General features: G+C 48.1%; 1 protein-coding gene across 9 annotated transcripts; it reads right to left on the bottom strand.

The window, feature by feature from the left end:
• Positions 1 to 39,611: 39,611 nt before the first annotated feature.
• FRMD4B (FERM domain containing 4B) lies at positions 39,612 to 252,035 on the bottom strand. Of its 9 annotated transcripts, none has more exons than XM_059663000.1 (23): positions 251,886 to 252,035; positions 156,590 to 156,655; positions 154,287 to 154,381; positions 146,701 to 146,793; positions 136,368 to 136,452; positions 105,032 to 105,088; positions 104,010 to 104,032; positions 81,898 to 81,981; positions 80,342 to 80,407; positions 77,023 to 77,080; positions 75,589 to 75,675; positions 62,254 to 62,330; positions 60,794 to 60,932; positions 59,716 to 59,857; positions 58,832 to 58,965; positions 58,626 to 58,745; positions 57,326 to 57,554; positions 53,317 to 53,373; positions 52,032 to 52,179; positions 50,182 to 50,301; positions 48,606 to 49,405; positions 44,894 to 45,026; positions 39,612 to 41,125 (listed from the first exon to the last, which is right to left on the bottom strand). In XM_059663000.1, exons 2-23 carry the CDS (start codon positions 156,653 to 156,655, stop codon positions 41,005 to 41,007), a joined length of 2,934 nt encoding a protein of 977 aa, XP_059518983.1. In that variant the 5' UTR covers positions 251,886 to 252,035; the 3' UTR covers positions 39,612 to 41,004. The 9 variants fall into 9 exon arrangements, with proteins under 9 accessions (XP_059518983.1, XP_059518976.1, XP_059518982.1 ...); XM_059662993.1 differs by lacking the exon at positions 251,886 to 252,035 and adding an exon at positions 212,920 to 213,275; XM_059662999.1 differs by lacking the exon at positions 251,886 to 252,035 and adding an exon at positions 212,990 to 213,007.
• Between the last annotated feature and the right edge of the window lie 3,878 nt (positions 252,036 to 255,913).

The raw sequence follows: 255,913 nt of genomic DNA, 5'->3' as shown, positions 1-255,913 counted from the left end.
GTGAGGCAGTGGGTTGTCTGGGAAAAGACTTTGTTACTGAATGCCCTTTTATAATTGCCAAAACTGGAATTCTGAATGTAATACTTATTAGAAATATACATCTATTGTACCAAAATGAGGACAACACAAGGAAGCACAAATGGAAATTTCCCCCTTTCCCACTACTAAAGGCCATCACTAATAACATTTTTGTTTATCATTGTAGTCCTTTCTGCTAGGCATAAAAATTCAACATCTTTTGTACTTTTTTATTTTTTATTTATTTTTTACTTACAGGGCTTTTCTCTAGGCCAGTGGTCGGCAAACTCATTAGTCAACAGAGCCAAATATCAGCAGTACGATTGAAATTTCTTTTGAGAGCCAAATTTTTTAAACTTAAACTATATAGGTAGGTACATTGTTATTAACTTAATTAGGGTACTCATATGGCTTAGGAAGAGCCACACTCAAGGGGCCAAAGAGCCGCATGTGGCTTGCGAGCCACAGTTTGCCAACCACAGCTCTAGGCTATTGTATATTTTGCTATTACAATATTGTTGCAACCCATCATATATAAATGTATATGTATACAAAATTATTTGCAAAGTATATAAATTTTACTATTCTAATATCAAAATCTATAAATATTTATAGTATATAATACATATTTAATATAATACATAATCAAATCATATATATTTTTAAAAATATGTTTTTTTATTGATTTTTTAGAGAGAGGAAGGGAGAGAGAGAAACATCAGTGAGAGAGATATGTTGATTGTCCGCTTCCTTCCTGCCCCCTACTGGGGATAGAGCCTGTAACCTGGGCTTGTACCCCGACCAGGAATAGAATCTGTGACCTCTTGGTACATGGGATGATGCTCAGCCAACTGAACCAGACTGGCCAGGGCTCAAACAATATATTCTTAAATATTATAGTTATAGTAGTAATAAACAATTATAAATAAAATTTATAATTTTGACATGTTTTATACACACACATATCTAGCAAAACATATTTTAAAAAATTCAAAAGTGAGTTTTAAATTGGTGTTTTAATATTTTCTTCCTAGCCCAGTGGCTGACCTTGGACTTCCCAAGGTTGAGAGGCTTTGCATTTATACAGGTAAAAGATTCCCCAGGAAAGCATTACCAATTTACCTGCATAATCATTCTTAAAGTAAAGAGCACAGGTACCTAGTGGCAACTTGCCGTTGCACACCAGGCGGGCCTTCCTATGCCCCTGTGAAAGGGGAGTGAAGGCGTGGCCTGGGCAGGGAGATTTGTAAACCGCTTTGCTGATCACTGATTTGCAGGTGATTATTTCATAGACTCAGTTTGCAGGCCGGTGGTCTGAAAAGACTCGACCAAGAAGAGTTGTGTTCAAGGAGGACCGGGGAATGTTACATTCTGCATTTGACTTTTAGACTCTAAAATTTAGAGATTTGTAAAGTTTATGACCTTCTAGGTCAGGGGTCCTCAAACTACGGCCCACGGGCCACATGCAAATACAAATATTGTATTTGTTCCCGTTTTGTTTTTTTACTTCAAAATAAGATATGTGCAGTGTGCATAGGAATTTGTTCATAGTTTTTTTTTAAAATATAGTCCGGCCCTCCAATGGTCTGAGGGACAGTGAACTGGCCCCCTGTTTAAAAAGTTTGAGGACCCCTGGTTTAGATACTCTTGTTACAGAAGACCAGAGAAAAAACAAGCAACGCTCAAAGAAATGGAGCTACACTTTATTCTTATTACGTGCAGGCCCAGAGAAAAATGTCTTTCACATTTCTGGGCAAAAACATGGAGGAAGATTTCCCTATTTATACTTTTTCCAGTTCTTTGTCTCCCAAACAAGGGTTTTTCCGGTCCCCTTTGCAAGTTCTTAAAGACCCCCATGTGCTGTGGCCTTGAGACCACAACTAAAGGCCTGGCCTGGCGCCAGCACTGATAGCTCCGCCTGGGGACAGTTTATGGCCTCTGTAAAATGGCAGTAAACAGGTCTTGCAGGGCCAGACAATTAAAGGGGCAGAGACCAGACTATAGGCTAATGAGAATGTGTATTAGGTTAAGGACACAGGTTCAGATTGCTAGACCCCAAAAATGGCTCCATCACTCTGAAAAATCATACAAGAAAGGAACTCATTTTTTAGCCCAAATTCCCAAACCTTATTTAGTTAATCCACACTTTTTTTCTTCCAAAAATCCCTTAATAATATCTTGTGCAATTCACTTGCCAAAATTCATACTTTGGAAAATACTGACCTAAATATGAGAGAGGAAGCTCTGGTATCAGTCTGAGGGATTCAAGCCCCAGCTCCACCCGAGTGACCTTGGGCGACCTATCCCAGTTTTCTCCTCATATAAAAGGGGAGGAGAATAAAACTTAATATAAGCAGCTATTGGGAGAACTAAGTGAGGTTATAGAGAGATATATATGTAAATTAAGTAGGATGGTGCATAACAGAGTAAACCCTCAATAAATGTTAAGTATTACTATTCTCGTATTTCATGGATAACCACAGAAACATCTAAAGAAAAACAAAGTCAATTGTAAAATGTAATACATTTTATAAACCATTTCCACAATTGAAACCCTTATATTAATGACAATAAACAAAAGAACTTAAAAAAAAATCTTGCTTTTACAGAAAGTAACTCTGAGACTTCTAGATGAAATTGTTTATAAAGAAAATAGAAAAATAACTTATGTATAAATATGAAGCTCTCCCCAGAAAATGATCTGAACTGTTGCTAGTGAGCTTTCAGATTCAAATTCTATTCCGATGAATTCCCCTTGATTTGATGCGACCAAATGTTTTGGATGATCAAGCAGATTTTGGAATATCTGTAAGAGACGCGCCTTCAGTGAATGCCCGCCCACCTTCTGACTGCGTTTGTGGAGAGGGCGCATTCTCCTAGCTGCTCGCACGGTGCATCCGCCCGCGTGCTGACAGGGAGGGTTTCATGGTGTAATTAGCCTCACTTGGCTCACAGATGATCTAGCTGCGCTTTCTCTTAATGAGTGTCTGCGGCTGCCACCTCAGCAGCTTCTCTCATCAGAAGGCTGCTCTGCTAACTGCGGGGTAATTGACTACGTTTAGGGCCTGATGGGCATCACAGGTCAGAGTCCCCAGCGGAGGTTATGAAGTACACAGACACCCTGGGCCCCACCAGAGGCCCCTGAGTCAGAATCCTCAGGTTTGGGTCCAGGAATCTGTAGTTTTTGAAAGCGCTTCAGGTGGGTCTGAGGTGTAAATGGGTGTGAAAGTCACTTATTTTACAGTCCAGCTTAGAGAGCTTAAGAGACTCTGCCCCCAGCATGGCACCTGGCAACTGAATATTCCAGGCTGAAGGCATCTGAGAAACAGCAGGTGCAGGAAGGACTCTCTGACCTCTCCTGTCTCACACCCTCTGTCCTGTCACATTTCCCATAACTTGCTCTTCGCGTGACCCAGTATAAAAACACTGTTTAACCTTCCTGGGCGTCTCGGGTCCCCCACGAAGGTTCCGTGTGTGAGAAAGTTACATGAAGTGAATGTGCACGCTTTCTGCTCACCGATCTGTCCTCAGTGAGTCCACTCTATGGGCCAGCTGGACAAGGGGGGAGAGTAGTAAGAACAAGAACAGGCACTTTTCCTTCTCCACATTGAGCATGCCAGCCTCTAGCTGCATTACTTCATATGTAAAGATGGGATAGTAAACGGACTTACTTCATAGGACTTTTGAAAAAATCCAAATGGCATCATCCATGGTAAACTCTTAGTTATTATTATAACAGCACACATAATTTGTGTGACTCTTCTGCCTGGAAAGTGTCTGCTACCTAACAAATATTGTTCAAGACTGAAAAAATAAATGGCTTTTCGTTCTTTCCAAAGGAGCACGTAGAATCCATGTGAAAGAAGCGTGTGCACCTCGGATGCATGTATGAGAAGTCCTGCTGGTGAGAGGAGTGCTGCCTCCATGGTCCGCGGATCCTCCCCCAGTCACGGGGGGGGGGGGGGGGGGGCAAGCCCGGCGCTGCCATCTTTCTCCCGCCCGCGCCCAGGCTGGCCCTGGGCTGCGTTTCTACGAATGCTTCCCAAATGTTCCCAAAGAAATCAGTTCTGCGTCCTATTCGCTTAGCCATTCCATTTGGGTCACCAAGACTCTGCTCACTGGCTCCAAGTTTCCAGATGATTTTGTGAGTTTGAAACAAATGCCTGGCGCTCTCCCCCAACCCCCTGGCCCATGGAGGCGTGGCCTCCGGATTTATGAGGCAAGCGCTCCCCTGGAGCCCGATAGGATATATCAATTTCTTCACACAGCCATCTTGCAATGCTTCATCACCTTTATTGACCTCCTTTTGCAGATATTAAAGCTGAGATAGGCCTTTGAGCTCAAGGCTGGTGGCCTGAGTGTCGGGCTCTCCCTTGGTGTCCCAGCCCCACGCGCCAAGCCCCAGAGAGCAGCTCCCAGGCCTGCTTGCTGGTGCGAGTGAAACACGGTGAAAAAACTAGCAGGTTGCAAAGGCTGGAATCAGCAACAGCAGTACGATCATCTTCAAACACTTATTGAGAACAGTAAGATGTTGAGAGAAAGATTCCAGGATCAAAATTTGTCTGGAGAATGCTAGGTTAAAGAAAGTTAGAGATAGCTCTTAACCCAAGAGCTGTGAACATGCCAATGAGAATTGTGAATGTCTAAATTGAGAAAATATTTTTTCTGAACTGGTGAGCACAGAAAACTTTTTACATTAGTACATACTATAAGATTGATATTCCTCTGAACACATTTTGTGAAATGTTGAGCTAAGCAAGTCAAATAAAATAAAGAAAACAAACTATATATTATATGTTAACATAGAAAAAAAGAATGGAAGAAAACACTCTAAAATGGTACAACTCCAAGTGGAGGGATTACCAATGATTTTTATTTTGTTTCATGATCCAGGGGTTTTTTTTTTGGTTCCAGAAAAACAAGTAAGTGCTGCTTTCTTTTTAAAACAGAAACAATAACTCCGGATGATTTGTAAGTCAGTTTTAGAATAGCTGCTTTAATCTCCTCACGAGCATGGGCTCTGATCCCCTAAAACAGGTGAAAAGTAAATGCAGGCCTGGTCAGCTTTCAGGACAAGACACGTTACCCTTCAATGTCCAGCATCAACAACAACCCATTTATCATTTTCCATGACATTTGTAAATGTAACAGGCAAATGCCAAGTCTTTCTTTTTGGACTCCTCACAGCGAGGACATTTCCCAGCTACTTTGACAAAAGCCCACGTTCGCAAAGGCAGAGATATGAAAATGCTTAAAAACTAACATCAAGCCTCAGGTTTCTTGAGAGTTGTCAGCGGTGCATTTTGTCACAGAGATTCCTTTAATCAACCTGTGAATTCACAATTAAAAGCAAGGGTGAGTGCACAACTGTGTGAATGTACTTAATGCCACCGAGCTGCACATTTAAAATGGTTAATCTGGTAAATTTTATGTTATGTATATTTTACTACATAACAAAAAGCAAGGATAATGAAATAGATTTAGGGGTATATTTTATTTTGAAATTTCCTCACAACTTTAGATATTTAAAAGTGTGTTTATAGCATTGTTTATTACAGAGACCTGGAAACAACCCAAATGTTCAACAATGGAGGATTAATGAAATAAACTATATTCTATTCCTACTATCTAATACCACAAAACTGCTTATTATTAAATAGCACATTTTGTTAAAAATTTTTAAAACATGTGTTTCCTTTGTATAAAAGTCTAATAACATCTATATCAACATGAAACAGATCCTCTCTTCTTTAAGTATTCCCAAGTTATTTGAATATTTCACTAGTATATATAATTTTATAAGCAGAAGAGCCTGAATCCATATTCTTTTAAAAATATATTTTTATCAGTTTCAGAGAGAGGCAGAGAGAGAAACATCACTGAAGAGAAAATTGATTGACTGCCTCCTACTGCCCCTTACTGGGGGTCGAGCCCACAATCTGGGCATGTGCCCTGACCAAGAATTGAACCGTGACCTCCTGGTTCATGGGTCAATGCTCAACCACTGAGCAACACTGGCTGGGCTGAAACCATATTCTAAGTGTGTGTTAATATATAGGGAATATCCTTGTGTGTACTACTTATACAGCATTATCAGGGAGGCTAGCATCTCCCTCTGTTTTACTATTATTAAATAAAAGTGTAAGAATTAAGACAATATATTTTTTAAAGGAGAAGACAATAAGTAAATAAGTCAGGGAGACAAATGATGTGGGAAAATAATAACCAGCAGAATCAGTATTTTGAATATTTGCTCATCATAGAATAAATTAGCTTATAGATTTTGATAGACTTTAACATAATAATATTTAAAGGTGTTCAGAGAAATTAAAAATAACTTCCCTTTAAGAAGTAATAATATGCTATACACCTGAAACTAATATCGTATCAACGGTAATAAAATTTTTAAAAAGAAATAATTCTAAATCATTAAACAGGAAAATGTAAATTAAAAATGTTGAAAGAAATAATGTAGTTATGGAAATAGTGACGCGCAAGTGGGATGAAGTCTAGCTGCATGCAGAGAGCATTTGCTCTGGACTCGCACTGAGGCGACCGGCAGGTGGAGGGAGCCAAAGGCTGAGAAAGCCATGGAGGGCGAAGAGCCATTCCAAGGCCCCCAGCTTTGCTGGATAGAAATTCCAGAATAAGGGAGTGGAGAGGATGGTGAAGAAGCAATACTTGAGGAGAAATTATTGCTAATTTTCCAGAACTGAAGAAAGACCCAGGTCCTCAGAACGGAAGTGTTTTCTGACGCTGAGCAACGGAAGCTTAATGAATTTAAACCATTCGGAATACCTGGCACACTTAGAGGACTTGCAGTAACAGGACGTCAAGCAACTACCAGAGCGAGGACAGGCATTCGCGAGAGAATGACCGAGGTCAGAGCGGTAGGCGTCTGTCTCCTCTGTAGCAGCAGATGCAATCAGTCAGTAGCAGAACATAAAAGCACGACGGAGAAGCAGAGACCATACGCAGGACAGGCTCTCTGGGCAGAGAAAGAGGAGGGAAAGGAGAAGGTGGCCCAGGGCCTGGCTCCTTCAGAAAACACGTGAAGCACCGTCGGTGGGAACGTAAAATGGCACCAGCGGCTGTGTGCAAAGGCTGCCGGTGTCTCCCGACATGAAAAGTGTAACTGCGTCTGATGCAGCGATCCCACTGCTGGGCTTACATCCGAAATAATTAAAAGTAGGGTCCCAAAGACATATTTGTACATCCGTGTTCATGGCAGCATTATTCACAGTAGCCAAGAGGTGAAAGCAGCACAAATATCCGTCTTCAAACAAATAGATCAGCACAACATGGTGTACACACCCAGTGGAATCTTACTCAACCTTAAAATAGAAGGCAGTTCTGTCACGCGCACAACAGGAATGAAACTGGAGGACGTTCTGTGAAGTAAAGTAAGCCAGTCGCAAAAAGACAAACACTGCGATCCCACTTGTGTGAGGCACCTGCCGTGGTCAGATTCGGCGTCAGGATGCGGAATGGTGGCTGCCAGGGGCGAGGGGCGGGCGGAATGTGGTGTTGTTTGGGGGTGCAGCCTTCCAGCTTTGCAAAGTGAGAAAGTCCTGGAGACCCATTGCACAGCAATGTGAATATATTCAACTTTACTGAATTGTACACTTTAAAATGGTCAACATGATGAATTTTATGTTACATGCTTTTGACCACAATTTAAAAATACTCAAAAAATGTTGAGTAAAAGATATCAGCAGCAAATAATTAGATGATAAAGTTGTTCCCGCTAGTATTTACTATATGAGATTCTACTAATTTCTCTGAATTATCTCACAAAATAAAAAGCCGCTTTTAAAAGAAGTGGATGGTTAAGTCCCTCAGCAGAAGGCTGGGCAAAAGAACTGTGGGAGCGGCACGGAGGGGAGCCTGCTCAGCAGTAGCACTGAACCACCGGGAGGCACAGCAGCTGGGCTGAATTTCAAGGACGTTAGGTTGAATGAAGGAACCCAGACACATAAGAATACACGAAGCAAGATTCTGTTTAAAGAGGATCGGGAACAGGCACAGAAAACCCCGCAGATAGAAATCAAAGAGCACTTGCTTCTCGGGGTGGGGATTGACTGGAAAGTTGGCGCTGGCAGGCTTCTGGGGTGACAGCGGTATCTTGATTGGAGTGTGGGTTACATGGGTGAGTGCCTGTGCACAAGTCATCTGTTGGTTGCCTCAGATGCCGGCCTTTCCCTCAGTGCACGTTTCGCCTCAATGTATGGACGGATTGAAAACAAAAGGGAAAGCGAGGAAGGAATGCGGGGCTTTCCCCGAGCGGCAAAAACAGGGCCGCGCTGGTGGCACCGCTGCCTGGGATGCGAGGCAGAGGGCACTTCAGCTGACTGAAACGCAAGGAGAAATTTAGATATCACATTCTGTTACTCAAGAAGCATCAGGACATCAGAGACAAGGCCAGGGCTTCAAGAAACGTTAGGAGCAGAACCCGAAACCATGTCTGGTGTCTCAAGAATTTTATCAAATCTCACTAAGGTACGAGCAAGCCTTAGAAAGGGCTGGAAACTATGGCCATTGGAGATGAGGTGATTCTTTTTTCTCTCTTTAAAATGACTTGATTTTAATTTATATAAATCATAAATATTTATTATAGAAAAAATAGAAACTATAGCTAAGCAGAAAGAACAAATTGAAATCAGTTAAACTATAACCACTCTTAACATGAGGTGTTTGTTTAAGGCTGTAACTTTTTCTTTTAAGGCTGTTTCTGTCTTTTCTATTATGTAAGTGCGATTCTGCAAATCTCCCTTTGCAGAAACCCTGGCTGTCTTTGCTGGGGAGGCTTCCACAGTTAGGTCATGTCATTAATCATATTTGACCCAGACTCATGGGGTGATCTTCAAATGTTTTCCCCAGTTTCTCTTCTTCTAAAGATGAGAGAAATTAAATTTCTCTTTTTTCTTTTTGTGGTGAAGATGAGACCTTTAATACACTCTCAAGAGCCGCGTCTGTCCCATTGTACAGGCACCTAAATTTGTCTTTTTGAAAAACATGCTTTTATTGATTTTAGAGAGAGGAAGGAGAGATATAGAGAGATAGAAACATCAATGGGAGAAACACCGATCAGCTTCCTCCAGCACACCCTCTCCTGGGGATCCTGGCTGCAACCCGGGCATGTGCCCTGACGGGGAATTGGACCATGACCTCTTGGTTCAGGGATTGATGCTCAACCACTGAGCCACAGAGGCCAGACTTAAATATGTTGTTGTTTTTTTAAATCTTCCCCTGAGGATATTTTTCCATTGATTTTTAGAGAGAGTGGAAGAGAGAGGGAAAGACAGAGAGAAATATCGATGTGAGAGAAACACATCAACTGGTTGCCTCCTGCAGGTGCCCTGACCAGGGCCCAGGCTGGGGAGGAGCCTGCAATCGAGGTACGTGCCTTTGTCCGGAACCGAACCTGAGACCCTTCGGTCTGCAGGTGGACACTCTATCCACTGAGCTACATTTGTCTCTTGAATGTTAGCATTTATGGAATTTGTTCTGTAACTTCAAGGTAGTAATATTTCTCCATGAATGATCTCTTCCTACTAATATAGCAACACTATTACCTAAACCTGTGTAGGAAACATGGCTGCGAATGGCTGTAAACATGACTTTTATAAATGAATACACCAGAGTTTACAAATCCAGTGAGACTGTTCCCCTCTGTGGTGTCTGGTTCTGCCATTCACGGAAGCATCTCAGTGAGGCCGCTGAGCGGGTTCTGTAGATGCTCTCAGTTGCACTATTCTCCTTTGGGACACGAGCAAAGCAAGCCAGAGCCTGTGTGGGTCTGTGTGCTCTGTTATCCCCAGCGCCCAGAGGAGATGAAGCAGGGCTGGGGCTGATGTGTGGAATGAACGATAACACATTTTCACGTATTGAGGGTCAGTTGATTGCTGAAATACTTACAGTTTCCCAGGATGACTATCTCCTGGCGCTCCCTCCCTCCTCCCCTCTCTTTCCAGCGTGGTTGGGGGTTAATGAGTGAGGCTGAGAGTGACAGGAAGTTAGGTCTGAGAGGTAGGCACGGGTCAGATAATGTACAGACGGTAAGGGGCCCATATCTTATTCTAAATTTAAAGGCAATTGGGAGCCACTGCAGAAGAATTGCAAGGGACTAAGATGATTTGTGGCTTTGAAAGATCCCTCTGACTGCATGAGGAGAGCGGATTTGGGGGGGGTGGGGACGACAGCGGTGGAAGCGGGGGGGGGGGGGGGGGGGGGGGACTCAGGAAGCTGCTGCAAGAAGCGTGGAGGGAGGATGGCAGCACGAGTGATCAAACGGCAATGGTGACAAGTGGCTGCTTTCTTTTTTCTTGTGTTAAACGCCATTTTTCAATTAGAGTGAAAGTGATTGTTTCCCAATGGATTTGGGTGGTGGAACAGCAGGAGCTAAGGGAGGCGTCCTGTGAGGCCTCAGAGCCAGACACACACCCACCATTTCAGTCTCCACGTTGCGGTTAAGATTCAAACTCGGGAGAACAGCTGGTCCTCAGCGTGGGTGGCCTGGGCAGGGCGGCACCAGAACCGGCCGCCCCACAAACGCTCCTGCGGCGGGAAGAATTGTTGGGCTGCTGCTCTCAGGAAAAGAAGAAATGGTTGCTGGGTTAGTAAAGATACAATACATATCCCTACCTACATGCCAAGTTTATAATCACATCATTGATTTTTGTAGGAAAAAAAATCATAGCGTGTCATTTTATTGAACATGTTAATACTAGTTAATAAAGATTAAATTTACACATAAGTAAAATAGCAGCATAAAAATTTAAGATATTTATCCCTGATATTTTTCTCCTTACCTAAGCTGCCTCAAAATCAGGTTCAACCTGGCAAAACTTTGCTATATTAATTTATAAAATTTAAGCCCCTTCCATTGCATTTTTTTCCCCATTGCGCTTAAAAAATATTTTTATTGATTTCTGAGAGGAAGGGAGAAGGAGAGAGAGATTGAAACAGACAATAGGGTGGTGAAGGTCAGGGGTGGGGGCGGTGGGCTGGAGGGGAGTCAATGAGGGAAAAGGGGGACAAATGTAATACTTTCAACCATAAAGATTGAAAAAAAAAGAAAAAGCTGAGAGAGAATCATTGATCAGCTGCCTCCTGCACACCCCCTACTGGTGATCAAGCCCGCAACCCAGGCATGTGCCCTTGACAGAAATCAAACCCTATTGCACTTCTGATTCTAATACGCTTTCCAGAACCCAGGTGAACACTCCAGGATCAGCACATCCTCCCCTTTGCGTAGAGCGTCCCAGGAGTCGTGTCCCAGCTCGCTCTCTGCTTGCTGCTCAGCTGTGAGGCAGTGCAGGGCTGAGGCAGGCAGTGCAGGGCTGAGGCAGGCAGTGCAGGGCACTGTAGTTCCCCCTGACTCGGAGCCCAGGCAGCTGGCAGGAAGGAGAAAACCAGAGCTGGAGTCAGAAGCTGCGGCGGGTCTCATCAGCTCTTTCCTGCGGGCGAATCACTCACCCCTTCTAGTGAGGTTTACAGCCTATGAAACGTTACAAAACATGCACTGGACAGGCTGCTGGGACGGCCTGAGGATGCCTGTGAAGGTGCGTAGACAGCCGTGAGGAGCGGTACAAACGCATCTGTGATGATCAACGCAGGCCGTGTCCGCCTGGGAATCCTGAGCTTGTATTTCCTACCAAGTTCTCTGTCTTGGCCTCCCTTGTTTATACATTTGACTTGGAATATCACCTGTGCCCTATTTTCCTAGCTGACCTCACCCTAAATTTCCAAAACAGCTTAAATATCACCTCTTCCAACAGCCCTCATCCATTCCGCCCCTGGCCGTGGAGGAGGCTTCCTCTTGGAAAAACACCACCCCCCATCTCCAGTCACACGGTCATTCTGTGGATGTGAGGTGCCCTCTTACTACCTCTGCCTCCTGGTGCATTGCTCCTCCATGACACAGCCTGGTTGTCTTCCGCTGGTGGTAGATTTTTCATCTGCTTGATGATGATGATGATGATGATGATGATGATGATGATGTGTGTGTGTGTGTGCGTGTGTGTAGACGTGCGCGCGCGCACACACACACACACGCACACACACACACGTGCAGGCACTCACCTTGAATTTGAGATGAATCGTTAGCCTGTCCTGAATGCTAATATCTGCTCCCTGCAGCCAGACTACAGCGATTACGGATAAGGGTGGGGCCTGCTGCTGAACAGGATGTGCCAGTAGCTACTTCTTCAAATGGAAGTGTTGTCAATTAACATATTTTCCCCTTTCTTCACTGTATAAAAGGGAGGAGACATTCTAACATATAAAAGATAACTCTTACCTAAATGATCTCAAGGTTACTTGGCTATTCCTTGCATTCTTTACAGCAAAGATTTGCCAATGTCTCAGACATCAGAAAGCTTAACTAGTGTAAGGACAGGGAGTACATCTGTTTCTATGTCTTCATGTGGTTCAGTGCATGAAGTTATCTGGTATTTCGGTTGAATGAATGAATGGTTGGGGAGAAAAGTATCAAAAATACTTGTCAAAAATAATGTGATGAATTTATGAAGTCAATAGGAACACAGAGGAAGCCATAACTCATGTGTGGCCTCCTCTGCCCTGATGTTTAGAACCTGGTCTTCCCATCAGGGTTCCTACTATGCGAGAGAGCGCCCCTGGCACCTGACCTCCTCCATCAGAGCACAGGCAGCGCCACCTTGCAATTGTATGCAGCCTGGAGAGCAACCAGAGTGTTGGCCCACTTAGTGAGGTGTTGGAGGTTGTGTGACAACTTTTACAGCAACGTGAACCAAAAATAACCAAGAATAGTTCAAAATAGCCAACCATACTGTAGCTGGTCTTCAACTTGCAGTTGGAAGTCACAATCTATTCACCGGGTGAGCTCTTGTTGTTTTAGATAGAAACGTGGTATTAGAGGCGAGAAAGTGCCGCAGACAACCAGAGGTGAGACCGAGTCATTGTCTAAGTGTGTACCCCTTAGTTCATATATTTGAGAGAGAAAGAGGGAGGGAGGGAGAGGTGAGAGAAAGAGAGATTTGTTGTTCCACTTATTGATGCATTCATTGGTTGATTATTACATGTGCCCTGATAGGGGATCAAATCTGCAACCTTGGCGTATCAGGATGACCTCCTAACCAACTGAGCTACCTGGCCAGGACACCACCATTTTTTTAGTCACAGCGAGGTTGTCTCCCTAATCCTGTGACCACCGTCGTTCTTTACCTATTGCACATGCCTCATGCGTTCTGTTGTAAAATTAATGGACGTATCATGTGCTAAACGCTTCAGAACAGACTGCACTGTGGGCTCCAAGCTTTCACCCTGGTAACTCCCACCGGGTGCTAGACACGCCCTGACTTTGCTCAGCAAATATTTGCATGTAACACAAACTAACATCACTTTTAAAAATACCTGTAGGTATGATGGAGGCTTCTAAAGTTGAAAAAAATATTTATCTGCCTCTGTCCAACTGAAATCCACTGAAATGCAATCTGGGGATTAGAGAGGGTCAGATGGCGCCTTTAAAATAACAACCGCCCGTAACTGAGGAATGAGTGCAGGGCTCTGAGGAAGAGGCAAGGCCGTGGAGATGTGAGATTGGCATGTCTAACAGTTAGTGTAGGCACTAATTTTGGGGAAGAAATGATCCTGTTTTTACTAAAATAATTATGAGGCTTTTTATATGTCATGGCATGTATAATTCCTATTAACACATCTTCTCCTTTCTTAAATGAAGAGAAATAACATTCCAAAGTTTCATGAAGAAATAAAAATAAGGTGACCACTAGCATATTTTGATTTAAAGCCAATTAATTTTTGCATTCATCCTAATAGATTTTCCATCTTTTTGAGCATTTTGAAAGCTTAACACCTCTTGAGAGTGTAAATATGTGTGTATAATATGTTCGTTAATCAGCCATTTAAATGAAAACACAGTTTTAATCAGTGCAAAATTGGTTCTTGTACATTAGGCAAGATAAGTAAACAGCAAAACGACCCAATTGCTACCAAGGCACCTGACCAGCTTGTATGCAGCCTGGAGAGCAACCAGAGTGTCAGCTCAGGGCATGACCCAGCAGAGAATTACGACTATTCCCACGGGCTCAGGCTTATGTTACAGGCCAGGGATGGCCGGTTCATGGTCCTTGTAGTGCCGTTCCCCTGTGTCATGTCCATGGCAGACATTGCTAATTGATCATGGCATTCTCTCTTGTGGGGAAGCACGGGACTTGGTTGGAGTGTCTGTAAGGGAGGATTCTCCGAAAGGTCCGGGGCCTCTGGGGGGGACCTTGCCGAAGGCGGCAGCCCCTGCTCTGACTTTTCTAAACAAGTCCGATCCCCCGGGGTGTTTTGCTAGAATCTCAATGTTTAGTCTTTAAAGACCCGACTTGTAGAAGCACATACTTGCTCAAGGATGCTTACCTTGCTGATTGTATCTAGAGGTTAATTTTAGTTCAAGCTGTTATGACAATAAAAGCCAAAGGAGGCAGGCGAACAGGTAGTGCCTTAGCCTCTCTTTCACAGAGAAGAGTGTTAGAGTCATCACTCATCCGTCGCTCAGGGGCTGCTGGTCAGCCCCCCGGCACTCTCTAAGCCCAGGAAGCCTCAGATGTCCCTCACTGGTATCCCCCTCAACAACAATAATTTGGCATCCATCCATGGACACAAGTCCTGTGGTTGGAGCTTTGGGATTGAGGTCGGAGATTGTGAAGCCCGCAGTTTGAGACTGAGGAGAGCTAGTGGAAAGGCAAGCTCACCCTGAGGTGGCCAACCATGGTCTCAGCTGCAGACCCAGAAATTGCTCAATATCCCTGAGAACTTAGCTACAACCCCAGTTGGCTTTTGTTCTGTTACCGGCACCATATGCTAAGGGACCCATATGTCAGGTGATAGTCATACAGACTCTGATCCCAGCTGTGGACCTTGAAGTAGACCATTAACTGGCTCCATCCTTTCGTGGCTGCAGTCTTTGAGCTTCTGGAAGTGACCCTGACAAACTCTGTGAGACTTCGGGGGTATAGAGAACATTTCATCTCACAGTGCCAGAATACACATGGTTCTCGAGCACACAGGGAGCACTCCTCGGGGCAGAACATATGTGAAGCTGCAAAGCAAATCTTAACACATTTAAGAATACTGAAATCACATCAAAGACCTTTTCTAGCCAGAATGGCATGAAATTAGAAATCAATAACAAAGAGAAAACTGAAAAAAATCACAAATACATGTAAATTAAACAACACACACCTCACCAACAGATGGGTCAAAGAATAAATCAAAAAGGAAATCAGAAAGTATCTTGAGGCAAATGAAAATGAAAATGCAGCATATCAAAACTTATGGGGGGCAGTAAAAACAGTTTAAAGAGGGACGTTGCTAGTGAAAAAAGCCTACATTAAGAAAAAAGGAAGATCTCAAGTAAACATTCTAACTTTATACCTCAAGGAGCTAGAAAAATAAGAACAAACAAAGCCCAGAGTAAACAAAATTGTACATGAGGACTCAAACAAATAACATGATAAATGAAAGAGGACGGATACATTATGTGATACCACAGAAATACAAAGCAGTGTATGAGACTACTATAAATAATTATTCACCAACAAATTGGGTAACTTAAGAGAAATGGAGGCATACAACCTGCTAAGACAGAATCATAAAGAAATAAAAATCCTGAACAAATTAACAACTAGCAAGGAGACTGAATAAGTAATCAAAAGCCTCCTAACAAAGAAAGGCCTGGTGAATTCCACTAAACTTTTTTTTTTTAAATTTTATTTTTTTAATTAAATCTTTATTGTTCAGATTATTACATTTGTTCCTCTTTTTCCCCCCCCATAACTCCCCTCCTCCCAGTTCCCGCCCCACCCTCCGCCCTCACTCCCCACCCACTGTCCTCATCCATAGGTGCACGATTTTTGTCCAGTCTCTTCCCCAATCTCCCACACCCCTTTTCCCCCCAAGAATAGTCAGTCCATTCCCTTTCTATGTCCCTGATTCTATTATAATCACCAGTTCATTCTGTTCATCAGATTATTTATTCACTTGATTCTTAGATTCACTTGTTGATAGATGCATATTTGTTGTTCATAATTTGTATCTTTACCTTTTTCTTCCTCTTCCTCTTCTTAAAGGATACTTTTCAGCATTTCATATAATCCTGGTTTGGTGGTGATGAACTCCTTTAGCTTTTCCTTATCCGTGAAGCTCTTTATCTGACCTTCAACTCTGAATGATAGCTTTGCTGGATAAAGTAATCTTGGTTGTAGGTTCTTGGTATTCATCACTTTGAATATTTCTTGCCACTCCCTTCTGGCCTGCAAAGTTTCTGTTGAGAAATCAGCTGACAGTCGTATGGGTATTCCCTTGTAGGTAACTGAGTTTCTTTCTCTTGCTGTTTTTAAGATTCTCTCTTTATCTTTTGCTCTTGGCATTTTAATTATGATGTGTCTTGGTGTGGTCCTCTTTGGATTCCTTTTGTTTGGGGTTCTCCACGCTTCTTGGACCTGTAAGTCCATTTCTTTCACCAGGTGGGGGAAGTTTTCTGTCATTATTTCTTCAAATAGGTTTTCAATATCTTGCTCTCTCTCATCTTCTGGCACCCCTATAATTCTGATGTTGGTACGCTTGAAGCTGTCCCAGAGGCTCCTTACACTATCCTCGCATTTTTGGATTCTTTTTTCATTTTGCTTTTCCGGTTGGGTGTTTTTTGCTTCCTCGCATTTCAAATCATTGACTTGATTCTTGCGCTCCTCTGGTCTGCTGTCGGGAGTCTGTATAATATTTGTTATTTCAGTCCATGTATGCTTAATTTCTAGTTGGTTCCCCAATATAACATCGAGGGTCTCATTAGTTTTCTTGTAGATCTCATTAAGTTTATCGGCGGCTTCTAAACAGTTCTTGAGAGACCTTAAAAGTGTGGTTCTGAACTCTATATCTTCCATTGACAATTTTGTCCTGTTTCTTTGTCTCCGCATTTTGTTATGCTTCCTTGGTGCACCCCCTAGTGGTCTTTGTTCGCAGTCTTATAGTTAAACTTTGATTGTTGTAGCTAATTCCAGGGAGGGTTTGACCTCCAGGCCAAGTGGCTATGAGAATCAGCTGTGTCAGCAGTGAGAGAACTTCTGTCCTCTAGGGAGGTGCTAATCTAGCCTTTGCCTGAGGCTATCCGGCAAATGCCTCTGTGCAGGGCTTGGGCGGGGCGGGTCGCACAGGATCAACAGGGTGGGCCGGAGAGAGCAGTTATGGCGGCTCTCAGTCCTGTCCCCAGGGGCTCTGCCTCTCTGAGTCCCAGCACCCGCTGCAAAGCTGGGAGAGAAAGCTGCACTCGCTCTGACCGAAGCCAGACAGTCCCGCTTCTCCCGTTTGAGTCTGGGTCCCTAAAGACTCGCCCGCATCTGGAGCTCAGAGTCTGCGACTCCCTCCCGATTGAAAACGCCAACCGAGCCCTCCGCCGCCAGCCCGCTCCGCACACTCCGCACCTCAGAATTTGACCTCAGCACTGCGCCTCCTATGAGTGTCCGTATGCGTTTCTCCTTCCTCCTAGCTGTAGGACTTCCACTCAGCCAGCGTTCCTGTGGTTCTGGGTGATGTCCGTTCCGTCTTTTAGTTTCACTTTTGAAGTAGTTGTTCAAAGCAGCAAACTCCGGCGTTAACCTATGCCGCCATCTTGGTTCTCCCTTCCACTAAACTTTTAAAGAGGAATTAATACCAATCCTTCTTAAACTCTTCCATATAACTGGAGAAAGAGCCGCTCTCAAATCCATTTCACAAGGCCTGTATTACCCTGATACCCTAGCCAGGCTAGGACACTACAGGAAAAGAAAACTATAGATGATCAGCCCTGAAGAATAAAAACGTAAAACTCCTCAACAAAATGTTAGAAAACCCAACAAGAGCACATTAAAAGGGTCGTATACTATGATCAAATGGGATTTATCCCTGGGATCCCAGGATGGTTCAACATATACAAATCAATAAGTGTGATATACCACATAGGATAATGGATAAAAGTTTTATGATCCTCTCAATAGATACGGAAACAGCACCTGACAAAATTCAACACCCTTTTATGATAAAAGCTCTAAACAAATGGGGTACATACCTCAACATAATAAAGTCCATATATGACAAAACCACTTCTAACATCATACTCAGTGGTAAAAAGCTGAAAGTTTTTCCTCCCAAATTAGGAACAACACAAGGATGCCCACTCTCACCACTCCTATTCAACATGGAACTGGAAGTTTTAACCAGAGCAATTAGATAAGAAAAAGAAATAAAAGGTATTCAAATTGGGAAGTAAGAAATAAAGTTGTCTCTGTTTGCAGATGATATATACTTATACATAGAAAATCATAAAAATTCCACAAAAAAACTTGCAGAATACAAAATCAACATACAGAAATCAGTTGTGTCGCTATACACTTAAAAAAAAATCTTTAAAAAAAATCCCATAAAAACAATAAATTTTTTTTTTTTCTTTTTTTTTTTTTAGTTTGCTAAAAGGTGATACATTTTTATTTTTTTTAATATATTTTTATTGAATTCAGTGAAGAAGGAAGAGGGAGAGAAAGATAGAAACATCAATGATGAGAGAGAATCATTGATCAGCTGCCTCCTGGATGCCCCACGTTGGGGATTGAGCCCACAATCCAGGCATGTGCCCTGACTGGCAATCGAACTGTGACCTCCTGGTTCATAGGTTGACGCTCAACCACTGAACCACACTGGCTGGGCAAAGGTGATGCATTTTATTTTTTTATTTATTTTTTTAAATATATTTTATTGATTTTTTACAGAGAGGAAAGGAGAGAGATAGAGAGTTAGAAACATCGATGAGAGAGAAACATCGACCAGCTGCCTCCTGCACATCTCCTACTGGGGATGTGCCCGCAACCCAGGTACATGCCCTTGACCGGAATCGAACCTGGGACCCTTCAGTCCGCAAGCCGACGCTCTATCCACCGAGCCAAACCGGTTTCGGCGATGATGCATTTTATTTATTTATTTTTTAAATATATTTTATTGATTTTTTTTTTTTATTGCTTAAAGTATTACAAAGGGTATTACATATGTATCCATTTTATCCCCCCGCCCTAGACAGTCCCCTAGCCTCCCCTATCACCCAGTGTCTTATGTCCATTGGTTATGCTTATATGCATGCATACAAGTCCTTTAGTTGATCTCTTACCCCACTACCTCCTGCCCCCCAACCCTCCCCGGCCTTCCCGCTGCAGTTTGACAATCTGTTTGAGGCAGCTCTGCCTCTGTATCTATTATTGTTCAAAAGTTTATAATGGTCTCTATTGTCCATGAATGAGTGAGATCATGTGGTATTTTTCCTTTATTGACTGGCTTATTTCACTTAGCATAATGCTCTCCAGTTCCATCCATGACGTTGCAAATGGTAAGAGTTCCTTCCTTTTTACAGCAGCATAGCATTCCATCATGTAGATGTACCACAGTTTTCTAATCCATTCATCTACTGATGGGCACTTAGGCTGTTTCCAGATCTTAGCTATGGTGAATTGTGCTGCTATGAACATAGGGGTGCATATATCCTTTCTGATTGGTGTTTCTGGTTTCTTGGGATATATTCCTAGAAGTGGGATCACAGGGTCAAATGGGAGTTCCATTTTCAGTTTTTTAAGGAAACTCCATACTGTCTTCCATAGTGGCTGCACCAGTCTGCATTCCCACCAGCAGTGCACAAGTGTTCCTTTTTCTCCACAACCTCTCCAGCACTTGTCGTTTGTTGATTTGTTGATGATAGCCAGTCTGACAGGTGTGAGATGGTACCTCATTGCTGTTTTGATTTGCATCTCTCGGATGATTAGTGACTTTGAGCATGTTTTCATATGTCTCTTGGCTTTCTGAATGTCCTCTTTTGAAAGGTGTCTATTTAGGTCCTTTGCCCATTTTTTGATTGGATTGTTTATCTTCCTTTTGTTAAGTTGTATGAGTTCCCTATAAATTTTGGAGATTAGGCCCTTATCAGATATGTCATTGGCAAATATGTTTTCCCACACAGTGGGTTTTCTCGTTGTTTTGTTGATGGTTTCTTTTGCTGTGCAGAAGCTTTTTATTTTGATGTAGTCCCATTTGTTCATTTTTTCTTCAGTTTCAAGTGCCCTAGGAGCTGTATCAGTGAAGAAATTGCTTCGGCATATGTCTGAAATTTTCTTGCCTTTGGATTCTTCTAGAATTTTTATGGTATCCTGTCGTACATTTAAGTCCTTTATCCATTTTGAGTTTATTTTTGTATATGGTGTAAGTTGGTGGTCTAGTTTCATTTTCTTGCATATATCTGTCCAATTTTCCCAACACCATTTATTGAAGAGACTACTATCTTGGCTCCATTGTATGTTCTTGCCTCCTTTGTCAAATATTAATTGAGCATATTGGTTCGGGCCGATTTCTGGGCTCTCTATTCTATTCCATTGATCTATATGCCTATTCTTGTGCCAGTACCAGGCAGTTTTGAGAACAGTGGCTTTGTAATACAACTTGATATCTGGTATTGAGATCCCACCTACTTTGTTCTTTTTCAGGATTGCTGCAGCTATTCGGGGTCTTCTTTTATTCCAGATGAATTTTTGGAAAGTTCGTTCTAGATCTCTGAAGTATGCTGTTGGTATTTTAATGGGAAGTGCGTTGAATTTATAGATTGCTTTGGGTAGTATGGACATTTTAATGATGTTGATTCTACCAATCCATGAACACGGTATGTTCTTCCATCTGTTTATGTCTTCCTCTATGTCTTTTTTCAACGTCCTGTAGTTTTCTGAGTAGAGGTCTTTTACCTCTTTAGTTAAGTTTATTCCTAGGTAGCTTAATTTTTTTGGTGCAATGGTAAACGGGATTGTTTTTATAATCTCTCTTTCTGAAAGTTCACTATTGGTGTATAGAAATGCCTCAGATTTCTTGGGGTTAATTTTGTATCCTGCTACATTGCCAAATTCATGTATTAAGTCTAGTAGCTTTTTGATGGAATCTCTAGGGTTTTGTATGTATAATATCATGTCGTCTGCAAATAAGGACAGTTTTACTTCCTCTTTTCCAATTTGGATGCCTTTTATTTCTTCTTCTTGCCGAATTGCAATGGCTAACACTTCCAGTACTATGTTGAACAGGAGTGGTGAGAGGGGGCATCCCTGTCTTGTTCCTGTTCTTAGGGGAAATGGTGTTAGTTTTTGTCCGTTGAGTATGATGTTGGCTGTGGGCCTGTCATATATGGCTTTTATTATGTTGAGGTATGATCCTTCTACTCCCACCTTGCTGAGAGTTTTTATCAAAAATGGGTGTTGAATTTTGTCAAATGCTTTTTCTGCATCAATTGATATGACCATGTGGTTTTTTTCTTTCAATTTGTTTATGTGATGTATCACGTTTATTGATTTGCGGATATTGTACCATCCTTGCATCCCTGGGATAAATCCTACTTGGTCATGGTGTATGATCTTTCTGATGTACTGCTGGATCCGATTTGCTAAGATTTTGTTGAGGATTTTGGCATCTATGTTCATGAGGGATATTGGCCTGTAATTCTCTTTCATTGTGTTGTCTTTACCTGGTTTTGGTATTAGGGTGATGCTGGCTTCATAGAATGAGTTTGGAAGTGTTCCTTCCTCTTGAATTTTTTGTAGTAGTCTGAGGAGGATAGGTTTTAGTTCTTCCTTGAATGTTTGGTAAAACTCCCCTGTGAAGCCATCTGGTCCTGGGCTTTTGTTTGATGGAAGCTTTTTGATGACTGCTTCAATTTCTTCCATAGTTATTGGCCTGTTGAGATTTTTAGATTCTTCCTGATTGAGTTTTGGAATGTTGTATTTTTCTAGGAATTTGTCCATTTCCTCCAGGTTGTCTAGTTTGTTGGAGTAAAGCTGTCCATAGTATTTTTTAACAATCATTTGTATTTCTGTGGGGTCTGTTGTTATTTCGCCTCTATCGTTTCTGATTTTATTTATTTGGGTCCTCTCTCTCTGCTTCTTGGTGAGTCTGGCTAGAGGTTTATCAATCTTGTTTATCCTTTCAAAGAACCAGCTCTTGGTTTCATTGATTTTCTGTATTGTTTTTTTGGTCTCTATGTCATTTATTTCTGCTCTAATCTTTATTATCTCCTTCCTTCTGCTCACTCTGGGGTTTTCTTGTTGCTCTCTTTCTAATTCTTTGAGTTGTAGAGTTAGATGATTTACTACCATTTTTTCTTGTTTTTTGAGATAGGCCTGTAGAGCTATAAACTTCCCTCTCAGGACTGCTTTCAATGTGTCCCATAGGTTTTGGATTGTTGTGTTTTCATTGTCATTAGTTTCCAGGATGTTTTTAATTTCTTCTTTGATCTCACTGGTAACCCAATCAATATTTAATAGCATGCTATTCAGCTTCCAGGTGTTTGAGTATTTTGGGTTGTTTTTATTGTAGTTTATTTCTAATATTATGCCATCGTGGTCTGCGAAGACGCTTTTTATGATTTCAATCTTCTTGAATTTGGGGATACTTTGCTTGTGACCCAGTATGTGGTCTATTTTTGAATATGTCCCATGAGCACCTGAGAAGAACGTATATTCTCTGGCTTTGGGGTGAAGTGTTCTGAAGATGTCTATTAAGTCCATCTGATCTAGTGAATCATTTAGGATTGCTATATCTTTGCTGGTTGTTTGTCTATAGGACTTATCCAGTGCTGTCAATGGTGTATTAAAGTCCCCTACTATGATTGTATTGTTGTCGATCTCTCCTTTGATATTTTCCAGGAGTTTTTTTATGAATTTGGGTGCTCCTACATTGGGTGCATATATGTTTACCAGGGTTATATCTTCTTGTTGTATTGATCCCTTTAGTATTATGAAGTGGCCTTCCTTATCTCTTGTTAAGGCCTTCACTTTGAGGTCTATTTTGTCCGATATAAGTATTGCTACCCCAGCTTTCTTTTCCTTTCCATTTGCCTGAAAGATATTTTTCCATCCTTTCACTTTCAGTCTGTGTGAGTCCCTTCTAATGAGGTGGGTTTCTTGTAGACAGCAGATGTATGGGTCATGTTTTTTTATCCATTCAGCCACTCGATGTCTTTTGGTTGGAGCATTTAGTCCGTTTACGTTTAAAGTTATTATTGAAAGGTACTTGTTTGTAGCCATTTTCCTTTTTTTGTGTGGCTGTTTTCTTTCTGAGCTTTTTATTTCTTATTTTTATATCAGTCCCTTTAGCATTCCTTGCAATGCTGGCTTGGTGGTGACAAACTCCCTTAGCCTTTTTTTGTCTGTGAAGCTTCTTATTTCCCCTTCAAGTTTGAATGATAGCCTTGCTGGATAGAGTATTCTTGGATTCAGTCCTTTGCTTTGCATCACTTTGTAAATTTCAGTCCATTCTTTTCTTGCCTGATGTGTTTCTGTTGAGAAGTCATTTGACAATCTAATGGGAGATCCCTTGTATGTAACTTTCCGTCTCTCTCTTGCAGCCTGTAAGATTCTCTCTTTGTCCTGAACATTTGCCATGGTGATTATGATGTGTCTTGGTGTGGGTCTTTTCGGGTTCACCTTGTTTGGGACTCTCTGGGCTTGTGTGACTTTTTTCTTCCCCACCTCAGGAAAGTTTTCTGATATTATTTCTTCGAGTAGGTTTTCTAATCCTTGTTCATCCTTCTGTTGTTCTGGTACTCCTATTATTCGTATGTTGTTTCGTTTCATGTTGTCCCAAAGCTCCCTTAGGCTCTCCTCCTGTCTTTTAATTTTTTTCTCCAATTGCAGTACATTTTGGGTGTGTTTTGCTTCCTTGTCTTCTAATTCACTAATTCGGTCCTCCGCTTCTCCTAGTCTACTGTTGATACTTTCAATGGAGTTTTTCATTGCAGCTATATCACTCTTCATTTCCTCTTGGGTCTTACTTAGGTTGTTGATTTTTTCATCTGTTTCTTCTAGCTTCTTCCATATGTTATCGATTTTTTCATCTGTTTCTTCTAGCTTCTTCCATATGTTATCGATTTTTTCATCTGTTTCTTCTTGCTTCTTGAAGAGGTTGTCGATTTTTTCCTCCATCCGGTTTATGCACTCTAGGATTCTTATTCTGAATTCTTTATCTGTCATGTTGCATGCCTCTGTATTACTTAGCTGCTTTTCTGGAGAGTCCTCCTTCTCTTTCCTTTGGGGGTTTCTTTGTCTACCCATGTTTGATCTCAATGACATATCTAGACGTTGAGTTGTTCAGTGGTTGCTCCCTTGGTGGCAGTGACTCCTTGGTCTGTGGTTGCTCTTCGGGCGGTTGCGGTAGCAGCTGCTCTTCAGTTGTCAGCAGCTCCTCTGGTGGGTGCTGTTCACAGCTGTGGTGGCTCTTCTGGCTGGTGGGGCGAGGTTTCACGTACAGCTGCTGTTCCTCAGCAGAGGATGTGGTGCTCAGGAGGTTGCTGTTGCTTGGATCTGCTGCGTTGATTTAAAGGCACAAAATACAACACAACAAGGCACCACGTACCAGGCACTATACACAAATATATTTACGATATTAATAACCCCAAGTAAAGGTGACCACCTGAATTAAGAGAATTAGGGGATAAGGAAGAAGGAAGAGAAAAAGATAAAAGAGAGAAAGGAAAAGAAAAGTAGGGACCAAAAAAAGGGAGTGCAAAAATGAAATTGGGAAAAAGGAAGGGGGAAAATAAAAGCGAGAAAAGAAAAAAAAAAAAAGAGCGAAAAGAGAGAATGAAGTGGAAGAGGGGAAGAGACTTTTTATATGAGGAGAATACTCCTATAGAACAGCCATTAATCCCAACAAATTCCAGCAACAGCTCCCTGGATATGAATGCAAACTAGAAACAACCAATAATATAACGATGAAAATAGAATGGTGAACACTAATCCCAAAATAAAATAAAGAAAAAATAAAATGGCACTTTAAAAAATGGTAAAATGGTAGCAGTAATAATACTGGTTAAAAATAAGAAGGTAGTAATTAAAAGGGTAAAATCAGGTGATGGAAAAAGAAGAAAAAAATAAAAAAAAGAACAGAAAAAAAAAAGAATGAAAAAAAAATTGGTTTCTTAGTTAAAAAGTGAAAAAAGAAAAAAAAATTGCAGTAGTGAATGTCCTTCGTTTCTTCTATTCTTCAGTGTGGCTCGCCTTAGACCTTCCAGGTATTCAGGAGAGTGTTGAGATTCCCTGCGATATACTGTTCCTCTGTGTTGTAAACCACAGTCCTTATTTTAAAGCATGCCGCATTTATTTCCCAGACTGCCTTATTTTGTGTTTAGCAAAGAGTCAGTTTGTGGGTCAGCCTCTGGGTGGCAGTGTTCTGGGGTTGGCCTCTGAGGCTATAGGGCCTCTCTGTCCAGTGGAAGTTCACTGCCCAGAGCTGACTGCGTAGTAGTTAGTTACCGGCGCTATGTTGTTGCTGGGATTGAAAATCCCCCTATAGGCCAGACCCTGTTAACTCCCAGGGACTGATCAGGTTATCTTAATCCTTGATCTCGTTCAGGGTGGAATCTGGGTGTGGCTGTGCTCCTTGCCTGGGGGCTGGGGGGAGGAGACTCACTCTCAGGAGCCGGTGGCTGCCCCAGTCCTGGCCTCAGGGGTGTCTCAGCACTCAATTCACTACCACCTCTCCCGGCTCCCCCTCTTTCCCCAGTCTCTCCCCAGATTCCACTCCTCAGCACACTCTCCCTCTCTTCAGCACAGGTGAGTGTCTGTATCCGAAATGTCCCATGAACAGGATTCAGTGTAAACAAACAAACAAACAAATGCCGGCCGCGGAAACGGGGAAGGCTTGGTTTCTGTAAGCTTCTTCTCTTACCGGGACTGCATGGTCAGGTCAGCTCTTCAGGCTGCCCCCTTTAGGCTCAGTCCTCCGTGATCACAGAACCCAGCTCTCAATTTCCCTGGCGGCGCCAGGAATCCCGCAGTTCTCCTTTCCCCCGTCAGGGGCTGTGCCTGTCCCAAAGGACGCGGCTGTCTGCCACGCGGTCTCCCTCCGACTCTCTGGGCTCAGAGGTCAGGCAAACTTTCCTGCCCAAATCCCTGTTTTTTTTTTTTACCTTTCCAGGGGAGTTCTGCTCTTCCCGGCTGCAAACCCTCTCACCAGCTGAGCAATTTCGCCAATTCGGTGTGAGTGTTACTAGCTTCAGCTTCCATTTGCTCCGGGACACGACCTGGGACACGTCTGCCTATATCGCCGCCATCTTGGTTCTCTCAACAATAAAATTTTTAAGAATGAATCTAACCAAGGTAATAAAAGGTCTATACACTGAAAACTATAAGATACTGACAAAATAAATTTAAGACAGAAATAAATGGAAAGATATCTTATGTTTGTAGATCAGAAGAATAAATGTTGTTAAAATGTTTGTATTATCCAAAGCCTTCTATAGACTCAATGCAATCCCTACTAAAATTCCAATGGCACTTCTTACACAAATTGAAAAAACAATCCCAAAAATCTGTATAGAACTACAAAAGACCTTGATTAGAAATAGCCATCTTGAGAAAGAAGAACAAAGCTCAAGGTATCATACTTTCTGATTTCAAACTATATGATAAATCTATAGTAATCAAAACAGCATGGAACCTATAGTAATCAAAACAATATGGTACTGGCATAAAAATAGACACACAGACCCATGAACAGAATTGAGAGCTCAGAAAAGAACCTATATATATATAAGGTTAACTAATATTTGGCAGGGGGTTCAATAATACGCAATGGGGAACAGATAGCCTCTTCAATACATGGTTCTGGCAAAACTGAATATTCACATACAAAAGAATGAAATTGGAGCCCTATCTGACACCACTCACAAAAAGTCACTCGAAATGTATTAAAGACTTAGTGTATGACCCAAAACTGTAAAACTCCAGGAAGAAAACATAGGGAAGAGCTCCTTGACTTTGGCCTTGGCAACAATGTTTGGGATATGACACCAAAATCACAAGTAACAAACATTAAAAAATAAATAAGTGGAACTACATCAAACTAAACATGTCATGCACAGGAAAAGAAACAAGCAACAAATAAAGAGGCAACCTATGAAATGGGAAAAGATATTTTCCAAATCTTATATCATAGAAGAAATTAATATTAGACTTCCAGACACGATGGCAGAGTAGGTGAGCGCTGTGTTTGCCTCCGCTCATGATAGGATCAAAGTTACAACTAAACTATAGAACAGCCATCATGGAGAGCCACCTGAGGTCTAGCTGAACAGAATCCTACCACTAAGGGTACAAAGAAGAAGCATATCCTTGAGACTGGTAGGAGGGGCAGAGACACGGAATGGGCTGGTCCCACACTCACGAGTGTTGGATAGAAATTGGGAGGGATACCCTGGCTGTGGATGTCCCCGGCCCCACACCAGGCCCCAGCCCAGCGTTCTTTTCCCACGCTGGGAAAAGAAGTCCTCATAACTTCTGACTGTGAAAATCAGCTGGGATTGTGGCTGAGGGAGATGGAGCTGCTGGGGTCCAGGTCTTCCTGTTGAAGGGCCCGCGCATGGATTTACTCACTGACAGACCCAGCGGCTCTGAGCTCCAGTGCTGGGGCGTTGGTCCACTTGTTAAAAATACCTGTTGATCGGAATCTAGGGGCCCTGAGTTTGGAACTATTTTCTTTCCCCTCCAGGGTTTATCTGATTACCTCGCTAGCCTCATGGCATAGTAACTCTTGATACTGCCCCAACACAGACACTGTGCTCAAGATGTCTGCATCCCTTGAGATTCTTGGTAGATCTCCAGCTCCAACCTTGCTTTGTTGAGACTGTGCCTGGTCTACAGTATATGTCAAGCCAACAGCTTTTGAAGGATAGATTGGACCATCGTTGCTAGTCTACCATTATTTATGCATCAAACGTGTACCTCACCACTTGATTATTGAGAGGCTTGTGTTAGCTGAAACCAGAATTTTAAACGTATTAAGACATGAATTCCATGAGGCTTTTCCAAAAGGGCCTGCAGCCAAAAGGTATTGGTTACTTGAATAAGCAAAGGGGATCTTTACAGAGAGAGAGCTCAAATATCTAAAGTGGTCAAACCGCAGGGAGAGGCACTGTTAGGTGCTGTACATGTGTGTTTCCTATCCACATCTCAACAACGAATCAAAGTCCTCATTCCCTTTTGAGGGATGAGGAAAAGGACCTTGGGCATATAACCTAATAAAGCATCAACTTGTTTAACTATAAAATGGGAGTGATGATCCTACCTACTTCATGCGCATGTTGTGAGGGTTCAATTGGATAACATGTGGAACCCAACTACATGACAAGAGCTTAACTCCTGTGAGGTCTTATTGTAATTATTTCTACTAATATGACCACAGTGTACGAAAGTGGCCCTGAAGTCTGTTCCTTCCACATGACCTCCAAATCACAGGAGCCACAATTTTTTCAGTTGTTTACATGTAATCTTAGAGATGGCTCAAAGGGACCTTTTTCTGTCTCAGAACCCCCCCTCCCACCATAACCTCCCCCAAAGAAGGAAAAAAAACCATAGACCAAGCAACTTGTGAGTGCTTTCCCCTCGTCTTAAGGTAGCCTTTCCTTCCATTTGGAGAAAACCATGATTACGTTAGCCTGGTGTGCGTGGATTACAGGAAGATAATGCATCCATTACAGTCAGGATGGTTCTTAGCTACGGTTCCTGGACAGAAACCCATTAGTGGGCTGGTTAATACCACAAATTGCTCCCTGCTGACTCTGCTCTTGGACAGCGACTTCTCAGTATCTTCTGATCCTTGATGGCTACAAAACTAATACATCTCTTCCTCCCTGCCCCCTCTTCTTCGTTTAGTTTCATAAGATAATAGCAATCTTGAACACACACACACACACACACACACACACACACACACGAGTCAGAGGTCACGTCCTTAATTCCATCCTGCTCCCAGCTAGATTGCCTGCCCTCACCTAGTTCCGTTGGGTCCCTGATCACACCCCTTTGCACTATATTACAATTATCTATGAATTTGACTGACTTCGTAATTAGCAAACTTCTAAGGGATGGAGCCCCTGTCTGAGACGATGGTATTCCCATTGCCTAGCATATTATCTATAATAATAAAAGCATAATTTGCAAATCAACCGAACGGTCGAACAGCAGAACAACCATCTGGATGAAGCCGGGGCTGCGATGACCTACTCTTGCATGAATTTCATGCATTGGGCCTCTAGTAGGTAATAATTTATAAACAAGTTATTTAATAATAAATGAAGAGCATGTCGAAAACAAGGAACTAGGAATGAATACATATGTGTTTTCACATGCTTGCATGGTGGCATTGGAGAGAATGAGGAAAGAATGGGGAGAGCTTTGAATAGAGTGGACAATGGTCCTTGGAGATGAATTATACAGTGAGGTGAGCTACAATATGGTAGATCTTAAGTGTTCAGACCTGGCTGGTCACCGGAACAGTAGAGAACCATTTCCCCCCACGTTTTTTATTGTGGCAAAAGATGTATTACATACAATTTGCCATAAGGCATTCGTCGAGGTAATTTCCTAAGAATCTGCATTTGTATCTGCAGATATGAAGACGGTTAGGGTGCCTTCTAAGAAGACAGCAGCGTTTTCTCTAATGTGTCTCAAGCAGTAACGTGCGCCTTGTAAAAAACACATCCTTATTCAGTAGGTGTGGGATGAAGCCTAAGATTGTCTCGTGTAACAAGCTCCCAGGTCACGCTGATGCTGCTGGTCCCCTGACAGCTACGCTGCTACGTGGGCACTGGGAGTCTCTGAAGCGCTCCCTTCCCAATTCCAGAGTCTTCAGAGCCAACGCGATTGCCCTCGCTTGGATCAGACGCACACTCCTGGGTTAAGCTATACCTAACGGGTCAGGTCATGAAAGTGCAAAGCCACCACTGGCGTTTAGCAAATGTTTTCTCTGAACCTGTCACTGTGCTATGCATTTTAGACACATATGGCCTCTAACCTGCAAGCCAACCCTTTGAAGTGAGAGGAGAAAAGGCAGGCTTGGAGGCACGCAGTGACCTTCCCCAGGTCGCACGGCTCGCAGGTGTCCGAGCCCGGATGTGAGCCCACACGGACGGACGCCAGAGCTTCTGTGCTTCATCAGCTTTGAGATTTGACCATGGAGACTGGGGCCCTTGTCACTGTGAGGGAGAAGTTTCTAGAAGAGTCGCTGTCACCTTGGCGGCCGTGCCCTGGAAGATTTACTATGCGGCGCTGCATTAGTATTTGTGTGTCAGCATAGAGGTGGTGACCAGTTTGTGTGCTGGAATTTTATCGTTTCTCCAATAAATAATATGCCTCTTTTCACAAGTTCAGAAAAGGACACAGATGTCGTATGAAGACCAAGCGCATAGCATGTATAGTGAAAGTGCTGGGTCGGAGGGATGGTTTAGATGCCAGCTCCTTGCTGCTTAAAGTGGGAGCCACCGGCAAGATCATAGGCAGGCCCTGGGATCTGTTCCACAGGCAGCCCCCTCCTGAATCAGAGCCCCATGTCATCGAGGGCGAAGGTGACGCACAGGCTCGGGTGGGCCCGCACTGCGGGGACTCCTCAGGCAGCTCTGCAGGGGCGCAGGGCTCTCTGCATTTTGCTCATAGAAACGACTGGGCTGCTTACCCCAGGCTGGGAGCTGAACTCCCCCCTCCTGCCCCCCACAGGCTGGTCTCCTGCAAAAGGAGGGGAGGCTCCCTGATGAGGGAGGGGAGAGCGGGAAGAGGCCTGGCTGGTTCAGCGGTTCCCACTCCCCGTGCTGAGGACTGAAAACAATCAGTGGGTTTAGCCGTGATATCCGGCTCTAGTTGGTCCATGAGGCCTGAGGCGTCAGTGTGTCTTAAAACTCCCGGGGTGGACACGGCGGACTTGGGGCTAGCTCAGCTCTCTCTGGGAACATCGGGCGTGGGAATGAGGTGCCTTCTTCACAAGTACTGTCTGTTTCGGGTGAAACAAGGTGTAACAGCAGAGCAGGGCTCCCCCCACTCCTAGGTGCCTAGCACCAGCTGAGGCTCCGGCCGACCGGACTCCGCACATTTGGGCTGATCAGTAATCTGTTCTCTGCATCCTGTTCTGGTTGATGTGTTTTTGCCAAGTAGAGATTTTTGAGTCTGTTAGTCCATAATTTAATTTTATTTGAACCTCAAAAACACATGCTTTGGATTTGGGTATTTTTCTTCTTCATTTGGTATGTGTTATGGGTTGAACTGTGCCTCCCAAAAAAGACATGTTGTAATCCTAACCCGAGTAGCTGGGAGTGGAACCTTGCTTGGAAGTCGGGTCTTTACAGATGTAGTCAAGTGTAGGCGGGCTAAGTCAACATGCCCGCCTCCCGAGAAAGAAGGGGTGTGGACACGGCACCGTGCACCCAGTGGGCTGCCATTGGAGAGGCTGCCCTTGGAGAGGCTGCCCTTGGAGAGGCTGCCCTTGGAGAGGCAGGGAGCTGCCGATGGAGAGGCGGCAGAGGGCAGGCGATGCTCTACAAGCCCAGGGAGCCAGGGCCGGCCAGGGCCGGCCAGGGCCACAGGGAAGCCAGGCGGTGGCGGGAACAGACTCCTTCAGCCTCAGAGGCGTCACCCTGTCTCACTCGGACTCCGAACTGAGACATGCATTCCTGTAGTTTAAGTCGCATAGTGTGTGTTTTCTTTCCTTACAGCTGCCCGAGAGAACCATGCACTGTGTATGTGCTATGCAATTCCACAAGCACTTGCTGGACAAGAAACTGGTTTTAGATTGGAAATGGAACACATATTGAAATAAACATGTTGCCTGATTTCTAAGAGCTCAAGGCAGAGTCAACACACACACACACACACACACACACACACACACACACACACCAGCAATCCAGAAACTGGGGATTGTGGGAAGTATTAGGTAGTACTCTGAGAAAGAGCCATTCGCCTCAGAGGGATCTAGGGAAATTTCCCTGGGTAGGTAGGGCATGAATTAGAAATTGAAATGGTTGTTCAAATCATGCCATTTCCTAAAAACCCATTGACATGCTTTAGTGATTCACTCATACATTAAAAGCCAAATTCCTCACATAGGACTTGAAGCCGGGTGAGCCTCGCAATACTTTCCCTTCTCATCTGCAGGCAGCAGCGTTATTAGGAGAAATAATTGCTGACAATATGTTTAATTTCCCTAGCTCCAAGGAGCTCAAACTCGCTAAAGTTTCAATTCTAGGTGGGCAGCATGATGCCAGTAATTTTAAAGGATGAATTTTATATACTTTTAATCATTTTCATTGCACCGTGAATTAAAGCAACTCTGTGAGGTTCAGAATGTTGTTCTGCCGAGGAAACAGTTTATGTTGCCCAGAGCTGGCGATCTCCGAGGAGCAGCTGCGAGACATGCAGCACAGAACACTTACAGCATTTTCTTCATCTTGTCCCAATGCGGGCTTGTAATTTCTCATCCCAAAGCATCTCAGGTGAAGCTCACACTGTCCTTTTGCCTTTAAGCCTAAGAGCGAAGCCAGTTTTCTGTATGGTTTTGGCCCTTGGTACTCTACTGAAGCCATTTACTGCTCCTGGTCTGTGCTCAGGCCAGAAACAGCAGGCTCAGTCCAGCAGGTCTGTTTCATTCTGAAGTTGTGAGCTCTCTTTATTACAGTGTCTGGTTGCCTTGGTGATGGGTCGGGCAGGGGGATGGTCCGATAAGATGAAGAATATGCATGAGACATGCACATGTTAAACATTATTTCTTGTTTTCTCAACTTCAAATTTAATTGAGTATTCTTTGCTTATTTGGTAAATCTGACAACTGTAAACACAGCACAAGTGTTTAAATTACACCCTGAGGCAGGACAGTGGCTTATGCACTTTGTGAATGTGAAGTATGAGCGGAGAGAAAGTCCAGACATAAGTGTTAGAATGGTTTGCACGTGCGGAAGAGCTCGGCCCTGTACAGATGGCCCAGGCAGTGCTGCTGAGCAGTTCCCCTCAGCGCCCTTTCTCGCGTCTGTGAAATGGGTGTGTGCGATGCTTGCCCTCTGCCTGCTGGGATTCAGTGTCAGCACAGAGCGTGCCAAGACACACTGCAGGCCGAGGCAAAAGGAAGTATCAGTGATAGCAATGCAGTCTTGATTTACATTTTTGATGTTTTGTTCATCATAGACTTTTTCGGCGTAAGGTTTAAGTTTTTAGAAGACTGCACTAAAATATTACTCGTCAACTGGGTTTCCTGGTGCCCCCTTACATTTTGTACCTGAATAAATAACTCACTCATTTCACCCCTCTTCCAGCCCTGGCACTCAGTGAGTGTTAAATATTATTATTATTATTACTATTTTACTGTTATCAATATTGAGTAATGATGTTAAGTACTATTCATAAAAACTCTCTTGTATCCCACATTTTCACAGTGTCCCATTAGAAACAATAATGACAACAAACATTTAAAGGGCTTACTGTGTCCCAGGCATTGTACTAGCTCCTTAAGTGTGTAGTTGAACTTTATGATTCTGTGAGATCGTTATAATTAATATTTCTATTTTATAGAAAAGTGATATTTTAAAAAAATTTAAACAACTTCCCCAAGAAGACACAGGTCATCAATCAAGATATCCGGCATTCAAAATTAATTTTTTTTCTCGCGGGTTCGTGAAACTGTACACCAAGCGTGTGAAGCTCACAGCCCGCGGGCTGCATGTGGCTCACAACAAATATTTTTGCAGTCCAGCCAATATAATGGTATGTAAGAAACGTTTCAATAAAAATTTCATAACTTAATTTTTAAAATATCCTGTTATACATATTTATTAATAATGAACTACAACGTTCACTAATGACTGAGTACTATAATCGTGTTGCGTTCATTTCCCTACGTGCCTTGCGAGCAGGCCCACCATTTCTCTCCACTAATACCAGCTGCGAATATTTTAACAGCCGATTGCGCGTCATTAGTCTGGGACTGACTTGTTTGGTGCACGCAACAGGAAATATTTTGCTTTCGGAGAACAAGAAAAATAGGTTTATTTGTGTTACACTTATTAATTTGTGCAGTTATTCAATGTCTGGTAAGTTAATGTTCAAGAAAAAATATTAATTTTTAATAAAGTGTTCTGTTATTTTATGTGAACGATGACTCATTTTTTTCAGCTCTTTGTATTCAGCATGTCTCTATCGAAATAAACCTACGTTTCTATGAAAATTGGAGCTTTTGTTTTTTTGCAGCCCACAGAAACCTTTGAGTTTGACATGCTTTTGAGTTGTTAGCCTTTGAGTTTGACATGCTTGCTGTACACAGTGTTTGAACTCAGTATCAGAAACCTCCCTCCTGCAATAACCCAACTAGGCCTCTAGGTGACCTCGTTGACCAATTTCGTAAAGACCGGATTCCAGGCCAGAGAAAACCACGTTTTAGGAAAGAAAGCTTTGGCAGGCACGCTCTTCCAGCTCTCCTGCACGTCTGCGCGTGCTTACAGCCCAAACCGGCCCGACCTACAGGCTCCTGGTCTGAAGGCTCTGGATTGAGCAGGGCCAGCCTCTCCTTGGACGCAGAGGGGTGACCCCGCCCTCCCTAATGCCGTGACTAGACTTGCTCAGGCATCTATATTGTCCCACGCGGCCCTGGACAGAGGTCTAGCAAATAGGGTTGCCAGGTGCCCTGAGTCTATAGGACAGGTCTTGAATTCATGGATTGTGTTTGGTGTTCTTCTGATTTTTTTTTCAGGGTGCCCTAAGTGTTCTGTATTCAGCTTTAAAGAAATTACAAAAATTTAACATTTCAGCTATTTTACAAATGTAATTGGACATCCTGAATTTTAATTTGCTAAATCTGGCCACCTACTGGCTGGCTGGCTTGCATTTTTAGGCACACAAGGCAGATACCAGTCTTTGGGCCATCATCAGGGCCAAGTTCCGGGTGGAGCAAGTGGGGTGCTCACTCTCAGGCTCTGGGGGTGCACCTCGCCCTCAGTTGCAGGAGAGCTCAGGAACACACCTCGCTGGCTTGACTCCTCGGGTTGAACCTCGGTGCAACGGACCCCAGAGTGGCCAAATTCATACTCTATGGAGCTTCTGCTTCATGCATTTGTGAATCGCCAGACCCGGGTCCCTTCCAGATATGTAACTTGGGCAAACTGCTGCCCCTCCCTGACCTCTCCTCTGGGAATGACTGCCAAGTTGCTGTAAGGATTAAATAAAAACAAATTCCAAGTGCCCACAACAGGGCCGGAGACATAATCAGCCCTTGACAATGACGAGCTGTTTCAATAGTGTTGCCATTTCAGTGGCTAAACTAAGGCAGTGCAGATCGCAGAACCCCAGCTTTCTAGGTCTCCATCACTTTTCAACGTCCCTTACCAGCTTTCTTTCCAGGAAATGGAAAGAAACGCTGAAGTACGAGCTGGACACCAGATGCTGAGCTGAGCTGTGTGTGTGCACTGTCTTGTTTAGTTGGGTGATGCGCACTGGAGAGGACACTGAGGCCCGGGAGGTGAGAACGTGGACCCGAGTCTATACCACCAGCCACAGGGCGGCGGCTGGGAGGGATCCCAGCCTGGCAGCCTGTCTCCAGGTGGACCTGACTTCAAAGCCCACACACTAACCACTGCGTTATGAGGCCCTGGTGTCCGCCCAGACACCACATCAGCCCCACAAAGGCTCCTTCCCGGTAATTGAAGGGCGGGAATGCCCTTCCCAGGCCTGGCCTGTCCCTATCCTTAATGAGATCTTTCTCACTCTGGCTTCCCATTCTTTGATCTCCTTTCCTATGGAGCCGTTTTCTTCTGAACATGAAGAGGGGACACCGTAAAGAAGGGTTTTCTGGGAAAGCGATGTGTTAGTGGGGGAGGGAGAGGTGGGGAGCTGCCCTGCCCTCTGGGCCTCAGCAGCAGCCTTGGAGAGCACGTTCCTCAGATACCTTTGCTCTTCCTCCGCCCTCTGTGCGGAGGTCTCGCCAGCCTGGCCGGCTGCTAACTGGCCCTCCATTAGATGTACCTTCAGGCCACGCCCGGGTCAGAAGAGGCTGAAGTGCTCAGCCTGGAACCTCGCCTTTCCCTGGTTGTTTTCGCCAGGCCAGTCTGGTTTCCCACCCGCCTCGCCCTCCCTCTTCCTTCCTCCCCAGGCCAACCCCTTTGTGTGCTTCTTCCCTTTTCATTTTCCCTGGTTTCCAAGAGGTGCTTGGTGAGCAATTGCTTTTTATAATGTCACGGTTAATAAGAAGCCTGAGATTTGGAGTCAGGCGGACATAGGCGTGAGTATTCGCTTTACACCTTACTGCAAGGCCATGTAACTGAGGTCAGGGAGCCTTTGATCCTCTCTCCCTAGATTCTTTTCTGGGACAAGGGCCACCTCTGGCACACAGCTGTGGGGAGGATGAAATGAAGTGATGGGGGACAGCACGTACTCCCATTGTTGGGATACAGTGAGAGCTCACAGATGACGCCCACCCTTCTTTCTTTTAAAAAAAAAAATATATTTTATTGATTTTTTTTACAGAGAGGAAGGGAGAGGGATAGAGAGCTAGAAACATCGATGAGAGAGAAACATCAACCAGCTGCCTCCTGCACACCCCCCACTGGGGATGTGCCCGCAACTAAGGTACATGCCCTTGACCGGAATCGAACCCAGGATCCTTCAGTCAGCAGGCCGACGCTCTATCCACTGAGCCAAACCAGTCAGAACCCACCCTTTTTTCTTATTCCCTGTATTTCTTCACTCCTGGCATCATCAATCCCTTTTTTTTTTTTTTTTTTTTTTTTTTTTTAGTTTCTAAAACTGGCTAAGTGTCTTCTAGCTTAGGGCACGGGGAAGAGCCCATGGACTTCCTGTTGCCACACCACCCTGAGCAATCAGAAACGGGGCTGCACCACAGCCAGTGTCAGTGCTGCTGACCAATCTTCAGTTCCCTCTGGCTGTCTGCGCTCGTGGCAAGTATGGTCATTGGTGTGAGACATTTTATTGACGAGAAAATAGTTAAGAAATGGTCTTGGTCCACTGATGAGCTCCCATAGCAATAAATAATGTGGCCTCATGGGCAGCCACCCAAGACTCGGTAGTGTCCTAAATAAGGGTTATTGACCTGTGTTTGGACCGAGGCCTTTCTGCCTCTGGTAATGGGAGCAAATAAGTCCATTATCTTTAAAGTAATGAGCAAGGAAAGCTGAACTTGGCATGTATTCGCTCAAATTTTCATTAATATCTTTTAAAAGTACGCTTACTGCAGAAAAATTGTTACGGAGCAGGGTAGTTTAGAATTTGGAGTTAGGACCTATTTCCTGCTTTTCTCCTAATAGCCCTATGACGTTTGGCTAATTACTTGACCTGCCTAATTCTCAGATTCTTTATCTGTAAAATGGAGATAATCCTATATAATAAAAGCTAATATACAAATCAACTGAATGGTGGAATGACCGGTTGCTAAGACAGGCAATGACCACCAGGGGGCAGACGCTCAATGCAGGAGCTGCCCCCTGGTGGTCAGTGCGCTCCCATAGGGGGAGCGGCGCTCAGCCAGAAGCCAGGCTCACGGCTGCTAAGGTGCTAAGGACCCCTCATGGGAAGTCCCCTGGGGAACAGGCCTAAGCTGGCAGGTGGACATCTCCCAAGGGGTCCCAGACTGTGAGAGGGTGCAGGCCGGGCTGAGGGACCCCCCCACCAGTGCACGAATGTTGTGCACTGGGCCTCTAGTAGCACTATATTCCTCATGGTGCTGTTGCGGGGATTAAATGAACATAACGTGTGCATTCCTTCAGCGGTGGCCTGGCCCACACCGGACATAATGCAACAAGTGCTGGCTCACTTCCACAGGGCATGCTCTTCTCTTCTCCTCCGGGTGGCCCCGGGTGGGGTGGGGAGAAGGCAGAGTCCCCAGAAAGGCCACGGGACTCAGGGGCAGGGACGGAGTAACACGCATGAGATAGGGACTCACAAACTTGGAGTTGGAAGATGGCAGTTTTGCATTGTCTTCTAAGAGTTTTCTCTTTGGAAATGACTAGCTCCATGCCCTGTGAGATCACAGGGATGACGAGGGACTTGCCTGGTCCCCAACATGGGTAACAGCACCTCCTCTGTTCTAACTCGGGCCAGGGCTGCTCAACTGGCATCGAGCAAGTTCCTTACGGACATGGGACAAGGTAGGCATAGACACTGCGAGTACTGAAACCTGACCGAGCACTTTTATGTAAAATAACAATAAGCAGCGATGCATATTTTTGTATGTTTGTTATTTCCCCTATTTAGCAATGCATTTTTAAAAAAATTAACCTTTGACCTTAGTGACTCACTTGTATTTTGCTTTAAAAAACTATGTACCACATGGTTGAAAATTAAAACAGTGGTCATTCACCTCTGAGCTGAGAACAGCACCACCTAGAAAGAACCAGACTTTTCTCCCGGCAAAGCCATTGTGCTAAGTCTCACAGTCCTTCAAGACAGACATTTGAGGAAAGACTTTAGTTTGAGTCTAAACTACTCATTTGAAAAAATTCTGGAATTATTATTGTGCACAGTATTAAGCTTTTATAAATATAAGGAAGAATTTTGAAGAATTTTCTCACATATAGCGAAAAATTAAACATCAAGAACAGTAAGTTAATTTTTAAATCCACCTTGTGAAACATGGCACAAACCTTTATGAGGAAGATGGATATATATTGACACAGAGTGAGGCCCATGATGTGTGAGGTGAAAAAGCAGTTGTAAAACTGTACTCGGAAAATGATGCTGTATTTTAAACAAAAAAGCTATGTGCATGAAAAAAATCTGAATTAAAATACAATAAGTAATTGTTATATCTGGTAATGTTTGGCTTATAGGGCACGATTGTTTTTATGTTACATATCTGCTTTGTGTGTGCACTTAACATTTTTGCCATGAGTACATTTTGTAGTAGAAAAGGAAGTTTCATGTCGAAAAACTTACCTGCCACTTTTTCACTTTTTGGTCACTAATAAACCTAACAATGAAGTGATTTAGACATGCTTTTCAAAAAAGATGGGGGCAGAGGGAGTCATCAGATAGCGGACCCACTCTGCTTCCATTTCCGCACCATCTTTTTCCATCTGGGAGCCAAGTTCTACTTGTGCTTGCAAGGTACGCTGGCAATTCTGAGCATCCCATGTCTTGAACAGGAAAAGGTCATTTTCATGAAAGGTACTTGCTTGGAAATATGAAGATATCCCTGTATTTCATTTCCCACTCCCTCTTCCCATTGTGCAGGATAAAAAAGGTCAGGTGAAATGTTTTCTTGAGTTTAAAAGACCTGTTTGCTAGTCAGCAAGACTAGGATGAATTACATGTTAGAAGAAAACGTCCTCAAGATTAGAAAACCCTAAAGACTCCTTTAGTCTGGCATAGTGGCCTTCCCACACTTTTGGTATTAAAATGTGCTGTGACCACACACAAAAAAAGATTAGAAAATCTAAGCATTCACATCAGTGAGGCAGTACACCACTGCATTTCACCAATTCTAAAACTAGTTCTTGTAAGACACAGCGTTATTTTATGCATCACTGAGAAAGAAGACTATCAATTCAGCTAGAACATGCCATCAATCAAGACGGACCTCGCTTTCAGGGATGTGAACATAAAAAACTTGCATCTTGAAATCAATAAAATACGGCAACACTTATGTAACTGAGAATCTGCAATCCTGTCCAAGATGATTACTGGAAGGAGAACCCCTTAAACTGCTGCGTGTGACATGAACTTAAATGGAAGAACACGGAAACATTTTCAGTAGCACACTTCAGTTTATTGACCTATGTAAAAATAATAGGTCTTAAAAGGTCAGAACAGTAAAAGAATATGCAAAAGGTATTTCTGTTTCTAGAAGGCTATACAAGTATGCAAAAGGAATGTTATTTTTTGCATGTCTTTTTTTGTTCCAATTCCCCTCCTCCCCAAACTTCATTTTTAATGATACAAATGACTAAGGACCAGTTTAACAAACCCACTTTATGTAAATACTACATGCTTTGGAATACAGATAGAAAATGTTCCAAAAAGTTGTTCAGAAACTGCTCTAGTCACAATATGAACAAGAAACCTGTAGAAAAGGGGGAAGGAGCACCTGTTATGGAATTCTGAAGCAGAGTAAAGAAGATCTGGAATATGGAAATATTTGTTTAAAAAAACTCAACCATACCCACAGCTAATTAGTTCTTCCACGGAAAGTATGAGGTAGTTTTAGCCTCATAATTAAATCTACCGCAGCTTGGAGTTTTTGTACTTTTAATGACTAGTCTGGTTTGTGTCACTTGGTGACTTAGCACTACCTGTGGAATTCAGACAATAGCTTACTTTTCTAACAAGTCACCATTTTAAGGCACACAATTCATCTAAAATGATGTGCTTTTTTTCTTTATTTTGTTCTGGGCTCTTTCCGTATCACCTCAAAATACATTTTCAAAATCTTGATTATAAACTTTCCATATCAAGTCTGCCATTTCAAATGACAGCCACTGGAGCAGGAAGGAGGAGCACGGGGACGGGGCCTGGATGACCCCAGCAGGTGGCCAGCTCCAGGGCCGCTGCGGGCGGCCGCCGGGGGTCATCGCAGGGTGCCAGGCGGCAAGTCTGTCTGGAACCCACTTTCTGGTGCTTATGAAACCATCACTCTTTATAAAACCTAAAAACATTTACACTCGTCAGAACTTCATGAAGACCCAGCTTCTCTTCAAGTAATTCTCCAATACTGTCCCATGTTCCTGTCGGGGGGAGCAGCGCCCGCCCCGCAGCTCACCCGCCGCTTCCTGAGGGCGAGCGTGGCCAGCGCTGGCTCCGGGCGCCATTCTGACTTGTGCTCTGACACCCCCGCCCTCGTTGCTCTTGGAGATCCCGGCAGCACTCTGCACAGTTTGGGTTTGCCTTCAACAACTTCACTCCCTGACAAAGTGCTCGCTGTCGAGGAAGGCCGAGCCCTCCCTGGGCCATGGTGGGCCTGGTGGCCCCCGCTGCCGGGAGGCAGGTGTCCGCGGGGCTTGGTGCGGCTGAGGGTGGGGTTCACTTCGGGGCAAGGGGAGTCCTCTTTTCATCCTCTGATGCCAAACAGCCTTCTGGGAAGATGAACACATTTCCAAGGCACACGGTGTGAGAACGCAGGGCAGGGGGAGGCCGGCTCTGCTCAGACTAAGGTCCCGGGCTTGGAGTCTTCATGCCAGAGGAGCCCCTGCTCGGCCGCCTCCAGGCCGCCCGCCAGCCGGCCCCCGTCCGCGCTGTCCAGGGCCCCGGCCTCTGCGTACTGTCTAGGAAGGAAACCAGAACAGTCACTACCTGGGCCATTTTTGTTCCCACAGTACAACCACCACCGCTCAGAGAAGTTAGTAGAAAGCGCTGTTAAGAAAAGTATCCAAAACTTGGAAATAAGGAAGGATGGCTGTCGTCCTGCATTCCATGCTGGAGTGTTAGTTCTCTAGAGGCATGCACGTCTGTCTAACTCACACTTACCACCGACTAAGACCCAGGTTGTTCTAAGTCAGACGGTAGCTTAGAGTTATTTGTGTGGAGGAAAGAGAAGTGACCCCTGTCTAGTAGGAGAGATTATAGTAATGGTCGTACCGCCTGTGGGACGCCCACCGGTCTTGTACCTGGTGATTTCTCTGTGTGTGTGGAATACAGTCTCTGATTTCTCCTGGAACCAGCTTTACCGTTATGTTAGTTCTCTCATAATGAGTTAAATAAGTCTGTGACACATGCCCGTTTTCCATTTATGTGAGAGTCATATTTTAAACTTTTTAAAAGGTATTTTTGACAGCCACATTTGAAGTGCTCTTCCAATTAAGGGACTACCCCAGACGCTTCCCTCCAGGGTAAAGGAATATATTTGAGGGAGGCAGCAGCATCTTGGGACATATTTTAGATCCCTCGGGTTTAGGGGTCAAGTGTAAATGGGAAACATCATCATGTATACAAATTATAGGCATGTTTGGATGGTATATCCCAGTGAGAGCATCCTGTTACACAGACCATTCCAATAAGCAGAACCTCATTCTGTAGTAGGTTAGAAGAGGTTAGGTAGTTAGTAGATTTCCTTTTATCCGAAATCGCAATGCCTTCTAGTAAAGGGAATAAACAGCCTTTGGAGAAAGAGCTTTGGATATAAATACCAAGTGAATCCAGGCATTTAGTGGTTTCATATAATAAAGGAACAGTCGGATTTCCTTAACTCCACACATCAGCCAGAGCAAGCAGGACGCCTGCGATGCGAGAGGCACACGCAGACGAGGGCTGTACTTACAGCTGGCTACCCCTAGCAAGAGAGAATTTACCACTGCTCTCACTTCTGGAGACACAGCTGCTCTCTGGGACAGAAGCCCTTGGTTTTGCCTAGTGATAGGCAGAGTGAGACAGGGAAGAGGAAGGGAATGGAAAACGGGGAGTGAAAGAAAAGTTATTTAAAAACACAATTTGCAGCAGCAGAACCACGCTTTGACTATGCTGTATATCAGGTGTAACAAGAGACTTGAACCTTTCTGACTGTGGAAAGTTTATGCCACTGACAATTCTACCACACCCTGGGGGGAAAGATCATTAAATAACATGCATTTTATTCATATTGATCTAATCACTGATTTATTGCTAAGCATTTCAAGTCTTTAACTGAAGAGAAGATCTAAAGTTTTTCATCTTAACCTTGAAACCCAATTTCTCTTGTTTTAAAAATTATCTTTTCATCAATAATAACATGCAATTTTAGGGCAAAATTTCTAAAGCTTTATGGATGGTTGCTATTATATCCTAGGGAAATAATCTGGAATTTGAACAAATGTTTTGTACAAAGATATCAATAGCAGCATTACTTAAAATAAAAAGAAAATCCAAAACCATTCAAATTCAAAATATGGGTAATTTTTAAATAATGGTCACATAAAATAAAGATTAAAGAGCTTTTAAAAATATGGAAATGTGTTTATGTTATATTAAGTGAATAACTGGAATGTAGAATTTCATATATGACTAAAGATGTAAAACTGTATATATGGTACCATTACAACCATGTTAAAAATGGATACAGAAAAATGGGGGAGATGTGCCAAAATGTTAATAGCTGCTATCTCTAGAGGGTGGAGTTATGGGTAAACTATTTTCTATTTATTTATCTCTTTATTATTTTCTTAATTTTCCACCATGAGTTCACATTAAGTGCATATGCACACACACAATAAGAATCTTTAAATAGTTCTAATTTCCTGCCCATTGTGACCCTTGGACCTCAGACTGCCCTGTCCAGCCACCGAGGCTGGCTGAAGTACATGGCCGACTCGCTAAAAGCAGAGGTTCCCTCAAGACGCAGCACTTCCTGAGTCCAGTGAGAGCTGTGTTAGGGACACTATTACAACTGCTTATACAGTGAGTGTTTTATATCATTTCTAACGGGGTCAACAAAAGGGGGAAGTAGAAGTATATAGCCCTGGCCAAGTGGCTCAGTGGGTTAGAACATCGTCCCAATAAGCCAAGATTGTGGTTTCGATCCCTGGTCAGGGCACATACAAGAATAAACCAATGAATGCACAAAGAAGTAGAACAAATCGATGTTTCTCTCTTTCTTCCTTCCTCTCTCTGTCTAAAAATCAATCAACACAAAAATTTAAGAAGTATATAAACGTGTATTTTACAAGATGATTAGAACTGACTTGAAAAAAATCAACACAAATTCTGGGCCAAAATCATCGTAGTTCTTGCTCCTAACTCATTCCCAAGCATTATTTACAGAAATCTAAGCTATGTCATATCCTCTGGAGTATATTTTCATTAAAATTCTATTTTGAGCACAGCCTTTGTTGAGTTGAGACAATTGGACTAATATTTCAAGCCAAGAAAAACTCCTGCTGAATATGAAGGAGAAAAATAAGGCTTTTGGGGATGAATGTGTCCATTGGCTTGTAACACTAAGAGCTTTAATGAGAAACTATCCTCTGGAAGGCAGGGAAAGGTGGGTGGGAAGAGATCAACCAATGTATATATGCATAACCCTCGGACAGGAACAATGGGGTGTTGAAGGCCTGGGGGGGCGGTGTAGGGGGGGCGGGGAGCGGGCAGAAGAGGTTAATGGGAGAAAAAGGAGTACCTATGTAATACTTTCAACAATAAAAATTAAAAAAAAGAAATTAACCTATCAAATTCACCAGTATAAAGCCCCTTATAAGTATTGCCTGTGTAAATCTCCCATGCCTGAAGCATCTGATTAAAAGAAAGCAAAACTGAATTTTCTAAAAATCCCAGAAAATGTTCTACTTCTGGGCACCGTGGGTGTGAATGATATTCTATCAGAAATTGACAGGGAGAAATGACCTCTGCAACCTTGACTTCTCTGTCACACGAATAATTGAAAAATGTGTCACTCAGAATTTGCAATCATTTTAACAATCACATTTTGACAAACCGTTCTTACATATTTCTTTAAATGTTTATAAAAAATTACTTTTTACAAACAGGACAGCTGGCTGTGTCTGTTGCTTCTTAATAAACATAGGGTCAGACACAGAAAGGCAGCAAGTGTTTGGAATGAAGCCGCCAACTGTTCATGAGGAATCCTGGCATGCACAGATTTTTCTGCAGCGGAGGTACTTCTCCTGCAAGGTTCCAGAAGAGTCTAAATCGATAAACCAATTACACAGTTTCAAGTACTGCAACTAAAATCAAAACCTTCAGACACAGAATTTAATGTACGGAACTCTAAGAAAAGGGTCACATTTGAAGGAGATAGATTAGGGTGTCAACAAACTTTTCCTTAAAGGGCCAGGTATTTTGGGCTTTGTTGGCCATAGGGTCTGTCACAACTACTCAACTCTACCCTCATAGTGCAAAACCAGCCATCCATAATAGGAAACGAATGAGAATGGCTGTTTTCCAATAAAACTTGATTTATAAAAACAGGTGGCAGCTGGTTTTGACCCATAGGCTATCCTTTGCCACCCTGGAGCTAGATATTTCAGCCTTCATAAGGTAAGTCAGGGTCCCTGGGTTCCTTGACCTGGAGCAGCGACTAGAGTGTCTGAGCGTTGCTTCCTCACCTGCCTGGAGAGGGCAAAGGACTGTAGAAGCTGCCGTAGCAGCTGGTGTAGGAAGGATGTGCTGGGGCCTCATACTCAGAAAGCCCTACTGTCATCTGGGTCCTCCAGCTCCCGGAAACGTTTGTAGAAGACACTAGAAATAAAAATGGAAAAATAGACAAAATTACCGGTAATACTTAAAGTGAAAATTGTTTAAGCCATTTACACGTACTTTATCATCAGCTGTGTGCAAAACAGAGCTTAAGAACCAATGTCTGGAAACCACAGAGCTCCTATTCCCGTTTGGTCGCTTACTGGCCGAGTGGCTGTGGGCACAGAGCTTACCCTCCTTAAACTCAGGTTCTTCTGAAAAGTGGGGATAATGACACAGACACATTCTCATACAGGGAGCATCAGGATTAGGTACGGTATGTATGAAAACACTCAGCACTGTTCCTGGCACAGAGGAGGCACTCAATAAATGATAACTGTTAATGTTATCGATGGGGATGAGGTAAATGAAAAGACATTCTATTTTACAAAAATACCAAAGGACGAGCCAGTTCTATTGAGACGCTCCCTGGGCTCTGGTGGCTGGCACGGGGCTTCGTCGGGGTAAGTGGCAGCCGGGTTCCTTTGCCTTTGGAGGAAGCGTTCCCCAGGTGAGCTGGGGCTTGACTGTTCCTCAGCCAAGAGCAGCCAGGTCACTAGGAGGATCCAGGCCTATTTCTTGCCTCTATGAGAAGGTGGACGGGTGGGGAAGGTAACTAGCATAGAAAGGATTTCAGGAAGAATAGGTTTAGTTCTACTGAGGGGCTGGCCTGGAACCAGGCAAGGGCATAACTGGGGAGCCAGCCCAGCGAATGCCTCCCCACTGGGCATTTGCTGTCCTCCCTAAAGCCAGCCCTGCTCCACACCTAGGTGCCCAGGCGACCACAGTGCCAGGCTAGTCACCCAGGACTCAGATAACCAGCACTGCTCAGGGGTGCTTGCAGCTGTCCTCGTTTCCGTTCCTGGCAGCCAACTCCTCCTCCTCTCTCTCACCCACACAGCACTGTGACCCGTGTGAGACCAACATCCCCAAAGCCCGATGCCACAGGTTTTGACCCGAAGATGTCACACTCTTGTCGTGAGCTTCGGGAACGTTTCACCGGTCTCCGTGGTTAGGTCCACGCTGGGATCGAACTCCCACTCACCACTTACTAGCATGGGGCTTGGCAGGGCCATTTGCACTCTTTAAGCCAGATGTGCCTCCGCTGTACAATCAGGATGATAAAAATAAACACGACAACATCCATGAAATGGGATCATGCACATAGAGTGCTGCTGCATGCACAGGGTAAGATGACAATACACGAGGCTGCCCTTACTACTCAGACTGAGTCACCGAGAGCTTTTAGGGGGCTGGAGGGAACTACAAACCCCTGATAAGCTGGCAAAAAATCGGAAACCTATCTGTGCATGAGAGTGATACATGCCTGTTGTAATACATTCCTTTAGCTGTAAAATATAAGCAGGAATGAGGAAAATTCCAAAAGGAGTTCTGGGAGCACTGGTTTCCATCTCTCTCATTGCAGAGAGGCCATCTCTCTCAGTCCTTAGAAAGTGGCGCCTTTGGCCGGTGGGGCCAATCCAGCCGGTGTCAGCAAGGCTCGCACCGGGTTCAAATCAGGATGGGGTAACGCCATCGCCCTGGCCCCCAACTGAGCCAGCTGCTCGGGGTGTTGCCGGTGCTGAGTCCCACCTGCCGCGCCCGGCCTCCCCGTCCAGGGGGCACTGCCCAGCCCTGCGCCCGCAACGCCCACGCCCGCCGTGCTTGTGTTTCCTTGAAGCACTCTGCCCAGGTTTGGTTTCTGAGTTTCTCACGACGCCCTGAACTTTAGGGGAAGAAAGGCGTTTTCTAGATCAGAGCCATAAATAACAAGCAGTTACTCCCGGGGCCTTTTCGTGTGTTAGATGTGGTGGCAGACGGGAGAGCACTAGCGGAAGTCCAAAGTCCTGCGCAAATAAAAGAACTCAAACCTCCATAGCAACGCCTCTTGTCAACAAGCTGAGGAAACCTTTTTTAACCCTCACCCAAGGATATTTTTCCAGTGATTTTTAGGGAGAGTGGAATCGAGAGGGAAAGACAGAGAGAAACACTGAAGTGAGAGAAAACACATTGATTGACTGCCTCCTGCACCAAGGTACCTGCCCTTAATCAGAATCAAACCCAGGACCCTTTGGTCCGCAGGCCGGTGCTCTATCCACTGGGCCAAAGTGGCCAGGGCAACAAGCTGAGGAAACTTTTAAAGGAACAGTCTTCACTGGCTATTACTCCACGGTTGGGATCCGTGTGCACACCTCACTAGTCATGCTTGAAGGAGGGGGCAAGACTCATGCCCTTAGGGGTTCACACTGTTCAAAAATTCATTCATTTCTTTAGAAGCTTTAAAATTACTCAATTTTGCCCTGACCAGTTTGGTTCAGTGGATAGAGCGTCGGCCTGCGGACTAAAGGGTCCCAGGTTCGATTCCGGTCAAGGGCATGTACCTTGGTTGCGGGCACATCCCCAGTAGGAGGTGTGCAGGAAGCAGCTGATCGATGTTTCTCTCTCATCGATGTTTCTAACTCTCTATCCCTCTCCCTTCTTTTCTGTAAAAAATCAATAAAATATATTTTTTAAAAAATTACTCAATTTTCACATATTCCTCTGGCTGCTAACCGAAGTGTGAGCTCACAGAGGCCAGGAGGTACTCTGGCCCGGCTCCCCACCTCCGGGATGTGCCTGCGGGTTTGCTGAAGTTAAACCACACAGACACTCCTCGTATCCACCCATTTCTCTACTTAAAGTGCTTGGCACAGCTGGGGTTGGGCAGTGAGTCCACCACGCATGTCAGCAGTGTTAGGGGCCCAAGTCAATGCATGAAGGGAACTCCGATCAAAACCTATCTTTGGAAATCCCTTAAATCAACCGTGAAGTGGACTATATATGATTATTGAATTGAGTCAAGACATGCGAAGTTCTTCGAACAGTGCCAGGAGCAGGGCTTAGTAAATTCCAGCTTCTATCACCATTACGAGAAGCCGTACACAGGCACCAGAGCAGCCAAACAGACGGATCACACTCCTGGTGGAGGACAGGAAAGGAGGCGTAATTGCTTTCTCACACCTGAAGGTTTTAGCCTGCTCTTTCAACACATCAAACCTCAATGACCCGATCACAGTTAAGAGATGTGACTGTCACTATTAGGCCCAGGAAAGATACAGTATGTGAGGCCCCTAACGGAGGGCGTTCAATCTACAACTTCCTTCAACAGATCCATGCGGACTGTGTTCGTCGCAAGGCTGGAGGGCACTGCTTTTCTGTTGGCCATTCTTGCCCCGGGCCTGCCCAGGCTGCCACCCTCCTGACCTTGGCACTGGTCTCCTGATCCTCGCGGGGTGTGGTTTCGGGTAGGCGGGAACAAGGAACAAGTTAAATCAGCATCAAGTGCCTCCTCTATCCTTTTTTCTTATTTAAAAAATATATTTTTATTGATTTCAGAGAGGAATGGAGAAGGAGAGAGAGATGGAAACATCAATGATGAGAGAGAATCACTGATCAGCTGCCTCCTGCAGATCCCACACTGGGGATCGAGCCCACAACCCGGCATATGCTCTGATCGGGACTCGAACTGTGACCTCCTGGTTCAGAGGTCGACGCTCAACCACTGAGCCCCAGTGACTGGGCACGTGCCTCCTCTGTTCTTACCTGAGGAGTAGGAAGACGCGCGGCTGCCCGGAGAGCAGGGCACCTGCAGCGCCGCCCAGCCCAGGCATCGCTGGGAGCCCCTGTCCGAGTCCACGCTGCTCTGCGGGCTGTGGCCCTGCTCCTTCTGCCCGGAGGCCCGCTGGTACCAGCCGCGCAGGTGCTCCGCCACCAGGGCCTTGTGGATGTGCTTGGTGACGCGCTCCGAGCCCGCGGCCCTCCTGGGCAGCCGGAGGGTGGCGTAGGGGTTATGGGGCACCCGGTCCACCTCGTCCTCATGGAAGGACCTGCCGTAGTCCCGCTGGCGGTCGTATGCATAGTGGGCGGAGGAGCGGTAGGAAGGGTTGACACTGTACTGTCCCTCCGTGTCGTTCTCGTAGACGTAGCCGCCGTAGTAAAGGTCACACTCCGCGAAGGGCGTGCAGCCGATGTAGTAGGAGGAAGGCTGCTCGTGGCCCTGGGCGTGGACGCCGTTCCGCAGGCTGTCCCTCGGCGCCAGGTTGGGCATGCTCCCCGAACTCGACGGGGCGGCGCTCTGCCTCCTGGACCTCCTCCGGCCCCGGGCGCGGGCGTCCAGGGTGTGGGCGCCGTGGCGGGGGCCGGCCGCGGGCGCCACGCAGTAGTACTCGGCGCTGGACTGGCTGGTGCAGGAGGACCCGTCGTCCAGGACTTCGGTGCTGCTGCTCCGCTGGGACTTGCAGAGGGAGAAGAACGGCCGGTCGTGGTCCAGCTCGGACAGCAGGCGCGACTGGGACTCCAGGCTGCCACTCCGCTGGCGGCAGTGCTGAGCGGGGGGTTCGGGCCTGCGAGCGAGAAAGGCAAACTTGTCGGACAGAGAGGAGGGCAGGGACCACACCAAGGAAAAGCCACGGGAAGGATTTCAGAGCTACGACTGCGACAGGACTTCCCCGGTTTCCCAAGCCGACCGTGCCCCAGAACCCAGCGCTCATCTCCATTCACGGCCATGGTCACGGTGAGAAAAGAACCAGGTCCTGTCAATTGTGTCATCCACAGCCTTTCCTGAGAAGCAGGAAGATAAACTGATGACACAAACCTGCATCAAAGCCGAAGCCCCAGTCTCTGACAGGCCGGTCTTCCACAGGACGGAACACAGGCTCCGGGCCTGGCGTCGGGCTCCACCACCCCCCGGCTGGGCAGCACGGCCCGGTAGTCCACCTCTCTGACCCTCACGCCCCCCTCTAAAATGAGGACAGAAGCAGCACCCGGTATCTACAGTCAGGCGTGCTGTGGGGACGAAATAATACGGCGCATATGAAATAGCGCGGCCTTCAGCGAACACTTCAACATGTCGCTACTGTCATGATCTCCATCCTCACCATTGCAGAGCAAATGGTAGTATCTGGTTGGCAAGATTAAGGGGCAAAACATTACAATATTGACTTGGACATGGTACATGTTCTTTGCCGACAAAAGTGAAACTGTGAGTAGAAATGTAGATCCATAAACTAGAGACCTGCTGCCCAAAGTCCCTTAAAATGATTACAAAACACAACAAAGTAAAACAAAACCTGAAGGCAAAGCTTAACAGAGCCCACGAGGCTGAGAGGGCCGCTCTTACTCTAAGTGGCTGCTGCTGTAGGCGTTGCGGGTGAGCACGGGGGTGGTGGGCATGCTCCGCCCTCCGGGGGGCCACCGCTCCGGGGTTTTGTAAGGGCTGCTGTGTGTCGACAGCATTTCTCTGCGATGGAAACAGAATTCAGGAAATGATGAGTCTCCAACGTCTGGCAAACGTGCCATAAGCTGAAGGAAAGGGCGCCTGGACCTTACTGTATACTCTTCTTCAAAACCTACTTAAAAACACTAAATTATATCTAAAGTTCCATGTTGCTTAATATTTGTTTATAATGTTATTTTAATGACTATGTAAACGCCACTGCAAGGATTTACTATAATTCATTTAAACAATACATTTGGGCTGCTTTCAATTGGTCACTAATATAAACAATGCTGCAATGAGCATCCGATATTTAATTAGTTCAACAGGAAAAATCCCAGTCAGTGAAATGACTGGGTCAAAGAGCAAACTCATTTTAAGCTATTGGGGATGTGGACATAATTTTTAAGATAATGACTGTTAGTTATAATTCTTCCTTGTGCTGAAATAGCTTTGTTTCCCGCGATGTGAGAAATGCATATGCCTGTTCAGAGCTCCCGGGACTTTCTTCAGTGAGGGAGATGTGTGTATCTGTGCTGTCCTGGCCTACAACACTAGCCACATGGGGCTGTTGGCACTTGACAGGGCTGGTGTAACCGAGGAACTGAATTTAAAATTTTATTTACTCTAATTATGTTGGCTAGCCGAGCTTTCGGCACTTGGATCTCTACTGTGTAAGTCGGTTTTTAAATGCCAATCCACAAACTGGGACTCATATGTGACAAAGGTTTTCACAGAACTTTGACAATTCAGAAACATAACCTCATATTGGTTTTACTTTCATGAGTGAAAAATTATTTAATCCAAATAATCTCTTTATTTGGAGACTCGTTTCCATCTTCCCTGAGATGAGGTATAGCACACTGATTAAAATCACATCACAGGTTTTAGAGCCAGCTGCCTAGGTTCAAATCCTAATTCTAACACCTACTAGTTGATGAACCCAACAAGTTATTCATGCTTTCTGTCCTCGGTGTACTCATCTTTAAATGGCAATATAGTAGCAATACTGTCAGAATTGTCATGGGGATTAAATTCATTAACATACAGTAAAGCACTTTGAACAGTGTCTGAATAGCATATAGTAAGTCCTCAATAAATGTTAACTTCATCTCATTACTCTTGTGATGATGATGATGGATATATTTTTGATATTTATGTGTTTTTCTTCCCCCATGAAATCATGGTGTTGTCTGTTTGACCATTCTGATTAGGCAAAGCAAACAGCTGGCATCCTATCTTGGGTCCCATTTAAAAAATTAGTATTAACCCATGTAGCCAGATTTTGGGAATCCCTGATCTGTCGTCTTTTAAAAATCTGGTGTTATTACCTGATGATTTTTACCCGAGACACTGGAGAAAAATCTGTATTACCTATTTTATAGATTCTAACGAACTGAAGTCCCGTTTTCATCGGAAAGGTCATGTCGGTCTCACTACTTGGTTGGGTGAAATGATATTTCATGACAGTTTCCTGACAGCATGGCGATAAAACTGGACTTTACCCAAATCCAGATTATAATCAATGTCCTTATAATTAAATGTAAACCTTTAAATACAAGAAGTAGCCAAATGTTTCTTAAAAGCACTCTTCTACTTGTGTCGCCACAAATAACCGGACTAGATTCTATGTTTCGGCCTTACAAAATAGTCCTTCTGAAGGGATGGAGAGGATGAGTCAAAAGTGGGCTGGCCATTTTGGAGAAAAGACCCGAGGCCGCGAGCCTCTGCCCTCCTGCTGGTGTGGCGCTCACCTGGGCTGCCTAGCGTCCACCAGCTGGTCACCGATGGACGACTTTCTGAAGTGGACTCGCTCAATGCCCAGAGACTTGGGGGGAAGAATTCTTGGAGAATGAGGTACTGAACTCGATCGCTGCCCAGCAAGAGTGAAGGTGTCATTAGCTGTAAGAAGTAAATGAATGAATGAATAAGTAGGTAAGTAAATAAGTGAATAAATACTGGGCAAACACCCCAGGAAAGAAATGAGAAGATCTGGTGAGAAGGTGTTCCTCCAATGATGATGATTTCAGAAGCACATGGCTTTCAGGAGATTTATTCTTATATTTCATACACTGCAGAAAAGAAATGACTGAACACTCTGTGGGGCCTGATCCAACGTCGCCAATTCAATAAATGACTTAGGTGGAAGTTGTTTAACTTTCCTTTTGAAGTTCTTAGGCCTCTTTGGCTGCTGAAGGCTCATCCTGTCATGGGAGGTGATGCAACTGATCTAAGCTGAGAAACTGAAGACTGGTCTCCCACTAAGATCTGTATTTTGAAAGAGGAATGGCAAGTCTGACCAAAGCTCAGCTCAAAGGAAGAGTCTGGAATGGTGCCACTTCACACACCATAAACCTGGGGGGAGGTAGAGCAGTGGGGGTCAGGGGATCCCCCAAATTACTTAAATCCCATCAGATAGAGTGCCACTCCTTGGCTGAAGCACAAGGGATTACAAGGAAACATGGTGTCACCTCACATGAAACCCACTCCATCATGAAATGTGTTGAACAAACACAAAATTGTGCTGTGATACAACCCAACACATAGATACAACTTTGTTTCTATGAAACCGACATAGTGACATGTAACCCAATTTCTAAAATGTGTATTTCTTCCTAAGGAAAGTAATAGATTGCCCGTTATCCAGAATACAGTGATAATCGCAGTCTACACTATAATTTCCTGGTTTGATTTTGGACTCCAAATGTATAAAATGTCACCACCGGGAAAATCTGGCTGAAAGTCTCCATATTATTTATGCAGATGTATAGTTACTTCAGGAAGAAGTTAAAAAGTCTACAGAGCCTTACAAATCCTTAGCGAGAGACTCGCTCACTCATGCGATTTGCAGCCCTGTGATGTGATGCCAGCCTGTGTAGGAGGTCATTGTAATCCCCCTCCCAACCTCTCTGCACAAATGCAGGTGAGTTCATTCTACTGCTCTCTAAAGAATAATAAGTAGGCTGCAGTTAACTAAAAAAATTATCTTCTTACTTCAGAATAGCTAATATTTTAAACCACAAAAGGGGAGCTACTTACGATCATCACAGGTGGTAGTGTCGGACAAGGAGCTGCTTTCTGAGGGGATTATGTCTTCTGTGAATAACAATGACTGCCATTAGTATAACTGCACATTTACACACCGACCGTGAGCTTAATAAAGCAACTCCTGGGGAGTGCATCTTAGTTAGATAAGTATAACAGTACGTTAAGAATAATTACTATAAGAACGGACCCATTTACTACGGAAGATGTGAGCATCTCACATGCTGTATACATATGACATTGGACTATTTCTTAGAATGAAACAGACTTCAAGGGAGTTTTGTTTTTCAAATAGTTTCCATCTAGCTTCTACACGGGTGAGAACTTTCCCCTGCACACTGAATGTTTACAGCCCACACACTGGAAAGAAAAATCATGCCGTTCATGTCATAAATGCTAAATGCTATGGAACATACACCTGAACGCTCATTTGAGAACCTGCTGTTAGTGTAACGTATTTCTAGACCCCTCTCCTGAAGAAAGGGGCCTTTTCTTAATTGAGCTGGACTCTTGGTGGTGCATTCGCTTTTCAAGCAGACCAGGGTCTCCCTGAGTGTGGCTCCGCTGACCTGTGGACTGGGGAATTCTTGTTGGGGGAGTTGTCCTTTGCTTCAGGATCTCCAGTCTCCACCCACTGGACATCCACACACCCCACCCTCTGTGTTGACAATAAAAAAATTGCTTTGGACATGGCCAAATGTTCCCTGGGGGCCAACACTGTCCCTGGTTGAGAATTGCTGAATTAGGCAGACCTGCGTTCAAATCTCGGTAATTAATCTCTCTGAGCATCATTTGCCTCAATTTAAAAATGGGATAAGAACAGCGCCTAGTGAACATTAAATGAAGTAATGGATGGAAAGCCTTTAGCCCAGCCCTTGGCACAGGACGAACGCTCACTACCCATTAGCAAACTTACCACTGTTGTTACTTAGAGGCAGGGTCCTGGTGAAAGGACTCTGGTGGTTGGAAACGCCCTAGTGCTCTCAGTGTTAGTGGTGCCCACCAGTGCTAAGAAATGTATGAGCAAAAAGAGGCACCTCCGAGGAGCTGGTCTGCGTTGGCAAACCATTCCCGCTCAGCGTCAGGCACTGGTAAGATTACAGGCAAATGCGACACCTCGGTGTCAGCCCCAAAGCCTTATGTAGTGGGCCTCCCCATCCAATCTCAAATGTTCATCTCTTTCAGAGCCAGACAGACTCTCTCTTAATTGGACACACGGTAGAGCCAGAAGGCAAGGTGCCAGCAGAGTCAGCTGTCAGACACACGTAAAAAAAATCTACCCAGTGTCAGTGCTCAACCACTGGCATCAGCGGCTGCCCAAGTGTCCGTCGCTGTTGAGAACACTTGAACCCTGCACGATCTGGGAGGAACAGTCACAGCAAATGCGATGAGAGTCAAGTGCACTGACCAGCCTTCTCTGTGAGCACGGAACACAGCCCCCACCAGGGCCAGCTGGTGTGCGCACAGCCACCCTCAGTTCTCCAGCTGGAGCTGGCTGACACGTGGTGCTGAAGTCTGTGCCCTCACTTTCCAAAATGACTGGCCCTAAGCCCGAGGACCCTTTCAACCCAGTGACCATATTTTGTCAAATCTAAGCTGTATAATTATTTCATATCCCAGTAAAATAAGAAAAAGTTACTACCGATCATAACTGTAGTACTGTCTAGGATAAGAATTATCCCAATTTCACAGATGTTTAAATGTGAAAAATAATTCTTAGAATCAAAGAAATATAATCAGGTTTCAACCAATGGTCAAGACTAAAAACCAAGCTAATAAACATGTAGGGCTGACTGGAATTGAAATCTACTTACATGAGATTTTTCAATTTACTTTTTTTTCTGAACATGAAAGTTTTAGATACATAATATTGAGAATTTTGAAAGTACAGAAGAGTGCTAAACAGAAAATTAAGTTACTTAAAATTCCACAACTATTATTACTTTAAAATATTTCACAAGTCTTTGTGTGAACATCTATCTACACTAATAAAAGAGAAAAATGGTAATTGGCGTACGACGATACCCTTTTCATTGGCTAATCAGGGCTATATGCAAATTAACTGCCAACTATGATTGGCAATTAACTGCCAACTATGATTGGCAGTTAATTGCCAACTAAGATTGGCAGTTAACTGCCAACTAAGATTGGCAGTTAACTGCCAACAAGATGGCGGTTAATTTGCATACGTAGGCACAATGCAGGGAGGCGAAAGGGAAAGCAGGAAGAAGCCCCCTGCCACTGACAGTGATCGGAAACCCAGGGGGGAGCTAAGAGCTGGGGGGCAGGGCAAAGGCGGCCCTGGGGCCGCCTTTGCCCTGCCCCCCAGCCATGATCGGAGAATCAGGCGCCTTTGCCGCCCTGGCCAGTGATAGCAGGAAGTAGGGGTGGAGCCAGCGATGGGAGCTGGACACGGTCGAAGCTGGCAGTCCCGGGAGCTAGGGGTCCCTTGCCTGGGCCTAAAGTGGAGCCCACGATCGTGGGGCCGCTGCAGCTGCAGGTCCCCGCTGCCCGGGCCAGACGCCTCAGCCAGAGGTGTTAGGCCTGGGCAGGGGTGGAGCCTGCAACCACGGGGAGCTGGGGGTCCCCTGTCCAGGCCTGACACCTCTGCCAGAGGCCTCAGGCCTGGTCAAGGGGCCGATCCGGTGATTGGTGATCGGAGGGTGATGAGGGTTAACTCCTCTGGCCGAGGCATCAGGCCTGGGCAGGGGGCTGAGCCAGGGATTGGGGGGATATGATGGTTCCCTTGCCCAGGCCTGAAGTCTGGGTCAGAGGCGTCAGGCTTGGGTGGGGGGTGGAGCAAGCGATCAGAGGGAGATGGGGGTCCCCTGCCCAGGCATGATTCCTGGGCCAGAGGCCTCAGGCCTGGGCGGGGGCCAGAGCCAGTGATCGGGGGGAGATGGGGGTCCCCTGTCCAAGCCTGTCACCTCTGGCAGAGGCATCAGGCCTGGGCAAGGGGCCGATCCTGCGATTGGAGGGTGATGGGGGTCAACGCCTGAGGGCTCCCAGTATGTGAGAGGGGGCAGGCTGGGCTGAGGGACACTCCCCCCCCCACACACACCCAGTGCACGAATTTCGTGCACCGGGCCCCTAGTATATATATAAAAAGCCAGCGACCGGAACACTGTAACAACCAGAACGACTGGTCGCTATGACACCCACTGTGGCCAGCAAACCTGCCTGATGGGGAGTGGGACTGGCTGGCCAACCTCCCAGGACCCCTTCCCTGGCCGCTGACCCCCAATTGGTCCCCCCACCCCAATCGGGGGCAGGGCCCGCCAGACAATTGCCAGCGGCCCCTCCCCCCAGCCTGCCAGGCCCTAATTGGGCCTCAATTGGGGTGGGCCGGCCAGCCAATCTCCCGCTGTGTCTTCCTCCCGACAGGCCTGGCCCCGATCTACCAATTGGGGCCAGGCCAGCCAGACTCCACCCATGCATGAATTCGTGCACTGGGCCTCTAGTAATTATATAATGTTGGGAGTATGCTGCAGTGACAATTTTGTAGCTTGCCTTTCTGCATTTCCTGTTATAGTATGAACATTTACCCATATCTTTAAGTAGCCTCCATAATGACAGTAATTGTGAGAACTCTTTCCTACCCACATAAGTTGGATAAGCCCTTAAAAAACTGTACAGTCTGCAGCATTAGAACCTTCAGGAAACTACAGCTCTCTTCTCCTCTGATTTGGCAAATGTGTTTCTTGCAATGACATCAGCTCAGTTAAAGGAGAACCTGTCTTACTGCGAACTAATATTGTAGTGAAAGGTCTTTTATCCCGAAAATTAAAGCAATGTAATAATATAGTATTATTACAGCAGTGATAATATCACTGAAAACCAAGTTTACGTACTTGTAAGACTGAAATTCCAAACCATTTTTATCCCAAGAAAGTTACTTTTATTCCTTTTTTTCCTTTTCTCTCACCAAATGAACTGAGTTGGAAATGCTATATACCATCAAGGGTCTTGGTGACGGGACAAAAAAACTTGACTTGTTACTAACCTGGTAAGGGACCTGTCCCTTTCTGGGTCGGCTTCTTCCCACACCGAATTCGGTATTCATTTATTGCATTTTCAATCTCCTGCAGCTTTCTCACTGCATCCGTGAAATCTTGCTTTCGTTTTTTCTTCACGGTTTTACACAGGTCTGGCTCATTGGCAAGTTTCTTTGCAGCTTCCACCAGCTTTTGCTGTATTAGGAAATTGCTCTCCAGCTCTTGCAAAGCAGGGTCCTGCATTTATACAACGATGCTGTTTTAGTTCTGTGGACACTCGCTCACTCTCACACGTACTGGCACTGAGTCAGACTTCTCGTGCATTCTCAAACCAGATGCTCTCTGGGAATAAAATCTGCCGGTTTCACTGCACAGGTAGCCTCAAAACATTCCTCATCTGTTTACATTGACTCCTCACCCTCTTTCCCTTTCAAAGAAGGGAATGGCCTTTCATTTATTTAGTTGGTGGGTAAAGGTCCTATTTTTCAAGAAGGGATTCTTAACCCAAGAGTCAGAGATGCAGAATGTTGTTTTCACAGGCATAGCTTTACAGACGTAAATTTGGGGTTGATTCCTTTCTCTGGGGGTTCCTGATTTTATGACCCCAGGCACACTGCTTAATTTTTTAATGATTCAGTTTCTTTTTATTGTAAAATGAAAGTAACATCTACCTCACACAAGTATATGTGCATTCTTAGTGCAGAGCTGGGTATACAGTGAGCACTCAATAAATAGCAAAGCTCACTCTATTATTGATGGAAACTGCTATCATTTTCTAAAGTCAAGATGGGTAAATTTCTATAAGAAACGAGGAAGGCCACATGAAAACATGCAATGAGGAAGCACATTCTAGTGGGCTAACAAACCTTCGGCCTTTGCTATGCCTGCGTGCCGGACATGTATGACCTCACTGAATGCTCCTCGCCTCCCCTGGTGGGAAAACAATCACTGCACCCCCCTTTTGTAGATGAGAAAACGGAGACCTGAGAATTAAGACTTCAACGAGGGCAAAGTATTTGCCAAAGGCTGCTGCCTAGTTTGAAGCGGAAGAGTCTAAGGCCAGCGTTCTTAACTCTTATGTTTCTCAGTTTATGAACATTTGGGGTTTGATGAGTGCTCTCTGTGTTTGGAAGAGTAATAACAAGTTTAACTGAGCTGTGCAGAAAAGAAGGAATTCAGTTTGGTCTCTATTATCACTTTCAACTGGCGAGATAAAAACGCACCAACTCAAAACCAACGGCCCGAGTGGCCCACGCTCAGCAGACAGCGGCTGTCTCTGTTCACAGAAACGGCGGCTGGTGCTCATACCTCTTCACTGGGGAGCAGGTTGTCATCTAACTTGAATGCGGTGCCCACACGCCTCCTGACCTGCGGAGGCTTCTCACCGATGCCCAGCGGGTACTCCTTTGGCATTTTGCCTGTGAGCTCCTGCGGAACAGAACAGACAGGGCGATGGGCACCGGCCGGAGCTGCCAAGTGCCATTTGAAGAGCCCCCCAAACAGAAGAGACTCACAGCCTCCCGCAAACAGATCTTCTTAAGCTCCTCGACTTTTTTCAGGAGCTTTTCTTGCAACAGCTTCTCCTTCTTCTTGAGTTCCAGGATTTTCTCTCGCTTTTGCTCCTCACTCACTTCCGAGTCTTGAGAACCTGGGGGATTGGAAGTGGGGGCAGGGAAGGTTTACCCACGGGATGTTTCCTTCCTTTCCAAAGGACAAAGGATTTTTAAGCCAAACTTGCTATTACATAGTTTATTTCTTTTCTCCTTGTTCGTGAACATAATAAAAGGAAACGGGAGAACATTTTCTCATGCGCCTGGGCATCCAGCGGAGCCTGGTAATGAAATGTGCCTTCTGCGCGTTGGCTCAGTCATTTTTGGAGCAGTAATAAAATGCTTAATGTCCTAGACACACTCGAGGACGAAATTAACTTTTCTGAGCAGGTGAGATGTTCCTTGAGACAGTTGCTTAGAATGTTCTTTTAGAAAGCAAGCGAGCAAGGCAAAGGAATATTCTGTGCTTCAGATGCACAAGTTGACAGTGGGATTTTAATGGGAAAATGCATTTTAGCGAATATTTAGTGACAAAAGGTTCCAGGACTTCTTGGGAGGAATAAGAAGCTGATGGAATTTATCAGGAGAAAATGTCCTTTTAAGCTGCCCCTAGGCACTCACTGTCTCTGCATCTGGTGTTACTTATGCAACCTGACTATAACTTAACTTTATACTTTTTGAAACCAGTTTAAAATTTTTATTAAAAACTTCTGCATACTGTAATTTGGATATGCTTACTTATTCCCCAAATAATGGGTTAAAAGATGCATTTAAAAGTGGTTTAAACAACAACAATAAAAGTGAAATAAACTAAAGATTGCTGCGCTCTCTCTAACCCCGCCGGTTACCTGAGGAGATCAAGCTGCCATTGCTAGCCATAATGAACTGGCTTTTTGCCTCCAGAGTGACCAGTTTGGAGGTCCTCGGGGTTCCCATCTCCGTCAAATCCATTGCGATGTCGTCTAAACTTCTGGCTGAAGGAATTTTTGCCTAAAAGGTATACAACATTGTGATGGAATTCACTCAATTAAGCCTCTGTCAAATTAATGAGTAACTTACTATAGAATAAAAATGTCAACATGGAGGACAATTTAGAATTTTTATACATATACTAAAATGACACTCTTTAGAAGAGACAAGACTTAGGCTTTGTAGCTAAACGTATTAATAACGCATGATTGTTATGGTATAGTTCAATCATTAACTTTAAAACATTACCAATCTACATATACACACAATTTTTTTTAATCCTCACCCAAAGATATATCTTTATTGATTTTTTTAAAAAATATTTTTATTGATTTCAGAGAGGAAGGAAGAGGGAGAGAGAGATAGAAACATCAATGATGAGAGAGAATCAGTGATTGGCTGCCTCCTGCATGCCCCCCATGGGGATCGAGCCCACAACCCGGGCATGTGCCCTTGACTGGAATTAAACCTGGGACCCTTTAGTCCATAGGCTGACGCTCTATCCACTGAGCCAAACCAGCTAGGGCTATTTTTATTGACTTTTAGGAGGGGAAGGGGGAGAGAGAGAGAGAGAGAGAGAGAGAGAGAGAGAGAGAGAGAGAGAGAAACATTCATCGGTTGCCTCCCATACAAGGCACAACTGGGGATGGAATCTGCAAACTAGGTATGTGCCCTGCCTGAGAATCAAACCCATGACTTTTTGGTGTATGGGACGATGCTCCAACCAACTGAGCCACCCAACCAGGGGAAATCTGACAACTTTTGAATCAGGTTCTAGATTGCTCTTTTTTTAAATATAAGAAAAATTAAAACAGTTGGTAGTAAAGTTAAAAAAAAAAAACCCTAAAAGAACAAAAACCGATGTGCTTTCATCTTTTCTGAGAATGCTTATCTTTTAAACAGAAAGGAAATGAGGGGCAGGAGCTTATTCCTACAGAACCTCGTCCAGTCACTTACTTTGCTTTGCTTCCGGTCCAGGTAAAACTGGTGCTGACTGATGGCCATCACCCAGATGGACTTGATGAGCGAGGAGTGTGCATACCAGGTTTGCACAGAGAGGCCGCTTTGCCCAAAAGTCCTTCTCGATACCGAAATCCTGAAGATGAAGAAAAGCACTCAAATCACTGGCTTCTGGCCCAGCACGGCATGAAAAGTTTCCAGTGAGTAATGTAATAACATCTCCTTCATTGTTTTCCTGCCGCCACCCTCATGCTGACAGAGCTCTGAGCTTCTCCTTTTATGACAAAGCCCATCACCCTAGGTAATAACTCTCTGTAAAACTAGTGTATTAAAAAATGCATGCACACACTCAAAGGCAGATAAGGTTAGTCAAATTAGAAGCTGTTCTAAAAACACGTAGCTAAAACCACCACAAGCAGCCGGGAGTACATGGGATACTATTGTAAAGACAGAGACCTGGGGGTCAGCACCTTCCTCAGGGAAAGAACATCGAGGCTCTAGATCAGTGGTTCTCAACCTGTGGGTCCCGACCCCTCTGGGGGTCGAACGACCCTTTCACAGGGATCACCTAAGACCATCGGAAAACACATATACAATTACATATTGTTTTTGTGATGAATCACAATGCTTTAATTATGTTCAATTTGTAACAATGAAATTGGGGGTCAGCACAACATGAGGAACTGTATTAAAGGGTCGCGGCATTAGGAAGGTTAAGAACCGCTGGTCTAGATGGACTTGTCTGACTCGGGCACCATCAGAGGATAGACATAACGATGTTGCCTGAGAGTACCCAAGTCCAAACCTGGTCCAGAGGGCTGCCTGTGCACAAACCAGGTGAATCGGAGGACAGGGTGGAAGAAGGATGGGGGAGGGGAGGGAGAGAGGGACCAACATTCATTTGTAGGAATTCAGGTCATCGTTTTGTGAAGGGCTGTTTCCCCCATCCCCGTGTCCTCCGAATAGCCATAAATGTATCAGCTTGGAGAAACGACAGTCCTGACTTTCATTAATGGTGATCACTTGGCAGCTGTTTTTTAAAGTGATCAGGAATACTCAATTTCAAAATGAGCAAGGGATCTGAACTGAGATATGCAAATGGCCAATGAGCACATGAAAAGATGCTCAGCCATCATCAGTCATGAGGAAAATGCCGCTTCCCACCACGAGGATGGCTGTTAAAGAACAACTCAACTAAAAATAACAAGTGTTAGGGAGGATGTGGCGAAAATGAGCCCATATGCACTGCCGGTGCGAATGGAAAATGGTGTCGCCGCCTCGGTAAGCCTCCGCGGTTCCTCCAAAGGTTAAAGAGTCAGCCCTCACTCAGCAGCTCCAGCCCCAGGCACAGGCCCAGGAGAAATACACACGCATCCGCGCCAAAGCTGCACGTCAATGTTCGTAGCATCCCTCAGAGAGCCCCCGGGACCAGGCAGAGGGAAAGCTGGGACCCTCACCTCCGTGGGTCGTGAACTTCAACAGCAAATTTTTTCTCACGGAAATATAAGTTCTCCAGCTGTTTCCACTGGAACAGCTAATAAATTAAGAAAACACAAAAACACACATGGCTTTAATTTATGTTAAACTTTACTGCATCTAGCAATCAGCTCAATGAAAAAAATAATCAAGAAGGCACACTGACAGTAAGCACGAACATGTGGTGCGGTCTTTTTACAAACCAACGACAACCTGAAACCATTTTATCCCTCCTTCTGACAGTAATTTCCACCAACTCTTCCTTGAACAATAAAACTATGCACCGTGGGGAACATGCATGCTATTTCCCCTGTGACTCAGCGCGATGATGAGAGTTGGTAAGGAAATCCTCCTAGGTTCCGGTAAGCGCATGCCTCCTGATCAAAGATGCTGATTCACATTTAAATGGAAAGATATTCAAAGGGACTAAAGGATTCAGTAAGACCACAGATTACATTTCAAAGGAAAGCAAAGTGAAAGTAAGCCAGAACCCCAAGCAGGGGCGATTGATTCTCCACCACCAGTTTCCTTGCCCATGAGTGTTCCCCTAAATGGGGCAAAAACCAGGAATTGGAGGCGGGTGGGTGGGGGTGAAGGCGCAGAGCCCTTTGGTGTCTGAGCCGGAGCCTCCGGGGTTTGTAACTTCCACATCCCCACTGCTGACGCTCTAATGCGGCCCCAGAGCGGTTTGCCAGTTGATGGCGAAGAGACCCTCCTAGCAATGTGCTTTTGAAAGCCACACAACTTGTAAAAGGCAGCTCGTCACAGAACTCAGTGCGCCTGCTGCATTTCCCGGCCTGTGACTCACGTCAGACCGTGTGTTAGCCGGAGCCCCGTCTTGTCTCTTGGACTTCATAGAATTCCTCTACTCCGACCCTAGTCTTGATTATTAGGGAAATAATAGCAGTGGTTTCATTCCATTACTAGACTTTGGCTGGGTTTTTAACATATGTTCAAAGAACCTTCATAGAGCATTTTAATGATCCAAATAACTTCTCTGCAACGCACTATCAGTAGAACCATTTCCTGAAGCACAGGAACCCAGGTATTCACAGACATGTCAGCTCATGCGAGAACAGCATGACCTAAGGGTCCTGCCCACCTGCAGCCAAAGTGTTCAAACAGGAGACAGAAGTGTTCCAGCGAGACCCGCCATCCCAGCAGTGAAGCCAGCCAGCCCCTGGGGCACAGCGGCCAGCTCCAGCCCTCGCCCAGGCGGAAGGACTAGTGAAAGCTGAAGCTACGTACCAGTTTCCTAAAATGTCCATGGACGTGAGGCTTTCATTTCTTTTAATCCAGAAGTTCCAAAAATGGGAGAGAAATGTGAGGGAACCCCTCAGGCTCTTTCCATCTCCCTCCCGGACGGCAGCCGGGTGAGTCTGAGCGAGTTTCCTAAGACTTAGGCGTGACTCAGTTTCACACAGTGAGCCTCCCAAGGCCGCCTCGCCGGCAGACAGCAGCCGCTCTCATCTGGGGACACCTCCCCGTCCCCCTCCTTCTTCCCACCGGCCGGTGGGAGAGAGCAAAGTTCTCACCGGCAGGCTTTCCCCGGAGAGAGACTGGGCTTTAAGGGGGTACAGTGTCCGTGCAGACGATCTTCCCGGGGAGTAAGTGGCTCTGGGCGCAGGGAGATTTCAGCCGAGCGGCCCGGGAGCCATTTCTACCTGGTTACTCACCGGGGCACCAACAGGTTCTACAGGAAGAGCCACAGCGCAGCGCACCTGGGTTTCCCTTCGCGTCCATTCCCACACACATGAGAACCAGGCCGGGCTGGAAACCCGATCTGCCAGCACCTCCCCCAGCGCTCACCCGCTGAAATCCTAGCGCCTGGCCTCCACTCAGCCATCCCTGCATCGGGCCAACAGGCCACTTCCCTACCTGAAACCTTAAAGTTTCTGCAAAAAGTGATTTCACGGCTGTGCCTGAGAGCGACTTGGGATGACAAACTCGATTTGTGATAGTGGGTGGCCCTAGGGTGGGGACAGCAGAATGTATAGGGCTAAGTGGTACAGAAAACTACATTACAGTAATATTTCACTTCTTTTATTAATAAAAACAAGATGAAGTGAATATGATAAAATATTAGTAATCGACCATTTAAGTGGTTATGTAGGTGTTGGCATTTTCTTAGCACTGTATTTTTTAAAAAATTAAAAGAAATGAACATTTCTCAAATTAAAGCAATATGCTTACATAAAACGAACATAGGCCAGTCTACTTTATGCAAGAGTGCATGTCCACCTCCTAAGCATTCAGAGGCCTCTATTTTAGACACTATTATCATTATGATTATCAATGATTGGGGTGTGAGGAAAATCCTTCTGGTTGTAGCTGCCCTAGAGCCAGCTGGCAGCTGGAGACAGGCTAGCTGTTCTTTTGAAATTTCTGAAATCATTCTTCCTTGTGCCTTTATATGTCATTTGTGCTCCTGATCTCAGAAAGGCAGATGGAGTGGCAAACGGCAATGGAGCTGAGGCGGATGGTTCATTTACTGGACGGTCGATCACCCAGTCAGCACTCCCCAGGCAGTGCCGGCACACAGCAGGCAGCTAACTCATTTCCATTCCCTTGCTTTCTGCCACTGTTTCCCTTAAAGGATAAATCAGAGCCCCTCCACAGCCCCCGTCAAAATCATAAGGAGATTTCAGACCAATGGAAGGAAAAGGGGAAACTGGACAAAGAAACATCCCCCAGCTGACCTGACGGTGTGGCCGCCCCACTGAGGAACGCTCATGCAGTAGGCAGCACTCTCAATCACCGGGAGTGTGAGGGCCCAAAGAGACCATCCTGCATTCGAGGAAAGAGGCGAGAGCTCGAAGGCGAAGGAACCGACCTTCTATCATGTGTAACAGTTGGTGCCCATATAGGGTAGGACTATTACCAGGCATAATGTCTTAGGGTAGGACAAGATTATTATATATATTATTTATGCACATGTGTGTATATGCACACACATTTGAAATTTTCATATTAAAATTGAACACAATATTTAGTCCAAACCAAAATTACCATTCTCAGAGATCTAAAAGAAAAAAATGAGTTTTGTTTGCCTTGCAACACAAAGGTAAAAGTATGAAACTGGACTGCTTTATAAAGTGATCATTCAACGAGCATAATAACAACCATTTGTTAGTATTTATTATTGTTTCTTTGACACTCTCTAGTAACTATAAGTTAGAAGTTATGCTTTTTTGGGAATCTATGGTGGAAATATTATATGACAGAAATAAAGCTACATGTTAGGTTGTCCAACTTTCTTTCTAGCCTACACCCATCTAGAATGATCCATCGTGCCCTTCAACCTCCAAGGAAGGAAGTAGATGACAACGGAGGAAATAATAGCTGGGATTAGCTTTGAGACTGCAAAATAAATAGACAGGAAAGGCAGGAAAAGGAAAAGAGGAACAATAAGAACAATGACATTAACAAAGAGATCATCAAAAAGCTACAACAGGAAGAGAACACATCCTAAGGTCAGTAAGCATCCTGCCTTACAAAAGAAAGTGACAAAAAATTTAAAAACTGATACAAAACCAAAGCAGAGTCAAACCCTATTTGAGAGCTACATTACCAGTCATATTTTACTTCTTTTGTTAAGTATGCAACATGTAATCACAATAATCCTCAGATGTAAAGGAAGTTGATGGTTCCAGAAAAACTTGCCACCCATTATTACACTTATTTATGAAATGCATGGGTTGGATATTTAAGCCATTTTCTTGAAATCTACCCTCAATTACTGTAAACTTAAAGAACCAGAAGAAATCACCTCTTCCCCATTCCCACCCCACGATCTCAGTGGTTCCCTAAACCTGAAATTACTGTCCAGCTGGAAAGAAAGGCTGCAGGAAAGCACGGGGACTTTCAGGAGCCTCGGTGATGCACGCGATAGTGGCTTGTGGGACCATTTACTCATTCTTCTCGAATCGACCAATGTTTCTGTCTGCCTTCTATGTGAGCGGCTCTGTTCTTGTTGGCAAATCATGGCCAGGTCCCCTCTCTCGTGGGGCTTACCTGAACCAATGGGACCCAGTCAGATTGCCTTGGTTTGCATTCCGGTTCCACCACTTGTGTTTTTTTAAAAAATAAATATATTTTTGTTGATTTCAGAGAGGAAGGGAGAGGGAGAGCGCGATAGAAACATCAATGATGAGAGAACACCATTGACTGGCTGCCTCCTACACGCCCCCACACTGGCGATTGAGCTGCAACCCCTGACGGGGATCGAACTGTGACCTCCTGGTTCATAGGTCAACACTCAACCCCTGAGCCACGCTGGCTGGCCCACCACTTGTATTTTATTTGGCAAGTGCTTAAGTTTCCTGAGTCTCAGTTTCCTTATCTGTAAAGTGGGACCAACAGTGCCTGCCTCAGAGGGTTGTTGGAAGGTCCAGTGAGTTTATGCTTATGAGACACTTAGCCCAGTGCTTGGCTCGGAATAGATGTTTGGTAGGTGACAAAGCTACTTGTGCTGTTCGAAGGCCCTCAGTCCAGTCCCCAGATTTGACCATGCCCTTATGCAGATGGAGCGGCCACTCAGTAGCAGGCATAGAACGAGAAACAGCTCTGGATCCCAACGCTGCCTTTCCGCTGGTGAGCAACAGCCAAGGTATTTGTTGACACACCTGTGTCACTCAGGCTTCCAATTCTGTGAGTTTCTGTAAAAACCGTGGTATTTCTGTTGATTTTATCAGTGGTTTCTGAACACACCCTCTAGGTAGGAAATGTGTTCACTGATCCCGCACCATGGAGGTCACAGAGGAGGGGGGAGTGGTCAAGGCACGCCTCCGCCCCAGGGGGACGCCACCTCCCTCCGGTCTTGGTGCTCAGTGCGGGAACGTGCCCCGGCAGGTGCAGAAATGCTGAAATGCTGAGTGCACCTGCCGCGGGCCACAGGGACCTCCTGGGTTTTGAAAGACTGAGAAAAAGCCTTTGGACAGAACGGATCAGAGTGTCTTTTTGAACCTTGACAAACTGAAAGTAGACACCACCCAAAGGTTTAACACTAGGCAAGGACAGGAGAGATGTCACTGAGGCTTTTACAAAATACATATACAATGGAACCTCATTTCTCAGAGTTAATTCGTTCTAGAAAGCTTTTGCAAAACCAAATTGTTTTTTTCCCATTAGAAATAAAGTAAGTTGAATTAATCCGTTCCAGACCCTCAAAAGATTTAACCTTTCTTATATACTGTACATGTCTAATGTACTGTTTAATCTATAAACACTTTAAATACAAAAAGGACATGGAATGTCAATGAAAATTTAACAAAAAGGAAAGGAAATGTACAGTGAAAAAATGAAAATTTAACAATCATTATAAGCAGCAACAAAAGCAAAAAATACCATGAAAATGTTCACAGCACACTATCCTGAGATTGTAACAGCAGTGAACTGACTGATTCTCGCCTTCTCTCCTTTGTTTGTCACCGAGAGATGCGTCACTGATCGTACAGGGATCAGCATGGAAGGCTTGTCAGGTTGAGAAGCGGATCGTTGGAGATGGGAGACGTTCCGAGAACTGAGGTTCCACTGTAATAGCACTTATAACACAGGTTAATCATTTAACTGCAAATCCACCTAGAAATGACTAAATCTGGGCTGGTCACAGCTGTAGTGTGTGACTGACATCAATGACTCACACAGGGCCACCCTCTGCAGTGACCTGAAGAAAACAAATCATGGTATCATTGATTCTTTTTTCATTAAAAAAAGGTTACATTTGATGAATATGCTGTTCGTGAGCCAGCTAGTGGACCTGGCTTGCCTCCTGAAGTACCACAAAAATAGAATTTTGCCAGATTATAGGCACTGAGAAAACCAAATTGACCTCCCTCTACCCACCCAGCCATCTTTCTGTCCATCCGTGTTTATGTGACTGAGATGGCACCTTCCCAAAGCTGGATGGGGAGGTACTACTTTTAGTTCCATTTTACAAGAGAAAACTGAGGCTCACACAGGCTTCAGCAAACTGGCCAAGTCACATCCCTAAACAGGGGCAGATCCGGGGTTCCCAGCCAGGCAACCAGGCTCCAAACCGCCAGTGCCTCACCACAGCCACCATCCGACCTTTCTCACCGGGAAGAGCGCTCTATGGACATTGTGTCAACAAAAAAAGAAAGAAAAAAGCAGTAACTCCCAGTTCTACCTCACAGGAAGGAAAATGGACTGAGTCCCTCGCATTTCACTTAGACCAGCAGTTCTCCACCAATAATGACTTTGCATCCCTCCACCCCAGGACGTCTGGAGTGGTCTGGGGCATCTTGGTTATGACGCTCGAGGCAGGTGCCATGAGAACCTTGTGGGGACGCTGGGGATGCTGTGGAACATCACCCCGCCTGGGACAGAACCCTGGCCCCACATGTCCCAAGAGCAGAGATGAGAAAGCCGCCGCAGAGGGTAAGTTGGTGATGTGCCTGTGCGCTGGTCAGGGGAGTGTATTGCTGAGGGAGATAAGCTTTTTGCTCTAAAAACAACACCTCCTCAGACCAGAAGAGGCCCTGCTGGAAGTGCCAGGGATGCCAAACTCGAGTTCCCTAAACACCCAAATGGTATACACTCCAGGGGTGAAAAGTACTTCTTCACAGGTGATGTCATTCATTCCTTACACAAAACTTCCCATCTTACATGCAAGGAGTAAAGTTCTGGTAATTTTGAAGATGAAGTTCTGGGTATCAGGAAATGCACCACATTAAACCCTGACTGTCTAGGACAGCCGTGGGCAAACTACGGCCCGCGGGCCAGATCCGGCCCGTTTGAAATGAATAAAACTAAAAAAAAAAAAAAAAGACCGTACCCTTTTATGTAATGATGTTTACTTTGAATTTATATTAGTTCACACAAACACTCCATCCATGCTTTTGTTCTGGCCTCCGGTCCAGTTTAAGAACCCATTGTGGCCCTCGAGTCAGAAAGTTTGCCCACCCCTGGGATAGGAGGATGCTCTCCCGCCCAGATTTCCTGTGGCTGAACCTCTCGCCTGGGGCTGAGGTCAGGGCTTCCTGTGCAGAGGCGCCTTGGAGCGCTCCCCACGGGCGCCTGATGCAGCCGGAGTGGACCGGCTGCTCCGGGCACCAGCATGGCATCCCCTCTCATGGGTTGGTACCTAGTCTGGTTATTATACTTTCAACTATATCCCTAATTTTGAACATAATTCTGTCTTTCCAGATAGACTGTCAGGTCCTTGATGACAGGAACTTGGCTTTTTCCTTAAATAAGATAAAGAATATGAAGTACTAGCTTGGGGCCCTTGCAAACAGAATGGCCCCAATAATTTTTTTTTTTGAAAAAATAAAATTGGTACATTGCACTGTCTTGCTAGAAATTTGTTCCAGGAGGTGGAATGATTTAAAATGAAAGCAATCTTGCCCGGCCGGTGTGGCTCAGTGGTTGGTTGAGCATCGACCTACGGACCAGGAGGTCACGGTTCAATTCCCCATCAGGGCACATGCCCGGGTTGTGGTGCATGCCGATCAATGATTCTCTCTCATCATTGATGTTTCTATCTCTTCATCTCCCTTCCTCTCTGAAATCAATAAAAATATATTTTTAAAAAATGAAACCAATCTTTAGTCATAAGCACACACGGAGAAACCTTACTGTGTGTGCCCCTTCACAGAACAAGTCATCACAATGCCGTGGGCACTGCTCGGTTTCTCTGCCTTTGGACGAGTCAGCCCTATCAAAGAGCTTTCTCTATGTGCCAACAATTCAGCCATTTGGTAAATGCTGGGAACCACAAGGGAAAAGACATAATGAAACCTAATGGCTTTGCCTGTCCAGCAGGCGCTGCTCTTCCTCAAACGCCCTCTCATCTCCATGGGGAACACTTCCCCGCTGAGCTCTGGCTACAGTGGCCTCCCTCCTGCCCCTCCATGCACACTATTCTCTGACGGGGACACACAAACCGCTCCCCACAAGCCCGGCTCCTCACCCTTCAGGTCTCAACTGGAACGTCACCTTTCTCAGAGCGGCCTTCCCCAACACACCCTGTCCTCCACTCATCTCGTTAATTTCCATCAGAAACTACTCAAAATGCATACTTGTCTTTATTTCTTGTTACTTCAAAGGAACCAATACAGTGGGACAAAAACTAGTTATCTCCCTCCGAATCGATTTTTCTGCCTTCCTCTCTAATCCTTACTTGAGAGTCTGTCTTTTTAGTTGATGAGAGAAAGAGAAACTCATTTGCAACCCGAGTATAAATCTGACCAGAAATCAAACCCATGACCTTTCTGTGCGTGGGACACTCTAACCACTGACCCACACCAGCCAGGATGTTCTTCCTTCCTCCTAGTAACAGAACACCTTGAGTCAGGCCTTGCCATGGTCACCTAGAGCCTGCACTCTCCAGCCCCCTTGCAATTCGACTTGGTGACTTTATGAAAAACATGGCTGCTTGCCTTGGATTCTTTCCATTTGCCTGCTGGTTTTGAAATGGAATGGATACTTGCCAATGTCCAACCCATTCTCTGAGAGTTCCTTGTCTTAGAAGAGCTGCTTAAAATCCTACCTGTGATTAACTGCTGCCCAGTAAAGTTTCTATAGAGCATGTGTGAACGGACAATGTCTGCTGAGTGTAGGAATTCACTGGCTCGCTGGGTCCTCAGAATGATCTTTGGGGTACATGCAGTAGACAGAATGATCTGAACTGGACACTTGAGAAAATAAAAGCCCAGGAAGGTTGAGTAACAGCTCCAGGTCAGCCAACCTGTAAGCAGGAGTGCAGGGCTGGCTCGCACTTCAAATCCAAGCTTCAGGATTTGAGTTCTCCACCCACTGAGTCTGCAGAAAGTTGTAACCATCAGATTGATTATTGGTGTGGCTGAAGCTTAATTACACACTTTACAAACAGGATGGACAGGTCTCCCGTTGCCATGTGGTGATTCAGTTTTCCCCTCCACACTGCACTGGATTTTGTGTTGACGCAGAAAGTGAGCCGGACAGCACGCCTCCCCTCCTATGGGGAGCCTCACCTGGCATTTGAGCAGCGTTAGAAGCGGTCTCCTAGCGGAGGCCCTGGTGAGGCGGCAGTTGTAGAAAGTCAAGGGGAGGCTAGAAAGGATCGAGATGGCTCTGCTTAGAAAAACAAGCAAGTCACTCCGAGTTTAAGTGAAACGAACTCTATACTTTTGCGGTAAAGAAACAGAAAGGCATTTGTAACTTAACATAACTGGTCTAGGCATTTGGGAATACCAATAGTTTTTATTTTTATTTTACTTATTTATTTTTTTATATACCAACAGGTTTTTTGTTTTTTTTTATACCAACAGTTTTTTTTAAAAACCAGTTAACTAAAGGCTGAGAACCTTTTCTCCTCACCCTGCGATGCCCGGGGCGACTGTAATACTTTCTCAACCTGACATAATGCAGAAAGATACTAATCTGAAAAAGCATTTTACCCCACCGCGGCATCCACATCTGACGGCGTCACCGGCCTGCCATCTCTACTCCTCATCGCTGACTGGTCCCAGGTGGGACTCCTCGCGGGGGTATAAGGCAGCCAAGGCGTGACTTTGATCAGCCACTGACCCCCGGTCTGCATCTTGTGAAGAACAGACATTTTCCCGAAACCGGTTTGGCTCAGTGGATAGAGCCTCGGCTTGCGGACTGAAGGGTCCCAGGTTCGATTCCGGCCAAGGGCATGTACCTGGGTTGCGAGCACATCCCCAGTGGGAGATGTGCAGGAGGCAGCTGATCGATGTTTCTCTCTCATCGATGTTTCTAACTCTCTGTCTCTCTCCCTTCCTCTCTGTAAAAAATCAATAAAATATATTAAAAAAAACTTCGTCATTTTTAAGTTCAAATGTTCTGCATTTGAAATGCAGTTGAGTTCTGGTGTGCTTTCACATTCCCTAAGAGTTCGCAGTGACACATTTTCTGCCCAAAGGGAGGATTAAAAAGGAAAACTGCTTATGACCTGGATTTTTAATACCCTGAATTTTTGTGGTTTGTAATTTAAAATTTTTAAATTTTCTCTTAATTTGCATCATGCAGTAGGGCATTGTTGCTAATGAACTGGGAGAGGCAGAGTGCTTACCAGCCTCTGAAAACAAAAACTTTGAGGGTGGCCCATTGGTGGAGCTTAAGGGCTGTAGGTCTGTAGCAATGTTGGGTCATCGTCTATCCAAACAGTGATCCAAGAATGTTCCTCCTTCCTTCTCTTGTGTCTCTCTCCCTTGCTAACAACTACTGGTTACTGAGTGATGGCTGTGTAATCTCATCTCATTCTTATAACCACCCTGGGCGTTTGGTGGCATTACCATTGTGCAGATGAGGAAACTGCGTTTAAAGAGAGAGTCAGCAACGTGTCCAAGGTTACCCAGCAAATGGACATCAGAGACAGGCTTTGGGCTGCTCCCCAAACTCTTCCCTTCACCAGTCTACTACAGAACTGAAGGGAGCTTGGCCCATGACTGGCAAAGGCCTGACAGTCAAAATACATGACGGGCACCTGCTGGCGTTCTCGGAGGGAAGACAAACACAGGCCCCCACACTCCGGCTAGAACGGACAGACATTATGTGGAAAGGACACAGGACTCAGCCTGTGGATTTGGACCAACCCTTTTTCAAAACAGCCTTTTGGCATCTCTTGTTATTGGTAAATCTCCCTCCTTCTGGCCTGTTTTCACCCCATCTAATTATGGCAGGCATGTGGTTCAAGAGGCTGAGCATGTCCAAGGCCTCCCATTCCAGCCTTTGTTTCATTCGAGTTGGCCAATTTGACCTTCATTCACGCTGGGCCATTGGTAACTGGCTGCGCACAGGTCCATTCAAACAGCTGGAGCGCGACCTTTTTTTATGAGTCTGCTCTCACACTCTTTAAGGGATGCATTTTTCATCTGTGCCAACTGGGCCAGGACAGGGACTCGTAAAACAGCCTCCCTTCAATAAGCCCTTAAATTGCCGGGCTGTGGAGAAATAAAGATACGAAAGCCAAGCCCATTGTCAGGTTTAACAGGAAGAAAGGAGGCAAACAATGTCACAGAGTGGACACGGCTTAAGTAACCAAGAAGGGGAAGGCAAGACAGTGATGAACACAAGATGGCCCATTTAGGGTTGAGCTACATGGTTTGTCTTGTAAGTGAAACAGGAAAACTCTGCAAACTGAAAAGAGGAAGTGGCTTCTGACCCCCGTCTAGACTCTGGAATGAATAAGCACACCTGATTATGATCAGTGTCACACAGTATTGACCCATTTCTATGAAACTGTGAAAGGCAAGAAAGGCCTGTGGCTCATGAGCAGACCAACTGCACTGTTCACTGTGCACATTCCGGTCCCGTTATTTGGGGCGGGGGGGAAGGGGGGGAGGCTGGCTGTGTTCAGGGGACGCATGTGCAGGCGGCGGGAGGCTCAACTTCATCAGCCACATTAGCTAAGAAATGACTTGTGAGCCAACTGAAGTTATATTTTACATGCAAGTTTTGAAAACCAGCAAGACTCCTGCATGTTATTTCTTTTTCTTTTTTTTTTTTTTGGATATATTTTTATTGATTTCAGAGAGGGAGGGAGAGGGAGAGAGAGGTAGAAACATCAATGATGAGAGAGAATCATTGATCGGCGGCCTCCTGCACGCCCCCTACTGGGGACCGAGCCCACAAACGAGGCATGTGCCCTTAACTGGAATCGAAACTGCGACCCTTCAGTCCGTAGGCTGGTGCTCTATCCACTGAGCCAAGCCAGCTAGGGCTGCATGTTATTTCTTAAAGTAAAATTAAAGGGAGAAATAAGTTAGCAAAAAAATATATTAGCACAACTGAGGCCTACCTTAAGAAGACATGATTGGTCATAATTTGATCTTATAAAATAGATAAACTAGGGGTTGGTTGTTTCCTTGGCTGGGATTCAGCTCCAGCCCACCCTCCCGCAATGGGAACACCATAACAGGCATCGAGAGCGAGTTGGTGAAATACATTATGCTTCCTCATAATGGAACACTTGGTGCGTTACAAAGAGGGAAAAGAGGCCTGAAGAAACAAGACGGAGCATGGTCCGTGCGCAGCCAGCTTTCTTTTCCGCTGCAAAAGCTCAGCACACACACTGAGAAAGTGCACACGAACCATCTACACACGCCTTTGACAGTGGCCAGCCATCACGGGGGTCCCAGGGACCGAGAAGGACTTCCTGCCCTCACTGGCCTGTTTCTGTAGTGTTTGCTTTTTCTGGTTTCTTCTACAATGAATATTTATAACTTTGGGGAAAAATTAAAATATATAAGTGTACATAAAAATGATTTTGAAAAAAGTATATGGCCCCCTCTTTTCTAATTTGGACTTAGAAGCAAACTTTCAAGTAGTCCTTACTTCCCTTGATCTTGGTCACAGGGCTTACAGAGACAACGTTCTGTTTGTATGATCACACACATGCCCTCTTACTGCCCCTCCCTCGGACGGATCTCGGGTGTAAAATAATGCCCTAATACTTGTACTGATACTTTTGGATAAGCCTCAATGCCCAACCAGTCTGATCGGCGAGCTGGCCAGGCATGGGAGGGCTGTGGTGGCCCCGCCCACCCTTTTGTGTTGTCTGCGTCAGTTTCACCACCATGAAATGGGGAGAAAATAAGCTTTACTTATTCTCTCAACTGCAAGGAAGATTGTGAGCAGGGATGGAAGCTGAAAGGACACTTGCATAAAGGCGCGAGTAAGCCTTTGAGTCCTTAGGATACCGACAGGCCGGGCAGCCGACGTTACCCATACGCACTCACCAGCTCTCACCCAGGCAAGCACGAATTGTCTGCTTGTGCTTGGGCCGAGAGAAACAGCTTCATCATCCAATTTCAAACTGAAAATAATGTCACTTATTAGCTCTGAAAAACCCAAACCAGACAGAATGTGGCCCTTTACGAAACAGCGCATAACTTACTTTTCTTTACAAAAAACATACATGGAAAATTGGGAGACAAAGATAAGCAAAAATAGCAAGAGCATTAAAAAGATCACTCATAACCACATTACTTTGAGGTAATGGCACCAGAAATTTTGGCTTAATATGTCTTTACAATTAATCCGTCTGTTTAGCCACCCAATTAAATATTTATCTGTATCTATGTGCATATATAAATTAATAAAAGAAATGGCATCATTCTGTTCATCCTAACTTCAGACAGAAACCTCCTTGCATGCACTTTTGAACTAGGTTGTGATCAGAGTTCACCTCTGTACACACACTTCACGTGTAACCAGAGACTTCCCAGAACCCACCGCTTCACTAACCAATGATTTTGCCCAAGACTGTTCTGTGCCCCTTAAAGCAACGCTCCCAGCCCTAGAACAGCTCAAGGGGCTCGGAGGAGTCTGAAGCAATTCACACTTACTTTCCGAGGTTTCACTTTATCTTGTAAGTCATACTGGCCAATTCCTTTATAGCTGATTCCAAGCCACCAAGGAAGTCCTTGTTTATCCTGGAAGATGGGAAAGCATGAGAACCAAGACCTAATTGTTAAGTCGTCTGGCGGTGGCCTAGCGCTCACCAGGCCCATCCTTTAACAAGTATCCGCAAGTCAAAGTCAAGCTGTCTTGGTAAACAAAACAGTACTTAAGAACCTAGCTTGTTATTAAAATGCCTTCTTAGAGTTTCTTCAAATAAGACCTTTAAGTCAAAACAGACCAATATTATTAATACCATCAAACAGACCGAAGCATTACTGCTTGGATTAAACATTTGGAGAAGAAATGAAATGTAAGTAATTCAACTAAGAATTAATCCAAAGTACAAACCCAGTTATACATTTAAAAAAGAAAGAAAGAAAGCTCTTTGTTCTCTTGATTAGTAACCAGCTACAAAGGTCAGGGAAGTTTCCAAAGATGTAAAAAGTGGTTCTAAGTCCTGATGTTTGTAATACACTTAATAGTGAACATGGGAATACTGAAAAACAGGATGTTTGAATAATGCCTGTGAGGTATACACATGGGGAGGGGAGGAATTTTTTTTTCATAAATTTATCTTTTAGGTCTTGAAAGCATAGGGTGTATTGACATAAGGAAAGAAAACTTAGGCTGGAACATATATCTATATGAAAACAAACCAGGAATCAGGAGAAATTGAAGTTGCATTAGTACACGTATTTAGTACAGGGTGTCCCATTATGCAGGTATTTATTACCCAATTCCCCATCATTTTGAATTGTAAACATTGTTGGAATTTGAAGAGTTACTCAAGATTGATCAATTATAAAATTATTCTGCTTTCATACAACACTCCCTTCTTAACCCACTTTATCTCTTCTCACCTCACCATATCCTTAGTCACTCTCTCCTGCTTATAAACATCTGAAAACACTACAGAAACACAAAGCGTACTGATAGAAAATTGCACTGCAAATCCTACAAAAAATGCGAGGATTTTATGAAGCTACTGAAAAGACATTGATGAGTGCATGGATCTCACATAAAGGCACTATCTAATGAATTTCTGGTAGCATTAGAAAGGTAAACCATTGGAAAAGAGAAAAATTAAGTAGGAATAGCTAACAGAACAGATGTGTCAAGAGAATGATCTGAATATCTTAGGACTAACAGAGGCTTTGGGAAAACATTTGAACATAGCAAGTATTTGGCAAAAATATGATTTATAATTTGCTAAAAATTACAAGATAGCGAGCTTTTTTTCCTTAAGAAAATCAATTTATTCTCAATGCTCAAATTTCTAGATAATTTACATATGATTTATACAATTTTATAAAGCTGGTGTTCACTAACTCACAGAATGACATGGGCATCACGAAAGCCTTGCATGTAGAAACATTTACCTTTACTGCGTAATAATGGACTCCGTAGGTCGGTAGAGCTTCTACTATTTTCATATACCTGTGGAAAATGAATATATTATAACCTCTTATTAAAATAGAGGGCCCTTCTGGGGAAAGTGATTGAAAGAAATACAATTTATATCTACTTTTCCATTATAAATGCCTTTGACAAAAGTAGAAATAAAATAAAGCATTCCAAGGAGTAATATATTTTACTTCATCCAAATATTAGGAGGTTACTAAGAAAACTTCAATTTCAAAAAGTTATAGGAAATGTTATTTTCTGGATATTAAGATTTCTATGGCTTAGAAGCATATTGTACTGTATTATACATTCAAATTGCAAGTATTTCTTACACTAAGCACCTAATAATGCAAAGCAATGAGCGTCAACTTTTGGGTCATTCTCATAAGAAGTAAAAAATAAAGCTATTCCATGTATTATTAATTGTGGTAAACTCTTAGAAATATACACTCAACTCTTAAGTCGAAAATCTCAGAAATATACACTTAAAAAGGACAAAGTTTATTGTATGAAAACCTGAGTTTTAAAAATATGCCCACTCCCCCCACCCCAAGTAAGAATTAGAGCAACAGTGCTACCATTGCTGTTTTTAATTCAACAAGTATTTATTGTGTACCTCGAAGGCTTTATGGAGTGGACTAAGTTGTGTAAGACTGCCTCTCAGCTTACAAAGAATTGAGGTTCCAGTTTGATGGAACTTGTTAATGGCATTTGAAGATTAATTGCTCTGGACTTTGTAACCAATAATTTGGTGATTTAAAAAAATATATATTTTATTGATTTTTTACAGAGAGGAAGGGAGAGAGATAGAGAGTTAGAAACATTGATGAGAGAGAAACATCAATCAGCTGCCTCCTGCACACCCCCCACTGGGGATATGCCTGCAACCAAGGTACATGCCCTCGACCGGAATCGAAACTGGACCGACCCTTCAGTCCGAAGGCCAATGCTCTATCCACTGAGCCAAACTGGTCAGGGCAATTTGCTGATTTTTAAAAGCAAATAGCCGACATGTAAATGAACATAGCGGTTAGGTAAATGTGCCAAGGTCATGCAGCAATTACACTGCACAGCCAGGATTCTAGCAAACCAAGCAGAATTTTATAGTCTAGAGCAGGGGTGGGGAACCTTTTTTCTGCCAAGGGCCACTTGAATATTTATAACATCATTCACCAGCCATACAAAATTATCAACTTAGAAATTCGCCTGCTAGCCCTAGCCAGTTTGGCTCAGTAGATAGAGTGTCAGCCCTGGGACTGAGGGGTCCCGGGTTCAATTATGGTCAAGGGCACATACCTTGGTTGCAGGCTCAATCCCCAGCCCCCAACATGCGGGAGGCAACCAATCAATGTGTCTCTCTCACATTGATGTTTCTCTCTCTGTCTCTCCCTCTCCCTTCCACTCGCTCTAAAAAACCAATGGAATAATATCCTAGGGTGAGGATCAACAACAACAACAACAACAAAAAGAAAATTAGCCTGCTAAATCTGGTCAAACATTTAATTAACTCAGCCCTAAGGCCTTGGTGGGGCCAGATCAAATGATTCTGCGGGCGTCACAGGGCCCACAGGCCGGACGTCCCCCACCTCTGGTCCAGAGCCTTAACTACCAAGTTAGACAGTCTCTTATTTGGAGCCACAATGATAATGACCACGGGAAATGAAATGACTCTGCATTTAAACAAGGAGACTTCATAATATTCTAACCTAAAATCCCTCAGGGACACTTACTCCTGTATTTCTTTCTTTCTTTATTTCATTTCAGAAAATTGGCACAATGACGTAAGATGTCAAGGATTCAACTTCAGAACCACTAACTTCTGATTTTCACCTTGAAGATCGCAGAAAGTGCGTTATGATACAAAGGAGACTAGTATGGCCCTGGCCAGGAAGCTCAGTTGGTTAGTGTTGTCCTGATACACCAAGGTTGCTAGTTTAATACCCAGTCAGGGCACATACAAGAATGAACCAATGAATGCATAAAAACGTGGAACAACAAATTAATGTTTCTCTCTCTCTCAAATCAATTAAAACAAAACAAAACAACAACAGAGATTACTGTAAGATGTAGGGATACAGGGGAAATTTCAGTTCTCACATGCCCTGACCTATATTCAGTAGTGTTTTGTTTTTTAAACTTCTATGGCCATAAAAGTTATTGCAATTACTATACCAAAAATGCAACATTAGTTTTTATAATTATAAATTTAGCTTTTATAATTCTAAAATTTTAATGTAGCTTGTGAACGATTTTTTTTTTGAGAGAGGGAAAAACAATGTTGATTTGTTGTTCCATCTATCTTTACATTCATTGGTTGATTCTTTTTTTTTTTTTTTATTAATCCTCACCTGAGGATATTTTTTCTATTGCCTTTTTTAGAGAAAGTGGAAAGGAAGGAGGGAGGGGAGAGAGAGAGAGAGAGAGAGAGAGAGAGAGAGAGAGAGAGAAAGAAAGAGAAACATCAATGTGAAAGAGATACATCCATTGGTTGCCCCAGCCCTGACTGGGGTGGAACCCACACCCAGGTATGGGGAATCAAACCTGAGAGCCTTTGGTCCACAAGCTCTAATCACTGAGCAGCTGGCCAGGGCCATTGGTTGGTTCTTGTATGTGCCCTGACTGGGGACTGAACCTTGCAACCTTGGCATATCGGGATGACACTCTTACCAACTGAGCTACCCAGCCAGGGCCCCGTGTGAACTATTCTTAATAAATGGATGGTAACTCTAAGAGTGGAAAGTGCAGAAATATATCAACATGGCCTTTCTCAGTAGCATGAAGAAACAGATTATCTAACACCAACGCTGTGTGTTCCACCGGAAGTAGGGTCACAAACCTGGCAACCAAACATGGCCTCCAGACAGGGTTTGTTAGGCTCACGTTGCATTAAAATTTTCTTAAAATTACTTTGCAATGTTTAAAATGGGATTTAAAAACCAGAAGCTCCAGCTTTTCTTGGAAAATATCAGGAGATCTGGTAACACTATGCATGAGTTCTGAGCTGAGTAGCTTTGCCCAGGGCAAAAGCTCCCCGGTTCACACAGTCCCCACCGTTCCTGATCGCCCCACACTTGGCCTATATTCCTCAGCTTTGTTACCTGCCTGATACTGATAGCATCTGAACTGATGACACAAATGTGGAACGAGCCAAGACATTTTATAATTCATGGTAAGATATTTGTAATCAGATGAGGACAATAGACACACAAACTACACAACAGAAATCGTGCCAGAGGCTTCTGTAAACAGAAGACATTCATTGATATCTCAGCCAGAGGAAAGATGGATACTTACTGAACCACAGCTTGACCCCGGGTCAGACCTCTGGTTTTCAAATAATGCTCAATGACCCTGTCCTCACTGCAAAACAAAGAGATGGCGACGTGTGACTATGTGAGACACAGACTCGTTACAAGCCCCCTGGGTGGCTGCTTGAGGAACTCCAGAGGGAAGGCCTTCCCGACTGGCTGGGAGAGAAGCTGGGGGATGTTTCTGCAGACGTAGGTTCCTGGAGGATTCAAACCTCAGGCATTTGACTACCTTGTCATGATTTTTTAAGTTATAGTTTATACAATGTATTCATATAATTTAATAACATTAATATTAATATATAATATATTCATATAATTTATTATGTTTTTAAAACTTAATTTATTAGAAAAAGAAACATAATATCAATTTATCAAATGAAAAAACTAATATCTGTTGTCATACCTGAGTGAAATATAATAAATAAAAAATAGTGTTAGTAAAGAGAGCTCAATGGGTATGAGGTATTCAAGACAGTTTCCTTACATTATTCAGAGAGATTTACAAAGAATTAAAACTGCTTCTGAGTCCGTGTTCAATCTAAAATGCTCTATTGTCACTACTTGGGGACACAGTGTTTGGGGAGAAAATCCTTCATTATTGTCTTGGATGAAACGTTGGCCTAACTGGGGAGAAACAGGCTGTAGCCCAGCAGCCTTGGACATCATTCAGCTGTGGTGTCCTACTTTCAGGCAGGTAGCTTCTCAGCCAGACTTCAAGTGAAAGCGAGGAGAGTACATGTTTTCATCTCTCTACATCTGCTCATCAATAGCCATTGGTCTTTTTTCTTTCTTTCCTAAAAAAACTATTACTTAATGATGATTCGTTTAGAAGGTTCCAGACTGAGGAGGCGACGCAGCCTCAGTACTCACGTTCACTGCTTATTTGGGAACTGTGTTCCAGCTTTCCTACTAACACTATCAGTGTTGAGTATTTATCTTGTAATCAGTTTTTAGTGGAAAAGAAAACCATCTTTAGGATTTGGAGCCTTCAACCAAGAAAAATAAAGTTACAGGTAATGGATGTAAGTAATTCATGGGGGGGGGAGTACTTTTATAGAAGAAATGTTATATGAAAAATGGGTACTATGGATTCATTAAAATACAACCAAATAAAGTAATTCAAAATATACATCGGTTTCTGGCCACAGAGGAAACTATTTCTGGTTATTAAGAAAACCTCTGTCCAGGGCACCCTGCACTTTATAGCGCTTCCCCTGCACCCGGCCAGACGCAGGCCAGGCCGTGTTACCCACCCACCAGCACTGTGCTCACCAACGCTCCCTCACAGGCCCTCCTCACTCAGCAAGATGGCACGCAGCCGGCTGCTCTTGACAAGTGACTCCCATCTTGGTACAAGGATTTCCAGGGACTGTGCGAAGATCCTTTCACTGAAAGGATCACCGTCTACTTACGGTGACTCTGACACATTGATGGGCAATTTGATATTGTCTTCACTTGTATTTCTTTTAATCCCCTGAAAAGCCTGCTGTTCTCGTGGAGCTGTGATAGGCGGCTGCCTGCTGCCTTGCTTGGGCTTACCAGTAAGCAAGGGACGGGTGCTCCTGAAGAGTTCTGGTTGGAAAGGCGGAGAGTGTCCTTAAATCTTTCCTGGCATTTTCATCACTAAAAAGAAGAGTAATACAGTAATGTCAGTCATGGCTCCCGACAATATTATCCAAGCTAGTCACCAGATGAAGCCTGAAAAACAGCTACAGTAAATGTTGTCCACACACACAAGGCGCTGGTCTCTAACCAGAGCTAGCTCTTCACTTGACAACCCCCATCGCATTTGATGTTATAAAGTTTAAAAAGATGAAAAAATGTAAATAATCATATTAAGTTACCTTGACCCCATCTTCCTTATTCTCCCCATAAACTTGTAGCTGTTTTCACTATATATTTCCTGTATGCATCTCTATTATTACATAATTATTATTATTACACTAGAAGCCTGATGCATGAAATTTGTGCAAGGGGCTCGGGCCCTCGCAGCCCTGGCTGCTTCAGCCCTGCCCCGAGGCCCCGCCTCCCGCCCCAAGGCCACGCCCACTGGTCAACTGGAAGGTCATTCTGGAAGGTCGGTCGGCCGTTCGGTCTAATTAGCATATTAGCTCTTTATTATATAGGATTGTGCACATTTCATATTCTATTTTTATACAGCATTTTTCCAATTTTGTTAAATACGTTCTCCACCTTTCTATAGTAGCCTCATAATTATCTTTAGTGGATACATAATATTCACCATGTTGGAATACTGGTTATCATAAAACCATTCACATAGTATCGCTCATTTTTTATGTTACCAGTAGATATTGCAATAAAAAGGTTTATGTAGACTTTACATTAGATACCATTGCAATAAAAAGATTTAGGTAGACCTTCTGTTTTTTTTTACAACTCTAAAATTTACCTTCACACCCGCACCTGCACAACGAGGGTAATAACAGCACGTACTGCATGGGAAGAGCTGTGAGGAGAAATCCCTGGAATAGGTGACTTGAACATGTGTTTCCACGGAAACCCAGGGCATCGCTGACATTGCACCAAGTGAACTGAAAGGCATCCCATGCAAGGTCAGCCGTTATCTAATGATTTAAAATGGCAAAATTCTGCTTATCCAGAGAGAAGGGTGTGGTGTCATGGGATTTCACCGAAGGGAGAGCAGGGAGAGCTGGTTGGGCCTGCACCGTATGAGGGCAAATGCTCTCTCCTGCCCCAGCCACTCAAGGAGGTAGTCTAAGAGGAGCAGGCATGGCTCTCCAGGGCCTGTCAGAGCCCAGGACAAGTCCCTGAGCAGCTACTCAAAGTCCTGAGCAAACTAGTGCTCCCCAGCTGAGGATGAGGAACTCCCTCCTTCCCATCGCATTGTACCTTTGTACTCTGTGCAGAGTTACAGAGCCGGGCACCATGCGATGCATTCGGGGGCGGCGGGGGGCTGGGGGGGGGAGGGGGGCAGGAGAGGACGGGGGGGGGTGCGGGAGGGGACAGGGGGGGCGGGGGGGAGGTTCCTACCTCACATGGGTCTCATCACAGCTCTTCCCAAGCTGTAGGGACTATTGTTACCTCGCTGGACAGGTGCGAGTGTGAGCGTCAGAGAGGTAAGCCCCTTGCTCAGTGTCTCACAGCGGCTACGTGCGTGAAGAGGCCAGGAGGCAAAGCCAGCCTGTTTGGCTCTGAAGGCCAAGACCAGAACCAATCTATTCTAATCCCCGATTCCCTGACAGACCCCAGAGCGGGTCCTAGAGCGCCGGCTGCCATAAACATCCTCCCCTCCTGCAAGGCATAGCACCCTCACTCCTAATTACAAATGAAAATGCAGAACCCATTATCTTTACATTCCATCACTGAAGCATCTACATTAGCTCCCCTGGGGTTTGCCCCAACGTGAATCATGATAGTGAAAGAGATGAACCCCCAACTGGAGGAGCACACACTGAACCCCTCCCCGCCCCAAGCACTCCCTGCCCTGGAAGCACTCATTCAACACTCATACACCCACTGCTACAGGGGACAGGGGACGGAACCAAGCGCGGCCTGCGGACAGGCCTGCCTGGCCCACACTGTGCTGAGCTGAACTAGGAAGTCACATGGTCACTCTCGTCACGTGGTCAGGTTTGGGGTACGTGATTCTCCTTCTCTGTCTACAGAAGCTAGTTTTCTGATTCTGGTTTCCAAGCTTCTTGACCCACGGAGCAAACTGTCCCCAGACTCCCCGTCTTTCAGTGGGAACACAGCCGAGTGTCACCTGGCCGGGAGACACCATGTTCTGCACCTGCCAACATTTCCTTTCAAAACCAGGTTCGTGGCCCTTCCTAGAGGTGAGAGATCCGGCTTCACAAATTGTGCAGGAAATAAAGTCCCTTGGCTCCTGTTTTTACAGAAGATCAATCTCTCCATTCACTGAAATCTGAGCAGTATGGCCGACCCACAATGACAATCTTGGGAAACTGGTTTGGGCTTCCTGAAAACCAAAATATATCACAATCCAATGTATTCATATTAAAGGTCACCTGTCAACTCCCAGTAATGATATTTATTTTTCTCAATCATTTCTTTTATGCTCTGTACTTCAAAGAAGTTGGCTTGTCAGTTTTTTATGGGGGGTAAATCCCTGAATATGTTCTAAAATGGTAGCGGAAGGACAACTCTTTTCTGTTAATCATCACCACAAGTCACATGTGTGTTTTCATCTGGGTCCGCGGGAACTTTATCAGCCCAGCACTCACTCACTCTTTGTATTTAGTTACTTTTGTAGCAATCAAGACCTCACTACAGGAGGAGCTGCTTTTTACCATAAGTTCACTCATTCACTTAGCAAGTATGTAGTAAGTGTATGCACGCCTACCTAGCACGTGGAAGCCAGTGTCATATGAAGTCACCGCTTTCTCTAACCTCACTGGCCAGAAGGACACGGCTATCCCTGATTGCAAGGGACACTGGATATGTAGTCTTTATTTGAGGCACCACAGGGCTAACTGAAAATTCTACTAATATGGGAGAAGGGGATTTTAGATACTGGGGAACAACAACCAGACTCCATAGCTGGCAAGGAGCCACCACTCAGATCCAGGAAATTTCTGCCGTGTGTGAATGTGGATCCACTGCTGATTGCATATTTTTAAAAATAAGGCAAAATCCCAGAGCTTTATGTAAGACTAGAGGCCCGGTGCACAAATTCATGCACAGGTGGGGTCCTTCGGTCTGGCCGGCAATTGGGGCCGATCGGGGTCAGCTGGCCTGGGGGAGGGACAATAGGAGGTTGGCTGGCTGTGGGAGGTTGGCTGTGGGAGTGCACTGACCACCAGGGGGCAACTCCTGTGTTGAGAATCTGACCCCTGGTGGTCAGTGTGCATCATAGCTACCAGCCAGTTGTCCGGTCATCCGGTCGTAACAGTCGCTTAGGCTTTTATATATATAGACTAGAGACCTAGTGCACAAAATTCGTGCATAGGTGCAGTCCTTAGGCCTGGCCAGCGATCAAAGCACAAGAGTCTGGTGTGGAAGGGCAGGCCCCAGCTGACCTCTGGGCCCTGGGCAGCACCTGGGCCTCTGGACTCCCATGTGCCCCCCTCTGCCTAAGTCACGGCGCCTGAGTCCCCACATGGAGAAGCAGTGAGCGCAGTTGGACGCCATGGGCTGGGGCATAGTTTGGGCCTCTGGGACACAAAGTGGCACCCATGGAAGCTGGGTGGGCAGGGCACTCTCTCCTGGCCAGCATCACAGACCGGCTCCTGCGCAAACCCATGGGAGTCTGATCGGCCCCTGTGGTTCCAGCAGCTGCAGCCTGGCTCACCCAGAAGCCCATTGGGGCCGGCAGCACCTCCACTGCGGCCTGCTGCCAGCACCTCATCGCCAACATCCGCCATGTTCCGTGCCACCCCCTGGTGGTCAGCTCATGTCATAGCGAACGGTGAAACTCCCAGTTGAAGGGACAATTTGCGTATTAGGTTTTTATTATATACGCTATCTGAATTATAAAATATTGTCTCAACTAAAAAACAAACCAAACATTCCCCCCCCCCCTCAAAAAAAACCAACAACACACCAAAACCAAAACCAAAACCAAAACCAAAACCAAAACCTAAAACATTGCTCAGGCCATATGAAAAATACCAGCAGACCACCACGAACACTTTGCAATTTCTGACATAAACTCTTAGTAAAGAAGGGATGGAGAGAGGCCTTCTTGGCTTATCTACTTGGTTTCTAGTTTTAGAAAATTTATTAACAGTCTCAAATTGTCAGCAGTACATGAATAAAAGAGACACAAATAATTTTGACAAATGTGAAATCAAGACCATCCCAAATTATTTCATTCTCAGCAAATAACACAACTTTATTTCTTTGTATTAGAAAAAGGTTCCTATTATTCCTCTGAACCTGGCTATTTGTGCTACTACAAGACAGACTTTCCCTATGAATGTAAAACATTACTTTCCTATAAGAACCCATTCAGTAACCCATTTCAAACAAGCCACCACGGATATTGAAGAACTGAGCTGTGGACACAGCTGCACTCCTAAAAGGGAGAGCTCCAACAGGATCCAAAGACGGGTGAAATAAGCAGCCTGCCAGGAAAACCGGTTAGCCCTCCCAACAAGCAGTGTACAGAAGGAAAATCCAAATGGCCGATAGAAGCCAGTCTTCCGCCTCATGAGAACACAGGAAAACGCACACAAACCCTCCGTGGTCACCATTACACACCCGACCATCAAACGTGCAAAGCTCTGCCGATACCTAGTTCACATGAAGACGGGCAAGAGGAACTCGCACCCATTGCTGGTGGGTAGGGCAACGGGTGCGGTCATTGTGGAAACCTGCATTCCCTGGGACCAGGGATTCTTCCCTATGGATAGTCCTCTGAGAAACTTACACAAAAGAGCGAGGTTTATAGCAGCATTGTCCGCCATGAGACAAATCAAAGAAACAACCCAAATATCCCCTAACAGTGGGAATGGTAACAGTGCAGTGTGACCACACCACGGAGGAGCTTCACACAGCAAAGACGCAAGAGCCAAAATACCACAGACACCACAATGCCATGCACACGAAGTTCCAAAACAAGCAGAATGAACCCGCAGAGGAGGCATAGGTGATACACGTAGAAAGCAAAACCAGAAATACGTGCCATAGAGTCAGCACCTCTGGGGGAGCGGGGAGGGGAGGGTGCAGTACGCAATGAAGTGAATGGGGTCTTGGCAACGTGGACAAAAAGGGGCCACGGCTCACTTGACAGGTTTAGGAGAGGCCTGTGTAGTGGCTGCACTGCTGGGGTCCAACCCCAGCAGGTCCAGGGGTCCCCAAAGGTGTGGACGGAGTTGACGAAGAAGGAATGACCCGGAGACAGCGTTCAGTTGATCAGCAGCCTAGCCAGGATCTCTAGCCAAGTTCTGGTCAGGATCTCCAATGAAGTTCTGGTTAGGATCTCCAGCCAGGTTCTGTGTCCATGTTCTCTTGCTAGGTTCTCCAGCCAGGTTCTCCAGGTTCTCCAGCCAGGTTCGGTCACCAGGTTCTAGTCAGGTTCTCTTGCCATGTTCTATCCAGGTTCTGTAGCCAGGTTCTGTCTCTAGGTTCTTCAGCCAGGTTCTCTCGCTAGGTTCTGTCTCTAGGTTCTGTCTCCAGTTTCTGTCCAGGATCTTTTGCCATGTTCTCTCCAGCGAAGTTCTTCTGTCTCTAGGTTCTGTGTCTAGGTTCTGTGTGTAGGTTCTGTGTCTAGGTTCTGTGTCCTGTTGTCTTGTTACATCTGTATTTATACCAGTTGATTCCAATCCTATCAATCTCTATTCCAAAGGTTAGGGCGTTTCTTATCTCCATTCCAGGGAGTAAAGATTATGTAGCTTAAGCATGATTGTTCGTAGTTAAAGTGATTAATTACCACCCTGGCACTTAGTTAAGGGGTTTTATTCCCTCCCTAACTTCAGGGGAAAATCCCTACCTGGGGAAACAACCTTTCTCAGAGAGGTGACCTTGGTTAAAACACATAGTGGCAAGAAGGTGAGCAAACATATTAAGAACAGTATGCCATATATGCCAGGTCCCTTGAAACAGCAAGGATGGGCCGGCTCCCGGCACTGCACAAACCCAGAGACCTAAAGTAACCTCAAAGGATGGTTGGAAATGAAAACTTTTCAACTAAAAGCAGTTTATGGTGGGTAGTCATGTCCTAGGCAGGCATCTTCCCTGACAAAGGCCAATCTTTAGCTTAACTGAGCCTGTCCACTGTCTTTCTGAATCTACGATAACATGTCTGAAATGTCAAAGTAATTTTCCTTTTTTCCCCCCCAACCGTCAAAGCACAGGCACCCTGTGGAGACCACAAATCCTCTCCTTGCTATTGAGTTAATTGTTGACTGTGAACTATCCCGTACCCACCTGTGTAAAAGAAGCATGTGTCTATCATTTTACTTTCTATCCAATTCCCAGAGGTTACCTCACTCTGCTTTCTCCCACCTCACTCATCTATCACCAGTGGATTTCACGTAACCCACTTATGCCTCCTTTTTTTTTTTTTTATCCTCACCCGAGGATATTTTTTCCATAGATTTTCAGAGAGAGTGGAAAGGAGGGGGAGAGACAGAGAGAGAGAAACACCGATGTGAGAGAGACACATCAATTAGTTGCCTCCAGCACGTGCCCTAGACTGGGGCTAGGGACTGAGCCTGCAACTGAGGTATGTGCCCTTGACCAGAATCGAACCTGGGACCCTCAGTTCCATACTAACCACTGAGCTAAACCAGCTAGGGCGATGTCTCCTCTTTTGATTGTAATGTATAAAATAAGGTGCAAAACTGCCATTCTCCAGAGCATTATCTCAATCTGTGGAGATTTTGCTTCCTGGCAACTGTCAACGGTTTGGCTCAAATAAACTCATAAAAATTCTTTATAGGTCTGAACGTTTCTTACGTTGACAGCAACGTTCCTCACTGGGTGTACTTATGTGCCCGTGCATTATCCAAGTTGTCCCTTACACTCTATATACAAGTTTTATGCATTCTTCTGTGTGACATAATTCACACAGAAACCCTGATCGCATCTGGCTGTGGGCGCAGTGAGGTGCTGGAAACACTGCACATTACTCTAAAGTTAATCCCAGCATTTGCACTGTTTAGGATCAAGCAGGATTCCACATTTGAGTGACAGACAGTAGCTGAGTGTTCATTTGTTCGCCCTTGGAAGAACCTGGCTGGGGAATTTGCCTGGAGCCTGAGGCCACGTGGATCCACTGAGCCCCCAGGGGCAGAAAGGGGGCTGGGCTTCCATGACTCAGATCCATCTGGAACCCAGAGGGAGGGCCTGACAGTGGCCGGGAGGTGAGCAGGCCCTGGTGGGGATGTCTCCGCCTTTCCCCAGCAGTAAACGCACTCGCCCTGTCTGAACATTCTTGACTCTAATGGCAGTGGAAGTGCTATTTTAAAGATGCACTTGACCAGAATTGCCAAGAGGGACTGATTGCTCCAGGTCCTCACCAGAGAGAATTAAACACTGGCTCCTGCTCAGTAACCAGACCAGAAACTGCTGTTCATCATTTCAGCAGGAATTCAGCTGTCACACGAAGAATGGGCTTTTATCTGGTTGCATTTTATCTGATTAGGCCCACCCTCTCCTTTAGGTACCCCCGTTCCGGTTCTGACAGCTTTCTGGCAGCAACCGCCCAGGACCCACATTCAGCCGCTGCACCGATGTTTCAGGCCATGATTCCTTTTGGTGTTCTCAAGCCCCCTTGCATGGCCTGCTGTTTTTCTTTACTGACCTCAAAAAGCCCTGGAGGCATGTGCCAACCCCACTCATTTTTGAGAAAGCCACATGGTTGGCAAAGCCGAGGCCACCCCTGTGTGTGCTGGAACCCTTGGAAGGAGACAGCCACTCCCAGCAAATGCCTGCACCTGTTTGTGGCTGTTTGGGAACTGGTTCCCTGTGACGATCAGCCACCTGCCATTCTGAGGCTGGAGAGCAAGGGGCCGGAGGCGAAAGCAAACTGTGGGCGCTAGGCTTCCCGGAGCAAAGGAATCGCCATGTTCCCTGGGGCCCCAGGACGTGGTAGCCGACTCTGCGTGGTGTGGGGCATCCCTAGGCTGTGAAGACGGTTTGAAAAAAGGCCCAAGCCCCCAACTTCCCTTTCCTTGTCCAGCTAAAGCTCTTCCCTACATAAAACCCAGTGCAAAGGTGCCTAAAAAGTACGCATTAAATATAATGACCCAGTGCAAATGCCTGTGGGAACTTGGTGTCTTTCACGGAGAGAAATAAACCGAGACGTTTAAAATGTAACTTGGGACTGCGGTCTTCTTTCATCCACACATACGCATAACTCAAAGTCCGTATTTCATAAAATGCATATGCACACGTAAACACGCTTACTGCCTGTTTGAACACTCGGGATAAAATCTAACCTGCAGCCTAAATATCAGCAGAAATTAAATAAAAGTTTATGAGAAGGGACATCTGAGGACTTGGGCAAGTTGTCACAACTGGAAGCCCTATTTAATGCCGTGTCCCATATAAATGACAGATTTGGGACATTGGGAGTCAGCGATTCGCCAGTCTCGGGTGTGGCCTTGCACAGACCCTGGTGCTAAGCCACGCCTTACCTCTGCTTGCGAGGCACCTGTGCTGCCCGACCAAGTCCTGCCTGATCCCGAAGGCGGGGGACATGGGAGTGATCACAACAGTGAGAGGAGCGTGTCTGCTAAAGCCCCCGAGCTGGGTCCAGAAGGTTCTTGGTTACTGTGTGTGATCACTAATATCCTCAACTAATCTACCAGCATGACCCACAGCTTGGTCATTAGCAGTTCAAGGTATGTTATCAGTTTACTTAGAGGAGTTTTTCACTGGCCAGATCCCCTTCAAATCACCCTTTTTCAATTAAAAAAAAAAAAAATCCCGCCCTGACTGATTTGGCTCAGTGGATAGAGTGTCAGCCTGCGGACTGAAGGGTCCCAGGTTCGATTCCGGTCAAGGGCACATGCGTAGGTTGCAGGCTCGGGGGCGTGCAGGAGGCAGCCGATCAATGATTATCTCTCATCATTGGTGTTTCTCTCTCTCCCTCTCCCTTCCCTCTCTGAAATCAATAAAAATGTATTTTAAAAAACCCCATGTCTCTCAGTTGTCCGGGAATGTGGCCTTTGCTTATTATCTCCTTGACCTAACACCTATGGAGTTCTAACAGTCAATGTCTCTCTACTCATTCCTAGGGGTTCCTGATGCCCAACTTTGTATACTGACAAAAAAATCCACAGTAAGCTCCCAACCGGACCAGTGCCTGTTACAGGGTCCCGGGCCCGGGACGGGGGGTGGGGGGCGCGGAACGAGCTGTCATCCCACTCAGCCCAGCGGGGGCGGAGCGCGGGGGCGCCAATCCACGCCGCGCCGAGAGCCACGACTGACAGTGCCAGCGCCCAGCAGGAACGCCGCCGCCCGGGGCAACCCTCGGCCGCCGATGAGGCGCCTCCTCTTTCCCGCCCTCCACGCAGCCCCGCTGCCCAGCGCGCAGCTCGCAGCCGGGGGAGACCCCGCCGGGGAGGACTTACCCGAGGCCCCGGCAGGAGGGGAGCGCGGGGCTGGTCCTGCGGCCGCCGGTGGGACGCGCGGGGAGCAGGGGTGGAAGGACGCGGTGGAGGGGCCGGAGCCGGTGGGCGGGGCGGAGCCTGGGCGGGGCCATGGTGGGAGGGGCGGGGCCAGGGGCGGGGCCAGAGCGGGCGGGCGGCGGGCAGGCCACGCCCCTCACAGCCCGGAAGGGTCGCGGAGGCGCCTGGGCCAGGTTAGGCTGTGGTCTCTCCCTCTGGGCGCGACAGGGAGTGCTGAGAGGTGACAGAAGCCACGGTCCCGGCCTCTGCTGGCGGCAGGGGCGCCCCACTCCTCCTGGGGAGGGGTCCCCTGGTCTCCACTAGATGCAGCTCCTGCTCGGGTGCAGGTGTGAGCACATTTCCGGGCTGGCCAGGCCACCGCAAAGCTTCCACGGCTTGGAAACAAGCCGGCGGCCGAGCCGGATCAGTCCCACGTCTCCAGGCTCGAGGGAGTTTTGGGGTCTTAGATGCACTGACCTGTGTGAGCCCTGGTTGCCTCGTCATAAAAACAGGGGTAGCGAGCTGTCTTAGGAAGAGGACAGACGGCCAGGAGGCGCCCGCCCTGCTGGAGGGCTGGGGGGCGGGGGGGGGGGGCGCTCCTCCTTCTCTCACCGCACTGACCCCACAGACTCCTCCAGGCCTGGTCGGGGAGGATCATTACCGCTCAGACCAGCTGGGTGATTATCACCACTGAACATTTTAGGATATACTTATGCTAAAAAACTATTTGGTGTACCTGAAAAGCACATTTAAGTGGGCATCCTGTAATTTTATTTGCTAAATCTGGCAACCCTAAGCGTTGGTGATGAACCACAAGGGAAAAGAACTTTGAAGGCCACTGCCAAGTCCCAGGAGTAAGCCGTGTTGGGATCTGCCCGAGAGCTCAGTGTTGGGGGCGGCCAGCCTTGAAGCTGGCTCTCCCCGCTCCAGGACCAGCCGTGGACGCCGCGGACCCTCCTAACCCAGCGCTCTCCCAAAGGTGCAAGACAGCGGTGGTGTCCTGGGAACCACAGCATCTCGCAGCTAGAATTCCTTCGCCATTACATTGTTGCCTGGGGCCTGACGGCTAACAGAGGACACAGTCCTCTGTCCATCAGCGTGCTGGATAGGGATCAGCTGCCAAACTGTATTTTAAGCCTCTAATGATACCTAATGATAATGAAAATGTGATGAGAGATTTTCCTAAGCATCAGCCAGCTCGCTGGGCTCCTGAATGTATCTACTTTGAACTTCCAACTCTTTTAGCAGAAACACAGTTCATAAGAATGACTTATGCTGAGAAGCAGGTTAACATGAAAATCTGTAAATATTTAAAATAGAAATATTTTACAAATTTATGGGGACAGAGAGTAGAATGGTGGATGCCAGGAGCCAAGGGGAAGGGGATGAAGGAGTCGTTTGATGGGCAGAGTTTCAGGTTTTAGGATGAAGAGCTCTGGAGGTTGGTTGCACAATAAGGTGAATATATTTAACACTACTGAACTATACATTCAAAAACGGTTAAGGTGGTAAATTTTATGTTATGTATATTTTACCACAACTAAAAACACCCCTCTCATACTAGAGTTAGAAAGAAGAACACATGGAAGAAAAACCAACAGACAGTGTTTTCCTACAAGAGAATGTAAAGCCAAATAAACCTATTCCTCTCTTGGGAAAGTTCCTACTGGACAAGTGAGAATTCTTTATGGTCACTGACAGCCCCGAAGCTTGATCCCTTCCTCCTGCCTGTGTGACTCAGCGTGTCCTTCCTGAACCCAGGGAACCGGATGGACCGCATCGGCCACTGGAGCACCGACAATGAGGCTGAGTCCGTGGCACGTTCTCACTCAGTGCTTCTTGAACTAGACGAAAGGTACTGAGTGTGTCTCAGTGAGGGGATGTAGAAGTCACCCCCAGATGCCCTCCCTTAGCTCGGGGAGACTCTGGATGGTTTGATGCCTTGCTACCTTCTATTCACACCAAATGCCATACATGCGGATGTCTCAGCCAGCCTCTATCTGAAAAGCCCAACTAGACTGAGTTTCGTTTTGATACCAAACGGCAGTGATGGATGTAATGGCCCAGCTCACTCCTGGGGAGGAAACTGAGAACCCAAATAGGTCCAGAGAGTCACTTCCTGCACAGCACTGACCCTCACTGTGCTGTCAGGAGCGCTTTAAAGATACAGCAGTTTGGAGTACTTACAGCATACGAGGCACTGAACTAAGCATGCGACATGGGTGACTTTAACAATCCTCTTCACAGGTGAAATCACCACCCCCATTTTACAGGTGGAAGAACTGAGACTTAAAGAGGCGATGAGACTTGTGGGAGCCCACACAGCTGCTCAGGGTGGAGTTGGGACTCGAACCCAGCGGGATTCCAGGGTCAGCTGGTGTGGAGGGCATTGCATTACTGCCAGGAACAAGCTGGCAGCAGCGCCCGGCGAGGGCCCAGGGGTCCCCCAGTCCAGCTGCACCTGCATTGTCAGCCCCGCCCAGCAGACACCTATAACATCTTTTGGGTTCACTTGTGAGGAATTATCAAGTGGAAAGGCAGATGGAAATTCAGAGGGGGGCGGAAAGCGAGAGGAGAGAGACACGTCGATTGGCTGCCTTCTGCACGTGCATGCCCCGACTGGGGCCTGGGATGGAACTTGCAACCCAGGTGTGTGCCCAAGACTGGGAATCACGACCATTCTGTATGTGGGCGGTGCTCTAACCTCTGAGCCACAGCAGCTGGGCGGTTTGGGTCGTGTCTGTCAGGCATCTGAGTATTCCACAACTTTTACACTCATTTGAAAGAGGACTCAGTGCAGGAGTAAGTCACTATGCTAAGCTCTTGAGTTTAAAAACACACACGAAATGACAAAACAATTCTGACTAAAGCACTACATTTTCATTGATAAATGAAAACACGTTCACACGCAAAGAAGAAGAAAAGTTGGAGACTTTTCTGTCCCCACCACCGAGGCAGCTCTTCGTTATGACAACAGCAACAACAGCCCCTTTTCCCGCCCCTGCCAGGAGCCAGGTGTGCAAGCGCCGAATGCTGTGCTGCGTGTTGAAAGGTGAGGACAGACCTGGAATGTCCTCATCACGAGAAACAATGCTTAAGTCACCATGTGCGGCGACGGGGCGCCTGAACTTAGCGTGATGATCGTACTGCCATATACACAAATACTGAATCATTGCGCTGCACACCTGGCACTAAATGTTATATGTCTGTCGGACCTCAGTAATAAAAATGCAAAAAGAACTGACACTGTTGATATTTCCAGGAGGAAACAGGCTGAGAGGTGGCAGTGACTAAGTCAGTACAGTGGCCGCGAGGGCAAGCTCAGCATTGCCCCCTCAGAACTCCTACTGATCCTTAGTTTTATCCCTTCGTTGGAACACATTACTTGCATTCATTTTGACGTGTTCCCCTTTTGTGGGTTTGCTTTCAGGGAGAAACCCGCACCCAGTTTTATCCTGGTGATCTGAACTGGACGATGCAAGGGAATGGACCCGGCTGCAGGCAGCAAGGCCGGGCCCCTCGGGCTCCCTGGCCTGGCACAGCCTCTCTAGCCAGGCAGCTTCCTGCAGGAGGGGCGAGAACCTGTACCTGAGCCACAGGCCAACTGGCTGGAGGGGGAGGAAGACTGGACCCTGGGCAGCACTGTGCGAACATCTTCTGTGGACGTTCTTAAAAGTATATGATGTTCGTATAGTTATACATGTGTATAACTGTATAAGGAACTAAATAAAAAGTACACATATATTGAGAATAGATATATGGGACTGTGTGAACAAAAGAATGAGCAACCACAGCAAACCAGCTTTTAGATCTGTATCCTGTGCTTGAACATATTGGTATGCAGGTGTTGTTGTTTCTTTTTTTTCTTTTTTAAAAAATGGATAAAATATATACTTTTGTTTTCTCCACATCCTATATCAGTGGTTCTCAACCTGTGGGTTGTGACCCCTTTGGGGGTCGAACGACCCTTTCACAGGGGTCGCCTAAGACCATCGGAAAACACATATATAATTACATATTGTTTTTGTGATTAATCACTATGCTTTAATTATGTTCAATTTGTAATAATGAAAATACATCGTGCATATCAGATATTTACATTAGGATTCATAACAGTAGCAAAAATACAGTTATGAAGTAGCAACGAAAATAATTTTATGGTTGGGGGTCACCACAACATGAGGAACTGTATTAAAGGGTCGCGGCATTAGGAAGGTTGAGAACCACTGTCCTATATGGTTATAATCTTTCCATGTCAATGGTATTTTTAATGTAAGTACTAAATACCTTAAGTACTAATTTTGTTAGGTAAGATCCAATGTTTTAGAATATCCACCTTACGTTCTTATATCCTTAGCCCACCCCCACCCCAGTGAATGGTGGACTATAATTAATTCATCTGTCTTCCCCCAAAAATTGAATTGGGGTCTCAAAGAGGTACTTGCATAACCTTGTCATACCAGCATTATTCTTAAAGCCAAAAAGTGGAAGTAATAGAAGAATACACCCATGAATGGATGGGTGAATAAACAAAATGTTGTATATAGATACAACAATAATGGAATATTATTCAACTTTAAAATATGGGGAATTCCACCTGGCCAGTGTAGCTCAATGGTTCAATATTGATCTATGAACCAGGAGGTCACGGTTCAATTCCTGGTCAGGACACATTGATCCCCGGTAGGGGTATGCGGGAGGCAGCCAATCAATGATTCTCTTTCATCACTGATGTTTCTATCTCTCTCTCCCTCTCCCTTCCTCTCTGAAATCAATATAAATATATTTAATATCTATATCTACATATATATACATATTATATATATATATATATACATATATATACATATATATATATATATATATATATATATATATATATATATATATATAGAGAGAGAGAGAGAGAGAGAGAGAGAGAGAGAGAGAATTCTGACACAGGCTAAACATGGATTAACCTTGGGGACATTACGCTAAATGAAATAAGCCAAACACAAAAAGATGAGTATGAGGTACTAGAAGGCAAATCCGTCCAGACAGAAAGTGGGATGATGGCGGCCAGAGGCGAGGGAGAATGAGATGTGTTACTGTTTAGTGGGCACAGAGTTTCAGTTTTGCAAGATGAAAAGTTTTGGAGGATGGTAGTGATGGCTGCACAATGATGTGAATGTACTTAATACCACTGACCCGAGCACTTAAAAATGACTATGACGGTAAAAACAAACACCGCATCTCCCCGCGACAGATGGGACTCAGTGGACACGGACGCAAACTCCCAGGTCCCGAGTCTCCGCCTGCAAGGTGCTTCCCCTCGTTCAGTTCTCACAGCAAACCTCCTCAAGGCAAGGGACCTGCGGGCCGACGGCTTGGAACTGGCGCAAGGCCACCCGCAGCAGATGGGAGCTGGTCTCAAACTCCTGGGAATCGAGAGCCGTGCCTTTCCCTGCGGCCCCTCTGAAGGACGAGGCAGGGTTGGGCTCAGCAATAAAGGAAGACCGGACACTCCGCCTGCCCCATCGCAGCCCTTGCTGGGCCAGCACCTCACCCACGGGAGGCATTTAATCTTGGAGAATGAATGGGGCTGAGCAGTGAGAAAAAGGAAGGCATTCCAGGGCACTGCTGAGCGAGAGCTCATGTCCTGCCTTCTCACTCTTAAGCTATCTCCTCCAGTGACTAATATTAGACGTGGGGTCACTCCACTGATAACACCACTTAGCACGGTGGCATCCCCTGCCTGTGGACACTCCCGGGGGCAGCAGGAGCCATTGGGCCTCCCTACAGGTGTAAGTTACAAGTCCTTCTGAGAGACGCCGGGAGACCAGGGGACTTTAGGTCTGGTCTTGTCTCCCTGAACTGTCATGGATATGTCACTCCTTATCATGGACACGTCAGCTGGAAAATGAGGGATCGCATGCATGACTTAGGGCAGCCCTCCCTAACATTCTGCCCTTAGAGCCGATGAAAGAGTGCCCATTGTATGATTCCAAACTTGGGGCTACTCAGAAAAGGCGGTTCAGAACTTGATGGATGTTTCCCGGCCGGAGACTTAAGTTAAATTCAAGGGAGCAGTGCCGCTGCCAGGGAGCCGAGGCACCGGCTGCCCCTGACTGCTTATCCCTAAAGGCATTTCAATACTGAGGTTTCAGCAAACAGCCACACGTGAGGGACGCCCACAGAGCACGTCTGGCAAGACGCCCACACGTCAGGACGACGAGTGCGGGAAACTCGGCTTCTACATCTTCTGGGAGATTCGCAGCCCACAGGAGAGACTGGAGACGTATTGAAAAAACCCAGAACTTTTTAATTTTTAATGAGGTATTCCCCAGACTTATTTGTTAATGGTTTCCTATTTGTTATCTTTTTTTTTTAATATAAAAACTCTTAACATCTGGCCAGGCAATGGGTACATGTTAGACCATAGCACGTTAATGCACGTACATAACCGCCCTGCAATGTGAGGACACCATGACACCAACGTCATAAGGTGAAGATGACAATTCATAGTTAATATGTATGAAACCTATAACACAGCCTAACACCTAGAAGTATTTACAAATCATTAAAAACAAAATGCAAGAAACTGACCTATAGAAGCACTTGTCTGTGTCTCTAAGTCAGTTCTTAGCACAGGATCACTGCACAGGGAGGGAGAAATGCGGCTTCTCAGCAACTTTTTTACAAAAGCCCTGGCCTGAATGCACAGGCGCTCCATCTCTCTGGCTTCTCTCTCCTGCCAGCCGGAGGCAGTGATCGTGGCAACAAGAGCCGGAGGTCTGCAGCCCGAGCGCCCCTCCGGCTGGGAGGCCTGCACCGCAAGCCCTTCCACCACGTGGGCTGGCTGCACGGTTGCACCCCACAGCGCCTGTCGCCATGGTGGCGTGAAGGTTAAACACAGCAATAACAACAACAACAACAACAACAACACATAATATTGATTGAGACAAAACCTGAGCCCCAGAGAGGTTAGCTCCCCCAGTTCTACAGCAAGTGGGGGCCCTGCACGGAACCAGGCGCTTCCACGCCAGAGCGCCCACCCACCTTCACGGCCACCCCCTTCCTCACTGAGGACGGTGAGTGCTCGGCACCTGGGCCCTGGGAGTGCCTCTGACTTAGAAGGCCCAGGAAATGGAATAACATCTTAGAGCTTTATTTTATTTATTTATTTTAAAAATATATTTCTATTGATTTCAGAGAGGAAGGAGGAGGGAGATAGATAGAAACATCAATGAGAAAGAATCATTGATCGGCTGCCTCCTGCACGCCTCCAACTGGGGATGGAGCCTGCAACCTGGGCATGTGCCCTGACCGGGACCGAACCTGGACCCTCAGGCCCTAGACTGACGCTCTACTCACTGAGCGAAATGGGCCAGGGCCATCTTAGAGCTCCAAGGGTCCAGAGGTGCACGGTCTAGGGGAGCAGCTCTTTGACACCCCCCCCCCCCCCCCCCCCCGTTAACTACTCTCAGGGCCACTGGAGAGTTCCTGTCCCACGGGAAACAGCTGCCTTTGGTACAGCTGTATCTTGTGAATTAACCCTCCACTGACCCTGGTGACATATTCTCTCATTCTGCCCCAGCACTGTATTGTAAGCTGTAGTCACTTCCTGTTCTTATGAGTGGAAATGCCCTACCACACGGTTACTTGGTCACATCCACCTTTCAGGATGTTAAAAAAGAAAGAGAGAGGGGAGGGCAGGGCAGGGGAGGGGAGGGAAGAGGAGGGGAGGGGAGGGGAAGGGAGGGGAGGAGAAAGGCAGAGCTTGGCTTTCGCAGGCTCATTTGTGGCTGCTCAGAGATAAAGCGCTCTCCTTGCCGAGTCAGCTTTCAGGAATTCTCGGTTTGTCTGTGTTGTGTTACCCGAGTAGCTTGTTATCTTTGCAGCTTAAGGGCTGACTTGGAAATTCAGACTGTCAACTATTTAAAGAAAATGGAAGTCCCCACTCCACTATTTTAATTAACTTTCAGAGAGCGAGTTTGCCCACCGGTTATGACACTGTTGACTTAAAATATCCCCAAGGAAGCTCGTCATGTTTAAAGGCCTTCTAGGAAGAGGAGCTGAGCGAAGCCAGGAGGCAAAGCAGGCAGGGCCCACGGAGGAAAGAGAGGAGGCACAGACAGCTCTCAGCAGTTATGGAAATGAAATGGATAATGCAGGTTACTGAGAGCCTTAGCTGCCTGTAGGGTGTTGGAGGGTGGTCTGTGACAGCAAACGTCAAGTTTCCGTTGTGGATGGTGAGGCATTAGAGCTGACCTGGGACTCACCGGCCATGTGACAAAGTCTCCTAGGCCTGCAACTGTCATCTATTCATTTGTTAAATGGCAACATAACACTATAATGGGGATTGAATGCAATCAGGGGTGGATGTTTTAAATAATTTCATAAAAAGCACTCAATATACACACACGTGCTTTTATGGTTAGGCTGGGCGGAGGAGAATGTCTGAGCAGACTGGGGGTTGATAAAAAGGACAAGAGAAGGGAGCTGACAGACGGAGAAAAGGATGGACGGATGGATGGGCAATCCTTAGAGATGACCCAGAGAGAAGGGTGGTGTTGCTCGAGGGCAGACAGTGGAGGAAGAGGCGGTCTGGGAGCTGGACGCAGTTGAGTGCAACTGGAAACACTAAGCTTGAGAGAGAGAGGGAGACAGTCAAAGAAGTGGGGGCCAGAGCAGCCGCGACGTGTTCTGACTGAAAAAGCCATATTGTCCTGCTCTAGGAAAGTATTTGAGACCTTCTGGTCTATGTTTAAAGCTCAAAGCAAACTCAATGAAGTTCTAAAAGCCAAAAGCTGCAGCCGTCCGTGAGCAGGATAAGGTGGAATTTAGAACTGCCCGAGGCCTCCTTGCTGGAGAGCTGCTCCCTGCGAGGGAGGCCCTGCTGCAGTCGGCATCCTCCCCGCCTAGGCATGGCTGGCTCGGTCCCGGCGTTCAGATGGCACTGAAACGAGCTATGGATTTTGTAGGACTTTAATTGAGCAGTATCGAGGATGAATACATTTCATTTCAGCACCTTGCCTCCTTTAAGGAATTCCCCTTTGCTTGCTCCTATCTGAGAAACATCACTTAAGAAATAATTGCAGATAACCACAGTCCCAACTACACACAGTTGCTCACCACGGCGTTATTAACGTTAGCAAAAACACGAGAAACAGTTCATATTGGAAACAACAGGGAAGTGGCAAAGTGTGCCCATCAAACTGATGGACCGTGGCACTTGCAGGAACTGTTCTAAGCACTTTGTAAATTTTAATTCATTTAATCTTCATAGTAATCTCATGGGGAGTATACTGTTAATACGTCCCATTTTCCAGATGCGGAAACTGAGCCTTGGAGAGTTTAAATAACTTGCTCAAGATTACACAGGTAAAAAAATAAAACAGATTTAAAAAGCCCTAGCTGGTCGCTCCATGGTTAGAGCATTGGCCCATGGACCGAAGGGTCTTGGGTTTGATTCCCGGTCAAGGACATGTACCTCGGTTGTAGGCTGGATCCTCCCCAGGTCAGGGTGAGTGCAGGAGGCAACCAATCAATGTATCTCTCTCACTATGATGTTTCTTTCTCTCTCTCTCCCCCCCACCCTCCCTTCTACTCTCTCTAAAAATCACTGGAAAAATATCCTCAGGTGAGGATTTAAAAAAAAATAAATAAGATTACACAGGTTGCCCTGACCAGTTTGGCTCAGTGGATAGAGCGTCGGCCTGCGGACTCAAGGGCCCCGGGTTCGATTCTGGTCAAGGGCATGTACCTTGGTTGAGGGCACATCCCTGGTGGGGAGTGTGCAGGAGGCAGCTGATCGATGTTTCTCTCTCATTGATGTTTCTAACTCTCTATCTCTCTCCCTTCCTCTCTGTAAAAAATCAATAAAATACATTTTTTTAAAAAAAGATTACACAGGTAACCAGTAGCAGACCTGGGATTTGAGTGAGGCTGTCTGGTTGTTCTAGCATCTTTTTTTTTTTTAAAATATATTTCTTTATTGATTTCAGAGAGGAAGAGAAAAGGAGAGATAGAAACATCAATGATGAGAGAATCATTGATCGGCTGCCTCCTGCACACCCCCTACCGGGGATTGAGCCCGTAACCCAGGCATGTGCCCCTGGCCCGAATCAAACCTGAGACCCTTCAGTCCGCAGACTGACGCTCTATCCACTGAGCCAAGCTGGCTAGGGCTGGTTCTAGCATCTTTGATCTAAACACGGTACAACATTACATCAAGGTATTTTACTTTGCCTGATTTTCTTAAATTAGTTTTATAACAACACTTTGGAGATAAAATATATCCTCTCCATTCAGGGGAAACCAGATAGGGCAAGGGTGGTAGCCCCCCAAACTCTGTTTCATTATAAACCCAATGACCAAAGTTCCCATTTCCCATTTGTTCTCTCATCAGCAATAACCCACTGGTAATTTACAACATCTTTCCACATCATTCATCTTCTCAAAACCACGGGCAGCCTGGCCTGTGTTGCTCAGTGGTTGAGTGTCAACCCATGAACCAAGAGGTCACCAGTTTGATTCCCAGTCAGGAAACATGCCTGGGTTTGGGGGCTCGATCCCCAGTAGAGGGCATGCGGGAGGCAGCTGATCAATGTTTCTCTCTCATGGATGTTTTTTATCTCACTATCCCTTTCCCTTCCTCTCTTTCTAAAAATCAATAAATTATATTAAAAAAGAATTTTAAGAACCACCCTGCAGAGCTGCTAGTTCATTAATCCGAATTTACAGATGGGGAAACCGAGCCCAGAAGGGACAAATGGCTCCCTCCAGGGCATGTTGCTAATTTCTTGACTCCCAGTCCCATGCTCCTGGTGTTCAGCATGATTTAGACAATTTCAGGCCGGCGTCCCCATTTCTTCAGCCTGGTAATCACTCGGGGACCCACCAGGGCCACGCAGAAGTGCGGAAAAGGGGCTGGTTTGGCCCAGAGGTCTGGAGGGCCACGGCAATGTTCCTCTGAGCCTTAGCCTGCCGCAGGCAAGGGCTCTTCTCTGAGGACAGTGTGTGGAACCCACCTTCCTCCCCTGTTCTTTCCCCTCACACCTCAGTGTGGCTTCTCCAGACCCTCCTTCATCCCAGAGTCTCTTCAGAGAGTTTTGATAGGATGATGATAATGACGAGGGCAATAATGGTACTATAATAATCTATAGTAATAGAAGCGTAATATGCTAATTAGACCAGACGAAGCCATGGCTGCGAGGGAAGCCCCGTCCCGGGTGCCAGAGGGAAGCTGGTGCCAGCAGCCGGGGGAAGGAAGTCCTGCTCTTGCATGAATTTCGTGCACCGGGCCCCTAGTTAACAATAATAGCGAGAGTGTATAGAGAGCCGGCTGCATGCCGAGGCCGCCCTGGCAATGTTTGCAGACATTGAAGCCATAGTCCTCGGCTGGGTGCCGGTTTGCTGAGGGAATGAGGCTCAGAGAGAGTGAGCCAGTGCCTCCTGGGAGGAGGTGGGGGAGGCAGGGCTAGCCATCCTCACCCGAGAGTGCGCTTGAGGCCCTGAGCCTCCTTCGTAAATCACTTCAGACTCAGCCCTATGCGCATTCCTCTCATATCTGATCTTCCTGGGAACCGGCTCCCCCAGGACACAGAGCAGGGAGGACCCAGCACTCCTGATGTTAATGACCCAGAAACCAATCCATCCTCATTTTATCTCCTGACATTTCCTTTTAATTACGAAAATGCTGTTTACTGGTTTTTATAATTCCTTCAAACATATTTCCTAACCTGAAACAACTTTAAACCATGATGTAGCACAAATGGAGCTGGTAGGAGAGGTGAGCGGGTTTGGACCCTCAGTCATCCTACCGAACTCCAGGGGCAGGCAGACGGGGTTGGGGGGGGGGGTGGTGAAGAGCTACTGCGGCTGGAGGGTTTCACACTTGGAAGGCATTAACTCGCATCAGTCCCTTAAGGAGCACACAGCTCAAAGGCTTGGCTGGGAGCAGGTAGAGCTGATCTGTAAATAATCTACGGGAAGTTTACGGGTCGAACATTAACACGCAGAGGCGAGGCTTCCAGCGGGTGACTGGCCCGTGAGCCTCTGACAGAAGCTTTGCCACTGTTTCTACTTACAGGGAGAGGCTAAATTCAAACACAAACACTGTGATGCAGCCAGTTACGCAGCCAGACCCGAGTCCCGGTGGCAACGCTACAACTGTCGGGTCAAGTGTGTGCAGGGTGAGGCCCCTCAAGGGCAGCTGCAGAAAGAGCCCCATTAATCCCTTAACTAAGCAGCTGACGGGCTTACTCTTTTTGTGTTTATGGTATAGCTTTTCAAACACAGGATTATAATAAGTTTAAAAAAATCAGCACACGCTACCAAGGCTTTTTATAGATTTCTTTGTCGTGTTAACAGACGACAGAAACTAGAACTTGGAGGGCCTCTGCTTACAATTCACTGTCACTCTGGATTGAAAAATTGTAAGAAAGCTTTGCTGCCGGATTTATTAACAAAAAGAATAGGTCTCTATGCGAAGAGGGCAGTGAGCTCAGCCTCCTGCCTGGGAATCTGCTTGCTTTTGATTTTGCATCCATTGTTATTTAAAGTAGCAAAAAAAGACTCACAGTAACATCAGGAAAGAAACCACTTTACCTGGTGTAATCCCCTTTGGCTTCCTGGAATAAAACAAAGACAGATATCAATTTGTATGTATGTGAAGCAAGCCAGAGACTTTTCACTTGGCCATTTCCCTCTGAAAGTCCCCGAGCTCTGCTTTATCTTGAAGAATGTACACAAAGAACACTTTCTGTGACCGCCGGCAAGAATGTGGCATGGATTAGGAACCGCTGGTAGCTATGAAATGGTTCTTATCCTTAACAGAAGAGACAACTATCTCTTTAAAAGCACAGACCAGCCCTAACCGGTTTGGCTCAGTGGATAGAGCATCGGTCTGCGGACTCAAGGGTCCCAGGTTCAATTCTGCTCAAGGGCATGTACCTTGGTTGCGGGCACATCCCCAGTGGGGGGTGTGCAGGAGGCAGCTGATTGATGTTTCTCTTTCATTGATGTTTCTAACTCTCTATCCCTCTCCCTTCCTCTCTGTAAAAAAATCAATAGAATATATTTTTAAAAGCACAGACCATTATTTCTCCTTTTATGTTTCTAAGAGCAGGTGATTAATGCTTGCCTATTGGAGCGGCACCCCTTTTAAACCATGACACAGGTCCATCAAACATGCTGTTTACTCTTTTTAAGCCAGCATGGAGCACACTTGGTGTTTTTTTGTTTTGTTTTAATCTACCAGTGCCTTTAAGAATTAAAGGGCTCTTTAAACCAACCTCAAGGAAATGTCTACAGAAGTTACCAAACTTAAATGTAAGTTACAGCCCTCCCAACAACGCTGCCTCCTGAACTCCAGGCACCGGGAGCGCCTTTCCCACTCTTCCTCCGAGCCCAGTCTAAATTTCCTTTTCCTTTGAGACACACAATCTCTCACTGCAGCTCACGCAAACTGTTCTAAAACAGAAAAAAACGGTGGCTCACATTTTTCATTGGCAAACAACCAGCTGGCTTAGAAAGCCACCGGCCACCGGCCACCGGCCCGTGCAAAAGTTTCAGAGGTGCCGGCAGTTCACAAAACCAATACACAGAAAGGAGCAGTGGCCAGTTCTTACCTGCAAAGCCAGCGCCGCTAACCTGAAGACGGTTTCGCTGTCTACTTCGATTTGCCCCTGTGGGGGGAAAGAGAGCATCGGTGAACAGCCGCCCTCCTGTAGCAAGTGAGTGGAGCTGGGGAAGCTGTCACGCTTGGCACCTCAGTCTGCGATCAGATGCAGACCATACCATTGTGTGAAAGGGAGGGGGCGAGCAGAGGCGCCTCCAGGGTTGAGAGGAAGCCACATTGTGTGTGTGTGCGTGCGTGTGTGTGTGTGTGTGTGTGTGTGTGTGTATGTGTGTGTGTGTGTGAGAGAGAGAGAGAGAGAGAGATAATTAGCCGTGAGAGTTTGCTTAGAAAGCACTTCTGGAAGGAACATGAATGACTTTGAGGCTGAAAATTCAGACAACTTCTAAAAGAATAATCGTTGATTTCTACAGCTTCATTTTTAAACTCTAAAGATTTTCTTAGATTAGTTCTGTGTTTTCCTGAGAATATTTTTTCTCTGTGCCATAGCATGCTTATTTTGGTATATACACAATGTAAATATTTTAAAAAATATATAAATTCATGAGGTATCACCTCACATGTATCAGAATGGCAACCATCAACAAATCGACAATTGGCAAGTTGCTGGTGAGGATGTGGAGAAAAGGGAACCCTAGTGCACTGCTGTGGGAATGCAACTGGTGCAGCCATAATGGAAAACAGTATGGAGTTTTCTCAAAAAACTAAACATGGAACTGCCATTTGACCCAGTGATCCCACTCTGCGAATATATCCTAAGAATCCTGAAACACCAATCAGAAAGGATATAAGAACCCCAATGTTCATAGCAGTGTAATTTACATTAGCCATGATCTGGAAACAGCCCAAGTGCCCATCAGCAGATGAGTGGATAAAAAAAGCTTCACACCATGGAGTACTATGCAGCTGGAAAAAAGGAGAATCTCTTACCCTCTGAGACAGCATGGAGGGACCTGGAGAGTATTATGCTAAGTGAAATAAGCCAGTCAGAGAAAGACAATATCACATGATCTCACTCATATGTGGAATCTAATGAACACAATAAACTGATAAATAAAATAGATCCAGAGACATGGACACATGGCACAGACTGACGATTCTCAGAGAGAAGAGGCGGGGCCGGGGGGGGGGGCGGCGCTGGAGGAGAGTAACCAAAGAACATGCATGCATATATGTATAACCCATGGACACAGACAACAGTGTGGTGAAGGCCTGGGGAGGGGGGATGGGAGCAGGATGGAGGGTGTCAATGGGTGAAAAAAGGGACATCTGTAATACTTTCAACAATAAAGATAAGAAAATAAAAAGATAAATTCACTACTGTGACAATGATAATTTTTTTTTAAAGACAAAGAGAGAATCTTATTTTTTTTTTAAAAAAAATATATTTTATTGATTTTTTTACAGAGAAGAAGGGAGAGAGATAGAGAGTTAGAAACATCGATGAGAGAGAAACATCGATCAGCTGCCTCCTGCACATCTCCTACTGGGGATGTGCCCGCAACCCAGGTACAGGCCCTTGACCGGAATCAAACCTGGGACCTTTCAGTCCGCAGGCCGACGCTCTATCCACTGAGCCAAACCGGTTTCGGCGACAATGATAATTTATTGAATTAATATTTGTACCATTATAGATAAAATGTAAAGCCTTAAAAAGCAGTTATATCAGGCCTGGCCGGTATGGCTCAGTTGGTTGGAGCGTTGTCCCCATGTATGGAAAGGTTGAGAGTTTGATTCCGTCAGGGCACATACCTGGGTTTTGGGTTTGGTCCCTGGTTGGGACAGGTATGGGAGGCAACCGACTGTGTTTCTCTCTCTCCCTTCCTCTCTCTAAAATCAACAAACATATCCTCAAGTGAGGATTTTAAATAAAAGCAGTTACAGCAAATTCTTCAAAGACTAAAATTCTGTTGCTTTATATTGAAGTTTGATGAGATCTAATTTACCATTTTTCCATTATTTTATTTTTTCATCCTTCAAGCTCTGAAATTAAAATAGTACTTCTGGCCCTGACCAGTTTGGCTCAGTGGATAGAGCGTCGGCCTGAGGACTGAAGGGTCCCAGGTTCAATTCTGGTCAAGGGCATGTACCTTGATTGCGGGCACATCCCCAGTGGGGGGTGTGCAGGAGGCAGCTTATCGATGTTTCTCTCTCATTGATGTTTCTGACTCTCTATCCCTCTCCCTTCCTCTCTGTAGAAAATCAATAAAGTATATTTAAAAAAAATAGTACTTCTGGGCCTCATTAGCAGAACTACTGCTTCAATAGCCTGGCTGGGGTGCATAAGTGTGTGCGGAAGGGCGATTGCTTCTGTTAATAATACTCAAATGTGCCTTCATTTATTTTATTAAATACAGTGATATATGTAAATACCATTACTGCATTACGTTATATATTGCAACAATATGTGGTTTAGAAGGATCTCTTTAAAATTTTGTGTGTGCATGATATTCTAGCTTGTAAGAATATCTCACACACACACACACACACACACACACACACACGTAAAAATAATTCTATGTCACCCGCCCCTGGACCAGTCCCTATTCAAATAGCATCTGAAGGTGCAGTGTTCAACGACATGGAACTCCCGGCCTGGACATGGCCCTGCCCTCTCTCCTCCCTTCTCCCCGAGACCCAGGCTGCAGGGTTCCCACTGCGCCCAGCGTGTCAGGGGAGGGACGAGCAGTTTGGAGTAAATGCAGTCAGTGGGCTTACAGAAGCAGTTAGCCCGTGAGGATGTCTGGGAGGGTTGTGCATTTCTCTCAGGCTTCTGAGTGATTTCACTGGAGTTCTCAAAAAACAAAACAAAACGAAAGCCACAAAATGAAACCAAACACCCAGGACACTACAATGTCAGCAGTGGTCAAGTCCATGTTTCTCTTATGTTACAAAATGAACACAATTCACTTCATTCACCAGCATCTAGGTGTCCCTTCTGAACCCGAGGCAGCGGACCTGCTTCAAGGTTTTCTGCTTCACACACCGAGGGCCCCGGCCGTGAGCTCGAAGCTCGCCTGTGACCTCTCGAACCCGATCACGCAACCAAAGGGAAGCCAGGCCCATGGGCGGATCGACGGCCTTCTGTCTTTCAGGCAAGAGACAGAAAGATGATGGAGCAGTAAACCCGACAGGTGAGCTGGGTGCTGATCAACATTACCTTTTAGAAAGGTGAAATTCCTTACTTTCACAGTAAAGGAAACTCATGTAGAGTGAGGGGGTGGGGAGAGGAGGGAGAGATTCTAAAACATCTTTGAATTTGCAATGAGGCTGAAACTCAAAGTTAAAGTCAAATTTGTCTTAAAATCTTAGCGAAGAGAAAAAGTGAATTATTTTGGGTATGAAAATGACTAAAGCTGAATAAAACATACTGAAAATATTTGCCAACTCCTCTATACCCCATGACCCACTCTGCCTCATCAGAACCTTGGGTGAGTTATCCACACAATATTTTAGACACCAACTTTTCAATTTAGTAAATGGAAGTTCAGCAGATAAAAGCCCTCAAACAGATACTCTTAAGGAGGCTGCCAAATGAGTCTCCACCGTAGAAGGTCATTAAGTATTAAAAACGCTGGAATGTGGAGCGGGAGCCTGTGCGTACCAGGCTGGGACAGCCCGAGGAGTGGGGGCACTGCGCCCCTGTGCACGCCTCACCCGCGCCGCGCCCGCCCCAGTTCTGGGGGAGGAGGGATGAGGGGTGGAGGGACAGGCCCTATCAGGATCCGGGAGAGAGAAGAAGTGGATTTGGCAGAGCCTCACGTTCTTTCACACACCTCAGCCCCCATCTCGCCCTCCAGTTAACCTCTGTTCTGGAAATTCAAGGCAACCTATAATTTTTTTTGCGTGGAATTCACCAAACCATGGAGCAATCGGGAATAATACTATTTGCCTGGTTCTCAGCAATGTCACACGGTGAAAGTTAATGAAGACTTAGACTGAACTGTACAATTTTGTGCCTGAAATGTGCAAGTTCTTTAGAAGCTGCGGTCTGCCCTGGGACAGAACATTCCTCTTACTTACAGCCATGGCAACGGCGGTAACCCCAGAGGGACCAGCAAGCTAACACTTGAGACGCCGAGCTCCTCAAAGAGCGAGGTAACGGGATCCCGCGTGGTTTACAGGGCTGGCGAGGACAGGCAGGAGCGGGAGAGCCAGGCAGATGATGTGGCCGAAGGCACCGGGTCACAGGGAACAGGACCCGGCCCTGGGCTGCTCCCTCGGCCACTGTAACCGGACTACGGATTCAATCGCTGGGTCACGGGGATCGGGCGCCACATGGGGCACCTTGTTTTCGTCCTTGGCTTGTTGGCTCAGTTGATCAAAACATCATGCTAATGAGATGAACTCTAGGTTTTTGCTTCCCAAGTAGGAGAACAGAATAAAAAACAGTTTTAGAATTTGGGAGTGAAATTTGTGCAACTCTGACTCCTGTGGTTTTGCAGATGCTGGCTGCCCCTGGGGACAAGACCCTCAGTGCTCTTCCCACTCCCACAGCCGTGTGCACGCTGGCCCCCGACCCAGGCTCTGCCCGCTCCACCAGGCACTAGTTGACTTGCTAGACTCCAGTGCAAATATCGCACCGGGACTCTCCAAGAGAGATGCTTCGGTAAACACTGGAACCAGGGAGGTCAGAAAAATGACCACCAATGCCCCCTCCACTGTTGGTGGGACAATGTGTCGTCATCGAGCACCCACACTCGTAGTCGAATGGGAAACTACTTCTGAACACTCGTCCTGCCTTTTCTGTATCGATGAAGTTCTCCGTGGGAACTCATTCTGCACTAAAACCAAAGAGAATCCTCAACGCCCGCGATGGAGAGAAAGGGGCTTCTTGACATTGGCGCCAGTTGTGTCCACTGTTGAGCTGCCCCGGTCTTCGGGGTCTGGTTTAAAAGCCACCACCTGGCAAGAATGATGCCTCAGACATTGCTTAGCTGCCCTCACTGTGGCTTGCCACTAGGCCTGCAAACAGGCAAAGCGCAGATGTGATAAGGACATGAGTGAGTCAGCGGGTGCAGCTCCCTGGAGCCTCTCTCATTTCTTCTGAGGACACAGCTCTGCGGAGGAGGACCCGGCCGGGCTCGGGAGCCCAGATCTGTGAGCTGACTCGTTTTTGGACAATTAGGCTAGCAGAGGGGCCACGGCAACACTTCATACCTACCTACTGTCTAACAAGGCAATTTTTAAAGCATGTATTTGTATTGATGTCAGAGAGGAAGGGAGAGGGAGAGAGAGAGAAACATCAATGATGAGAGAGAATCGTTGATTGGCTGCCTCCTGCATGCCCCCCACCGGGGATGAAGCCTGCAACCCAGGCATGTGCCCTGTCTGGGAATCAAACCGAGACCTCCTCGTTCATAGGTCAATGCTCAACTACTGAGCCACACCAGCCAGGCAAGGCAATTCTTGCCATGCCCCTGAAGGCCAGCCCACAGCTACCACATGTGTACCCCCGTCCTCCCCATGTGCAAATGGACCAAAACTTTCTCCTTGTTGTCCAAGCTAGTTGGGGAGGTAATGCTTATGGAGGATGGATTCAGTGACCTGTTGCTCGTTCTTCTCTAACTCAGGGTTTTGCAGCTGTGGCACAAGAGACATTGCGAGCTGGGTCCTTCTTTGTTGAGGGCTCTTGTGCTTTGCAGGGCCGTAGGCAGCAGCTCAGGCCTCTGCTCACCAGATCCTAGGAGCAGCCTTGCCTGAGCCCTGATGACCCATGTCTGCAGGCATTTCCAAAGGGCCCTGGGGCAAAATGGACCCACTCCATTCTCTAAGTTTTCTTTTCAGATTAAGCTAGAATCACCAGAGACCTACAGAATTGAACCACAAGGTTTGCTGCAGACAAATTGCGTGTTTGGTACTGTGTTTTGGCATTCCTCCACTGGCTTCTGTTGAGAATCAGTATAAGAAACAACCCTCAGAGCCCTGGCTGGGGTTGCTCAGCTGGTTGCATCATTTTCCTGTGCACCGAAGGGTCTCAGGTTCGATTCCCGGGCAGGGCATGTTCCTAGGTTGTGGTTTTGATCCCGGGTGGTTGGGGCGCATGGGAGAGGCAGCGGATCGATATTTCTCTCTCACATCTCTGCCTCTCCCTTCCTCTTTCTAAAGTCAATAAATATATCCTCAGGTGAGGATTAAAAAGAAATTTACAGAAAGGAAAGAAACATTCCTAATGTGTTAAGGACATAGTTCATTTCATCATCGCATGTCCCTTACGTGGGGCTGGGAGGAGCTTCTCATTCGTGGGACAGGCAGTGCCTGTGTTCTTCCAAGCAGCCCTTTGTTTGGACCTCGACCGCGGTGAGCTATGCCACTGATCATGAGCCCTCTCTGCTTTGGCTCTTAGGAGGACTTGAATTTCAAAGTTGTGGGCTCAGTGCTTTATACGAACCATGCTGGATGTTTTCTACTAACCTTAACCCCGATGGCATCTAATGACTCCTACCTTTATTTTCTCACTTACAGATAACCCTGATTTCATCACTTACTATGTTTTAGAGTGTTTTCCCCTTTATTGAGGTACACACAATAAAATGCACAAATCTTAGTGTACAGTTCAATGAATTTTGACGTGCATACATTCATGTAACCATCACCCACCCAGGTCAACATATCAAATAGTCTCTCTAATTTTTTCATCTGAGGGAAATGTATGTATTTTTATAAACCAATAAAATTGTTTTTGTTAATTAGGAAAGTATACAACAATAGCAAAACTATTTGAATTTTCAATTCTTTAATTCCTAACCAATTTGCATATTTTCTTGCAATTGCATTTTATTTGCTATTGCGTATGTATGAAATAAGCCTTTGTTCACTTACCTGTTTGAGAACTTAGATTTAATTGGAGCTACAAAATTAACACCTTTTCTCGTCTATTGAGAACAAATTGTGTCCTTTAGTTGTCCCCCTTTGCTGTGTCTGCCTTCTCCTGGCCTCCGCGCGGCCTGTGAAGTCAGACTGGACTGGGCCTATCTCTCCCGCTGCAAGAATCTGTGGGGCCCCAAGCAAGTTATATTTTCTGAGACTCAGTTCCTCATCTGAAAAATGGGGAATGATAATGTTGGCTTTATTGAGTTGCTAGGGCATTAAAGCAGTACAAGTATAATGCATTTATCATAAAGTCTAGCACTCAAAGACTCTCTCAATGTTATTCTTTCTGTGCTAATGTTTGCCATGTTGCTTCTTCCATTCTTATATATCATTATATCTATGTTATCTACTTTGTTCTGGGCACTGTTCAATTATTGTGTAGTTCCATAACATGTAATCACTGTTTCATTATAATATATTTCAATATTTGATGGAATGCTTTAATTTTATATAATTCTTGATAGTCTCTTTCACTTATTTTTTAAAATAAATTTTAAAATAATCTTGTCAAGTTTTTAAAAAGATACAATAATTTGTCTTCTTCAGGGATAATATGTTTCTATTGAAATTGCTTTATTATGATCATAAAGTTTTATGATATACACCATAAATATCACGTAATCCGGTGTTAGGGTTAATCCTTAGTATTTTATATTTTCCTATGTAAATGGGCTACTTTTTCATTCTACTGTTTATCTGGTTATCATTATGTAGGATTATTAGTTTTAATGTATTTAACTTACATTCAACTTCTTCACCAAAGCCAATAATGCCAATAAGTTTTAGTTCATTTGTTTCCATTTTGTAGGCACATAGTGGAATTGTCTCCCAACAATATTTTGGTGCAGTTCTTTGAAGGAAGTTTCTTATTTCTTTTTTGATCTCATTGTCAACCCATTCATTATTTAATAACATGCTATTTAGCCTACATGTGTTTGAATGTTTTTGAGTGTTTTTACTATAGTTGATGTCTAATTTCATTCCACTGTGATCTTAGAAGATGCTTGATATGACTTCAATCTTCTTGAATTTGTAGAGACTTATTCTGTGTCCTGACATGTGGTCTTTCTTTGAGAATGACCCATGCACACTTGAGAAAAATGTATATTCTGTAGCTTTGGGGTGAAATGTTCTAAAAACGTCAATTAAAAATTCATCTGATCCAGTGTGTCCTTTAGAGTCACTGTTTCCTTGTTAATTTTTAGTCTGGAAGATCTATCCAGTGAAGTTAGGGGGGGTGTTAAAGTCCCCTACTATGACTGTGTTGTTGATCTCTCCGTTAAAGTCCTCTAGAAGTTTTTTTAATATATTTAGGTGCTCCAAATTGAGTGCATATATGTTTACCAGGGTTATATCCTCTTGTTGAATCGATCCCTTTAGAATTATGTAGTGACCTTTATTGTCTGTTCTCATGGCCTTCATTTGAAGTCTATTTCGTCAGATATGTGTATTGCTACCCCAGCTTTTTTTTCGTTTCCATTTCCACGGAAAAATTTTTCCCATCCCTTCACTCTCATCTTGTGTGAGTCTTTTGTTCTGGGGGTGGGTCTCTTGTAGACAGCATATATTTGGGTCATGTTTTTGTATCCATTCAGCTACCCTACACCTTTTGATTGGAGCATTTAATCCATTTACATTTAAGGTTATTGATAGGTACTTATTTATTGCCATTTTAATTCTTTATGCCTATGTTGCTCTCTCTAATTCTTCTTCTCATTACGGCAATCCCTTTAGTATTTCTTACAGTGATGATTTGGTGGCAACAAACTCCTTTACCCTTTTTTTCTGGTCTGGAAAGCTCTTTATTTCACCATCTATTTTGAATGATAGCCTTGGATATAGTAATCTTGGTTTCAGATCCTTGCTTTTCATTACTTTGAATACGTCATGCCATTCCCTTGTGGCCTGTAAAGTTTATGATGAAAAATTAGATGACAGCCTAATGGGAGCCCCTTCATAGATAACAAATTGCTTTTCTCTGGCTGCCTTTAAGATGCTCGCTTTGGCTTTAATTTTTGGCATTTTTATTACGATGTGTCTGGGTGTGGCCTGTTTGGGTTCTTCTTCCTTGGGACTCTACATGCCTTCTGGACTTGTGCGACTTTTTCCTCCCACAGGTTAGGGAGGTTTTCTGCTCTTATTTCTTCAAACATGTTCTTATCATTGATCTAATCCCCGAATTCCCTTTATCTGCTGTCTATTCCTTGCACTGTGTTCTTTATTAGTGCTGTGTCATTCTTCATAGTTACTATATCTTTTCTCATGCTGTTGAGAATCTTTGCCATCATTATTCTGAACTCTATGTCTGATAATTTTCTTATCTCCATTTCATTTAACTCTTCTTCTGGAGAATTCTTTTGTTCTTTTGTTTGGGGTTTGTTTTTTTTTGTCTCCCCATTTTGGCTGCCTGTTTGGGTTTGTGTCTATGTATTAGGTAGATCTACTACACCTCCCAATATCTAGTGCAGGACAGTCTAGATGCTGTTTCTGACTGGCCCTGAATACCCTGTTTGGAGCTATTAGCAAATCACAGCTTGTGGCTCCCTCTGATGGGGATGGGTGCCTTTGGAAAAGACCAAAATGTGCACCAAGGTCCATTTTTCCTAGTCCTGGGCCCAAATTAGATCAGGCAAAGACTCAAAGCCTCCAGAGACTTGCCTCTGCCTGCAGTCTGATTGTATTCAGAGTTGATTAACCTCAGGCTATCAGCCACAGGGGGAGAAGTTTTCCAACAAGATGAGGCAAGTGCTTCTGCCTGCAGGCTGATTGTTATTCTCAGTCTCTTGATGGACCTCAAAAATTCCACAGGGTGGGGCAAGGGGTTTTCCAATAGGATGTGTCAACTGCCTTCCCCCCAGGCAAAAACCACCTGGATAGCAAAGTTCTGCAGGAGAAAGATGTCCCCCACAGCTGAGATATTCCTCTGGAACTTCAGCTTCTCTCTGTGGGAGCCTGGTCAGCTCTTTTGTGCCTCTGCACTTTCTATCAGTCTCCATGTGGCCTCTACTTGCCATCCTGGTTATCAGGGTTCTCTTCAGCTAGTCTTCAGTTGTTTATTCAGGATGGTTTTTCTGTATTTTTGTTGTAATTCCAATTTGGTTCTGGGAGCATGTCAGTGTAGCTTCCACTTACTCCACTGTCATTTTGGAATCTCTTATATGTCTTTTCGTTTTCTTTCTTTTTTTTTTTTTTAAAGGAATGCTTCTTGTATTTCTTGATTTACTATACAGTTTATTTGACTTGGTTTTCAACTCAGTACAGAATCCCGGCTCTCTGAACCATGAAAACCTAGCTCAGGCTTCCCCAGCGACAGCAATAGGACCTGGAAGCATGGTACCTGGGTTGGCAGGAGTAGATACTTAACTCAAAATGCTAAACACAATGAGGTGCTAGATGTCAAAGAGTCTTTTACTTTCCTGGCTTCACTTTCTAAAAACATAAAAGGAAAATAATAATATCTGTCTTACAATTTCATGGAGTTTGGAGGACAAAAACAACAATCCCCGATATAAAGATGCTTTGAAAAAAGTAAAAAAAAAAAAAAAAAGCATTACAAGAAAAACAAACAAGTACAGGTTTTTTTGTGGGTGTGTATCACAGTTTCAAAGACGTGAGCAATATGACCACAGTATCTGGGCAGACTGCTTCTCAGAAACTTGATCACAGTGAAGATAGGAGCAAAGAGAAAGAGAGAAAGTTAGCAGCATGTGGACACGTGTTTGATCGTGGGAGGATAATACAAATAAACACACGGACATGGAAATGAGGAATGAGGGAACACCAACCAGACCACGCTTTCCCAGGATCAGCCAGTATGATTTGTAAAGTGCATTTTATTTGTAGGTGGACAGGTGACATATGTTTTTGTTCTTTGGATGAAGTTCCAACTAATTTAATAGAAACCACATCTTGGCTTCTAGCTTTTCCACTAAAAAGAAAAAAAGAAAAAGAAAAAAATAATGGAAGCATTTTGAGCATCTAAATGAGTGACAGAATGGATTATAATACATTGGATACAAAGGAGTCCATGAGTCCATGATGACTTAAAAAAATCTTTTTCAAAGGTCAAGACGGAGAAGAAGGGAAAATGATTCTTTACAGATGAACGCTAAGGAATGTTGAAGATGGAAGAATCAGAGACTCACCATTTACAATCATCACAGTGCTGACTTAGCAAGTCCCCATTGGAGGCCAAGAGCATTGGGTCAAAGACTTGGGAAGCTGCAGAGCCAAGCAGCTTCCAAGTGTCAGTTCCAGACAAGCGGCTAATCACTCAGGGGAGAAGGTGAAGAGAAAACTGGCAGATACCACCTTAACCAACACCAAGGCGTGCGGCAGTGAAGCCTCCTGGTGAGACCTACTGGGAAGGGCTCCACATTGCTTATGCATGTTCCCACCACAAGGAGATTAGGTTAGACTAGAGCAGCGGTTCTCAACCTGTGGGTCGCGACCCCTTTGGCAGTCGAACGACCCTTTCACAGGGGTCACCTAAGACCAGCCTGCATATCAGATATTTACATTACGATTCACAACAGTAGCAACATTACAGTTATGAAGTAGCAACGAAAATAATTTTATGGTTGGGTCACAACATGAGGAACTGTATTTAAAGGGCCAGAAGGTTGAGAACCGCTGGACTAGCGGCTCTTAGGCTGGTGTGAGCAGAGTAACCCCGAGAGCTCCTAGAGAGCACGGGAGGCCCCACCCACTGAAGCAGGTAGGACAAAACCAGTGTGGCTCTGTATTCTCACCAAGTTCCCAGGTGACTCTGATACATGCCTAACATGGTATATGTTTGGAATCGCTGACTTCAACACATCCATAGTTCACAAATTGAATTGAGAGGTGATCTGCAAGGCAATGGGTTTCTACTCTCAAAACTACCAGTGCAAGAAAAGCCAAAGAAAGACTGGGCACCCGTCTCCAGTTCTGGAGACTCCAGTGTCCTGAGGATTTAATGTAGTGTGTGATCCTGGACTGGGTCCTGGATCAGAAAAGGAGGAAAGGCTATAGAGAACATTATTGAGACAATTAGAAAATTTTCAATAATAACTACACATCCAACAATACTAGTAAATACAGAGTAGATATGCACAATTTGTGAAATATGGGATAGATCTCATAAAATGCTAAACTGCACAACAGGCAGACATCTGTTCAGCTCATCACTGCACAGCCTGTAGCACCTGTACAGTGCCCAGCACAGAGTAGACATAATAAATATGTCAACAAATTCATCTATACTTAAAAAATGAAGCCTTTTGATGACAATGCTCTACCAAAGGAGGTTGAAAAAAATTATCAGGACTGAGTCTCCTTCTCCCCAGTTCTTACTTTTACTTTCCTCCAATTTTGAGGTCTTGAGGTTCCACTTTATTCCTTTTAAGCCCAGGAAGAATGAGATTGTCACATGGTCAATATCAGAAGACAGGCTCTACCAACCTTTTATATTTTTACTGATTTCAGAGAGGAAGGGAGTGGGGGAGAGAGAGATAGAAACATCAATGATGAGAGAGAATCATGGATCGGCTGCCTCCTGCACGCCCCACACTGGGGATCAAACCCACAACCTGGGCATGTGCCACTGACCGGAATCGAACCTGGGACCCTTCAGTCCGCAGGCCGACACTCTATCTACTGAGCCAAACCGGCTAGGGCTCCACCAATCCTTTTTATAAACTCCTCCACCAACATATTTTCAAAGCAAGGAAGTGAATGTTTAAGACACTGCCCTGAAATTAAAGGTGTGGTGATCTAAGGCCCAATTGTTATGCCACACAAGAAAGGCAGGGAGCCTAACTAGGTCAGGCTCTGCTAATGAGTGTGGAAGTTCAAGGCACCCACATCTGATAAATATGCAGGAGACAATGGGTGAACAGATGAATCATCATCATGAACAAACCCTTAGAACCCAGCTCTCAGCTGCTGTGCTCGCCCTTGCGGAACAGACTTGAACCGCAGCGTTCTAATTGCTCCGATGCACACTGGCACCCACTTGCAATCACAATTTGAATTTGTAGTCGTGGAGTGTTCTGATGGAAACTAGTCATATATATTTTTTGTAAGTACAAGGTGCTTGTAAGTACAAGGTAATCAAGGATGATTAGAGGGAGAAAAGGATGAATCAGGAGCAAGAAAGTTATGGTCATGATGTTAAAACTGAGCCTTTGAATGAAGAAGCCCTGCTAACATTAGCATCTTCTCTGGATGGTTTGCACGAGTAGACCCGCAACGATACTTTTACTTTCAGGACTGTTATGTATTCATCTGATTGGGCCTCCCATTTGTAATTTCCCCCCCAATAGGACATATCTCATGAAAATATTTTCACCAGCATTCTCCCTTTGTGCCATAATTGTGGTTGCTTATGCTCAAATAATTCTTATAACTGAGAACATTTTATAGCAGTCCTCTGGGGAATTTTAGAATAATAGTGCCAAGAACAAGAACAAAAACAAGAAACACTTAGATGCTAATCATATGTTCCACGAGGTTGACACCGGTGGTTCACTGAATTCCCAGGACAGCCCTGTGAGGGGTAACGGTGTTGCCTCACTCCACAGGTGAGGGGACTGCAGCTTAGGAACGTAGAGACGCTCACGGCCAGCCAGCCTGGAAGTGGCAGAGCCAGGATTGGATGCTAGACAGTTGGGACCTGCTCCGTGCAGCCCTCACCCCTGTCCATGGTGTGCAGCAAACCACACTTAGAATGTCTCTCCAGAGAGTAACAAAGTTGGATAGTTTGAAATACTTACTGACTTCACTTTAGCTGAGAAAAACTATACTCATAAGATTTAAAATGGTAACTATCTGTGCCCAATTCAACAGGTTGGCCTGAAATAGATATCTCACTCTATTACACAATGAAGCCGTATTGCAAAGCATTAAATATTAGGCCAACTTAATTATGAAATGGAAGTCTTCTATTCAAAATCTCTTTTGTGAAAAATATAAAGACAGCCTTTCAAACCTCCTCCATACCCAGAAAGGCAAGTTACATCTGCTTCTAGATGGCTTAAAAATGTAACAGATAAGTGGACAGGTAAATGGATGGCTAGAAAGAAATAGTTGGTATGGGTAAATTTGTTTTTGGAACTTTCTTTGCCATATTCCTTTTGAATTACATGATTTGTGTCTTCAAGGATGTCAACCTAAGCATTTTCAAAAGCTAGAAATGTACAATGAAATTTGATTTATAAAATAAATTGAGAAAATGTCTTACAGGGTATTTTCATCCATTGTTAGAGTTTAAAAATTTTGTATTTTCAGCTGATTGAAGCTTCTACCTCCTACTGCCTTTCAAGTATTTATCATAATATTTTTATGATTTTTTTGAGTCACAATTTAGCTGTAATGATACTCTGATAGCCCATTTCTGAGGCGATGGTTTATCAAAAGTATGAATATTGGGTTTGAATGTTTTAAGATAATTCATGTTAAGTGCTGCCACTGTGAAATGCAGGGCTTCCAATTGGGTTGTCGGTAGCTCCTTTCAATGAATTCAATAAATATTTGAGAGGCTACTTGTGCTGGCAACACATCAGTGAACAAAGACTCCATTCTGTGTAAACCCCCTCTCCCCTAGCGGTGCCAACTGCAGGGTGTTTCCTTGTCCCCCACTCCATGACCATGGCCTTTTACCTCCGTGGGCCCAAGGTTTTTCATGGAGGACCCGACATCTTCCCCTTTACCATCCTCAGGGGAGTCCCTGAGGATTAAAATTGGCAGGTGTTATAAGCTATTATTATGGCAACTTTGATTCTCACCAATGCACAAGGCAGCGTATATCTAATAGTACATGGCTTGAGACACATCATTTCCACGTTAGGAAAACAGAGGGAAAGCCACATGAAACAGGCAAGGTGCAGTGTTTATTCTAAGCTTTCAATAGCTCTTTAAAGCGTGGCCTAGAGTTCTTTGCTCCTTCTGCGCCCGCTCCTTTTCAAGCCAACTCTGATGTTTAGTTTAGTGACTTCACCTGGTAAATACCAATGAGAAGGCAGGCTCACCTTTCCATGGACAGAATTTACAGCCTGCAAAATTCAATTCCTAATCCTTTAAATCATTTCAGCATATTGAAATGAGCTTGAGGATTCACACACACACACACACACACACACACACTGACGTATGCAAACAGCCTCAAACCCCAAATGCTAACACTCTGTCAGGTTGGCAGATATGCCAGATATATTTTAGTTCTTCCTAACGACTCACATTGTCGGTTGTTGAACTAGATGGAGTAATCCCAGGGGGAGAGCCGGGCGTGTGGTGCTGCCAGGGCGGATTGGTTACAGAGGAATCGCTTCAAGCTCTGGGAGGCTACACTGAGCTGCGGCGAATTCCTCTCACTGAAGGCATTATCAACAGGGGCAGTGAGAGGCCTTCATGAATGTGCACTTTAAAAAACCCTCTGACAAGAGCAAGCAGCTGGAGCAGCACTAGATTCTCAAACATCTTCCTAGGTTTCCGGAGAATGTTTCTTAAAACACAGTCCCATTTGATTGTGCAGGTGCTCATGCTTGGCTGTTGGGTTGGTGCATTTCTCCAACTGTCCTTCCATCCGGCTCTGCCTGCCTCACACCGCCCGCTCCGCCCGCCTCACACCGCCCGCTCCGCCTGCCTCACACCGCCCGCTCCGCCTGCATCACACTGCCCGCTCCCCCTGCCTCACACCGCCCGCTCCGCCCGCCTCACACCGCCCGCTCCGCCTGCATCACACCACCTGCTCTGCCCACATGATACTGCCAGGTCTGCTAGGACAGAAACAGGAGAGTCCATGGTGGTCTGGCTGAACAGTGGGGGTGGGAGGATCTATTGGAAGACTTGCTTCAAATATTTTAGGATGAGTTGGAGTCCCTCTGTATATACTCACTGTCTTCAAGGCAATCAAAAGTGGATGACTTATTTTCTTGGAATTCCAAGAAAAGATGCTTGAAGCTAAGAGCAGAGCTGCCTATCTTTGTAGCTGATTTTACAGTGATTCTCTAAATATCTCCAAAGGCAGCTACAGCGACTACTGCAGTGAAGGTGAATGCGTGTGCTTGAAATCTGACCAGGGAGGCCAAATGGTGCTCCTGTTGGCTCAGCATATGAAGTTCAAAGGGTACAAGTATCACACCAACTCTGGAAAATGGAGTTCAGGGGCAGACGCTCTATCGTGGGTAGTGAAAACAAAATAAAATTGAAAGCTGAAAAAGTCTTATTTTATGATTATTACTCAAAACTGATTTTCAATTTAACTTGATCTTTACACAAGTCCATTTTGAAAAATCTGATCAGTTAGTTACTAGCGTAAACTACGACATGTATTTTGCTCACTTGACAAATGTTCACTGGAGCCTCTGGTGGCTGCCAGCGCTGTCCCATCGGAGGGACATGAAGATGAGCAGCAGCTGACCCCGGGCCCAAGGAGTCTGTCAGGTTCTGGAGTGGCAGACACGCAAGCAAACAGTTCAACATGGCGAGCAGAGAGTGAGGAGAGAGGCTGTCCTGGAGGCTAGAACTCAGTCCCGCAGGAAGTGGGGGCGATGGTGCACACAAGGCCAGGAGAGCAGTGGTTAGGGGCAGGGCTCTGGGCTGAGCCTGAAGCAGGGGTGGAAACTTGCCGGAGGGAATTTAAGGGAGAATGAGAGGCATTCAGCACAGGAACAAGACCAGAAAACAGAGAAAGACCTTCAGCAGAGGCGCAAGCAGATCAAGAAGACAGGGAGCTTGAGAAAGACAGTGTTTATCAGGAATGAGAAGTCATTTCAGGGTGACCACAGCATGAGTGTGGAAAGAGGCTGGAGTTATAGGCTAGGGCTGTGTGTCCTGTTAAGGGGCTTGATATGTAACAGCAGTGGTAACAATAGCAAAAATATTAATAACATAACAGTCTGTGTGCAGATACTATTCTACATACCATGTATATATTAACATATCCACTGAGGTAGGAACTATTATTACCCCCACTTTACAGCTGGTAAAACTGAGGCTTAAAAATGTAAGTAACATGCCCAGGTTAGAGCCAAGGCCAGGCCTTTGAACCCAGGCATCCTGGCTTCTGTCTAAACTCAACACCAATGCATTATACAGATTCTCTAGGGAGCAGGGCAGGCTAAGATGTGAAGTGTGGGAGGTACTAAGTCTTATTGATTTTATGTTCTAAAATGCCTCAATCTTGCCATGTTTGCGTATTTATCCATTCAATAACCTTTTACCTAACATCCGGGCAAACACCGGAGATTGCAACATAAAGAAAATCTGGTCCTTACCCTCAGTGTGCAAGTTTATATTTAATGAAACACACATGAATTTTCAAAGTTTCTCTGCATCTTTCCCTGTGTTGCACACTGATCTTATAGTCCAAGACCATAGCGAATATAGGAAGAAAAGTGGGCAAGATGAGGTCAAAGTAGCCAAATATATAAAAAGTGAAAAGTCTAACAAAATGTAAAATGTCAGCAGTAACTGATCTTAACCAAGAAAAATATACACTCAAAAGAAAGAAACAGGTCAACATAATGCACTCAATGCTCTAGTATTGGGATTATGTGTTAATTCTTTTTTTAAATTGATTGTAGTTTTCGGAATTCTCTAAATTTTCTTCAACCAGAAAAACCGATTCTGTCAGTTGTCTTTGAGCCGACCTTCTCTTTGCTTTCCTAGATAAAACTTCCATTCTGCTTTGTAGAGTGAGAAAGATGACAGTTTTTCTAGTGGAGAGAAAGTGATCAACAAATGTCTTTATTCTCTTCCTACAGCTGTAAAGAGGCAAAGTTTAATGAATACAATGACTACCTTTGTCTTTGCTTTTCTGATTAAAAACTAGTTTGAGCTTCTTGTGAAAGAATCTCACTTAGCGTTCCTAGAGGGAAGAGCTCTCCCATGAACCCTCACTCCCCGAAGTAATCACTCCTTACACGCCACTACAGACTTTTCTCGTTTCCCTGCGAGTACATTGTCTACACATAAAAGCAAATAGCAATGTTAAGGCAATCACCCAGGGTTTGCTATTCTGTCACTTGGTCCTTTGTAAACGTCGCGGTGCGGCCTGGCGAGTTTCAGGTTGGTCGGGGAGGGGTATTCTGCCCTTGTTAATGGCTGCACGGGATCCTAGCATATTGTGATTTATTTAATCTCCGTTAAGTGCATTTAGGCAGTCTATGTTTCCCACTATTAGAAATAATAATCTAAGATATTTACCTTTTCAAAGTTCAGTAAAGTCTTGCAGGGATTTTCCCTGAAGTTGGTGGAGTGTGGGGTGGAAAGACACACTCTCATTTTCATGGTCGTGGGGCCAAAGTGTCCTCAGCCATGTGGGCCTTTCGGAGAACTTCGGAGCCTCCACACCCCCAGACGCCAGTGCCATTGAGGTCCGAGGACACCCCGCGTCAGGCTGCAGCTCCGAGTGTGGGAAGGGCGTGTTTGCCCGCAGTGAGACGCACCAAGTCTGCTAACAACAGGGCATTCCTAGCAAGGTCTTGGTCAAGAAAGGGGCAAGAGGGAGGGCAAAAATAAACGGACGGCTAGCCTTGCAATCACTGCTTTGGGTAGGATTACTATGGTTGGCTCATGTGCACTCTACATTTATTCAAAGTGCAAAGAGATGAGCGCTAATGAGGAAAGAAAGGGAGCATGATGAAATCGAGTAAGGCATAGGGATCCCTCTTCTCTTCCATCTCGATATGATGTGTTCTGCTCAGCCTGGAGAGGAGGCCCTAGGTCAACATCAGTAACCAGGTCAACATCTCGACTGACTCCTGAAAGTTTTATTTAAAGAATCAGAATAGACCTAGGTTTTCCCTTGTGGCCAGCTCTAACATAGGGCAACGCCCAGGAGACTTATAGTTACATATTTTTGCTTTATTGTTTAACACGTCAGAATATACTTAGGACTCTATTTTTAAAAGTGTGATCAGCAGTCGATTAGTAAGTATTGTTTGAAAGAAGAATTTCATGTGCAAGAACGTTTGGAAAATATTGGGTTATAATATCACATGTTTATATGTTGAAGAACTTCTTGAAGCATTTAATATGTCAAAGCATGTGGTAAAATCCAAGAAAGTGGTCTAATATTCAGCATTTATTAAAGTCTTTTTGGTATGAAAATAGCTTATGATCATGTGATAGATTCTTGAGCTGTAGATTTAAAGCACAGTGTGTGTGTGTGTGTGTGTGTGTGTGTGTGTGATAACAAATCTTGATTCTGTTGGTGAGATGTCCTATATTGCAGAGCTAAGAAAGTATCCCAAACTGCTTTTCATATTATTGTAGGAAGGAGTAACACATAACATTAGGAACTCTGGGTATGCTCATATTACAAGTTCCCAGCTCTTCCACAAATATATCATAGAAAGAAACACCAGACATATTGCCTTTAAATGAATACAATACACGCCTACACACACATGTACAAATGGGAGAATCTTCAGGACCAGCCACGGGAAGGTACTGGTGTTAATATTACACTACTGAAAATGAGCTCTCATCAGAAATCCTAGCCCTTTGTAGGAGCACAACAAGTTTTTATTGGATGAAGACATGAGGATAAATACTATTATTTCCGGAGCCAAACTGTCTAGTGATTCCTCCACTGTAGTGAGCCGTTTCACCCGGGGCCAGATTATTTACCTTGTTTATGCTCCTGTTGCCTAACATGTTAAAGTAACAATACATAACAGCGTGCGTGTGAGGATTAAATGAGTTAGTACATGAGAAAGCCGTGCCTGCTCCGGGGCACGCTGCCCTCCTTCCACCCGTGCAGGTCTCCACCACAGAGCACCCCCAAACCCCTCTTGCTTCTCCACGTTTTCTGCCTTCTCATTATTGTGACAGCTGCATGCACACCCAGAGAGACAAGGCGGCCAGTACTGTTTTAATTTTCCAAGCATGTCTGCAAGTCACTGGTTTTAAAGAAGGGATGGTCGTGACAAATGTGGGTTGGTTACTGAAATCACAGATAGGTCAAGGCGTCTGCAAAGGCAATAGCGGGGACAAACCTAAGGTCATTTCAGGCGTTAGACTTTTCCCCGTCGGCAACAGGCTGCCCGGTGGCCCGCAGCCCACGCCTGAGTGCTGCCACGTTCCCGGGCAGTTTCGGCATCTCCCCGTCATCACCACCTGCACAGGTGCTTGTTTGTGAAGGCAAGGTGTGCCCTCTGCATTCTCACCAAGGAAGCCAAACAGGTTCAAGGGCCCTCCCTTGCATGACACCTCAGACAGCAGCTCTCCCGGAACACCCGATCCGCGTGGCAGCCCTACCTGGCGGCTCTGCGCCACAGGAGGCAATGCCCTTCTGAGACACCCCAGGGCTGCTCTGTCCCCCGCCAGGCTGTGCAAGTCAACTAACACCTACAGGCACCTTATCACAACCGTGGCTGGGAGTATCAGCATGTACAGCAAGGTTTGGAGTAAGAGAAAGGCGAGGGGGCCATGGACATGTCCGTCCCCCTACGGGCAGTGGGCAGACAGCCCTCACCCACCAAGAGGCAGCAGATGCAGGGGTTAAACTCACGGGCTCTGGCTGGCGTCATGCTGTCTGGGATGAATCCCAGCTCCTCCACTTATTAGCTATGTGACCTTGTGTGTGTTACATAAGCTCTGTACCTCAGTATTCTCATCTGTAAAATGGGAGATAATAATGGCACTTATCTAGTAGGCGAGTTACCGAACTTACCTAATAGGATTGGAGTGAGAACAAATGAATGAGTGTACACAGTAAGTGCCCAGCAAATTACATGTTAGTTGCGATGACCGTCCTGCTCTGTAACAACAGCCCCTGACTTCTAAGCCATGAGCACCTTTACTTCCCCAGAGCCATGACTAAAAGGAAGCTGAGGTAAACAGGAGGTGCTTCTAAGGACCAGAGTCTCCTGACTGTGCCACTTGCCAAGGACACTGCCCACCGACGACCTCTGTGACCTTACATGAACTACTCAGCCCCTCTGCGCCTCCATTCTTCCGTTTGTACAACGGGATCGTAAGTTTCCTTCTTCGTGGGCTGTGGTGGGATCACATGGAGTAAATGTGCACCGCCTGGCACAGGGCTGGCACACAGGAATGCCCAGGAAGCTATGCCCTTCCCTCCCATCAGTCTAGAGCTGGGATGAATGTCATACTTTGCTCTGCTCTCTGTTCTTAAGGTGAAGCACCCTTTCTTTCCCAAATGCCAGTAAGAGGAGGAGAAATGAAAAGGTATCTTTCTAGCGTCTTGTCTCTGGACCTTGACCCATATTTCTCCAAGTGAAGTTGAGCATGAATTGAAACAGGGCTCCGTTTAACATGCAGCAAACCCCCAGGTTCCTCAACTACGGCGTTCGGCAGAATCCCCCTGGGAACCTGCTGCAAAGGCTGGCGGCCAGCTCCCTCCTCAGTGCTGACTCTGGCCTGGAGAGAGGCAGAGAGGCCAGAGTTCGCTCACTAAAAATGAGCACTTGCTATAAATCCGATAAAAGCAGTCAAAAGTCAGACAGTGAGAAATGGGGAAAATGGCTCAGGGTGGGGAACCTTTCCCAAGATCACACAGCGGTGGGGCCAAGAGGTGCCCTGGCCCCGAGCCTTTCCTTAGCATTGCATTCCCTTCTCAAGATCAAAACACAGCATGACTTTTAACATAGTTTCCTAGACTGAGATGATTGTAGGTCGTGGTGGACAGAAAACAGAAGCACCTGGCCACCGGAAGTGCCTGATAAGGACAGGCACGCACTGCACCAGGTCTTGTCACAACTGCTGTGAGCTAGACTTTTGCCTTGTGGTGGTCACCTCGTAGGGTGTCCAGGTGTCCAGTCACTGTCTTTCACACCGGAAACTACTAGTAATATGATGTTGTATATCAACTATACTTTAATAAAAATGTTGTGGTTTCTAACATTTATCCATATTGTGCATTTTTTATGCTATCTAATACTCCAAAGAGTAAACAAACCACCGTTATTTCTTAAAAAAAAAAAAAAAAAAAAGAACCAGAAGAAACATTAAGAAATCCTCGAAGCATCTCCAGTCCTAAAGAGCCTCAACAGTGCTGGCAGGTAGCAGACAGCCAATCAGTAATGCTTCAGGAAGTATCCTGCATGCCCTTAGCTCTGGCCATGGCTGAATCTGGCCCGCACACCACAGCTTCATAATCAAAGTGGACCAGAACTAGTTCCCAATAATTACCATTGGCCGTTAATTGATATCTACAAAGATTAGAGAAAAAAAATCCAATGGGCTTTTGACTTTTTAAAATATTAGAGTAGATGTAAACTTTTCTTCTTTCTGGAATCATTCTTTGATAAAAACTATAATTAGAGTTACTGCAGCATTACTTTGTTTTAGAGTTACATGCCAAATATTTATCCATTTAACAACCTTTATTTGTCTGCACAAATAAACGCTGAACCTTCTAAAATCTCTGGAAGAACAGTAGTCATACTGTTTGCTTCATACGACTGCAGCATTACTATATGTTGTTTTTAAAATTTTGGATGTTCAATTTCTCAGTAAATATAGATATATTTCAATACTCCCAACTAGTCAAATTATACATCAGATAAGCAGTGTTTGCTTGTTGCTTATCTTATTGGGAAGCAAGGGTTGGCCATCAGCAACATCCATTCACTTATTGAGCTAGTCAACATAAATTCATGGAATGCCCAATTTGTACCAGACTGTACATATGAGAGCTTGTTTTGGAGTAAACAAAAGTGAAAAATTTCATCCCCTTTTCAGACTATCTGGGATACTCAAACTCAGAAAAGAGGCACAATATTTCTTTCAAGGTATTCATGTGTCACCACATACATACACTACGCAGTATGGGCAGTGATATTTACAAAACCAGTGAGAGCCACCCAGCGTTTTAAATAACATACTCATGGGGCTGGATTCTGTGACTATACAGCCATGTTTGCATAGCTACGCAGTTTCAGCAACTGTAGAAATCACATTTTTAAAAATATGTATTTTTATTGATTTCAGAGAGGAAGTGAGAGGGAGAGAGAGGTAGAAACATCAATCATGAGAGAGAATCATTGATCGACTGCCTCCTGCACACCCCTGCTGGGGATCAAGTCCGCAACCCGGAAATGTGCTCTGATCGGGAGTCGAACCATAAAACAGCGCAAATCACATTTCTTGCTAACCAGGCATGTAAGAAGACATTGTGGCTTTATCAATAATTGTGAATAAGAGCGCTCTCTTCCTGCCTGTTTCTCTCAGTGGAAGGCAGGCCTGGCGGCGGAGAAAGCTGCCTGCAGGGAGCATGGCGAGGCAGGCGGTGATGCAGGTGCTGGAGGCCTCGCTGGTGGGAACAGTCCTGTGCGCAGGGTGCAAAGGAGCCCCTCACACTCAGATTCAGCGCTGAGCCCTGAATGAGCAGCTGCCAGCATTGGCACCTGACTCCCACCAGCCAGTCCCCCACCTACATGCGTTCTGCATCTAAGGCTGCGTTCTCACACTGCTCACTCTCTCCTGGGCCGCGATTTGGAGGGCATTCCTTCCGGGGAAATGCTCTTCAATGAGCACACATCTTCAGAAACGGCCTGAAAGCCACCTCACCAAACAGCTGCCGGGTTTTGTTGCCTTGTCATCGACTGGGTCCTGCGATGTGTCTGGCGTTATTGTCTCTAGTCATCTGTATATTACTTAGACGGAAAATATTCAGCTCTAAATTCCTACCACTGAACTAAAAAATGATCCCAGTAACAGTCGTAGGTCACAGTGCCTTACGACATTATGTTGCGTAAAAGTTCTACTAAATGCTTTTGCAAGTCCCACTTGAAAAGCAGCTCCCAGGGCCTGACATTCATAAGATAAAGTAGAATGTAAAGGAACCTTGCTTTTCATTTCTTCCTCCAGACAACAGAACTTAACACAAAGACCACAACACGTGAAACATCACAGGTTGACTTTGCATCCTATCTTTTTTACATCAGCAACGCAGCGAACAATTCGTCAAGCAGACGATTTCGCTGGACCATGTCCGGGGAGGGAGTGAAATGATCAGGGATAACTGGATTCCTCCACTCAGAAGATGATGACCAGCTGCGGTTTTCCTGACTCAGCAGGTGCTGCATTTGCTCTCTGCGTGTTTACTTATCAGTCAACCGCTGGAGCTCTTAGGAAGCTCATCGCAGGAAAGAGAGGCTGTAACAAAGCCTTTGGTGCCGGGACATTTTATTTCTCCAGAGAGTTAGCCAAAAACTCTGCTTTGAATATTTCTGCTTCTGGCCAAGATCGAATAACAGGAATTGAATTTGCCCTCTCACCGAAAAAAAAAAAAAACACCCTAAAAACTAGGCAATAAATAATGCAACAACATAAAAAAGAAGGAAATCTTACCTTTTACAGCAGCATGGATGGATATGGAGATTTTTATGCTAAGTGAAATGAGCAGTCAGAGAAAGACAAATACCATATGATCTCACTTATATGTGGAATCCAGTGAACAAAATAAACTGACGAGTAAAATAGAAACAGAGGCATGGGTACATGGGGTTTGTGCGACTGGATGAAAGAAGGTGAAGGGATTAGCCAAAATACATATATACATAACACACAGACACAGACAACTGTGTGGGGCGAACCAGAGGGACAGGGGGCTGGGAGGTAGGTGAAGGTGGGGATGGAAAGAGACTTTGCTTGGGGCGATGGACACACGATACAGTGTGTAGATGACGTTTTATTGAGTTGTACACTTGAAATCTTATGGTTTTGCAAAACAATGTCGCCCAAATAAATTCAATTTAAAAAAATAAATAAATGAAATGAACTTCATACTTTGTGTCATATATAAAAAATAACTCAAAATGGATCACAGACTTAAATGTAAAACTGAAAACTCTAAAACTTCTAGAAGAAAACATGGGAAAAGATCCTTGTGATCTTTTGTCAGGCAAGGCTTACTGAGATACAATATTAAAAGCACAGTCCATAAAATGGGCTTCATCCAAACAAAAGCCTTCTAGTCTTTGAATGACATTAAGAGGATGGAACGCAAGCCACAATTGGGAGAAAATATTTGCAATCCATATAACTAATGAAGAACTTGTATCCAAAACACATACACTCTGAGAACTCGATACAAGGACACAAACAACCCAAAGAGATTGAGCAAAAGGCCAAACCTAAAGAAGATATACTGGTGGTAAGTTAGCACATGAGAGATGCTCAGCCTCATACCTTACCAAGAAAATGCAAATTAAAGCCACAGTGAGATACCACTGAACACTTATGAGAATGGCTAAATGAAAAAGACTGACTATGCCAAGTGTGGAAAATGATGCGAAGGAGCTAGGACTCTCATAGACCGCTGGTGAGAATTTTGGAAAACAGTTCGGCATTACCTTAAAAAGTTACACATATATCTACCATATGATCTAGCCATCCCACTCCTAGGTATTTACCCATGACAAAAGAAAGCATGCATATGCTTACAAAGATTTATACACAAGTGTTCACAGTGGTTTTATCTGTAATAGTCCCCAAACTAGTACAATCTAAATGTCCATCAATAGGTGAATGGATTATTTCATGATATGTAAGTCTATCAAATCATCACATCATATACCTTAAACTTACAATGTAATATGTCAATCATCTATATACTAGTATATAAAACCCTAATATGCAAATTGACTGAATGGCAGAACAAACAAACAACCAAACAACTGGCTGCTATGACGTGCGCTGACTACCAGGGGGCACGCACAGAACATAGTGCAGTGGTTCTCAACCTTCCTAATGCCACGACCCTTTAATACAGTTCCTCATGTTGTGGTGACCCCCAACCATACAATTATTTTCGTTGCTACTTCATAACTGTAATTTTGCTACTGTTATGAATCGTAATGTAAATATCTGATATGCAGGATATATTTTCATTGTTACAAATTGAGCATAATTAAAGCATAGTGATTAATCACAAAACAATATGTAATTATATATGTGTTTTCCGATGGTCTTAGGCGACCCTGTGAAAGGGTCATTCGACCCCCAAAGGGGTCACGACCCACAGGTTGAGAACTGCTGACATAGCGGGTGTTGACAGCAGGCAGCAGAGTGCAGAACATGGTGGGTGTCAGCCACGGCAGGGTGGTGGAGCAGGTGAGTGGGGGCGCCAGACCAAGGCCGGGTGCCAGTCGTTGCCATTGGGTCAAGCCTCTGGTGGTTACTAAAAATTCTTTGCTTCCGCGTGCCATGGTCCCACCCAGCACTTGCACCTACTGCCGGTGCCAGCCCCACTTGCACCCACTGCCAGCACCAGAGTCGCTGCTTGCACCTGCTGCCAGTGCCCAGCGCCACCCTGATGGCTTGGCGCAATCAGTGGGTGCGAGCAGTGGCTCCTGACCATGATCGCCCCTTAGGGCTTCTCTGTCCCCCCCCCCCCCCCCCGTGCTCTTAAGGGGCGATCGGGGCTGGCAGCCACCTCTTGCACCTGCTGCTGGCACTGGCTTTGCTCGCACCCACAGCTGGTGCTGGAGCCGTCGCTTGCACCTGCTGCTAGTGCCTGGTGCTGGTCCCGATCGCTTGGTGCCATCAGTGGGGGGAGTGGTGGCTGCTGACCCTGATAGCACCTGAGGGCTTCACCACTCTCCCTCCCCCCCACTCCTGAGGGGTGATCAGGGTAGCAGCCGCTGCTCACACCCACTGACGGTGCCGGCCCCGCTCGCCCCTGCTGCTGGTGCCAACCCCAATCGCTCCATGCCCTCAGTGCGTGTGAGCAGGGCTGGTGCTGTCAGTGTGTGGGAGCAGTGGTAGCGGGAGTGGGGCTGCTAGCAGACAGGGGACCGGGGGCCGAGGCGGGAGGGGCTGGGCGGGGGCACAGAGGATGGGCCAAGACCCACCCCTGTGCCTACTGCAGCCTCGTGGCCCACAGTTCCTTTCAAGGTGCATGAATTTGTGCACTGGGCCCCTAGTATATCAGTAAAGCTGGAAACAATGGGAAAATATGGTGAACGAATAAACAATTTAAGGTATAGCCATATACCTTAAATACTACTCAGCAATTAAAAAGAATGACTACTGAAACTTGCAACAACATGGATGAATGTAACAACAATTATGCCTACTGAAAGAAGACAAAATATTATCTATTATATGGATGCATTTATATAAAACTCTAAACATTGTAAACTAATCTATTGTGGCTGGACATATTCACTATCTTGATTGTGGTAATCATTTCCTGGGTATTATGTGTGTCATAACTTTAAAGATCATATAATTAAATATGTAAAGTCAATTATATCTAAATAAAGCTGTTAACAAACAAACAAAACTCTGCTCTTGCTGAGTCTCACACAATTAAAGCTGTATGCGTTCAGTGGACCACCCTTAATATTTTGGGAGCCTAAAGGAAGAGTAAAAATGTAGGTGCCCTAACCATAGCCTTTCCCCCTTTCCTCTCCAGGTCAGGCACCACCCAGCTTCCCTGGCCACCCTCAGATGTAGAGCAATATATGTGGGCAGAAGAGGTCCCCCCAGCCCTGGAAGTAGGGGAGGGGGTCTGAGGCCCTGAGCACTGAGACCACAACATGGGAGGCAGAGCTGGAGTTGGAGGCCGTTAAAGCACTGCTGTAAGGAGATAAGAACTGAGCATATTTAAACCTTGTAGCAATGTGACATGGATGCAACATCCAAGCATGGGGTCATTTTTCTAGCAATTCATGTTTATTGAATTTTACAAAACCAATCTTTCTTCAATGGATTGGAGCATTAAAAAAAAAAAAAAAAAAAGATCCTTGAGATACAAGATGGCAGCAGATTAGGTGGAAGCTACACTCACCTCTTCCCAGGACCAAACTGGAATTAAAACTAAATTATAGAGAAACCATTCTGAATCAGCAGAAAACCAGAAGAAGCCACACCAAGTCTGGCAGGAAGTGCAGAGGCACAAGAGGGCTGACTGGGCTCCCACGGATGGTGGCTGAAGTTTTGGAGGGATATCTCAGCTGCAGGAGGTTCCCCTTGAGAAGTGTGGTATCTAAACCCCAAGGTGGGCTCCGCAGCCTAGAGCACCAGAACTGGAAAAGGTGCCCAATAGCATCTGTCTATGAAAAGCAATTGGGTTTCTGTCCACCAGGGAGAGATGGTTAGAGATGCAGGCACCTCTTAAAGGGCCAATGCACAAAATTTTGCTCCCAGCCACTCATCCTGGGCTCTGACAGAGGGAGGGCAGAGCAGATTAGAGCCACGTGCGGAAAGCATGGAGTTGGTGGCTCTGAGGAGCGAGCTGTAGGGTCAGCCACCAGGATCCCTGTGCTGAGTTATTCTCCCATACTGCAGAAGCCATCTTTCTCAGGCAGAGCATTCCCCTCCATGCAGCATCAGCCTGGGGGGAAGCAATAGCCCTACCCACTGAAATGCCTCTCACCCCACCCTGTGGAGCTTTAGCCCTGCTGAGGAATACAGTTGGTTCTTTCAGTGATTAAGCCTAACAGGAGCCTGCATGTGGAGGAAGATCTCTGGGTGCCTTGAGGCTTTTTCTGACTTGCCCTCAGGCCCAGTGCTGATAAAAGCCAGCCTTGGTGCATAGCTTGTCCTCTCCACATGCACCCAGGCCCACCCAGCAGAGGGAGCCACAAGCTGTGGATCGCTGATAGCTCCAAACAGGTTGCCCAGTGCCAGTCACAGGCAGCATCTGACATAGGTGTTCACCAGAGTTCCTCTGCAAAAGCTCAAAACCATTACACCCAGTGGTCAGCTTTAACTGTATATGGCTTAAATGCTCCAATCAAAAGACATAGGGTAGCTGATAAGAAAACAAGACCCATATATATGCCGTCTTCAAGAGACCCACCTTAGAATGAAAGATACACACAGACTATAAGTAAAGAGATGGAAAAAGGCAATTCATGCAAATGAAAAGAAAAGCTGGTATAGCAATACCTATATCTGACAAAATAGACTTTAAAACCAAGGCTATAGTAAGATACAAAGGACAATACATAATGATAAAGGGAGAAATACAACAAGAGCATACAACCCTTATAAACATTTATGTACCCAACATAGGAGCACCTAAATATGAAAGCAAATCTTGATGGACATAAAGGGAGAGACTGAAAGTAATACAGTTATTGGAGCTGACTTTAACACTCAATTGACATCAATGGATAGACCTTCCAGACAGGAAATCAACAAGGAGAAGGCAGCCTTAAATGACACACTAGATCAAGTTGATTTAATTGGTATCTTCAGACCACATTTTAGAAAACAAAGCAAGTCTCAATAAATTTAAGAAGAATGAATTCATATCAAGCATCTTCTCTGACCATAATGCTGTGAAACTAGAAATCAATCACACACACAAAAAAAACAAAATTGAAAAACACACGAAGATATGGAGGGTAAATAGCATGTTACTAAACAATGGATGGATTAACAATGAGATCAAGGGGAAAAAATCAAATGATACCTTGAAATGAATGAAAATTAGAACACAACAACCCAACCTCTGTGGGTCAAAAGGCAAGCAGTCCTAAGAAGGACATTCATGGCATTACAGGCCTATCTCAAGAAACAAGAAAAAGCTCAAGTCACCAATCAAACTTGACACTTAAAGGAACTTGAAAAAGAACAACAAACAAAATGACTAAAAGGAAATGATAAAGATCAGCGCAGAAATTAACTAAATAGTGTTTTAAAAAAACAATACAAAGATCAATGAAACCAAGAGCTGGTTCTTTGAAAGGATAAACAAAATTGACAAACCTTTAACCAGACTCATCAACAGAAAAAGAAAGAGGATTTAAATAAATAAAATGAGATATAAAAGAAGTAACAACCTGACACCAAACAAATACAAGGGCTTGTAAGAAATTATTATAAACAACTACATTCCAACAAATTGGACAATCTGGATGAAATGGATAAAGTCCTAGAAATATACAACCTTCCAAAACGGAATTAGGAAGAATCAGAGAATCTGAATAGACAGATCACAACTAGTGAAATTGAAACAGTAATCACAGAACTCCCCAAAACAAAAGCCCTGGACTAGATGGCTTCACAGGTGAATTTTACCAAACATTTAGAGAAGAACTAACATCTATCCTTTTCAAACTCTTCCAAAAAATTCAAGATGAGGGAAGACTCCCAAGCTCATTTTATGAGGCTAGATTATCCTAATTCCAAAACCAGATAAAGACACTACAAAGAAAGAAAATTATAGACCAACTAGAGGCCTGGTGCACAAAATTTGTGCACTGGAAGGGGGGGGGGCCCTCAGCTCAGCCTGTGCCCTCTCACAGTCTGGGAGCCCTCGGGGGATGTCCGACTGCTGGCTTAGATGGGGAGCAGGCCTATGCCGGCAGTCAGACATCCTTAGTGCTGCCGCGGAGGTGGGAGAGGCTCCCACCACCACCGCTGTGCTCGCCAGCTGTGAGCCCCGCTTCTGGCTGAGCAGCACTCCCCGTGGGAGTGCACTGACCACCAGGGCACACATCCTGCATTGAGCGTCTGCCCCCTGGTGGTCAGTGCATGTGATAGCAACCGGTTGTTCCGCTGTTCCATTTGTATATATTAGCCTTTTATTATATAGGATATCCCTGATGAACATAGATGTTAAAATCCTCAACAAAACATTAGCAATTGATCCAGCAATAATTAAAAAGATCATGCACCATGATCGAGTGGGATTTCTTCTGGGGATGCAAGGTTGGTATAATATCCACAAATTGATAAACATGATACACCACATAAACAAAATGAAATATAAAAACCACATGATGCTATCAATAGACGCAGAAAAAGCGTTTGATAAAATACAGCATTAAATAGATGCTGTATTTAAATTGATAAAAACTCTCAGCCAAGTGGGAGTAGAAGGAATATACCTCAACATAACAAAGGCTATATATGACAAACCCAGGTCAACATCATACACAACGGGCAAAACTAAAAGTGTTTCCATTAAGATTGGGAACAAGACAGGGATGTCTGCTTTCACCACCCTTATTCAACATAGCACTGGAATTCCTAGCCACCGGAGACAAGAAATAGACAGAAAAGGTAGCCAGCTTTGTTGAATAAGAGTGGTGAAAGCAGACATCTCTGTCCTAAGGGAAACACTTCCTTCCTTTTTATGGCCGAGTAGTTTCCCACAGTCTGAGCCGCTGCCTCGCCGTGCCTAACTCTGAGCAGAGGCTCTGAACAACCTGGGTGGGAATTATGCTAAATGTGGGGACACTATGTTAGAAGGGCTTCCTGGCCTGACTCTGGGAGGCTGCAGGCACCATCTGATGGCGCCTCTGTCCTTCCCCTGGCGCAGCAGGTGCACGGAGGGCGGCTGACTGTGTGTGAGCGTCCTCAGCACGCGGCTGGCTTCCCCGCTCAGCATTTCAGAAGAGCTGCCATTTGGGGGTGGGGGCGAGGTAGGAAGAGCCACGGAGAGACAATGGCCTTTTCCCACTTGGACAGGAAAGCAGAGGCAGCCCACGCCGCTCTCGCCCCGCAGTCCGCCTGGAGCCGCCCGGGGAAGCGGGCCTTACCTTGTGCACACAGGACTTGGCGTTCAGGAAGAACAGCTCCACGGTGGTCCTGTCCTTTAAGAACGATATGCTCTCGATGTAGAATCTGAAAGACAGCAACGAGTTTGTTTCTTCAGACTCCTCCCCTTCTCCCAGCACGGCTTCACGTCCTCATTCACTTCCCCGAAGCACAGAGAGAATTTTGAGAAACCAAGGGTGCTCATGCTCCCCCCACTTGCCAAAGCCTCAACCTGCTGCCTGTGGGTGAATGTGGCACACATGCGGATCCCCTCGCTCAGGCGCTTTGCTGACGGAGGATGAGTTACAGGGAACCCACCGTGGCTCAGCGGCAAACCCGCTGGGCCTGCGCTGTTTTTGACACTCATTTGGGAGCTCGGGATACCCCGGGCAGCCTCAAATCAGGCGGTGAGGGCTGCAGGCTGGAGGCAGAGCGGGCTGAGTGAGCCAGTGTAGCTGAACCTTGAGGCCTGTGGCTCTCAGACCCGGAGGTGGGAGGGCCCACACCTGCCAGGCTGCCTACCCCCCAAGCAGGAGTTTCAGCAACACCCTCCCCCCCCATCTTCCCGTCTCCCTGCCGGGCTGGGCTTTCCCTTGGCTGGAGCCACACTCTCAGTAGTACTTGACCTTGGTCTTTTCTCCTGCAAATCGGAGCTTTGGGCCCCACTGCCCCGTCCCCCGCCCCCCCCGCTTCCTGGGCCTTTGCTGGTCAGTCTGTGTGGCCGCAGGTCCCCGGTAGGAGGGCTGAGAGCCCCTGGGGAGGGGAGGGGAGGGGACTCCTTCACAACTTCTGTCGTCAGAATCCAGACAGTGGGCTGGCGGGCTCTGGGGCGGGAGGGGCCGCGAGGCTCAGAGGTTGGGGCCCGCTGAGCAGTGCAGGGACCGCCCGCCCCAGGACCTCCCAGTGGCCCTGAGAGAGAACTTGCTCTCGGGCAGGGAGGGTCGGGATGAAGTCGCTGCCTGGCGAGCATGGCCTCAGCTCTGCAGGGTCACGCCGGCCTCGGGCATCCCCCCCCCGCCCCTCCCCCCGCCCCACTCCCCACTCTTCAACAACGGCAAAACATTTAAGAGAGAAATGAAAAGGCCATGGGAGACTTTATCACGGAGATGTAAAATCACCTGAAACATTCCACCTCTAATGTAGAATCATCAGGAGAAGTTCCAGAAAGCCTGCTCTCCAGCGGAGGCCCTGGTGGGAGGCGGGACACACTCACCTACGACCTACGGAACCGCCTCTCAGCTGGGTCAGAGGGCAGAGGGTCAGAGGGCAAAGGGTCAGAGGGCGGAGGGTCAGAGGGCGGAGGGTCAGAGGGCAGAGGGTCAGAGGGCAGAGGGTCAGAGAGAGGAGGGTCAGAGGGCAGAGGGTCAGAGGGTGAAGGGTCAGAGGGCAGAGGGTCAGAGGGCGGAGGGTCAGAGGGCGGAGGATCAGAAGGCGGGGGGTCAGAAGGCAGAGGGTCAGAGGGCGGAGGGTCAGAGGGCGGAGGGTCAGAGGGCAGAGGGTCAGAGGGCGGAGGGTCAGAAGGCAGAGGGTCAGAGGGCGGAGGGTCAGAGGGCAGATGGTCAGAGGCGGAGGGTCAGAGGGCAGAGGGTCAGAGGGCGGAGGGTCAGAGGGCGGAGGGGAGGGACCCAGCACCGCCTCTCAGCCGGGTCAGAGGCCGAGGGGAGGCCAAGGCTCCCAGCTGCAGCCAGAGGCGGGTCAGAGCAGGAGTCACTGTGCGGACCCAGCAGGAGGCCAATGCCCAGCCCCCCAGCTCCCTGCAGCCCAGGACCGGCCAGGTGGCGAGGTGCGTGGAGGCTTCTGGCTTCCTCGGCCTCTGAGTGCGCTGCCATCCCTCCCACTGAGGAACCCGCAGCCCCGCAGCGGCCGCCAGGTGCCCGGAGCCTCCACCGGTGGCAGGTGCCTGTCGGTGCCCCCACTTCACAGATGCAGAAACAGTTTTAGAGCCGCGCCTACTGGCAGGGCAAGTCTCGCTTTGGGGCCCTGGGGCGCCACAGACCCTCCTCCTGGTGGCCCTCGGCCACCCCCAGCTGCTGGGCTCCCTCCTAGCGAGGCCAGAAGCCCAGCGCCCACGCCCACAGTGGCTCTCGCTGCGCAGAGCAGACCCAGGACCGGGGAGGACACCAGGCGAGAGACCTGGAAGTCGGCCATGAAAGGTGGTCCTAGCGCCACAGGAGGTCTCAGGGGGAGGCCGCCCAGACCCAGCCATCCCTGCCCCAGTCTCAGGTCAGACGGAGAGCGCGCCTCACTCTCCCTAATTCTTTTTTCCTTCCACTTCTAATCACTTCCCTATATACTCTAGCACAGAAGGCTGGTATTAAGAGCATAACCTCAATGAATTTTCATACTAACAAAGTTCATAATATGTTCTTAATATTTAAAATCCAGTCATTCAATTTTTTTCCTTGTTTCCAACACTTTTTTGGTGAATTTGCGATTTATGTTTTAAATAAAGAACGCCGGTTACAGCAAGAGTCACGTGCACAAAGCTAGATCCTGCCAGATTCCTATCTCTCTGCGGCCTTGCTGGCTCAGTTTTCCTTCAGTTCTCTTAGTTAGGCACATGGGTTCCTGTTCCCGGCAACCAAAGACTCCAAGCTCATAGAGGCCGTCCTGTGTGCCAGGGACAGCACACAGGACTCTGCACACAGCATTTCCTTCAGTGCTCAGGACGACCAGGCGCTGCAGTAGCACATTGCAAACCCATTTTACAGATGAGAAAACTGACATATTGAGCACCTTCTCCAAGCCATGTAGGCGGGGCCATGGTTCCATCTAAGGCCTAGCGACTTCCAGTCCATACTCCCAACAAGTATGACGCATGCTTTCCAAGCAGCAGTGCAATGCACAGAACACGGACACAGTGAAGGGGGGCCCAGGGCGGGATGCGATGAACTCAGCTGTGGCTCGGGAGGGAGAAGCTGCCAAACTGAAACGCAGAGGAGTAAGTGTCGCGGGACAGTTGAGCCGAGCCTTAAAGAATGCATGAGCTCACCAGGTAGCAGGGAGGAAGGCCCCAGGGGAGGGCACGTTGGCCAGACCGTCCTTGCTGGTCTGTGAGAATTTCAGGAACCAGAGCAGGGAGCTGGGCGGCTGAGCCCAAATCAACTGCGGCTCATCCCGCTCTGAATGGACATCTTTGTGCTAGAACCTGGGCTCACCTCGCCCCGAGGCCCAGGCCCTCGGCTGCCGGGTTCCAGCGAGCAGGCCCCACCCCGTTCCCACTGCTTTCTGGCGCTGGGCCCGCTGCTTTCTACCTTTCTGCCGCATCCAGTTACCTGCCCCCTGAATGCTCAGTCCCCTCTCCCTCAAGGGGACCATGGTCATGACCTCGCATTTCTGGACGGTCCTCTGGGAGACCAGCTCCCGAGGGCACCCATCAGCACCCACCAGGGGTGGAAACGAGCTCTGGGGCCTCTTTGCCAAGGGAAACGGAGTCTCCCAGACCAGCACATAAAGCCTTTGTTTCGGCGTTTCTGGCAGAAGGCTTCTGTTTCCTCCCCGCGCTGTGGCTTCCCTCCGGGGTTCTGTGCTGGGGAAGCCGAGGTGACGTGTCCGTCTCAGAACAAGCCCAGGCTTTCTGGCCAGGGTAGGACTATGTTTTGGAGACGAATCTCAGGCAGCGTAACGAGTGTCATTTCTTGGGAAGAGCCTTTGCGTGGGGAGTTGTGTCTCCACTTGTCATGCTCCTCCATTCGCATGCTCCCCCTTCCCTGATGGGACAGGTGCTCACCTCGTCACTCCTCAGTGATAACAGCACCCACCTCTATGACGTGCAGAGATGGCTTGGCGGGGGCAGACCTGTCAGCCAGATGACAACACCTGCGTGTCACAGGCCGAACACTGGCCGTTGGGCACGGGCTGCCCACTAGAAGTCTCTTACACGTGGGTGGCCGGTATTTCCATCGGTGGCATGTGCTCATCGTGGTCAAAGTCAGCACCGTGGATTTGAGGGGATGCTGATTTGAACCCCAGCCCCAACACTGATGGGCCCGGCGGCCGGGGGCCAGGTGCTTGGCTCTCCCACAGGAGGAGGGAGCCGCTGTTCTGTGTCCACAGCGATGCTGCTGGCAATTCGTGCTGTGCTGCGTTATCCCTCCCGAGGGACTGTGACAGAAGGTGTGGGCTTAGCTGGGAATTTCTTTAAAACGTTATAAAACCAAGAACAGAAATTCCAGGTATCTTTCCTAAGTTCTCTTTCAAGGAAGCAAAATGCTACGGAAGTGCCCATTTAACACAGACCAGGAAAGCAGTGCGAACAAAGCTGTTCTGACCAGCTGCGGCTTTCCGTCCCCACGGAGCGTGGGTTCTTTGTGTGCCAGGCTTTGCCATGTCCGAGTGGCCTCTCAGACAGGAGGTGGACGCATTCTAACCATGTTGAGTTTGCGACCGGCGTCCAGGGAGGGCAAACTTAAAGGCCTCATTCCAGGTGTCACTCAGCCCCTGTGGGTGATCGTGGCCACCCCTGCGGCCGCCTGCGTAGGTGGCTTTTGGTGAGATCCTGACCCACGCTCTGCGTGGGAGGCCTGTCCATTGCTGCGATGGCCCTGCAGCCGGAGCCTCCCTGCCATGCTGTAGAGAGCGGTGTAATTGGAGCGGGTGCCGCTCCCTGCAGGCTGCTGAGCTGCGAGTCCCATCTGTTCCCTTTCATCCCTGGGAGAGCACAGTCTCGGGAATCCCCTGCCAGAAACTTCCTCACGTCCGTCTGTCCGCCCGTCCGCATTTCCGGGCACAGCCAGGAGAAGGGGTCCTCGGGGAGCCTGCAGGAACCTGCCTGCTCGCTCCGGGAAGGGCTGCCGGCCCAGGGAGGCGCCTCGCTGTGACCTGCCCCAGAGGAGGGGTCACGGTGAGGGGTCAGGGTCACAGGTGATTCCAAGTGCCTGCTTCTTCCCTTCAAAAAGGCAAACCAGCCTGCTCCTCGGCTCAGAGGAAAGCAGGGAGCGCGCCCAGGAGGCAGGGACGGGCAGGAGCGAGAGTAGGCTGGATGGGGAGGTAAGGGCAGGCCTGGGGAACGAGGATGAACAATGCGATCCTCACCCCCAGTGCAAAGTGAATGGGTCAGCCCCCAGCCAGACAGTCCGACACCCCAAGTGGATCCCATGACGAATGTTTCACCCACTGACCGTGTGGGTGGAGGCTGTCTCGCTTACTTACACCCTAAACATAGTTAGCGTTTACCGAGGGCTCCCTTACAGGCTAACCCTAACCTCTGACACCCGTCCCCCACCAGCGCCAGCCTGAGGAGACAGGCCACGGGGGCGGGGGGGGAGGGCGGGGGAGGCGGGCAGTGAAACATTCAGTCCAGCTGCTGTCACTCTTCTATGTTGGCATCTCCTTAAAAAGCAAGTCACAGAGTAACAGCAGCTAATTAAAAATAGGAAAGCTAATATAAAACCAATACCGGCCACCCACGTGTAAGAAACTGCTAGTGGGCAGCCCATGCAGGACTGAAAGCCGTTCCCACCATCCTTCTAGCCGGATGAGCACTGCGGACATCGTGCCCTTTCTTCCCGTCCGGCTCCGTGATGCAGTCATGGCGCATCCGGCTGGTCTCTGCTCCGTTCCCGGGGGCACTGCCAGCGCCTTCCATATTCTCCAGGGCCTTCACCTGTCGGGCTGTATTCCATGTATTTGTTCTCTTAAAAAATCAGGCTCCCCTAGCCGGTTTGCTCAGTGGATAGAGCGTCTGTCCGTCCGCAGGCTGAAGGGTCCCGGTTCCATTCCGGCCAAGAGCACGTACCTCAGTTGCAGGCTCCATCCGCAGCCCTGGTTGGGGCATGTGCAGGAGGCAGCCAATCAATGTGTCTCTCTCACACCGGTGTTTCTCTCTCTGTCTCTCCCCCGCCCTCCCACTCTCTAAAAATCAATGGGAAAACACCCTGGGTGAGGCCTGACAAAGAAATATTAGGCCCAATGACGGTCATGATGCTTCCTCGAGTTAAACTCTTTCTGGAAGCCCAATGTTCCAGAACCAGGCAGGGGGCGCTGGAAAGGCTCCCAACCATCTTTCAAGGATGCTGTGTGCAGCTCCTCCGAAAGCAAGGTAGCCCCCCACTTCCTACCAGAACTCCCACGAACGTGGGGCGTCTCAGGCCGGAGGGCCACAGCCGTCTGTGCTTAGGGGCACCTCTTACAGCCCCAGGGCAGAGACAGGCGACTGGGAAAGAGGAGGGGAAGAGGGAGGAGAGAGGAAAGACCAGAGAGAGGAAAAAACAGCAGGAAGTACTCAGAAGAATGGGGTGGAGGATGCCCAGCTTTTGGCTTTGTGTGCGGCTGGGTGGTACCAACCCGAGCTACCCCCGCTCGCCCTCCCAGGTGGGGGCAGGGGTGGGGGGGTTCCCCGTGAGGTCACCCCAAGTCCCTAGTCTCCTATTTAATGCTTGCTCACTCAGTGCCAAGCTTTTCAAATGCTCACATCTGGGCTGCATTACCAAAGAGGCCCATGTGTTTGGGAAGTTACTTTGCAGCAGCAGATAACGAGGCCGGCCTGGAGAAGTCCCCCAGCACCCGGGGGGTGGGGACTCGGGCTACAGGAATGATGGGGCGCTGTGCGCTGTCTCCTGCAGGACTTCGCACACGCCGCTGAGATGGTGTAACTGAAGGAGAGACGTGGTTCAGTGGAGGGAGAGCCAGTTGCCCTCACCCTGACTGTTCTCTCCCCCACGCAGAAGCAGCGTGTTTCTGAGCTGCTCCCCGCATCCCGGGCTGGCAGCCAGGTCAGACCTCCCACGTCTGCAGGACCCAGTGCTGAGCGCGGGAATCCCTGAGACAACAGTTAGCCCAGGGCCTGGTCCCGGATTAATGCTACGTTTCAATAGAAAGTTCTGGAGAGCAAGTCTGTAGGGTGGTTGCCTTTGTCACAGATGCTACAGTGAAAGATGTGCTATTTTATTATGTTTGCATAATACTTTGCAAAAGCATTTTGTATCTCCTGATCTCTCTTTACTTCTCACACCCGACCTGCCCCAGCCCACGTCCACCACTGGCAGGCACTGCACCAGAATCCGGGCCAGGCCGTGGTGGGCCTGGGGACCTGGGGTGGAGGGTGTGGCTGAGTCTGGGAAAGCTTCCAGGAGGATTCCCGTGCCCCGCCCTTGCAGGAGCTCTGAAATGCCAGGTACTTTCTCATCTAATCTCTTACTAACGTGAGCAATTATTCACATTGAAAATGCCAGAGCTTGCGGACCCCTCCTCCCTGTTGGCATTGGATGTTTCCAGGACCCCTCCTCCCTGTTGGCACTGGATGTTTCCGGTCTCCGTGCGCATCAGCCCCGCGGCGGCCCAGGCCCAGTGCGCGCAGCGGGGCTTGCTGACGGGAGAGGCCGTGACCTTGCTATCTCGAGGGCCTCGCATTTCCAGAGGCTCCGACAGAACCAAACCCTGTTGCGGGTCTGTCCTTCGGTGAATGTTTGGTAAACACAGGCAACCTAGAGGGTCGGTGCTGTTCCCACCGGGGTGAGCGTATCCCCATCAGTTACTCTCCAAAGAGGAGGCCGAGGCCGAGGCTGAAGGCAGCGATGTCACTGGGTGCGGGCCACCGAACTGGTAAGGCCTCCGGGAGCTCCGCTCCCCTCACTGACCTGGGTCCGCTCTGGAATTGTTTGGCGTGTGTTTTCGCTTGATTGTGTCTTTAATTAAATTGGAGTAGCAATAAGTACTTAATTGGAATAATAACAAAGACTATTCTGACCTCACTGTGCTGTTGGGAGGAGAATTAGGTGGGTAATTGAAGCCTGGATAAGGGCGTTCAGCATGAAGTAGTTGGGAAAGTCTGGCCCGGCGACTGTGGGCGCTGGAGATAACAAACACTAAGGAAGTGCTGAGCTGGGGACCACAGGAACCTGCTCCCCGCAGACAGGGCGGCTGTCCTGGTGTGAATGATGCTCACGGGAAGACGGTTTCCGCCCTGGTGTTTTGAGAGCAAAAATAGACCAGGTACTAGCTGTCAAAAAACCAGATCACAAGCCTGGTGCCAGATGTGTGGCACTTGCTGCGTTCTCTGAAGATGGAGGCAGAGCACCTCCGTGAGCTGAGCTGGGGGGGCCTGTAGCTGAGTCGGGGGGGGGGGCCTGCAGCTGAGTCGGGGGGGGGGCCTGCAGCTGAGCCGGGGGGCCTGCAGCTGAGTCGGGAGGGGCCTGCAGCTGAGTCGGGGGGGCCTGCAGCTGAGTCGGGGGGGCCTGCAGCTGAGTCGGGGGGCCTGCAGCTGAGTCGGGAGGGGCCTGCAGCTGAGTCGGGGGGCCTGCAGCTGAGTCGGGGGGGCCTGCAGCTGAGTCGGGGGGGCCTGCAGCTGAGCCGGGGGGCCTGCAGCTGAGCCGGGGGGCCTGCAGCTGAGTCGGGGAGCCTGCAGCTGAGTTGGGGGGCCTGAGCTGAGCGGGGGGGCCTGCAGTCGCAGCACCCACTAGTCTGGGAGCTCAGTTATGGACACTCAGCAGTAGTTTATACCCAGTGAAAGATCCCCAAGTGAAAATGAAGTCACCAAGCAGCTGTCACCCCTACTTTTCCCTAAGAAGGGTAAAGAATTGGGGGTCGGGTAGAGGAAGAAGCCTGGGGGAGAGTAATTTTTACTTTTCACTCGGTGCTTTCATTTAGTTTGAAATGTTTACCGGGATAATGTAATTCTTTGTAAAAACCCTGACATACGTACGCTGAGCCATTTTCCCTACATAATGCACCATTAAAATGTCCTTCTTCTCTGACCCCTGATTAACTGCTAATATGCATTCCCCCCGCCCCCCCACCCAACCCTCCGCGCGCTTGCTGGCTTGTTTGTCTCTTTCTCCATTTCCACGGACACAAGCACTCGCGTCACACTCCTTCCAAGAAAATCCCATGCTTTCCTTTAGAATCCCTGTGTACTTCTCCATTCCAGCGACGCTCCTGGACAAATCTCCTGTATGCTACCCCTTCCGGGGGCTAAAAAGGTAATTTCTGGTGGCAAGAGAGCAATTCTAAAATAGACTTCAGAGTGGAAGGCCAGAACCAGATTGGGAGTTAGTTGTCAACGCTGCGTTTACTGACTACAGAGTAGATACCATCTACAATCACCATCAATTCATACATGAAAAGATCCTCAAAAAAAGGGAGGACATAGCATTACCACACTTTTAGATTTCATGGAATACATTGAAGTTGAAGAAAAAAGTGTGGAAATCAACATAATTTTGCCAAACCCCCCACAAGAAAAGTAAGGAGCTTCCACTATCATATCATGAAACAAAACGTATTTCAATATCCAAAAAAGAACATAAGCTCAGACTAAAGAACATATTTCAGGTTGGTATAGATTTATGAAAACACATTTAGGTTTATGGTAAATCTACTATCTTAGCTTGTTTTATCATGTTTGGTTTCAGACCAGAAAAATAAAATTTATCATCAAATTCAGGACAGTGGGGAGAGGGGCTTTCAGCAAAATTAATAATGTTTTATGTCTTAAGCTAGGTACAGGACATGGGTGCGACTGTTCACAACATTTGATTCATCTTAGAGTGTGAATAATTAAAATATATTTATTGATTTTTTATAGAGAGTGGAGGTGGAGAGAGAGAGAGAGAGAGGGAGAGAGAGAGAAGAACATTGACTTGTTCCATTGATTTATGCCTTCTTTGGTTGATTCTTGTATGTGCCCTGACCGGGGATCAAACCCCAAACCTTGGCGTATAGGGGCGACACTCTAACCAACTGAGCTACCCAGCCAGGGTGAGTGTGAATAACTAATGTGAAAAAATATTGCATCCTGGGCTGGTTTTAGGAAATCATTGACTTAGCGAATGCATCCACTTCAGGAAGAAATAACGGAGCCCCACCCGGGACTGCGCGACTTGCCCACGCAGAGTGGCCAGGCCAGGGCTCGGCGTCATGGGCAGCCGCCGGCCTGCAGCTGCGTTCAGGCTCCCACGCTGTGCAGACCATTCTCTCAGCGAGGATTGGTTTGCATTTTATCTTCTGTTCAAGTTAAAGGCGTGGGATTATATACATTCAATTATTTCCACAGTCTCTAGAAAACACGTCTACAGAAAATGTAATAGTAAATGTTTGTCATATTTCAAATACAAGCAGTCCTAAGCATGTTAAATCAGAAGCAGGTTTAGGTATGAAAATGCACTGCCTATGTTTCCCAGCTTTAAATTGACCCACGGGGCTTTGAGTAGTACAGGGAGGTGATTCTATCCTTCATTTTCAAAGAAAACCGCCCTACCCAGTACTTACGGGAACGCGGCCCCCAGACGAGTCATGTTTCGGTAGATGGCTTCTTTTTTAATTCTCGATCTCTGGCTACCAGCATTCTTTCTTTTTTGAAGGGAGGTGGGGGTGCTAGGTGTGTCTGGGGATACATACCTCACAGCAAAGTGCAGAATGGCTGGGCCTGGTTTCTTGGGCAAATCATGGTCCAGAACCCGGTGATCTAACTGCAGCCAGTTCTGCTGACCTCTGTGAGAGCAAGGCGAAGACAAAGGATTAAACAGGAGTCAGAGGAAGGCTCAGGCATCCACGGCGTCGGCAAAGCTGTGGAGAAGCCGCTACTCCAGGCACTGGCGGCAGGTGTCTCCCCTGGCGCACTGAGTAACGAGGGCATTTTAGCAACTTCTACCAAAGGAGAGCAGCACCTGCCCTGAGTCAGCATCTCCACTCCCAGGAGCTTGGGAAGATGAGCTTGCACGTGTGGGACACGGTCTGCATGCACAGTCACCCCCTGTAGCGTCGTTTGTAACAGTGACAAGTGGGACACGGTCTGCATGTACAGTCACTCCCTGTAGTGTCGTCTGTAACAGTGACAAGGCTCAAAACAACCAGAATGCCTAACAGGATATTGTTTCACAAATGAACTTAACCTGAGCGATAAAATACAATGTAGCCATATAAAAGATTGATACCATCTTTACAAACTCATTTTGAACAATATCCAAGATACGATGTTAAATGAAAAGGCAGGATGCATACAGTTGAGCACAGTAAATCACCATTTTTAAAATTAAAACCCAGATATACATATAGGTGTGCCTGTATATATATCTCTGAGAAGATAAACAAGAAATAACACCAGGTGACATTAAGTATATTAACCTTTAAATTTTTATTAAATATAAAATCTAAAATATTTTAGATAGTCATGAAGAGGAAAACTTAATCATTTAATGAAACCAGACAGACGACCATACTATAGCCTTTCTTCAAAAATTTTTTAAAATTGAGCCGAAACCGGTTTGGCTCAGTGGATAGAGCGTCGGCCTGCGGACTGAAAGGTCCCAGGTTCGATTCCGGTCAAGGGCATGTACCTTGGTTGCGGGCACATCCCCAGTGGGAGATGTGCAGGAGGCAGCTGATCGATGTTTCTCTCTCATCAATCTTTCTAACTCTCTATCTCTCTCCCTTCCTCTCTGTAAAAAATCAATAAAATATATTTAAAATTTTTTTTAAATTGATTTTTAGAGAGAGAGGAAGAGAGAGGGTGAGAGGAAACATCGATGTGAGAGTGAAACATCGATTGGCTGCCTCCTACACGTGCCCCAACCAGGGATCGAGCCTACAACCTGGGCATGTGCCCAGACGGGGAACTGACACAGCAGCCTTTTGGTGCATGGGGATGGCGCCCAACCAACTGAGCCACACCAGCCGGGGCTACTGTAGCTTTTAAATCTACAGGGTGACTACTCTCCGGGTGCTGCTTCTGCATGTAAGTATAACATGAACTTTCCAATATTTCAGCATATATAGGGTGGGCAAAAGGTCTACAGTTGTCCACATAGAAATAATACAATAAATATTCAATAATAATACAAGAACAAACTCTGTTTCGCATACTCACAGTTGTAAACCTACTTTTCCCCCACCCTCAAGTAAATATTTGTTTACTTAAGGGCCTCACCAAGTTTATGGGTATAAATAGCTCTTCCCGACCTTTGACCTCCGAGCAAGGCAAGGACGGCCACACTGAATCAGGACTGCCCTGTGACGGTCTCAGGGCTGCCTGACCAGGCGATCATTTCGGGCTGTAAATTCCAAGAGGGCACAGACCCTGTTTTGCAGCTGACACAAAACTTAAGAACATGCTGATAGTGATGGGTGTCAAATGAGAACACAGTCAAATCTATAATGGCCCAGAAGACATTTTCCAACCTATTCCGGTATTGAGTAAACAATTTTTTAAAAATCAGAAACTCTAAGCTGTACTTATTATAAATAGAGAGGAAAAGTGGGCATAAGTAATATTAATATTAATAATTACAGCTACTCTTCATTGAGCAGCTGCTCTGAGCCAGCCAGGCAGGAACTTTTTGTGTAGGGATATTCTAATTAACAGTAACTCGGCAAGGAAAGCAGCAGAGCTGGGATTCCAACCCAGGACTTTCCATACAGGGAAAATGAGTCAGCTTTTATAATAACCTTTGGCTTGATGTCTGTCACTTATAGTTTTAACAATGAAAAAAAATATTTTTGTTTCTGTAATTATAAAATAAGGCTTCTGGTAACTGTTCCTAGCTTTCCTTGGAGGGATATTATGAAGATAAATAAACTGATATAAGTGATCTAGGAAAGGTTTTTAGAAGTACTGGTGTTGCATGTAAAGATAATATAAAGATAGAGGACTGGAAGTTAAGGGTTTCTTACACTGTATTTTATCAAGTTTAGGATGGCACTAAATTAAAGTTATATCCCAATTTCAGAGGGGTTCAAATGTGTCGTATTGTGCAGTATCAGATCTCAAAAGTTTTCTTGTGAACATGAGACTCCCTTTGAATTGTCTTTTTTGCTTTTACATAGGAAAGATGTGGCATCATTAAAAAGCATAATGTAGTCCTGGCTGGTGTACTCAGTGGTTAGAGCATCAGCCCTCATGCCAAAGGGTCGCAGGCTTGATTCCCAATCAAGAGCATGTAGCTGGGTTTCAGGTTTGATCCCTGGTCCAATGGGGCATGTGTGGGAGGCAACCAGTCAATATGTTTCACATCAATGTTTCTCTCTCTCTCTTTCTCTCTCCCCCTTCCTTCCACTCTCTAAAAATATCAATGGAAAAAATATCCTCCAGTGAGGATTAACAACAACAAAAAAGCATAATGTATATTTACATGAACTTGCATGGAATGATGTCCAAGAATGAATAAATCACTTATACTAACCACAGAAGCACACTCAAACACTATTATATATGGATGAAACTTCTTGGATATAGTTCTGGAAAGATATAAAACACATTGCTACAATCAAAAGAGAATGGCTTCAACTATGATATTAAACGTTTTTATAAGAAGATATTCACGTAAATTTAATATAAGATAATTTTCTAAAGGATAAATTAGAAATTAGATTTAAAAAATCCATCCATAATCTCACCAACAGGATAAACACAGAATAAGAAGTGAAGTTTAGCCCTGGCTGGTTTTGCTTAGTGGATAGAGCGTCAGCCTGCAGACTGAAGGGTCCGGGGTTCGATTCAAGTCAAGGGTACATGCCTGGGTTTCGGGCTTGATCCCCAGTAGGGGGCGAGCAGGAGGCAGCCAATTGATGATTCTCTCTCATCCCTGATGTTTCTCTCTCTCTCTCTCTCCCTCTCCCTTCCTCTCTGAAATCAATAAAAATATATTTAAAAAAGTGAACTTTACACATCACCCTTTCGCTGAGATATGCAAAGCTAACAAGCTATTTCATAGTCTTCGAGGCTAACATGAGAAACAAAAGCTTATAACCTGCTTTTCTCAAGTTCTTCTGTCGGCGAACAGCAAATGCAGCGGATGTAACCACCACCTCGGAAGGACACCTGGGCCTCCCTCTGCCACCCTGCGCGGCCCCCAGGGCCGGTTTCCTGTGGGGCTAGAACGGTGCGGGCCCAAGGCCTATCGGATGGGAGGATGATCAAGGCAAAGCTGTGCTGCGCTGTCTGCACGGAGAAAGCTCATTCCGAAAATCCTTCCCAAACAAGGGAAGGAAATGCATGCACCGCGTTAGGGGAGTCAGAGCCCTGAGAACCGAGGGCCGCGCTCAGGAAGGCGCGGCTGCCCTCTGGCGGCACAGGCTCGCCCTGCACCTGACCCCGCAGGGCCTGACTTGGGGAGGGGGGTGTCTCCGGAGCCCCACGCGCCCCCCAGGGGGCCAGGGCTGGGTTTTGTTGGTCCCGTCACTGCTGTTATCCTGGGGCTGCGCGGTTCCAGGCCCCCTTCCCTTCTCGCCTGGAGGAGGCCATGGGCACCAGCGAGTTTCACGGCAAGCGCCCCTCTGCTTGGCCGGCTGGAGCCTGGCCCCGCTGGCGCTGCGCTGGGCTTCCCGCAGGAGAGGGCAGGGCAGACCCGCCGGGAGGGTCTGCCTGCGGCTGACGGTGGGCGGGAGGGGGGGTGCGGAAAAACACTTTCCTAAAATACCTACCAGACAAAAAGGCTTGTGACCAGGACATTCCAGGGAGACACCCTCAGACAGAAGCTCTCCAGGCCTGTCCGCATGAGGGGGCGGCCAGCTCCCCCGCACACAGAGAGCCGCTCCCGCTTCTTCCGAAAATACACAGCCGGAGGGCGCCTCCCCAACTGGTCATCGTTCAAAAATAGCCGCTGAGAGCCAGGCTCTGGGGAGGCTGTCACCTGGGCCACGGCCGGACCGCCCGACGGCTGCTGGCAGCAGAGGCGCAGGCAGCACTCCCAGGCGGGAGAGGGCAGGGCCGCTCACTGAGGGAGTCAACCACCCGTCCCTTTGCTTTGGGAAGGAAAGGCCTCCCAGCCTGGGCACCTGACGTAGGTGCTGTCTGCTCAGGCCTCCTGAGCTCGGAGCTTTCCCAGAAGGTCCCGCGTGGCCAGTGCCTGCTTTTCCAGCCACCGTGGGCCGTGGAGCCTGGGGCGCGTGTGACCCCACGGTCCAAATCACATCCTCTACGGAGCACCCTTCCGTGGCCGAGGGGTCCCTCCCCACCCACGTGCCTCATGGTCGCCGGCCTCCCTGTGTCCTGTCTCCCCCGGGGAAAGGCACCAGGCTCAGCACCATGTCCGGGCACCGGCCCCACGTGATGGCTCTGCCCTGGGCTGCCCTCTCCTGTCCCCTCTGAAGCCACCTGCCCTGCCAGGGCTGACTTCTGCTGGCCGGCCACGGGGACCCCACCCAGTCTCCTCGGCCCTCCTCTGCACACCTGCCTGCTCCCACGGCTCCCTTTCGTGGGCCTGTGCATCCCCACGGACTTAACAGGACGTAAGACTAGTGCCCTCGTGTATGTGCGCACAGTCCTCCTTGTATGGACACTATTGTTACACTCATTGTTACACTCATTGTGCAGGGTGAGGAAACGGGCGTGTCGAGATGTGAAGTCACTGGTCCAAGACACACAGCTACCCAGGTTCTATGTCCACCTCTTGCCTCCCTGCCCCCCCCCCAATATAATATCTTGGCCCACTTTGCCTCTTACTCTCTATAGTGTAGCCACACTGGCTCTTTTCTTTTCCTTTCTCAAAAACAACAACAGAAGTCAGGCTGCGTACCTGCTGCACTGGCGGTGCCTGGAACACCTCTAAGTCGACAGAACTGGTTCTTGCTTTTCATTCTTGCCTCCTCCCCAAACCACCCAAGCTCGCCCTGCCTAGAATGGCACCCAGCTTTTCTGGATCATGGCCTCCTATTTTATGTTCTTCAAACCACTGTCATTCTGGGTGTTTCCATGTACGGATTGTCTGTTTGTGCTGCTAGCCTATGTCATTGCAGTATAAACTCCACGAAAGCCAGACCTGTCTGTGGTTGTCACAGCTGACTTCCCAGGACTTAGAACAGTGATGGCGAACCTTTTGAACTCGGCGTGTCAGCATTTTGAAAAACCTAACTTAACTCTGGTACCATGACACATATAGAATTTTTTTGATATTTGCAACATAGTAAAACAAAGATTTATATTTTTGATATTATTTTATATATTTAAATGCAATTTAACCAAGAAAAATCAACCAAAAAAATGAGTTCGTGTGTCACCTCTGACACGCGTGTCATAGTTCGCCATCACTGACTTGAATAATGCCTGGCTCTTAGTGGGCACTCAAGTCATATGTATATTTGACTGTTAAAACTGATGTCTATTTTTTTATTGATTAAGTTATTACATATGTGTCCTTATCCCCACGTTACCCCCTAAACCTCCCCCACTCATGCCCTCACCCCCCTGTTGTCTGTGTCCATTGGTTAGGCCTATATGCTTGCATATAAGTCCTTTGGTTGATCTCTTCCCCTTACCCCACCCTCCCTTACCTTCCCTCTGAGGTTTGACCGGTCTGAATGATGCTTCTCTGTCTCTGGATCTCTTTTTGTTCATCAGTTATGTTGTTCATTTATATTCCACAAATAAGTGAGATCATGTGGTATTTATCTTTCTCTGACTGGCTTATTTCAAAGAAATATTTTCAATGAAAAAAATACTCCAATATTTATTGAGCTTTTAGCTGCTACTCTATGTGACCTCTAAATTATAGTGCTTATGCACGAAAAGATTGCACTACATAACAGCCATTAAGTATTTATAGTTTTATGTCTTGTGCTGTTAGCTATTATTTCATTCACATACAGCTTCAACGTGTGTGGGCGAGTGCGTGCGTGCTGTGTGCATGTGTGTGTGTGTGTGTGTGTGTGTGTGTGTGTGTGATCACTGATCCACAGGAACTAGCCCTGGCTCTCTGGCTGGAGCATGGGTCAGTGGACGTCTGCACTTCCCAGCTCACCCAGCAGAGAATGTTGAGTCAGAGGAGGGAGGCGATGGGGATGCACCTTCTTCTGCTTTGCTGAGCCCTCCAGCACTTCAGGAGGTCCCAGGCTCGCGGCCCTCCCAGCAGGACATAACCGGAAGTCAGTGTGACAGCAAATGACCCCTCTGGGGACCCCCCTGCCTGGTTACGCTGGGGCGCTGAGAGCACGTGCACTGGGAGATTTGCGGGCAGAAGGCTGTGTGGCAACATAGTTTGGAACACATTTCCTTGAATTTTAATATTTGAAGAGATCTTTGGAAACTATCCCCAGAAAGAGGGAGAATTCCTCTGATAAGGTCGCAGGCTGCATATAACATTAGGCGAACTGGAATACAGGTGAATTGGGCTGCCAAAAAGCAGGCAGATACGTACTCACACAGGATAATGTCGATAAGTCAAAAACACATTTTCTTACATGGAGTTTTAAATTATCATGAATTTATTGTTATATGCCTGCCTCATTTCAGAGAAAGTTTATATTGTTGAAAAATACATACAATATCCAAGTTAGCATAAAAAATGGAAGTAAAAGAAAAGATGGTAAGGATGTAACATAAAATGGACCTCAGTGGACATTTAAAAGTCCACTCCATATTACATTATATACATGTTTTATGGTCGGGCCATAAATTGCCTTCAAACTTTCTTGCCACCAACACCAAAACATTATTCAGTTTCAAGATGTGAATGAATGATCATCTAGCATTTCTCTCTCTGATACATGAGCCCATTAAGCAAGCACAGTGCATTCGGAGAAGAATAACAAACTCATTAAACAAATTTCTAAAACAGGACAATATTTTGAGTTCTTAAGGTCACTATTCCTTTTCTTCTCCTTCTACAATAGTCCTAGGAGAAAAATCTTGCATTAAAAAATCGTTAAGTAGCCCTATGGCTCAGTGGATAGAGCGTTGGCCAGCACGGACTGAAGGGTCCCGGGTTTGATTTCGGTCAAGGGCACATGCCCGGGTTGCAGGCTTGATCCCCAGTAAGGGGTGTGCAGGAGGCAGCCGATCAATGATTCTCTCTCATCATTGATGTTTCTATCTCGCTCTCCTTCTCCCTTCCTCTCTACAATCAATAAAAATATATATATTTTTAAAAATCTTTAAGTAGGACATATTTTAATTATTGGAGCATCCCCCCTTTTTTGTTAATTATGAATGACAGTAAGGAGGTGGTCCAGACAAAAGGCGAAGAAATAAAAACGACAGGAAAAGCACTTACATGTCATCTGTAAACGTGATTCCAAAGTACTCCTTCTCTTTCAGGTTGAAATGCGAAGCCACCAGGTCCAGCAGCTCTCGTGCTAGCAGCTTGGGCTGTCAATACAAAGATCTGATTAGAAACACTTTGCTTGTCTCTCTCTTATTGCTACCACCTTCCTCTTCCCCAATAGTTTAGAACAGCTTTTGTTCATTCTTAAATATCTGCCTTCTCCCCAGCCGGGGGCGTGCACAGGTCAGTCTACTGCAGACCATCCTCTAAGAGACTGGGAAGGAGAGGAAGTGGGAAGAGGAACCTCAGTGAGACCATCATTCTCATATATTTCAATTCCTTGCTTCTCCCTCTGAGGCAGGGGTGGGAACCTTTTTTTCCTTTCTGCCAAGTCCATTTGGACATTCATAACATAATTCGCGGGCCATACACAATTATCAACTTAGAAAATAGCCTGCTCTATTTAAACGTTTAATTAACTCACCACTAATGCCTTGGCAGGGCCAGACCAAATGAGTTCCTGGGCCTTAGACGTCGCTGCTCTAAGGTAAAACTGTGTTTACTAAAGCCTTGGTGTTTTTGAAAAGCACTCTTTGATATGTAGTACGGTGCTAGTGACCAGGACAAGGAGTATTAAAGCGCTCACTGTCTGCATGTAGGGGTAACTTGGCTTGGTGGACTAGGTGAAAAGATCAAGACCCAGGCTGTGGGGGCATCAGAGATCGAGTTAAAAAGAACAACAATAACAATCATTCACTGTGCCACACTCCGTACATCTGTGGTCGCATTCCGTCCTTGCGAGGAGCCGGTGAGGCTTGGGTCCTTCTTTTCCACTTTCTGGGTGGGTCAGCCAAGCCAGGAGAACTTGGTGTTCCGGTCAGGAAGCGCGGGGACCTGAACCCAGTTCGCCTGCTTACAGAGCCCTGGCTTTCCCTCTCTCTCCAGGGATCATCGTGCCCCTAGTAAGTGGGCATCGCTGGTGCTTACTGAGCACCTGGTGAGAGGAAGGAGTGAACCTGTGAGCTTTTAGGAAGCGCTGGACTTGGGGGAAGGGGCATGGTTTGGAATTAGCCAGAGTGGCTGAGTGACTGTGGCGGCCGGATTTGCAGAGTTGGAGCGGAAAAGGGGATTTCAGGAGGGCCTGCTAGGTGGTATCTGCCTCGACTTTGAGCCAAACAGTTTAGGGTTCGTTATGATGGTTTGAGGGTTGAATGTTTGCTGTTGGGGAATAAAGAATAGTTATGATTAGAGAGGAAGGAAGGAAGGAAGGAAGGAAGGAAGGAAGGAAGGAAGGAAGGAAGGAAGGAAGGAAGAAAGAAAAAAAAGAAAGAAGAAAAGGAGAGAAACCCCAGCTGGTTTGGCTCAGTGGATAGAGCGTTGGCCTGCAGACTGAAAGGTCCCAGGTTGATTCCAGTCAAGAGCACATGCCCGGGGTTGTGCTCTGGATCCCCAGTAGGGGGCATGCAGGAGACAGCCAATCAATGATTCTCTCTCATCACTGATGTTTCTATCTCTCTTTCCCTTGCCCTTCCTCTCTGAAATCAATAAAAAATATTTTTTTAAAAAAAGAAAGAAGAGAAAAGCAGGCAGAAATCTAGATTAAAATGTCTACTCTGGTGAAACTATTGTTGGCTGTACTATTTTCATTCTAATTGAGGCTTAGGCATAGCGGGCTAGGGACAAGCCCCAGACGGGAGAAAAAAACGTAGGCTTGGTCAAAGGGAAGAATTCTAGCCAGAGCTGTAGGTGTGGCTGTCAGCAGGGACTGCCAACGTTTTTAAGACTCTTGGTCCAAAGTGTTGGGTAGATGAAGAGAGAAGCATCAACAATTAATATATCATCACTCACAAAAGCTCACTTATTTTACAAAGGGATTTCATTCTCATATAGAATTTAGGTTGGTTTTAACCTTAATTCTGTGAGGAAGCCTAGGCCATCTTAAGGCCAGTTCACAGTTTATGAAACTGGGTATTTAAATTGGACAAGGTCATGTGACAGGACAGTGGTAGAATGCACAACCCTTTTCAGGGAAGCATTATGTTATCCAATTTACCAACAAGAGATTCAAAGAAGTCAAGTCGCTTGCCCGGGGCCCACAGCTACTGAGCGTCAAGGCCGCGACTGGAACCCACGTATCTGAATATATGTCACCAACTTCCAGTCACATACAAACCAGGTCTTCTGACTTCAAAGCTCCTTTCCTCTGCAATCAACCCTGCGTCACGGGCTTCGAGCACAGATGAGCAGCCAGCCTGACACAGGACACGCGCTCACGGGGCCCAGACGTGCTGTCCCGTGCGGGTAACACCTACCTGCACCAGCAGCTCCAGCCGCCTGTCGTCCAGGAGGTGCACCTGGCAGTGCCTGCCCTCTGTCATCTGTGGGGAGAGACAGCACGAGTGGGGTCAGGCGGGGCGGGCAGGAAAGCTCCGGAGTGCGAGTGGTCACTTATTTCACATGTGACGCCTCAGCCTGAAAATGGCTTCACTTGAGGAAATCAACAGGCGTCAGACACGGATTTATTACATGGCCTCAGCACCTGGGTTTTTAAAAATTTAAATGTTTTTCATTCTTTGATTTAAAAGAAGAATGAAAAACAGAGATGACTCAATATACTGGAAAAATAATGCCTAAATATGCACACAAGATTTTATTATGAGAAGTAGGTTTCCTTCCCAGAGGAAACGACTGTATTTTTATTTAAGTCAATATTTTATTTTTCAAATGCAAATGGCTTTATGCATTGGTGTGCTTTAATGCATATAATACATGCATAATTATAAGAAAAACATGATTCTAAAGTTCAAATGGAAACCTTCCATTTTTGAAACTTCTGCCCCCTTTACAAGTCTATGGCTGCTATAATTAAGAACAGGTAAGATACACAGCTAAGAACTGTTGTATACATTTCCAATTATATTTAATTTTTATCACTTATAATTGCAATTCGGGGAAATCCTCTTTGTGAACTAGTTACCGATGCACAGAATGCAAAGATTCCAGTGGACTAGCGCCTGCTTCCCACCAGCGGACCTGCCAACTCGAGGAGAGCCCTCGCAGACCGACTGTGTACGGACTTTCAGACATGCCCAGGTACATATTTTTAAAAAATTCATATGAAGTGTTTTTCTTTAATATTACACATGACATATTATTCTGAAAATAAAGCAAATACTCATAGTATTTGTGTTTGTATGTGTGTGGGTCTGTGGTGTGTGTGTATTTCCCCATTTTCAATTCAAATGCTATTTCTTGCAGATCTTTCCAATGTCAACACATATAGGCCAAGCTCATTCTTTTTAAAGGTTCTATAGCGTCAGCTATCGTGCGTGCACAGTAATTCCTGCTGAGAAACACGTTGTTCCCACATTTCCTTATGACAAGGACGCCACAGTGAACTCTGCACGTGCAGCTTTGCCCACACATGTGTGCTGGCTGGGCCACTTGGAAGAGCGTGGGCAGCATTTGGTACACATCCCTGAGGTACACATAACCTGGTTTAAGAGAAACCAGCTCCCATCCCGGGGCACCAGCTGTGTCCATAGCGTCCCCTCTGAGCTGCAAGCAGAGACCCCGGCCGGGATTGGTGCTGTTTATCCCACTTCACACATGAGGAAACGGGGCTCGGAGTGGGACCAGCAGCCTGTCTGCAATGTGAACACCACCAACGACTGCTCCTGCGTTTCTGACTGAGCTCTGCTCTGAGTGGGAACGTAGCCCGTTGCAGACCGTGGCATTATGGAGATGAGGCCCGCAGCGGCGACTGGAGGCGTGCGAGGAGGTGACTGGGCCGGCCCTGACTCTGATCTGAACTCTACAAAGCCAAGGCCAAACACACACGTTTGGTGGCAAGAGGAAAGGGATCACATCTTTGTCCCAGGCACTAAGCTGTGCTCTGCATACATGTCGCCTCACAAAGCTCCACAAGTCTGTGCCATGGCAATGTCCCATTTTACGGGTACGGAAACCGAGTTCACGGTAATTTATTCAAAGTTACCTGGCCAAGAAAAGAGCCAAGCCAAGATTTACATTAAAGTCATCTTCTTTTCTACTTTAGCGTGGGAGGAAATAAATAAATGTGTCAGTCATTTTATTTCTTTTATAAAACCCACATAAGGAAACCAAATTCTTGGCCTATAGAAGGATGTAATGAAATAAAACTCAAAAGATCAACTCACACAGTATAAATCCATTAAGGAATATGTCAAAATATTTCACACCGCTCTGCTGTTGCATAGTCCAAATGAATTTCTGCCCTAATTTTACAAAGACATCTTTTTCCTTTCCATTTTGCTTTGGACCTCCCTCAGACTGGCCACTGCCTTTTTGTCAAGACATAAACTTACCCTACAGAACTGGATGGTGAATGCTTTGGCATGTCAGCCCATCTGAGGACAAACACGGGCAGTGGCGGCCGTATCTGTACAACTTGGTCCTGCCCTTTGGCCTCAGTTGATTGGAGCAGGGATGCACACCTGACCCAAGCTGGACCAATCAGAACCTCAGTCCCGGGAATCTGGAATGAAGTCTGAGGAGGTGACAGTGTGCCTGCCATGTGTAGAGGACAATCAGCTCATCAGTGGCAGGAGAAGCACACAGATGGAGAGGCCAGCGGGCGAGAACTGCTGACTGCATCCCTAACCCTTGCCCGCACTTCTGGTCCCTTCCACTGGCCTGGGGGGGATGTTGTCCCTGGGCTCCATGAAACACCCCTGTATTCCCTCAATCAGCCCACTTTTCCTCTCTCTCTTAAGCTGGCTTGAGTTGGATTCTGTTTCTTGCAACTAAAAGCCTCTTTATAAGATACCACAGGTGTCTACACCTAAACCAAGGCAAAGGTTTCCGAAGGATGGACTCCCCGATGATGTCATTAATGTGGTAAAGTTGTCAGTTCATAATGACTGACGCTCCCACCAATGACAATACAACGGCCAAGAGAAAGGCTGGCATTTCGGGGGGAGAGGTTCTGAACAAACATCTCGCTGTGCGATGTTGGTAAGACACACACGCTGGAGAAGGCAGTGCAGGTGACGGGGAGAAAGAGTGCTAGTTTGACCCCCCGCCACACGTCTGTCTGCACATCTGAGCGCAGTGTTCCCAGGCCCTTTCCTCTCTGGGAGGGAGGTCAGAGGGCAGTGTGGTCATGGCCAGCAACAGGAAGGCCTGCCCTTGTCACTAACCTGAAGGTGGAAAGGTGGTGGATGTACTTTGTTCATCAAGACATGGTTATGAATAACTTATAGTTGACAATACTGGAAATCAGGAGGCGCCACTTAATAAAGGTCCAGATGGCAAGCTCTGGAGAGACGGCTGGATTTCCTCCCTGGCAACATCTGGCCTGGGAGGGGCAGCGTGGCTCCCTCTCTAGATGAGTCTGTGGCTCGGGCTCACCCAACCTACTGCCTGCAGGTTCCCGGGAGCCCCGACCTGTGAACAAGCACATCTGGTTCAAGTTCATGTGGCACCAGGGGAGAGACACAGCCAGCGGCAAAGAGGGTGCGTGCCCGGAGGAGTGCTTGGCACTTGGCCCTCATCCCTGTGTAGCATTTCAGCCTCACAGGAGCCTGTGGAGGGGACAGCTCCGAAATCAAGCAACTTGCACAGGAGTTCTAAGCCAGACTGGACCCAAAATCGTATTTCATCCCTTAGTAGCTGTGGTACCTTGAGAAGCCTGTCTGAGCCTCAGAAGCAGGCTCCTGATCGCTTTCCGTCGGACGCCCTGAGAATGCGATGAGCTACTTCTCAGGGCCACTTTTATTATAGTCCTTATTTGCTGGGAAACTCACACACAAACAGCTAACCCTTCCTGGACTCTATCTATTCTCCCACTAAGAAGAGCTTTTTAAAGGGAAGGCTGTTACGAGCCCATTTTAAAGGAGATATATGACAGGTAATGCTAACCAGTCAGTTAGCAAGCATGCGGCAGAACCATTTCCCAGAGCCCAGGGGGCAGAAATAAAGACAGGGGGGTGCTGGCTCCCGTGCGCCTCTGTGCTTGGCCCCACCAGGCATTTTAGTAGCGACAGGCCCAATAGCAGGGACAGGCACGCTCTCTGTTCCAGGTGCCGCACAAGCCCTGAGCAGCAGCAGCACATCCAGTCCTCGTGCTGCTCGCAGGAGGCAGGCAGTCTTAGCGCCAGTGCTACAGGTAAAGAGCCGAGAGAGACCACACATCATGAGGTTTACAAACAGCAGAGCTGGACCCAAGCCCAGAGCCCCAGCTCTCCACACTCGCTGTACACACGCGCTCAGCACCCTGCAGTGTGTGTGTGTGTGTGTGTGTGTGTGCGCACGCACACGGGGGCGGGGGGGGGACGGGCAGCCCCACACAACCCTTCCTTGATGGGTTAGATAAGTGGGTAGACAAGGGAAACGAAGTGCCATAAACATGCATAAAAAGTCATTTCAGTTCCAGAGAAAAATGCTTCAACAAGAAGTAAAGTGTAGAATTCATAATAGAAAGAGCCTTGAAGGCATCTCATAACTGCCGCTCACTAGAGACCAGGGAAGCTAAGGGGTGGACCTGCCCAGCCACACAGCTCGTTAACAGGGGGCCTGGGATTAACACTCAGGACTCTGACCTGGGGCAGAGCGCGGGGTCTGTGCCCAGGCTACTCAGCCAATAAATAATACATCTCCTTCAAATGCACTTCTCCCAACAGGTTGACTTTTTAAAGCAAAACAACAGCAACAAAAACTCCCTGTACCTACAAAAAAGAAAACACCCAACTGATGTTTCATCTTCCAATTTCAACACAGAAGTTACACCTGTGAAGCTATTCATGGGTCACAGAATCACTTTAAAACACAACAAAAACAGCAACTAATTTCATTGAGCTTACTCAATAAACTTCAGATGCAGTGACTCATGTAGTGCTACGGCAGAAATACATCCATCACTTCCATTTTACAGTTGGAGAAACAGAGGCACAGAGGGGCCCAGCACCTCGCTTGAGGCCGCACAGCTAAGAGCAGAGCTGGGACTCAGCCTGCAGACCAGCGCCTGAGCCCGGGGTGTTACTCCTGTTTTCCAGTGTGATTATCACCCGGAAGAAATGAAATATATTGCCTTTCACAGTCTCCTGATTGACCTGGCAATTGGCTTTCTCTACAAAAGAGCAGTTTGAAAGCTCCACTGAGGAGAGGAAGTCAACCAGCCTTTCAATGAGCAGCGCCCGCTCTGAGAAGAATGGCCGCACGGCCCCGGGCGCTCTGTCTGTGCATCCGAGACCCGAGCCAGGCCGCCGGTGTCTGCCCGGCCATTTCTCCGTCCGGAGGCTGTGCCCAGGCGTCACCGTCCCCCCAGGCACCGTCGCAAGCTTCAGATCTGACCCGACCCCAGTGCAGTGCCAGGAGTGGGATCTCATTGAAAAGGGGTCTCTTTGGAGGTTTCCGCGCCCACACCCGACCTGCGGCCTCCCGCCGCCCCTGCACCTGCCCGGGAGCCCAGGCGGTGGGTGAGCAGCCACCTCACCCGTGGCCTCAGCACGCACCTGGGCAGCGGAGGGCCCCTCATCTGTCAGCAAATGAGGAAGGAAGGAGGGAAGTGAGACCCGGCCCCAGGCCAGACCTCGGCTTCCTGGAGCGCCCAACGTGCACGAGCCACCTGGGGTCCAGTCTGCCTCCATCGCCGGCTCCCTGACGCAGGGAGGAGAGGGGACAAGCTGAGGCCGCAGCACCGGGCGCAGGGGGGTGGGGATGGGGGTGTCCCCCGGGTCCCCCCACGGTACCAGTCCCTCAGCAACAGCGGGAAGTCCCGGGAAAGACCAGCGCCCCCCCCCTCCCCCATCCCCCTTGGCTCTGCTCTGGTGGTTCCTCGGGACACAGAATCCGCTGAGGAAGCAGCAACTCCCCGCCCGTTCCCTTCTGACCTTTACTGAAAACTTAGCATTTTGTGAGGGCCTGCCTCAAAAAAATGGTTCCTCAGGGTTTTCTGTGGGTTTCCTCACCCAGAGCCTCACCCACCCTCATCCCGTGCCTGGACGGTGCGCGCTCAGCTCTCCCCGCCCCATGCGCTCAGCCCTCAGCCCAGCCAGGCCCTGCGTGACCTGTAAACGCAGAGCCAGCCCCGCACTTCCCGTCCAACTCCCGGGCCTCGCAGGCCACACAGAGGAGCATCTCCCCTCCTGCCCATGTACGCACCCCCCTGTCCCCCTCTCCTGCACCCCCTCTAATCTCATTGCCAACCCCTCTGCCTCACTGCACCCAGCCTCCTCCAAAGCCTGCTCCCACTTGAGGCTTTGGGCACGCTGTTCCCTGTGCTGCACGCTGTTCCCTGCGCTGCACGCCGTTCCCGGGCCATCGGGTGACTGGGTGCGTTGGCCGCTCTCGGACCTTAACTCAATGTCACCATCTCCACAAAGGCCTTCCCGCCTCATGCACTATGAAGTGGAGCCGGCCGCTCTGCCTGCCCTGCTGCTCTCGTGTTTCGATGGCTGGTACTTCCCTCTGCTTTCTGTTTATCCTTCGCTGCCTTCACCAGCAGCAGTGAATCCATGGGGGAGACCTTGATTCCTTTGCTGTGTCCCCAGGACCTAGACCAGCCCTGGGCAAACTACGGCCCGCGGGCCGGATCCGGCCCGTTTGAAATGAATAAAACTAAAAAAATAAATAAATAAATAAAAGACCGTACCCTTTTATGTAATGGTGTTTACTTTGAATTTATATTAGTTCACACAAACACTCCATCCATGCTTTTGTTCCGGCCTCTGGTCCAGTTTAAGAACCTATTGTGGCCCTCGAGTCAAAAAGTTTGCCCATCCCTGGCCTAGACCGTGCCCGGCAGGTGGGGAGAGCATGGTTAATACATGTCTGCTGAGTGGAGGAACCCTACACACAATGAAATTTATAGGCATCATGTCAAGGGAGGACGTGCCACAGCACCGGCCCAGCCTGGCGCAGGCCAACTTACACGTGCAAAGCGGCTCCCCCTCCCCCCTCCCCCACCCGGGACGAGCTGCCCTGTGTCAGGTGAGCGGCTCCGGGAAGGCGTGTATCTAGGGCGGTCTGACTGACTTTGGGATCTATTGAGCAGACGGAGTTTTATATTTCCCCCAAATGATGTCAACCCCAGCCAAACAAGGCCCCTTTATGGCATCTCTGGGTGTTGACTGCATATGAGCCGCTGACACCCAGCTGAGAGAATGGCCTGGACTGAGCTGTCGCTAAGCCCAGTTGGCTGCGATGTCCCCTCAGGCTTCAAGGGCACCTCCCTGGAAGGTGCAGCTGTGGGAGCAGCTTTCTCAGTGTCATGAGCCTTCTCCTGCTCCTATTGTGCACGTGCTGATGCCCCCAGCACTAAGCCCTTCCCAGCACAGCATCCTCCTTCATGCCGCTAAGCTGGGAGGTAGACGGTCATAGATTTTATAGATGGCTAGCTGATGGCTAACTGAGGTCCCGTGGCCATGACCCATGGGATCTCCCAACTCTGACACAATCTCAAATGTGCATTGGGAGTGGAGGAGGAAAGAGAGACCAGAGAGAGGAAGAAAGGGAAGGGGAGGAAGGAAGGAAGGAAGGAAGGAAGGAAGGAAGGAAGGAAGGAAGGAGTCCTGGGAGTGGTGAAGAAGGGAGCCCTGGCTGGCGTGGTCAGGCAGATGGGCCTTGTCCCAGGCACAGGAAGGTGCAGGTTTGATTCCTAGTCAGGGCATATGCCCAGGTTGCAGGTTCAATCCCTGGTCAGTGTCCATGCGGGTGGCAACCGTTCAATGTTTCTCTCTCTCTCACTCTCTCTCCCTCACCTTTTATTTAAAAAAAAAATCAACAAAATTTTTTTAAAAAAAATCTTATAAAAAAAAATAAGGGGAGAGTTCAGTTTAGCGAAGACAAAATTAACTACCTGCCCGAGGAAGAATGTGAATGAGTAATGGCAGCTGGCCTTGAGCTGGCCACTTAAATTCATTCATAACAACCCTGTGAAGTAGATTCCAATGCTCGCTTCATTGTGTGGATGAGGAAACCGAGGCTCAGAGAAGGTTCGTGACTGACCCCACCCAAGGTCACAGCGAGGAATCTGTGGATCAGGATGCAGCGAGCACAGGGCCACGCTGCTCCCCACTGCTCTCCACTCCTCCCCACTGCGCTGCCTTCCTCCCCCACTGCCCCCCTGGGATGGGCTCTGCGCACTCAGTCCCAGGGCTGAGGGGCTTCACGGACTTGGCTGCCAAGGTCAGCGCTGCTCTAGGAAAGTTGGGTCTGGATTCCCCCAACCACAGTCGCCTGGCACTGGAAGCAAGACCAGAGGGGAAGCACGGCCTCCGGCCTCCGTGGGGCCATGCCGGCCACCGCCTGGCCCGCCCCGATGAGATACGGCACCTCCCGAAGCGGCGTCTGCTGCTGTGGGTTTTCTCTGAGCATCACGATGGAATTCAGCCCCACCTGTGGGCGGCTGGCCGGTCACGCTGAGTGAACGCTTCCGGCTCAGGACGACGCTGACCAGGTATGTGGCCGCGGGGCCTGACTCCACAGCGTCGGGGCTTAGGGCGTCCTCCAGCCACAGCAGGTGACTGCGTGGAAAGCCTGCACCACGCGCGCATCCATCCACTCAGCCAGCATTCACTGAGCACTCCCAAGGGCAAGGTCCCTTCTGGGTACCAGTAGGTAACCGCACAGGGGAGCAGAGGCCACTCCCTGGGGCTTGTCCGAGTGCAGGTTCAGCTGTGGCAGCCCTGGCGCTGTGGCTGGAGAGCGGTCTCCCTGCGCAGGGCAGGCAGTGGTGCAGCACCCCTGGCCCCGGCCAGCAGACGCCAGGAGCCCCCACCTGCTGCCTCCTGTGACAACCAAGCATGCCTCCAGCCAAGGATCTCCTGGGGAGCAAGGCCCTCACTGGTTGAGAACAACTGCTCCAAAGGCAGAAGGAAGAAAAGAAACTATTAACAATGAAATAATTTCAATTAACAGTGAGGGCTTGAAATAGCTCGAGTAGCAATGGACTTAATTTCTTTTTTTTTAATCCTCACCTGAGGACATACATGTCCATTGATTTTTTTTTTTTTTAGAGAGAGGGGGCGAGAGACAGAGAGAAGGATATATAGTGAGAGAAACATTGATGTGAGAGAGAAACATCTACCAGTTGTCTCCTGTATGTGGCCCAACAGGGGACTGAAACCACAACCTAGGCATATACCCTGACTGAGAATCGAACCCACAACTTTTTTAAAAATATATTTTTATTGATTTCAGAGAGGAAGGGAGAGGGAGAGAGAGATAGAAACACCAATGATGAGAGAGAATCATTGATCGGCTGCCTCCTGCAGGCCCCCACTGGGGATCAAGCCCACAACCTGGGCATATTCCCTTGACTGGAATCGAACCTGGGAATCAGTCCCCAGGCCAATGCTCAATTCACCAAGCTAAACCAGCCAGGGTGAACCCACAACATTTTTTTAAAAAAATATTTTTATTGATTTCAGAGAGGAAGGGAAAGGAGAGAGAGAGAGAAACATTAATGATGAGAGAGAATCATTGATGGGCTGCCTCCTGCACACCCCCTCCTGGGAATGGAGCCTGCAACCCCGGCATGTGCGCTGACCTGGAATTGAACTGGGACCCTGTGGTTCATGGGTTGACGCTCAAGCACTGAGCCACACCAGCCTGGGTGGAACTAATTTCTTAGCGTGTGCAAAACTTATTTCAGAATTCACTGCTCACCCAGGAAACGTGAGGAATGAGTAAGTCGATGGAGAGGACTTCCGTGGAGCCACTGCTCTTGACAAGCGGCTCCAGTAGAGACAGGAGCATGGTCCGGCGTCTGCGCAGTAGCTCTCACTGCGGCTCCTTCCTGCCGCCGAGGCTGGGCGCGCTTCTGCCAGCTGCTGCGGCTCCCGCCCCAACTGGAAGCAGTGGGCCAGCTGTGGTAGCAACTCCCTGGGGAGGGCATTCTCACAAAAGACAACCTGCTCAGTGTCAGCCTGATCTCCTAAGGCTGGCGCCAAGAAAGACTGGGGTTCAAAGAAAGAAAGAAAGAAAACAACTCTGTCCGCCTGGAGTTGAAGGCCGTCAGGAGGTGTCCCCGAGGAGCGCCCAGGATTTAGAACCGGGGGCTTGGATTGTGCCCCAGCTCTGCCACTGAACTCAGTTTCTGCCTCTGCGAAGTGGGAATGAGAAGAATCCATCTTGTTTAGCTTTGTTTGTCTCTGACACTAATGAGGGTTGAACCTAAAATCCACCCCGAAGGCCCAGGTGCTACTCCGTCTCCAGCAGGTACACTACGTACGTGCACGTGCCGGGCAGCGCCTGGGCTGTGCTGGGGCCTGACGGGCACCATCGCTCTCCCCGGGCAGAGTCCTCTTGTTCCTGGGGGGACTGGTGAGCTGTTGACTGCTATTCTGCTAACTATCAGCAGTTATTCTGAGTTGGATGAATGGTTATTTTTCTAGGAAAAAGTTCTCCTGGATGAATAAGAGGTCAACCTGCCAAATTCAAAGTCAATCCACCAGTTAAGAGCAAGGGTGAGTGCACAGCTGCGTGAATGTACTCAGTGCCACCGAACTGTACATTTCAAGTGGTCAACCTGGTAAGGTCTATGTTATGTACATTTTAATACCTAACAAAAAGCAGGGGTAATGAAATATACTTAGGTGCATAGTTAATTTTGAAAGATCCTCGTAACTTTAGATATTTAAAAGTGTGTTTATGGTCTGGCTGGTGTGGCTCAGTGATTAAGCGTCAACCCATGAACCAGGCGTTAATTCCATTTTAATCTCTCAGTGATACATCAACAGGCTCATTCAAACCCCCCGCCCGCTCTCCCCTGTCGGCTACCATATGCCCAGAGCCGGGGACTCCTGCAAACTCATTCCTTGTCTGACTGTGCCACCAACAGGACCTGGCATGGCGTGTGCCGCCTGCCCGTGCGCCCTGTGCTCTGAGATGCATTTTATCCGGTGAATTCTCACAACCCCCGAAGGAAATGGTTTGCCCTTCATTTCACGCAGAAGCAGCTGAGACCCCACGAGGCTGAGAATAACTTGCCGGAGGCTCCTAGTTAGTAAGGGGCTGAGCCAAGTTCAGCAAGGCGTTTGCCCAATGCCAAGGAGAAATGGGCGCCCGGTCTTCATGGAGGAGCTGGGGCAGAGGGGCCACTCTACCGACAGCCTGCACTTTCCCGTGAGAACCCTGGGCCAGGCGCCGAGGGAGGCTGCCCTGCGTCTGTTTCCAGAGCATCACGGGGACGGGGACGTTCCTGCTGTCCCTTCCGGGGGGGCACCCTCTTCCCCGGCCCCAGTGGTTACGCTGTATGTCTAGACGTCACGGCGCGGTATCAGTGAGTCACAACGGAAGAGGACACGGCAGGCCTGGCACTGTCACAGGACAAGTCACAGAGTGGCACCGAGAAAAGCCAGGCGCACAGCCGCCGGCTGTGGGGTTGGCACCGTGTGCAGTTCAGGTTGACCAGAAATGAAGTTTTCTGGGCAGTTTGCAAAAGATGGAAATTTTGGCTTCGGTGATTATGCAAGTAGCAGACACCCTGTGGTTTGGAAACGTTCTGCTATGCCAACTGTCAGTTTTCTCTTTCCCGGGAAAAACAGCCAGTAGGAAGGAGCAGACGCAGTGCGTTTTTCAAAAGTTAGAAGTAAAACAAGCCCAGCGAGGGCGAAGGGGTTTAAAAATAAACCCCGAGCTTGTGAGTGGCTGATCTTCTCGGGACTGTTTATCCACCTGGAGTTCTGGGCTGAATATACGCCGCCACAGGCACACAAGTCACAGCTATTACCCTGGAAACCTCAACATGAACAAAAACTAATTCGAAAACCTGAACGAACTTTACAGGAATTTCCGAGTACACACTCGTTGTCAGAGTTTTCATGTTTCGCGTTTACGTCGGCCCTGAGAGTGTCCCTGACTCCTTTCAAAGTCTCTTTGTTCTCTGTGGTCCTTACCCAAATGGAGGCGGAAATAAGCCCTAAGAGAGTTTATAACTAATACGCACTGATCGACGGGGTCCAGAGCCCTAGCATTTGGTTGGTGGAACTGTCATATTTGAGCAGGGGATTTAGAACAACATGACCACACTTTGAAAACAGAAAAGTCAAACTTATTTGGGACAATATAGGAAAAGTCTTAATCATTCCCTCTCACTCCCCTCAACACAGACACGTTTAATGCCTGTTTCCAGAGAATCACGAGCCGTTTCTACTGTCCTCTTCACGGAACCCCAGTGGTTACGCTGTATGTTTAGATGTCACGGCACAGTATCAATGAGTCACAACAGAAGAGAACACGGCAGGCCCCGGTACTGTACACAGGAAAAGTCACAAAGTGGCACCGAGAAAAGCCAAGAGCAACTTAGGGAAGAAACATTGTCACCTAGTGCATGTTGTGTTTTCAAATGAGATGCAGTCTTTTTTTGGAAGCTAACACAGTATTCAAGGATTAAAACAAAGCTGAAAGGTCACAGGTCAGGGAGACAAAAGAAGCCTGGAAACACTTCTGGGGGAGCCTCAGGGAACACAGGGAGGGACAAAGAATCCCTCCACAGAGAATGGTGATGTGGAGCCTTCTCACCGCCCCATTTTCAAGCACAAGCAACACTGAAAATTAAAGTATATGAACTTACAATGAAATAAATTACATTAAAGGCAAAGGTCACAGATGCCACAACGCGTCTGTTTTTTCCATTTCACTGTTTCGTGTCTATGGACTCTTTATGGCAGCCATGTGTGCTCATCTCTTTCCAGCTCAGTGATGGGAGCTGGTAACGTGAAATCGGTCAAGGTGAGAGTATTTACACCACGGAATTGGCAAATGCTATTCCCCAGAGATCTGGCTGTGAAACCCGGAGCAGGCCGCACTGGAGAAGTTCAAAGGCAGAAGAGGCTGGGGGAGAGTGCCTGCCCAAAGCATGACAGGGCGGGGAGGCTGCTGAGAGACGTGGCACCGAGGAAGGAACGAGGCTGGGATTTCAGACAGAGCTGTGTCCAGAGCCCAGCACACCTAACTTCCCCAGGACTTTGTACATGTCTAACATGGGACTAATGGTATCTCTCAAGCGAGTGGCTGTGCTCATGATGCCTGGCACAGAGCGTGGCAAACAGAGGCTGGCATAAAAGGCGACTGGCACACGCTTGATGCTTCAACAGCTCCAGGGTTGGGGCACCGATCTCCTGCCCAGACAGAGACTCATGCATGACTATGAACATCATTATGCTGCTTCAAAACGATTCCCAGATGCAAGCTCACCACGGAGGGTCCCTGACCTGGGATTGCGCTCTCCCACTCAGGGTCAGTTGCCTCTCCTGTTTTTGCCACCGGAAGGTAAGTTGCACTCATTGCTGCTATCCTGTCTCCCGAGAAAGCGCCTGCCCAGTGTAGGCTTCATGGATTTGTGTGGATGAGTGACTCTCCGGCTCCCCCTCTGAGTTGTCTACCCATTTCTACTGTTGAAGTCCCATCAGAAGCCAGTGGCTTCTTTGTCTCTTGACCAAAGCCCAGCCAGCTGTGTGGCTGCTGTCCTGGCGTCTGTCACACCCCGGGGGGGGGGGGGGCGGGAGGGGGATGCTTCCCCTGCCACGGAGCCGCTACCACCCCCAGGCCTCAGTGGAGGCTGCTTCCAGCTGCTCCATTCACAAGCAGTGCCTAGCAGCGTCCTTGCTCTGCTGGCAAGTCTCTCCCCTCCTGTTCCCCTGGGCGCTACTCCAGCTCCACTCTGCCTCATCGGAAGGCTTGAGTCTTGTGACAGGAAGTCTCACCCAATGCTCGCAGCTGTATCCAGGGAACCAAATATTTACCCCCCGGGGCCCTGCTCGCGTGGCTGCTGAACTTGCTGTTCTGAAGGGCATTTCTGAAGGGTGTGCCGGCTGGGTCCCGTAAGCAGCGTGGGTGCACTATGCAAACTCATCAAGTCCCGAAACTCCTAGTGCTTCCCCATCACACAATGCAGGGTGAGCTGCCTACGGAGCCACGCGGTGGGGGCAGGGTGGGGACCCTCGGCAGTCAGATGGTATAGCGTCTGACCCCAGCTCTGCCTCCAAGTCTCTGCTGGAGACGCGGGCAAGCCACTCGCCTCTGGGCAGCCGCTGTACATAAGCATCGTTTGCGCAGTGCACCGTACGCAGCCCATAAGAAGCAGCTGCTACTAGTGTTTAAGGTGCACGTAGTGCATTAGGTAAGAATGTGAGGGAAGGGCTCTGAGTCAGACAGACTTAGGCCCGTGTGGCCTTGTGCAGGCACCTCACTTCTGAGCCTCGGCTTCCTCAGCAGAAGAGGGGGATAATGATAGAAGCCCCTCCCAGGGCTGCGAGGCTCACACGAGAGCACGTGCAACTTTAAGTAATGTTATCATGCTTTTTGCTAATGAAAGCCAAGCAACTCCTACAGACCCCGGCAGGGCGGGTGCCTCAGGGGCCAGGCGCAGGCGCTGAGCGGGGGAGCAGGCCCCACTCTGCCCGAGTCCACGAACAGCAAGAGCGAGCAGCTCTGGCCGTGAGGAAGCTTGGTCTGATGTTCCCACCAGCGGTAACATCACCCTGCTCGTCTGAGTGCTTTAAACTGCCAGAGTGCCCTCACCTCTCTTTCTTCTTTTAAACTTCACAACTGCAATGAGCCAGAAGTGTCATAGCCCCTTTTACAGATGAGGCCACCGAGACCCAGAGGAAGGACGTGAGCTCTGTGGCCACACGGCTGGCCAGGTCCAAGGCCCCAGAGGCGGAGCCCCGCTTCCTACTGCCCCAAACAAGCTCCGGTCCTTCCAAAGTTTTCCCCCAAAGTAAAGGTTACCAAACCCTGAACCACAAGCCAGCTCCGCAAGCAAGGCGTCCTCCTGTGCATTTCCTGGGGGAGGCTTCCCGCCATCACACTGCAGCTAACCAGAGGCAGCTTTCCTCACCAGAGGCCTGGGGCATCTACAGGCCTTGAGGGCGTCCCTTGCCAATCCCCAAAGCCTCAGGTTCTACTGAGGGCAATGGAAAGAAGAGCACGTGTAAGAAGTTGGAGAATTCACAGCAGCCCTGGAAATAGAAGTCCTGGTTTTTATGCCTTGGGAACAACTGTAACTACTGTCACCTTTTTAGAATCCTGGAGATTCTTAAGGCACTGACACAGGGAAGAGCTTTACAAAGAGAAGTGATTTAAACAAGAAAAGTGGTGCTGGCAAGGGCTGAGGTGGGGGGCGAAGGTGTAGACCTGCCAGAGCCTGATGAGCCTGCCACCCCCAGATTTCCATGAATATTGTGCCAGAGAATTGGAAATATTTGCAGAATCTCCTGCTCGGTTCCACGGTAGTGCCACTCTCTCTGCGCTGCAGCCAGATGGAGTTCTGCTTAGTCCTGCAGAAATCCACGTCGTCTCCTTCCTCCACAGACACAAGGGGAAGTTACTGATGAAAATTGCATTGAAAACAACCAGAACTATTTTTTTTCTGTGATTGGATGCTATTCTATTTTATAATTTCTTCCTTCTTTCCACAGAATAGCCAGTTTCTACACAATTGTGAACATTGTCCATTTTGTTGGCTTCATTCATTGTTTTTGCTTTCCAATGAATAAATAGTTTTTGAGCACTTATGCTGTGTCAGGCTCTCGGGATAAAATGGGGAGTGCACATTTTGTTTGGTGGTAGGGGAATTAGACCTCAATCTTATGCCACAGTGGAAGTGACCAGAATTATTTTTGATATATAGATAATGTCTATCTCACTTGAAGTGACCTTCCCACTTTCCCAATCAAGACAGGGCAGAGGCTAAAGGATCAATCTTTTGCATCAATGTCCAGTTGGACTCTCTGTGATCAGAGAAATTTTTTAGAGAGTTGGCTCTTGGGTACGGCTGACACACAGGATAACGGAGCTGTGGCCGGTGTCAGCTTCAAGGACACGTATCAGAGGAAGACAAGGAAACAGGTTGGCTCCGCAGCTTCTTTAATTGCTGGCTGTGTGCCGTGGGCACCTGATCCAGCCTTTGGAGGCCCAGTTTTCTCATTCGGGAGGGTGTTCCTTAGCATGACCGCCTCACCTGAAACCGCTGAGGTTTCCTTCCCCCTTTCTCCTGGTTGCGGCAATCACGGGAGAAAATAAAGGGGTGGGACTGGGATTCAACAACCAGGAAAAAGAATCTAGAAAAACTCGGCGCCTTCCCCCTGTCTGTTGGAGGACTCAGGTTGACAGGTGTCGATAGGGCCAGTAAACTGAGGCAGCACCACTCCTACAGGTGCTGTCACTCAACCACCTGCTTTCATTAGTGGGTAAACGGTCTGAAATCGCGGCGCGACCACGTTATCAAATGTGTGAGGACCACCCATTCACGTCTTCACAGTCACTCCTGAGCTCTGATGTGTGTCAGACTCTATAATAGGCCCTGGCCAATGTAATGGACTCTAGCCGAAGTGTACCTCTCTTTCAGACCTGCTAGTGACGGTGACACACAAACCAGACGATACACAGGGGGTTTCTGGTCATGCTAAGCACAGGCAGTCCCAGAACTACAATGGTTCCACTTTCGATAGCTCTGATGTTCAGTAGGTGAGTGTATTACATGCATTTCTGACTTACGATATTTTCAGCCGACGAAGGGTTAGCGGGAAGTAATGCCGCCGTAAGTCAAGGAACATCTGCTCCATGAAAACCAGGAAGCAGAAGAGCGTGAGGCACCAAGTTGTGCAAAAGTGCGGAAAGAGCTGCCTGAGGGAGCTACCGCGCTCTAAGACAGCGGTTCTCAACCTGTGGGTCGCGACTCCTCTGGGGGTCAAACGACCGTCTCACAGGGGTTGCCTAAGACCATCGGAAAACACGTGTATAATTACATATTGTTTTTGTGATTCATCACTATGCTTTAATTATGTTCAATTTGTAACAATGAAATTGTAACAACATGAGGAACTGTATTAAAGGGTCGCGGCATTAGGAAGGTTGAGAACCACTGCAAGATAAGGGTGATGGGAGTCAGTCTTGAGAAGATTTGGGAAAGGGCTTTTCAGGCAGAGGGCCAGCAAGTGCAAAAGCCCGTGCCTGGCTAGAGTAAGACACTGCTGCACAAGTTTTTCCATCAGCGTACTCTCAGAGCCTCTCTAGGCACCCCCACCCCAATACTGTCGTCATGACATTGAATACCATAGATACACTGCATATCTGTTGGGTAAAGCTGAGCTTTGGAGGGCCACACACTCTCAGACGATCTAAGGATCTTTGTCCTCAAGAACCAATTTTCTCTCCCCTTGGGAGTGAAGTCTCAGCACCGAGAATGCAGTTTAAGAAAAAAGTGGCAGGAATTTGGTTGCCAAAAGGACAAGTACAGGAGACAAAGTGGGAGAGTAAATGCGGGGTTCATCAATGGTTCTCAAAGTGTGGTCCCGGGCCGGCGCCAGCAGCGTTGGAACTTGTTAGACACGCGGAGTGGCGCCCAGCCCTCTGTGTTTTACGAGCCCTTGGGTCACTCGGATGCGCGCTGGAGTCGCAAAACCACCGGGCTGTGCCAGTGACCGAGCTGCGGGCTGTTCCGAAGCAGCAGGAGGCCCTGGAGGCTTCCAGGTGTGGGAGACACGACCTGAGGACATTTGTAGAGGAAAACTCCTGCTCCTGCGAGGAGATGAGACTGGGGGAAGGAGGGAACAATGCTGGAAGGAGGGGAAACGGTCCGGAAGACTGGCGTTGCTGCTCATCTGTGGAGGTAGGAATATGACCAACTTGGCCAGGCTGTGAGGGTTAAATGAGTGAGTACATAGACCTTAGCACATAAATATTAAACTATTCTGTTTTATTCTTGATTCTCTCTACCAAACTCCTACTGGTTAATATCCAAATACAGACTCCCACTCCCTTTAGATCTCTCTGTTTTTGCCAATTCTACCAGTTCAATATGTTTACAAGGCTGCTTAAGTCATGGTGTTCTATTCAATTTCCTTTCTTTTTCCTTTTCCCTAGGAGATCTAACTGTTGGCCTAGAAAAGGAAACTCCGTGTAAAACCTGAATCCTAGAATCAGTTCTGTCATCAGCTTTCCCACGCCTCAGACAGCAAGTGGCCTGGCCGGGAGGCAGCAGCGGTCAGGCTCAGCATGGACGGGCATCACGCAGCCCTGGATGCAGGTCCCGACTCTGACACCAGCCAGTGGGACCTTGTGCAAGTCACCTGCTGATCGGTTTATCTGAAAAAAGCAAGATGGAGTTGAGGCTTAACCACAAGAATGCATGGAAAGCACTCAACGCAGTGCCTGCCACAGTGTTAGCCACCGAGATGATGACGATCTCTGAGCCCGCCAACGGCACAGTGTGGCTGCACAGACCATTAGGGAAAATGTATTCCTGCAGGTCTCAGAAAAAACAGAAAACACTTTGGCTTGGCAAAGACACCGAGGGACAGTTGGTTTCCGGATGAAGCATCCTCAAGCAGGCTGCTCTCAGATACAGCAGGAAGTTGACCTGAACGCATCAAGCCGGGTCAGGAGAATGCCACTCCGCGCTTCCATATCACAGGCATGGGAGGCCCTGAGAGTCTCCCTGACCGAGGGGTTAGCTCCACAGATGACTGAATTCAGTCGGAAGAAGGCTCCCACCCCCAGGCAGAACCCCACTCCCTGCTCCACCTGCTTCCCGCCCAGCTCGCCATCTTGTCCCACCCTCTCCCCGTTCCCAGGGTTCCAGCCACACCGGTCCTTTTCTAGTTCCTTCTCTGTGTGATCTCCTTCCACCTCAAAGCATGAGGGGGTGTGGAAAGTCCCAATTTATCAAACAGATGAAAAGTCACTTTCTCTTGGAAGCCACGTGTAGTGGTGATGTGTGAAGACTCTGGAGTCAGACTGCCCAGGATCAAATCCTGGCTCTGATATTTTGCTAGTGGTAGGACCATGGGCAAATGGCCGCATCTCTTGGTTACTGGAGTTTCTGATCTGCATAATGGAGATGATACTGGAGCCTTGCTCTGAGGGGTAAGTGAGCGGATGCGGAGTGCCCGGGAGAGCTCTGGGCTCCAGAACTCTTATCTGGAGTGCTGTTCGTTCTTGCAGCTCCCTCTACTTCTCTTTTGGAGCACTCTTCACAGTTGTAATGAAATATGAGGTACTTTTTCTAAAATATCTGTCTCTAGGGGTTATCTGTCCTGCTACGCAGCCTGTAGCAGGCGCCCTGCAAGGGCAGCTGCTCAATGAACACTGTTGAATGGAAAAACGGAGAGCTCACTATTTCATAAAAACCGGGAAAGCGATGTAATCTTTTTTCATATACAATATTGCAGAGTAGCACTAGCCAATGAATAGTCTGTTTAAAAGAAGGCAAAAAGGATAAATTAAGATCTGTGGTGTGTTGGACCTCAGAACTTATTCTAATAAAGAGGGGTGCTTGTCCCTTTCTGTGGGCACTTGGGGCTGTGCATAGTTACCAAGAGCAACCTCCTATTGTTCCACCTCAAATACAGTGGTTACTGTGAAATCGCTTTGGATGAATCCCTAAAGTCAGACGGTGAACGGAGCAATTACTTCCAGGTCCCGCTAGTGACCTTACTCTCAACTCAACACACGGCCAGGCTCCAAGGGAAAACCTGCCCCTCGCACCCTGGTTGTTGCTAAAGACCTGACTCCAGCTCCCCGAGAGCAGCATGCATAGCTCCAGAGGACTTGCTCTTCAAATCAAACCTCTCTCATGGAGCCCAGGTCCACCTGGGACACCACACTTCTGGCAGGCTAAAACAGGGTGAGATGCTGAAGAGTTTCAGAAAAACTCCTTCCCTGGGATTGCACACTGAGGCCAGCTACTTTCTCACCAATTCTCCGAAAGACACACACACACGCGCACACACACACACACACACAGTTTATTCCAATGGAATACACACACCTGTACAGGTCTGTCTAGTCAGGAGGTCAGCAGGGCATACAACCCGCCCCTCTCCCTCCAAGGTGTTGGTGTGCAAAGGGAGACTTTGCACATTTTCATCAGATGTATTAGCCCTGTGTCCTTAAAACAGTCTAGAACAGCGGTTCTCAACCTGTGGGTCCTGACCCCTTTGGGGGTCAAACGACCCTCTCACAGGGGTCGCCTAAGACTATCAGAAAACACATATATAATTACATATTGTTTTTGTGATCAATCACTATGGTTTAATTATGTTCATTTTGTAACAATGAAAATACACCCTGCATATCAGATATTTACAGTATGATTCATAACAGTAGCAACATTACAGTTAGGAAGTAGCAACAAAAATAATTTTATGGTTGGGGGTCACCACAACATGAGGAACCTGTATTAAAGGGTCACAACATTAGGAAGGTTGAAAATCACTGGGCTAGAACCAGGTCCTGAAACAGATGAACACTTGACTTCAAGCCCATGACACCAAACCACAGCCACTTCTTTGAGAATTTGTGTCCCAGTGAAATCCAGACAAGTGTCTGCAGTCAAGTGATCTCAGGTGTCCAAAACCACGGGAAGCTGATGGATGTCCTGACAATGCAGGACGCAGAGATGCCCCTCAGCGGGCGCTGATAACTGGTTCCTCTGCTATAGACGCAGAGATGCCCCTCAGCGGGTTCTGATAACTGGTTCCTCTGCTATAGACGCAGAGATGCCCCTCAGCGGGTTCTGATAACTGGTTCCTCTGCTATAGACGCAGAGATGCCCCTCAGCGGGTTCTGATAACTGGTTCCTCTGCTATAGACGCAGAGATGACCCAACGCGGGTTCTGATAACTGGTTCCTCTGCTATAGACGCAGAGATGACCCAACGCGGGTTCTGATAACTGGTTCCTCTGCTATAGACGCAGAGATGCCCCTCAGCGGGTTCTGATAACTGGTTCCTCTGCTATAGACGCAGAGATGCCCCTCAGCGGGTTCTGATAACTGGTTCCTCTGCTATAGACGCAGAGATGACCCAACGCGGGTTCTGATAACTGGTTCCTCTGCTATAGACGCAGAGATGACCCAACGCGGGTTCTGATAACTGGTTCCTCTGCTATAGACGCAGAGATGCCCCTCAGCGGGCGCTGATAACTGGTTCCTCTGCTATAGACGCAGAGATGCCCCTCAGCGGGTTCTGATAACTGGTTCCTCTGCTATAGACGCAGAGATGACCCAACGCGGGTTCTGATAACTGGTTCCTCTGCTATAGACGCAGAGATGCCCCTCAGCGGGCGCTGATAACTGGTTCCTCTGCTATAGACGCAGAGATGCCCCTCAGCGGGTTCTGATAACTGGTTCCTCTGCTATAGACGCAGAGATGCCCCTCAGCGGGTTCTGATAACTGGTTCCTCTGCTATAGACGCAGAGATGACCCAATGCGTGTTCTGATAACTGGTTCCTCTGCTCTCCTGGTCACGGGGACCCTGAACAATGAGCCGGTCATGGCTTCACACACTGAGTCTTCGGGTGGTGTCTACATATTTTTCACGACACCATTGTCTTTATTTGCTGCCCTTGAGATAGAGGTATGATAACATTACTATTGAATAATATTAACAGACATTTATTAGCTATGTCTTCAGTGCCAGAGACAAACTCTGATCCCCCAGTAACTTCCTGAGGGGATTTTAATCACCCCCATCAGAGGGCTGGTTCATAAGTGGCAAAGCAGGTTTACCTGCTGACTCAGAGCACCGCCTCACCATTCCGCCCTCTCTGCGCTTCGTTTAGACAAAGCCCACCCAAAACAAACCTTGGCCAGTGGGCCCCTGAATGCTTTGGGGTGTCACTGTTTGTTGTAGTTGACATTGCTCGATTTCTACTTAAATGTACTCCTGTTAGTCCAACCCTTTGACTTCAAAATCGTACCAATTCAATTCTACTCATAACAACCATTGCATGTCAGCAGCGCTCACCCGCCCCCGTGTGATGGAGCTGAGGGTCTGGCCTGTGCGGCTGCAGGCTCTGGACTCCCCATGTCCTCGGTCAGCATCCTAGGGCAGTGGCTGCATCTCACCCACCTCTGCAAGCCTGCGCCTGGAGCACTGCTGTGCAGGGAACACCGAGGGAATGTGTGTTGACCTTGAAGCATTTGGAATCCAGAGAGCAGGATTACATTTCAGTACAGGAGTTGCATCTATTACCCACAAGCCCTCATTTCTTCCCAGACGGCGCCTCGGTGTCTGATCCAGTTATGGATTCAGGAATTTCTCCTTCTTCAAATTGGCTTTACTCAGTCTTCTCCCACCAGACACTGCCTTCGGCACCATGGGTATCTGGTCATGTAGTCCTAGCCCTGAATTCTTGTCTAGAGAAAAGGGAAATATCAGTGGAGAGAGGCAAGGGAGAGAAGGAGGAAGGAGGGAGGGAAAAATGGAACCCAGGTGGAGATGGAGGTAAGCAGGGAGGGTAGGGCTGCAGCTTATCTGGATGGCAGGGAAGTAACGACAAAGATTGGAATCGGCATTTTGAAGCTGAACAAGCGCCTCAGCGTTAGTCCAACCTCCTCACCCACACATGTGGGTCCCGAGGCCTGGACAGGGACCATGAGCGGCTCGAGGCAGTCAGACCTGGTCAGCTCCCTCTGGCCGCGTGCTTTTCAGCTCCGCACATGCGATCAGCCAGCGTCTCTATCGCTGTGGAAGCTCAGCTTCTCACTGACCCCGCACACTGGGTAGGGGTGGTGCAAAGCCACGTCTTGAAAGAACACGCTACACTCCGCCAGCTTGTTTTCACTTACAAGGACAGAGAAAAGAAAACCAAGAGAAAATGAACCGACACCAGGGGGCAGAGGTGAACACACCTCTCCAACGCCCCCGGCGAAGGGGTGTGTGTGTGTGGGGGGGGGGGGGGTTTAAAGCATCTGACATAAACAGAGATTGCTTTTATTGGAATGATATGCTGTTTCCCTAACCTTGCCTGGTTACATTAACCTATGTAATGTATATTTTACCTACAATTACCAAGTCTTTCATTTGAACGATTTTGTAGCTTTCCCAGAGTAAACAAGAAAAAGTCTTCATTGGAGCTTCCTGGAGTCCATCTCAGAGAGAAGCAAACATCTCCTTCTTGGATTAGGATCGTGGCCTGGCCTCCGCCAAGAGCTCAGATCCCTATGATGTTTACAGGACGAGGAGCAAGTGTCCCAGTGCATGTTGCTGGCACTGCAGCCTGTGGTGACTAGCAACATGCCCGCTGCTTCCTTTTCGTGGGCTCTCTCTGCACCGGCCTCGGGTCTCCGCCGCAGCTGGCAGAGCTCAGGCCTCACTGGATGCAGCTCCCGCGGTTCCAGTCCAGGAGAACCCGCAGAGAGGAAACAGCGCACCGACCGACCGACCAACCGACCAATCGATCGACTACAGAAGGTGCAGAGAAGCAAGGTCTGACAGAGTCAGCGGGCATGGACCAGTGCAACGGGGACGGAACACAGTATCAGGACTCGGGGAAGGACACGGGGCTGTGCCCTGGCCCTAAGGGATATGAGCGCCTAGGCAAGTTCCTTCATTTCTCTGCATTTTAATCTCCTCAGCAATAGAACCAGGGGATTGGACAAGGTTGCTCCCAGCTCAAACATTGCACAGCACAAATATGTTTAACTAGAGGCCCAGTGCACAAAATTCATATGGGGGAGGGGTCCCTCAGCCTGGCCTGCACCCTCTCCAATCCAGGACCCCTCAGGGGATGTCCTCTTGCCGATTTCGAGCCTAAACCAGCAGACGGACATCCCTCTCACAATCCGGGACCATTGGCTCCTAGCCGTTCACCTGTCTGCCTGCCTGATTGCCCCTAACCACTCTGCATGCCTGCCTGATCACCCCCTCACCGCCTCTGCCTGATCGCCTCTAACCCCTCTGCCTGCTGGCCTGATCCCCCTAACTGCCCTCCCCTGCTTGCTTGATCACCCCTCACTGCTCTCCTGCCAGCCTGATTGCCCCTAATTGCCTCTGCCTTGGCCCCTACCACCGTGGCTTGGTCTGGAAGGAGGACTGGACAACCGGAAGATGTCGGTCTAATTAGCATTTACCCTTTTATTAGTATAGATCTACTTAACCAACGGTATTTTCCCACACCCTCTCCCCCCCGCCCCCCGCCTTGCCACGTTACTGAGAGCTTCCCTGGACAGTGGTCCCCCATCCACACACAGTTTCACTCACCCTCAGACCACCGGGGTCCAAAGTACTACATGAAAAATACCAGAAATAAAGAATTCATAAGTTTTGTCACCGCACAGTGTGAGGAAACCCCAGGCTGTCCCCTGCATCCAGCCTGGGACAGGGACCACCCTGCCGACCTGCTCCAGCCCATCTGAGCTTCCTGCCGGCCATCACTCAGCCACCGTCTCGGTTAGCAGATGGACTGCTGCGGTCTCTCAGTGCTTGTGCTCAAGGGTCAGCTTCATTCACTTAAGAAGGTTGCATTTACATTACTTTTATTAGGAGGGTATTACTATAACTTTTATTTTATTATTATTGTTCATCTCTGACTGCACCTAATTTACAAATTAAACATTATCACAGGTGTACGTGTATAGGAAAAACATGGTATATACAGGGCTCAGCACTACCTGTGGTTTCGGGCATCCACTGGGGTCTTGGAACCTGTCCCCTGTGGATAAGGGGGGGCACTGTATACCCCAAATGAGGAGCAGGCCATGTGCACTGAGCACAGACTACGCCTGGGAGTGGGGTTTGGCACACCTGGGAATATGTATTTTTCTCTGCTTCAGGGTATTTATTACAGGCAGCAACAGCAACTAGTCAGACAGCGTTGCCTGCTACTGAGAATCCGTTGCTGAGGAATTCAGAGGATAAAGTACCTAGTGGATAACGGTTGTCACCTTTCTTAACACATCCCCCTCCTTTTAGAACCTGAGGCCTGGCTACCTTCCAGGCAGAGGAGCCCGGGTTGCTCTCGCCACCTGCTGTGAGCAAGCGCTTGGTGTCAATCAGCCTCTGGGCATGGGAGCGAGGGTGACAGGGACGGCATCCCGCAGGGCCAGGGTATTTTAGAGCCTCCGTGAAGAGGTGGAGCTTCTGGTTCCTGAAAGGGCTGCTGGACAAGACGCCTCACTTCCACGGAGCGCTGTAGCCCAAGTCTTAAGACCGGATCGGATCGTCTAATAGTGCCGCGGGAACCCGGCCCAGGGCTGCGTGTGATCAGTTACGTGCCTGTCCCCTCTCTGGATCAGTCAGTACCTTCAGACAGGACTGCCAGGTCATTGCCAAGGCTGCACTGCTGTGCAGTATTGGGGTAGGAGCACTGGCCTAGTCCCTCCTGCGATACAGTTATTTCCTGAGGCTTCTCTCCTCTCCCGCTCCTCCCCACTTCCTCACAGACTTCCTTTCACACCGAGAGCTCCAGTCTCCTGGCTGAGACCATTTCCTCTGCTTCCTGAGTCTACGCAGACATTCCCGCCCCCCTCCCAAACATCTACCTACCGGGAGCAGAGAACGGACAGAGCAGAGCAGGACGTAATGAGTTTACCACAACCACATTGCAAAGGAGGAAAGAGAAAAGCTTCCCTTTAATTTGATGTAGGACTTCCTCTGACAAATCATAAAAGCTTTATTAATTAATGGACAGCAACCCCCCAAATGGCGCTCCCAAGATCTCTACCGTGAGCTGCTGAACGGAGCCCGGCCCATCATAAACTAGAATGGGGACAGGACTCAACGTTCCTGCGTCTTTCTTGAGGCAAAACAGGAATGAACATTAAAAGGAATTTTCAGAAAAGTTACTAATGTTTTAGGCCTCACGGGATCTTTGAGAGGCCGTTGACACACAGCGCAGAGACCATCAACACGGCAACCTAAACGCAGAGCTGCTCCCTGACCCACCGCTTCTCGCTGACCCACCGCTTCTCCCTGACCCACCGCTTCTCCCTGACCCACCGCTTCTCCCTGACCCACCGCTGCTCCCTGACCCACCGCTTCTCGCTGACCCACCGCTTCTCCCTGACCCACCGCTTCTCCCTGACCCACCGCTTCTCGCTGACCCACCGCTTCTCCCTGACCCACCGCTTCTCCCTGACCCACCGCTGCTCCCTGACCCACCGCTTCTCCCTGACCCACCGCTGCTCCCTGACCCACCGCTTCTCCCTGACCCACCGCTTCTCCCTGACCCACCGCTTCTCCCTGACCCACCGCTGCTCCCTGACCCGCTCCGCCCCTCGCTCTCCTTCCACATCTGTAAAGAGCTCTCATCTTCAAAATGGTTTAAACTAAAAAGAACACAAGAAAAGATAAAGGATAGTAGTGGGTGGGGGGTGCAGTGAGATAGAATTATAGACTCGACAATAATTACCCAAGTTCCCAGGGAAAGCAAGAAACCAGCCCCCAGGGCCTCTGAGGAGCAGAGAGAGCATCTAAACAAGGACAACACTTCGGAGACACCAGCGCATCTGCACTCAGCATCGAACTGGAGCAATGCAACTCCTGTTTGCAGAGTGATAACATTTCCTTAGTTTCCTTTCTGAAAGTTGGGTTCCAGAGTACTAGTTCTTAGTCCACCTGAGATAATATTAAAATCTGCCCAGGATTCTGTTAGGAAACATCAGTACGAGCGGCACTACACTGCCTGCAGTCAGAAGATTACAAAAGAAATAGTTCTTACCTCCCCATGATCTCGGCTCACTTAAGGGACCGGCGAGAAGGTGCAGGACAAAGGACACATGTGTGAGCACTTGTGGGATGTGTGTGTTTTCTCCAAATACGAGCTGGTGGAAGGAGGGACCCGAAACCCACGGCGCCTTCCGTTGCCACATAATCGCAAGGAAATGACCTTACCGTTTGTTGCTTTGATTAGAACAAAAGCCTTTCAACATGAGTCAGGAGGGCAATGGCGGGGGTGGGGTGGCCCAACAACAAGCAAACACTCCTGCTGTCGCTCTGGCCACTGTTCGCTGTGTGTTTGAAACACACAATGAAATGTTTACTGTTTTCCAAACTGCATTGATAACACTTGATCTGGGTTGAATCAGAGACGGCCACGCCATCTAAGAATCGAAGCTCCCGCTTCTTTAATCTCTGCAGATGCTGAATGAGGCGGGGGATTTAATGAATACAGAGAGAAATAACACTTAACTCAGCGCTGCTATGCATAGCCCTTCATATCAACAGCGCTGTCACTTGGAAAGAAACTCGGAGTCCCCTGGGACAGCCTGGGCAGCACCGGCCGGCAAACCAAACCAAACCAAACCCTGGCGGCACGGCGTGGTCTCCGAAAAAGATTTATTTCGTTATTTACATTCAACAAAGTCATTACTATTGAAATTACTCAACACGTCGGAAATAAATAAAAATGCACGATACCTGAAGGAGAAGCATAGAGAAAGGTATACACAATGTAGGGAAAATAGTAAATCCATTTTTAGAATGGTTCAGTCAGAGCCTGTGACAAGCCTGTCCGTAAAAAGAACAGTCTGGAATGTTGTGCAAGTGTGTGGTATGGCTAAGAATACGAGTTCTAGAGTCAGACAAACCTGGCATTTTTGTAGCTGCCTGTCCTTGGGACAGTTACTTGACTGCTCAGAGAATTCATTTCCTCCTTAGAAAATGGGATAAAAATCCTTCTCTGAGAAGGCGTGTTGGAGGAATTAAGTGAGATAATACACACACAGCACAAAACGTTTGCCTGGCATATAAGCACATACCACACGTATTTAAATAAAGGGTAAGGTGCCCTCCCCCGACCACCCCCCCTAAAGACATTTTCCCTCAGAAATGAGGCAGTAGCTTTTTCTTCAAGTCCCTTTAACACTCTAACTCCCTTGAACTATAATGTACTGTCTGGGGAAGACACACCAGCCCGTTACAACCTTAACGAAGGCCAAGTCTGCCTGCCTTTACAGGCCATTTGATAAACACAGATTTATAATCATTGTGGGCCTGTGGCCTCACAGTTGGAGGGGCTGGATGTTAGAATAAACAAGCCACTTAAACATCACTTTAGAAGGCCATGCAGTAGTGTGTACACACCTTCAGGATGAATGGAAAAGGAAGAAAAAGTCATGCAATAATTCCCAGTGAAACATCACACAGGAATTCAAAAACTGCAGTAGCTCAAAGGACTCAGGGGGAAGCAAAGCCGCTGTGTTTGGAAAGCTACGAGGAGGCTCAGGGAAGGGCTTTTGTTTGGGGGCCCACGCTCGCATCCAGAGGAAGAGGCTGGAAAAGGAGAGTGAACGACAGCAATCATCCAGCGACTAATCCACAGACTGACCTTAAATATTACATCTATTCCCCTGCTTCGTCTATATTCCTAAATTGTCATATATTCAGTATATCTCATATATACGTTTTAAGCCTTGTCGTTGGGAATTACTTTATAGTTGGGGAAACCTTCCATATTTAAAACTCAATGAAGGGTGACTTTTCTCACTGGGGCGGAGAGACTACTGAAAGACCTCGTGGGCCGTTTCTGATGGCGTGGTGAAGCCTTGCTCACTGCTGAAGGCCGGTTACAGTTTTGATAACCAGTGTCAGAATCCAGCAATAGAAGGGCTACCACCACCAGGCGGCCAGCTTGAAGGGCCTGGCGAGGCTGCCAGCTCCTACACAGAGGCGGGTGGGGGGAAGGCCAGCTGTGGCCGTGCAAGCACACGAGAGGACTAAAACTAGGAGACAATCAGAATGTCGGTTGTTTTTGCCTGTCCAGGTCTGTTCCACCGTTTTCTAATCACAGATCCCTGCTTTCCAATTAGGGCACCATCCAGATGAGTAGGATAAGGCTCACCTATGCCCTCCCATCATGGGAGGAGCAAGTGATTCAAGAATAACCAGTAACATCTATCCTGACCCTGGCTAGTTACAGAGATCTGGGAAGGGGGAGGGTTTCTTCTCCTTTGTTCTGGAGTCAAAAGCTGCAAGGATGGGCGCCTGGGCTCCCAGGCACCTCCCACTGGGAAGAAAAGTTGGGGAGAGACCTGAATCATTATAATTTCCACTTCTGATTAAGCCAGTTTTCATTTCAATTTTATGGAATGTTAATACATTTTAAATTTATTTTCCAATTACAGTTGATATTCAATATTATAGTAGTTTCAGGTGTACAACTCAGTGATTAGACATGTATATACCTCATGAAGTGATCATCACCCCGATAAATCTAGGGCCCACATACATCGTCATTACAATACTGACTGTATTCCCTACGCTGTCCTTTACAGCCCTGTGACTATTTTTACCGCTACCAATTTGTACTTTTTAATCCCTTCACTTTTTTCACCCATCTCCCCAACCTCCATCCCATCTGGCAACAGTAAATTTATTCTCTGTATCTATGAGTTTATTTCTGCTTAGTTTATTTATTTACTTTGTTTTTTAGATTTCATATATAAGTAAAATCATATGGTATTTGTCTTTGACTTATTTCACTTAGCTTAATACCGTCTGGTGCACTCATGTTGTCACAAATGATAAAATTTTATTTTTTATGGATAAGTAATATTCCATTGTATATTATATGTACCACCTCTTCTTTATCCATTTGTCTATTGATGGGCATTTGGGTGGCTTTCATATCTTGGTTATTGAAAATAATGCTGCAAAGAGCATAGAGGTGCATATCTCGTTCCTAATTAGTGTATTTATTTCTTTGGATAAATACCCAGAAGTGAACTTGCTCATTCATAAGCTAGCTCTATTTTTATTTTTTTGAGGATCCTCCATACTGTTTTCCATAGTGGCTGCACCAATTTACAATCAGTGCACAAGGGTTCTCTTTTCTCCACATCTTCAACTTGTTTGTTGATTTCTTGATGATAACCATTCTGATAAATGATATCTTAGTTTTTAAAGTTTGCAGTTCCCTGATGATTAGTGATGCTGAGCATCTTTTTATGTCTACTAGAGGCCTGGTGCACAAAATTCATGCACGGGGGAGTGGGGGAGGTCCCTCAGCCCGGCCTGTGCCCTCTTGCAGTCTGGGACCCCTCGCTCCTTACTGCCTGCCTGCTTGCTGCTCCTTAGCTCTGCCATGGAGGTGGGAGAGGCTCCTGCCAGTGCCGCTGTGCTCACCAGCGGTGAGCCCGGCTTCGGCTGAGCAGTGTTCTTCCTGTGGGAGTGCACTGACCACCGGAGGGCAGCTCCTGCATTGAGCATCTGCCCCCTGGTGGTCAGTGCACATCATAGTGACTGGTCGTTCTGCCATAACGGTTGCTTAGGCTTTTATTATATAGACTAGGGGCCCGGTGCACGAAATTCGTGCACTGGGTGTGTGTGTGGGGGGGAGTGTCCCTCAGCCCAGCCTGCCCCCTCTCACATACTGGGAGCCCTCAGGCGTTGACCCCCATCACCCTCCAATCGCAGGATCGGGCCCTTGCCCAGGCCTGACGCCTCTGGCCTGGGCAGGGGACCCTCATTTCCCCCCATCACTGGTTCTGCCCCCAGCCCAGGCCTGATGCCTCTGGCCCAGGCATCAGGCCTGGGCAGGGGACCCCCCAGACCCCTCCGATTGCTGGCTCTGCCCCTTGCCCAGGCCTGATGCCTCAGCCAGAGGCGTAGACCCCCATCACCCTCTGATCACCTGATTGGCCCCTTGCCCAGGCCTGACGCCTCCGCCAGAGGTGTCAGGCTTGGACAGGGGACCCCCATCTCCCCCCGATCACTGGCTCTGACCCCCGCCCAGGCCTGAGGCCTCTGGCCCAGGAATCATGCCTGGGCAGGGGACCCCCATCTCCCTCTGATCGCTTGCTCCACCCCCCGCCCAAGCCTGACGCCTCTGACCCAGGCTTCAGGCCTGGGCAAGGGGACCATCATATCCTCCCAATCCCCAGCTCCGCCCCCCACCCAGGCCTGATGCCTCGGCCAGAGGAGTTGATCCTCATCACCCTCCGATCACCAATCACTGGATCGGCCCCTTGACCAGGCCTGAGGCCTCCGGCAGAGGTGTCAGGCTCGGGCATCGGGGACCCGCAGCTGCAGCGGCCCCGTGATCGCAGGCTCCGCTTTAGGCCCAGGCAAGGGACCCCTAGCTCCCGGGACTGCCAGCTTCGACCGTGCCCAGCTCCCATCGCTGGCTCCACCCCTACTTCCTGCTGTCACTGGCCAGGGCAGAAAAGGCACCTGATTCTCTGATCATGGCTGGGGGGCAGGGCAAAGGCAGCCCCAGGGCCGCCTTTGCCCTGCCCCCCAGCTCTTAGCTCCCCCCTGGGTTTCCGATCACTGTCAGTGGCAGGGGGCTTCTTCCAGCTTTCCCTTTCGCCTCCCTGCATTGTGCCTGCATATGCAAATTAACTGCCATCTTTGTTGGCAGTTAACTGCCAATCTTAGTTGGCAGTTAACTGCCAATCTTAGTTGGCAGTTAATTTGCATATAGCCCTGATTAGCCAATGAAAAGGGTAGCGTCGTACGCCAATTACCATTTTTCTCTTTTATTAGTGTAGATTGGCCATCTGTATGTCTTCTTTGGAGAAATGTTTATTCAGGTCCTCTGACTATTTTCTGATCTATTTTTTTTTGTTTTAAGTTGTATAAGTTCTTTGTAAAAGTTGGATATTAACTCCTTATCAGATGTATAATTGGTGAATATCTTCTTTCAATTGGTAGGTTGTCTTTTCGTTTTGTTGATGGTTTCCGTTATTGTGCAAAACCTGTTTAGGTTGATGTAGTCCCATTTGTTTATTTTTTTCTTTTGTTTTCCTAGCCTGAGGAGACATATAAAAAATTATTGCTAAGAGCCATGTCAAGGAGTTTACTACCTATGCTTTCTTCTAGGAGTTTTATGGTTTCAAGTCTTACATTTAAGTCTTTAATCCATTTTGAGTTATTTCTCCACATGGTGTAAGAAAGTGGTCTAGTTTCATTTTTTTTTTTTTTTTGGAATGTATTTGTCTAATTTTCCCAACACCATTTATTGAAGAGACTGTCTTTACCTCACGGTATATTTTTGTCTCCTTTGTCATATATTAATTGGCCCTGTGGGTGTGGGTTTATTTCTGGGCTCTCTATTCTGTTCCATTGGTCTATGTCTATTTTTATGCCAGTACCATGCTGTTTTGATTACTAGGGCCTTGTAGTATAGTTTGATATCAGGTAGCATGATACCTCTAACTTTGTTCTTTTTTTTAAATCAAGATTGCTTTGGTTATTAGGGGTCTTTTGTGGTTCCATACATATTTTAGAATTATTTGTACTAGTTCTGTGAAAAATGCGATTGGTATTTTGATAGCATTGAAGCTATAGATTGTTTTGGGTAGTATGGACATTTTAACAATGAGCACACTATATCTTTCCATTTATTTGTCTCTTCTTCAGTGTCTTATACTTTTCTGAGAACAGGCCTTTTACCTCCTTGGTGAAATTTATCTCTAGAAATTTTATTCTTTCTGATGCAATTATAAATGAGATTGTTTTCTTAATTTCTGTTTCTGATGGTTTGCTATTGGTGTATACAAATGCAACTGATGCCCTGGCCAGTGTGGTTCAGTTGGCTCAGCATCATCCTGTGCACCAAAAGGTTGCCAGTTCTCAGGGCACAGGCTCAGGTTGTAGGATTGATCCCTGCTGGGGGCATCAGGAGGCAGCCCATAGATCAGGGGTGGACAAACTTTTTGACTCGAGGGCCACAATGGTTCTTAAACTGGACCGGAGGGCCGGAACAAAAGCATGGATGGAGTGTTTGTGTGAACTAATATAAATTCAAAGTAAACATCATTACATAAAAGGGTACAGTCTTTTTTTTCAATAGTTTTATTCATTTCAAACAGGCCGGATCTGGCCCGCGGGCCGTAGTTTGCCCACGGCTGCCATAGATGTTTGTCTTTCACATCGATGTTTCTCTCTCCTGCCTTATTCTCTCTCTAAAAATCAATAAGTCATTCTTTTTTAAAAAAATGCAATTGATTTCTGAATATTAATTTTGTATCCTGCTACTTTACTAAAGTCATTTACTAGTTCTAATATTTTTTTGGTAGAATCTTTAAGGTTTTCTCTATAAAATACCATGTCATATGCAAATAATGACAGTTCTACTCCTTCCTTTCCAATTTGGATGCCGTTTATTTTTTTTTTCTTGTCTGATTTCTTTGGCTGAAACTAAAAATAATTTGTTGAATAGAAGTGGTGAAAGTGGACACCTGGTCTTGTTCCTGATTTTAAGAAAAACAGTTTCTCTTTCCCCCTTGAATTTGGTATTAGCTATTGGTTTGTAATAAATGGTTTTTATTTTATTGGGTATGTTCCCCCTATTCCAATTTTGCTGAGAGGTTTTTTGTTTTTTTGTTTTTTATCATAAATGGATGCTGGATTTTGTCAAATGCTTTTTCTGACTCATCTTATGTTTCACCTCACAGTCTATGCTTTTTTTATTCTTTACTTTGTTTATGTGGTGTATCACATTAATTGTTTTGTGCATATTGAAGCAACCTTGCCTCCCCAAAATAAATCCCATTTGTTCATGGTGTACGATGCCCCTAATGTATTGCTGAATTTGGTTTGCTAGTGTTTTGCTGAGGATTTTTGCATCTATGTTCATCAGGAATATTGGCTTACAATTTTTTTTTTTCATACAGTATTTTTCTGGTTTTGGTATCAAGATAATGCTGGCCTCATAAAACGAGTTTGGGAATCTTCCATCCTCTCCCAATTTTTTGGAATAGTTTGAGAAGGATGGTATTAATTCTTCTTTGAAAGTTTGAAGCCATCCAATCCAGGACTTTTGTTTCTTAGTATTTACCAGCTTATTCAGATTTTCTGTTTTTTCTTGATTCAGTCTTGGAAGACTGTACATTTCTAGGAATTTATTTATTTCTTCCAGGTTGTCTAATTTGTTGGCATGTAATACTTTGTAGAATTTTCTTATAATTCTTTGTATTTCTGTGGTGTCAGTCGTCACTTCTCTTTCATTTCTGATTTTATTTATTTTGGCCCTCTATCAATTTTTCTTATTTTTTAACAAACAAGCTCTTGGTTTCATTGATCTTTCCTATTGTTTACCAGTTGCGATGTAGCACTTGTTCATATCCTTAGTTATAGGAATTCCGTTCAGCTAGTTTTCAAGTGGTTCTCAAAATGGTTGTTCCACAATTTAGTTGTAATTTTTATGCAGTCATGAGAGGAGGTGAGCAGAGTTTAACTTCTCCGCCACCTTGACTGGAAGTCCTAACACGCCTTTCTTTAACTAGTTTTAATTTTTTAAAAGATTCATTTGCAAACAAAAAGGGAGAAAAGAGAGCTGGCCTCAGCTGCCCTTTACCAGCTGACGAACAGTGTTCACCAACACGGGTGCCATCGACACAGAGCTGGGGCCGTGGGGAGCCCCAGCTGAGACTGGTAAGCCGCGGTGCCGGGGGTCAGTCTTGGGGGTGGAAAGTTCCTGCAGTGCCAGGGTCTCCGGTGGGAGTTCTGTGGTCAGTGAGCCGGTAGAAAGTGGTTCCAGAGAACTGGCTCCCTAAGCCCAGACAGGAACGGAGGCCAAGCTCCCCTCATGCGCCCTGAAACACGTGCTGGCCCAAGTGGCCCTACCAGGGCGTCAGGCACCGCGCAGGGGTCCAGGAATGTGGACTTTGAGACACTTGTCAGGGAATTCCATTGAAAATGGAATTATGCCCTGGTAGGTTCAAATGAAATAAGAGCATACTGGAAATTTCTTCTATAAAACAGGTGTGCTGGTGACTTCCTGGGTGCTTTCACCAGGCCTGGAAGCGGAACAAGGGAAATATGTCCGCCAGTTTAGGAAAAATATGTGGAGGTATAGTCCCAATTCTTAAAGGAATATAGCCTTGGGAATCTTTATGGGAGGCTTTGCATTTATCACAATACTATCACTTTCATCGCGGAACACTCATGTACTGAATGAATGCCAGATGCACAGGCAAAACACACGATTTCCAGAACTCGGACGGCGGAGACTAACTCTGAACCACGGTCATAAACGTAGAGGACAAACCTTGAGACCAGCTCCTCTCCTCAGTTTTGTGAGGTTTGCACTAAAGAAAGGAATGTTTCTGCCCAAACCCCTCATCCTTCTCTCGCTCTGCCTCTAGAACCAGTCCAGTCAGTTCAGATGCTGGCTGCGCACCACAGGCGTGCAAGGCCCTGGAGAGAAGTGGGAGGACGCGCTCGGAGTGCGGGCCAGGCCGCCTTCCCTCTGGGAGCAGAGTGGTCCTCTTGTTTGTCCCTCCCAGGCAGCCCGTGGCTGGACTGTGCGGCCTGCCACATATTCATCTCTTACCATTCCTGTCAAGGAGTGTGTCAGAGCTCCTCTAGCACCTGATGTGCTTTCTTAGGTCTGCATTCATTACACAAACTACTTTGGGGTGTTTGTTAAGGGCTGGGTGCTGGGCTGGGTGCTGGGAGCCAGTGGTGGGAAGGGGAGACATCTAGAAGGGGGTGCGCAAGACAAATAAGTTCTTTAGTAAGTAGGTGATCTCAGCTGAGGGTAAGATCTCCGCATAAAACAAAACAGAAAGTGATAAAGGAGCACAGAGCAGTCCCAGCTTCCAGGCTCCGGCTGGAGGCTGAGAAGGAGCCGGCCCCTGGGTGGCTGGGGGCTGAGTGCAGGCCCATTTCTGCCTTATTCTGCTACAACGTGTGGCACGGGCAGATCTCTCACCTGATGCTCTGAATGAATAGAACTTCTGTTTAAAAAGGAAGGGCACCAGGTACAGAGAATGAATTCATAATTTATTAGAAACGAGGAAAGCATCTCTGACCGGTGAGCGGCATTTGACGTTTACTTAGTTCTCTTTCAGGATCACATGCTGGAGCAGTTGGAGGGGCTACACCATGTCCAGGAAAAACCACCGCGATGGAAAAGTCCATTACTCATGGTCTCCTCCAGCAGAAAAGGACGGAAGTTTCCTGTTCCAGGCGGGCTCTCTTGCCCTTTTAACCATAAATGGAAAAACAGACGTGAAAAGAGTGGGAAAGAAAGGCGGGCGCCGTGGGGTTCCTGTCTGCCTGTTCTAACGGGACGAGTGGCCTGATGTTGGATTTGGTTTCCCCACAGGCAAGTGCAGTCTTTCAGGCAATGGGCTTAAGTTCTGTAAAAGCTAACAGCATCCATGTCTGAAAAAATGACGGAAAAAGACCTTTGAAATTCAGAAGCTATTAACAATGCTCCAACATTTACTGAAAAGAGCATATATTCACCTTCATTTACTTTCTAATGTTAAGTGCTACATGCAATAAAATAGTAGTCAACAGCCCACACTGACTGAGTGCTGACTGGTACTCGGTATAAGCCCTGTGCTTTCCACAGATTATCTTCTCTTTTTCTGGCAACAACCCAACGGAGTGGTACTAGTTCATTTCCATTTTACAAACAAGAAATCGAGGCTTGTAACAATTTCTTGTAAGAGAATCTGGTAACAAAAGTGTCCCCAGTTGGGTATAGAGAACAAGATTTGAACCCATGGCCCATCCTACATTATTTTTTAAAAATTAATTATTATTTTTTACATTGATTTCAGAGAGGAAGGGAGAGGGAGTGAGAGAAACATCAATGATGAGAGAGAATCATTGATCAGCTGCCTCCTGCATGTCCCACACTGGGGATCAAGCCACCATCTGGGCATGTGCCCTGACTGTGAATTGAACCATGACCTCCTGGTTCATAGGTCAACACTCAACCACTGAGCCACGCTGGCCAGGCCACCCCACATTCTAAAACAGGCCATTGCACTCGGCTGCCGCAGTCAATGAGAAATGCATGCAGGGTTAACACTGCGGCTGCTGTCAGACTTCCTGTATTTCAGCGGAATCTGTTTGTTTTGTTTTGTTTTTCCCTTTCTTTTCCTTGGCATTCCTTTAAAAACAAAACAAAACAAAACACAACATTTTATGGTGGAAAGTTTTAAGCACTCACAGAAAGCGACAGGCTGGTGTAACGAACCGCTGTATCCACCCCCAAGTTCCAACAGTTATCAATGCCCCGCTAATCTGGTTTCACCAACGTGTTCGCCTATTTTCTGTCCTTCTGTATGTACTATTCTGAAGTGATCCAAGACTTAAGATAATTTCATCTGTAAACATTTCAATATAAAAGATGAGGACTCTTTAAAAACATAACCCCATTACCTAAAGAAGGTAATAATAGTTTCTTGATGTCATCAGATATTCAGTTAGTGTTAAGATTTCCAAATGTCTTATTAATGTAAATATTTTTTTCAAATTTGAATCCCTTCCTTAGTCACGGGGATTAAAAGTACAGCACAGGTGCCGAAACCGGTTTGGCTCAGTGGATAGAGCGTCGGCCTGCGGACTGAAAGGTCCCAGGTTCGATTCCAGTCAAGGGCATGTACCTGGGTTGCGGGCACATCCCCAGTAGAAGATGTGCAGGAGGCAGCTGATCGATGTTTCTCTCTCATCGATGTTTCTAACTCTCTATCTCTCTCCCTTCCTCTCTGTAAAAAATCAATAAAATATATTAAAAAAAAAGTACAGCACAGGAAATATAGTCAATAATATTGTAATGACTACGTATAGTGCTAGGTGGGTACTGAAAATATGGGGGGGCGCTTTGTAAAGTATATAATTATCTAACCACTATGCTGTACATCTGAAACTAATACAAAATAGTATTGAATGTGAAATGTAATTGAAAAATAAAATAAAGAATTCCTTCCCTTCTCTAATGTTTTTCTGAGATGCTGGCAAATGTTTCCAGTCAAAACTACCACCATATTAATATAAACAACACCAGCACTTGTACTCTTTAATGTAAAGGCATTGTTTTTCTTTTAGAATTTCCTTTTACTTCTACTCACTTATTCTGAACTTAAACATGTTCCTTTTATCCCTTTTATCGGCACACCCCCAGTTCCTTTTCCATTCTTTCCTCAAAGGCATTTTACTTGGAGCTTTTTTTTTTTTTTTTTTTTTTGGTTACACAACTCTTCCATAAGCTCTGATTTTCAAGTACTGAGCATATAGTATAGCAGAATGCTTTTTTCCCCCAATTACAGACATAACATGAGAATCCTATATAATAAAGAGATAATATGCTAATTAGACCGAACAGCAGATTGACTATCCAGACAACCTTCCGGACAAAGCCGGGCTGCAAGGGCCAAGGCAGCCGGGGCTGTGAGGGCTGAGCTCCTTGCACACATTTTGTGCACTGGGCCTCTAGTCTATATATATAAAAGCCTAAGCAACTGTCCGACCGTTTGCCATTCGCCTGGTAGCTATGACGCACAATGACCACCAGGGGGCAGATGCTCTGACCAGTGGAGGAGGGAGCCTGATTCCTCCCAGAATTGGTCGTGGGTTAAGTTGCTGCTGGGGCACTGTCGGCCCCAAATCTGCTTCACCCACACCCCTGACCGAGAGATTGGTTTCAGCCCGATCCCCACAGGCCAGGTCAAGGGCCTCTATAACTTAATAACGTGGATCTGTTATTTCAGAGCCTCAAGGTAGGGCAGCTCCAAGGTTGGTGCGGTCCGCAGGTTAGCAGAGCCAGTGAAGTACAGGTTCCTCCCAGGTTTCCACTCCGCATGTTCTCCTCAAGCTACCATTCCATGTGGGGGCAATAGAGCTGCCACTCTTCCAAAGAGGACCCTCTCTTTCTCTTATCTCTTTAGAGAGATTTTTAAGAAATGCTTCAGCAAGCCACCTCCACTGGCCAGAGCTGGGTCATATGTTTACCCTAAACCAGTGCCTGCAAGAGGAATAGGCCATTATGCCTGGCTGGGAGCACAGCTTCTCATCAGTGTGTGGACACAATGGGAAATAGTTATCCTGCGGTAATGGTCCTTACCCGCAGGCATCCTGAGTCCCTCCAATGGGCACCTCAAGCCCCAGCAGCCTCATGTACATCTGCCCTGGGTACATCACAGACGTCACCATTTTGTACGCACTCTGTGACATGAAAAATGCTGGGAAGCGCTGTCTTAAAGACCAATCAGGATATCCCCAAGTTACATGGGGTGCTATCTATGCCCGAACCAAATCGAGCCTCTCAGGATGGAAGGAGGCTTAGAAAACAAACAGGAATGAGAGAACCGTAGGGAGCAATCGCAGCCAGTATCGTGCTGTACAACCGTCCTGTCTGCGAACCGCCCAGCTGCTGCCCTGATGCTCTGACTTCCAAGCTCTCCCTCCTGGAGCTTAGCACCCGAGGGCAGGAGCGTGTGGCATCTGCTGGGAGGCTGAGGCGCTGGGCCTGCCCCCGGGGAATGGGGGCAAATGGGGGGTCTGGCCCCTGCAGCCACGGCAGAAAGCTGCACTGGGACCTGCCCTTTGGACAGTAGCCTGCGGGCACTGTTAGAAGGGAGCAGCTAACAGGATGCAGGCCAGCTATCAGGGGACAGAGCCCTCTCCCAGGGCTTCCTGTGGGAATTCCAACTGACCTCTAGTTAGGCTGGCCCTGGGGCAAGTCTGCATCCAAACAGACCTGCAGGCCAACCCATCCTTTCGGAACAAGCGTGGCACTTAGGGGACCAGCAGCGCCAGTCATCTCCCTCTAATCAGCCTGGTGTCCTCCACAGTGAGGTCACGTGCGGCTATGAAATCTCATCGAGACAACTGAACTCTGGTTAAGTTATGTTGGCGCTAATAAATGTGGGTTTAGAGGGGCAAATAAGCTTCAAGGCCTCGGGCACCTAAGAATGAAAAATTAATGTTCTGTTTTTCTCCTGCAAGCTTTATCCCGTGTATAAACAGATGATAAATAAATGCCTTGTGACCACTTTCCAGCTTTCTAAACGAAGTGCAAAGCATTCACAGAAGAGGTAAAATTGCTGAAATCCACTAAATAGTCAATGGGGAAGCCATACAGCTACCCCCCATAGAGGCCTGAAACCACAGATGGCACCAAACCCTGTATGTGTATTCTATGTTTTTTCCTATCCATACACACCTGTGATCAAGTCTACTTTATAAATGAGGCCCCATAAGAGGTTAACAACAACTAATAATAAAATAGAACAGCAATAACAATATTCTGTAATGAAAGTTATGTAAATGTGGCATTGCTAAGGAGAAATGGGTGACTTTGCCCTGGCCCGTGTGTCTAAGTGTTTAGAGCACTATCTGTGCACTGAAGGTTCATGGGTTCGATTCCCAGTCAAAGGCACATATCTAGGTTGTAGGTTTGATTCCTGGCCCTGGTTGGGGGGTGTGTGAGAGGCAACCAATCAATGTGTCTCTCTCACATTGATATTTCTCTCTGTCTTCCTCTCTCTCTAAAAAAAAGTCAATGTAAAAATATCGTAGGGTGAGGATTTAAAAACAAAAGGGGGTGACTTGAACACAGCACTGAGATCCGTGGACTGTCAATCTGAGAACTGAGACAGCGGCTCAGTATGTGGCCTGGAGACGCTGGGCAAAGGGATGATTCATTTCCCAGGCGGGACCAAGCAGGATGGTGTGAGATTTCATCATCTTACTGAGAATGGCATGCAATTGAAAACTTAAGACTTTTTTTAATTCCAGAATTTTCTGTCTAATATTTTGGACTGCAGTTGACCACGGGTAACTGAAACTGCAGAAGGTTTCAGTTACAGGGAACTAATCAGCACAGTGAATGTGACAGGAAAGAACTATTCGCAGCTCTTTCTAAACCCTGTTGTTGGTGCGTGACGGAGGGCTATGTGAGACTGTACCTGAGACACTTGGATTTTAACCAGCTACACTCTGCATAAACTCACTTTATCTACACAAGGAGGTTCCATGACACTTTGCGATGACAAACATTTTCTAAGAAACTAAAATTTTCTCTCAAGTCTGGGTTGAAAGCGTGCAGAACAATTCACAGAGCGATGAAGGTCGAACGCTTGCCCTGTTGTCAGATGAGAACAATTCCTCTTAAACAAGTTATGAAGACTGGACAGCTCCCCTAATAAAGAAAATAAAATAATGTGACTTTTGGGCTAGTACAGTGGTTCTCAACCTTCCTAATGCCACGACCCTTTAATACAGTTCCTCATGGTGTGGTGACCCCCAACCATAAAATTATTTTCGTTGCTACTTCATAACTGTAATTTTGTTACTGTTATGAATCATAATGTAAATATCTGATACGCAGGATGTATTTTCATTGTTACAAATTGAACATAATTAAAGCATAGTGATTAATCACAAAAACAATATGTAATTATATATGTGTTTTCCGATGGTCTTAGGCGACCCCTGTGAAAGGGTCGTTCGACCACCAAAGGGGCCGCGACCATAGGTTGAGAACCGCTGGGCTAGTAGGTGGTATAAATAAAAAAAAGTTGCTGGCTAGAGTATGGAAATGGGGATTCTTGCTCATTCATGGAAGCATAAATTGTACAACCTTTTTCAAAATCCAAATTCCTTCCAAACAAGGTGTTTTTCTTATAGAAATCCTCCCACAAGTGTTTCACCATAGGGATGTGCATTGTAGCACTGTCGTAGACAAACTGGAAACCACCTAACTGTCCATTCACAGGGGCCGGGGGAAGGTGAGTGTGGTGCAACCATACAATTGAACACATAAGTTGTGAAAAATAATGAGGTAGGTCAGTATCTAAGACATTTAGTAAGTAAATACATTTCAAAATAAAATGCATATGATGACTTCACCTCTGTAAAATTCATATTGGTGTAATATGTATGTCTCTCTGTGTTTAGAAAATACCTGATGAGTGTGTGCCCCTGACAAAGTGCTCTCACTTTTAAGCCATGCATTTCTATAACAATTCAATTAATGGACTAATCTTATTTTAATGACTTAGAAATCTATGATTACCAGATGAGCACAGATATTACTTTTTATTTAATAGCAATCACATCAATAATAAGTGATGATTGTGCTTAAATGGACCCACTAAACAATGGGAGAGACTTGCTGGGTGCTGTGCTTCACGGTGACATGGGACCGATCCCTGCTTCCCAGAAACAGCCTGGGGCAAAGGTTTTGAATGGAATTTTACAAAATTACATACATCCTTGCTATAAACGTTTAATTCAGAATTACGAAATACAGTAAGTAGACACTACTCTCCCTTCATCAACTTACATTGCCCAGGGGTAAAGTTTATTAATGGATGCCCTGGCCATGTGGATGCCCCAGCCAGGTGGCTCAGTCAGTTGGAGCATCATCACAAACACCAAAGGTTGTGGGTTCAATGGCCATTCAGGGCACATACCTGGGCTGTGGGTTCGATCCCTGGTCGGGGCATGTTCAGGAGGGACGATGTTTCTCTCTCTCTTTCTCTTGAAACAATAAGACATATTTTCAGGTGAGGATTAAAACAATTTATTAATGGTTTGGTGTATATATTTCCAATCCTAGTCTCCCATGTTCAGGAACAGACATGCAGTTTTACATGTACCTTATCTATTTATCTCTATATGTACATTCACACATCTTGTGTATTGTTCTGTCCTTTGTTAATGTTTTTACCCAAAAACATGTCACTGACAATGCTTTGGGCTGTGACGCAGACAGCGCTCTGTTCATTCTTCCTGCTCATCTCAAAATTAGTCACCTGTGAACAGCGTGGGGCTCAGGGGCACTGACCTAGCCCCTTAATCCCCGTGAAGTCAAAGTCCACATATAACTTTTGACTCCCCGCAAACTTAACTACTAATAGCCTATGTTGAACAGAAACCTAACCAATAACAGAAACAACCAACTAGCACATTTTGCATGATATGTGTATTGTTACTGTGTTCTTACAACAAAGTAAACTAGAGAAAATGTTAGTAAGAAAATCATAAGGAAGAGAAATGCACTACAGGATTTATTGAGCAAATCCGCATGTAAGTGGACCTGTGCAGTTCAAACCTGTGCTGTTCAAGGGTCAGCTGGTAGCATCACTTAATTAATCATTCTCCAACTCATGCCTCCACTGGCTCGCTATTTTAAATAACGGTGCAGTAAGCATCCTTGCACATATGCCAGTATGTGAGGGTGTCTTTTTAAGATGATGTCCTGATATGGAAGTGCTTGGTTAAAAAGAGCACATATCTTACATATTGATTGGATACAACTGCTTTACAAAAAGGTTGTAACAATTTACCAAGTCAATGCTAATTTAATTTTTCTGCTTCAAAATTAACTTCATCTGCATGAGAAAGAGAGCATCCCCTTTCTAGGGTGCCTTTCTTTTTCTTTTTTCCCCATTTTGTAGTCAGAGCTTTTTTCTTAAACTGCAATGGATTGAGTTCTTGTCATGTCCTGGATACCGGGCTAAGTAGTCACAGGCATTCTCCCATTTACACCTGACAACAATGCCTGGCCGGTGTGGCTCAGTGGTCACAGGCATTCTCCCATTTACACCTGACATCAATGCCTGGCCGGTGTGGCTCAGTGGTCACAGGCATTCTCCCATTTACACCTGACATCAATGCCTGGCCGGTGTGGCTCAGTGGTTACAGGCATTCTCCCATTTACACCTGACAACAATGCCTGGCCGGTGGCTCAGTGGTTATATGCATTCTCCCATCTAAACCTGACAACAATGCCTGGCCGGTGTGGCTCAGTGGTTGAGCCTTGACTCAGGAACCAAGAGGGATGCTGGTTCAATTCCCATGCAGGGCACATGCCCGGGTTGCGAGTCGGTCACCAGTGGGGGGCGTGCAGGAGGCACGATCAATGATGTTCCTCTCTTATCCATGTTTCTCTCTCTCTATCCCTCTCCCTTCCTCTCTCTCTAAAAATCAATTAAAAAAACATTTTAACCTGACAACAATATTATGAGATATTATGTTCCCATTTTACAGATAAGAAAATTGAGGCTTAAAGGGGTCAGGCACCCAGCCAGTGAGGCACAGGATTGGAACTCACTTAGATCTTACTCCAACATCATACAGTAACATGCATGTTACATTAATATAAATTTTACAGATAAAATCACCCTATACATTTTGTTTTGAAATGTATGTACTTATTAACATACCTTAGATACTGACCTATCTCATTATTTTTCATAATTTGTGTGTTCAAAGGGTATGTGCAAGTCACTCAAATGAAACAGATAAGACTGTTCATCTCATAATGTTTGTTAAAACAGACTGATGCCATTAAATAGCAGTAAATAATGAACAAAACTGCTTTGGCCAAGGAAGGCACCATTGTTTCTGCCCTCGGCCTTTCTCCTCACAGGTCCTTGCACCGGTAGCCACGCCTGGTCCTCCTCCGGGACTGGGCTGCTGGGGAAGGAGGGTGGGCGGGCTGAATCTGAGGGACTGCCGCGCTACTTCCTCCTCGCAGCCCGCAGGGTGGCAGCCGGGCCTGGCCCTGCTTCCGGACCCGGGAGCTGGGCGAGCCGGGAGGCGACACGGGAGCTTTAGCACACGACCAGGTCTCTGGCTTCCCATTTTCTTCTTTTTAAATCAAGGGGAACAGATGAAGTTTTTCACTGAATTTTTATTTGCTGAACTTCATCAACATTGATAGCAACTTCCTAAAGAATACCATCTATATATGGAACCTACTAGTGACACTATTACTGGTATTGACTACTTACTTCAGGGTCATAACAGCTTTAGATGTGATATGGAGCCTGGGGAACATATGCCATGTGTGGTGAATATGTTGGTTTATGGTGTTACTTTCTGGAAAAACTTCAGATATAGTCACATATGTACACACACACACACACACACGTATTTACACACCTTTAGTATATATCTACATATACAAATTTTATTTATTTAGCTCAGAGAAAATATACCAAAAGAAACAAAACAAAACAAAAAAAATGAGAAAAAAGAAAAAGAAAGAACATAAGTAAATTTGATACTTAAAACACACAATATACAGCATAAAGAAGTGGCAAATTTTTGCTGTATTTGTAAACTAATGTAGTGTGTGAGCCTGAAAAAAATTAAACTGATGCAGCTTATAGTGAACAAAGGGCACTGTTTAACTCTGGCACTAACATCTCAGAATATTTTTTTGAAAATCCAAGTTGAGTTGGCTTCTTTAATAAACTCAGACATCTATTAACGGAAAAAAACATTCACCAAAACACCTCATTTCCAAAAAGAAATGAGAGCAGACGGGTGAGCGGGGCTGGAACTGCGTCTGCTCGGTTGGCAGGGACCTGGTGTCGACACCTGGAGTGGCTGCCATCAAAACCTCCAGGAAGAGCGAGTCCCATGAACCCAAGTATGAGCTGAGAGTTAAGTTTATACCCTGAGCAAATCGTTTCAAACGCAGACATAAATTTTGTCTAAAAGTTGGCATTAGATTACTTATTAGTATAAGTGTACTCTGTCTTCAGGAACTTTTCGGGCGATACTCAGTAGTACTTTTTGTTCCAGAGATTATGATTCTGCCATTATTTGAGGTTGATAATTAGACACAATAACCAGCTCTTGTAACCCAAAGGGTCAAACTCTATAATATTGTCTGTGCTTGCAGAATTTTAAAAAGCTTGGATGCAGCCAAAGACTTGGGGAAAGAGTTTTTAATTAAACACTAATGAGGCCAGAAAAAACACTTGGTTCTTTTCTCTCCCAAGAACCCAGGCACAACCAAAGGACCCTTCCATCTTCCATCCCTAACCCCAGGGGATGGGAAGGAGCTGAGAGGTCAGAATGAAAAGCGACACCCACAGAGCGCCCCAAGGGAAGCACAAGTTCTGAAGCTCAGGCAGCAGAGGTCAGGGGAACGGGGCTCTCAGAGCCTGCCCAGGGCTGGGCACAGGGACGCCATCACTGGAGTCTGGAGGCGAGAGATGGCAGGAATGCCAACTTCCCCACCCTGGCCCATGAGGGGGCCTGCAGCTGGCTGGGCACAAAAGCTGGGTCCTCGGGGAGCCTGGTTCAGGGGGGGAGGTAACCTGTAACCTGTTCTGCCCTCTAAAAAGCTGCTCCCTAATCACATGGCCACCGGAGAACCCAATCTCTCCCCAGTCAGCCACAGCGGTTGGGACTATCTCCACAATGAAAAAGAACATACACACACGCACAGATACATTTCCACTCGCGGCTTTCTTCCCGGATGAGGGTTCCAGAACTTCCTAGAATGCAAACAGTCTCTTTGGACAGAGTCCCCAGATGCTGCTTCCTCCCCCTCCAAAGTCTCAGCATCTTCCTACCCCCCCCCCCACCTCCAGGCTGCGCAGGCCCCCTAACTGCCCCCACCCCAGCCATTCCTCAGAGGGGGAGAGCCAGCTTATTAAAATGTGGCGCCCATTCCTTAGTTCACTTAGCCCACAAGTGTCTCTGAGGGACACGCCAGGTTCCAGGCACGAGGACACTGTGGTGACCAAGGAGCAGGCCCGGCTGGCCTTCAGCTAACATTCTGCTCCGGAGACACCAGCACATAAACAAAGGAGTCCCAACAGAGCAGGAGAAGCAGGGAAGAGAGTGGGGTGGCCTCTGGGGTTGGGAGGCGCCTGAAGGAAGCCAGCCCTGTGGGAAGTCCGAGGGCACAGGCTCGAGGTGGAATGCCTGGGGCCTGAGGACAGCAAGGAGGCCGGTGCTGCTGGAAGAGTGGGAAGGGGGAGGGAGAAGAGTGCTGGATCCCAGAGAGCCCAGCCGAGTGCTTTGAGGTCGGAGGGGTGAAGCAGCGCTGGTCGCAGGGACTTGTTGGTAGAGTAAGGCTGGCTTTTTCTCGCAGTTGGGAAGTCATTGGAAGGTTTGGAATAAGGGAATGATACCATCGGACTTACTTTTGGCAAAGCCTGGAGGAACTGGGGGTTGGGGGGCATTACAGGCGAGGGAGGTCCCCCCCCACCCCCGCCCTCCCCTCCCCCGCCCACGAAGGACTGTGAGGGCAAGTGTAGGAAAGGAAGAGGCTGGTGGATTGCAGACCAAGTCCATTCTGCTCAAGGCTGAGTGAATGGACTCGGATTTAGCCAGATCTTTGCTCTTGGACAAGTTCACTAATAGCTCTAAACAATGTCCACTTGTGCCAAACGGGTTGCATAAAGCCTATTTCATGTCGTTGTTGGGAGAATTACATGAAACAGTGAATATAAAGTGCTCAGCACTACATCTAACACATAGATATGGCCATTAAGTCGAAGTAACCAGAGCTAACACTTTGTAAATGCCTACTGTGAGACAGACCTTCACTCATGTGACTGCTGTCATCCCCACCTCACACACAAGAAAAGGAGCCGCCAATTAAATGTGGGTGCTTGGGCCTGAGCCCTGGTCACGGTTGCATTCATAACTACTAGCACGGTCACTTTTGGCTTAGGATCAAGTTTGTACAAGGAGACCAAATTTTTGCATTTGAAAAACTACTCCTTCTCAATCAATGCTCTTAAAACCCTTATACCAAACTTCAAATGTACGTCTTATTTAATCTTTTGTAGAGGGAAAGAAACAGGCTCAGAGCAATTAAGTAGCTTGGCTCGAGGTCACACAGCTGGTGAACGATGAAGCTTTGGTTTCAAGCCAAGTCCAGCTGATTATTTTATTTCTCTATTTTATCCAGGTTTCTTTCTCTCTTAGGTAATAAGCCTCTAATCACATTTTAAAGAGACAAAAGAATTCCTGTGAAAATATTTGCTGGCTACATTACCCAAGGGTAGAATGATGCCTGTACTAACTGGGTCTCCTAGCAGCTGCAAATCTAAGGCTCATATGGGAAGCGAGCTTACACAGACAAGAAAGCAGTCAGTGGAGCCCCATGGCCTCATGTGTGACTATCTGGGACTCTTGGTTCTACGGAATATGGTTCAGGGGTGAGAGGAAGAAATTTTAATAGTTCTGTTGGAGAGAAAGAATTAAACTAAATAGTTGTAAGCATCTTTGCTTTCAGAAAATAAACCCAAGAAGACAGCAGCATTAACGTGTCAGAGTCTCTCTATGAAAAGCTGAAGCATGAACACATGTGGGCACAGTGTCTCTCTGCAGTGGGCATGGGCCCCTTTCCTGGTTGCCACCCTAGACTATAATTCTTAATCTGGGGTGAGGGAGGAGAAAAGAGGAGTCAAGGATTCTGCAGATTTTAGAAGTTCTAAAGGTCATTCATGTGCATAAGAAATTGACAGCACAGCATATATGAAGATTATTTGCCAGGCATCCATCCATCCAACCATCAATCCAACCAACCGTCCATCCATCCATCCATCCATCCATCCACCCACCCATCCATCTCTTAATCCACAGGTCCATCCATCCACATATACATCTAACATGTTTTTAGTGCTTTTGAATCCATTTAATTTTTATAACAATCCCAGGGGAATAACTCTTTGAGGTAGATACTCCATTAAATAGCATCAAAGTTGAGTTAGGATTTGAACTTAGGCAATCTAACTTGATAGACTTAATTTTTAAGCACAAGGCTATGTTTCCACGCAATGTTTGTTGAGTGAACAAATTAGTGAATAAATAATACAATTCTACCTTTATGTGTTATTTACCTTTTAATAAACAAAGCAGCAAGTCAGTGGTAAGAAGCCAAGCACTTGAATCAGCTAGAAGTCTGTTAAATTCCAGCACCATGACTTACTAGCTGATCTATAATAATAAAAGTGTAATGTGCTGATTAGACCGGACAGTTGAATGACCTTCCGGATGAAGCCGGGGCTGTGAGGGCAAAGCCCCTTGCACAAATTTCATGCATCGGGACTCTAGTAAGTATATAAGACCACTGAGGTGGGATTCATGGGATCATCTGGAAGAGTTGCTATATGGCACGACATCTAAGAATGCTGACAATCTAGCCACTGTCCTTGTGAGTGCACACCCCAGAGAAGCGTGTGCCCGTGCACAAGGAGACAAACACAAACATTTTCTCTGCAATGTTTTGGCACACTGACTCCATCAAGAAGAGACTTATACACTCATGCAATTGGTCACAGGGGTTAACATGATTTTAGAGGTGAATTCCAAAAGCTCGCTGAGAGGAAAGTACGGTAGCAGAATGATACATTCATATATAAATTTTACAAACAAAAAATATATATTGTTTATACAAAACAGAAACAGAAGACAGATACAGAACAAGCTGATGGTTGCCAAAGGGGAGGAGGTTGGGGCTATATATATATCCCCAATACATATATATATATATATATATATATATATATATATACACACACACATATATATATATATTTACACATATATACACACACTAGTATGTATGTATATATGTATGTACATTTATAGATACAAGCATATGTGGCAAAATTATAAAAATATGTCTGGGGATGAAAAACAACAACTTCAGGTAGATTATAGGGAGAGATAGGAAGTACAAAGGTGGTTTCAACTTATTCTATAAAATTTTACTACATTATGAAAAAGTATTTGAAACAAACATAGCACAATACTAAGATGCCTTAAAACTGAGTAGAAGGTGCTTGAGTTTATCTATAATATCCTTTTTATTTTTGCATATTGAAATAATCCCCAAAAGGTGTGTTTTCATTGATTTTTTTTAGAGAGACAGGTGTGTGTGTGTGTGTGTGTGTGTGTGTGTGTGTGTGTGTGTGTGAGAGAGAGAGAGAGAGAGAGAGAGAGAGAGAGAGAAAAACTTCAATGGTGGGTTGCAAAGTGCCAAGCACAAGGCCTTAATAATTAGTAGCTATTAGTTGAATCAAGACAGTCAAACTATAAAAGCACTGGTTAAGGAGAAAATAATAATAGTTTAATCAACAAGCTTTGCCAAACATAACATTTAAATTGGACTGAGGCGGGGCCAGCTGGAAGGAAGGAGAGTGAGGCTGCATTGGCGGGAAGGAAATAGAAGAATCTAGCTTTAAAAGATGGCCTAGCTATCAGGGTGGCCTCCTGACTGGAATTAAAAATGATTAGGCCCTGGCCGGTGGCTCTCTCTCTCTCTCTCTCTCTTCCTTTCTTTCTAAAATCAATAAAAACATATCCTTGGGTGAGGATAAAAAAAAGATTAGGACATTAGAGGAACTGGCACTATTTCATTTGCCGTATTTGCCAGCCTCTTTCATGGCAAAGGTTAATTTCAAGGATGCCAGAGTGTATATGTCCTGTCTGTGTTTATGCACAGGAATATGATTACACACAGAGGCTGAATTTTGGCCTCTCTTCCATGCTGTAAGTCACATGGCTTTGTTTGTAAAAGTCAGGCCTACACACCGATTCCCCATTCGAATTACACTTTTTCACAACAACCCAATTGGACATCACAAGCAGAATGTTCAGAATGGACTACACGGGGGACTGCGCTCCACTGGGGAAGGACAGACTGAGAAACACAGACAGCAATGTGAAAAGCAGAAGCATCTGTTCTTAACTTGATGTTTTCCAAGCTGTGCAACGAAGGCTCAAAAACGCGTTTCAGCCATCTGGACACTGCTCTTGTTGGTCTTAAAAATGACATCTTAGTTCCCTGACACAGAATTGCAGTCTTTGGTTAAACACAGAAAAGGTGGGAGATGCTTTTTCTCGTTAGTAAGTGGACTCATATTTCATTTATCAGCCGAGTTTTCTTTCCTTCCTGTAGGTGTCACTACTAGTAGCTGACTCCACGGCTACCCATCCCTTCAACAGAGGGTAGAATCCACAGGAAGGCCGTCCTGCCAGCCAGGCCATCTTTCAAAGCCAGAGCCTTCTACTTCCCTCCCGCCCAGGCACCCCTCTCCTTCCTCTGCCTGGCCCCGCCCCGCAGTCCAGGCTTCCTTCCGTTCCAGCATGTGGGGAGGGCGGAAGAGGGAGGGGGAGGGGGAGTGGGGGGAGGAGGGCAGGCTCTTCTGGATGGTGCTGTGTCTCAACTCCCTCTGGGAATTGCCCTGCCTGCGAGAGAGCTGCTAGTCCAAGGTCACATGGTCTTCTCAAGGGCAGCCCACCTCCAATGATGGGTTGACTCAGAAGAGGGGAAGGTCCAGCCCTTTTGTCCAACTGGGGACAACTCGCAGTCTCAGAGCTACCCGTGAGGTCAGCAGAGGCCTTTGCTGAGCTGAGCTGCAGCCCGGCTTCTCCTCTGCTCAGCCCTCCCCCTCCCTGTTCCCTCTACAGGCCTCGATCCTGGGAGTACACGCCCTCCTGCTAACCTCAGGTCAGCGTCAGCTTCCTGAGGAACCCAAGCTGCATCAGCATTCGTGCAGCTCGCAGGAGCGCTTTTCCTGGCCGCTCTGGGTGAGGGGGCTACACTCTGACCAATGGCTCCCGAAAAGTGACATGAGCCACTTAGAGGCTGAGCTCTTAGTAGCCATGGCAAAGACCCAAAGGGCTCTTCACTCTCTTCATGGCAACTGGCAATGTTCAGGAATGTTCTGTGAGCCTGAGCGACAGTGAGCAGCAGAGCTTACACCAGCCTGTGATTGGACAGGTAGTATAACCGAAATAACCCTTATTGTTTTAAGCCTCTAGGATCCTGAGGGCTGGTAGTTGCCATAGCAAAGCCTAGCCTATCCCGATGAATAACCCTTCCTCACTGTGCCGCCTCCCCCTGCCCGCCCCTTCCCACCCGCACTGTGCCACCCCCTCCCGAGTCTATCCCTGACACCTTACTGCCATCAGTGCCATTCTCAACCCACCTCCTCCGCCTCCCAAAGTTCTAAAGAAAAACATCAAAATCCTAATCTTAAAATACAGGATCAATCAAGTTCAGGTATCATTCTCAAACAACATTTCTTAGTCTGCCGGACTGGCTCTCCCCCGCCCACCCCCCCTCCTCCAGCAGCCTTAAAAATCTCTATAATCCCTCAGAGCCCCGTCTCCCCAGGCTGGAACACCTCTGCCTTCCTACATCTGCCCACCCCTCCTGTCCTTTAAACCTCAGCCAGGGCTCCTGCCCAGCGTAGACCCCTCCACGGGCACCTGAAGCGTCCTGGGGCAAGCTTTCCCACAGAGCCTGGTCTCCTTACCTGCCCCCTGCCCCCCGCCCCCCACTTGACAAGACATTTCTTGAGAAGGGCAAGAGAAATGTCCATTTTAGTACAGTTAGTACGGTGTGCCACGAGGAAATTTCTAGTACACACAAACCGGGCACTCGACATTTGTTTGTTAATTTCCTAGTGACTAAGTTTTTCATGAGAAAAATCCTCCATATTCCTTCACGTTCTGTGTTTCTATGACTGAATTCTGGACTTTTCATCATCTAGCATTCTCTGACCAACACATTGCTTTTTTCCCCCTAGTCCAGGGATTGGCAAGCTCTTTCTGTAAAGGGCCTGATAGTCAATATTTTTGATTTTGTGACCAATACAGTCTTTGTCTCAGCCACTCAGCTCTGTCACCATAGTGAGGAAGCATCCATAAACAACGTGTAAAGGAATGAGCAGGACTGTGTGCTAATAAAACTTTATTTACAAACACGGAAGGCAGGTCAGTTTTTTCTGTGGGTCATAGTTTGTCGGCCCCATCTAGTCTATATAAGTCAGAGGACGCTGGAGAGTGAAGGTTGGGGCAAGCAAAGTGCACATGGTTGGAAATGCACACAGGCCACTGAGTGCTCCGTGGGAGACTGTCCTTGGGGAACTTGGTCTTTCCCATCCAGTGTGGTGGGATGCAAAGCTCAGGTGTTAGCAGTTTATGAATCATCAGAGTCTTGCACATAAAGAGGGTATCTCTTTACCGTATGCTCTCTGTGGCCTCCTAGGTTTTATGTATGGGCTTAAAGAAAACTGATGAACAAAACAGATCCAGAGACATGGAAGCATAGGATAGACTGACAAATCTCAGAGTGAAGCGGGGAACAGACGGGATTCACCAAAGATCTTATATGCTTATATGTATAACCCATGGACACAGACAATAGGCTGGTGAAAACCTGGGGGGAAGCAGGGAAGTAGGGGGAGGGGGTCCATGGGGGAAAAAGGAGGGCGTCTGTAATAATTCCAACAATAAAGGCACATTAAAAACAGAAAAAGAAAGAAAATGTGGACCTACTGTGCAGAACACAAGTCCAAATGCCCAAGGCCCACACTATGTACACTGCTGTGCAAATTCCAGTCTCTCTTACTAAACACCATCACATGCAAAGATGGGAATTCAGTGTCCAGAGAACGACTCTCACTTACGAAAACAGTGGCAACACCCATAGCTGCCCCTTGTCAAGTACCTCCCACGGGTCTGCTGTTAAGTCATTTATGTAACCAAGACCTAACATTTATTGAGCACCTGCTTGTACCAGGCAGGGCGCTCGGTGTTATGTGTTATCTTGTGGATTTCCCACCACCCCACAGTGCAGGTACTATGGCTCTCCCCGCTAACCCGGGAGAAATGGGGCGCAGGAAAGAAGAGCAACTTGCTCAAGGCTGAGTCCATAGCCTCTGCCACATTCTGCACCGCACTCTCTGTCAGCGGCCGGCCTCAGGGGAGCTGACCCAGCCTCTTGCTGTCACTTGAATGTCCCGGATTCTGTCCAGGTTGCCTCCTGTGGGAGGCAATGACTCCATTCCGGTTTTGTAGGAAATGCTACCTTTGAGACCTTGGGGAGGAAAAGAAAACTGAATCCCAAGTCACACACTGAGGGCTTTGTTAGAGCACGCCACCCTTACACAAAGCAGAGTATGGCTATTTTTAAACAATATTCTCCCATCATTTCCCACCTTAATTGCTGGTTAAACCTAACTAACAGCTATAATGCAACCCATCCAGGCAAGATATAAACAGGACAGATATATGGTAGACAAGCCAGCTTTTCAAATTTAGCCCGAAATTGAAGATGACTATCCCATTTCTGCAACTTTAAGCAAATTCAAAGCTTCACTCACAAGGTAAGTCGTTGCTTAAGGAAGCTCCGTGCAGCTTCAGCCTGCTTTTCATTTAGTCGCATTCCTATAGGAATGCCTTATAGCTAATATTCTAATTATTCATGGATATTGGCAAATTAAGGCACTTGCCTCTCTAATATCCAGAAAAGGAGGAAGTGTTCAATTCCAAAGAAATCATGCCTTCCTGGGGCAGCCAGCCAGGCAGTGATGTCGCTGCCAAACCCGTATGAATAGGCGAGGGATCTCATTTCGCTTATAGTATATGAATAAACAGAACCGCGGGGACGGCAAGTATTTCATGGAATGGATATCTCCCGCCCCACCCCTGTTTCTCTCTAGAGTCATTGAGGTCTGGATTTTCTCACAAACAAAACGATTCAGATGAGAAGCAAGAAAAACGACACCTTTTTATTATCAAGATGATAAAAATCTGGTTCGGTAAAATATGTAACTCGGTGTTTCCCGTTCTGGTGTGTGTTTCCAGTTCATCTGCCAGAAAGCGTGCGGCACAATGGACTCCCTCCGGGCTGAGAATTCATAATGATGGGGCAGCAACACGGGCTTCATAGGAGAGGCTTCTACCTCCTTAACTCAAATGACTTGCAGCTGTATTTGTGCATGGATCTTTGTACTATCTTGAAAAATAACTAGTCATTTTATTTAAAGAGCTCTGGATCTGAGAGGCGACGACTGCAGGCGCAGCGACATTGCCGGCTGCATCTCAACCAAGCACGGACCCTCCCTCCGTTTGGCAGCTTTGTGGTCTGGGGGCCAACCTCACTCCCAGCTGCAAACATGGGGCTGCTCCTCCACCGGCCTAAACCAATCAATATAACTCAGTGTTTCTCAACGTTTTATTCATTATCATCCTCTTAAGAAGCCTGTTTAAATTTTTTGTTAGCTAGTCCCCTCACTCCATGTTCTAATGCCTCAGATATACTTACATCTGTGCATGTGTAGCTGTGCTGTTGGTATAAAAAGAGCACTGTTTTTGCTCCCTCCTAGTCTCAACCAACTATTTTGCCTTTGGGGGCCCATATCACTCTCATTGAGAATGCGTTCATTATAACTCCATTCCCTGTGCCAATCGGTGCATGGCACTGGGGGTGGGCACAGACCCTCAGTTGACTCATCAGAGCACAAAGCGAAAATTTTTGTGTGGTTGGTGAATATGAGGAATTCTCTCTCTCTGGGAGGCTTGCTATGTGAAACTGCAGTGGCTCTCCTCTCTGCTGAGGAGAGACATCAGCTGGGGGTGAAGCCAGCACACACAGGACAGGCTGAAAGAGGCGGGGGGGAGTGAGCACGGGGTCCTGGTCAGAGCATGCCTGCCGCTCCTTCCACTGCCAGGCTGTTCAGCTGCGCCCAAAGTCCCGTCTTCTCATCCTGTAGGCTAGTTGCCTTGGGTTTCCTATTGTACTTCGTGAACTCTAACTCACTGAACACTTCTTGTTGAATGCTCTGAACTCCAGGCACTGCGCTCAATGCCTTCGATGTTCTTTCTCGTAATAATGTCTCCATTTTATAAAGATGAACCCCAAGCACAGAGAGGTGAAGTAACTTTCCCACAGTCATGTGGGCAGAGGTAGGGTTACTCCTATACCTGTAATGCCTGGAGCTGAAGGTATTAACCACTTTATTTACTTCTTTTCAGTCCCATACAATTAAAGTCACTACTTTCTTGCTCGGCATTTCAAAGGCATTAGAGAAAATGATATTTTGTTGCTAACAATGAACTTTGTTGTACAATGAAGAAATCTATGCTTCTCCCAACATTTTAAAATATGTAAAAAATCTTATTTCTCCTATTTCTCCAAAGACAACTTTAAACTTAGGGATCATTTTCTACTGGTGAGTAATAACATGGGCTTCATTAGTTTAGACGGTCTTTCTTGTCATTATGAGAGGGTACTAGCTCAGTCACCATCCATTTTACAAAAGGGAAAATTTACAGTTCAGTAGGTTAGTCCTTCAAGTTGCTGTTCTGTATTGAAGATTATTGATCAGCCTTATAAAGAGCCCTGGGGGCTCAGGTTTCTGGAACCCTCACTTCTGAGTTGGTCACTAATAGTACAAGAGATAATCCATAAGTCCCTGACACTTGGAGACAGGCATGAGGGCTGTCTGATTGGCGACAAGACTGTGTTCTCCTTTTGAAAGTTTATCCAACGTTAAAAAGCAAACCCCAAACTATACCGGGGTGACCTGTCCTACAGACCAAACTGAACCATGATTTCCCCAAAGAGAAAAAGGTGGAGAGGTAGACATAACTCTGGGTCCAGGGCCAGGTGCTGTGAGCCGTGTGGCCAGGGGGACACAGCCGCAGCTCCAGGACACTCTCAACCCCACCAGCGGCCCCAGCTCTCAACCTGGCTTTTGGGTTCTTTCCAAATGCAAGGCATTGCCGACACGTTAGCCAAAGCAGGAGTCGTGGAAGCACGAAGGAAAGGCTCCTCACACCTGAGCAAGGACAACACCGATGCCAAGGCCGACGAGGGGCGCCCACAGTGTGGTTCCCCACAGTTTAACTGCCGGTGCGAGATGTAGATTATGGCCACCCTGGGCACTGGGGGTTCGGGAACTGCTACAGAGCTATTCCCATCCCAGGAAAGAAAGAGGCGCTCTGTTCCTCGAATAAACACCAGGTAGAGTCTCATTACATGCTAGGCAGGTTTTTTTAAACCTCAAAGATATTAACAACCAGAGCACAGGACTTTGAAATCCACAAACGGCTGTTTTGAAAAACCCAGGGAAGCTGTGGTCCCACAGAGGATGTGAGTCTCCTAGTTGATGAAAGTTGCTGCATTTCTGCCTGCAAGGGGGGGGGGGGGGCCGCAGGGAAATACAGAGGCTGTGCTGTGCTGTGTGCCCGGGAGTAAATCCAAACTGAAGCATTTCCACTGCAGCCCGGCCACCCGCCCCCAGCCCTCGCCCTCCGCAGAGCCCCAGAGGCTGCAGGCACAGAACCAGCCTTCCCGGCTCTGCCTGCGAGTCCGGCTGCCCGAGGGAAAACCGAAATGAAAGCGAAGGGAAGATTGCAAGCCCACTAACGCCCCACTAACGCCGACTACACGGCGCGACGGCGCTGCCCCTGAAGCAGAAAGGAGGAACCACCTGCAGGTCCAGGTTCAAACCACAGCGTCTCCCCCGCCAGCCAGCGCCCCCGGGACAACAGACGTCCGCGCGCCCCGCGCCCCGCGCATCCCCAGGGCCAGGCAGCAGGCACCCGCGAGCCGCAGCCCCTGGAGTTGCAGCGAGGCGGGGGAGAGGGGAACCCACAGGTGCGGCGCCCCGGCGCGGCCTCACCTGGTACACGGCCCGCAGCCCGCACCACGTCCGCAGCGCCTGGTGGCAAGCCCGCAGCCGCTCCGCGTACCATCTCCGCAGCGCGGACACCGTCAGGTTCCACACGAAGCGGCCGCCGCTGAACAGCAGGTCCTCCACGCCGCACGTGAACCCCGAGGCCATGCCCGCCGCCCCCGTCCTGCCGGCTCCGCGGCTGCCGCCCCAGCGCTGCTCCGCCGGTGCTGCCGGCAGCGGGTCAGCCCGTCACCAAACTGGCCTCTCCCCGCGCGCGCTGGCCCGGCGCCGGGGGCATGCCCGGGGTGGGGCGCGCCAGGACGGCCGCGGCTGGCACACAGGGCCCAGTGTCCCCCCCGCCCCCCCGCCCCCGCGGCTGGCAGCCTGAGCAGCTGCGCTCCGCTCCGCCGGGGCGAGCCCCCGCGCTCCCGGGGCTCGGGCAGCCCAGCCGGCAAGGACTCCCCCTGGCGCTCCCCAGGGCGCTGGGCAGAGGGGAGCCGAGCAACTCTTCGCAGAGGCAGAGAGCTGCATGTCAGAGCCCTGGGCTTGCACGTCCTACACACACACGCGCACACACACGCACACGCGCACACACAGGCGCACACACACAGGCGCGCACACACAGGCACACACACAGGCACAACACACCAGCCTGACTCCTACTGGGCTTTGGGGAGCACCTTACTTTTCCCTACAGGGTCTTTGCTTGGCATCAGGTTCTGTTCACACTGATATATATCCCTGGGCAACCACAAATGCAGAATGAGGGGGGGGGGGAGAGGGAGAGAGAGAGAGAGAGAGAGAGAGAGAGAGAGAGATCTCCCGCGCATCCCTTTGGACCCCACTCCTGGGGGAACAGCCCTGAGCTTTCCTGGGTTGGGCTGAGCGAGGAGATGAAAATTCCTGGCTCCAAGCAGCAGAGTGCTGGCTCCAGAACCTGCCTTTGCTCCTAACTTGAGGGTCTCCCAAAAATCTACTTGCCTGTTGTTGTGGGGGTGGAGGGAGGTGAGGGGATGGGGGCGGGGTCAGGGCCCTGCACCCCGGGCACTGTTCCAGTTCAATGCAGCAGTCGGTTATGAGAAAACAAGAGGGTTCTTGGCTTCTGGCAGGTGGCTTCCAGTCACTATTTGCTGGGAAACAGAAGCTCACAAGAGAATCCGTGGCTCGACTCTGGAAAACCCAGCCAGATAGCCCAGCAGCAGCTGCCAGCACAAACCCGCACCGGCAGTTTATTCTGGACTCAAAGCCGGAGGAACTGTTCCACCCCAAGTCACCAGACAGTTAAGTTTGCTTTTAAGAGCCCCCAGGATCAATATCACCGCAGGCATGTGGAAAGGGGCCGTGAACACCCCCACACCACCAGTCCTATCTTCCCGAGAACCTGTGCGGGTTTCAGTCCCTGGAACGAAACCGCTCTCCCAGCAAAGCCATCGCAGCCCAGGGAGGCCCAGTGGCGCCTGAAGCCGCCTGTAAGACGATGGTCTGTATTTTCCTGGCAGCCCCACTCCTGGGCTGTGTCACTGCTGTGAAGTGGCGGGAAGGTAAGGACGGTGCCAAAGCCTTTCTCCTGCACCAGCTCAGAAGCTCCCGACAGGTTATGGACAAGCAAGCGGCTTGATCTCAGGTTTCACAGGTACGGCTGGGATCCTACTTCAGGTGAAACTCAGTCAAAACAACACACAAACCTGTCCTCAACCTGCATGCTGTTCTCAGAGTGACTACAATCCAGAAACTTTGAAATGAGAGTTCTTCGTTCACTACCTTTTTCTTCTTTTTATTGCTAATAAAATCGCCCAGGAGTGTTTGTTGGATTTGTTGATCGGACCCAAGCTCTGTGCATCTCTTTTCAGAGGGAGCCTGCCCTCGGGGCTCTGGGGTTGGCATTCCGAAGGTACCCTCCATCAGCCCGTGTTCCCAGAACCAGAACACACCAGGTCTTACTGCATCGAAGAGAACCAAGTGAGGAGCCTTTGAAAAGAAGGGTCGTAATTCTAATGGGAAGCTACTGAACTTCACGAGTGGCCTATCTGTCCGAGTACGTTTCTGCTGTGATGATGCAGTGCGACTGTGTTCTCGGAAGTGCTGAGCGGCCAGGGGCCCCAGGAGAAGCCTGCAACAGGCGGTGCCCTGTCTCCAGGCCCCGTCCTCTCCACCCACCTCTCCCTCAGGAGGGACGCCCTGGAAACCCGTGGCTGCTACCTGCCGTGCCAGGTCTAATGTCAGTGCTCAACTCCAACCTCAGTCATTCCACGCAGGGTTTCCAAAGTCAGTGCTTACTCTGTTTTCTAGAAAACAGGATTGGTAAACTAGGGGTTCTCAAAGTGCAGTCCTGGAGCCAGCAGCATCGGCAATGTCCCCTGGGAACTTGCTTGAGATGCTAGTCCTCAGGCTGCTCCAGAATCAGAAACTAGGCATGCGGTCAGGACCTGTCTTTTCATGAAGCTTCGGGGGGTTCCTACTTGTGCGAGAGTTTGAGAACCGCTGTTGTAGGCATGGCATTTAGGAGCTGAGTCTCCTAACAGAGATGCATCTGACGCCACCCGCGCTCTGAAAGCCCTGTGGGCCTTGAGCAAGCTCTTCACCCACCAGGCCTCCATACCCTCGTCTATAGGTGGGGGTGACATCAGGACTCACTGCACAGGATTGGGAGATGATTAAATAAACGATTCTGAGTAAAATGTTTAGTGTAGTGGAGGCAAAGGGTACAAACTGCCACCGCCAACACAATCAGGGACGTTTTCATTTCTCGGTGATCAGATACAGTGGTTTAAGTAAAATGTGTTTTGTTTTGTTTTTGAATTTCAACTGATTGTCAATATCTGCTTTCCTCCCCCTTTCTGGGTATTGGGTGTTAAAGCTGTTGACTTGTTTGGAGGAGGAGTTCTGCCACTCTTGTTCCAGTTCCCAAAAGCCATTTGAAGTTCAATTGTTCCCACCATGCCAACCTCTCCCGGGACTCCCAGCCATGTGCTCAAAGCTGGTGCAAGGCGGAAACACACACCTTGTCCCGCCCCCATCAACACTGACGCTGGTCAGCCAAGCAGCCGTCCTCCCTGCAGGAGCCGCTGAAGCTCTTGGATGGGGGGTGTTAGAGGGATGGGGGTGTTAGAGGGACAGGGGGGTGTTAGAGGGACAGGGGGTGTTAGAGGGATGGGAGTGTTAGAGGGACAGGGGGTGTTAGAGGGACAGGGGGTGTTAGAGGGATGGGAGTGTTAGAGGGACAGGGGGGTGTTAGAGGGATGGGGGTGTTAGAGGGACAGGGGGTGTTAGAGGGACAGGGGGTGTTAGAGGGATGGGGGTGTTAGAGGGATGACAGTGTTAGAGGGACAGGGGGTGTTAGAGGGACAGGGGGTGTTAGAGGGACAGGGGGGTGTTAGAGGGACAGGGGGTGTTAGAGGGACAGGGGGCTGTTAGAGGGACAGGGGGAGTTAGAGGGACAGGGGGTGTTAGAGGGACAGGGGGTGTTAGAGGGACAGGGGGGTGTTAGAGGGACAGGGGGTGTTAGAGGGACAGGGGGTGTTAGAGGGACAGGGGGGTGTTAGAGGGACAGGGGGTGTTAGAGGGACGGGGGTGTTAGAGGGATGGGGGTGTTAGAGGGACAGGGGGTGTTAGAGGGATGGGGGTGTTAGAGGGACAGGGGGTGTTAGAGGGACGGGGGTGTTAGAGGGACAGGGGGGTGTTAGAGGGACAGGGGGTGTTAGAGGGATGGGGGTGTTAGAGGGATGGGGGTGTTAGAGGGACAGGGGGTGTTAGAGGGATGGGGGTGTTAGAGGGACAGGGGGGTGTTAGAGGGACAAGGGGTGTTAGAGGGACAGGGGGGTGTTAGAGGGACAGGGGGTGTTAGAGAGACAGGGGGTGTTAGAGGGACAGGGGGTGTTAGAGGGATGGGGGTGTTAGAGGGACAGGGGGTGTTAGAGGGATGGGGGTGTTAGAGAGACAGGGGGTGTTAGAGGGATGGGGGTGTTAGAGGGACAGGGGGTGTTAGAGGGACAGGGGAGTGTTAGAGGGACAGAGGGTGTTAGAGGGACAGGGGGGTGTTAGAGGGACAGGGGGTGTTAGAGGGACAGGGGGTGTTAGAGGGATGGGGGTGTTAGAGGGATGGGGGTGTTAGAGGGACAGGGGGTGTTAGAGGGATGGGGGTGTTAGAGGGACAGGGGGGTGTTAGAGGGACAGAGGGTGTTAGAGGGACAGGGGGGTGTTAGAGGGACAGGGGGTGTTAGAGGGACAGGGGGTGTTAGAGGGACAGGGGGTGTTAGAGGGATGGGGGTATTAGAGGGACAGGGGGGTGTTAGAGGGATGGGGGTATTAGAGGGACAGGGGAGTGTTAGAGGGATGGTGATGTTAGAGGGACAGGGGAGTGTTAGAGGGATGGAGATGTTAGAGGGACAGGGGAGTGTTAGAGGGACAGGGGGTGTTAGAGGGATGGGGATGTTAGAGGGACAGGGGAGTGTTAGAGGGATGGGGATGTTAGAGGGACAGGGAGTGTTAGAGGGATGGGGATGTTAGAGGGACAGGGGGTGTTAGAGGGATGGGGATGTTAGAGGGACAGGGGGTGTTAGAGGGATGGGGATGTTAGAGGGATGGGGGTGTTAGAGGGACAGGGGAGTGTTAGAGGGACAGGGGGTGTTAGAGGGATGGGGATGTTAGAGGGACAGGGGAGTGTTAGAGGGACAGGGGAGTGTTAGAGGGACAGGGAGTGTTAGAGGGATGGGGGGTGTTAGAGGGACGGGGGTGTTAGGGGGACAGGGGGTGTTAGAAGGACAGGGGGGTGTTAGAGGGACAGGGGGTGTTAGAGGGATGGGGGTGTTAGAGGGACAGGGGATGTTAGAGGGACAGGGGGTGTTAGAGGGACAGGGGGGTGTTAGAGGGATGGGGGTGTTAGAGGAACGGGAGTGTTAGAGGGACAGGGGGGTGTTAGAGGGACAGGGGGTGTTAGAGGGATGGGGGTGTTAGGGGGTCGGGGGTGTTAGAGGGACAGGGGGTGTTAGAGGGATGGGGGTGTTAGAGGGACAGGGGGGTGTTAGAGGGACAGGGGGTGTTAGAGGGATGGGGGTGTTAGAGGGATGGGGGTGTTAGAAGGACAGGGGGGTGTTAGAGGGACAGGGGGTGTTAGAGGGATGGGGTGTTAGAGGGACAGGGGGTGTTAGAGGGACAGAGGGTGTTAGAGGGACAGGGGGTGTTAGAAGGATGGGGGTGTTAGAGGGACAGGGGGGTGTTAGAGGGACAGGGGGTGTTAGAGGGATGTGGGTGTTAGAGGGACAGGGGGTGTTAGAGGGACAGGGGGCTGTTAGAGGGACAGGAGGTGTTAGAGGGACAGGGGGTGTTAGAGGGACAGGGGGTGTTAGAAGGATGGCGGTGTTAGAGGGACAGGGGGGTGTTAGAGGGACAGGGGGTGTTAGAGGGACAGGGGGTGTTAGAGGGACAGGGGGTGTTAGAGGGATGGGGGTGTTAGAGGGACAGGGGGTGTTAGAGGGACAGGGGGTGTTAGAGGGACAGGGGGTGTTAGAGGGATGGGGGTGTTAGAGGGACAGGGGGGTGTTAGAGGGACAGGGGGTGTTAGAGGGACAGGGGGGTGTTAGAGGGACAGGGGGTGTTAGAGGGATGGGGGTGTTAGAGGGACAGGGGGGTGTTAGAGGGACAGGGGGTGTTAGAGGGATGGGGGTGTTAGAGGGACAGGGGGTGTTAGAGGGATGAGGGTGTTAGAGGGACAGGGGGGTGTTAGAGGGACATGGGGTGTTAGAGGGATGGGGGTGTTAGAGGGACAGGGGGTGTTAGACGGATGGGGGTGTTAGAGGGACAGGGGGGTGTTAGAGGGACAGGGGGTGTTAGAGGGATCGGGTGTTAGAGGGACGGGGAGTGTTAGAGGGACAGGGGGTGTTAGAGGGACAGGGGGGTGTTAGAGGGACAGGGGGTGTTAGAGGGATGGGAGTGTTAGGGGGATGGGGATGTTAGAGGGATAGGGGGTGTTAGAGGGATGGGGATGTTAGAGGGACAGGGGGTGTTAGAGGGATGGGGATGTTAGAGGGACAGGGGGTGTTAGAGGGATGGGGATGTTAGAGGGACAGGGGGTGTTAGAGGGATGGGGATGTTAGAGGGATGGGGGTGTTAGAGGGACAAGGGGTGTTAGAGGGACAGGGGGTGTTAGAGGGACAGGGGGTGTTAGAAGGATGGGGGTGTTAGAGGGACAGGGGGATGTTAGAGGGACAGGGGGTGTTAGAGGGATGTGGGTGTTAGAGGGACAGGGGGGTGTTAGAGGGACAGGGGGTGTTAGAGGGATGGGGGTGTTAGAGGGATGGGGGTGTTAGAGGGACAGGGGGTGTTAGAGGGATGGGGGTGTTAGAGGGACAGGGGGGTGTTAGAGGGACAGAGGGTGTTAGAGGGACAGGGGAGTGTTAGAGGGACAGAGGGTGTTAGAGGGACAGGGGGGTGTTAGAGGGACAGGGGGTGTTAGAGGGACAGGGGGTGTTAGAGGGATGGGGGTGTTAGAGGGATGGGGGTGTTAGAGGGACAGGGGGTGTTAGAGGGATGGGGGTGTTAGAGGGACAGGGGGGTGTTAGAGGGACAGAGGGTGTTAGAGGGACAGGGGTGTGTTAGAGGGACAGGGGGTGTTAGAGGGACAGGGGGTGTTAGAGGGACAGGGGGTGTTAGAGGGATGGGGGTATTAGAGGGACAGGGGGGTGTTAGAGGGATGGGGGTATTAGAGGGACAGGGGAGTGTTAGAGGGATGGAGATGTTAGAGGGACAGGGGAGTGTTAGAGGGACAGGGGGTGTTAGAGGGATGGGGATGTTAGAGGGACAGGGGAGTGTTAGAGGGATGGGGATGTTAGAGGGACAGGGAGTGTTAGAGGGATGGGGATGTTAGAGGGACAGGGGGTGTTAGAGGGATGGGGATGTTAGAGGGACAGGGGGTGTTAGAGGGATGGGGATGTTAGAGGGATGGGGGTGTTAGAGGGACAGGGGAGTGTTAGAGGGACAGGGGGTGTTAGAGGGATGGGGATGTTAGAGGGACAGGGGAGTGTTAGAGGGACAGGGGAGTGTTAGAGGGACAGGGAGTGTTAGAGGGATGGGGGGTGTTAGAGGGACGGGGGTGTTAGGGGGACAGGGGGTGTTAGAAGGACAGGGGGGTGTTAGAGGGACAGGGGGTGTTAGAGGGATGGGGGTGTTAGAGGGACAGGGGATGTTAGAGGGACAGGGGGTGTTAGAGGGACAGGGGGGTGTTAGAGGGATGGGGGTGTTAGAGGAACGGGAGTGTTAGAGGGACAGGGGGGTGTTAGAGGGACAGGGGGTGTTAGAGGGATGGGGGTGTTAGGGGGTCGGGGGTGTTAGAGGGACAGGCGGTGTTAGAGGGATGGGGGTGTTAGAGGGACAAGGGGTGTTAGAGGGACAGGGGGTGTTAGAGGGACAGGGGGTGTTAGAAGGATGGGGGTGTTAGAGGGACAGGGGGATGTTAGAGGGACAGGGGGTGTTAGAGGGATGTGGGTGTTAGAGGGACAGGGGGGTGTTAGAGGGACAGGGGGTGTTAGAGGGATGGGGGTGTTAGAGGGATGGGGGTGTTAGAGGGACAGGGGGTGTTAGAGGGATGGGGGTGTTAGAGGGACAGGGGGGTGTTAGAGGGACAGAGGGTGTTAGAGGGACAGGGGAGTGTTAGAGGGACAGAGGGTGTTAGAGGGACAGGGGGGTGTTAGAGGGACAGGGGGTGTTAGAGGGATGGGGATGTTAGAGGGACAGGGGGTGTTAGAGGGATGGGGATGTTAGAGGGATGGGGGTGTTAGAGGGACAGGGGGTGTTAGAGGGACAGGGGGTGTTAGAGGGACAGGGGGTGTTAGAAGGATGGGGGTGTTAGAGGGACAGGGGGATGTTAGAGGGACAGGGGGTGTTAGAGGGATGTGGGTGTTAGAGGGACAGGGGGGTGTTAGAGGGACAGGGGGTGTTAGAGTGATGGGGGTTTTAGAGGGACAGGGGGGTGTTAGAGGGACAGGGGGTGTTAGAGGGACAGGTGGTTTTAGAGGGACAGGAGGTGTTTGAGGGACAGGGGGGTGTTAGAGGGACAGGGGTTGTTAGAGGGATGGGGGTGTTAGAGGGACAGGGGGTGTTAGAGGGATGGGGGTGTTAGAGGGACGGGGGGTGTTAGAGGGACAGGGGGTGTTAGAGGGACAGGGGGTGTTAGAGGGACAGGGGGTGTTAGAGGGATGGGGGTGTTAGAGGGATGGGGGTGTTAGAGGGACAGGGGGTGTTAGAGGGATGGGGGTGTTAGAGGGACAGGGGGGTGTTAGAGGGACAGAGGGTGTTAGAGGGACAGGGGGGTGTTAGAGGGACAGGGGGTGTTAGAGGGACAGGGGGTGTTAGAGGGACAGGGGGTGTTAGAGGGATGGGGGTATTAGAGGGACAGGGGGGTGTTAGAGGGATGGGGGTATTAGAGGGACAGGGGAGTGTTAGAGGGATGGGGATGTTAGAGGGACAGGGGAGTGTTAGAGGGATGGAGATGTTAGAGGGACAGGGGAGTGTTAGAGGGACAGGGGGTGTTAGAGGGATGGGGATGTTAGAGGGACAGGGGAGTGTTAGAGGGATGGGGATGTTAGAGGGACAGGGAGTGTTAGAGGGATGGGGATGTTAGAGGGACAGGGGGTGTTAGAGGGATGGGGATGTTAGAGGGACAGGGGGTGTTAGAGGGATGGGGATGTTAGAGGGATGGGGGTGTTAGAGGGACAGGGGAGTGTTAGAGGGACAGGGGGTGTTAGAGGAATGGGGATGTTAGAGGGACAGGGGAGTGTTAGAGGGACAGGGGAGTGTTAGAGGGACAGGGAGTGTTAGAGGGATGGGGGGTGTTAGAGGGACGGGGGTGTTAGGGGGACAGGGGGTGTTAGAAGGACAGGGGGGTGTTAGAGGGACAGGGGATGTTAGAGGGACAGAGGGTGTTAGAGGGACAGGGGGGTGTTAGAGGGATGGGGGTGTTAGAGGAACGGGAGTGTTAGAGGGACAGGGGGGTGTTAGAGGGACAGGGGGTGTTAGAGGGATGGGGGTGTTAGGGGGTCGGGGGTGTTAGAGGGACAGGGGGTGTTAGAGGGATGGGGGTGTTAGAGGGACAGGGGGGTGTTAGAGGGACAGGGGGTGTTAGAGGGATGGGGGTGTTAGAGGGATGGGGGTGTTAGAAGGACAGGGGGGTGTTAGAGGGACAGGGGGTGTTAGAGGGATGGGGTGTTAGAGGGACAGGGGGTGTTAGAGGGACAGAGGGTGTTAGAGGGACAGGGGGTGTTAGAAGGATGGGGGTGTTAGAGGGACAGGGGGGTGTTAGAGGGACAGGGGGTGTTAGAGGGATGTGGGTGTTAGAGGGACAGGGGGTGTTAGAGGGACAGGGGGCTGTTAGAGGGACAGGAGGTGTTAGAGGGACAGGGGGTGTTAGAGGGACAGGGGGTGTTAGAAGGATGGCGGTGTTAGAGGGACAGGGGGGTGTTAGAGGGACAGGGGGTGTTAGAGGGACAGGGGGTGTTAGAGGGACAGGGGGTGTTAGAGGGATGGGGGTGTTAGAGGGACAGGGGGTGTTAGAGGGACAGGGGGTGTTAGAGGGACAGGGGGTGTTAGAGGGATGGGGGTGTTAGAGGGACAGGGGGGTGTTAGAGGGACAGGGGGTGTTAGAGGGACAGGGGGGTGTTAGAGGGACAGGGGGTGTTAGAGGGATGGGGGTGTTAGAGGGACAGGGGGGTGTTAGAGGGACAGGGGGTTTTAGAGGGATGGGGGTGTTAGAGGGACAGGGGGTGTTAGAGGGATGAGGGTGTTTGAGGGACAGGGGGGTGTTAGAGGGACATGGGGTGTTAGAGGGATGGGGGTGTTAGAGGGACAGGGGGTGTTAGAGGGATGGGGGTGTTAGAGGGAAAGGGGGGTGTTAGAGGGACAGGGGGTGTTAGAGGGATCGGGTGTTAGAGGGACGGGGAGTGTTAGAGGGACAGGGCGTGTTAGAGGGACAGGGGGGTGTTAGAGGGACAGGGGGTGTTAGAGGGATGGGGGTGTTAGAGGGATGGGGATGTTAGAGGGATAGGGGGTGTTAGAGTGATGGGGATGTTAGAGGGACAGGGGGTGTTAGAGGGATGGGGATGTTAGAGGGACAGGGGGTGTTAGAGGGATGGGGATGTTAGAGGGACAGGGGGTGTTAGAGGGATGGGGATGTTAGAGGGATGGGGGTGTTAGAGGGACAGGGGGTGTTAGAGGGACAGGGGGTGTTAGAGGGACAGGGGGTGTTAGAAGGATGGGGGTGTTAGAGGGACAGGGGGATGTTAGAGGGACAGGGGGTGTTAGAGGGATGTGGGTGTTAGAGGGACAGGGGGGTGTTAGAGGGACAGGGGGTGTTAGAGGGATGGGGGTGTTAGAGGGACAGGGGGGTGTTAGAGGGACAGGGGGTGTTAGAGGGACAGGGGGTGTTAGAGGGACAGGGGGTGTTAGAGGGATGGGGATGTTAGAGGGACAGGGGAGTGTTAGAGGGATGGGGATGTTAGAGGGACAGGGAGTGTTAGAGGGATGGGGATGTTAGAGGGATGGGGATGTTAGAGGGATGGGGGGTGTTAGAGGGACGGGGGTGTTAGGGGGACAGGGGGTGTTAGAGGGACAGGGGGGTGTTAGAGGGACAGGGGGTGTTAGAGGGATGGGGGTGTTAGAGGGACAGGGGGTGTTAGAGGGACAGGGGGTGTTAGAGGGACAGGGGGGTGTTAGAGGGACAGGGGGTGTTAGAGGGACAGGGGAGTGTTAGAGGGACAGGGGGTGTTAGAGGGACCGGGGGTGTTAGAGGGATGGGGGTGTTAGAGGGACAGGGGGGTGTTAGAGGGACAGGGGGTGTTAGAGGGACAGGGGGGTGTTAGAGGGACAGGGGTGTGTTAGAGGGATGGGGGTGTTAGAGGGACAGGGGGTGTTAGAGTGATGGGGGTTTTAGAGGGACAGGGGGGTGTTAGAGGGACAGGGGGTGTTAGAGGGACAGGTGGTTTTAGAGGGACAGGAGGTGTTTGAGGGACAGGGGGGTGTTAGAGGGACAGGGGTTGTTAGAGGGATGGGGGTGTTAGAGGGACAGGGGGTGTTAGAGGGATGGGGGTGTTAGAGGGACGGGGGGTGTTAGAGGGACAGGGGGTGTTAGAGGGACAGGGGGTGTTAGAGGGACAGGGGGTGTTAGAGGGACAGGGGTGTGTTAGAGGGACAGGGGGTGTTAGAGGGACCGGGGGTGTTAGAGGGATGGGGGTGTTAGAGGGACAGGGGGGTGTTAGAGGGACAGGGGTGTTAGAGGGACAGGGGGGTGTTAGAGGGACAGGGGGTGTTAGAGGGACAGGGAGTGTTAGAGGGACAGGGGGTGTTAGAGGGATGGGGATGTTAGAGGGACGGGGAGTGTTAGAGGGATGGGGATGTTAGAGGGACAGGGAGTGTTAGAGGGATGGGGATGTTAGAGGGATGGGGATGTTAGAGGGATGGGGGGTGTTAGAGGAAAGGGGGTGTTAGGGGGACAGGGGGTGTTAGAGGGACAGGGGGGTGTTAGAGGGACAGGGGGTGTTAGAGGGATGGGGGTGTTAGAGGGACAGGGGATGTTAGAGGGACAGGGGGTGTTAGAGGGACAGGGGGGTGTTAGAGGGACAGGGGGTGTTAGAGGGATGGGGGTGTTAGAGGGACGGGGATGTTAGAGGGACAGGGGTTGTTAGAGGGACACGGGGTGTTAGAGGGATGGGGGTGTTAGAGGGACAGGGGGTGTTAGAGGGATGGGGGTGTTAGAGGGACAGGGGGGTGTTAGAGGGACAGGGGGTGTTAGAGGGACAGGGGGTGTTAGAGGGACAGGGGGGTGTTAGAGGGACAGGGGGTGTTAGAGGGACAGGGGAGTGTTAGAGGGACAGGGGGTGTTAGAGGGACCGGGGGTGTTAGAGGGATGGGGGTGTTAGAGGGACAGGGGGGTGTTAGAGGGACAGGGGGTGTTAGAGGGACAGGGGGGTGTTAGAGGGACAGGGGGTGTTAGAGGGACAGGGGGTGTTAGAGGGACAGGGGGGTGTTAGAGGGATGGGGGTGTTAGAGGGATGGGGGTGTTAGAGGGACAGGGGGTGTTAGAGGGACAGGGGGTCTTAGAGGGATGGGGGTGTTAGAGGGACAGGGGGTGTTAGAGGGACAGGGGGTGTTAGAGGGATGGGGGTGTTAGAGGGACAGGGGGGTGTTAGAGGGACAGGGTGTTTTAGAGGGATGGGGGTGTTAGAGGGACGGGGGGGGTGTTAGAGGGATGGGGGTGTTAGAGGGACAGGGGGTGTTAGAGGGATGGGGATGTTAGAGCGACAGGGGAGTGTTAGAGGGATGGGGGAGTGTTAGAGGGACAGGGGGTGTTAGAGGGATGGGGATGTTAGAGGGACAGGGGAGTGTTAGAGGGACAGGGGGTGTTAGAGGGATGGGGATGTTAGAGGGACAGGGGGTGTTAGAGGGATGGGGATGTTAGAGGGACAGGGGGGTGTTAGAGGGACAGGGGGTGTTAGAGGGATGGAGATGTTAGAGGGATGGGGGTGTTAGAGGGACAGGGGAGTGTTAGAGGGACAGGGGGTGTTAGAGGGATGGGGATGTTAGAGGGACAGGGGAGTGTTAGAGGGACAGGGGAGTGTTAGAGGGATGGGGATGTTAGAGGGACAGGGTAGTGTTAGAGGGATGGGGATGTTAGAGGGACAGGGGAGTGTTAGAGGGACAGGGGGTGTTAGAGGGATGGGGATGTTAGAGGGACAGGGGAGTGTTAGAGGGACAGGGGGTGTTAGAGGGATGGGGATGTTAGAGGGACAGGGGAGTGTTAGAGGGATGGGGATGTTAGAGGGACAGGGAGTGTTAGAGGGATGGGGATGTTAGAGGGACAGGGGGTGTTAGAGGGATGGGGATGTTAGAGGGACAGGGGGTGTTAGAGGGATGGGGATGTTAGAGGGATGGGGGTGTTAGAGGGACAGGGGAGTGTTAGAGGGACAGGGGGTGTTAGAGGGATGGGGATGTTAGAGGGACAGGGGAGTGTTAGAGGGACAGGGGAGTGTTAGAGGGATGGGGATGTTAGAGGGACAGGGGAGTGTTAGAGGGATGGGGATGTTAGAGGGACAGGGGAGTGTTAGAGGGACAGGGGGTGTTAGAGGGATGGGGATGTTAGAGGGACAGGGGAGTGTTAGAGGGACAGGGGGTGTTAGAGGGATGGGGATGTTAGAGGGACAGGGGAGTGTTAGAGGGATGGGGATGTTAGAGGGACAGGGAGTGTTAGAGGGATGGGGATGTTAGAGGGATGGGGGTGTTAGGGGGACAGGGGGGTGTTAGAGGGACAGGGGGTTTTAGAGGGATGGGGATGTTAGAGGGACAGGGGAGTGTTAGAGGGATGGGGATGTTAGAGGGACAGGGGGGTGTTAGAGGGACAGGGGATTTTAGAGGGATGGGGGTGTTAGGGGGACAGGGGGGTGTTAGAGGGACAGGGGGTGTTAGAGGGATGGGGGTGTTAGAGGGACAGGGGGGTGTTAGAGGGACAGGGGGTGTTAGAGGGATGGGGGTGTTAGAGGGATGGGGGTGTTAGAAGGACAGGGGGGTGTTAGAGGGACAGGGGGTGTTAGAGGGATGGGGGTGTTAGAGGGACAGGGGGTGTTAGAGGGACAGGGGGTGTTAGAGGGACAGGGGGTGTTAGAAGGATGGGGGTGTTAGAGGGACAGGGGGGTGTTAGAGGGACAGGGGGTGTTAGAGGGATGTGGGTGTTAGAGGGACAGGGGGGTGTTAGAGGGACAGGGGGTGTTAGAGGGATGGGGGTGTTAGAGGGACAGGAGGTGTTAGAGGGACAGGGGGTGTTAGAGGGACAGGGGGTGTGAGAAGGATGGCGGTGTTAGAGGGACAGGGGGGTGTTAGAGGGACAGGGGGTGTTAGAGGGACAGGGGGGTTTTAGAGGGACAGGGGGTGTTAGAGGGACAGGGGGTGTTAGAGGGATGGGGGTGTTAGAGGGACAGGGGGTGTTAGAGGGACAGGGGGTGTTAGAGGGGCAGGGGGTGTTAGAGGGATGGGGGTGTTAGAGGGACAGGGGGGTGTTAGAGGGACAGGGGGTGTTAGAGGGACAGGGGGGTGTTAGAGGGACAGGGGGTGTTAGAGGGACAGGGGATGTTAGAGGGACAGGGGAGTGTTAGAGGGACAGGGGAGTGTTAGAGGGATGGGGATGTTAGAGGGACAGGGGAGTGTTAGAGGGACATTGGGTGTTAGAGGGATGGGGATGTTAGAGGGACAGGGGAGTGTTAGAGGGACAGGGGAGTGTTAGAGGGACAGGGGAGTGTTAGAGGGACAGGGGGTGTTAGAGGGATGGGGGTGTTAGAGGGATGGGGATGTTAGAGGGACAGGGGAGTGTTAGAGGGATGGGGGAGTGTTAGAGGGACAGGGGGTGTTAGAGGGATGGGGATGTTAGAGGGACAGGGGAGTGTTAGAGGGACAGGGGAGTGTTAGAGGGACAGGGGAGTGTTAGAGGGACAGGGGGTGTTAGAGGGATGGGGGTGTTAGAGGGATGGGGATGTTAGAGGGACAGGGGAGTGTTAGAGGGATGGGGGAGTGTTAGAGGGACAGGGGGTGTTAGAGGGATGGGGATGTTAGAGGGACAGGGGAGTGTTAGAGGGACAGGGGGTGTTAGAGGGATGGGGATGTTAGAGGGACAGGGGGTGTTAGAGGGATGGGGATGTTAGAGGGACAGGGGAGTGTTAGAGGGACAGGGGAGTGTTAGAGGGATGGGGATGTTAGAGGGACAGGGGAGTGTTAGAGGGATGGGGATGTTAGAGGGACAGGGGAGTGTTAGAGGGATGGGGGTGTTAGAGGGATGGGGATGTTAGAGGGACAGGGAAGTGTTAGAGGGACAGGGGGTGTTAGAGGGATGGGGATGTTAGAGGGACAGGGAGTGTTAGAGGGATGTGGATGTTAGAGGGATGGGGATGTTAGAGGGATTGGGGGTGTTAGGGGGACAGGGGGTGGTAGAGGGATGGGGGTGTTAGAGGCACTGAGTGGGGGGCAGTGGAACCAGGTGTGTAGTGTGGAGATAAGGACGACCAATGTGGCATTGTTTCTGAAATGGACTCGCCATGTGGAAATACTGATCCCAGACACACCCTTGACATTGGTCTGGGTCAGTGGCTCTCACCAGGGGCCTGTCTGCATCGCCCCCCCCCTCACTTGCCATGTCCGCAGATATTTTTGGGGCTTGGAGGGGCTAGTGGCGTCTAGTGAACAGAGGCCTGGGGCGCTGCCTGACACCCTATAACGCCCAGGACAGTCCCCAGGACAGAGCGACTCTCCCCCAAGTTCCGCAGCGCAGAGACCCAGGAGGCCGCCGTCAGCACTGCACTCTGTGCTTCCTCTCCAGCTTCTGTGGAAACGCTCTTCCCCCTGGATGTGTCTCCCCAAAAGGCAGACTGGGGCCGGAACGCTCTCCCGCTGCGTGTGCTCATGCAGCTCAAAGCCGGACAGAACTGAGATGCCATTTCCTCACCTTCTGGAATATTTATCAGAGAAACGAGGACAGGAACTTGCAACAGAAGCTACTCAATAGTTTGTGGCTTCAACTTCCAGATTTATTATTTCTTTTGAATTAGAGGCTCCTGGGTGGGGGTGCAGCTCCCGCCGGGCTGCGGGGAGGCTCTCCTGGTGCCCGCAGGCCCTGCTCAGCCACTCTCCGGGCCGCCTGCGTGTTGGGGGCCGCGGCCGGTGCAGGGGGACCGGCTGGCCTCCCTGTGCGCAGGGCCCGCGCCTTGGAAGGTGTGGAGGGGACCCGCCCACTGCCTGCGGGGCTGCCCAGCCACCGTGACAGCAGCAAGGGCTCGGTTCTGAGGGCCCCACGTGGTGGCAGCCGCCCCCACGCAGAGGCTGCAAGGAGAGGGAGAGGGTCTTATTCATATTTGTTTCTCCGGTGACTGGCACATAGCAGGCGATCAATACATGCTTATTGAACTGAACATGAATGACTCCTTGTCTCAAGAGAGAATACAGAAAGAAGCCCATCCATCCCCAAAATACACAGTCCCAGTCCCTGAAATGGTGGCCTGCGTCCTCCCTCCACCCAGGAGAGCGAGTGTGTGGGATGTGCCTGCGAAACAGCAAGGCGTCTGCCTGCGTGGCGGGTGGGAGGCGTCGGAGCAGGGACCCAAGGCGCCACCCTGCGCTGGGGCTGTGGCCTGACCCGCGGGGCCTGGGAGTGAGATGCCTCCCGGGTGTGATGGGCGGGCAGGGAGAGGAGGCTGAGCAGGGGCGCTGGCAGTACAGACTGGGCTTCAGGGCAAGGGGGGTGGGATTCCTGCCGCTTGAGAGGGAAGCGCAGGAGGGGTGTTGGGAGGCACCGGGGCTAGAAGCCCAGCTGGGAGCTCCAGGCCGGAGAAGGGCTTAGGGTGGATCATGGAAAAGTCTCCACTACTAAGCTGAAGGGGTCAACATACGTCTGCACCCCTGGCACCATGGGCTGAGAGTTTGGTGGGCAGAGGTGCCCCCTTCATAGCAAGCACCTCTGAGGCCTCTGGTCGAGCTGCCCAGTGGGCAGAGGGCCTGCATGGCCTGCCCCTCCCACCCCGGCCCAGGGAGGCAGGAGGGCTTGTGGGAGACTCCTCCCATTTCAATCCCACGTGACCAGAGGCTGGCTGGTCTGGCTCCTCCCCCCGCACCTGCTCTCTCCCCTCTTTCCCTTTGGCAGCCAGCAAGGTGCATCCTGGGTCCTGGCCTCCAGCAGGAGATGGGAGGGAGCAGCGAGCAGTGGGTCCTGGAGGGAGGGAGCCAGCGGGCATCGGAGTCCAGGGCCAGACGGAGGCGTGAGCTCAGCAGCTGCCTTCACGACTCTGAACAGCTCTCTGGCATCATAAAGGGCTAAAAGCACTACAAGCTAAACAATATCCAAGCACTAAGGCAGCTACCCAACTTCTATTCTTTGGCACGCTCCTGGCAGACAAAACAAAAAAGAAAAAACAAAACCTTCCCATCTTCCTCGAAAACCTCCTGTGTCATTTTATTGAATCGAATTCTCCTTGCTCAGAGGAAAGAGGACGGATGCTGCCTTTATTGTATGGAGAAGTGCAAAACAGCAACACGGCAGGCTCTGCATTGCACCCATGTTTACTAGTTAATCCACTGAGCAGATACGCACATTCTAGCCAGAACTCCCTGGGAGGCATGAAGATACGGAAATTCTAGCCAGAATTCCCCGGGAGGCATGAAGATATGGAAATTCATGAAGGCGCTGGGATGCTGGCTCCCAGGAAGCCTGCCTAGACCAGAGGGAAAGGGCTGACTCTCTTCTTTAAAGGAAGTTTCAATCTTGTCACTTACCTCCCACTCCCGTATTTGTCACCTAAGTTACATGCACATCAACAATGACAGAAACAGTTCTGCACTGGTCTACATAGCACCCTTTATTTCTACATTAAAAGGACAGCTTCCCATACGGCGTCATTGGTCCCTATGTCTCCTCCCAAGGTGAGTGGAGAAAGTTACCACTGGCTTCATTTCATGACAAAGAAACTGAGGCGCTGAGAAGCTGCGCAGATTGCTGTAGAGCAGTGAAAATCATTTAAAAGCATTTTAAGAGGTGTAGCTGTTAATTTTTCAGTCCTACTTTTATTGAGAGACAAAAGGACAATTTCCTTTATAAATTACTGTTCACTTAGGCTTCATATAAAAATATATAAGATAGAGATGGACTTATTTATTACTCCATTAACTGAAGGTGACAAAATATCCACCCTTTAGGTTTACCCAATTTAAATAAGAATAAAACAACAATGAGAAGAAAGAGAAAAATCTATGACAAAGTAACAATTGTTTTTAATGGGAGATGAGAGAGTAGTTACTTGACACCCAATGAATCGTCACTGCTATACAAGTAATGATAGAAGAAAAATGAAAAGCTATATGAAAAAGTTTGACTCTTCAATGAGCCACCATTCCACGGATGTGCAGATAACCGCAGTAAAACGAAAAACTAAAATCAGCCAAGATCAATGCCTTCCAAAGTGGCAAACACTCTCAAGGCCAATTATACTCTGGCCGTCAAACAAACATGGGCAATAAGTTATAAAAATAGATGATTTTCCCATTACTACTAAAAAATACAGAACGTTTGGAAGGCCTGTTGCTAGGAATTTCAACTATTTGGGCCTTAGCAGCAAGAGTGAAATAAAAGCAAAGCAGCATTCAAAAAGAAAATGGGGGGGGGGGGACATAAAAGTATTTCTTATATTTTGTTATCCAAAAATTAACTTAAAGTTGACAGTAATACTATATTGTTCTCCACTACTAAATGAATGTCTATGAGAAGATAAAGAAGACAAAATCAGCATGCTACAGGCCTCAAGACTTATGGCCATTTTATAAAGTTGAGAACACAGTCGTGTATTCTTCAGACCAAGAGTTCAGGCAGCTCCTAGCAGTGTTTGAAAGGAATGAACAAAAGAGCTATGATCTTGTCTTCACTCCATAACAGAAAAAGAAAACAGGGATTTTACTTCAGACAGAGTTGGCACCAAAGAAATGTATGGTAGACCTTCTCACCCTCAAAACTTTCCATCATTGCCTGGCTGGTGTGGCTCAATGGTTGAGCACTGACCTATGAACCAGGAGGTCATGGTTCGATTCCTGGTCAGGGCACATGCCTGGTTGTGGACTTGATCCCCAGTGAGGGGTGTGCAGGAGGCAGCGGATCAATGGTTATCTATTATCATTGATGTCTCTCTCTCTCTCTCTCTCTCTCTCTCTCTCTCTCTCCTCCCTTCCTCTCTGAAATCAATAAAAGTATATTTTTTAAAAAGTTTCCATTATTATCTCACTTTGGTGGCCTTACAGATAATCTTGGCTTCTTCTTTGAATGTTTATATATTTTGGTAGATAGTGTTGGCTGCCTATCCATCAGCATTCCCCGCCTTGTCAGAGACTGATTTTGTGAGTGGCCATTTTCCATGCCCCCAGGATCAATGTGATTGGTCTGAGGGAAGGCCTGACACCTCATTCTGGCAATAAGATAGAAAAAGAAGCATTCTAAAGAGTTTTGAAAAAGATTTCCTTCTTTGAAGGGATGAACAACATGAGAATTTTGTGAACATATTCCTTGATTCCTGCTTGAGATGGTGACAACATAGATGAAGTACTGACTTATGTGACAACATAGATGAATCCTGAAAACATTATTCTAAGCGAAAGAAGTCAGGCCCAAAGGCCATATTTCCAGAGACAGAAAGTAGATCAGTGGGGGCCACGGGGTAGGGTGGGGGGTTGGGAGATGAGTGGTGACTGCTAACAGGCATGAGGCTTCTCTCTGGGGAAATGGAAATGGTCTGGGGTCGACAGTGATGGCAGCTGCACCACCTTGTGAATATGCGAAAAACCACCGAGCAGCACACTTACAGAGGAGGAATTTTGTGGCATGAGAGTAGAATAAATAAGGAATAATAATCAATGAAGCAATCAATAAAAAATAAATTTTATAAAATGGAATGAAATACTGATACATGCTACAACATGGACGAATCTCAACACCACTAAGCAAAGTGGAAGAAGCCACTCATATAATGTCAGAAGAGACACATGGTGGGATTCCTTCGGTGTAAAAGTCCAGATCGGGCAAATCCGTAGAGATAGGAAGCAGGCTAGGTTGCTTGGAGCCAAGGGAGCTGGAGAGGGCAGGGGAAGCGGGAACTGACTGCCCATGGGCACCGTTAATTTTCAGACAATGAAAATCTTCCAGTTATTAGTGATGAATGCACAACTCTGAATATACTGGAAGCCATTAGTTGCACACTTTAAGCAGGTGAACTTTAAGATATCAGAACATACCCCAGTAAACCTGCTACCACAACAGGGCAAAACCCACAGAACACATCTCAACCCTCTACCTACATTGTTAAATATTCTACGATGAGCAAACAATTCCCATATTTTTAAAATGGTGTTCAAATTCCTGTTATTTTTAAAAAAAGTCTATTATACAAAACAAAGTGCAAATAATAGCAGGGAAAAAGCACTGCCCACGAGCTCCACTGTGAGCCCGCAGGCGTAAGAAACCAGAGGGAAAGACTTCGAGTCCCTGACGGGCGATCAGGAGCTGGGATCACGGGATGACTGTTGCCTGCTTGGGAGGGGGACTCGCTTCTCCTGGGTTTCTGTAGCAGCACACATACTTTTTAATTTCTGACTTTGGAATGCATGTGAAATCAGACAAGAGGCTTTTTGGTGAACGAAACGTGGCCTCTGCCGGCCTGTAAGGTTGTCCTAGCTGTTTGCTGCCCAGGACACCAGCTCAGGCAGGGTATGGGCTCCAATCCAGGCTGGCTCCCTAGCTGATGGCTCTACAAAAGAGTCCTTGCATGGAAGCCGTAGCAAAGGCTCTGAGAGTGAACCGCAGCCCTGCACCGCCCCTTCCCAAAGGCCAGCACGAGGCCGGGAGTGTCCTGTACAGCCCCCCAGGCACACTGTCTTCCCGACATACACATCATGCTGTTTGTGTGAAAAGGTTATTTAAAAAGCACGAAGAAATAGCAGGGAAAACTGATGCAATGAAATCAGAATTCAAGCGCTTCTAGAGAAGTCACCCAAGGTATATAGTAAAGTTGGATTTAAAGGAAGAAAAAAAAAAATTGGAACAAAGGAGCCTTCATGGAAGAGCCCTAATCCAGTGACCCCTGACTGTTCCCACCTGAGCAGCCCCCACGTCCCACACATCGCTAAGCAGCAAGTGGCACTGCTTGTCACCCGTTGCCACGGGGGTGCGTATTTGGTATGTCCCTCACCACACGCCCCAGTTTGGAAGACCGGTGGCCTGTGGCCCAGCTTCCGTGGGAGTGTGTGTGGCGCAGAGCTGCAGGTTTTAATCTGCTGAGAAACCTGGGCGAGTCCCCGTGAGGCCGGGCACTTCAGCTCCCTCTGCTCCAGTGCCCTTCAAGTCAAGGAAACGGCGAAACAGGAATCCCAGCAGCCTCATCTCTATATTCACTCAACTGGGCTGAAGTTTCAACTTGTTTAGGCTGATGATGGTTATATCAGTAAATAATCCAAATTATGAGATCCAAATTGCAGGATTACTCTGTCACTCTGACTAACCCGTGAGGTTTTTGTCTGTGTTTCTCTTCCATGTTTTGCCTCATTACAGAAGGCAATGCTGACCTTCTGGGTTCTAACTCGTAGCCTCAGGCTCTTCACATGTGCTGTTCCTTCAGTCCTGAACACTCTTCCACCTCCTGATCTCATCCAGTGAACTCCCACTTATCTTTTCAGCCTTAGGTTGGATGCTGATCTCCCGGAGCAGGTGAGCACTCCCTCCCAGCAACTCAGTCTTTCCCTCTGAACACGCATCTCTGGAGCAGCACTGACTTAATTTTAATGTGACCTGATTGAAGTCGGTGGACGGGAGCAGGGATGATCTGAGCCATATTTGTCCTCCTAAGTGGCTTAGGCCCCCAAAGCCTCGCCAAGTGCTTTAGGACACTCCGAAACCAGCCGTGCCTGTTCGACGTCAAGGCATGCTGGGAGCAGCATGAGATGCACTCGTTTGCCTTGAGGATTTGTTCTCTGTTTCTGTTTCTGAAACGGAACAGCTGTGTCTGTTAATTGGTGAACTGCGAGACGAGGATGCAACAGGCACTGGCGTTCTTTACTCCCAGGTGGGGTGCCGTTTCCCATTCGCGCTACTAGACAGGCTCAGAGAGGACGGAGAATTAAAATAACCAACTTCAGGTATTTGCATGGAAATACATAAAATGCAAGCATTATATTTACATGATAAGGCACAACTACCATAAACATCAGGTTCTGTTCAAGCTGGAGAAGGATTTTCAAAAACCCACGATCACTGAAATGCACTTCTGGGGGAAGGAGAGCATCCAGATTAATTTAACTTCCGCCCACAACAGCGGACACGTATGGAGACGGCCCCCTTCAACTATTCCACCCCAGTAAACGCCATGCCTCACCGGGGCCAGGGCAGGTCCCAGAGCAACTGCAGCGACCAGAAACTGAATCCACCCGTTTCATCTCATAGAGTCCATGGGTTTTATATGCTTTTTCGGAATATGGATTTGCTTTTCTTTCTAAAAACTCACACCATGTTTGTTGTTGTTTCCCATAATCTCCTAGGGCACCTCCCAGCACCCTGGGGAGGAGAGAGCGTTACCCAGAGTAAGAGCACAGAGCCACTCCCTAGAAGCCACACGTCAGAAAAGCTCCCGCTGAGCAAAGGGAAGTTCCCCATCAGTACAGGATGGGACCTGGGAGGCCATGGGTAGCCATCTTCCAGAGGCTCACAGACACCGCAGAGCACGGGCCACACTGCAGCGAATGTCCCATTTCTCACGTCTGTCCGACCGCTGTGGTCAGGGGCGATTGCCAGGATCCGTTCTACCCACGATTAGCCTAAGCCACTCACAGTGATCCCAGTGCCCTCCCCACCTGCGTGTGTAGGAAAGGGCACTCCAGTCCCGTGATTCGGCCCAAGGGGGAGGGGCTTCTGGGAAACCTGGTTGCCTGGCTGCCAGCCTGAGGAGGAAGCCAGTGCAGATTGGGCTCAAGCAGGACATTCCCCAGAGGGCACCCGGAGCCTGCGGCCCTCCTCGGGCGCCCGAGTCCCTGAGGCCTGTTCCTTGGGAAGCCGGGGAGTTGGTGCCTTCTCCGCTTCTTAGATCGTTAACAATCCCCTCCCATGAGCCTGGAGGTTTGCCAAGGTGGGGTGTATGACCTGTGTCCCGGAGGCTCGCACCACATCCTACACAGAGGAAGGGCCCAATTCATAGACGTACCAATAAACTGAATTATCAAACTTAAGATGTACAACGTGAATGTCCCTATCAGCTCCAGGCCTCCTAGACATCTAATATGCAAATAAGCAACCCAGATGATAGATCCCACGGCATGAAGGTAGGGAGGGCATTAGCTTCAGCAGCGAGGACCACCGCCGACCTCACTGTAATATTAATTCTGTGCATGACAAGCAGCAGCGAAAGGCAGGAGGAGCCCGTGAGATGCATGGGGGAGGGCTGGCTTTGTTCACGGGGTACAGCACTGGAGCTCTGGACTCTGGTCCTGCCACTCAAGCACAGGATGCCAGGGCGCACAGCACCCGGGCCTCAGGGGATGCCCAGGGACACGCAGGAGCAGCCTGACGTGTGGACTCTCCTGATGAGCCCGAGTGTGTCCCCCGTGAAGCCCAGGGGCCAGGGGGGTCTGCTCACTGTGTGAGCACGAACCGCTCGCCACCGAGGCCTCCGCGGTGTAGCCTGGACGGGCCTCCCTGGCACAGACACTGGGCACTCCCGAGCAAGGACGCTGTGTCAGCCCTGAGTGGGGGTGCTCCCCACCCGTCAGCCCACCCAACGCCCCCATTTCAAAGCTGGCCGAGCGGGCGGTTACGTCCACTCAGCAAGTAACTCATTTCATGGTAAGTAAACAGATGCCACGGGGCCCAGCGTCCTGCGGGTCCGTCCTGGCAAGGCGAAGGGCAAGGCGAAGGGCAAGGCGAAGGGCAAGGCGAAGGGCAAGGCGAAGGGCAAGGCGAAGGGCCCAGCGACGGGGCATTTCAGGCAGAAAGGGAGCCTTCCTCCCCAGTAAGCGGAGAGGCAGCCCCTCCCTGCCACCCCTGCTGGCCCGGAGACTATCAGGTATCGGCTCTATTCAAGTGCCTCACAGGGCTCTGCGCAGACAGGAGGAACAGGCCGGACAGGTTTCCATGTGTAGGAACCTTAAATATGCACCTAATGCAGTCGGGCCTGAAAAGAAAAGGCTTACGGACATGGTCAGACTTCACAAGTTTAAATGTAGCCCATTTATTAAATTCAGTACAGCATTCTCTCTCTTCCACACATGAACACACACACACACACACACACACACACACACACACACACACACACACGCCTCTGCACCTTTTAATTCTACCTAGAATCACAGACAAGTCTATTCCTAGGAATGTTTTCTTCTGAATTCTTTTTTAAAAAGTCAAATAGGAAATCCACTGCAAATACATTTTCCCCCATGAGATTTCTGTACAATAGAACCCTGAACAATTTAAAAAATGTATAAGCTTTATGATCTAGAAGATCCTTTAAATATCATTTTCTTAATACTAAGGTTAAAAATGTGACTGTAGCCCGGCTGGGTGGCTCAGCTGGTTTTCAGTGTGGTCCTGTAAACGAAAAGGTTGCGGGTTCAAGCCCTGGTTGGGGCATGTACGGGAGGCAACCGATTGATGTTTCTCTCTCACATCGATGTCTCTCTCTCTCTCCCCCTCTCCTTCTCTCTCTAAACATCAATAAACATCCTTGGGTGAGGATGTTAAAAATGTGATTGTGCATTTAAATCTGTTTATTAGAATTAGAAGTATCAGACAATAACTGCAGCTATTCTATATTGATTTCCTGTTATGAAGCGCCCAGTTAGCATTTAATCCTCAGCATGCCCTGTGAAATAGGTGTTATTATTATTACCTCTATGTTACAGATGGGGAAACTGGGGCATAGAGAGGTTAAGAGAGTGACTGGTTAGATTCAGAGCCTGGAGAGAGGCAGACACTGGGCTGCCCAGAGGCCAAGAATAAAGGCAGAGCAGTGAGGTTAGCACTTGGTATTGGGTGGCGTTGGGCACAAACAAAATAGGTCAAGAAAGACAAAAAGCCAAGTTCATGTGAATGGCTGGGAACAAGGACACCAACAAAGGAGGGTGGGGCACAGGGAAAGGTGATTCTGGGGGTTCAGAACCCCAAACTCCAGGGGGATGGAAAGAAGTGTGAGAGGTCTTATGACCCCGGCGAGTCCCCGGGGGCAGGACCAGGGCCACCTTCCTCACAGCTGTGCCCAGGGGCACCTCCGGGCACGGGGGAGCGTGCGGAAGCAGGCAGGAACGGGAGGGGCGCGGCGAGGCCAGCAGCCTGAGGAACTGGGGGCTGCCAGGCGCACAGAGGCGGGTGTGCTTTTTATGTTGTTTGCTTGCTTTTTAATTTTTCAACTAAAGTTCACATTCAATATTATTGGTACTAGTTTCAGGTGGACAGCTCAGTGGTTCGACAATCACATACTTCACAAAGTGCTCCTCCCGATACCTCCTGGCACCACACGCAGCTACTACATGACTGACTTTCCCCACTCTGTGCCTTCCGTCCCCGCGACGATCCTGTGACCGCCAATCTGAACTTCTCAATCCCTTCCCCTTTACACTCAGCCCCATCTCTCCCCTCCGGCAGCCATCAGTCTGTTCTCTGTGTCTGTGAGTCTGTTTCTGTTTTGTTTGTTTATTTATATATATACTCTAGATTCCACAGGTAAGTAAAATCACATGGTGTCTTTCTTTCTCTGTCTGACTTATTTCACTTAGCATAGCACCCTCTAGGACCATCCATGCCGTCCACATGGCATGAGATCATTCTTTTTATTGCAAAGTAGTATTCCATGGTGTAAAGTACCACAGCTTTTTGATCCGCTCATCTACTGAGGGCACTCCAGTTGCTTCCATAGCTTGGCGACTGTAAGTAGCGCTGCGATGAACATGGGGTGCGTACATTCTTTCAAATGGCTGGTGGTTTCTTTGGACGTATTCCCAGAAGTGGAACTGCTGGATCGAAGGCAGCTCCAGCTTTCATTTCTTGAGGAGAGGCTGTGTCTTTGTCAAAGCTCTTTGCTTGCGAATGGCAGAAACACGATTCTAATGTCAACAACACGGACTGTGTTGGTGTCTAGGAGCAGCATGGGGCCCGGCAGGGGCAGAGGGGCCTGAGGACACCAGGCTTCCCTCGCACGGCACTCATCTCCTGGGGCGTGCTCTCTCACAGCTGTGCTCTCACAGGGCAAAGCCACACCAAAAGTGCCCTTGGTGCCTGTCCTGACAGCCTGCTCGTCAGAGAACAGAGCCCTCAGCCCGCCAGCTCAGCATGTTAACTCGTGGCCGGGAGCGCTCGCTAACCATGTCAGCACGCGGCCAGGCGAGGGGCTGGTGTGTGCTGGTCGGCCAGGTCCGCAGCAGGAGCCACCCCAGGGCCCAGAGGGTGGGACCGTGATGGGCAGCCCAGTCAAACAGCCTGAAGGACTCAGGCCGGTCGGGCACAATGCCGGGCACAATGCCGGGCCCGTTTAGCCGTGTAGCCAGGGCCCAGCGGGAGGCGAGCGGCCGAGAGCACCCGCGGCTGCTTTCCGGAGCCTGGACAGCGGGAGGCTGGCTTCCTTTCCAGCACCAGGCACTGGATTAGTTGCTGCCCCGGCTACACAGCTTCCCCTCCTGGCCGTGTGGGGAGACAGTGAGGGCCAGGGGAGGAGAGTGAGGGGTCCTGAGGATGTCTGGAGCTCAGTGACCTAAGGGGCTGACAGTAACACACCAGGCTTCGTGGCCACGTGCTCTTGGCTGTGAGGACGCAGCTCCGCCAGGGAGTGGGAGGGCAGGCAGAGACAACAGTCATGACGGCGTGGCTGAGTGCCCATAAGACCCGATTACCCCAACGGGCCCACGCCTGCTGACCACCATCAAGCTTACAAGGCAAACCGGAAAAGTGCCCTTGAAGGGGCGAGCCTGCATTTCTGGGGGAAGAGTCAGTTATGCAAACAGGGCGCCCCCTGCAGGCAAAGACCACAGCCCTCCCAGCGGGGGGCCAGGGCCCCTGCACCCACAGGCACCGTTCGCTGAGTCCTGCCTCTGGACATGCTCGCTCTCGAGGTCCTTGCTGAAAAGTAGACAACCCACAGCTTCGGGGGCCATCTGAGCCAACAGACAGCAGGGCAGTGATGGAGGGCGGCAGAGGACAAGGACGTTTTGAATGGAAAATGCAGAAAGTGGGGAAAGGGAATCGGAAAGGAGTCGGGGCTGCTGCCCTGGCTGGAAGGTGGGCCGTGTGGGCCGGTGGACAGGACCAGCTGGCCTGGCGAGGTCCTAGCACCTGGACACACGCGTGGGCGTGGCAGAGGCCAGGCCACCTTGGAGCAGGGATGGCGATGAAGCCTGGAGAGCTGCTTCCAAGTCCCCTCTCGGCCCCCCACCCCCTCCAGGACCAAGGCTCAGAGTGCGGCCATGCTGACTGAGGCGGGAGGGTAGCTCAGGTCTGTGGCGGGACTAGCAACCTGGGGAAAACTGCAGCGCCACCCCTCCCGTGGCCCCGGAGAAACACTGAGGCTCTCCAAGGCCCTGGTTTGTCGTCTGTCAGGCAGAGAGAAAGCCACCTCCTTCCTTAGCTGGGATGGGGTGGTGCCACCAGCAGCCATCCTCCTCCTCAGTGTGAAGATCTCTAGTTTAAACATCACCCACCCCTACTCAGCCACGTGCGGACCCAGCCCCCACTCCAGGGGAATGCACGGCATGAACAGGGAGCACGCGAGCGAACCAGGGACGTCTGCCCACATGGGGTCTCCTACCTCAGGCCCCTCAGACCCCAGCAATGCCAACAACAGCGCCACCCTTTCCTCAAGTGGATCAGATTTCCTGACAACAAACGCCATTCCTCTTGGGGAGCAGACGCAGGGTCACACTGACCCAGGCCATCATGAGGATCACACCGGCCCAGGCCATCACGAAGACCAGGTACAGCACAAGCCCTGGAGCAGACCGGCGGACGGCGCGAGGCCCTGAACCCGCTCCTGGCACCTGTGCCCCGCTGTCTCCCTCATCTCGGTTCTCCATCCTCACCGTTGAGGTCACTTTTCTTCCCAATGGAGCCACAGGGCCACTAGCAGGTCCACGCTCAAGTGCAGCTAGTTGAGCAGGCCCTGTGAAGAGGGATTCTCTCCCCCAATAATCCCAGCAAGAGGCCTTCTGTGGCCTTCACAGGCTCGGCCTGGCCAGGCCCGAGTCCCAGGTCCCCTGGGGACAGCACATGAGCCTGGGGGAGCGGCCGCACCTCAGCCCAAGGGCAGCGGGGGACTGGATGCTGGCAGGCCAGGACCACGCTGCCTGTTCCCAGCACGCACCTGGCAGCAGTACCCGGTGCCACCCACACGTGGGAAGGGGAGGAGAGAGGCCCTTTAAGTCAAGAATGAAGTGGTGAGTGGGGTTTCCATGCAGAGCACACAGGGCGGAGCCTGCAGGTGCAGATGCAGGAAGAGAGGTTGGGGTGAAAGTGCGCCAAGGAGCTTGTCCAGCAGGAGCCCTGAACAGGGGAAGCCCAGGGAAGGCTCAGAAGGGGTGTGGGCCCACGGGTGCCGGGGGCATGGCCAAGCGAACCTGCCCCCCCCCCCACCTGAGAAGCCTCACGGATGCCTGCTTTCTCCCTTCCGCCCATGGCCAGGTGCCTTCCTCGCCCACAGCCCTTGGGAGGGAGCAGGCACTTCAACTCCAGCTCAGGAGGTTCAGGAATTGTCCCTGAGGTCGCTGACTAGACATCTGGTAGATGAAGGGCTCAAATCCAGGTGAGTACGTCCTAGGCCTAAGCGCCCTCTTTCTGAACTAGCCTCACCTGAACGGGAAAGACCATGGACAAATGCCGAACAAAGCCGCTCTCGCACTGAGAGACCCTGTCACAGCCCTCTCGGTGCGTGTGGGTGAGTGTTGTGGCCCCAGGTTTCCCTGACCGGACTCTGGAGAAAGTCAAGGCCTTTGGGAAAAGACAGGCGGGCCGGCCGGGCCAAGGACTGCAGGAGCAGACACGGGGATAAGCAGGGGCCAGGGGTTTCCCAATGTAGGGCCCTGAGGACACTGCGATGCCAGAGTCACCAGTGCGGAGGGAGGGGGAGGGAATGGCGGGGACGGTGGGCCGCGCTCCCTCCCTGCCCTCACTGCCCACTGGAGCGCTTGCTGAGTCAGCCAGGGGGGAGCGGACCTCACCCGCCAGGGTCCAACCTGCCAGGGGCCTGGACACAGGGAGGAAGCGTTTGTGAGCGCAGCCCAGACACACCAGGGGCCCCCTGGACCTCGCCTCTCCCCCACCCCACCCCACCCCGAGGCTCCAGTCAGGGCCCAGAGGAAAGAGCATGGGCAGGAGGGCCTGTGACCTTGGGTTACGTCAGGATTTCAGGTTCCCACACTCCTGGTTTTGGGCTCTCCAGATACACAGGCTGTGTCCCGGTCTATGACCTAGAAAGCCGTGTTCAGGAAACGCTTTACTCATGTGCTGCCCACGGATGGGCTCCCGCCTGTGAAACGCCGGCCCTGGCACCCCTGCCGGCCTCGGGGCTGCGGAACATTCAACCACACTGTGAGTGCTCAGCACAGGCTGGGACTGCCCGAGTGGCACTGAATGTCAATCATAACACAACAGAGGCCTGAGTGTTCCTGCGTGAGGCGCAGGGTTGGTTCTACAGGAGACCTGGCCCTGCATTATGCCCGGGGGGGGGGGGGGTTCATTGGCAGCGTCGCATGAAGTGCACCGGGCTTGTCCTGGGGAAATACACCCTGTGAGGTTTTCCAGCAGGGAAGTTCTTTGGAAACGGAAAAGGATGCTGGCTGCTGATACACGGAGAGCTGAGATTCAGGCAGAGCCAAAAGCTAAAAAACAAAAAAGTGTTTCAAATGCATTTAGAAGAATATTAACAAGTATGTCGATGTATCACACCACACTGGCTGTCAATATCACAAAACAGTTTCTACTCCCGACTGCTTTGAAGTGATGGTACACTAGATCTTGTCATTGATTGCATTCATAAATAAGCACTGTTGTCATTATCGCACAGATATTAGTATCACAAATGTTTTAATAACCGCACTTAAATATGATTCAGTCTAACTTCAACTTAACGATTTTTTTCTGAGAAGATATGCAACTTCCGGAAGGCTCCCCTGCGCCAGAGCACGGTGCTCAGAGAAACCATCCTTTGGCAAAGCGAATTGCGCGTCACTTATTTCCCCACCAGCCCAGCCTACATTTGCCAAAGTGCGGGACACCGAGGCGAGGAGCTATGTCTGCAGGTCCTTCTCGTAAAGCTGCCCCCCCAGCTGAGCTGCACCCCTAAACCCGAGCTGGGTCTGCGAGGACGGCTGTGCGACAGCGCCAACTGCCGGCCTCCGGGATCCGCCCGGACCCTGCTCCCCGCGCCTCTCCCCGGCCCAGGGCTGACCAGCCAGCAGGGAGCGCGAGGCTGGGGCCCAGCCGCGTCCAGACAACACCAGCCACCACGCAGCCATGGCAGGAGTGGGCAGTGAGTCTGAGTGTGTGGAGTCCTTGGTGGCTGGGGCTGTGGTATTAATTTAAGATATTGCTTGTACTTTGGTCTGTCACCTCTGAATCAACTTTTAATTTATTAATGTAATGAACAAATACATAGAAAAAGAAGGACGGTGATAGGTAATTGTCATAAGGAATACATATGGCCAATAAATATAAGAAAAAATTCTTGACTTCATTGATAAAAACTATTAAACAAGTATACAGTTTTCTTATCAAATTGTCAGATGCTGAGTTGTTTTTATGTCAGATGAGTTGATGTAAGACATATATTGACTACCTTAAATTCCAACAATTCATAGTTGAAAGTAAAACAACTTTTTTGAAATGAAGGATGAATTTAAAATGTACTTAGATGAAAACTAATTTCTGAAGCTAATTTCAGGAGGCAAGGCCAAAGAACGAAGTAAGATTCTAAATCACAAATTAGGTAGCAGCAAAATAACATCACATTCTGTTGCTATTGCCGTGAGGTTTTGGTCATAGGAGGCCGCAGGCCTCCGCCTTTGCCGCCCTTTCCCCACCCCCTTGCCTGTCACCGACGGGCAGGGGGAGACCCTTCTGCTTCGGAAGATGCCCTGGGCCTTCCGTTCTGCACCGCGGTGACTTCGGTAGATTGTCTCTCGCTGACAGCGTGTCCACAGTGCCCCTGCCTTCACTCCGACCGTCCGACCGTCCGCCTCCTCTCCCCGATGAAGCCCTCGGCGCCTTTTCACGTCTGCAGCGCTGGGCGGGAGGACATTGAAGAACGGGCCTCAAGTGCCTGCCCCCGGGCGTGGATGGACTTGGGCGGAACAGGGGACAGAGCCCGAGCAGCGGTACAGTGAACCTGCTCATCACGCAGGACACCCCTCCCCGGGCGGAGGAGCCCCCCGCCCCCTCTCCCGAGCAGAGCCCCCCACCCCCTTCCCGAGCAGAGCGGCTCAGGGAGCAGCTTTCTCTTCACTCAGCACAGCGCCCAGGCCACTCGCGAAGGCAGCCTCCAGGCCGCTGAACACTGATGCGGCCTCTGCCGGCGGCCTCCTAACCTCCCCTCCGTGGGCGCGCGTGGCCTTGTTGGTCCCCCTTGCACACGGCTTCAGCGGAAACAGGGGTACTTAACACAGGAGGAGCCCCGGCAGGGGCGCGGAGGGTGGAGCGTGACCCCAAACACCGAAAGGTCTCGGGTCTGAGCCCCAGTCGGGGTGCATATGAGGCAACCAATCAATGTTTCTCTCTCTCTCTCTCTCCCTCCCTCCCGCCCCACTCCCTCTATCCCTTCTTCCCTCCCTTCCTCTTTCTCTAAAATCAATAAACATGTCCTTGGGTGAGGATTTTTTTAAAAGGAGCAATGTTATTAGTATCATTTCAGTGCCAGGCGAACCCAACGCCTGGCTCGCTCAGACCTCGCAGGGACGCACAGTCCATCTGCGCTGTGAGTGCCGCTCAGGAGGGGGCATTGCTGTCCCCTTATGTTCAGAGTCTGGGGGTTACGGAGTCGCGCTGCAAAGGAAGGAAGTGGAGGAGCAGAGTGCAACCCGTCTAACTCCAGAGTCACACTGAATAACCATACTCCACTGCCCTGATAGTCAATTAATTGTTAAGTTTATATATTAATATAAATGAAATATAATTAACCTAAACACTATGCCAATTATTTTAATAAACTTTCAGCATTAAAGGAAAAACACACCTGCTGGAAGGTAGCTCCGCAGCCGTCCACGCAGTGCCTGCTCAGACCGCCCCAGCCTCGGCTGAAGGGGGGCGGGCACGGGCTGAGCCTGGGCGCCTCGCAAAGGCAACTCCAGGACGGCGCTATTCACACGGCCCAGCCGCAGAGGGCAACGCCGCCACTAGTGAACCAGGGACGGGCCACGTCGGAGCCGCAGCCCACATGGGACAGAACGACACCCTCCTTCCAACGCGGGCAGCACCTGCTCGGTGTGGCATAGGGGAGGCGAGATTGAGGACTAGAAGGGAAACCTTCATTACTGCGGATCTAAATCACTTTTTAATGGAGAGAGAGAGAGAGAGAGAGAGAGAGAGAGAGAGAGAGAGAGAGAGAGAGTGTTTTGGGTACAGGATTAGGAGAGTCACCACAGAAGGCTGCAGAGGTGGTGGGCTGCACATCCAGGCCTGGGTGAGAGAATTTCCAGTGGCATTAGCCACAGTCGCTGGGAATGCTGCCTGGGGCCAGGGTCCGGATGGCCGGCCATGCTGGCTCTGCGTCCCACACAGAAGTGTGCTGCATGGTTGGTGTCTGCCCTGGCACAGGAGGCGATCTTCAGGGGAGGGCCATACCTGCTCCTCGCCACGGGGCACCTCGGGCTGCCAACCGGGCCTGAGAGGAAAGGCCACAGTGCAGACCCGGCACGTTTAAATCAGGGGTTTTGAGCCGTGGAAGCACAAGGGACTGGATTTACCGACAGCTGTGATCAGATGAGCCCATAGGTCAGCTCGTGGGGGCCGAGATGACGGGGAGGCCATGTGTCTGGGAACCAGTATTGCAGACTGGCCCAGGGTGGGGGGGCGTGGCAGATTGGCTAATTCTTAGGCTCAGCCTTGTATTTTGGAAATGTGACTATTTGTAGGGCTTCTTATTTTTATTATTTATTTATTTCATCCATCGAAAGTTTTTTACCAAAGTCTGCTTGAAAATGCCAGCCTCACACACGTGTGCTGAAGGAAAATAAACTTTCAATAGTTCAGTCAGAACATAAAAGTGTGTGGGGGCTGCCCCCTGGTGGCAGACTTGGAAAATCCATAGAACAAGGTAAGATTCTCAGGTGTGTGCAGGAAGCACTAAGCCCTGGTGAGTTCGAAAGGACTCTGTGGTAAACAAGCCCAGGAACAAAGGCATATTACATACCCTGAGGCACTATTTCATGTGTTACGCATGGCACAGCACCTCCCGATGCTTGGTGATGGTGAGCATTTAACATTTTAATGGTTTTCAAGCCGACATCCGACATCCGTAGGAAGAGCACTTATTTGGATGCCAGCACTCATTTGACATTTAGATTCTTCTGAATTCATATGCATCTTTGATGATTGTAAAGTAACTCCTTGCTTTGAAGGAGATAAAAGGACACATATCTTTTGTGTTTGTATACAATGTTTAAGAGCTAACTTTAACATCACAAAGTACTTTTATTTGAATATTTTTACAAAATGCAGACATTAAATTTGAAATAAAAAAGCAATTTAAAAATAAGAAAATATTTGAAATAATAGTCATAATTTGGGGCGGCTCAGAGCCAGAAGAGAGTCTATTTGTTATAATCAAACTCCAGCAGGAAATCCAGGTGCCAGCAGAGCCACTCCAGCTCCTCAGCAATCAGTGCCCAGATGCCAGTCAGACGCCATGAGCCTGTTTCATATCCTTTACTCAGACTCTAGTAAGTGCTTGGGGAGCTGTTTAAACTACTTGTTTTATTTTTAGTTTATTTATTATTATATTTTCCCTGAAATGTACTTTAACCACACTGTTTTATCCAAGGTCTAGAAACTGCACATTTTCCAGGGACTTAAAAAAAATTGTTCTAGCACTAAAAAACACGAGAAAGTACTTGCTTCTAAATATGAGAAGAAAACTACCCAATCTCAGGTGATGAATATTTAATTTAATACCTATAAAGGTTAACATATTGTCAACTTCATTAGTTGGTAAGTCCTTGAGGTCATTAAATTGCATTGTTTTAAAATAATTTTTATGTTAGATTTTTTTATTTGGCATGAATTATCAAGGATGCATGATGCTATATAATAAAAGCATAGTATGCAAATCGACCAAACCACAGAATGACTGGTCGCTACGATGCGCACTGACCACCAGGGGGCAGAACTCAACACAGGAGCTGCCCCCTGGTGGTCAGTGGGCTTGCACAGGAGGAGCACTGCTCAGCTGGAAGCAGGGCTATGGCTGCCCAGCACAGCAGGTGGCAGGAGCCTCTCCTGCCTCTGCTGCAGGCGGGCGGGCGGTAAGGAGTCAGAGGTCTGAGAGCCCCCGACTGCGAGAGGGTTGTCTGACTGCTGGCCATCCCCCTAGGGGTCCTGGACTGAAGAGGGCACAGGCCGGGCTGAGGGACCCTCCCCCCCAACAGTGCACAAATCTTGTGCACTGGGCCTCTAGTAGGCAATAATAAACTAAATGAGTTTATTGCAACAAACAATTTTAAAAGCAAAAATTTAGGGTCTTTAAGAATATAGAAAGAGTAAGAAATAATTTTAACGAGGGAAACATGTACCTTTTAATATGCTTGATACCATGTGAGTGGGTGTCCAAATGTACAAATTCCTATGCCTGAAAATCTATAAATGCCCCTCACTGCAATAATTCAAATGAAAACAAATTAAACATCAAAAACTTCTGCTCTTCCAAAGATACTGTTAAGGAAAAGAAAAAACAAGCTAGAGACTGGGAGAAAGTATTTGCAAAGGATGCACCCGATAAAGGACCTGTACCCAGAATAAAGAATGCTCAAAACGCAGTATGAAAACAAACAACACCCCAAAGTGTGCAAAAGATCGAATCAGACAATTCACTGAGATGACATACAGATGGCAAGGAAGAACAGGAAAAGATACGCAGCATTGTAACCACAACGAATCCCTCCACGTCCACTGGGATGGGCAGAAAGGAAAGGGCTGATGGAGCCAAGGATCGCCAAGAGCGTGGGGAAGCGAGCTCTCACTCGGAGCAGGCGGGGATGGAACTGGTGCGACCGCTTTAGAAAACAGTGTGCAGCTTCGTTCAAGTTCAGCACGCAGCTAGCATGTGATCCACCCCCCCCCCCCGAGAAAGGAAGGCGAGGTCCACACACACCTGTGCACGACTGTCCGCAGTCGCCTTCTCATAACAGTGAAAAGCTGGGAACAACTCCCCATTCCTTCCTCAGCCCCGCTCCTGGTCATGCGTAATCCTGTCGGCCTGATGGCGACAGATGAGATGCTGTCTCCAGCAGGTGTGAGGGAGGCTGTGCAGGTGTGAAGTGAGAGCGGGGGGGGGGGGGGGGGGGGTGACGTTTGAGAGTGTCAGGTCCTGCAGCCCAGGCGGAGAACAGGCTCCAGGAAAACTGGCCCACGGGGCTTCCGACTGGTACTATGATGGGGCTGATACCCAGTAGAGATGCACACAGAATGACAGTCCCTCCACCCTGGTTGGCAGCTGGTCGCTGCCCGGAGCCCATGCCTGCATCTCACCCCCCGTCCCCATGGTCCAGCAACTGAGGGGGACACACTGCCCAACAGCGTGGCCGACGCCTGTTCAAATTGATCCTTGTTTGTACTGACCAGCTGTTAATATTCAGAATATTGCTCCTGGCTTCAGGAGTCTAAGTTGTTTTTTGTTTAAATATATTTTTATTGATTTCATAGAGGAAGAGGGAGAAAAAGAAACACCAATGATGAGAGAGAATCATTAATTGGCTACCTCCTCCACTCCACCTACTGAGAATTGAACCCACAACCCGAGCATGTACCCTGACCGGGAATCAAACCTCGACCTCCTGGTTCATAGGTCAACACTCAACCACTGAGCCACACTGGCCGGGCAGGATTCTAAGTTTTTGAGTGACCTCTTCTTGCTCTATTTCTGAACCTCTAGGGGGCACTGTGAAGGGATCGCCTACCTCAGTTACGATGTCTGTGCCCCTGAGGGCAGGTGCCTGTGTGTCTCTATGATGCCTGTGCCCCTGAGGACACGTGTGTGTCTCTATGATGCCTGTGCCCCTGAGGACACGTGTGTGTCTCTATGATGCCTGTGCCCCTGAGGACACGTGTGTGTCTCTATGATGCCTGTGCCCCTGAGGACACGTGTGTGTCTCTATGATGCCTGTGCCCCTGAGGGCAGGTGCCTGTGTGTCTCTATGATGCCTGTGCCCCTGAGGACATGTGTGTGTCTCTATGATGCCTGTGCCCCTGAGGACACGTGTGTGTCTCTATGATGCCTGTGCTCCTGAGGGCACGTGTGTGTGTCTCTATGATGCCTGTGCCCCTGAGGGCACATGTGTGTGTCTCTATGATGCCTGTGCCCCTGAGGACATGTGTGTGTCTCTATGATGCCTGTGCCCCTGAGGACACGTGTGTGTCTCTATGATGCCTGTGCCCCTGAGGGCAGGTGCCTGTGTGTCTCTATGATGCCTGTGCCCCTGAGGGCACATGTGTGTGTCTCTATGATGCCTGTGCCCCTGAGGGCACGCGTGTGTCTCTATGATGCCTGTGCCCCTGAGGACACGTGTGTGTCTCTATGATGCCTGTGCCCCTGAGGGCACGCGTGTGTCTCTATGATGCCTGTGCCCCTGAGGGCAGGTGCCTGTGTGTCTCTATGATGCCTGTGCTCCTGAGGGCACATGTGTGTGTCTCTATGATGCCTGTGCCCCTGAGGGCAGGTGCCTGTGTGTCTCTATGATGCCTGTGCTCCTGAGGGCACATGTGTGTGTCTCTATGATGCCTGTGCCCCTGAGGGCACATGTGTGTGTCTCTATGATGCCTGTGCCCCTGAGGGCAGGTGCCTGTGTGTCTCTATGATGCCTGTGCTCCTGAGGGCACATGTGTGTGTCTCTATGATGCCTGTGCCCCTGAGGGCAGGTGCCTGTGTGTCTCTATGATGCCTGTGCCCCTGAGGGCAGGTGCCTGTGTGTCTCTATGATGCCTGTGCTCCTGAGGGCACATGTGTGTGTCTCTATGATGCCTGTGCCCCTGAGGGCAGGTGCCTGTGTGTCTCTATGATGCCTGTGCCCCTGAGGGCAGGTGCCTGTGTGTCTCTATGATGCCTGTGCCCCTGAGGACACATGTGTGTCTCTATGATGCCTGTGCCCCTGAGGGCAGGTGCCTGTGTGTCTCTATGATGCCTGTGCCCCTGAGGGCAGGTGCCTGTGTGTCTCTATGATGCCTGTGCCCCTGAGGACACATGTGTGTCTCTATGATGCCTGTGCTCCTGAGGGCACATGTGTGTGTCTCTATGATGCCTATGCCCCTGAGGGCACGTGCCTGTGTGTCTCTATGATGCCTGTGCCTCTGAGGGCACATGTGCGTGTCTCTATGATGCCTGTGCTCCTGAGGGCACATGTGTGTGTCTCTATGATGCCTGTGCCCCTGAGGGCAGGTGCCTGTGTGTCTCTATGATGCCTGTGCCCCTGAGGGCACATGTGTGTGTCTCTATGATGCCTGTGCCCCTGAGGGCAGGTGCCTGTCTGTTTCATTCGTTCTTTCACTCCCACAGTGTTTCCCAGGACGTCATACACAACAGTTGCTGGACCAGGATCCCAGAATATCCCTGTGAAAAGGCAAACACCAGCCCGCCCTCAGGAAACCTTCAGAACTGTCGGAATCAGGTGAAAAGAACTGAAGAGCCAGTAAGAAGTAGCTCCCAGGAGTAAAGCCTGCCATGAAGGAAGAGGCTCTGGGATGGTTCCTGAGTGGCTCACCTCGGCCCTCAGGCGCTCTGTCCTCCCTGACACTCGCCTTGAATAACCAAGCCGTCAGCCTGATGCAGGTGAAAACTTCCGAATGCTGCCTGCCGCGGACACACCGGCTGTCACAGGCACGTTGACGAGAATGCCGGCCGAGGCGATACTGTGGGTGATAACCTCACAGAGGCCCTTCCTGACAGGGAGTGAGAGGAAGCCAGCCTGAGGTTCAGGCCACGGCAGAGGCTGAGGTGCAAGGCAGAGAGAGCGCCCAGGCTGCACTGGGTCGTGAGCATGAAGCTGCAAGAGGGAAGGGCTGGGGTGGGGGGTGCGGAGGGTCTGGAAGGAGGAGAGAGTGAGCCGGGGCTGAGTGAGGCTCGAGAGCATGGCCAGGGCCAGGGCTCACAGATAACAGTCAGGTGATCGGATTTGCACCTGCCGTCCTCAATAGGTTCTTGGAAACTGACTTTACAGGAAATGGTGGTAAAGAAACCAGTTTCCCGTAGGCTAATTGATAAAAGCAAGAGTTTAGTTCCTATGGAATATTTTTGGACACGGAAATATCGCCAAACTTCTAAATAAAGACCCAAACACTTCTAATACTACACACTGAAGTAAGTGTGAGCTACGCCTACATTTCAGAAAGACGACTAAAAGCAAGAGAATTCTTTTCCAATCCACTTTTTCCGGGTCAGAATCATGGGTGGCCGGAGCCTGTCCCAGCAGCTCAGGGCACCAGGCGGGACCCCCATGGACAGGACGCCCCTTCAGTGCAGCCCTCACTCACCCACACTCACTCAGACTGGGACAAGGAGACACCCCAGCTAACGCCGTGTGCACAGCTCTAGGGCGTGGGAGGAACCGGAGTCCCCACAGAAAACACACGCAGATGTGGGGAGAGTGTGCACGCTCCACACAGCCCTGCCAGGACTCGACTTTGTTTCTTACCAAGGTTATAATGAAACGGCGTTGAATGAAAGGACATTATTTGAGGATCTGCTGTAATTTAAGAAGATCCTTTATCATGTAAGTCTAAATTCCCCAGTGCTTCTCAAAGTGCCTAAATCAGTAAGAGTTTGAACAAAACACAGAGCCAAGCAACCATTGGCTTTGCTCAATTGTCCACTGGACTTGAGCTGGTCAAGTGTTCAACTGCAAATCCAAAGAAAATAATGTACAAACGTGTATATAAAACATTGGAAATATAGGAAGCGAGTCCATGCACAGGATAGTTAGTACATTGTTTTGTTCATTTGTTTGTTTGGCAATTTGGGAAGAAAACTCCTTTATCAAATGTAAGTCTATATTATTCAACTTTGGGGCATTTAACTTTTATTTGAGAGGAGGGACTAAGTGTATTTACTAATTTTCTTCCTCATTGCTAGTAACACAAACACTTTGACGGTAGACCCTACCCCACTTGACAAGTCAATGCACACTGACACTTACACATGACAAGCCCCTTTCCCCTTCTGACGCATCCAAGTTCAGTGTTTCCAGAGACGTCCACTTACCTTGGACTTGTTAGTGTTCCAGTGCCTTCCTCTGCTTTCACAGTAATAATCTTCGGATTTTGTTTGCCATAGCGGGTGTCATCTTTTCCTTTCACACATCCTTTCTCCTGGATTGCTCATCCACGCCTGTGACACAGGGGACAGAGCGCCTTCATTTCTGTGCACACAGAGGAGAGAAGGAGGAAGCTCAGGTCAGCGACACTTCTGATTTATTCTATGTTCCCCTGGCTGCCTACAGTTTAATCACAGTTTTAGGACTTCACCTAATTAGAGGAAATTTAGAATAGAGCTACCGCAGAATGCAGGCGAAATGGAGGCTATTTTCCTTAACAACTAAAGATCTGATACCACCTTGGCTTCTCACATATGCATTTCATCGAACACACGGTGCTCGACTTCTCTCTGCAGGAGGAGACTCTGAAGCCTAAAAGTTATCTACAGTCAGTAAAACCAGGGCCAGCAAAGTGGGAGAAATCAATGAAACATCCGGTCAGAATCCCATTTCAGAATGACTCAAACCAGGGTCGCACTCCCGAATCCCATTCTGAAAGATGTCAGTTGCAGAGGGAATGAAAGGCAGGCTATGAATACTGATGAAATTGAGTGTGCTGAGCCCTAAGGAACTCATCTATATGTATTTGTGATTCTCCGAACAAAGGCAGAGGAAACGGCTTTCCCCCAGGAGTCTTCTAAGTCTGGAAGAGCATTTACTTCCCCCTTGTCAACTGTGTATCAGCACTGGGTGAGAGGAGGCAGGAGTGTGCACCTGCTCCCACTGGACAAAAGGGAGCAGAGCAGGTGTGTGCACCTGCTCCCACTGGACAAAAGGGAAGAGAACAGGTGTGTGCACCTGCTCCCACTGGACAAAAGGGAAGAGAACAGGTGTGTGCACCTGCTCCCACTGGACAAAAGGGAGCAGAGCAGGTGTGTGCACCTGCTCCCACTGGACAAAAGGGAAGAGAACAGGTGTGTGCACCTGCTCCCATTGGACAAGAAGGGGCAGAACAGGTGTGTGCACCTGCTCCCACTGGACAAAAGGGAGCAGAACAGGTGTGTGCACCTGCTCCCACTGGACAAGAAGGGGCAGAACAGGTGTGTGCATCTGCTCCCACTGGACAAAAGGGAGCAGAGCAGGTGTGTGCACCTGCTCCCATTGGACAAAAGGGAACAGAACAGGTGTGTGCACCTGCTCCCACTGGACAAAAGGGAACAGAACAGGTGTGTGCACCTGCTCCCATTGGACAAGAAGGGGCAGAGCAGGTGTGTGCACCTGCTCCCACTGGACAAGAAGGGGCAGAGCAGCAGATATGTGTGCACCTGCTCCCACTGGACAAGAAGGGGCAGAACAGGTGTGTGCACCTGCTCCCACTGGACAAAAGGGAGCAGAACAGGTGTGTGCACCTGCTCCCACTGGACAAGAAGGGGCAGAACAGGTGTGTGCACCTGCTCCCATTGGACAAGAAGGGGCAGAACAGGTGTGTGCACCTGCTCCCACTGGACAAGAAGGGGCAGAGCAGCAGATATGTGTGCACCTGCTCCCACTGGACAAGAAGGGGCAGAACAGGTGTGTGCACCTGCTCCCACTGGACAAAAGGGAGCAGAACAGGTGTGTGCACCTGCTCCCACTGGACAAGAAGGGGCAGAACAGGTGTGTGCACCTGCTCCCATTGGACAAGAAGGGGCAGAACAGGTGTGTGCACCTGCTCCCACTGGACAAGAAGGGGCAGAGCAGCAGATATGTGTGCACCTGCTCCCACTGGACAAGAAGGGGCAGAACAGGTGTGTGCACCTGCTCCCACTGGACAAAAGGGAGCAGAACAGGTGTGTGCACCTGCTCCCACTGGACAAGAAGGGGCAGAACAGGTGTGTGCACCTGCTCCCACTGGACAAGAAGGGGCAGAACAGGTGTGTGCACCTGCTCCCACTGGACAAAAGGGAGCAGAACAGGTGTGTGCACCTGCTCCCACTGGACAAGAAGGGGCAGAACAGGTGTGTGCACCTGCTCCCATTGGACAAGAAGGGGCAGAACAGGTGTGTGCACCTGCTCCCACTGGACAAGAAGGGGCAGAGCAGCAGACATGTGTGCACCTGCTCCCACTGGACAAGAAGGGGCAGAGCAGCAGACATGTGTGCACCTGCTCCCTGCCCCATCCCATTTGGCCCTTAGCTCTCCCTAGATGAGGCTGTGGACATGAGGGGAAAGATGGTGGAGGAGACACAAAGAACTCAGGATGACTGGGGCACAGCCCGTTGCCCGCTCTCTCCTTACTGGTGCCACAGGACAAGCCCATTTTAAACAGAAACAAGTGTTCAACGAGCTCAGCTACAGTGCGAGCTGGTGCAGGTAAGGAGTTTTACTGTCAGGTCGCAGGCAATATTTTCCAGTATCCTTTTAGGAGGAAAGTAACTCTTAAAGCTATAAGAAGCTAATTTTACATTAGGTGTTTTAAATTAAACATTAAAATGTTAACAAAATTAAATTTAACTACTGAAATCTAACGTTAATGAAGTGTAGTCATGGGGTGGGCAATGGTTGGGTAGAGCTAAATCAGAATGAAGACCTCTCACACCCAGTCATCCCTTTTATTCCCACGACTTGTAGATAAAGCGCTGGGCTTAGAAGGAATATAGTAAAGACATGTTGTAGTCCAAGCCTCGCTTTACAGGTAAGATAAAGAGGGAGGGAGGGAGGGGGGAAGGGAGGGAGGGAGGGAGGGAGAGAGAGAGAGAGAGAGAGAGAGAGAGAGAGAGAGAAGAGAGAAAGTGACTCACAGAAGGTTGCACAGAAAATATGGGCCCTGCAATGACTCAGCAGGTTTTCTGCTTCTTTGACCCACCTCTCCACAACTGCCCTCTGGTTCCTGGAGGGGTTAAGCCTTGCACGACACACCGCGTCCACATCACGTGTAAACAACTAGCTAAGTCCTTTGATTCCTTAGCTGTGTTAACCAACACTGCACAGCTGATGTCAGCTGAGACCACGCGGGAGAAACACAAGCAAACATAGCTCCTGGCTGCCCAGGAAAGCTACCAGGTACTGGGCGCCCAGCCTGAGCCAGTGTCCGAGCACAGCACTACAGAGCCGCTAGCGCTCCTGCAAACCCAAAGCATGTAGGTATCGTCACATCCCGAAGACGAGGAAACTGAGTCAGGGAAAGACGATGCCTTATGGAAGGTTACACACAGCTAGTGAGTTATCCGATTCCACCACCATGCACACTGACTCCCTGCGGTGAGGAGCAGCCAATAACACAGGGAGTGTGAGTCTCTTTCCCAGAGCCCAGGACCAGAAACAGAACGGAGAGTACTTGGAAGGAGACTAAAGAAAGGAAGAGATCATTATGGGAACATGTTCTACAATGATTCTGTTATGTCTCAAGATCTCTGAAAATGCTAAATATGCAAATGTAATTAGAGCAGATCATATAACTTCATCCATAAAATGCTGGGGAAGATCCTTGTGATATTAGGTGCCTGAGGATGAGCAATGAGCTCAAGGTCTCAATGAGTTAGGGTGGATGAGTTATGATCACCCACTGTATCGGTTTGGTCGGCTGCCATATAACTTACCACAGACTCAGTGGCTTAAAAGACACTGATTTTCTCACAGTCAGGAGGCTGGGAGTTTAAGATAAGGTGCTGGTGGGTTCATTTCCCTTGAGCCTCTCTCCTGGGCTTGCAGATGGCTGCCCTCCTGCTGCCCTTCACAGAGTTTTTTCTCTGAGCGTGCAGATCCCTGGACTCTTTTTGTGTCCAAATGTGCTCTTCTGATCCGGACACCAGTCAGCTTGGACCAGGGCCCACACTGAGAACCTCCTTTCAACTTCATCACCTTTTCAAACCCTATCTCTCTACTGTCACTTCTGAGGTACTGGAGGTTAGGACTTCAACGTAGGAACGTTGGGAGAACATAATTCAGCCCAGAACACCCACAACGTAACTGGTTTTGGTGCCACAGAAAATCCCAGCCCATGCCACCACCTTCAGTGCCCCAGGAAGGTGGAAGCCCTTACTGCCTGAATTCAGGA

This window comes from Myotis daubentonii, chromosome 14, assembly GCF_963259705.1.
Source record: "Myotis daubentonii chromosome 14, mMyoDau2.1, whole genome shotgun sequence".
NCBI classification, from domain to species: Eukaryota; Metazoa; Chordata; class Mammalia; order Chiroptera; family Vespertilionidae; genus Myotis; species Myotis daubentonii.
This window is presented reverse-complemented; position numbering and strand designations above follow the sequence as displayed.

Coding starts and splice junctions, on each gene's coding strand:
- FRMD4B (XM_059662993.1), bottom strand. CDS start 213,081: ATGGCCTCGGGGTTCACGTGCGGCGTGGAGGACCTGCTGTTCAGCGGC. Junction 146,794..154,286: donor ATCACGTTTACAGATGACAT/GTAAGTGCTTTT, acceptor TTGCTCTCACAG/AGGTCAGCAGAACTGGCTGC. Junction 45,027..48,605: donor CGCGTCTTCCTACTCCTCAG/GTAAGAACAGAG, acceptor TTTTATTTCTAG/TGTCTTCTACAAACGTTTCC.